Source organism: Ctenopharyngodon idella, chromosome 24 (genome assembly GCF_019924925.1).
Source record: "Ctenopharyngodon idella isolate HZGC_01 chromosome 24, HZGC01, whole genome shotgun sequence".
NCBI classification, from domain to species: Eukaryota; Metazoa; Chordata; class Actinopteri; order Cypriniformes; family Xenocyprididae; genus Ctenopharyngodon; species Ctenopharyngodon idella.
In genome coordinates, this window is record NC_067243.1 from 648,636 (window position 1) to 909,978 (window position 261,343).

Genomic DNA, 261,343 nt, shown 5'->3' on the forward strand with positions numbered 1-261,343 from the left:
TTCCATGTGTATTTACTTCCATTTTACAGATGCAGGTTGCATTTACGGTTTTTCAGGCTCTTTTTCCAATGACTAAAATGCATGTTTGAGTTGTTTTAACTGAAAGTAATTTGCACTGACATCTTACAATTTGTCTGTGCTATTGTTTTGTCTCAAGATGAATGCCAATGTTTTTTTTTTTTTTTGTTTGTTTTTTACTGCTTAACCTCTTTCACAGACGAGGCTTAAATCTAGTCCCAGACTAAAAATCATGTCTGAGCTGTTTTAACTGAAAATATATCTTAAATATGTCACTGCCATTGTTTTGTCTCAAGATAAACACCAGTAATGATTGTTTTTTCTAAGGCATGTCTATAAAAGCTACTGAAATAATTGAACTAAGGTCTGATCCTGGCTCAGCCTAAGCCCTGTCTGTGAAACCAGGGGCCTGTACCATGGGCGAGGCTAGCCCCTTTTTAAAAAAGGAGCTCAGCACCCCTAAAACTTGGAGTAAGAAATGTTGTTAAATCTAAAATTTTCGTTCGTATTTTACAAGGTTAAATAATGTCCAAAACATACTCTGTAGTTTGTGGTTTAAAATGTATGTGTTAAGGATGAAAATGAAAACATCCCCCTTAGCAAATGGTGTCATCCTCTTCTCTTCTTCTACTTCTCCTCTGTACCTGCACCGCTCAGCACGACCGTCGTCCAGCGCGAAACACACGCAGAGTGAGAACCCGTTATGTAGTGTTGTGAATCAACTAAGTTGCCCCAAAGCTGTGTCTCACACTTCTTTCCTTTTACCTAGAGTTGTTCCGATTCCGAAACCATATCGGTGAGTACTGGAGTCAGTATCCTGAATCACCATGGTACACTATAATAAGTGTTTATTTTCGGACTATTTTAGTCCAGCGGGTCGCCGCCGCTGTGGAGTAGCACAGGACCTGAGTGACTCGTCCATAGTCATAAACGGAGAGAAGTAGCGCCGGTTACAATGTTCTTCCGCAAGACGCATTCAGTTCTGTTTATTAACTGCTATAGCGAAACAAAAACAGCAGTGCGACAAATAAACTGCGTACCCGTGTAGTGCGTACGTGTGTCTCTGTTGTTAAAGTTTATTGTTAATTTGATACTCATTTTAACAATCGGGAGTCATGTAAACACTCCTGGCGTTTGGACCGGAGTGAAAACAAACGACATATCACTGTATACCACCAGTATGTGTGAAAACACTCACTGTGGCTTTTTAAATGAATTGTTATTCATTCCTAGATTTATATCTGTTATTTTTCAGTTGTGGCTGACTATCAAACTAGACAATAAAAGAAAGCTTAATGTTTTTCTTTTGCTGTATTTATTCATTCCTCACACACAGAGGATTTAACCTGAACCAGGCTTAACTCCTCAACTCCTAGCATTACTCTCTCTCTCTCTCTCTCTCTCTCTCTCTCTCTCTCTCTCTCTCTCTATCTCTGTGTGTGTGTGTGTGTGTGTGTGGCCTGCCAGTGAGCAATGGACATATGACAGTTCTTTAAAAGAAAAAAAGACAGATTCAGGTGAGAGACTAGGGACAGTCCATAATGACCTCTGTCTTGTTTTTTTTTTTTTCTTCTGAAAAGTGTTAAGCAAGCTAAAGTAACAGATAATGCAAACCAGCTGTTGTTGTATCAAATTACTTATCTAGGCAATGGTCCCCTGCTTTTATTTTTTATTTTTTTATTCTTTTTAAACCCACAATGGAGAATACAGCTTCTCTTGTGAAAGGAATTTGTCATTTAAAAAAGTTTCTAAGCCCAATAATAATAATAATAATAATAATAAAGACATTTAAAATGACACGCCTCTGTGTGCCTTTTGATCATATCCTTAGAATCTGTAAATGGTCTCCAAAACATTTTTGTGACATGACAAACTGACCTCAACTCTCCTGCCTACAATATATTTGTGTATGATTGTCAGTGCCAAGGGAAAGAGAGGGAGATGGAGAAGGAGAAAGGGAAAGGGAGAGCATGCAGGAAGAACCAGGTGAGGAAACAACAACAATAAATTGACATATAGTGAATAGTGGCAAGCAAAACTGTAACTACTCATACTCCTATACTAATTTATTGGCATTAAGTAGCCTATATTACATTTACTTTTTTTAACATATTTTTTGTTTCTGTGTGAAAAGAGGGTGGGTGGTGGCAGTGGGGCTCATTGGGTGCTCAGCACCCCTAAAGCTCTGACCCTAGAATCGCCCCTGGCCTGTACCATGATGGTAGTTGAACAAACTCAGGGTTATAGGATTAGTTTCGAGTTGACAAAACCAAACCACTCCAATCCGGCTTTGTTGGTACCATGATGCTGATCATCAACGTTCTCTGTCAACTCAGGCTTTGATCCTGAGTTTGTGGAGCGCGTGCACATGAATGTGTGACATCAGTGGTGAACAGCCAATCACATGCCTTGCAACAGAGAGAAACTGATTCCCTTTTGCTGAAAGTTAAGAGATTGAAGAAAATGAAGAATTTAAATGCATTTACACTTAAGAAAATAAGTGTCCACAAAAGAGGACAAATAAAAGAAATGATCTTGCTCAGTGCAAGTAAAACTTGTGAAGTTAGTTTATATATCTTTAAATATTTGTTTTTACAATATATTGTGACCTTTAATTTGGAGGAAGAGAAACTGGGGGCGTGACTTTATTGCATTGGATGTGTCAGTGTCACTTTGCTCACATCTGATTGGTCCAATTTCGGTTTGAGATCTCTTATCCAGAACATAACCTGCCCCGGAGCAGGTTAGCCATGGAGCGTAAGTTACTCTGGCGATTAACACCACTAAAAGCCAAGTTACTGTCATGGTACCTAAAACCCAGGATTGGTGCAAACTAACCTGAAATTTACCTGGCTAGCCAGCTAATCCAGCTTCATGGTACAGGCACCAGGTTTATTTGTTTTAGTCACCATGAAATGCCATTTTTTACAGCCACTTGTTTTTCCTGAATGTGATGTTAATTCCTGTTCAAACAGTGTGTGGTTATAAATGAATACATTTGTATGTAAACTGAAGGAAGTTGTGAATTGTTCATTAAAACCATATTAACTGCAGCCCTTACATTGTCTCTGATTGAAATGAGTAGAAATAGACATTTAACTGGCTTAGAATCTTGCTGTACATAAAGCAAGATTGATTTGATATTGTTTCCACATTAATTCAATGTTAAATAGGTGATTTAATTAAGGTTGAAAAAACATTGATTTTACAACCATGTTGATCTATTTTTCATCATTGAAATAACATTATTTCAGGGTGCAAACCTGATGAAAAATCAATTCAAAATTCAACGTTGATTCAATGATAATTTGGTTAATGCATTAACATTGATTCAGCGTGGATTCAAGGTTGGTCTGCTATCTGGGGACGTTTCTGTAGAATGACCCTACAACTGGGTGATCACAGAATGAGTAGCAGTCCTGTTCTGTCAGGCACAGACAGCCCAATCAATTCATCATAGAACAAAATTACCACCCAATCACAATTTATTATCGATTAGTGAAGGCAGGATAGGCGGAATCACGCTGAATGACAGACCAAATGTTCTCTCTCGCGCGCGCGCTGTCTCTCTTTCCTTGCGCGCGATCAGTTTTCATTACGCCTGAATGGTCAAATGCACACATAGTTGTCAAAATGTCCATTGTATGGAGTATCTCACGTAACTACAGTCGGTTATGGCTTAAGTTGGTGTAAACCGGTGGGTGAAAACAGGATATGTGACAGTATATTAAATATTACATCCATGGATTCGGTCTTAAAGAGACAGTAGCCTAATTAAATATTTGTCTGTCATTAATGTTAATAAAACAACAAAAGATGTTAAATAAATGTATACATAGTAAATAAACCTGCTGTATCTGAAAAAACAAGTTTATTTAATTTGTATCTCTATTGTATTTGTTGTATTGTTTGTAATTTGTTTGTGTGTATATATATATATATATATATATATATATATATATATATATAGTAAAATATAAAAATATGGTCATATTGGCCACCCCTTGCTCACCCGTCCCGTGTTCCCCCATGAGAAATCTGGTCACCCTACGCTCACATAGTTCACACGAACTCAAAAACTTGCGTACACGAGCTGAGACCTGACGCGAGATTTGATCGTATCCACCGCTCACATCCATATTGATAAATACCAAGTTTTGTGTGAAACGACCGTACGCCCAGTTTTCTGTCGTACGTTAATTTTGTAAATGAGGCCCTTTGTGTTTTAGAGCACGGAGACGCGTTTAGCTGTATATGTAAAAAATTTTATCGTATCGGCGTTTCGTCCAGACGGATCCGGCGTTTTGGGAGCCTGAAACCGCTATTTTTTTAAAACCGTGTCCCAGAGTGGATAAATCTGAAAAGGACACCCTTGTGTTTTTGTGTGAACAGCCAATCCGTATATTTAGTGAAACGATGATGTCATCCCCCCACGTCTCGACCCTAGTCAGACATCGCTACGTCACGTAACAGCAACAACAACAACAATAGCGGATTACATGCTTGTGTTCGTGCTTGATAACTAAGTTTTAAGCGCAGCTTTGAGTCAAGAATTTTTTTACTCTTAAGTCAAGTCTTAGCAGAGTTCTTGTGAGTAATTCTCAGAGGCTTGATAAATACGGCCCTGTTCTGTTTCAGTTAATTCTCTTCCTCTGTGTATTTAAACCCTGAGTTCTCCTCTGTTCTTCATCTTCTACTGAAGTAATGTTTGTTTCATTAAAGGTATCTTCATTGTGCATTCTGCTCTTTTTGGATCGTTTATACATGCTAACTGTGACAATATCCTATATTTCTCATTCATTCTTTTATCTTGTGCTGATATAACACTGTTTAAAGAAATATATTTCATGAGTTGTGAAAACTGCTACATTCCTCCAAAGCACAAGAGTACATGATTTAAATAGAGAGAGTCACTTTGCATTGTCACACATGCTTCAGTGCTCTGAGAGTGTTTATAGTGCTGTGAGTTTAACACTTCATGACTGAGAGCAGAACAGAACACAATCTTCATCATCACACAAGACAAAAGAACAACAATGAACACAATCACCTTCTTCATCTGGACTCTCACTCTGATTGCTCAAGGTTTGTGTAATGCAGCTCCACAATTATTCTCTTGAAATATTAAATGTTTATAATTTTATATAATATTTTTTAAATTTTTTAATATAATTTTAATTTATAATTGTATTATTATAATTATTATTTTCTTCTTCTTCTTGATCTTTCTTTCAGAGTGTAGAGGACAGTACACTGTAAAAGGGAGTGCTTGCACCTTAATGGGTTGTTTGACTTGGCTAATTGAAATGAAATATGGCCCCAAGAAGAGTGTTCTCAGGTGAAACAATGGAAAGGATTATAAAACTCCTTCAGCAAGGAATTTCAATACGGAGTATGGCCAAAGAAGTTGGTTGCTCCCAGTCAGCTGTGTCTAAAATTTGGTGCAAGTATAAACTAAATGGGAAGGTTATAAAGCAAGACATACGGGCAGACCAAGGAAGACGTCAGAGCGTCAAGATAGAAATCTCAAAGCAATATGCCTTTACAATAGAAAACACACAACAAAACAAAAGAAAAACAGACAGAATCAGGAGCCAATTTTTGGGACAGGACAGTAAAAAACCAGCTTGAACTTACATATAGAGCTTACTGAGCTTACATATAGAAAAGCCACATGAAAACGAGTACTAACACTTAAACAAAAGAAAACAAGGTTACAGTGGGATAAAGAGAAGCGATCATGGATTCTGGATGATTGGATGAAAGTGTTAATCAGTGAAGAATCGCGAATCTGCATTAGCCAAGGAGATTACGCTGGAACTTTTGTCAGGTGCCGTTCTGATGAAACAGATAAAGACGACTGCTTGAAGAAAACAATCAAATTCCCCAACTCATTTATGATATGGGGGTGCATGTCAGGTAAAGGACCAGGGGAGATGACAATCATTACCTCAACAGTAAATGCACTGGTGTACATTGAAATTGTGGACACTTTTCTCATTCCATCGATAGAAAATAGCTTTTCTTCAGGAAAGGCATATCAACTCAAAGACATGGCCAGCAAACAGTCCAGATCTCAATCCAATTGAAAATTTATGGTGGAAATTATAAACACTGGTCCATGAGAAGGCTCCACCCTGCAAAGCTGATCTGTCAAACTTTATTTGAGAAAGTTGAAACCAGCTTGATGGGGAATATTGTTTGTCATTAATGAAGTCCATGACTCAAAGAATTTAGGCTGTCAAAAGCCAGAGGAGGAGCAACAATTGTTTTTTTGTTGATGATTCCATATGTTTTTCCTCAACATTGAGTGATTCCATACTTTTTTCCTCTACTTGCTCTGGAAAAAGACATTTATAAACTATTAATATTATTAATAATTTTTTCACTAATTTATCAGCTTCCTCATTACCTAAGATTCCTATATGTGCTGGTATCCAACTAAACTGAACATCTATTCACAATCTTTATAAATTTAACAATGCTGTGTATTTTTATGTTTTAGTGCTATAAATACGTCAATATTGTATGTTTTTGTGTGTATGAAAACGTAAGTAAATGTACAAAAAAATACACACGTATTCTCATGTGATCACGTTGGAATCTCCACACAAGATCATGAAACGTGAACAAGCTCTAATATGTCTCCATCTTTATCAGCCTGTTTCTTCTCCATTTGATGATTTCAGACACACATGAGGCTTCATGATAGATAGAGTGACACCATGAACTCTGATTAGAGATTCACAATCAGTCCTGATACTTTCTGAACAGACTCATGATTCATGATCTTACTTTAGTGATGGAGGTTCATCTAGTGGAAGTGTAACAGTGATGATGGTCACATGACTGAATATGGACACAGAGATGGACGTTCATCTGCACATCCTCAGTGTCTCAGTAGTCAGAATGAAAATAAAACTACTGAACTAACTAAAAATAACATTAGTGAGAATGTAAATGATCATAGTGTAACTCTAGTGTATATTAGTTTGTCTGTTGTAAATCCTACCCACTTCTTTGCATTGTCACACATGCTTCAGTGCTCTGAGAGTGTTTATAGTGCTGTGAGTTTAACACTTCATGACTGAGAGCAGAACAGAACACAATCTTCATCATCACACAAGACAAAAGAACAACAATGAACACAATCACCTTCTTCATTTGGACTCTCACACTGATCGCTCAAGGTTTGTAATAAAATAGTCCTAATGATTAATGATTATGGTTTGTGAAATACAGTTGTTTTTTTTTTTTTTTTTTTTTTTTTTTTTTTTTTATTCTACTAAAATGTCAAATATCATCTTCATTTTTGTGTCTGTTTTCTCTCAGAGTGTAGAGGACAGATCACTGTAACTCAGAGTCCATCAATAACAGCAGCTCAACCAGGACAAGAAGTCAGAATAAACTGTAAAACCAGCAGTGGAGTGTTTGGTGGTAATCGTTTATCCTGGTACTTACAGAAACCTGGAGAAGCTCCTAAACTCCTCATATATTATGCAACAAACCGTAATACTGGAACTCCATCTAGATTCATTGGCAGTGGATCTGGCAGTGATTTCACTCTGACCATCAGTGGAGTCCAGACTGAAGATACAGGAGATTATTACTGTCAGAGTAGACACAGTGGTCCAGTGTTCACACAGTGATAAAGAGTGGTACAAAAACCTCGGTCAGTCAGACGTCACAGTGATGCACTGATACAGCTGAGAGATACTGCAGCTGCTCATACAACACAATCACACACAACACTGATCACAGACAAACACTAATAACACTAGATCATCTAAATGAACATAAATTTGTTTGAAGCTCATCAGTATTTTTGTATATAACATGAATATTTTGTTGATGTGATCATGGCTTTTATTCCAGTAAGGACTGTTATTGTTTTATTAGTGTTTCATAGTAAGGACTGATTTCCAAAACCAGTTTTATAATATGATTGTCATAATTTAATTACATTTTTATATTTTTTTTTATAGGATGATTGTAGTGATGTTTTCATTTGTTGTATGTAGAGATTGTGGATCTCTTCTGTTGTGTTTGTCTCTTCTCCATCTTCACTCTCAGTGTTTTTCATCATCTCTCTGTTCCACATGATGTTCACTTGAGTTTCTCTGTAAATGATATTCAATGATCTGAATTCAATCCAAACATGTTCTCAAGCTCAACTCTTCAACAGTGAATGTAAGCCACATCTTCAAATCTCACACCACTGAATGATTTACTGTCAGAGACTGGGTTGCTCTCCTTAAATATGTCTCAACATCGTCTCAAACTTTTCTCAGATTTGCCAAAGTCTGAAAAAGTCCATTTAAATTCGTACAAGGCCGAATGATCTGAGCTCAAGTTAACTTTATTGTTCATTCTGTTTGTCACGGAGCAGAAATGTGTCTTTTACACTGGTGTCATACATATACATAAATACATCCACAGAAGTGTTTAACAACACGACACACACTGACACACAAACACAGAAATAAACAGAATTACACTATCCACATCATTCCTAACATATTTCCAAACATCCCACAACAATAAAAATTCATCTAAACAATCAATTAAAAAGTGCTATAATGCCAACCGTTCTCTTGCATTATTTCAGAAAACAGTGTGATTTATAATAATCACTGCCATTGGGACAAATAATTTCAGAAAATATGGCGGGAAGTGAGTCGACGTCAAGCACGCCCGAATTCATTATGAAATGTAAGTTAAATGTTTTAATTATATTTTGTTGTAAATTAATCACAAATTGGTAAACTACACATGCTATAAAGCACTACGAGACCACAGACGGTTGCCATATATTACAGTGTAGCAATTACATAACATAATACCATTTTTGTCTTCTTTAGAATGAAATGTTGTATTTATATTGTTTAATGGACCTGAGCTAACATGCCCTAACAAGGAACAGTTGTATTTTAACTATTGTTTTGTATTTTAACTAACGTTAACAAGCTAGGTGTCACAGACACGCCAGGCTCCACCGCTCACCAATCACAACGCACTGACTCTCAAGAGTACTGATCACCCGCACCTGCACCTCATTATCACCGCAATCACCACCAGCATAAAGAGCACTCACACACACAGCCACATTGTCCGGTCTCGTTTGCATTACGTCTTACCTGAATGCTTACCTCAAGGACTCCAACCGAACTACTTACCTGTCTCCAGCGTCTCCTGTTCTCCTCGTGTGATTCCCATCTGTGTGTGAGTGTTCCTGGTCTCCAGTGTCAAGTTTCTCCAGTGTCTTCCGAATCCACCCGTGTCTACAATCAACAAGGACAGTATCACTTCTCTGCACTCTCCACTTCATCCATCTCATCACTCATTATTCACCTGCACTACTGTTTGCTTCGTGCTGGTATCAATAAACATCTCTACCTGTTATATCTGCCTCGGTCCCTTCTGTACAGTAACAGAAGACCGGACCATAACAGCTAGATACCAGCATGAGCCACCCGGACCCGTTTCAAGAGCTCGTAGACGCCCTGCGCCGAGCTCTCACCTCCAGTTCACCGTCACCCGCTCCAGCGATCACGTCCGCTAACACCATCTCCACTCCTTCACCGCCGGTTCACGCCAGTCCCATGGCCAAACCAGCGCCCTACTCTGGCTCGGCGGAGGACTGCAGCGGATTCCTCCTGCAGTGCGCACTGGTCCTGGAGATGCAACCGCACCTCTACCCCACCGATACCACCAAGGTAGCGTTTATAATTTCTCACCTGCAAGGCAAAGCGCTTCAGTGGGCCGACTTTATCTGGTCCCAGAATAGCCCATTCACTCAATCCTATTCCAGTTTCGTCACTCATTTCCGGGAGGTCTTCGGAACACCCACGTCTGATTCTTCGATCGGTGAGAAATTATATAACTTGAAACAAGGCTCCATGACTGTGAATGAGTATGCTTTGCAGTTTACAACGCTAGCTGCCTCCAGTGGTTGGAATGAACAGGCGTTAATTACCACCTTTCGTCAAGGATTGGATCCTCGCGTGCGGTTGCATCTCGCTGCATACGAGGATTCCATCGGCCTTGAGCGCTTCATCCAGCTTTCCATCCGCTTCGCCACCCATATGCAGTCGTGTATTGAAGAACACCAGAGCCAGTCGCAATTCAACACTCTCCTCCGTCGACCAGAGTCCGTCAGCCCTCCAGAACCAGCCAACGAGCCTATGCAAGTGGAAAACTCTCGTTTATCGTCTGCAGAGAGACAACGGCGGCTGACCCTGAATCTTTGTTTGTATTGTGGTTTACCTGGGCATGTACTCTCCTCATGCCCAACCCGTCCTCCGCGTCCCATGGTGAGTGCAATCCTTCCCTCCATGAATAAATTGAAGCCACTCACCACTATTGTAAACCTTACTGCCGCTGATGTGTCTCTTCCAGTGGTGGCGCTCCTCGACTCAGGGTCAGCCGGCAACTTCATCTCCGGCGCCCTCTGCAGACAACTCAAGCTCAAGACCACGCCTTCTCCGGCTATCTACCAGATCCACTCTGTAACGGGAAAACTTCTCACCAAGAAGCATGTGAGTCGCTGTGCTGGCCCTCTCCAGCTGCGGATCGGCGTGTTGCACCAAGAAACCATCTATCTGCTGGTTCTGGAGGATTCCACCTCTGACGTGATCCTAGGGCGTCCCTGGTTGGAGCAACATAACCCTGTCATCTCCTGGGGCAGCGGCGAGATCCTGAAGTGGGGCGAAACCTGTTTCGCCTCCTGTATCTCCAGAGTTCCTGTTCCATCGCCTCCTCGCTCCGAAGAAATCTCCCTCTGTGCCACATCCATCGAGAGCCCTGTGGAGAAACGCTCTGTGGAGATACCATCCTGTTACGCCCCCTTCAGCGACGTCTTCTGCCCACAGCGAGCCTCCAAGCTGCCTCCTCGTCGGCCATGGGACTGTGCTATTGATCTGCTTCCGGGTGAGCCAGTGCCCAGGGGAAGGATCTACCCCCTGTCCATCCCGGAGGAGAAGGCCATGGAAGAATACATCAAGGAAGCTCTAGACCAGGGATACATCTGTCCGTCTACTTCCCCTGCTGCTTCGAGCTTCTTTTTCGTGGCAAAGAAGGACGGAGGCTTGTGGCCCTGTATTGACTACCGCTCACTCAACAAGATAACAGTCAAGTTCCGTTATCCCCTTCCTCTCGTCCCAGCGGCCCTGGAACATCTCCGTGGTGCCACTGTGTTCACGAAGCTGGACCTCCGCAGCGCGTACAACCTCATCCGGATACGTGAGGGGGACGAGTGGAAGACCGCCTTCGTGACACCTACTGGCCACTACGAATATCTCGTTATGCCGTATGGCCTGGTCAACGCCCCCTCCGTATTCCAGGATTTCATCCACGAGGTGCTCCGGGAGTTCCTCCATCGATTTTGTCCTGGTCTACATCGACGACATCCTGATATACTCCCGGAGCTTGGCCGAACATCGCCACCACGTTGCGGAGGTCCTCAAGCAGCTCAGGAAATTCCACCTCTTCCTCAAAGCCGAGAAGTGCTCATTCCATCAGTCCTCCGTGCACTTCTTAGGCTGCATCATTGACCACAGTGGCATCCGGATGGACGAGGGGAAGGTGGAAGTCATCAAGACCTGGCCCACTCCATCCACAGTAAAAGAACTCCAACGTTTCCTCGGATTTGCAAACTTCTATCGCCGGTTTATCAAAGATTACAGCTCCATCGCCCATCCACTCACCAACCTCCTCAAGAATAAGCCCAAGTCTCTGTCCTGGACTCCAGCTGCCACCAACGCCTTCGAAGCTCTGAAGGAAGCCTTCACCACCGCTCCCCTCCTCGTCCACCCTAACCCAGACCTGCCCTTCGTGGTAGAGGTGGACGCTTCCACCACCGGAGTGGGGGCGGTACTCTCCCAGCAGCAGGGGAATCCAAGTAGACTTCACCCATGCGCCTTCTTCTCCCGCAAGCTCAACCCGGCGGAGGCCAATTACGACATTGGAAACCGCAAGCTGCTGGCCGTGAAGTTGGCTCTTGAAGAGTGGAGGCATTGGTTGGAGGGAGCCAAACACCCCTTCCTGGTTCTCACCGACCACAAGAACTTGGAGTATCTCAAGGCTGCCAAGAGATTGAACCCACGACAAGCCCGCTGGGCTTTATTCTTCACCCGCTTTGACTTTTCTATCTCCTACCGACCAGGTTCCAAAAATGCCAAAGCGGATGCCCTCTCTCGACTCCATGCTCCTGACGAACCTCCAGAGGAACCAGAAACCATCCTCCCAAAATCCATCCTCGTAAGCCCCATCACCTGGTCGGAGGAGACTCTACTCTCTCCAATGCCTCCACCAACGCTCCGTCGAGTTGTCCACCAGGCTTGCGCTACACCACCAGGACACAACGCACTCCACTGATTCACTCTGCCCACACGTCACTTGGCACTGGCCACCCGGGGGTCTATGAAACCCTCTCGTTGCTCAAAGAACGCTTCTGGTGGCCCAACATGGCATCGGACGTCAGGAGGTACGTGCAGGGCTGTAGGGAGTGCGCCATCTCCAAGAGCCCACGCCATCTTCCATCCGGCAAGCTCCATTCTCTGCCCGTTCCCAATCGACCCTGGTCACACCTAGGAGTGGATTTTATCACCGACCTGCCAGTATCCGATGGTTTCACCTGCATCCTCGTCATCGTAGATCGTTTCTCCAAATCATGTCGTTTGATTCCCCTGAGGGGTTTACCCACTGCAATGGAGACCGCTGAACTGATGTTCAATCACGTGTTCAGATACTTCGGAATCCCCGAGGACATCGTCTCTGACAGGGGACCCCAATTCACCTCACGGGTGTGGAAGGCCTTCTTCTCGCTCCTAGGTGTGGCCGTCAGTCTCTCATCGGGCTACCATCCCCAATCGAACGGGCAGACGGAGAGGAAGATCCAGGAGATCAGCCGCTTCCTCCGTACCTTCTGTCACGGCCACCAGAACTCTTGGAGCCAGTACCTGGGTTGGGCTGAGTACGCGCAAAATTCCCTGCGTCAGCCATCTACTGGACTCACCCCTTTTCAGTGCGTACTCGGTTTCCAACCCCCTCTGTTCCCCTGGACTGGGGAACCATCGGACGTTCCAGCAGTGGATTACTGGTTCCGAGAGAGCGAGAGGGTCTGGGACTCAGCTCACCACCAACTACAGCGGGCCCTGCGCAGACCAGACGCAGGATGACAGCCGTCCTTCGTCGTTCCACCGCTCACCAATCACAACGCACTGACTCTCCAGAGTACTGATCACCCGCACCTGCACCTCATTATCACAGCAATCACCACCAGCATAAAGAGCACTCACACACACAGCCACATTGTTCGGTCTCGTTTGCATTACGTCTTACCTGAATGCTTACCTCAAGGACTCCAACCGAACTACTTACCTGTCTCCAGCGTCTCCTGTTCTCCTCGTGTGATTCCCATCTGTGTGTGAGTGTTCCTGGTCTCCAGTGTCAAGTTTCTCCAGTGTCTTCCGAATCCACCCGTGTCTACAATCAACAAGGACAGTATCACTTCTCTGCACTCTCCACTTCATCCATCTCATCACTCATTATTCACCTGCACTACTGTTTGCTTCGTGCTGGTATCAATAAACATCTCTACCTGTTATATCTGCCTCGGTCCCTTCTGTACTGTAACACTAGGATTCATAAATAGTGCAACAAATGTGTTGTTCCTTGTTAATGTTAGTTAATCCATTAAGAAATGTTAACTAATGGGACCTTAATTTAATCAGACTGATGTAATGTAGTTTGATTATTTTATTTTTACCTCAAACTGTTAAATATTCAACTAATTTAAGCAGGACTGATACAATATTTGTTGCCATTAGTTTCTTTATGCTTTAATGTGAGGAAATATTATTCTGTAATGGACATTACTGAATAACAAATGAAAACATTTGTTCCTTGAGCCTTTAAAATATACATCTTACTTTATTGCATAAACCTTTATGTTCAATATTAAATAAACAGATTAAAACAGTGTAAATTCACATTTATTTCACAATACATAGTGTTTCAAAGCAGCTTTACAGAAAATACACGTCTACACAATTTAGAGTGATCTGTTATCAGAGGTGACTGTGAAAGTAATGTCCATTTCAGAAATGTACAGTTTAAGATAATAAAAATCATGCAGTTAGCTAACATGAATTATTTTAGGCCGAATCAATGAGCTCCTTAAAGCAATTATTACAAGTCAAGGCAAGTAAAGTTTAATATTAACTGAAGAACACAAAAAAGTCACAGGTCACTTTGACTCGAAAAAAAAAAAAAGAAAAAAAAGTCTCCGTATCAGGATTCAGGACTGAGGACAGACAAAAAAACAAAACAACAACCATGAATTAACAAATGCTATGCAGTTGATCAATGTAGCAATTGTATGATTTGTACACATCAATGAAGTGACTCATAAATACAATTGCTGTAAAAAGTACATCAGCATTTTTCTGGATTTATGTTTATTAAATTTACCTGAAAAAAGTAGTCATGATCCATGCTGCTCCGCTCCGGCTGTCATCATTATTTCCTCGGAGAGGCTGATTGTTGTCCTGTGGAACATCTCCATCTTCCAAGAGGTCACCTACACCAATGCATATGTTGTGCAATATTGCACAAGCTGCAACCACCTGCAGGTAAAATGAGATCAATAATTTGGTTGTTATAAGAAAGAATGTGTAGCAATATTGTAAATCAGGTGTATCAAGTCAGCTCTAGATCCATATTCATGTGCTTACTCCGATGGTATGCCAGTGTTGTGAATGTAACGAAAAGTGGCTGATTTTATAGTTTTTCATACATTATAAATATAACAATAGGAACAGTTGGTAGGGGCATTCAAAGGCCCTGCAAACTAAGCTGTAGGATGTCCCAGTTGCCAACGAAAACAGGAACACCAGGGTTTCCGGAATCTACCCATGATGCCTGTCCATCTCCAGCACTGTCAGGAGTTCACTGATGTCCTCCCTGCTGAGACGAAAATCAGGTCTTGTATCCTCTCCACCAAAGAATCGCTGAAGGACTGGAACACTCATATTAATTCAGCTGTAGTGCTGGACCTGGACAAACAAAAAAATAAAAAATAAATAAATCATACTGTCTCCATGTTTTCAGTGAACGCATGTTTACTGTAGCTGACTAGGTCTTACTAATATACACAATTAACACAAACAGTTCTTTCTTGCATGCATTTAAATTATGTGTAAAAGGGATTATTTCGATTGTGACGTAGCCACATGCACACCTGATGCATCTTTCCAAACGAGATGAATGATGGATGAAAAATGAAGGCTGCCTTTCAAGGATCCTTCTGATTGAGATAGCCTTCAGCGACGTTTGATGACCTGACAGCCGAGGTTTGCAGCCTTCCATTTGAGAAGCGCCCGAATGCTTTGTCCAAATACCCACACTTGTGGTCTTGGCCACTTGAGAGCTCGTGCACGTGACAGGAAGTAAGTGCGCAAGACTGTCCCATGTCTTAAAAATGCCAAAGTGCAGTGCCCTTAACGCACACTAAACCCACACTATCCGAAGCGGTATTCGAAGCTAAGCGTATCCCATCATGCATTATGTTCGGGAACTCACATGCCCTGAAATCATGAGATGTCAATGAAAGCGTTAAATTCAAAGTTAAATTAATTAGATATTACATATAATTTGGTAGTAAAACATAAAGTGTTGCACATTTTATTGGTGCAAAGATGAGTAGGCTACGTGTATTTTGTACATCATTTGTAACTGCTGTCTATCACTTCATTAGAAGCAGCACAATTTTAATATTGTGTCTTCTGTTAGTTACATAGTGACCACTGAACAGACATTTAGAAGTTTATTTTAAAATGCAAAGTATTGAAAATAATAATTAAAAAAAAAAAAAAAAAAAAAAAAAAACTCTGTAAACACTTGCATTTTTTGCAACACTATAAATGTGTCCCATCGGGTAATCAAAGGTTCTATACTCAGATGGGATGGAGGAGAGATGCTGATAAACTGTCAGACGAACAGAGGTAAGTCTGCTGTATTTATACCTCTTGTCATTGGTTAAGTTGATTAACTGAATCCTTTCCACCTGAGCTAATTAGGTTAATTACAGAGGTGGGTAGAGTATCCAAAAACTGTACTCAAGTAAAAGTACAAGTACTTATAGAAATATTTACTCAAAGTGAAAGTGAAAGTAATAATCTTAATAGTTACTTGAGTAAGAGCAAAAAAGTATCCAATGAAAAATCTACTCAAGTAGCTAGTTACTAGTTACTTTGTAACTATATATATATATATATATATATATATATACACATACACACACAATACAATAGCATGTTATTATTTAGATAGATATTTAAATTATCATAATTAGACATATTTTCAACAAACACAGGAGACAAGCATTATTTCTGGCATCTGTAGCCCAAATATCATTGCATGTCCTTTGCTTTGTATAATAATAACATATACAGCTACATTTGAAAGAAGAAAGAGAGAAAACTCTTTACATGTGCTCGCGCTCATAACCGCTGAACATCTGAACACAAACAATGATCAAATACAAATTGACGGATCTTCTTCTGTCTTTTCTCCAAAATGTAATCCAATATATATTTCAGCAGGCGCGTGTAAACTGGTTAACTGTGTCTACGCAAAGGCGTTCATTTTCAAGGCGAACAGGTCGCCGGCGTCGCCATTGCGCAATATGCTACCCACAAATAACTGCGGGACGGCGGGTGTTCATTTCATACTCTCTGAACAATGGTAGCTTATTTAATGTATAAATTAAGATATGTGTAACCCAGGTTACCAAGAGCCCTGTTAATGTAAAATAGAAAAAGGAATAAAAACCATAACACTCGTGAATATGTAAAGCAGTACTTTATTTTAATAACATTTGTGAAATAGTAAATTTGAAAATGCGTAAATTCAAAAAGAAATAAAACTAATTTGAAAAATGATTCAAATAAAACAATGTGAAGATTGGTCCAATGAGGAGAGCGAGGAGTTAGCCCCGCCCTATGATCGGAGCTGTGCGAGAGAGAGGACGAAGCGAGAACGCGCGATGCCAGAGAGAAACAGCAGTTCCGACGTGGTCCTGAAAAAGAAGAAGAAACAGAATTAGAACACATAAATTAGCAGTTGTGTGAAGAGAAATAACAGATTTTGAGAGGAAAAAATGTGAATTGAATGTTGTCAGTCGATTATCACGGTTAATGCTAGCGCAAACTGTTACAGAGAAGAGAGAAACTTCATAACTAGAAAATTCTAATTCTCTTGGTAAGTGAAGTGATTAAACCCTCAATTACAGAGGTTGTTTTGTATAAATGTTCTGTAAATGGTGTTTAACCATCAAATGCGGTTGTATTATGTGCAGTAGTATATAAAAGATGTATAAAAGCTAATCCTCTGTTTAAAACGGGAGGAATATCGGGTGGATGTGTTAAATAACTAATGTTCAGATTTAAAAGTTACTTTAAGCAGTTTACAAGTGTTGTTTTAATGGGTTTTTTGTCGTGTATTCGAGCTATGAGAAATGGCTGATCGTGACGCACATGTGATACGGGCAGATGAGGCCTAAGCGCGTCATTTGAAAAATGCTCTTAGCATGTCTATGCAAATTTCAATGTGTTAATGTTAAATGAACATGGAGTTAAATATGTTGAAATGTTGTTTATTCGCAGATTAACTGCTGTAATGGTGTATATTTTGAACGGAATGTCTAATTGTATTTTTGGCCTTGTCTTTTGCAAGTTTGGGTTTTTTTTTTTCTGTCCTTTTCCCTATCTTCTGTTTCTCCATCATCCTTTGAGTCGGGTGCAGCATATTTTCTGAGAGATTGCGAGCAGGAACTGGCGAGCCATGCCCATATAAGGATCGAGCTACGAGAATCAAGAAAGTGGTAGGATTGTGCATACGCTTTTCCTTCGTTTTTTTTTTTTTTCTGACTGAACTGTGTTGCTCAGAACTCAATTGCGGAAAAAGGATCTCGTGTAAGCAGCACTGAACTGGAGCTAAAGTTTGGTGAAACCCTAATCCACATTGGGACTGTTATTGTGAGCAGTAAGGTTGATCTATTGTAATTTCTTTTATTTTCCACTGATTTTCTACTCTCAAATTCCACTGTTCTTTTGTTTCATTTAATTATTTTTTTTTTTTTTTTTTTTTTTTTTGTTGTTGTTTTTCTGAAGAACAAGAGTGAAAAGGGTATTTCGAAGAGTCATTTGGAAGGATGGTATTCATAGTCAAATTCAAAGTTATTCTCTATATTAAATAAGCCAATTAGAAACAAATTGAATAAATAGGTGAAAAGAAATTCTATGCCCATATTAGCAGAGTAAGAGTCAGTTAACTTTATTAGGTTGAATCTAAATAGGTCAAAAGGAGATAGACAAACAAATAATAAAAAGTACTAGAACTAAATAGAAAATTTAAATATATAAGGGTTATAAGAAGAATACATTTATCTTTTTTTTTGCATTTATTTTATTCTCCATTACCCCTTTTTGGTCACTATTTCCCTTTTTTTCTTTTTTCCGTTTGTTTTGATGATGTATTGAAACTTTGACTTATTAGTATTATTATTATTTTTTTTCCTTTCATTATTGCATTATTAACATTCTCTTTAATACATCTTACCTGTTTCTAATGCAGCCAGTGTTGTCGTCATTTCCTTCTACCCTTGTTGCTGACAGTCTCTTGAGCGAGTCTGATCTTCTGGTCGCTGGTCCAAATTTAGAAACGGTGTATTCCTTTTCCGCTCAATTCCGTTATTCACTGTTTGAGAGGGAGGGTTGCACTTGCGCCGTGATGCACGTTACATATATGTCCATAAAAAAACGGTAAAGAAATGCTACATACTTTGTTATCGTGGCGTAATAATCTGCTTGTTTGTAAAATGTCGACTATTGGCTGTATGAATTGAAATCAAATGAAATCGATACCTGTGGAATTGTTCACAGACAGCATACGCAGTTCAACTAATAAAGATCTTCATCGCTGACAAACAATAGGAAGCATTTGCAGATTTGCTTTTAATTGACTGTAGGTCCACTGCCACTTCATCCAACACTGAGAAACCGCTTCAGACGATTCAGTGCGTGCAGGAACTGAACAAATCATTCAAAATGATTCGGCAACCAATTTAGACAGTTTTACTGACTTGTTTGATCAAGTCTTTGAACAAAATCGACTCAAAAGAGCGATTCATTTGTGAATGGGGCATCGTTCATGAAAAAAAGAGACAGCGTGCTTACAATAAACTACGCATTTCTTAACATGTACAGTGCTGCATTAAAATAAAGTAACGAGAGGAACGTCGCCCAACGTAGTGAAGTAAAAGTACAGATTTTTCATTACAAATGTACTCAAGTTAGAGTAAAAGTACCCACATTTAAATCTAAAAAGTACAAATTTTCCAAAAAACTACTCAAGTAAATGTAACGAAGTAAATGTACTTCCTTACTACCCACCTCTGGTTAATTATCTGAACCTGCTCCTCCCGAACTTTGTTAATAAAACATTTCAATTCACCTATAGGTGAAAAGGGTACTTCTTAAATGTTTCCAAATGGGTCAGGAGCAGCACAGTCCCGAACGAAACATCCCCACCTGACTAACAGAGAACCGTATGGGAACGTTCTGTTAATGTCCCAAATGTCCTCTTTGTAACGATCTTATGTGACCATAGAATAACCAATATGGAACGTCCCCCTAAAGTCATATAAGGAAACTTGAACTGCAGCACTTTCATTACCAAAAGAAGATGTTTTAAGAACGTCCCTAATTTTCTGTAAAGGTTCAGGATTTTTGTCACTTTTAGAGAACTTTTTTGTGCGCAAGGTCACGAAAACGTCCCCTCCTATGTGAGATGGACGTTCATCTGCACATCATCAGTGTCTCAGTAGTCAGAGTAAAAATAAAACTACTGAACTAACTAAAAATAACAGTCAGATAGTCGAATCGTGTGCGTGCGTGTGTGTGTGTGCGTGTGTGTGTTTCTTTCTCACACAGCGCAGAGAAACAACTTTCTAATAAAGCGACCAAACCGCCTGTCAAGTGATAGACGAAACTGACAATGATTTTATTTTTTTAAACTAAAATGAACGGCAATGTGGATAAAAATTCACAACCACGATGTACAGAACACCACACAAATATATAGAAGAAAATGATCTAAAAACATTAAAAATATATATAAATAACTGCAGAAAGCCCACACTGCAGATAGATATGCATTTCACACGTCGGCAAATCAAATTAAATTGGCTAAATTGCCTATGCGAGCAAGCTTTAACATCGATGCACCGAAAAACAATCAAAAACTAATTTACAGAATTGAATTAGAACAGAATATACCGTTCTAATAAATAAAAATAATTTAAAAAATGAAATAGTCAATCAAGTCACAAGTGCAAAATGCCTGAAGTGCAGGGGAGCATATATTCAAAACACAAGACACAAATAGTTAAATTAGATAACCCAGAGTGATCAATAAATAAATTAAAATTAAAGACATTATTAAAATAACGAAAGTATAGCCAGAATTGTCTTTTTAACTGCAGAGACAATAAATGCTAAACTGGAGTGGCAGTCTTTAGCTAAACATTCACAGCATCCAAAAAAACAAATTGGAACCGGCTGAAATGTTTTGAAATCACTTGTACCCTACTTGATTGAGAGAGAAAAATCCAATCTGCCTGTGTCCGTTTGAGTCTTTTCAAAGAGCACGCTAGTCAACTCAAATCTTTTACCATTTCAAAGTGCATCCAATTCTACACTTTAGATTTTCTTATCCCAGACATTGTTAAAGATTTAATCCCTGCCGCCAAGATGCTCCTCTGTCGGTCACGGTTCATGGAAAGTTAAACATAAATCTGTCACAGGGGTGGTTGGATTTATTCACGCACATTAAAAATATTTATGAAAAGCTTCTTTCTTTTCACATTTTTATTTACAGCATTATCATAATAGGTTGTATATTAACCTATTGGGAGAGAACCGGTACGTGTATGTGAAATCAGATATTGAGCACCCCATATCTCCTCTCATAACACCTCTGAAGATTCGACTGTGAGATTGGTAGTCGAATCAAGCTCCTCCTATCGAAGCATCGAATCGCCGACTATTCAGGGTCACTCCTAAACTCTAGTGTATATTAGTTTGTCTGTTGTAAATCCTGCCCACTTCTTTGCATTGTCACACATGCTTCAGTGCTCTGAGAGTGTTTATAGTGCTGTGAGTTTAACACTTCATGACTGAGAGCAGAACAGAACACAATCTTCATCATCACACAAGACAAAAGAACAACAATGAACACAATCACTTTCTTCATCTGGACTCTCACACTGTTTGCTCAAGGTAAGACTGATAAAAACTGACTCTGGTTTTGGTGTTCTTGTAAAAGTATATGATGGTAGTAGTTTTAAACACTAATTGTTTTTCTTTTCTTCAGAATCCAGAGGAGTGACTCTGACTCAACCTGAAGTTAAAACTGTCCAACAGGGTCAAACAGCTACAATAGAGTGTCATATAGATGTAGGAATATACATCAGCTACTTAGCCTGGTATCAGCAGAAACCTGGAGAAGCTCCTAAACTCCTGATTTATCGGATCAACAGCCTCCAGTCAGGAACTCCATCTAGATTCAGTGGCAGTGGAACAGCAAATACTGGACGAGATTTCACTCTGACCATCAGTGGAGTCCAGACTGAAGATACAGGAGATTATTACTGTCAGAGTTACCACAGCAGTGGTTATGTGTTCACACAGTGATAAAGAGTGGTACAAAAACCTCGGTCAGTCAGACGTCACAGTGATGCACTGATACAGCTGAGAGATACTGCAGCTGCTGATGGAGGATCACAAACAACACAATGACAATGTTTAGCAAAGTTTCTAAAGACTTTTAAAATTAATTAATAGAGTGAATATACATTTATATGTAGTCATTTTTTTTTTTTTTTTTTATAAAATAGCGGTAACACTTTACAATAAGATTCATTAGTTAACTACATTAGTTAACATGAACTAATAATGAACTGCACTTATACAGCGTTTATTAATCTTTGTTAATGTTAATTTCAATATTTACTAATACATCATTAAAATCTTGTTAACATTAATTAATGCACTGTGAACTAACATGAAAAAACAATGAACAACTGAATTTTCATTAACTAACATTAACGAAGATTAGTAAATACAGTAACAGATGTATTGCTCATGGTCAGTTCATGTTAGTTAATACATTACTATAAGGCTCATTAGTTAAACATTAGTTAAAGTGTTACCGAAATAACCGTTAGTGCTGATATGAATTATGGCAGCACTGGGATGTTTTATTGTTTGTGTTTCAGATCACAGTAAGAGAGCGATGTGGAGTGAAGCAGAAATAGCAGTTGTTTTTAATGTGTTTTCTCTCACTCCAGGATTGAAAGAAGCGGTTTCTTTCTCCAGTGGTTGTGGGAAAAATATGCATACTAACTAATCAGATTCAGTCTGAAAGGTAAGTTAGAAAGTTCTTGCTTATAGAAGTGTTATATAAAAGTAATATGACATTCACAGTCGTGCTGCTCTTCATGTCTATGGTAGAATCACAGCCGTGCTGATATTCAGTATAACTGCACTCTTGATCATGTGAAACTGATTAAATGTGGCAGGATGAAATAAACAGCACCTGGAGATCACGTGACCCTTCGGCAGCAATGTACTCACAGTCCTTCGCTTGTCTCACTTTGTCAGATATTGGATATTCCTGTCAGTAATTTTTGAACCACTCTTTTTCTAGCCCACTATGAGCACCCCAGCAGTCAAGGACAATCGAAAAAGAGAGATTGAACAATCGCCAATAAAGAAAAAATTCAAAGATTCCACCATCTCCAGAGAGGATCTCGACACTGCTATTGCTAACGGTATCAAGCCAACGCTCAAAGAGCAACAAAGTACTCTCTATTCGGTTGTGGCTTCGACAGTAAGAGAAGTGATAGACACGTGACCGGGTCGATTCTGTTCAGGCTGCTGCACGTGAGGATAGGAGGACAGTCACAAACTCACCAACTCACCAAAAATGACGGACATTGAAGACAGGAGCAGGAGAAATAATGTACGACTGGTGGCTCTGCCTGAGGGGGCGGAGGGCTCCGATGCAGCGGGCTTCCTCAGAGCTCATCTTTCCAGGTGGATCTCTTCACTGAAAGGCCGTGACATCGAGATTGACCGGGCCCATCACGTGTATGACTGAAGCAAAAACTCTGATCGGCCATGTACTCTCATCTTCCATGTACTAAGATGGCATGACAGGTCAGCGATCCTGAAGGGTGCTCGGCAGGCGTATCCGGTAAAATATACACAGGACAATGTCACGCCACTATTTTTTCCCGACTTTAGTCCAGCCTCAACTACCAAGAGAAAGAGCTTTAATCCAGTCTTGAAGAAGATCAACGCACTCGGTCTCCAGGCCTTCCTCATCTATCCGGCGGCAATTAAACTACGGCACAAAGGTGAGCAGATGATGTTCGACTCTCCTCAAAAGGCGGAAGATTTTGTCAGTTCCTTCACAGAAGATATACTCTGCAGCGGGAAGGCAACGGCTTCCGTCTCCATCCCTTCAGCTCAACAAGGGGATAAAGTTTATGATGATCCTCACGGTCCTTAAAGGGTTAGTTCACCCAAAAATGAAAATAATGTCATTTATTACTCGCGCTCACGTCGTTCCACACCCGTAAGACCTTCGTTAATCTTCGGAACGCAAATTGAGATATTTTTGTTGAAATCCAATGGCTCTGTGAGGCCTCCATAGCCAGCAATGACATTTCCTCTCTCAAGATCCATAAAGGTACTGAAACCATATTTAAATCAGTTCATGTGAGTACAGTGGTTCAATAGTAATATTATAAAGCGATGAGTATATTTTTGGTGCGGCAAAAAAATACGCGCCAATAACGACTTATTTAGTGATGGCCGATTTCAAAGCACTGCTTCATGAAGCTTCGGAGCGTTATGAATCAGCGTGTCGAATCCGCAGTTCGGAGCGCCAAAGTCACGTGATTTCAGTGAAATAAACTGATCTGAATCATGATTCGACACGCTGATTCATTACGCTCCGAATCTTCCTGAAGCAGTGTTTTGAAATCGGCCATCACTAAATAAGTCGTTATTTTGTTTTTTTTGGCGCACCAAAAATATTCTTGTCGCTTTATAATATTAATATTGAACCACTGAACTCACATGAACTGATTTAAATATGTTTTTAGTACCTTTATGGATCTTGAGAGAGGAAATGTCATTGCTCCCTATGTAGGCCTCACTGAGCCATCGGATTTCAACAAAAAAATCTTAATTTGTGTTCCGAAGATCAACAAAGATCTTACGGGTTTAAAACGGCATGAGGGTGAGTAATAAATGACAGAATTTTCATTTTTGGGTGAACTAACCCTTTAAGAGAACGATAACAAGGTGGCCATGGACACTTTATCCCCTTGGAATTATAAGGTTCTGTCTGCGTTCTGAGCGGTTTTGAGATATTGAGCTTCAAAGTTTTTGCATTCCATATAGCAAAAACTATATGGGGAACAAGTTTCTTTCAAACATGAAAATGACAGGGACAGTAAATGTATTCTAAATGTACAATATCAAAATCCTCTCAAATTTGTAAATGGGGATTTTTGGAACGGGTCAAATGCAGATAGAACCTTTTAATTCTAAAAAAAACAAAAAAAAACACTTTTCGCTTGGAATTATAAGGTTCTATCTGGTAAAAAATTAATTGAAGCAATAATTTTCAAGAAACACAAACAGTTTGCTTATAATTTCCTTTAAAACATAAAATTAGTGTTGTAACAATGTGTTGACATGCATGAGAAAGTTTAATTTAATGGTTTTTATGACATTTATTTTTTATATTTTAAATGAATATTTATATATGGGTAATTTAACACATTATTGCAGGAACCATTTAAGTACAAGTTTCCTTTTGTTTAGACAGAAAGCAGCAATATTGTAAAATTTAAGACATTTTAAGACTAAAAAACTGCAAGAAAACAGACAATGCTTCAGCAAAGGTGTTTAACAAAGTTTAATAAACATTGAAAAATGTTTCACTGACTAAATTTAATTAAAAATATTTCACATTTAAAATATTTAAATTACTTCAACTATGCAACAACTCAGTTTTTGCCAACAATCTAAAATTTAATATTTCATCTCACTTAATCTAGTATACACTTTAATCCAGTATGCCATAGCGTAGAGCTTTATAGCTATACAGCTCAATTCAAGCACACAGGATGGATCAAGGTTAAAACATAACCTAATATGTACATAACTTTCCCTCGTATGACAATGACGTGACTGGAAATAAGTAAATAGACTACAAAACCCGGACCTATCCTTTTAATAGCGCTGCTGGCTAACGTTAGCATGGTGTCTAACTGAAAATAACTCCCTAACAAAAGATACAGCAAAACACACAACAAGACTGTAATTCCCTGGAATTTGGGCTGCTGTCATTGTCAAGATCATAAATAAAATAGTCGATCATGAGCTTTCTAATAAATATCGCGTTGTGTGAAATTATTTAGTCTTCACCGATTTAGCGTTTTCGTGCGCTTTTTTCCGCTATTGTGGCGACATGACAAAGAACGCTGATCCTGATTGGTCCTTGTGTGTGCATTCAAAGTGCTGATTGGCTCACGCAGATAGAACCTTATAGAGTCAAGTTAGAGTGCGACTTTGTAGACAGAACCTTTTTGTTTTCTAAAAAAAGTACCAAAACTTAAAAAAAGAAACATCACATAATGTAAATAAGTTGTCACAGAATATGAATATGTGAATAACTCAATTTTGACAAAAATGTCAGATAAAACCTTGACGACTTGTTCATTTCTTTTTGGAATCTTGTCCTGTACGCTCGTCCGCTGACTCATAAATAACAAATTATTTTATTTTATTTTTTTTTTCAGGGCAAATGGAGAGCAGTTTCTGGCTCAGTGGGCCTGGGGACATGTCTTGTGTTGAAGTGGACTGGTCAACATTTGTTTCTGTTGTTTGCACACACCTACATTCTCGTGTACATGTACATTGTTGTTTGTCGTTCCTTTATCTTGTTTTTTTTTTTTTTTTTTTTTTTTCTGTTCTCTTTAACAGGCATCAATACTTTTATTTATCTTGCTTTTCTTTTAAAAGGATTATGCATCGCGATGGATTGGTATCTAGCATACATCTTTATCATGAGGTACTTTTCTCCACATGTTTTGGGAATGTCCAGTTGTTGTTATGGACTCATGTGAATTCTGTTTTGTCCTTTTTACTACAAATTGATTATGTCTCTAATCCAGGTTTATGTCTTCTCAATGACGATTCTAACTGCTGTATGAGTTCATTAAAGAAGAGAATGTTGTTTGCTGGTTTTACAGCTGCAAAGAAGACAATAATACAGAACTGGTTTACTCCACACATGTGTGCAAAAACACATGTACAAAATGTACAACAGCACAAATCAACAAGGCTAAACCCAGTACCACTGATGCATGCCAATGTTTTTCTTCCAACATATTGGACTATATATAGGAATGACAATATAATGTATTTTTTTTCTCTCTCTTCGCTCTCTCTCTTCCCCTTTCAGATTGTAAAATTATTGATAATATGTCTGTTGCTCTCCCTTCCCCATTTTTTCTTTTTTTTTTTTTGTTTGAATGGATGTTTTGTTAAATCTATAAACAATAAAAAATTGATCACAAAAAAAAAAACAGCACAACACCTTCAGTCTTTTAAAGACAACTTCAACAAGGGTGTGTAACCCTAATAACAGTGTTGTGTTGTTAACACACATGAACATGAAGGGAAACAAGCAGTCTTTAACCCTCTATGGTACAGCGTTGCCATATGGCAACAATTAATTTCTACTCATTTCCTTGTTATTCAGAAAAAAAATACAATATATGCATGGTGCATCGCAGAGCTAGTGCAAGACAAGCATTTGTGGTTAAAAAGTATATATTTATTTATTTATTTTTTAAATTACCAATCATTTCTCTAGATAAGACCCTTATTCCTCATCTGGGATCATGTAGAGCCCTTTGAAGCTGCACTGAAACTGACATTTGAACTCCAGTGAAGTCCACTATATGGAGAAAAATCCTGGAATGTTTTCCTCAAAAATCTTAAATTCTTTTCGACTGAAGAAAGAAAGACATGAACATCTTGGATGACATGCAGGTGAGTAAATTATCAGGAAATTTTCATTCAGAAGTGAACTAATCCTTTAAGAGACACAAATTCAATAGAAATGCAAATGACCTGCATGTATTTGTGAGATGATGTGTCAAAGCAGAAGTCGTCTCAAGCTGGTTTTGTGATCTTGACAATCAGTTCAATGTTCTTCAGTGGCCTTCAAGATCACAGATCTGAATCCAACAGAAAACCTTTAGTACAATAAGAGATCTGCAGATATTATGGGATTCAATCATGTCAACATGGAGCAGAATCCAGAAACCATCTTGAAAACCTTTTATCACGCCTTCATCATTAGATTTTACTGCTTTGCAAATTTTTCAAAAGATTTTTTACACTCTTGTCCCAGACTCAAATGTTCAGTCTAAGCATGTGAAAATCCATCAAAGATATCCTAATATTACTACATATTAAATCTATGATGACCTAAATAAACAAAGAGTGAAATAAACTGAAACAATTATTTAAAAATGATGACCATATAGTTTCAGCATCATTTCCAACTGTTTAAGAGACAATAGTGTCAGTGGAGATGATTGAGATTAAATATGAGACATGTGATGTATGTGGAAAACAGAGAAATAAACATAAATATCAGTTATGAATGCAATATTTGTACTGACTATGATCATGATGAAAAATGAGGCTTATTGCAGAATTAACAGTGATTAACAATAAAACATCTAAACTAAATCTGCAAATGATTCCATTCATTTCCATAATAATATACTGGGCAATGAATATGCAAATATATTACAATTTAGCAGTAAATGTACGCTGTTCTTAAAGAGACATTTTCACTATGGTGTATATGCTGATGACTTTGATGCATCACTGATGTTACGATCCTCCCAGTTTGTCTAGGGGTAGGAGGATGTAACAATTATTGTAAATAAAATAAAAATAATAAATAAAACGAAAATGACTGACGGTCACTTCAATCCCCTGATCCAGAAAAGCCACAAACACCAAATTAAGCAAAATAACTTAATGTATTTAATAACAATTCAAAGATAACATCAACAAAAAGAAAGAAATAAAGGAAGCAAATCTTCAGGAGAGGGCCAGGCCAACATAACAAACAAAACTTTCTAACTGACAAGGGAAGCATTAAATAACCTATATATACAATTTTAAGACACAAGCCCACGTTTTTGTTCACTAGTAATAAAGTCCGACTACGCCACCCTAAGGATTAACCCCAGGGAAAATACTCAAACCACTCAAATTGAGTAATAAAGCACACAGGTTCGGTTCCCTCATAAAATTAGGCCAGAGACGTAAGTATAAAAATACAAGAATAATTTAAAACACTGAATCACAAAAAAACTCTTGAAACCCCACTTCAAACAAAAGAAAACAAATTACACAAAGAAAAAGATAAAACAAACAAACCAACTTAAGTAGCAATTATATGTGGATATGTAAAACAAAACGGAATGATACCAGCAGGGCTGAGGCTCCCAACGGCAGGAATCAATGTAGAGTTTGGTTTCACAAGAGCACACGTTCACGCGCACACACACCCGTGCAGGCACGTGCACACATAAACATAAAAGGGGCTTGAGCCCCTGCCCTTTTTCTTCCTCGAGAGAAAGTGCCCTGTTTTTCTGGGGTGCTTTTTTTTTTTTTTTTTAATAAATGAACATATATTCCTGTTTGCGCACAGCTTCCATGTCAAACAAATATATTTAGGCTGCTGAAAAAAAAAAAAAAAAAAAAATACTATATCAGGTCGGCTTTGTCGAGTTCAGATGCCCTCCCTCCTCGACACGCCATTCATTCCCGCACCCATGTGCCCCACCTCGTGTTTGCTGCTGGCTGAAAACTTGTGACAACTATGCCCGGGAAAGTGCAACTGCTGTCTGGCGATGAGAAGCGAAAAAGAAAAAAGCCCTAGATGGATCCATCCCGTGCATTTCTTTCAGGTAGCCTATGTATGTTCTCAAACATGTGAATTATTTTAATGTGCTATGCATTGCGTTTTGAACCATGGTAAAGTTATATCTGTAGGGCTGTCAATACCAGAAGAGGAGAATTCCACGGACGAGCATCCATGAACCGCATTATTCCAATTAAAACTATTTAAAAATCATAATACCGCATTACATAATGCTATTCTTAAATCTACGCTTACACAGGATAATACATCAATAAAAGTTTAAACCCTCACTCTGAGTGTGCATGTTTGATGTCATATTCTTGTTGAAGAAATTACAGCGGCTGTAGCATTTCTATAAAAAAAAAAAAAGTGTCAGAATATTATTATTTAACTAATAATATATTTTTAATTATGGTGGTTTTCTTTGATCGTGCTGTGCTGTGTAACAACAAAAATCAGCAGGCGTTTGGCGCCCTCTGCAGGCATTTGTTATAATATGTAATGTATTTAAAACATTTCAGGGAAAAAAAAAAAAAAAAAAACTCTTGATGTGTTTAAATATGCAGATTAGCTTGTTTTGGTTAATTTAGAAGAAATCTACAGATGCAAACAGATGGAGGGTAGTAGGCTTAAAACAAACTCCATCTAAATGTGTAGGGTCAAAGTTAAGTTTTCTTCCCATTAGAGTAAAAGACATGGAAGCAAAAATGGACCACAATCTTAAAATTGTCCACTACATGAAAGAAGTATTCCAATAACACCAAAAGAATTAAAATGATTTATCGATTTGTGCAAAATAAACAAATTATTAGTAAAACAATGTCCCTCTCCTTGGTGCAGTCATTTATTCTAAATATATAGCTACTTGAAAATAGTTGCTGTTGCCTTCTCTTGTGATAAACCTAGTGAATACTAAAGAAGACCATGGTCTCTGTGTGAACTGATTATTTTGTAGAAACCTGTGGAGTATAAAACAATTGCGTAAGTAAGTGTAAGGGAATTAAAATAAATTGGTAAGGAAGTCAAAATTGTCTTAATATATTTATGAGAAGTGCCCTTTTTTCCACTTGAGCCCCTGCCCCCCAAAATGTCTGTGCACGTCCCTGCACCCGTGCACTCTAATCACACTATCAAACACTCAAAGTGTACACCGCACACGATGAAAGAGAACCACCACCACAAGGAGGGAGACCAATCCAACCGTGGGACCTCAGCTCCTGCAATAAATCGAAAAGAAAATAAATAACTATAAAAATGGACTTGGCAGAAACGGCAGTATGGACATCACTAATGAAGCAACTCCTCACGTAAATGGTATCAAGGACAGACAGAAGTAAGGAGAAGCAACAACGTAACCTTAGAATCAGATAGTTGATCTCCTGAAATTGTTCCATCAGGAGCTGATCACACAATTTGAGTTGCATTAATAGATTGAGCACATGCAAATACAACCACAGAACTTAAATGGTTTTACAGAAAAGAAAATCAAATCAGTTCAATTAAACAAAACTTCCACAAAATTAACAAAGAAAAACAAAAAGGTTAAATGATTTAACTCAGAAAAGAAAAAGAAGAGAAACAGAGGCCAGTTTAATCTCTTCCTATAAATGAAAGAGCTATTCAGGCCTCCCAAACAAACCAAAACATGAAGCAGGGCACTAGAACGGCACGTAAAAATCAGACCAGCAGTCCCCGTTAATAAATGGCGATAATTTAGTCTGCGCGGCTGTATAAACAGCAGCTCCTTTTAATAGCTTGAAGACGGCAGCAAACAATCACGGCATAGAACGAGAGGGAGAATCCATCAGGATATCACGGCAAATAGAATGCTTTATAGGCACGAGTTTGTCGCAGTCATACCCACCGATAGCACAATGGGATACAGGTAGTGATAGCCGAATTCGAAACACTGCTTCATTATGCTCGGAAGCTTTATGAATCTTATGTTTCGAATCAGTGATTCGGAGCGTGTATCAAACTACCAAGGTCACGTGATTTCAGTAAACGAGTCTTCATTACGTCATCACTGTTTCGAAACGTTTCAAAACAGTTCGAAATTTCAATGGTTCACCTGTAGAGGACGATGATAAAGTGAACCCAGATTCATTGAGAACAATTGAACAAGTGTCTATGGGCTTTACCCCAGGGCCGTGCACAGACCTTTTGAGGGGCATGTGCTGAAACTGAAAAAGGGCACCCCCCTAATAATGCATATTAACTTCTTAAACATTAACCATACTGTGTGACCATATATAATATGGTTAAATGTTAATAAATTAAGTGTATTAGCAGATAGCCATCATAAATCAAATAAGAAATTTCTTAGAAATATATTTTACCTAGCTGACGAGGATCACTCGCTTTGTGTCAAACTCAAATGCAGTTACGCCGGGTTTTTGACCATCGAATGTGTGCAAATGTGTGATTTGTCCGTCATTAAAACGACGGCATCACATTAGGCTAAGTCATCATCAATAGGATATGAGCGCTCAGTTTTTCCTGTTGTAAAATACGTTTGGCCAAAATCTCAATCTATAAAAGATGTAATACTACTGTATGCAAAGGCTATTTAAGGCTATTTGTAGGGTATTGGCTATGACTAACTTAGCTGGCAAATGCTAGCCCCCTCCCTCTCTCTCCGCCGCCGGTCCGGTCTCAGGCCTCAAATGCATAAAATATGAGCCTTTATAGACATACTAGTGTTTCTTCTGTAAAGACAACGTTGTACTTATTCAAACAACAAGATATTTATTTACCGTTGCAAAACATTCAGCTGCTCTGCTGTGGATCTGCACTCAGGGGGCGGAGTTAAGAGGTTTGACTGACAGTTTGAGCGGATCCAAAAAGATTTTGTCACAAGCTCTTTTTAATACCTTTAATTGGCTAAATATATTTGTAAATCAGACAGACAGACGTAAAGGGTGACCAATAGCATTGATTTATTGAAGAAAATAAATAAATAAAATAAAACACCTCCAAAAAAAAAAGGGCACTTCGGAGTGTAAGGACAAAAAGGGCATGTGCTCTGCACAGGTTGAGCCCTACCTGTGCACGTGCCTGCTTTACCCTATGGTTTTACCTGATCTCTGATCAGTTTTATACATTTGTAGATGTTTTAAGACATTATGTAATTAGACATTAGAATAATTAAAATGAATAATGGTAGTTATTAATCTCTTATTTGCCTGTTTAGCTTGAGCCATGGAACAGAGAAACAAGCCCTGAAAATCTTATTAGATGATTAGTTAATTGCATAGATTTTACTTTCAATAAAACTTTTGCAATACATTTGTAAAAGGTGCTTTTATGCATGTTTGGCCTCAGTTTTGTTGCATTTACACGGTTCTGACCACTAGGGGTCACCGTGGAGATGGGTGTCAGATTGTTTCGAAGCCTCGACACATTATGGCACATTTGCTTCAACTGCTTCAGTGTTTCGCGAAGCCTCGATCTGCCTCAATATTATAATGCAGGATTCCCCACAGCCTCGGGCGTTTTCTCCCGCACCACGCGCACTTCCCGCCCACAGCATTTCAAATATCTCACGCTGCTACACGGTAAAGGAGGAATTCATTTTAAATTTGATTAATTACGATTCTGTTAGGATTCATGTCCACAAACAACGTTAATGAACTATAAATCACACATTCAAACGCTGCATTATCTAATATATTAAAGTAAAACATATTTCCAGATTCAACCTACCTTTCAGTCCGAGAAAATCGATCGATTCGAGCAGAAAGTTCAAGACTCTCGTGCGTCGTGACGTCAGAAAAACGTCTGACGCGGGATCCTTAAAGTGCAGATGAGATGTTTTAAGTAGTTGTGAATTTACTGTTTAAGTTGAAAGAGTGTAGAGTTATTATAATAATAATGTCCAGCTTTTTCATCTCACTGACTTCCAACTGGTTGGAGTTTATCTACACACTTCAGTTGGCAGAATTATTTTTTTATTTTTTATTTTTTTTGGGACTAGAAGGAAGGGTCATGAGAAGCATGAATGCTAATGTGAATAAAGTGTTGAATGAGGGGACAGATGGATTGACATAGCTTAGTCTAAGTTCCACCAGTGATGAAGCTGACCAAAAATCAACATTGATTCAATGTTCATATTTTTCAACACTGAAAAGCATTGAAATTTCAATATTGATTCAATTGATTCAATATTATTTAGCATTGAATTTTCAATCTCAACCAAAATGATGATTCTGATGGAATTTCAACATTGAATCAATGTCACCTTGCTATCTGGGAAGTAACTTGTCAACTAACTCTCATTAATGTATTAGTAGACTGTAGTACACTGTTAGGTTTCGGTTCGGGTAAGTAGAATAAGTTGACATGTAAATGTTGACATTGTAAAGTTACTTACAGTCAATAGAATGTCTAAAGTAGACCACTGAAATACCAAATCTTATATGTAGAGAGTTTATTTATTTATTTATTTTTTTTCAGTTTATTTTTGTTATCAGCACACACTGTTGTAAATCCTGCCCACTTCTTTGCATTGTCACACATGCTTCAGTGCTCTGAGAGTGTTTATAGTGCTGTGAGTTTAACACTTCATGACTGAGAGCAGAACAGAACACAATCTTCATCATCACACAAGACAAAAGAACAACAATGAACAAAATCACCTTCTTCATCTGGACTCTGACTCTCTGCATTCAGGGTAAATATCTTCTATAAATATCTTGAAAAATAAACAACCACATCTCATTTACAGTCCAATAACCATTAATGACTAAAATATGTTAATTTCAGAGAGCTGGGGACAAGTGACAGTGACTCAGAATCCAACAATAAAATCCATCAAACAAGGAGAAACTGTTACAATCAGCTGTAAAACCAGTCAGCTGATTTCTGGCTGTAGTGACTGTGTGTCTTGGTATCAGCAGAAACCTGGAGAAGCTCCTAAACTCCTCATTTATTACATAAGAAGCCTTCAGTCAGGAACTCCATCTAGATTCATTGGCAGTGGATCTAACTATGGCAGTGATTTTACTCTGACCATCAGTGGAGTCCAGACTGAAGATACAGGAGATTATTACTGTCAGAGTTTTCACAGCATCAACAGTAACTGGGTGTTCACACAGTGATAAAGAGTGGTACAAAAACCTCGGTCAGTCAGACGTCACAGTGATGCACTGATACAGCTGAGAGATACTGCAGCTGCTGATGGAGGATCACAAACAAGTTTAGCAAAGTTTCTAAAGACTTTAAAGGTAAATGTAATATATAAGATTTAAATACATTCTCTTAACCCAGTTTATTGTTCATTGACTACTCTTAGTATGCCATTCATAGGTTTATTTCCCCTAAATGTGTAAACATTGAAACTCCCAGGCACCATCAAGACATTGAGAGCGTCCGCTCAGATCCGTCAATCTCTTTCCAGATGAGACCATGACTGACATGTTACATGTGAAAATACCTTCAGTTACAGAGTGAAGGCCAAAATTCACTGCATTTAGACCCACAAAGATTAATCAGGTCTTGAACGTGTCAAGGCGAACAGGGCATTGGATCCTCCAACAGCGCTGGCCCTCCAATTCTGAAGGGGGAATTAAACACAAAGTAAAACACAAACAAACACACACTTTACACAATATTTGTACATATATCTGTAAAAGCCTTCAATCAGCTCAACATGTGCCTCCAAAAAACAAACAAAAACACAACAACAACCGAACCTGTTCTATGCAGTCAATGGGGCGCTGCGTCCGACGGCAGGAGCAACCTGGTTTACAAACTAAATGAACCACAAGCAAATTCAAAATAACTAAATACAAAAAAGAACACAAATTAACAAATCATTTAAATCACAATAAAGTTAGAACAAGCAAAAACAAATCAATCCCAAAAGAATAAGAGAAAAAAAAAAAAAACTCACTGGTGGATAACTGCCCGTTGTACACCCCCTCAAGACTTTGATTTGAGTTGATACATACGAACGTTCAAAATTAGGAGTAAAGCACCAGGCGGCAGGCCAGACTAATGACCCGGCTGATCCCACAAGTGTCGCATGCTGGAAGAAATCGGTTAGGATTAACGAGTAAACACAGTGTGATATCACATGAACAACGGCGGTCAAACTAATAGTGCTGATCTGATGGTCCGGTCCAGCAGCTCAATCACACAGGCTGATCTCACACAGCTCCAAAGATTGATCCCAGAAACAATATAACGGCCACGAGAACACAGTTCGATGTCCAAGCAGTCATCTATGGTGAAGCAAACATGAACGGCAGACATCCAAGCAGCAGTTTAAAGGGAAACCAAAGACCGCTGCAACATCTCTTGCATTGGCTCAGACATTAACTGTGTAAATACAACACACTCCAAGAGTAAGGATCACTAGCTAGGTCACTAATAAGCAACCAAACCCATAGTAGAAATGTCTGTCAAATGGCGACTCCCATAACACAGGGAACTCCATGGTAGATAGAATGCATTTCCATGGAAACAGCCATCACTAAAAGCATCCCACAAATGCTCCTCAATCCACACTACAATGAAATAATGTAACCCTGCATGGCACAAACAAACAGCCCACATCACGGCTGAATACTCCTACCTCTCGGACATTCACACGGTGCGCCGGAAATCCTGTAACTCCGTCACTGACGCTAGGCAGACGCACTTCTGCATAATGTCAATACTGACGCTTTTATATTCCACCAAACAAGAGCACAATTAAAACCCGCCCCCTCCACATCTATCTGAAAAGGTAGAAACACTTCTACAACCACACAAAAACATGATGGAAATCTATAGATCCCCAGTTGATTTAGCTTCAAAAGACATTGATTCATTAACTGGGAATTACCATTGTGTTGGTTTTGTGTGGTTGTAGCAGTAGTTTCTACCTTTTCAACAGAAATGACCTTTATCAACTCTAGAGGTCCCATCCACTTGCATTATATGGACTCACAGAGAGGAGTTATTTCTTTAAAAATGTTTGTGTTCCTCTGAAGAAAGAAAGACATTTACATATGGGATGACATGAGTGAGTAAATGCGAGAATTTTCCTTTTTGTGTGGAGTATCCCTATAACACATGATGAGGAGAGCATCAACTGTAGCACAAATGAAGAGTAAATGAGAGAAGAGTAAATATGACCTTACCTCTTCAATCTGAAAGAGTGCAGTCCTCAAAAAACTGGACTGTTCTGTACCACATTTCTCCTTGTGTAGGCGAACCTTTTGGACAACTTTTCTTTTACTACTGATCCGAAATCAATCAGTAGCTCACATCATTTTTCAAGGCTTTCATCTGTTTCTGCAGTTGGATTAGCATTTCATTTGTGTTATGTACTGTATTGCAATAACATGGCCTCGCCCCCTTTGTTGTGTGTTCTCAGGGGCGGGGTTTATGTAAATTGTAGAGTTAGTGATGTCACCAATCCAGGAAGAAGCTCGTTGTAGTCCCTACCAGCTGTTTGTTGTAGTCCTTAAACAGAATTCTTTAAAAGAAAATATCTCTCTTTGCTTTGAACTTTGAGCATCATAACTTTGCAGATGTTATTTATGCTCAAACAGCAACATTACACACTAACTAAAGTTAAAAAAGTCAAATCATAATCAACCACCCCTTTAAGAAATGTGCATTGTGCAATAAATAAATACTCCAAATAAAGTTTAATTATAATTTTATATCAGTAAGTTCTAAATGATATGTCAATAAATATGTTAATGGATTTGAAGGATACTTAGTTTGAAATTAATGTATTTTAAATAGATTTTGGTATCCACCTTATTCCTACGCCCCATGACGCTTTGTGTGAATTATGGGTGTAACTTCCGTTAAGCTGTAAACAGTCAGTGAAAGACTCGCTCTATGAAAGCAATAATACATTTTGTTTTTTTTTTTAAACTGGGTACAATGAGATGACATTTTTCTACTCACCCTTCAACCAACGAACATTAAAAGGACATTTAAAAGTGTAAAAGCATCAACAAGGTACTTTCAACAGGCCATGAAAAAGCGAGATTCTTTCCACAGAAATAACGGACGGGTTAAATATAACTATAGTGATATATATCTGTATTGAGTAATATACATTGCCTTAATAAAAAATGTCCATGAACTTCAGCATTGTGTGATACTATTTCAAAGTGATTTCCATCATTTTTACAGATAATTGTATTTACCTGTGAAAACAAACTTGGAAAGAGACGTGAGGCTTTGAGGAGAAAAACGAGAGATTCTTCGTTCATTCCACTGAATTATTAATGGGATATATCGTACATTATATCGGGAGAACAGACCACAAATGTGCAGTATATGTTGTCCTTTTTCATACTATTACAGCGGCATGCAAAGGGACAAAAGAAAATAATCACGAAGATAGAAAGCAGCGACTGAAAAGAGCTCTTGCCACAGATATTCATTATAACGTTACGTTAAAATACCAAGCGTTACGTTATTCTCATGATGTCTGAATATAAAACATGAAAGAAAAATTGACAGCTCATTCAGTCAAACTGACGGATAAGCTTTATTTGTAGGGCAACCTTATGATTTGAAATGATTCATTTCAGTCTTTTTAAACGGAAGTTCCCCAAACCAGAAGTGCAGCCCATAATTTGAAACGCAGTAGGTTAGTCAGGAATAAGGTGGATAGGGCCAGCATGGGAAGTGGGAGTGCTGTGGACCAGCTACACCAGCACAGTTTTTCTTGACCAGTTAGACCAGCACTAAACCAGTCTGGACCAACATGGCATTCATGCTGGTTTATGCTGGATTTTTCAGCAGGGTGAGTTGACATTATCGTCCCACTCTCTTATCTGTCACCTTCCTCCAGTGCATTAAGTATGGAGGTGATATTAATATACTTTCCTCATAATTCAGGAATGGGTGAATTGTCAGAGCAGAAAGTGGACTTTGTCTCCATTAGAGTCCCACTTTCTTATCTGTCGCCCCTCCAGCACAAGTCAGTGATAGTGTAGACGTGGAGCTGAACTCTACAGGCCCTTCAGGAGCAGGTTTGGACACTAAACGAATGAGACAAACATTATAGTCTTTATCCACCTTGTTTTTAACATAAGAGCAGCTCGGCCATTTGTAAATTGAATGTGTCTGGCTTCAGGTGTCATTCACTTCTGAAGACTTTGGGAAGAGAAGATACAATATGCTTATTCTTTGTCATTTATTTATGAGTGTTTCATCAACTTTGGGCACCTAATATCCCAGGGGTTGAATTTTATTAAAATATAACAGAGACAACTTTTGTCTTTTTGTTATAATCCTTTAAACAGACTATCAATGAGAAACAAGAAGTTAAATCAGACTTTATAAACATTGTATTTCAAGCTTGTCAATTCTTTGGAGCCCCTAAAGGGACATGGTGAAGGAAAAAAATATGATGGGAGGAAAAAATAAAAATAAGTCAATGCTTTTGCATTCGCCTGCAAACAGCTCAGAAGGTTTTGTGAGAGAACGCAAAATTTCTCGGGGTAACGCAAAAATATTGTTATTCCTTCCATCTCATATTTGTTTGTCCCGTGTTCCTTTAGGGGGTCCATAGACTTCACATATGAATGCTGGGTGAGAGAAAACACATTGACAATGAATTTCAAACCTGCTTCTCCTTGGAATACCATGCAATGAAATGTTTATTTTGGGAATTGTCTTTGAAATGTCTTTGAGAGTGAGCTGCAGTCTTCAGGATAATGATTTAAATAGAGAGAGTCACTTTGCATTGTCACACATGCTTCAGTGCTCTGAGAGTGTTTATAGTGCTGTGAGTTTAACACTTCATGACTGAGAGCAGAACAGAACACAATCTTCATCATCACACAAGACATGATGAAAAGTGATGCTTTCCATTTGACCCACAGAAAGATTTACATTCTTACACAATTACTGTCAGAACGACTAATTCTTGATTTGTGATGTTTTGTTGTTTTTAAATGATTTTTATATTTTTATTCATTATTTCACCACCTTTTTTTAAATGTAAATGTTCAGCAGAAGTGAAACTGGTGTGTTCCAGTCCAGATCATGTGACCAATCAAACAGTGAGACTGAAAAGCCCATTTGCATTGTCAGGGTGGAGTGATTGTGATCCTCTCAGAATAGAGCAGCTCTGTCTCCAGAGACCATGTTCAAACCCCAAGAGCTTTATTTGACATTTACATCAAGTTTGTGAAAAGCACCTGCATCTTCATCTGTTAGTTGAATGATGTTGTCAGACACAAAGTGAACTTGTTGAGAAGCTTTATTGAATGTTACAGCAGATTGAAAGATCACACAGTGCTTTGACACGCCAGCTCTCTTTCAGTATTGAGTTGTAAATCACTACAGCTGCAGCACTAGACTCATGTGAATCCTGCCTGACACAGGACACTCAGATACGGCTCATCTTCAGGAGAGAAACATCAGCACTCAGAGCTCTTGTGGAACGAGACCTCATGAGGAGCTCCATCATGTGTTACTCTGCAGACGTACACCTCTCCCTTTTCCCAGCGTGCTTTGCTGAGGGTCAGGACGCTACTGCGGCTGTAGCGGCCATCCCGCTGGCTCTCTGCGCTGGTCACGACCCCCTCGGTGACCTCTGACCCGTCCAGTGTCCAGCTCACCAGCGCCCCCTGTGGAGAGTAAGAGCTGAGCAGGCAGAGCAGTGCGGCTGAGTCTCCAGAGATCTGCAGAGAAGAGGGCGGCAGCAGAGACACTGAGGGCTTCACTGTGGGACCAGCTGCAGGAGACAAACACAACACATTCACAAACACAAAGAAAACACACTGTTTCACTCACAGCATTTCAACAGCAGCAAAAATCACGACAATCTGATCCTTCATGTCATTCAACATCACTAGAGCTGATATAATATACAATATACAAACTACACAATCACTATATACATTTAAATCAAACTTCAGAAATGAAACTAAATATACTGAGACACTAACTGCTTTAATTCCAGCAGTTTTTGCATCCCAATATAAAGCACATTTTTACTTACGTGAGATATTCAACTCAAAATGTAACTCAAGTTCAAAGTTTGACTAAAGCTCAGGCCAAATGATGATTATATCACTGATAAGAACTAGAAAACAATACAATTCGTAAATTGTACTTGAATTATAAAGCACTGAATTATAAGCACAACATGAACAAAAGAGATTCAGTATCATTGACTGAAATACAGAAAGTAGCAACATTTACATTCTGATGTCAGATCTATTTTTTTCGCCATGTATGATATCTACAATAAAAATAAACTACATATAAACACAGTATAGAAATAAATAAAGGGAAATTAAACCTGTAATAAACTGATTAAACTCACAGTGAGACTCATTATGGAAATGCATTTAGATTTATTTTAAATGCTGTTCTTCTGAATGTATAAACATGGTAATATCATTGTTTTAGATTAAATAATTATAAAACAATATCAGTAACACTTTAATTAAAGCCTTCATACACAATGTATTTTAAAAGTATTTTAATGCATTAATTAATATTTCTTTTATACATTATAATGTGTGTATGATCTCATGAATAACTATAACCACAATTATAACACATTATAATACTTATCTATTCATTGTTACATTGTTACACAATGCATTAAACCTCATGACAAACAACCATTTTCAAATGTAATAACGAATTTGCAAATATTATATTGCATTTTTGCATTTATAATGCACATTTTAATGCACAATTATTTATGAAAAGATACATATAAGGCATTATAACGTACATTATGAATAGCTTTAAGGCTTCAAGTAAAGTGTTACCACAATATTTAATAATAATCGGCATTAATGTTTTTCTTGCTTCAACTTTAAATCATTTTAACTCTAAATTGTTCTTTATTACACTTTATTGTATGCTGACAGTTACATTGTACTACTCAAATAAGTACTGAGTAATATTAATTAACTGCATGTACTTACTATAGAGTTACAGTTAGGGTTTGGTTCAGGGTTAGTTACTTGTATTTATGCATAATTTACTGTTATTACTATAATAAGTACATGTAGTAACGTGTAACTTCTTCAACTTAAAATAAAGTGTTACCTTTTTTTCTTAAAAAGGAATTAAAAAACAGACTTACAGACCACCAGTTTAGTTCCTCCACCGAATGTGTACCACAGTGATACAATCTAATGAAACGGTCGTACAAAAACCTCTATTCCACTCGAGTGAACACAAACTCCAGCAGAGAGAGAGAAACAACACTTCAACACACTGATATTAGAAGAAACTCAGATCTTCTCAACACTCAAACATTCAGTTTGGACTAAATGATTTTCAAAAAGGAAAAACAAACTTTTTATTCAAAATGTTTGTTATCACTTGAAAAAGTGTAACTATTTTCATGATTATTTGAAGAGTTTATTGATCTCATTTACAACAGACATGATTCATTTTGACTTTATATCCAATATTTCTCATTCATTCTCTTGTCGTGTGCTGATATAACACTGTTTAAAGAAATATATTTGATGATCTGTGACCTCTGAGGTGACCTTTGACCTCTTTATCATGGATGATGTTGTGGAGTTTCTCATAATGATCTTCTGTTCTTCATATGAAGCTCAATCATCATGATTCACAGAAAAACCTGCAGCTTCAGACTTCAATCTTCAGTGAAAATGTGCTCAAATAACGAGCCCCTGCCCTTTTTCAAAATGAACCAAAAGTGCCCCTCACAACAATCATCATCAATGATATTGTGGTCAATAAAACAATAATATATATATATATATATATATACACACAGGGCTTGACATTAACACCCACCAACCTGCCAAATGTGGGTAGATTTCAGCTGTGGCGGGTAAGACAGCCACTTTGGCAGGTTGAATATAATTTCAGCTTACAGCCTAATCAAAGGTAGCCAATTAAAATTACAATCAAGACAAAATTACAATCCAATCACAATTCTTTATTGATTAACTTGCAGTTAGTGAAGGTGGAATCGCATTGAATGACAACAGAAGTGCTCTCTCTCTCGCGCGATCAGATCTCCTTGTGCCTGAATAGTCAAATACACGCACACACAGAGATGTCAAAATGTCCATCGTCTGGAGTATCTCGCGTGAATACAGTCGGTTCTGGCTCAGGTGGACGTAAACAGGTGGGTAAAAACTGGATATGTGTCAGTATATATCATACATGCATTCAGCAGCCCAATTAAATACCTGTCTGTCATTAATGTAAATCAAACAACAGAAGATGTTAAATAAATGTTAAATAAACCTACTGTATCTGAAAAAAGAGTTTAGGCTATTTACTATTGTATTTGTAATTTGCTAATTTGCTTCTTTGTTCTTTTTATATAGCCTAACAAAAATAACTTATACAATTATAAAATTTATCATATTATGGTCATATTACCATAATATGATTACATACCAGCTGATATACCATGTAGGCCTAGTCTTGATTTGGGTGGTCAATCTGCATTTGAAAGTTTGAAAAGGTTTTAAATCTAGCTAATCAAGTAAAATGACTGAAAAAAAATGTAGTTTTAGCATGTCAAAGTCAACTTTAATAACTAGATTTGCTAGTAGACAAAGCACAATACTCACCCTAAAGTTGTTGATGTGACTTGAAATGTTTAATGATCTTCTCCATTTAGGTGTGACAGCTGACAGACTCGCAACATGATGAACATCATTTACAGTAATCCAGCGATGTTCTTGTAAGCTGAAGTAAGTATTTTGAAAGCTCTGCGTAAGGAACAATGACTTCCTTCTTCTTCTTCTTTTAGTTTTTTGGCGGATTGCAATCATGACTTATCAGGTGCATAGCGCCACCTACTGTACAGGAGTTTGTAGCAATGGATTATGGTGCGATAAAACTACTTTACATAATATTAATATTAAAAACAATGACTTCCGATGCCGCGCCGATGTAAATAGGCTGCCTGAGGAAAAATGTGGAAGTGACTGTGTCCATTGGGGCGTAAATGCCACCCAGGACCCTTTTAATTGGTTTAAAGAAACACCAGGTATCCAGTGGTCCACAAATATAGGGAAATTACAGATAGTAAGGATTTACTATTTGAATGTAATTTATTTTTTATTATTTTTATGAGAAATTTTCAATTCACCTGAAATGGGTGCTTCTTAAACGACGTTTCAAAAAAGGTTCAGGAGCAGCACGGTCCCGAATGAAACGTCCCCATCTGACTAACAGAGAACCGTATGGGAACGTTCTGTTAATGTCCCAAATGTCCTCTTTGTAACGATCTTATGTGACCATTGATTAACCAATGTGGAACGTCCCTCTAAAGTCATATAAAGAAACTTGAACTGCAGCACTTTCATTACCAAAAGAGGATGTTTTACAAACATCTCTAATGTGAAGGTTCAGGATTTCCGTCACATTTAGAGAACTTTTAGGGAACGGTGTGCAAGGTCACGAGAACGTCCCTTCCTACATGGGATGGATGTTCATCTGCACATCATCAGTTTCTCAATAGTCAGAGTAAAAATAAAACTACTGAACTAACTAAAACTAACATTAGTGAAAATGTAAATGATCATTCTGTAACTCTAGTGTATATTAGTTTGCCTGTTGTAAATCCTGCCCACTTCTTTGCATTGTCACACATGCTTCAGTGCTCTGAGAGTGTTTATAGTGCTGTGAGTTTAACACTTCATGACTGAGAGCAGAACAGAACACAATCTTCATCATCACACAAGACAAAAGAACAACAATGAACACAATCACCTTCTTCATCTGGACTCTCACTCTGATCGCTCAAGGTTTGTGTAATACAATTTTTACAATGGTTATTAATTCTCTTAAAATGTGTAATATATCAGTTTTTTTTCTCTCTCTCTCAGAGTGTAGAGGACAGTACACTGTAACTCAGACTCCATCAATAACAGCTCAACCAGGACAAGAAGTCAGAATAAACTGTAAAACCAGCAGTAGAGTGTGTGGTAGTAATCATTTAGCCTGGTACTTACAGAAACCTGGAGAAGCTCCTAAACTCCTCATATATGCAGCAACAAGCCGTTATACTGGAACTCCATCTAGATTCAGTGGCAGTGGATCTGGCAGTGATTTCACTCTGACCATCAGTGGAGTCCAGACTGAAGATACAGGAGATTATTACTGTCTGAGTAGACACTGTCCTACTAGTGCTGTGTTCACACAGTGATAAAGAGTGGTACAAAAACCTCGGTCAGTCAGACGTCACAGTGATGCACTGATACAGCTGAGAGATACTGCAGCTGCTGATGGAGGATCACAAACAACACAATGGTGTATGAAACATTTCAGAAACATACATTTATTTAAGTAAACATGACATTTAATCTTATATCCCTTACTTGTTCCCCCAGGTGAAAAAAAAAAAGTACACTTTTATAATGTACTTAAAGTGCTCTATTTTCGCACACTAATTTTGTACTTAATAAATTCTTCTTTAGTACTTCTTAAGATAATCTTAAGAACATCTAAGTGTACTCAACTGTTATTTTGAGACACCATGAATATAAACTAAAATGTGCTTTTAACATACTATCTCTGTATTTTAAGAAAAAAAAAATGTATTTAGTTACCGCTTACACTTGAACCCATAAGTGTACTACAAGTGGTGACTAAATAATAATAACTAATGTGTGTGCTGGGATTTGTAGTCCAGTTAATACTCGGGAGAGTGAGACCTCCGGTGGATCTTCGCTGGCATTTGTAACATATGCATTCATATAACTACATTTTTAAAACATTTTAAAAACTGGACATTTTTAACGTTCAGAGAACATTCAGAAATAACTTAATGGGAACATTAGCAAAACATTCTTTTTTAACATATTTTAACAAAATATGAACAAATTTTTATTAGCTGTGCTGAGAGACGAGACACAAGAGCTTTTATACTATTAAGAATAATATCAAAATTGACATAAAAATCAGAATGTATCTGACTAGAACAAACACTTTAGATATAGAAAGACGGTTCGCTCATATAACAATGAATGGAGAGTACACATAATAAAGCCTCTTATTTAACAAACGAATGAAATTAATATTCTGCTCTGAAACTGGAGATGTTTCATTACAGTACATCCGTGGCGTGAGATGTTTAGAAAAGTGGTGGGGACAACATGTTCTACCTGTCCCACACAAATGACACCTATGGGTGTGTAATTTACTTTGTAGAACAAAACGTCAAAGTATAGTCAAGTTATGTTTACCACAGACCTTATTTTACTCATAATTTTGAAAAAAAAGAAAAAGAAAAAAACACATAATAAAACCTCATTGTAAAATCTTAGTCTTCTGGGTTCTGAAGCTTCATAAAGTATTGAATTAAAATGTATCTGAAACATCAGTGTATTAGTCCAATATTGCATTTATTTCACTTCAGCTGTGATAAAGTATGCAAACACAGCACGAGCGTCACTACGAGAAGCAGAAAGTGTCCGACTTCACGTCTCTGTTTTCAGCTCCTCCCCGCCCCGATCGGTTACATCCAGCCGCAGCCGATGACGAACACACCTAATGATATGCAGATGACGTAATGCAGAGTAAAACTAGGCGTTGTAAGCTCCATATATGGTGATTTCGGGCAGGAGACGGGGTGGAGATTCATGTATGCACAATCTTCCGCTGACTGGGTTTGATAAAGGGATTTTTGCGCAGGTTCTGGCGTACCCATGGTTTTATAAATCTGAAAACTTTTGAATTAAATTTAATTAAAATTAAAATAATAATATATAATAATAAGTTTAAAACATTCTGGCTGACCTCCCAGAGTTAAGGCGACTGTTATTTTAGAACGTTTCCCTCTATTGTTTCCATGACGACGCGTCATGCTTGTCACGTGACACACCGCGCCCAGCCGGCCACACTGTATGACAGATGTATTGCTTTTCTCACCACGTCATCAACTATCTGATATTCTGATTCTCAAATATGTGCAAGTGAGTGTTTTGTCATTTAAAAACCTATATAATGATCTTAATATTATATAAGGTGAATTCATCCATTTGTCCTGAGCTTTATAGTTTCTTACACAATGTGTATCTGATATGAATAAACGTTGCGTCGTTGAGTAGTTCACACATAAAGATTGGCGAGCGCCGATCACTCGCTGATTTTCCCCCGATCACAGCCGACCTGTCGGCGAGCTCGTTAACTTGCAAATCGGGCTTAAAATCCTGTAGTGTAAACTTGGCCTTAGTTTGGTTTCCCCTGTTCCTGTTTGCCTGTGTTCTCATTCATTGTTAGTTCCCTTGGTTACTGATCATGCTCTAGTTTGTTTCCATGGTTTCTAATTAAGAACACACTGTTCTGTTTCAGTTAATTCTCTTCCTCTGTGTATTTAAACCCTGAGTTCTCCTCTGTTCTTCATCTTCTATTGAAGTAATGTTTGTTTCATTGAAGGTATCTTCATTGTGCATTCTGCTCTTTTTGGATCGTGTATACATGCCAAGTGTGACAATATCCTATATTTCTCATTCATTCTCTTGTCATGTGCTGATATAACACTGTTTTTTATTATATAAACACCCTCCAGTCAGGAACTCCATCTAGATTCAGTGGCAGTGGATCTGGCAGTGATTTCACTCTGACCATCAGTGGAGTCCAGACTGAAGATACAGGAGATTATTACTGTCAGAGTGTACACTATCCAAACAGTAACTGGGTGTTCACACAGTGATAAAGAGTGGTACAAAAACCTCGGTCAGTCAGACGTCACAGTGATGCACTGATACAGCTGAGAGATACTGCAGCTGCTGATGGAGGATCACAAACAACACAATGGTGTAAAGAAGAACTGCAGTATTCAAGTACCAGAGACTTTATTTATTATGATGTATTAACCTCTTAACCCGCACCGGCCCGTGGGTGGGCCGCAGTGTGACGTCATAACATTTACACTTAATTTTTTAACACTTTTGGCCTTAATATGGTACCATTTGAAAGCTTAGATTCTCAGCTTTACATAGAATATAATGACTTTTGTGTTTATGTTACTGCAGCTGCTGATGACAACACAATGGTTTATCAAACCTTTATTTTAGACTTTATTTATTATGATTTATTAAGTAAACATGTAACATACAATCTTATATCCCTTATACTAAACTGGACTAAAATCTGGAGAAAATGTGAGCGGTGCTCGTCCCTGCAAAACTTTACACTACAATATTATCTGTATTATTTACTGTAGGAAAGTCAATCCCTTTAATTGCTCTTCCATACTTCACCACTAGAGGGTCACATGTCTTTAACATAACCGAGATCTACACACCTTTCCTTTAAGACCGTGGCTGCATCTAAAATTACATTCTTCACATTCTCTATATAGTAGGTCAAAAACAGTATGTTACAACAGAAGTATGTCTGAATTCACAGTCTGAATGTTTCTATGATAAAGTCTGTATGGTGTCCTGGTGGCCTGTAAACAGTAGCCAGCACAAATGTCAAACAGGATCGTACGCTAGACAACATTACATAAAGCACCATCACTTCGAATTAATTATATTTGAAAGACTTCTGAGTAATACTGAAGATAATGACAACATGGCAGATGTAGTACGTCCAGATTACATTCATACACACTCATACTATACAGAACATACTTTTTTAGCGATCGTGAAGTAATTGATCAAAATAAGTGCTTACTGAAGAGAGTATGTGATTTCAGATTAAGATTACTTTGTCACACTACATGATATTTGTGGAAGTGTCAGTGAATTTCACATGATGGTTGATTGTTTATTATTCATTTATGTTAATATATTATTCTGACTCATTTCAGAGAATAAAGTGTGGACAGTGAAACTCATATTTGATCATCAGGTGATTCTGTTCCTCTCAGAATAGAGCAGCTCCATCAGCAGATGTTCAGCGTCCTCACAGGAGCTTCATGTTACTGGAATCCACTGCTTCTCTTGTTTCTGGAGATACACTGGGAAAGTTCAGATAACACCTTGTTATTACTAAAAGGAACAATAAATAAATAAACCCATTTCACCACAAGTCTGATGTTGAAGAAACAGCTGTTTATGACTCAAATAATTACTGGAGATCAGGTTATAAACGGAGATGAAGCAGTCGCAGGTTTAGTGTTTGTTAACAGCGGGGTTTGTCGCCCACATTACAGTAAGGATGTGTTTGTTTCTGCTAGATGCAGTTGTTTTTTACTACAATAAAGGACAATGAAATGTTTATCTGTTTCATATCCTCTTCTTTCTTTTTCTTCTTTTCTTCCTTTTTCTTCTCTTGTCTTTTTCTTCTCTTCCTCGTAATACACACCAAAGTTTAGGAAAACCTGCATGATCCCAAAGCGACTGTGGAAATTACTGAAGCACATCTGATAAAAACCTGCTGAGATACACATGATCATTCATTCATTCATTCATTCATTCAATTTTTTTTTGTTTGTAATTTTTGGAGTTTGAAAGTGTGATTTTAATATGACCACACCACAACCATGAATGTTGGAGAATTATTTTCTGAAGAAAGTTAGGGATTAATAGGGAGAGGATGAAGGGGAAGGGAAAGGGATGATAGTCAGGTTGATCTGAGTGATTAGGACCCCGATACAACCTGGAAAGGAAGAGAAGAGGGGATGATACGGATGGTTGAATGGATGAGAGAGAGGGAGGGGAAGGGAGGGTTCAAGAGAACAAGACAAACAGTACTGTAGGATTTGAGAAGTCAGGTGATTGGTTGAGGTGCGACCCCGCTCCTGAACCTCAGCTAACTAGTTAAGTTCATAGATATTTGTAACACAGTTCATTGTTGCGGTGCAGTGCACAGGTGACGCTCCTTAGCAATCACTCCAGCGGCCTGGTGCTGTTCTCTCACGGCTCTCGCCCCGCCCTGCTCGTCACAACATTATTCTGATATAGTAAATAGTATGTATGTAAATTTCACATTATGTAGCAGAGACCTGGTCACATGATTCCTCGTAAATTTCTCAGTGCTGATGATAAATAAACCAATCACAGCTGTGTTATTAAAGCCGGAGTCAAACTGTCAGTCAAACTGGTCACATGACTGAATGTGGACACAGAGATGGATGTTCATCTAAACATCCTCAGCATTGCAATATTGCGTTACTCCCTAAAAAAGTAACTAATTGTGGAAAGTAATGCATTACATTACTTTTGTGTTACTTTTTCTCACCTGGGCTGGGATTGCTTGTTTTTAATAACAACAAAAAAGTTTCATTTCACACCAAAAGTGAAATGAATAAGCCTCAGACTGAAGGAAATGCAAATTCCCAGCTGTACAGTAGAGGGCGCAGCTCAAACAAACCTTTAGGCTGTGCTGCCATTCTGGATTGCAGAAGAATAGGATACAGGAGAAGAAAGTTCAACACTCTTACTTCAGCAATAAAACTTAAAAAGAAATACATTTCAAGATTGCATTTCACTGTTTTTATTCATTTTGAGGAATACTGACTCTGATTTTGTGTAAGTGAGATGAGTAAATGCATATTCACATTTAGTCTATACAATAACCATCATTCACACACAACACCTCTGCACTTTATTTCTCTCAACATGAGGACAGGAGAGCTGTCAGTCAATACATGGAAAAACAAGTAACTTGATTAACTTATTTGAAAAAAATAAAAGAAATTTTGTTGTAAATATAAAAGTAATGCGTTACTTTACTAACTACTTGAAAAAAAGTAATCTGATTACTAATGTTACACCCAACACTGATCCTCAGTGTCTCAGTGGTCAGAAAAAAAAACTAAAAAACTACTAAACTAACTAAAACTAGCATTAGTCAGAATGTAAATGATCATAGTGTGACTCTAGTGTATGTTAGTTTGTCTGTTGTAAATCCTGCCCACTTCTTTGCATTGTCACACATGCTTCAGTGCTCTGAGAGTGTTTATAGTGCTGTGAGTTTAACACTTCATGACTGAGAGCAGAACAGAACACAATCTTCATCATCACACAAGACAAAAGAACAACAATGAACAAAATCACCTTCTTCATCTGGACTCTCACTCTCTGCATTCAGGGTAAATATCTTGTATAAATATCTTGTAAAATAAACAACCACATCTCATTTACAGTCCAATAACCATTAATGACTAAAATATGTTAATTTCAGAGAGCTGGGGACAAGTGACAGTGACTCAGAATCCAACAATAAAATCCATCAAACAAGGAGAAACTGTTACAATCAGCTGTAAAACCAGTCAGCCGATTTCTGGCTGTAATGACTGTGTGTCTTGGTATCAGCAGAAACCTGGAGAAGCTCCTAAACTCCTCATTTATTACATAAGAAGCCTTCAGTCAGGAACTCCATCTAGATTCAGTGGCAGTGGATCTGACTATGGCAGTGATTTTACTCTGACCATCAGTGGAGTCCAGACTGAAGATACAGGAGATTATTACTGTCAGAGTGAACACAGCATCAACAGTAACTGGGTGTTCACACAGTGATAAAGAGTGGTACAAAAACCTCGGTCAGTCAGACATCACAGTGATGCACTGATACAGCTGAGAGATACTGCAGCTGCTGATGGAGGATCACAAACAACACAATGACAATGTTTAGCAAAGTTTCTAAAGACTTTAAAGGTAAATGTAATATATAAGATTTAAATACATTCTCTTAACCCAGTTTATTGTTCATTGACTACTCTTAGTATGCCATTCATAGGTTTATTTCCCCTAAATGTGTAAACATTGAAACTCCCAGGCACCATCAAGACATTGAGAGCGTCCGCTCAGATCCGTCAATCTCTTTCCAGATGAGACCATGACTGACACGTTACATGTGAAAATACCTTCAGTTACAGAGTGAAGGCCAAAATTCACTGCATTTAGACCCACAAAGATTAATCAGGTCTTGAACGTGTCAAGGCAAACAGGGCATTGGATCCTCCAACAGCACTGGCCCTCCAATTCTGAACGGGGAATTAAACACAAAGTAAAACACAAACAAACACACACTTTACACAATATTCATACACATATCTGTAAAAGCCTTTAATCAGCTCGACATGTGCCTCCAAAAAACAAACAAAAACACAACAACAACTGAACCTGTTCTATGCAGTCAATGGGGCGCTGCGTCCGACGGCAGGAGCAACCTGGTTTACAAACTAAATGAACCACAAGCAAATTCAAAATAATTAAATATATTAAAAAAAAACAAAAAAACAAACAAACAAATGATTAAATCACAATACAGTTTCAATCCCTGTTGTACACCCCCTCAAGGCTTTGATTTGAGTTGATACATATCACAGTTCAAAATTAGGAGTAAAGTAGTAATAGTGCTGATCTGATGGTCCGGTCCAGCAGCACAATCACACAGGCTGATCTCACACAGCTCCAAAGATTGATCCCAGAAACAATATAACGGCCACGAGAACACAGTTTGATGTCCAAGCAGTCATCTATGGTGAAGCAAACATGAACGGCAGACATCCAAGCAGCAGTTTAAAGGGAAACCAAAGACCGCTGCAACATCTCTTGCATTGGCTCAGACATTAACTGTGTAAATACAACACGCTCCAAGAGTAAGGATCACTAGCTAGGTCACTAATAAGCAACCAAACCCATAGTAGAAATGTCTGTCAAATGGCGACTCCCATAACACAGGGAACTCCATGGTAGATAGAATACATTTCCATGGAAACAGCCATCACTAAAAGCATCCCACAAATGCTCCTCAATCCACACTACAATGAAATAATGTAACCCTGCATGGCACAAACAAACAGCCCACATCACGGCTGAATACTCCTACCTCTCGGACATTCACACGGTGCGCCGGAAATCCTGTAACTCCGTCACTGAGACGCACTTCTGCATAATGTCAATACTGACGCTTTTATATTCCACCAAACAAGAGCACAATTAAAACCCGCCCCCTCCACATCTATCTGAAAAGGTAGAAACACTTCTACAACCACACAAAATCATGATGGAAATCTATAGATCCCCAGTTGATTTAGCTTCAAAAGACATTGATTCATTAACTGGGAATTACCATTGTGTTGGTTTTGTGTGGTTGTAGCAGTAGTTTCTACCTTTTCAACAGAAATTACCTTTATCAACTCTAGAGGTCCCATCCACTTGCATTATATGGACTCACAGAGAGGAATTATTTCTTTAAAAATGTTTGTGTTCCTCTGAAGAAAGAAAGACATTTACATATGGGATGACATGAGTGAGTAAATGTGAGAATTTTCCTTTTTGTGTGGAGTATCCCTATAACACATGATGAGGAGAGCATCAACTGTAGCACAAATGAAGAGCAAATGAGAGAAGAGTAAATATGACCTTACCTCTTCAATCTGAAAGAGTGCAGTCCTCAAAAAACTGGACTGTTCTGTACCACATTTCTCCTTGTGTAGGCGAACGTTTTGGACAAACCTTTTGATCCGAAATCTATCAGTAGCTCACATCATTTTTCAAGGCTTTCATCTGTTTCTCCGGTTGGATTAGCAGGGCAAAAGTTAACCTCTGCTCTCTTCGGTTTCTTCACATTTTTGGCTAGAAAGCATTTATCCTGGTCTTGTTCTTCAATGAATTAAGAGCAACTTCTAAAGTGTTACACTTGTCATGTTATCACCTTGCTTTTATGACATGCTATTTCATTTGTGTTATGTACTGTATTGCAATAACATGGCCTCTCCCCTTTGTTGTGTGTTCTCAGGGCGGGGTTTATGTAAATTGTAGGGTTAGTGATGTCACCAATCCAGGAAGAAGCTTGTTGTAGTCCCTACCAGCTGTTTGTTGTAGTCCTTAAACAGAATTCTTTAAAATATCTCCCTTTGCTTTGAACTTTGAGCATCGTAACTTTGCAGATGTTGTTTATGCTCAAACAGCAACATTACACACTAACTAAAGTTAAAAAAGTCAAATCATAATCAACCACCCCTTTAAGAAATGTGCATTGTGCAATAAATAAATACTCCAAATAAAGTTTAATCATAATTTTATATCAGTAAGTTCTAAATGATATGTCAATAAATATGTTAATGGATTTGAAGGATACTTAGTTTGAAATAAATGTATTTTAAATAGATTTTGGTATCCACCTTATTCCTACGCCCATGAAGCTTTGTGCGAACTATGGGTGTAACTTCTGTTAAGCTGTAAACAGTCAGTGAAAGACTCGCTCTATGAAAGAAATAATACGTTTTTTTTTTTTAACTGGGTACGAGATGACATTTTTCTACTCACCCTTCAACCAACGAACATTAAAAGGACATTTAAAAGTGTAAAAGCATCAACAAGGTACTTTCAACAGGCCATGAAAAAGCAAGATTCTTTCCACAGAAATAACGGACGGGTTAAATATAACTTTAGTGATATATATCTGTATTATGTAATATACGTTGCCTTTATAAAAATGTCCATGAACTTCAGCATTGCGTGATACTATTTCAAAGTACCATCATTTTTACAGATAATAAATTGTATTTACCTGTGAAAACAAACCTAGAAAGAGACGTGAGGCTTTGAGGTGAAAAACGAGAGATTCTTCGTTCATTCCAGTGAATTATTAATGGGATATATCGTACATTATATCGGAAGAACAGACCACAAATGTGCAGTATATGTTGTCCTTTTTCATACTATTACAGCGGCATGAAAGGGACAAAAGAAAATAATCACGAGGATAGAAAGCAGCGACTGAAAAAAGCTCTTGCCATAGATATTCGTTATAACATGTTACGTTAAAATACCAAGCGTTACGTAATTCTCATGATGTCTGAATATAAAACATGAAAGAAAAATTGACAGCTCATTCAGTCAAACTGACAGATAAGCTTTATTTGTAGGGCAACCTTATGATTTGAAACGATTAATTTCAGTCTTTTTAAACGGAAGTTCCCCAAACCGGAAGTGCAACCCATAATTTGAAACGCAGTAGGCTAGTCAGGAATAAGGTGGATAGGGCCAGCATGGGAAGTGGGAGTGCTGTGGACCAGCTACACCAGCACAGTTTTTCTTGACCAGTTAGACCAGCACTAAACCAGTATGGACCAACATGGCATTCATGCTGGTTTATGCTGGATTTTTCAGCAGGGTGAGTTGACATTATCGTCCCACTCTCTTATCTGTCACCTTCCTCCAGTGCATTAAGTATGGAGGTGATATTAATATACTTCCCTCATAATTCAGGAATGGGTGAATTGTCAGAGCAGAAAGTGGACTTTGTCGCCATTAGAGTCCCACTTTCTTATCTGTTGCCCCTCCAGCACAAGTCAGTGATAGTGTAGACGTGGAGCTGAACTCTACAGGCCCTTCAGGAGCAGGTTTGGCTTTGGGAAGAGAAGATACAATATGCTTATTCTGTGTCATTTATTTATGAGTGTTTCATCAACTTTGGGCACCTAATATCCCAGGGGTTGAATTTTATTAAAATATAACAGATACAACTTTTGTCTTTTTGTTATAATCCTTTAACCAGAATATCAATGAGAAACAAGAAGTTAAATCAGACTTTATAAACATTGTATTTCAAGCTTGTCAATTCTTTGGAGCCCCTAATGGGACATGGTGAAGGGAAACAAAATATGATGGGAGAAAAAAAAAAAATAAGTCAATGCTTTTGCATTCGCCTGCAAACAGCTCAGAAGGTTTTGTGAGCGAATGCAAAATTTCTCGGGGTAACGCAAAAGCATTGTTATTCCTTCCATCTCATATTTGTTTGTCCCATGTTCCCTTTAGGGGGTCCATAGACTCCACATATGAATGCTGGGTGAGAGAAAACACATTGACACTGAATTTCAAACCTGCTTCTCCTTGGAATACCATGCAATGAAATGTTTATTTTGGGAATTGTCTTTGAAATGTCTTTGTGACTGATCTACAGTCTTCAGGATGAAGATTTAAATAGAGAGAGTCACTTTGCATTGTCACACATGCTTCAGTGCTCTGAGAGTGTTTATAGTGCTGTGAGTTTAACACTTCATGACTGAGAGCAGAACAGAACACAATCTTCATCATCACACAAGACAAAAGAACAACAATGAACAAAATCACCTTCTTCATCTGGACTCTCACTCTGTTTGCTCAAGGTTTGTGAAATACAGTTTCTTTTTTCTTCTTTTTTTTTTAACAATAATTTTTAATTCTATTAAAATGTCAAATATCATTTTCATTTTTGTTTCTGTTTTCTCTCAGAGTGTAGAGGACAGTACACTGTAACTCAGAGTCCATCAATAACAGCAGCTCAACCAGGACAAGAAGTCAGAATAAACTGTAAAAGCAGCAGTGCAGTGTATGATGGTGTTTATTTATCCTGGTACTTACAGAAACCTGGAGAAGCTCCTAAACTCCTCATATATTATGCAACAAGCCGTTATACTGGAACTCCATCTAGATTCAGTGGCAGTGGATCTGACAGTGATTTCACTCTGACCATCAGTGGAGTCCAGACTGAAGATACAGGAGATTATTATTGTCAGAGTGAACACTGTCCTAGTAGCTGTGTGTTCACACAGTGATAAAGAGTGGTACAAAAACCTCGGTCAGTCAGACGTCACAGTGATGCACTGATACAGCTGAGAGATACTGCAGCTGCTGATGGAGGATCACAAACAACACAATGACAATGTTTAACAAAGTTTTTTTTAAATGAATTAAGACTTTTAAAATTAATAGAGTGAATATACATTTATATATAGTCATTCATTTTTATATAAAACAACGGTAACACTTTACAGTAAGGTTCATTAGTTAACTATGTGACCGTATGAATGAGGGAAGGGTGGTGATTGACACTCATGATCACCAATCAGCAGCGAGTGTTCACTATTTCAGGGCTGGTTAGTTTCAGCCTGGGATGCGTCACGTCCGGATCCTCCCCTTTTTCTGTTACGGTGGTTTCAGGTATGCGCTGATAGCATGTAGCGTTTTGCTAATGTTTTTATTACTGCTCGTAGCACTAATGGCTCGTTTGTTGTATCCCCCCATATGAAAAAAAACCTGTATGTTTCATATACAGCAACCATATATCTTCCTTACTCAAATCAGCCAGAATTTCCTTATGTGTTTCATATAAGTCCAATACATGTCATATACAAAATCAGACCGATTATGGCCACTTTCATACTAAAAATCACACATCTTATATGGGATTTTTAGGTCATATATGAAGTCTTATATGAGTTTTACATGACAACAGTATGCAATAGTATATGATTTTAGTAAAAAATGTGTATGAATATCAGTAATTTCCTATACAAATCATTTACAACTCTTGATTGAATCATATGCAAGTCATATAGGATTGATTTAAATTTTGCATCATTTGTTCATATGAATTTTATATATTTTATATGATTTTAATAGGGAAATTGTGTGCATATTCTTCAAGTTTTATATGTTTCCACCTAATTCCTTGTATCTCTATATATAATTATCTTATATGATTTCAGTCAATATTACAATATCTCTGCATATACAAATCATATATGATTTCAGTCAATTACTTACACAAATTTGCATCAGAAATACTTTTATTTCAACGCAATCAAAAGAGACACAATCAAATTATACTCCACAAGAGTAATTTAGAATTACAACTTGATATCAAACTGAACTTTGCAAAGGCAAAACACACCCCCCCACCAAAATACCTCGAACACACTGTCATGGCTATCAATCATCAAAGACCATTAAGGATTTTGGATGTTTTTGTGTTTTCTTCCCTCTAATTTCAGTAAGTTTGGTATTAATTGCTGTACCAATGCTGGCGGGCACCACATGAGGACACTTTCTGCAACGTTGCTCCTGTGAGACAAACAAATAAAAGGCAAAACATTGCTGTTGTTAGGAAGCAAAGTGTCCCACAGTCCATGACTACAGATCAAGTTAGACAAATCAACAGCAGCATGGGGTGGTCCAGTGTTTGGGATCTGGACTTCCAAATGGAACCAGAAAGTTGTGAGTTTGACAGGAATTGCCACTATTTTGGCCCTGAGGAAGACACTTAAAAGATTAGTTCACTTTGAAATGAAATTAGCCCAAGTAGGGCTGGGCGATATGGCTGAAAACTGTATCACGATATCAGTGTTTCATATCGCTCGATATCGATAATTATTGATAATTTTTTCTGACCCATTTAAAATAAGGACCAGGAGAAAAATATATTACATTTAAACATTTTTATTTTAAACTTAACCTTCCTCTGATCATAATCCCCTCAGTTATTAAGACAGAAATGTCAACAACCATGGAAAACTCAAATAATTAAAATGTCGTGCGGTGTTGCAGCTACAGATGTTGTTGGTTGAATACGGCTGTGCTCCAAAGGGTGAGCGCGGCTAAGGTGGTACATCAAGTTCGTGGTGTTACCAGTCTTGCATAATTTGCAGACGACATTGGTCTGACTACGGTCAGACTTATAATATCCAAAAAACTGCCATACTGGCGAGCTGACATTTCCTCTTTTATTTACAATTTCCTCGCTTGCTGCGGCACTCATTTTCTGCTTATCAGTTGCCGGTTACTGAAGAGGAATCCAGCAGACCAGCACGAGACAACGATATGGCGCAACCAAACTTGATACTGTTACATGATTGGCTGTTAGCGTGTCACTCCCTACGTTGCTAGGTTACCAGAGAGCGAGTGCCTTTGTTAATGCAACCAAACTTGCTTCGCAACCTCTGTTTTCTTCCGATGAAGAATAAAAAAAAATATCGAACGTTTTATCGAACACATTTTTTATTGATATCGATCACGTGTCTATCGCGATACATATCGTTATCGTTTTATCGCCCAGCCCTAAGCCCAAGCTTTACTCACCCTCAAGCCATCCTAGGTGTATATGACTTGTTTCTTTCTGATGAACATAACTCCTGGAGCCGTGTGGTGTATGTTTATGATGGATGGAGGTTCTTTCTTCAGCCTTATACTTGTTGATCCCGTTCACTGCCATTATAAAGCTCGGATGCGTCAGAATATTTATTAATATTTCTCAGATTGTGTTCATCAGAAAGAAGAAAGTCATATACACCTAGGACAGCTTGAGGGTGAGTAAAGCTTGGGCTAATTTTCATTTCAAACTGAACTAATCCTTTAACCTAAACTTACTCCAACTGGATCACTTTGAATATAGTAACAACAACAACAGTGTTTCAGCACTTCATTGACTAGATAAGCTAGTACACTACCTGTTCTGTTGGAAGGGCTCTGTAATTACTCTGTGGCAAATCCTGTCCCACCTTCCAAGTCAGAGCTGACTGATGCTGACGAACACTGAGACTTCAGGGACATCTTCACTTCATTTATCAGATTTGGTAGCTCTAGCGACAAAAATATAGCAAAATAAAATATGATAAAGCAATCTCTTACACCTATTTACCAACTCGACTACCTCCATTGTACATATGGTCATCTAAGCTGATGAATTTAATGTTAATGATGCATTTTTCAAAGCCATCATGCCAGATGTTAGAGGTTGGATAACTTTCAGGTTTCTTGTCATATACTTGATAATAATGCAATTAATTACCAATAATTATTAAATTCTTTGTATCAATTGTACATAGCAAGTTGAATAATAATATTGAAACAATAGCAGTTCTACAAAAATTTTGAAAGTTTGAAGTGCAAAGACAGTAAAAATTAAGTAAACCACCAAACAGTTTGATAGCTGGCTGCTGATTCACCACAACAGTAAAATAACTAAAACACGCCTCTGAGCATTTTTCTTACTTTTTTTGTTGTAATTCCTCAATTTTTTTGTTTTCCTCCATTTTTTTTCAGCCTCTTCTGAGTCTCTGTCAAGGTTGTGTTTGATACTCATCAACAGTCTTTCATTTCTCTGTGGTTTGGGAATCACTGTCCTTTTCCTTTGGGTCTGTCAAGGAACAGGAAACAAGAGATGGAAATGATACACATTCATCTTCTTAGATATTTGTCTTCTTACCTCTATAAACGTAAACAGATGAACATAAAATGACTGTACCTGAAGGGGAGGGAGGCAGATCTCAAAAGAGATCTGTAATACTTTATTTTAAGGGTTCACAATTATGCATGTGTTATGCACATACACACTAGTAATTAATGATAAACTTAACATATAGGCTAGTAAGGGCATATTAGCCATTATTTAAAATTTATTAAACATTTGAAGGATCCACATTCATGCCATAAATAAACAAAAATAAGCTAGTAATTAATGATTAACTGAATGTACAGTAAACGCCTTTTAGCCATTATTTAGCAAACCATATATTATTTTTGTGTAGTAATGTACTTCACCAATTAAATAAACTGAACAATGAGAAGCTAGTAACTGTTTAATTAGTGCTGGTTTTATTTATAAATTGCTAAACGTGTGTGACAAAATTTGACCCCCTGTTGTAAAGTGAAAGTTATATTTAGGTTTATTGACCAGAATAAACAATAATCATCACGTTCACACACATAGAAAGAAAGACAGGCCTTGAAAAACAACAATTCACTTTTGATTCAGACATTTACATAAATCATATGAATATCTCAAATTGACACAATCAAATTAAACATTAATAGGCAGTTATTAAACACACTGACACTCATATATCACTCATGTTTACACGCGGTAGCTTTAGCCCATGTGCTAATCAGTTCAGCTCGCGCTGTGTGCACGCGGCCTACTCAAAACGGCTCATAACTAATCATTTTAGTAACTTCGACATGTCATTTACATTATATTAGTATTAATATCTGGAATTTCACTCACTAAAGCAAAATAGAATCACACCTTTATTCACAAAAGGAAGATTACTCACAGTTCAACACTCCGGGATCCACTCCGGGATCCGCTCCGTCTCTCTCTCTCTCTCTCTCTCTCTCTCTCTCCGTCTCTTCAACACTTCAGGCTGACGCATCGACTTCAAAAGCTCCACTTTCAGTGCACTCAATCACATTTCCAGTTAGATTAATGGATTTTTTGGAGAAAGGGTCTGTGCTGGTGCTGATCTCTCTCTCTCATCTGCTCACGCTGAAAACAGCGCCGGCGCGACCAGTGGGCGGGACTTATGAATGCGCCGCTTCTATTGGCTGTTAAGGGTGTCTCTCACTGCAGCACGATCAGTGATTGGATGAATCTCTTTTTCTTCTAGAATTTTTTTCCTTTTCTTAACTTTTTTTCTCTTTACTAGTAGCCTGGGTTACCCGGGTTACATCAATCAATCTGGGTCAGAATCAGATCTGATTTCAACCTCTTATTTGAGTCTTTTGGCTCAGTGTTACCATAATTGTTACAGCCACACCAGTTCATTTGTGTGTGTGTGTGTGTGTGTGTGTGTGTGTGTGTGTGTGTGTGTGTGTGTGTGTGTGTGTGTGTGTGTGTGTGTGTGTGTGTGTGTGTGTGTGTGTGTGTGAGTGTGAGTGAGTGTGTGTGTGTGTGTGTGAGTGAGTGTGAGTGTGAGTGAGAGTGTGAGTGAGTGAGTGAGTGAGTGAGTGAGTGAGTGTGTGTGTGTGTGTGTGTGAGTGAGTGTGAGTGTAAGTGTAAGTGTGTGTAAGTGTGTGTGTGTGTAAACTTCTTACTTGCTGTGTTTTTTTTTCCTGCATAGTGGCTGAATTCTTGATTATTTCACATTTGCAAAAACTTGCTCTGTTTTATAGTCACACTAGTGGGGTGGATGTATCTGTTTTGCACATTTTAGAGCGTCACCGATTCATTGCTGTGCACTTTTTTTCTGCACAGTGGTTGATTTGTAGTTTGTACCACCAAAAGATTCTCAGAGTTTTCGTATTTTTTTCATATTTCCCATTAATTTCCTATGGCGGTCATTTTTAACCGTGAAGGAGCAAAGTGTGACTTTTTTTCCTGACCCTTTAACACATCTGAATCATGTCCATGATTTTTGTGTTCACATAGCTAATGCGACTAAAGTCACCAAGTGTCATCCCACGTTAAGACGTTAATCAAATTAATTAGTTTTGTAATTAAAATGTTAATTTTGTAATTAAAATATGTGCTTGCGTGTAGTTTATATGTGTTTCATCTAAGATTGAAAGTCTATGATTATACATTATATGACTGTGATTGACAGGTGTAGGGCTCCACTTAGGACAAGATAAGATCAAGAGCATGAGTGAACTTATCTTAAGAGATATGGTGGACATTCATAGGCCTATTAAATTTGCATTATTTTCCTGTTTTTACATCATGAAAATCTATAAGACTTTAGTTAAATGTGTGGGACATATATGACATATAGGATTGAAAATACAACAAATATTATTTAATTTGTATATGTGTTTTTTGCCGCATATATGTCCCTTATAATATTCTGTTGGAACATAAAAGAATCACAGATATTTTTACCAAAACTTTTTCATATGGGAGAAAAACACACAGATTGTGTGTGTCACTGAGTGTCAAACACCTGGGACACGGGTGGACACACATTCTGAAACGTTTGTTAGGCATAATAAAACATTCTTACTGAAGTAATCGCGATTAGACAAAACAGTCCTGAAAGACGAAAAGATACTGACTGCTGCTCCTTTATACTTTATACTGGCGGCTCCTTTATACTTCCGGGCCGCGTCTTGATGACGTCATAGGCTGTCGCCAGCCAATAGGATTGGCGGGATTTGATACATTGCTTTAAGACACCGGTTCACGAGTGATGTTCCCCATATGCGGTAAAACGCAGTGTTGAGTTCCCTTTCGAAAGGGAAATGCATTGTGCAATAAAGAAATGCTCCAAATAAAGTTTAATTATAATTTTATATCATTAAGTTATCAATAAGTGATGTGTCAATAAATATGTTAACGGATCTGAAGGATACTTAGTTTGAAATAAATGTATTTTAAATAGATTTTGGTATAGGGGCAGCATGGGAAGTGGGAGTGCTGTGGACCAGCTACACCAGCACAGTTTTTCTAGACCAGTTAGACCAGCACTAAACCAGTCTGGACCAACACGGCATTCATGCTGGTTTATGCTGGATTTTTCAGCAGGGTGAGTTGACATTATCGTCCCACTCTCTTATCTGTCACCTTCCTCCAATGCATTAAGTATTGAGGGGATATTAATATACTTCCCTCATAATTCAGGAATGGGTGAATTGTCAGAGCAGAAAGTGGACTTTGTCTCCATTAGAGTCCCACTTTCTTATCTGTCGCCCCTCCAGCACAAGTCTGTGATAGTGTAGACGTGGAGCTGAACTCTACAGGCCCTTCAGGAGCAGGTTTGGACACTAAACAAATGAGACAAACATTATAGTCTTTATCCACCTTGTTTTTAACATAAGAGCAGCTCGGCCATTTGTAAATTGAATGTGTCTGGCTTCAGGTGTCATTCACTTCTGAAGACTTTGGGAAGAGAAGATACAATATGCTTATTCTTTGTCATTTATTTATGAGTGTTTCATCAACTTTGGGCACCTAATATCCCAGGGGTTGAATTTTATTAAAATATAACAGATATAACTTTTGTCTTTTTGTTATAATCCTTTAAACAGACTATCAATGAGAAACAAGAAGTTAAATCAGACTTTATAAACATTGTATTTCAAGCTTGTCAATTCTTTGTCAATTCTATGTTTATTTTGGAAATTGTCTTTGAAATGTCTTTGAGAGTGAGCTGCAGTCTTCATGATGATGATTTAAATAGAGAGAGTCACTTTGCATTGTCACACATGCTTCAGTGCTCTGAGAGTGTTTATAGTACTGTGAGTTTAACACTTCATGACTGAGAGCAGAACAGAACACAATCTTCATCATCACACAAGACAAAAGAACAACAATGAACACAATCACCTTCTTCATCTGGACTCTCACTCTCTGCATTCAGGGTAAATATCTTCTTTAAATATCTTGAAAAATAAACAACCACATCTCATTTACAGTCCAATAACCATTAATGACTAAAATATGTCAATTTCAGAGAGCTGGGGACAAGTGACAGTGACTCAGAACCCAACAATAAAATCCATCAAACAAGGAGAAACTGTTACAATCAGCTGTAAAACCAGTCAGCCGATTTCTGGCTGTAGAGACTGTGTGTCTTGGTATCAGCAGAAACCTGGAGAAACTCCTAAACTCCTCATTTATGACATAAACACCCTCCAGTCAGGAACTCCATCTAGATTCAGTGGCAGTGGATCTGACTATGGTAGTGATTTCACTCTGACCATCAGTGGAGTCCAGACTGAAGATACAGGAGATTATTACTGTCTGAGTTTACACTATCCAAACAGTGTATGGGTGTTCACACAGTGATAAAGAGTGGTACAAAAACCTCGGTCAGTCAGACGTCACAGTGATGCACTGATACAGCTGAGAGATACTGCAGCTGCTGATGGAGGATCACAAACAACACAATCACAATGTTTAACAAAGTTTCTAAACACCTTAAAGGTAAATGTAATATATAAGATTTAAATACATTCTCTTAACCCAGTTTATTGTTCATTGACTACTCTTAGTATGCCATTCATAGGTTTATTTCCCCTAAATGTGTAAACATTGAAACTCCCAGGCACCATCAAGACATTGAGAGCGTCCGCTCAGATCTGTCAATCTCTTTCCAGATGAGACCATGACTGACACGTTACATGTGAAAATACCTTCAGTTACAGAGTGAAGGCCAAAATTCACTGCATTTAGACCCACAAAGATCAATCAGGTCTTGAACGTGTCAAGGCAAACAGGGCATTGAATCCTCCTACAGCGCTGGTCCTCCAATTCTGAAGGGGGAATTAAACACAAAGTAAAACACAAACAAACACACACTTTACACAATATTCGTACATATATCTGTAAAAGACTTTAATCAGCTCGACATGTGCCTCCAAAAAACAAACAAAAACACAACAACAACTGAACCTGTTCTATGCAGTCAATGGGGCGCTGCGTCCGACAGCAGGAGCAACCTGGTTTACAAACTAAATGAACCACAAGCAAATTCAAAATAACTAAATACAAAAAAGAACACAAATTAACAAATCAATCATAATACAGTTAGAACAAGCAAAAACAAATCAACCCCAAAAGAATGAGAGAAAAAAAAAAAAAAAAAAAAAAAACCTCACTGGTGGATAACTGCCCGTTGTACACCCCCTCAAGACTTTGATTTGAGTTGATACATACGACAGTTCAAAATTAGGAGTAAAGCACCAGGCGGCAGGCCAGACTAATGACCCGGCTGATCCCACAAGTGTCGCATGCTGGAAGAAATCGGTTAGGATTAACGAGTAAACACAGTGCGATATCACATGAACAACGGCGGTCAAACTAATAGTGCTGATCTGATGTTCCAGTCCAGCAGCACAATCACACAGGCTGATCTCACACAGCTCCAAAGATTGGTCCCAGAAACAATATAACGGCCACGAGAACACAGTTCGATGTCCAAGCAGTCATCTACGGTGAAGCAAACATGAACGGCAGACATCCAAGCAGCAGTTTAAAGGGAAACCAAAGACCGCTGCAACATCTCTTGCATTGGCTCAGACATTAACTGTGTAAATACAACACACTCCAAGAGTAAGGATCACTAGCTAGGTCACTAATAAAGCAACCAAACCCATAGTAGAAATGTCTGTCAAATGGCGACTCCCATAACACAGGGAACTCCATGGTAGATAGAATGCATTTCCATGGAAACAGCCATCACTAAAAGCATCCCACAAATGCTCCTCAATCCACACTACAATGAAATAATGTAACCCTGCATGGCACAAACAAACAGCCCACATCACGGCTGAATACTCCTACCTCTCGGACATTCACACGGTGCGCCGGAAATCCTGTAACTCCGTCACTGACGCTAGGCAGACGCACTTCTGCATAATGTCAATACTGACGCTTTTATATTCCACCAAACAAGAGCACAATTAAAACCCGCCCCCTCCACATCTATCTGAAAAGGTAGAAACACTTCTACAACCACACAAAATCATGATGGAAATCTACAGATCCCCAGTTGATTTAGCTTCAAAAGACATTGATTCATTAACTGGAAATTACCATTGTGTTGGTTTTGTGTGGTTGTAGCAGTAGTTTCTACCTTTTCAACAGAAATGACCTTTATCAACTCTAGAGGTCCCATCCACTTGCATTATATGGACTCACAGAGAGGAATTATTTCCTTAAAAATGTTTGTGTTCCTCTGAAGAAAGAAAGACATTTACACATGGGATGACATGAGTGAGTAAATGCGAGAATTTTCCTTTTTGTGTGGAGTATCCCTATAACACATGATGAGGAGAGCATCAACTGTAGCACAAATGAAGAGTAAATGAGAGAAGAGTAAATATGACCTTACCTGTCCACAGGAATCCACAGGAATATCATCAACCAGAGAACAGCAATCCAACAAAACTGAACCATAGACAAGACCCGACAGCAATGAACAAAAACAAAGGAACTGAAGTACACTGGAAAACAAGGATAATTAACAACACACACCTGAACTGAATGATGAATCAAATTAACAACTATGACAACAAACTCAACAGAGGGAAAGTGAAAACTGAAACAAAGTCCAAACTGAGTGAGACTGTGACAGATTCATACTCACAACAAATTCATACTCACAAAACAAAATGGCATCCACCTTCCTACAAACATCCCACATAAATATAACAGGTTTCAGGTCAAAAACACTCAAAGTAAAGCCACTAAACTCACTTTCACTGTACAATTCAACAAACAACTAGAGTGACAAACAATTCTTTGGGCCCCGGACACAGGAGAGATCTGTGTGGAGGAAATATCCTCAGTCTCTCTCCAAGTGAAGGTACTGTGGGTCTCTTTACTCCAGGAGTCTGTTCCAGAAAACAAGGTTAACTTACCGTCACATAAACCCTGAACTCTTGGTTGATTAACCCAAACCATGTTTACTCGAGGTATGCTGGTTCCAAACCCGCAGTCTGGAGTAAGTTCACTCAAGCCAGAGAAACTGACCAAACAACATTCTCAACCGAGCGCCGAATCCAGGAGTCAAGGAATGGCGCACACAAGGAATAAAGTATACAGCAAGAGACCCCCCGGCTCTTAATCGTGTTTCCTGGAGGATTTTTCCTAAGAACAGAGCTCAGTTTAACTGTTCAGGACAAACAAGGGACTCATGAACAACCATCACAAAACAAACAAACAGTCGTGGATCATTCTGAGGGGTATTGCACAAAAGCAAGATAAGGGATTAAGCTGGGATTTTCCAGTTATCCTGGCTGAATTTAGCCCTGACTCAGCTGCATGAAAGCAAGCTAAATTAAGCTATATTAAGTTACTATGGAGATTTATTCTTTGCTCCAGATCAGGCTAACAACCAGGCTAAGATTAATCCTATTGATTTATCTGTTAGTTCTGCTGTCAATCCTACTAGAAATTAACGTGTTTCAGTCACTCCACGGTCTTCTGTAAATATGTTGCATCATTTTAATTATCCTGCATTAAAATACTAGATATACTGTCATTCATCTAATTACTGTTATTTTACTGTTATTATGAAGACTGCGGTTCATATTGCTGTCAGAGGTTTGATGAATACATATATTTGTAATGAAGAGTAGGCAGAATGGGGATCCATTTGCAGCTTTATTTAGAATAAACACCAAGGCAGACAGGGGCAAAGGCAAAGACATAAACAGGAACAGGCAATGGTCGAGGCAGGCGGCAGACAAACAGTATCGGGTCACAGGCGGAGATCAGGGCAGGCGGCAAGCAAACACAGTCCAGTATACAGGCAAGGTACAGGGCAGGCAGCAGAGAATCACAACGGGTAAACAGTCCAACAGTAACAGAATAAACAGTCCACAAGAAAACGCTCAGAAATGATCACCGGGGCAAATCAAGACTTCGCGGTGAGTGTGTGTGTGTGTGGCTTAAATAGTGTGAGCGTGATGGGGTGCAGGTGTGTGCGCAATCAGTCCCAGGAATGAGGGCCTATGGGAAACGTAGTCCGAATGGGAACAGTCAATATTCGGGTGATGGCTCCCTCCGGTGGTGCGGAGGAGGAGGCGAGGGAGCCACATTCGTGACAGAGCCCCCCCCCCTGCGAGCAGCTCCAGACGCGAGGAAGCGGGCGCCGGGGTCTACCACGTGGTCGAGGGGCCAGTCTCTCCGGATGCGCTCGATGAAACTCGTCCACGAGTGATGGGTCCAGGATGTCATCCGCATTGACCCAGGATCGCTCCTCCGGGCCGTACCCCTCCCAGTCGACTAGGTATTGTAGTCTTCTACCCCGGCGCCGGGAATCGAGTAACTCTCGAACCTGATAGGCTTCCTCGCCTTCGATCATCAAGGGTGGGGGGTCGTGGGCTTTGGCTCCCTCCGGCTCTCCTCTCGGACCACCAGAGGGTTTCAGCAGCGACACATGGAAAGTGGGAGAAACACAGTAGTTAGCAGGTAAGTCAAGACGGAATGATACAGGGGTAATTTGTTTAGTAATTTGGAAAGGCCCTACAAACCTGGGACTAAGTTTTTTGCATGGGAGTCTTAGGCGCAGATCCCTCGTTGACAGCCAGACCCACTGCCCCACGGCGTATTCAGGGTTGGGGCGATGATGTCGATTGGCCTGTACTTCTTGTCTTCTCACAGCACGTTGAAGGTGATGATGGGCCAGGTCCCAGGTCTCCTCGCTTCGCTGCAACCACTCGGTTACCGATGGCAGGTTGGACGGTTCCCCGGACCAGGGAAAGAGAGGCGGTTGAAAGCCCAGGACGCACTGGAAGGGTGTAACACCAGTGGCAGGTTTCCGCAGAGAGTTTTGAGCATACTCGGCCCACAACAGGTAACGGCTCCACTCTGATTGATTCCGCTGACAGTATGTGCGTAAGAATCTGGTGAGTTCTTGATTCATGCGTTCGGTCTGTCCGTTGGATTCTGGATGGTATCCTGAGGTGAGGCTGATGTTGATGTTTAACTGTTTAAAGAAGGCTGTCCATACCCGGGATGTGAACTGTGGGCCCCTGTCAGACACGATGTCCTCTGGCAGACCGTAGAAATGGAAGACGAAGTTGCATAGGGTCTCTGCTGTCTCGAACGCCGTGGGCAGCTTGGGCAGTGGTATGAGTCGGCATGCCTTGGAGAAACGGTCGATTACTGTGAGGATCGTGGTGTGGCCACGGGATTCAGGGAGATCAGTGACGAAGTCGATGGCTATGTGGGACCAGGGGCGTTGTGGAATGGGCAGTGGTTGTAATAGCCCTGCTGGGGCTCAGTGTGGAGTTTTGGAAGTTTGACAGTCTGTGCACTGGTTGATGAATTGGGTGGTGTCTGCTACCATGGTGTCCCACCAGAACCGGTTCTGCAATAGGTGTAGGGTGGCAGTAATGCCTGGATGGCCTGAGCTGGGGAAATCGTGAACTTGATGAAGCAGTTTATTGCAGGAGGTGCACAGGGACAAAAGTGCGGTTAGGTGGACTGGTTGGTGGTGGTGCGGTGTGTTCGTTGGCTTGTGAGATTTCGGTCATGATGTCCCACTGGACTGGGGCGAGCAGCAGTTTGGCAGGGATGATGCTCTCTTCACTCTCTGTCCGCTCCACCACCTCTGCCTGGCGAGATAATGCGTCTGCTTTAGCGTTCTTTGAGCCGGGTCTGTAAGTTACTGTGAACTGGAAACGGGTGAAAAACATGGCCCATCTTGCCTGCCGAGGGTTCAGACGCTTAGCAGACCGGAGGTATTCCAGGTTTTTGTGATCGGTGAGTATGGTGAATGGATGTTGTGCTCCCTCCAGCCAGTGGCGCCACTCCTCCAACGCCACCTTCATAGCCAGAAGCTCCCGGTTGCCTACATCATAATTGCGCTCTGCTGCCGACAACTTTCTGGAGTAGAACGCACATGGGTACGTTTTTGCAGGATTACCTTGGTGCTGTGAGAGTATAGCCCCGATGCCCGTGCTGGAGGCGTCGACCTCGACCACGAATGGGAGTTCTGGGTCTGGGTGGCGGAGAATGGGTGCAGAGGTGAACCGCTCCTTCAGAGCTTGAAAAACGTGCACTGCTTCGTGGGTCCAGGAGAGGCGTGTGGTTTGTCGCTTAGTCATGGAAGTTAGAGGCGCCGCAATACCACTGAAGTTTCGAATGAATCGCCTGTAGAAGTTGGCGAACCCCAGGAATCGTTGCAGTTCTTTCAGCGTGTGTGGTTGCGCCCACTCCAGCACCGCCCTTACTTTGCTGTCGTCCATCGCCACCCCCTCCTGACTGATGACATAACCCAGAAATGAAGTAGAAGTACGATGGAACTCACATTTCTCCGCTTTGGCATACAATTTGTGCTGGAAGAGCCGCTGCAGAATGGCCCGGACATGTTGGACGTGTTCTTCAAAGGTTTTGGAATATATGAGGATGTCGTCGATGTAGACGATGACCCAGCGATTAAGCATATCCCGAAAGACGTCATTGATGAATGATTGGAAGACGGAGGGACTGTTGGACAGCCCGAACGGCATAACAAGGGTCTCATAGTGGCCGGTGGCAGTGGAGAAGGCCGTCTTCCATTCGTCACCCTCTCTGATGCGAATCAGGTTGTAAGCGCACCGGAGATCTAGTTTAGTGAAGTACTTGGCTTGCCTTAGCTGTTCCAGGGCTGCGGGGACCAATGGCAGAGGGTAACGAAACTTAACGGTGATATCGTTCAGTCCACGGTAGTCTATGCAGGGTCGAAGACTGCCGTCCTTCTTTTTGACAAAGAAGAAGCCAGATGCTGCCGGAGATGTCGAGGGTCGGATGAACCCCTTGGCCAGTTCTTCCTCAATGTATGCTTTCATAGCTGCTGATTCTGGTTGAGACAGGGGAAATATTCTGCCTTTGGGGGGCGTGGTACCTGGAAGCAGATCGTTGGCGCAGTCACTGGAACGGTGAGGAGGTAATTCGGTCGACTTGCTTTTGCTGAAAGCAACCGCCAGATCGGCATACTCAGCGGGAATGTCGGGCTCGTCAGGGTTGGGCTCGTGAACTGAGACGACCTGGACTGGTATGGGAGTGATCTGTTTCAGACAGCACTCGTGACAGATGGCGTCCCACTAAACGATCTGGCCCTCCTTCCAAGAAATGAGCGGGTTGTGAGTTCTGAGCCACGGGAGACCAAGGATAACTGGATTGTTGGGTGAGTGAATTACGTAAAATCGGATGCGTTCTTGGTGAAGTACTCCCACACTTGCAGTGTGAGTTCAGCGGTGATGTGCGCTATCCTTCCTCCTCCGATGGGTCTCCCATCTAGCGCCTCCACTGTCAATGGAGAATTGCAGTCCGTTAATGCGATGTTGTGTTCAAAAGTTGTCCAAAAGTGCGTGCGTAGTTATACATAGATCATTCACTGTGACTTGAATGGGTATTTTGAGGCAGTTGAGGGGATAGTCGGTGGAGAGTGGAGGACTCACCGCTTTCGGGTTGGATGGATTGGGTCGGATGGGGCAGTTGATCTTGACGTGGCCTGCTTGGCCGCAATACAAACACAAATGAAGCTGTCGTCTCCTCTCCCTCTCTTCTGGACGAAGCGGGGTGTATCCAAGTTGCATGGGTTCAGACGTGGGAGTTGTCAGAGTGGGCAGACGGGCTGAGCATCGAGACCGGAGGAGATTATCGATGTGAATGGCCAGCTCAATGAAGTTGTTGAGTGATTTTCCCTCGTCGCGGCACGCGAGCTCGGCTTGAAGCTCTAATGACAGTCCCTTGCGAAACAACAGTTTCAGCGTGTCTTCGACCCAGTTTGTTTGTGCGGCGAGGGTTCGGAAGCTGAGAGCGTATTCGGCGGCTGTGTTTTTACCTTGACACAGCAACAGCAGTTGATCTCCCGCGCTCTTGCCTCCCTCAGGATGGTTGAAGACCTCTTTGAAGTTTTGCAGGAAAGCCGAGAAGGTGAGAAATACAGATCCATCCTCTCTCCATACAGCCGTGGCCCAATCCAGCGCTCATCCCGTCAACAGAGAGCAGACCAAGGAAATCCGACTGGACTCGGTGGGATAGAGAGTGGGTTGTTGGTTGATGAACAGCGAGCATTGTAGAAGAAAACCCTTACATCTCGCGGGGGTTCCGTCAAACTTCTCCGGGAGTGCGAGGCGTGGATTTACGGCGGGAACGGCCGTGAAGGCCTGGCTGGCGGGAGTCGCTGGCGGCGGCGTGGCGGCCTCGGCGGCGTCGAATCGAAGACTCTGTAGAGTTCTCACCAGCTCCTCGGTAAGAGAAGTCAGTCGATTCAGTTGGTGTTGATGTACCGCGAGCTGGTTGGCCTGGGCGGACAGCTCGGTGGAGATCTGCATGATTGCTGCTGGATCGCTGTTTGGCGAAGTCTTCTGTAATGAAGGGTCGGCAGAATGGGGATCCATTTGCAGCTTTATTTAGAATAAACACCAAGGCAGACAGGGGCAAAGGCAAAGACATAAACAGGAACAGGCAATGGTCGAGGCAGGCGGCAGACAAACAGTATCGGGTCACAGGCGGAGATCAGGGCAGGCGGCAAGCAAACACAGTCCAGTATACAGGCAAGGTACAGGGCAGGCAGCAGAGAATCACAACAGGTAAACAGTCCAACAGTAACAGAATAAACAGTCCACAAGAAAACGCTCAGAAATGATCACCGGGGCAAATCAAGACTTCGCGGTGAGTGTGTGTGTGTGTGGCTTAAATAGTGTGAGCGTGATGGGGTGCAGTTGTGTGCGCAATCAGTCCCAGGAATGAGGGCCTATGGGAAACGTAGTCCGATTGGGAACAGTCAATATTCGGGTGATGGCTCCCTCCGGTGGTGCGGAGGAGGAGGCGAGGGAGCCACATTCGTGACAATATTATTGCAGTTTGTTTTGATTTAGCCTATCATTTAATAAAGGATAATGTATGTCACTCTTTCATGTGTACATGTGTTTTATTTGGCATTGGTAGCACACACTGTGTGTTTATCTTCACAAATTCTAGTTCCACTTCACTGGATCAATAACTATGTAGTGTACTGGACATTCATGAGAAAGGTGGGAGACCACAATGTTTTTGGAGCTTTGGAGACAACAAATAACGATGATTAATACATTGTGTTACAGGTTCAGTGTGAATATGAGCCTTTTTTAAATGCTAAAATCATTACAGATTATAAAATATGTCAGCAGACACTATTCACCTAATTTGTACATTTTTTTTTTTTTCACCAATCAAGTCACTTACCAGCCTGAAACATGTTCTTGTAGTTAATCTTGACTTGCTGCCAGGTCCTTTTTTTTTTTTTTTTTTTGGCCAGACATGTTTGTTCTTTAAGAAGGATAGATAGATAAGAGAGATAAAATAGATGCACATAGTGGATAAGTGTTTGCAATTAATCTTCATGATAAATTTCTGAGTATCATGCATTGTTTTTTTTTTTATGAACAAATCTAAATGAACATATTACAAAATCATATTTTTTATGTGTATACTATGCAAAAACGCAATGACATCACAACGTCATTTAGCAACTTTTAGCAACAAATCGACCCGCCTTTAGCAACTTCCTCTGAAAATGAGTTGGCAACACTGATTATATGTTTCACCTCTTCATATGTTTCCATTAGAAGCTGTTGCTCACGGGTTTTATCCATTTTTGGATATCGATCCTGTGGTCTGTTTAAGAATGCCGTGAACATGCACGTATCCCGACTATCTAAACCTGGCTTGACATAGCTGAACGTACTCATCCTGGCTCAGCAAATGTGCAACAGACTAAGCCAGGATTTACTGATTAAACTAGGTCAAGCTGCGCTTTTTCTGTTATCCTGGCTTTCTTAATTCTTCTTTTGTAATAAAGAAGAATTAATTAATCAATTCTTCAAACGGTTGTAATAAAGGCGAGGGACGGATCTATACGCAGCGGTGTATATTTATTTAACAGAGCTCTATATACTTAGATCACTAGAAACAGAACAACCGCCGTATATTGCAATCATTATGAGCACAAGTTGTAATTGCTGCCGAATCATGAACACGTTTGTTTCTCCTCAACTGAGTATGACATTAAAGGATTAGTTCACCCAAAAAATAAAATAATGTCATTAATTATTCACCCTCATGTCGTTCCAAACTAGTAAGACCTTCGTTCATCTTCAGAACACAAATTAAGATATTTTTGATGAAATCCGAGAGGTTTTTTTTATCCCATATAAAGCAACGTAATTTCCGTCATTCAAGGTCCAGAAAGGTATTAAAGACACCGTTAAAATTGTCAACGTGACTACAGTGGTGCAACCTTAATGAAAGCAACGACATTACATTAAGGTTTGTTTTGTTTTGTTGGCAAAAACAAAACAAAAATAACAACTTTATTCAACAATCTCTTCTCGACCCTGTCAGACTCATACACAGTGAACGCAGTGCAGAGCTTCCGTGTCTATGTCCGAACGCCGGCTCAGTAATGGGCAGCATGACGCATGCCTGTGATGCTGACGCAGGAGCCGGCCAATACTGAATCAGCGTTCTGACGTAGAACCTGGAAGAGCTGCAATGTAAATAGTGTAGCAGAATGACAGGGAGAGATGAGTTTTTGAATAAAATCATTATTTTTGTTTTGTTTTTGAACACAAAAAGTATTCTCGTCGCTTCATAATATTAAGGTTGAACCACTGCAGTCACATCGACTGTTTCAACAATGTCTTTAGTATCTTTCTGGACCTTGAATGACGGAAATTTCGTTGCTTTCAATGGAGGATAAAAAAACCTCTTGGATTTCATCAAAATAACTTAATTTGTGATCCGAAGATGAACGAAAGACTTACGGATGTGGAACGACATGATGGTGAGTAATTAATGACAGAAATTTCATTTTTAGGTGAACGAACCCTTTAATAAATAGAGCTGATGACTTTGATGCCATCACTGATCAGTCTGACAGTTGAACTGAGTTTGTTATGAACTGTAACATGACGACACATTCAGTCAGCTGCAGTATCTCAGTAAAGGCTGTTGAACTGAACTGTTAGACGCTCCATTACTGACACTGCAGTTCCACACAGTAGAAGAGCACAGTGTGTTTTAATGCTGCTGGAGCTCATGGATGTTGTTCAGTACCAGAGAACTGAGAAATCTTCCACCCTGAACACTGATATTGTGTCATTCAGAAACACAATTAAACCAAAGAGCTGCTGCAGTTTATTACATCAACTAATAATGAGCCCAGAACAGTGTAGAATGAATGATAGAAAGTGTTCAGTGACCTTACAAAATATTAATAATGACCAAATCAATAATATACAGGATTCTGTCAATAGACTTCAGAAATGTGTGTATAATTGTTTGACATGTTTCACAACATGAGGAAGTTGTTGGAAAATGTGTTTGTGACTGATCTACAGTCTTCAGGATAATGATTTAAATAGAGAGAGTCACTTTGCATTGTCACACATGCTTCAGTGCTCTGAGAGTGTTTATAGTGCTGTGAGTTTAACACTTCATGACTGAGAGCAGAACAGAACACAATCTTCATCATCACACAAGACAAAAGAACAACAATGAACAAAATCACCTTCTTCATCTGGACTCTCACACTGTTTGCTCAAGGTTTGTGTAATGCAGCTCTACAATTATTCTCTTGAAATATTAAATGTTTATAATTTTAGATAAAAAAACTTTTAAATTTATAATTTTATTTATTTATTTACTACTTCTTCTTGTTCTTTCTCTCAGAGTGTAGAGGACAGTACACTGTAACTCAGAGTCCATCAATAACAGCAGTTCAACCAGGACAAGAAGTCAGAATAAACTGTAAAACCAGCAGTGCAGTGCACAGTGGTAGTTACTTACACTGGTACTTACAGAAACCTGGAGCAGCTCCTATACTCCTCATATATTATGCAACAAGCCGTTATACTGGAACTCCATCTAGATTCAGTGGCAGTGGATCTGGCACTGATTTCACTCTGACCATCAGTGGAGTCCAGACTGAAGATACAGGAGATTATTACTGTCAGAGTTGGCACTATCTAAACAGTAAAGATGTGTTCACACAGTGATAAAGAGTGGTACAAAAACCTCGGTCAGTCAGACGTCACAGTGATGCACTGATACAGCTGAGAGATACTGCAGCTGCTCATGGAGCATCAGAAACACAATGGAAATGTTTCAAATGCACTCTTGATCATGTGATATTTCTTAAAGAGGCCACATAATGCTCTTTAACATGTTCCTTTAGTGTATCTGTAGGGATCATCCATAAGCCCAACAACAGAATCCAAATGTGTGGGTGAAGGTATAATGCATGAAGATCTCTTACTTGAGCTTCTGTAAAGTTCACTTTATTTAGTCTGACTCCAGTTTCGAAAGATTATTACATTTAAACTGTGTTTCTAATTAAGAGCTAACCATATATATATATATATATATATATATATATATATATATTAGTTATGTATTAATTTAGATATTTGATTTACTGGGTATCCCATACTTTCAGTTATTCGTTCATAGGGTACTTTGATGGCTTGGGTAGAATATTTCCTTAACCAATCCCCTCTAACCGTCAGTCTACTATGAGCGACAGATGGAGAGGTGCGGTAGATCCTTTTCTTATTTAGTTTTAATAGCCTTGTTCAGACACACTCTGTGAGTTTAAATCTAGACTAAAAACACAAAATCTCTTTAACCTGGCATACACATAACACATTATCAGTTTGCAAATATTAAATCAGTAGGAACTGGGAACACTTCCCAGAACACCCGATGTACTTGGTACACCATAAGAGGAATGGCATCTACACTAATATTAGTCTCTCTGTTTATTCTGAGGTTACCGTAGTCAGCCAGATCCGATCGTGTCATCTAGACAATTTCTGGTGAAGGCCTCGCCGACACGACAGCCAGAGGCACAGATCCTCACAAAGACCACAAGAACCAGACAAGTCCTCCACACAGACCTCTATGGCCAGCTTTGTCTCCATACTGGCGTGATGAATCTGATCCAAAAGAACTGGATGAAATATTTTGAATGCTTCCGATCCGTAATCCAATTACTGGCTTGCAATGCAGCCTGAATCATAATCACGCTGCGTTCTTTGGAAATGTCAAGCTCACTGTATTGCATTCACTTATCCTGAGCCTAACAGAAGTGCATTTGTCCACTGCACAGGTGATTATGATGGGCTCCTGCTTGGAGACAGGGGCTATATGGAGACAGGCAGCATTTTATGACAATGTCCCGACCACAAACCCGTTACAATGCAGCTCCAGACAGGACAAAGGCACACACTGAAATGACCTTTGTGAACTGAAGGGAAGATTTCAGTGTCTGAAAAGTCTGAGGGTTGCACCTGACAGGGTGTGTGATGTTACTGTTGCATGTGCCATAGTCCTCAACACTGCCAGCATCAGAAAAGAGAGGACACTGTGGTGGAAGTGCAGCCTGATGATGAGCTCCAGCCACCGCTCTTGGACCAACCTAGTGACAGAGCTGCACAGGACAGAACTGTGCAACACCATTTTAATTATTGACCTTGAATAAAAGACAAGACAAACATGCCTAGGCCCATGTGCATTTTCCCCCCTTACTTTGGACAGGACAGTAGAGAATAACAGAAAATGGGGGGGACAGAGGGGAACAGCATTAGCAAAGGATCTCAAGCTGGGATTTGAAAATTGAGTCACCAGAGACACAGTGGAGTTATATGTCAGTGCACTAACCACAGGGATATCAATGTTTATTGTGCATTTTATTTCACTTTGAACACAGATGATTACAAACTGTTGCACTTTTTAACTTTTTAATGTAAAAAGATGAAGTTACTCCATATTCCACACTTGCTTGGGAAGTGGTAAGAGTTATGGTGTATTATCTATAACTGAAGTATTGCAGTATGTACCAGCATCTCTTCTTGTTTTAACCACTTTTGTGTTCCCTGGTGTTAATAAGGTTTTGGAATTTAACAGCCAATCCCAGTGCTGCCAGTCAAGTATTCTACTATCCATATATATATATATTATATCTTTTTTCAAGCAACACATGAACGCCTTATCTCAGATAACTCAATCCAGTTATACTAGTTAAATTCACATGTGTATTTGAGAACCTAACTAGCCACAACATAATTAGCGAGATTAGATGATCTTGTATTTGGCATTTGATCTCAGAAGCGCTTTATGAAAAACAGAACCAGGAATCAAAGAACATGAGAAACAAGAAAACACACTGTGTGAAATACTGTATCTTACAATGTGCTGGACTTTCTTATTCCAGAAATACAGTAATTTCAACCGTGTTTTTAAGCATCTCTTTTTATGTTCAAATACCAAAAGACATTTTAAAGTTCAATAAAAAACAACTGTATTTCTCTGAGATGAACTGCACTCTCTAAATGAAGTTCTGCAGTGTAGAATGAAACTTTTATTGTTGCTTCTACTGATTCACACAGCCTGATCTGATGAATCTCAACTTGATCATGATGAACAATTGCAGAATTAACAGTGATTAACAATAAAACATTAGAATGTTTATATTCTAATATACTGGACAATGTATATATATATATATACTGTATATACATTATTTCATTAGTGTTGTACCTCATAGCCAATCACCTTCTCCTCAATGAGTCTTTCGTGGATATCATGAGTAAAGGTGACCTGAGAATCATGACTCCTGCCTCTGTGCTTTGAAATTAGTTACGGATATGATTGTGAATGTAATGCTGATGACTTTGATGCCATCACTGATCAGTCTGACAGTTGAACTGAGTTTGTTATGAACTGTAACATGACGACACATTCAGTCAGCTGCAGTATCTCAGTAAAGGCTGTTGAACTGAACTGTTAGACGCTCCATTACTGACACTGCAGTTCCACACAGTAGAAGAGCACAGTGTGTTTTAATGCTGCTGGAGCTCATGGATGTTGTTCAGTACCAGAGAACTGAGAAATCTTCCACCCTGAACACTGATATTGTGTCATTCAGAAACACAATTAAACCAAAGAGCTGCTGCAGTTTATTACATCAACTAATAATGAGCCCAGAACAGTGTAGAATGAATGATAGAAAGTGTTCAGTGACCTTACAAAATATTAATAATGACCAAATCAATAATATACAGGATTCTGTCAATAGACTTCAGAGATGTGTGTATAATTGTTTGACATGTTTCACAACATGAGGAAGTTGTTGGAAAATGTGATTGTGACTGATCTACAGTCTTCAGGATAATGATTTAAATAGAGAGAGTCACTTTGCATTGTCACACATGCTTCAGTGCTCTGAGAGTGTTTATAGTGCTGTGAGTTTAACACTTCATGACTGAGAGCAGAACAGAACACAATCTTCATCATCACACAAGACAAAAGAACAACAATGAACAAAATCACCTTCTTCATCTGGACTCTCACACTGTTTATTCAAGGTTTGTGTAATACAATTTTTACAATTATACTCTTAAAATATTAAATGTTTATAATTTTAAATGATAATTTTTAGAATTGATAATTTTATTTTTATTATTTTTTTCTTCTTGTTCTTTCTTTCAGAGTGTAGAGGACAGATCACTGTAACTCAGAGTCCATTGATACTAACAGCTCAACCAGGACAAGAAGTCAGAATAAACTGTAAAACCAGCAGTAGAGTGTATGATGGTGTTGAGTTACACTGGTACTTACAGAAACCTGGAGAAGCTCCTAAACTCCTCATATATGCAGCAACAAGCCGTAATACTGGAACTCCATCTAGATTCAGTGGCAGTGGATCTGGCAGTGATTTCACTCTGACTATCAGTGGAGTCCAGACTGAAGATACAGGAGATTATTACTGTCAGAGTGCACACTATCCAAACAGTGTATGGGTGTTCACACAGTGATAAAGAGTGGTACAAAAACCTCGGTCAGTCAGACGTCACAGTGATGCACTGATACAGCTGAGAGATACTGCAGCTGCTGATGGAGGATCACAAACAACACAATGGTGTATCAAACCTTTCAGAAATATTATTTATTTATTTTGATGTACTAAGCATGTAACAAAATCTTTATATTATATAAATGTTAGTGGTGCTTGGAACTGCAAAACTTGCCACTACAATGTAATCGAACTGCAGGAAATTCAGTCACTTTAATTGCACTTCCATGCTTCATCACTAGATGGCGTGTCTGTTACATAACTGAGTTCTCTATCTGTCAGTCACTTTGACGTTGTGTCGATGTGATGACACTAGTGTAGTGTTTCTCAACCTTTTTTACTCGATGGCCTCCTCCTTCACCAGATCAATACTGTAGTGCCCCCCTAAGATGCCTGACGTTTCCTCTTATACTGAACTTCCACAGCAAAGAGAGAAAAGTGTTTGTATTTAAGCCTTTTTATGTCAAAATGACCTCTGCTTCCCCGTCAACATACAGCATGAGCGCAAACAATAAACAATAAATCTGCCTATGGTGTCCCAGTAATTGTTCCAGATTAAACCACTGAAAATACAACATTACATACAACTTTTGCTGAAATTAACTCAATTATAGAATTGTTGCTTTATTCCTCTATTGCATGGTGTCACCCTCGGGCAACATAAAAGGTTTTTGGACTTCACACCGGATCTATATATGACACGTCTGTTCAATGAAATGAGGGACTGAAGTGGGTGCAGCCTTTTCTGTTTATCCACATTTCATGATGGATATATTATCAGGGACCCCAGAGGGTTAAATAAAAACAAACAAAACAAGCCCTATAATTTAATAAAATAACACATATTATGAAGACACTTTATATTTAATGGTATTAGATGATTTGATAGTTGCATTTAATAGATTACAACTTCAATAAAACATTTTCATTTTGTTTGTAACATTGTATTTGAAATGGTAAAACATTGTTGACTTATCTTAAGTGTCTGAATTTCTGAGGAACTCTTATAGCGCTGCAGGACTAGCCTACAGCAAACACTGAACCAGACTATTAAATGTTGAGCAAGGGATCTCATTGGCTGCAGGATCAGCAGAGACCAATCAGCCTGAGTCATTTGGTATTGATGTGATTGCTTACAGACTGCATGTAAAGGACCGATCGAAGCCTGTGCCATCTTCAGTTTCATGACCGAACTAGATTTCTGACATGACAATTCTTGGAGAGTTTGTCATGGTAATGAATATGACAATGTTAATGTGTTTGGTCTGCTGCTGTTGATTATATCTGCTGTAGAGTACAGAACTTTCCACTGCCAAAACACACACAACATGCTGCTGCTGTACGAGCAAACATGAATCACCCCATAGCAGATCTGGACAGGTGGAGCTGGGGGAGGTGGAGGGTTTCTGAAAGTACACTGCACTGCTACAGCAAACAATAGACAAGTGTTTGAATGTTGAGCAGCAAGATCATTGACTACTGATACAGCAGGAATCATTCAGTTGTGTCCTGTAGAGAATGATGTGTAAATGTGTATGTCTGACTCTGTATATTTACTGTTACTGTGCTTTGGCAATGTAAAGCCTTTCTTTTAACCCTGTCAGTCAAACTGTTGAACTCTGAATGTATATCGTCCTGATCTCTCTTCTGTCTTTTGCATTCAGAGGGTGTTTTACATGAGCGGCACATGCTTCACTGCTCTGAATGTGTTTATAGCTCTATGAACTGAACATGACATGATCAAGAGCTCTTCTTCATCAACCAACAAACATGACTAGTTTTAGTTGTGATTTTCATGACATTTTCATATATATTTTCATCACCACATTTTCAGCAGAAGTGAAACTGGTGTGTTCCAGTCCAGATCATGTGACCAATCAAACAGTGAGACTGAAAAGCCCATTTGCATTGTCAGGGTGGAGTGATTGTGATCCTCTCAGAATAGAGCAGCTCTGTCTCCAGAGACCATGTTCAAACCCCAAGAGCTTTATTTGACATTTACATCAAGTTTGTGAAAAGCACCTGCATCTTCATCTGTTAGTTGAATGATGTTGTCAGACACAAAGTGAACTTGTTGAGAAGCTTTATTGAATGTTACAGCAGATTGAAAGATCACACAGTGCTTTGACACGCCAGCTCTCTTTCAGTATTGAGTTGTAAATCACTACAGCTGCAGCACTAGACTCATGTGAATCCTGCCTGACACAGGACACTCAGATACGGCTCATCTTCAGGAGAGAAACATCAGCACTCAGAGCTCTTGTGGAACGAGACCTCATGAGGAGCTCCATCATGTGTTACTCTGCAGACGTACACCTCTCCCTTTTCCCAGCGTGCTTTGCTGAGGGTCAGGACGCTACTGCGGCTGTAGCGGCCGTCCCGCTGGCTCTCTGCGCTGGTCACGACCCCCTCGGTGACCTCTGACCCGTCCAGTGTCCAGCTCACCAGCGCCCCCTGTGGAGAGTAAGAGCTGAGCAGGCAGAGCAGTGCGGCTGAGTCTCCAGAGATCTGCAGAGAAGAGGGCGGCAGCAGAGACACTGAGGGCTTCACTGTGGGACCAGCTGCAGGAGACAAACACAACACATTCACAAACACAAAGAAAACACACTGTTTCACTCACAGCATTTCAACAGCAGCAAAAATCATGACAATCTGATCCTTCATGTCATTCAACATCACTAGAGCTGATATAATATACAATATACAAACTACACAATCACTATATACATTTAAATCAAACCTCAAGAAGTTAAATTAAACGTTGTAACACACTGACTGCTTTAATTCCAGCAGTTTTAAACTCCAACACCTTTAAGTTCTTAAACATTAAGTTCTTAAATTTTACTTGAGATATTCAGCTCAAAATGTAACTCAATTTCAAACAGAATTAAAACAACTGAATCATACATATATTTTGTTTGTATTAAAAAACACTAACATGAGCAAAAGAGATTCAGTATCATTGACTGAACTACAGAAAATATCAACATTTACAATCTGATGCCAAATCTCTTTTTTTCCCACATGATATCTACAATAAAAGATGAACTATATGAACACAGTGTAGAAATAAATTAAGGAAAATTAAACTAGTAATAAACTGATTAAATTCACAGTGAGACACATTATGGAACAATTTTTAGATTTTTTTGAAAGGAATAATGTCATTCTTCTGAATGAATAAACATGACAATATTAATTGTTTTAGATTTAATAATTACAAAACAATATCAGTAACACTTTACTTAAAGCCTTTATACACAATGAATTATAAAAGTATTTTTAATGCATTAATTAAGCATCATTATACACATTATACTGCATGTATGATCTCATGAATAATTAATTAAGCATTAAGTTATAACACATAATATCATCTATTCACTGTTACACCTTTAGGAAGTATAATGGGGTAAAACAAATTGCAAACAACCAATTTCAGATGTAACATTGAATTTGTCAATATAATGGCTTTTAATTTTGGTTACAATTATTTATGAAAAGGCATTATTTATGGATACCTTCATAACACATTATACATAAATGCTTCAAGTACAGTTTCAGCACAATATTATTATAAAAAAAAAAATGTTTTTGTTTCAACTGTAAAACACTTTCTGAATCTAAATTGTATTTTTTTTTTAAAAATTGTTAATTAAAAGGACTTACCGAGCACCAGTTTAGTTCCTCCACCAAAAGTCAACCACAGTGATACAATCTAATGAAACGGTCGTACAAAAACCTCTATTCCACTCGAGTGAACACAAACTCCAGCAGAGAGAGAGAAACAACACTTCAACACACTGATATTAGAAGAAACTCAGATCTTCTCAACACTCAAACATTCAGTTTGGACAAAATGCTTTCTGATATAACACTGTGTAAAGAAATATATCTGATGATCTGTGACCTCTGAGGTGACCTTTGACCTCTTTTATCATGGATGATGTTGTGAGTTTCTCATAATGATCTTCTGTTCTTCATATGAAGCTCAATCATCATGATTCACAGAAAAACCTGCAGCTTCAAATAAATTAATCAATAATTCTGAACATTTCATAAGCACATTGTTTAATCTAGTGTCACATGACCTGATTATGAGTCCTGATGAACATGTCAACCTTCATCAAAATACCATTATTTTTTTTTTTTACTCTAAATACAGTAAAACTTTTTCTCATTGTTAACATGTTTTTAAAGATGTAGTACATTACTGTACTCACAAAGAAATAATTATTGTGTTTGACAAATATGTTTAAAATGATCAACTTTCATGATACTATAGTCATTTCAAGGGCCTAAAAAAATCTTTTATTTTTCTTCCTTAAGTTGGCCACCATTTTGAGATCACATGACCAGCTGAATGCTGCTCACTTTCCCTGCGTCCCAATGTCCATATTATCCATCCTAAATAATATGTGAGATTAAAATAAGTGTGTCCCAAAGCATAGTATGTTGGAAAGGGTATGCCAAAAGTCCCCGGATGGTCTACTATTTCCGGTAGATTTTGGAAGTGTGGATCCGTGCACACTACAAAGGCTAATATTGCCCACAACCCATTGCGCTTTGGATGAGGATTCAGTTCAGAACTACAAACACGAGTAAAAAGTGTTAAAGTACAAAACATGGCGGATATGCGCGACCGACGCTGAGAGGTTTGAGTGACTAATAATCAGTTCAACCTGATAGAAAATATTTATTTAATGTTATCCGTGTTATATTTCATCTGCAATACCAATGTGGACTTTTATAAAGATCCGATTAGCCATTAACTTTTAAATGCATCATTATGCATTAATATGAGGAGAGTTCTCCACATGACAGACCCGCGACTGCAGATCAACGTGCTACTGCATTTCTCTCTGATACGGTAGGAAATTAGCTGAATGAAATGTGGAGGATGTATGATGATTGACAGGCCAGTTTACGGTGACAGGATGCGACAGAGAGCAAAGATGCAATTGTATGACGTGATAGTATGTCCCAAAGCTTGTCTACTCTTTTGCTACACACTCAAAAGTATGCATTTTTTGTTCACAGAAAGAGTACATACTTTTAGGGCGTAATATAAGTAGGCGAATTGGGATGCAGCATCAATCTTGGTCACATATTATCAGAAACATTCACCTTATATAAATCAATCATGAATGAGAGTGAATAGATTATTTCTACAGCGGCACTGAAAGCTGAAAATGCTTCATCCACACTGACAGATGTTCATATAAAGTCAAAGACTAGTGTCTTATCAGTCTGTCAAACATAAACAAAAAACATTTTATAATTAAAATTAAAAAATATTTACAATAATCAATATTTACAGTTATTACAAACAACATCAATATTAGGTTGCACTTTATTTCGAGGGTCACTTTTGATATTCTACTAACTATAAGTAACTTGTCAACCTCTCATTAGTGTATTAGTAGACTGTAGTAGACTGTTAGGTTTGGGTTCAGTTAAGTAGAATAAGTTGACATGTAGTTGTAAAGTTACTTACAGTCAGTAGAATGTCTAAAGTAGACCACTGAAATACCAAATCTTATATGTAGAGAGTTTATTAGTTTGTTATCAGCACACTCTGTTGTAAATCCTGCCCACTTCTTTGCATTGTCACACATGCTTCAGTGCTCTGAGAGTGTTTATAGTGCTGTGAGTTTAACACTTCATGACTGAGAGCAGAACAGAACACAATCTTCATCATCACACAAGACAAAAGATCAACAATGAACACAATCACCTTCTTCATCTGGACTCTGACTCTCTGCATTCAGGGTAAATATCTTGTATAAATATCTTGAAAAATAAACAACCACATCTCATTTACAGTCCAATAACCATTAATGACTAAAATATGTTAATTTCAGAGAGCTGGGGACAAGTGACAGTGACTCAGAATCCAACAATAAAATATATCAAACAAGGAGAAACTGTTACAATCAGCTGTAAAACCAGTCAGCCGATTTCTGGCTGTAGAGACTGTGTGTCTTGGTATCAGCAGAAACCTGGAGAAGCTCCTAAACTCCTCATTTATTACATAAGAAGCCTTCAGTCAGGAACTCCATCTAGATTCAGTGGCAGTGGATCTGACTATGGCAGTGATTTCACTCTGACCATCAGTGGAGTCCAGACTGAAGATACAGGAGATTATTACTGTCTGAGTTACCACAGTGGTACAGTGTTCACACAGTGATAAAGAGTGGTACAAAAACCTCGGTCAGTCAGACGTCACAGTGATGCACTGATACAGCTGAGAGATACTGCAGCTGCTGATGGAGGATCACAAACAACACAATGACAATGTTTAGCAAAGTTTCGAAAGACTTTAAAGGTAAATGTAATATATAAGATTTAAATACATTCTCTTAACCCAGTTTATTGTTCATTGACTACTCTTAGTATGCCATTCATAGGTTTATTTCCCCTTAATGTGTAAACATTGAAACTCCCAGGCACCATCAAGACATTGAGAGCGTCCGCTCAGATCCGTCAATCTCTTTCCAGATGAGACCATGACTGACACGTTACATGTGAAAATACCTTCAGTTACAGAGTGAAGGCCAAACTTCACTGCATTTAGACCCACAAAGATTAATCAGGTCTTGAACGTGTCAAGGCAAACAGGGCATTGGATCCTCCTACAGCACTGGCCCTCCAATTCTGAAGGGGGAATTAAACACAAAGTAAAACACAAACAAACACACACTTTACACAATATTTGTACATATATCTGTAAAAGACTTAATCAGCTCGACATGTGCTGCCAAAAAGCAAACAAAAACACAACAACAACCGAACCTGTTCTATGCAGTCAATGGGGCGCTGCGTCCGACAGCAGGAGCAACCTGGTTTAGAAACTTCATGAACCACAAGCAAATTCAAAATAACTAAATACAAAAAAGAACACAAATTAACAAATCAGTTAAATCACAATACAGTTAGAACAAGCAAAAACAAATCAATCCCAAAAGAATGAGAAAAAAAAAAAAAACTTACTGGTGGATAACTGCCCATTGTACACCCCCTCAAGACTTTGATTTGAGTTGATACATACGAATGTTCAAAATTAGGAGTAAAGCACCAGGCGGCAGGCCAGACTAATGACCCGGCTGATCCCACAAGTGTCGCATGCTGGAAGAAATTGGTTAGGATTAACGAGTAAACACAGTGCGATATCACGGTCAAACTAATAGTGCTGATCTGATGGTCCGGTCCAGCAGCTCAATCACAAAGGCTGATCTCACACAGCTCCAAAGATTGATCCCAGAAACAATATAACGGCCACGAGAACACAGTTCGATGTCCAAGCAGTCATCTATGGTGAAGCAAACATGAACGGCAGACATCCAAGCAGCAGTTTAAAGGGAAACCAAAGACCGCTGCAACGTCTCTTGCATTGACTCACACATTAACTGTGTAAATACAACACACTCCAAGAGTAAGGATCACTAGCTAGGTCACTAATAAGCAACCAAACCCATAGTAGAAATGTCTGTCAAATGGCGACTCCCATAACACAGGGAACTCCATGGTAGATAGAATGCATTTCCATGGAAACAGCCATCACTAAAAGCATCCCACAAATGCTCCTCAATCCACACTACAATGAAATAATGTAACCCTGCATGGCACAAACAAACAGCCCACATCACGGCTGAATACTCCTACCTCTCGGACATTCACACGGTGCGCCGGAAATCCTGTAACTCCGTCACTGACGCTAGGCAGACGCACTTCTGCATAATGTCAATACTGACGCTTTTATATTCCACCAAACAAGAGCACAATTAAAACCCGCCCCCTCCACATCTATCTGAAAAGGTAGAAACACTTCTACAACCACACAAAAACATGATGGAAATCTATAGATCCCCAGTTGATTTAGCTTCAAAAGACATTGATTCATTAACTGGGAATTACCATTGTGTTGGTTTTGTGTGGTTGTAGCAGTAGTTTCTACCTTTTCAACAGAAATGACCTTTATCAACTCTAGAGGTCCCATCCACTTGCATTATATGGACTCACAGAGAGGAATTATTTCTTTAAAAATGTTTGTGTTCCTCTGAAGAAAGAAAGACATTTACATATGGGATGACATGAGTGAGTAAATGTGAGAATTTTCCTTTTTGTGTGGAGTATCCCTATAACACATGATGAGGAGAGCATCAACTGTAGCACAAATGAAGAGTAAATGAGAGAAGAGTAAATATGACCTTACCTCTTCAATCTGAAACAGTGCAGTCCTCAAAAAACTGGACTGCTCTGTACCACATTTCTCCTTGTGTAGGCGAACGTTTTAGACAACTTTTCTTTTACTACTGATCCGAAATCAGTCAGTAGCTCACATCATTTTTCAAGGCTTTCATCTGTTTCTCCAGTTGGATTAGCAGGGCAAAAGTTAACCTCTGCTCTCTTCGGTTTCTTCACATTTTTGGCTAGAAAGCATTTATCCCTGGTCTTGTTCTTCAATGAATTCAGAGCAACTTCTAAAGTGTTACACTTGTCATGTTATCACCTTGCTTTTATGACATGCTATTTCATTTGTGTTATGTACTGTATTGCAATAACATGGCCTCGCCCCCTTTGTTGTGTGTTCTCAGGGGCGGGGTTTATGTAAATTGTAGGGTTAGTGATGTCACCAATCCAGGAAGAAGCTCGTTGTAGTCCCTACCAGCTGTTTGTTGTAGTCCTTAAACAGAATTCTTTAAAAGAAAATATCTCCCTTTGCTTTGAACTTTGAGCATCGTAACTTTGCAGATGTTGTTTATGCTCAAACAGCAACATTACACACTAACTAAAGTTAAAAAAGTCAAATCATAATCAACCACCCCTTTAAGAAATGTGCATTGTGCAATAAATAAATACTCCAAATAAAGTTTAATCATAATTTTATATCAGTAAGTTCTAAATGATATGTCAATAAATATGTTAATGGATTTGAAGGATACTTAGTTTGAAATAAATGTATTTTAAATAGATTTTGGTATCCACCTTATTCCTACGCCCATGAAGCTTTGTGCGAACTATGGGTGGAACTTCTGTTAAGCTGTAAACAGTCAGTGAAAGACTCGCTCTATGAAAGAAATAATACGTTTTTTTTTTTTTTTAACTGGGTACGAGATGACATTTTTCTACTCACCCTTCAACCAACGAACATTAAAAGGACATTTAAAAGTGTAAAAGCATCAACAAGGTACTTTCAACAGGCCATGAAAAAGCAAGATTCTTTCCACAGAAATAACGGACGGGTTAAATATAACTTTAGTGATATATATCTGTATTATGTAATATACGTTGCCTTTATAAAAATGTCCATGAACTTCAGCATTGCGTGATACTATTTCAAAGTGATTTCCATCATTTTTACAGATAATAAATTGTATTTACCTGTGAAAACAAACCTAGAAAGAGACGTGAGGCTTTGAGGAGAAAAACGAGAGATTCTTCGTTCATTCCAGTGAATTATTAATGGGATATATCGTACATTATATCGGAAGAACAGACCACAAATGTGCAGTATATGTTGTCCTTTTTCATACTATTACAGCGGCATGAAAGGGACAAAAGAAAATAATCACGAGGATAGAAAGCAGCGACTGAAAAGAGCTCTTGCCATAGATATTCGTTATAACATGTTACGTTAAAATACCAAGCGTTACGTTATTCTCATGATGTCTGAATATAAAACATGAAAGAAAAATTGACAGCTCATTCAGTCAAACTGACAGATAAGCTTTATTTGTAGGGCAACCTTAATTTCAGTCTTTTTAAACGGAAGTTCCCCAAACTAGAAGTGCAGCCCATAATTTGAAACGCAGTAGGCTAGTCAGGAATAAGGTGGATAGGGGCAGCATGGGAAGTGGGAGTGCTGTGGACCAGCTACACCAGCACAGTTTTTCTTGACCAGTTAGACCAGCACTAAACCAGTCTGGACCAACATGGCATTCATGCTGGTTTATGCTGGATTTTTCAGCAGGGTGAGTTGACATTATCGTCCCACTCTCTTATCTGTCACCTTCCTCCAATGCATTAAGTATGGAGGTGATATTAATATACTTCCCTCATAATTCAGGAATGGGTGAATTGTCAGAGCAGAAAGTGGACTTTGTCGCTATTAGAGTCCCACTTTCTTATCTGTCGCCCCTCCAGCACAAGTCAGTGATAGTGTAGACGTGGAGCTGAACTCTACAGGCCCTTCAGGAGCAGGTTTGGACACTAAACCAATGAGACAAACATTATAGTCTTTATCCACCTTGTTTTTAACATAAGAGCAGCTCGGCCATTTGTAAATTGAATGTGTCTGGCTTCAGGTGTCATTCGCTTCTGAAGACTTTGGGAAGAGAAGATACAATATGCTTATTCTTTGTCATTTATTTATGAGTGTTTCATCAACTTTGGGCACCTAATATCCCAGGGGTTGAATTTTATTAAAATATAACAGATATAACTTTTGTCTTTTTGTTATAATCCTTTAACCAGACTATCAATGAGAAACAAGAAGTTAAATCAGACTTTATAAACATTGTATTTCAAGCTTGTCAATTCTTTGGATATGTTTATTTTGGGAATTGTCTTTGAAATGTCTTTGAGAGTGAGCTGTAGTCTTCAGGATAATGATTTAAATATTGAGAGTCACTTTGCATTGTCACACATGCTTCAGTGCTCTGAGAGTGTTTATAGTGCTGTGAGTTTAACACTTCATGACTGAGAGCAGAACAGAACACAATCTTCATCATCACACAAGACAAAAGAACAACAATGAACAAAATCACCTTCTTCATCTGGACTCTCACACTGTTTGCTCAAGGTTTGTGTAACGCAGCTCTACAATTATTCTCTTGAAATATTAAATGTTTATAATTTTAAATAATATTTTTTTTTTTTTCTTGTTCTTTCTCTCAGAGTGTAGAGGACAGTACACTGTAACTCAGAGTCCATCAATAACAGCAGTTCAACCAGGACAAGAAGTCAGAATAAACTGTAAAACCAGCAGTGCAGTGTATACTAGTAGTCGTTTAGCCTGGTACTTACAGAAACCTGGAGAAGCTCCTAAACCCCTCATATATGATGCAACAAGCCGTTATACTGGAACTCCATCTAGATTCAGTGGCAGTGGATCTGGCAGTGATTTCACTCTGATTATCAGTGGAGTCCAGACTGAAGATACAGGAGATTATTACTGTCAGAGTTTCCACTATCCAAACAGTCAATATGTGTTCACACAGTGATAAAGAGTGGTACAAAAACCTCGGTCAGTCAGACGTCACAGTGATGCACTGATACAGCTGAGAGATACTGCAGCTGCTCATAAACACAATCACACACAACACTGATCACAGACAAACACTAATAACACTAGATCATCTAAATGAACATAAATTTGCTTGAAGCTCATCAGTATTTTTGCACATAACATGAATATTTTGTTGATGTGATCATGGCTTTTATTACAGTAAGGACTGTTATTGTTTTATTAGTGTTTCATAGTAAGGACTGATTGCCAAAACCAGTTTAATAATATGATTGTCATAATTTAATTACATTTTTATATTTTTTTTTTATAGGATGATTGTAGTGATGTTTTCATTTGTTGTATGTAGAGATTGTGGATCTCTTCTGTTGTGTTTGTCTCTTCTCCATCTTCACTCTCAGTGTTTTTCATCATCTCTCTGTTCCACATGATGTTCACTTGAGTTTCTCTGTAAATTATATTCAATGTTCTGAATTCAATCCAAACATGTTCTCAAGCTCAACTCTTCAACAGTGAATGTAAGCCACATCTTCAAATCTCACACCACTGAATGATTTACTGTCAGAGACTGGGTTGCTCTCCTCAAATATGTCTCAACATCGTCTCAAACTTTGCTCAGATTTGCCAAAGTCTGAAAAAGTCCATTTAAAGTCCAAATGATCTGAGCTCAAGTTAACTTTATTGTTCATTCTGTTTGTCACGGAGCAGAAATTTGTCTTTGACACTGGTGTCATACATATACATAAATACATCCACAGAAGTGCTTAACAACACGACACACACTGACACACAAACACAGAAATAAACAGAATTACACTATCCACATCATTCCTAACATATTTCCAAACATCCCACAACAATAAAAATTCATCTAAACAATCAATTAAAAAGCACTATATTGCCAACCGTTCTCTTGCATTATTTCAGAAAATAGTGTGATTTATAATAATCACTGCCATTGGGACAAATAATGTTTTATACGCATTACTTCTGGCCAAAGGAATTTTGAGTTTTCACTCAGATGCGAGCATTTCAAAACCAGAGTGAAGGGGGTGAGTACGGTCTTTAAAAATCACAATTGACATTTTTTTTTTTTTTTTTTTCCATAAAATGATCAAACAAGTCCTAGAGTGAGTGTTTATGTCCAGTGATCTTATTTGCCTGATTGGAAACACTTTATAATACTGATCCTTCATTAATGAATAACTACACAGGAACAAATGAGTAATGCATTATTAACACTCTAGTAACTAGTAAAATTAACTATGAACTATTAACCTCAAAAGTTTACAATGACTCCAGTAGTTACTAGAGAGTTATCATGTTTCTCACTTCAGAATACTGATCCAAATAATTAGTGATTCCTTCTGAAGGATTTGGTAATACTTCAGTCATTACTAGTGTGTTACCATGACCTTCGCTTTAGAATTAATTATACATTATGCATCATTCATGTTAATTATGAACCTGTATATAGTAGTTCTTAGTAGTTCTCTGGGAGGAATGAAAAAACAGTTTATTATTTCACTATAGTTAATACAAACCCGATTCCAAAAAAGTTGGGACACTGTACAAATTGTGAATAAAAAAGGAACGCAATGATGTGGAAGTTTCAAATTTCAATATTTTATTCAGAATACAACATAGATGACATATCAAATGTTTAACCCCCAGGGGTCTGAGGATTTTCGGGGCCCTGGAGAAGTTTTGACATTCCCTGACATTTGTGCTTTTTTCAGTTGTTCATAAACATATTAATGGAAAAAGTGTCATTACACTGTATTCAGCACAAACTAGGCTACCATAATATGTGAGGAACATGTATGTACATGTTTGTGTTTTTGAAGGAATAACGTTTATGCGTGGTTATTGAAAAAACAAAAAACTTAAGTCACTGAAATAAAGCCAAAAAATATATATTAAATCTGTGTTCACAAGACTTCTGGGTATTGGAGGTTGTAGACTAGAGTTTTTGCTTCAAAATGATGTAAAAATTATCCTGCATACTCGTTCATTTATAACAATATATTGATTTAGTTTTTGTAAGACACTTTTTGTCAAGAAACACAGTATGCGTGGAGGCGTGAATCATCATGAATAATGGGTGATTTACACCTGAGAAGACAAAAGAATCGCATAAAGAACCTCTAATTACCTGCATATTAATGAGGCCTTTCAGTCAGGTAGGCTGTGAAAAAACCCTCTGTGATCATGTCTCAAGCTCATCATGGTGTATATCAAACATACAAAAAAACAGCAATACTGTGAAATATTATTACAATTTAAAATAATGGTATTCTATTATATACTTTAAAATATAATGTATTTCTGTGATGCAAAGCGTCTGAACATTCATGTTACCTCTATGGCATTTCATATAGTCTTTTAGCTTAAAAACATGCACATTTGGAGAAATATTGATGGATTCTCATGTTTATGTCAATTTTCTATACAGAGGAGTAATATTTATTCAATATTTATTGTCATCACTGTGAACGCTGGATACTGTTTTCAATTCATACTTGCAGCCGGAGGGCGCTCTGTACACCTTTAGTCCACAAATTACTCTAAAGAAGAACAGGACATTCAGGAACTAATGGCATGTCTTCCAGAGATCACTAACCATGGCTTTAACATCCAGATAAACTCTTTTCAAGACAATAAATGCACGATTGAGATGATGTATACATGTATTGCCTCAGAATTTGCGTCTGAATAGCGCTCGCTCCGTGGGCGTGGCCGCATTAGCGGATAATGAGCTGAATCACGGGCGTCTGACATGTGTCTCTTTTCATACAGATTACATAAACACAGAATATTTGTTTTCGATTTGACTTACACGATTTAAAACCTGACATTTCAACTTTTTTTTTTTTTAGACATAAGTCTCATTTTTGTGTCATTAGTATTCACTAAGTTACAGTTCATTTTCTGAGAACTATCAGATTAAACCTCGTTCAGAAGGAGATGACAGATCACGCATCATGTTAGTTTTCTTTATTTTGCAAAAAGCAAAATTTTTTTGTTTTTACTCTGAGTGTACACAAATAAAAGATATACACCATTAAAATGTGTGGACTAACTCTTAATTATATGTGCAACATTGACGGAGTATTTTGAGTCTCTTTCACACTGGTAAGAAAAAAACCGAGGTGGTATCGCCGGCGTGACCGCCGACACGAGGGAGTTAAGAACGGACAGGGAGTGAAGGGAGTGAGTCCATTATATAGGGAGTGCTGATGAGGAAGTCCAGGTGCAGGTGGTGAGTGCTGATGGGGAGATGATGAGGGAAGTGAGTGCAGGTGTGGAGACAAGAGGATCATGGGAAATGTCCGGGAGACAAGGGAACTGTGACAGTACCTCCGCCCTGGAGACCTCATGCAGGTGCAGGGAGAGGAGCGGACTGGAACGGAGGTCTCCAGGGCGGATCCATGAGCCACGGCGGGTCAGAGGCCGAGGGCGGCCACGGCGGGTCAGAGGCCGAGGGCGGCCACGGCGGGTCAGAGGCCGAGGGCGGCCACGGCGGGTCAGAGGCCGAGGGCGGCCACGGCGGGTCAGAGGCCGAGGGCGGCCACGGCGGGTCAGAGGCCGAGGGCGGCCACGGCGGGTCAGAGGCCGAGGGCGGCCACGGCGGGTCAGGAGCCTTGGAAACCCCGCCCACATTCTCCCCACCCACGGGTATTAGCCCCCCTCAAAAAAAAAAAATCATTAAGGGGGCTGAGGAGAAACTTAAGGAGTCCAATGAATGGAGTTGATGTGTGGGCAGGAGTGGGCTCGTGGGCGGCGGCAGCAGTTGGAGCCGGCTCGGCGGAGACTGGAGACACTGGCTCGGCGGAGGCTGGAGCGGCTGGCTCGGCGGCGGCGGCTGGAGCAGAGGGCTCGGCTGCTTGAAGAGGGGTCCAGTCCATCCCCTCATACACAATAAGAAGCCCCACTGGTACTCTGTGGGCTCTGCGGAGACTGGAGAGGGCTCCGCGGAGGCTGGAGAGGGAACCGCGGAGGCTGGAGAGGGAACCGCGGAGGCTGGAGAGGGAACCGCGGAGGCTGGAGAGTGCTTGGCCTTCTTCCTCTTCCTCCTTTTAGTACGCCCGGACTCTGAGGGTTGTGAGTCCGGCAGGACACAGGTGTAAAGTTCACTGGAGGGGTATGTGGAGGAAGATGGAGACTGACGAACTGGCCAGGCCACCCGTGTCTCTGGAGGAACTGGACGAAATAAGCACAGAATATCTGGAACCTCTTCAACAACGAACTCAGAACCATTTAAATACAAAATCAGATTAATAGTATCGTTTAAGGAAACATAATCGTCAGGTTCATCAAAACGGATTGTGCTCTCGTCCAGTCCGTCCAGAAAAAGGGTGTTTAACCAAGCGTCTGACCAATTCGTTAAACAGGCTAACTCGATAAACTCCTCCACATACCTCTCCAGAGAACATCCGTACTGCAGGAGTCCAATAAGGCGGTCTGCAGCCGACATACGTGTGGGAGGCATGGGAGAAGCTGGAGCCTCGGAGAGGAGAAACAAACCCATGCTTCGTGGATATCCAGACGTTTTAAGGGTCCGTTCTTCTGTTACGGTTGCTGGGTTGTAGAGATGAGGCGTTCACAGAGATCCACAATTAACAGGTATTTATAAATAACAAAGGAGAAGACACAACCAAACACACGTAGTATAACATTAAGAACGGACAGGGAGTGAAGGGAGTGAGTCCATTATATAGGGAGTGCTGATGAGGAAGTCCAGGTGCAGGTGGTGAGTGCTGATGGGGAGATGATGAGGGAAGTGAGTGTAGGTGTGGAGACAAGAGGATCATGGGAAATGGAGTCCGGGAGACAAGGGAACTGTGACAGGAACAGGATTGGCAAAGAACCTCAAGCTGGGATCCAAACTTGATTCACCAGAGACACAGTAGAGCAATATGTCAGTGATCTAACCACGGGACTATCGGCACTGACGCCCATGTGAATTTAAATGGTGATTAAAAACTGTTGCACTTTTTTAAGTTTTTAATGTAAAAATGTGAAAAAAAAAAAAAAAATCAATTTCTTGCAGTTTATTACATGAACTAATAATGAGCCCAGAACAGTGTAGAATGAATGATGGAAAGTGTTCAGTGACCTTACAAAATATTAATAATGACCAAATCAATAATATACAGGATTCTGTCAATAGACTTCAGAAATTTGCATATTATTGTTTAACATGTTTCACAACATGAGGAAGTTGTTGGAAAATACATTTGTGGCTGATCTACAGTCTTCAGGATGAAGATTTAAATAGAGAGAGTCACTTTGCTCCATCTAGATTCAGTGGCAGTGGATCTGGCAGTGATTTCACTCTGACCATCAGTGGAGTCCAGACTGAAGATACAGGAGATTATTACTGTCTGAGTTTACACTGTCCTAGTAGCTGTGTGTTCACACAGTGATAAAGAGTGGTACAAAAACCTCGGTCAGTCAGACGTCACAGTGATGCACTGATACAGCTGAGAGATACTGCAGCTGCTCATTCAACACAATCACACACAACACTGATCACAGACAAACACTAATAACACTAGATCATCTAAATCAACATTAGTCTTATTGAATCTCACGAGTGTCTTACAGATCAACTGTTGATGTGATGATCTCTCAACATAGGATCTTGAGGTTAAGATGATCTTGTGGCCAGGGCCGGATTTATGCATAAGCATTCTAGGCAAGTGCCTATGCTCCCACATCCAGGATAATACATTATTTGTTATTATTGTTGAAAAATTGTTATTATTGTTATTATTTCACTCTAATGCTAAGACTCTAAGACAATTACTTTATAAATTAATACAATTTAAAATGTCGTCACTGTCAGGCAGAAACCTGAATGAGTGCAGAATACACGTAATGTATATTTATATGTGACCCGAGCAGTGGCTGTATAGCTGAGCTATAATAATAGTGACAACGTCACCCTGAGAATTACACCAGAATCATGAATATCATGAAAATCAAGCCAGAATCATCATAATCATCACATGTCCACTAGCAAGTTTATTACGACAATAGTATTAAAAACTCACAAGGTTAAAAAGAACATTTCTCCGTAAATCCGTAATGTGAAGGCTAACACAAGCCAGAAACAACCTCACAGTACTAAAGGTATTTTGTACCTTCCCCTCCAAAACACATATTTATTGTTGTGTTTTGACTTTGAATTTTAATTGTAAGACAGTCAGAATGTAAATCATCATTCTGTAACTCTAGTGTATATTAGTTTGTCTGTTGTAAATCTGTTGTAAATCTGTTGTTGTTTGTCTGTTGAGAGATACTGCAGCTGCTGATGGAGGATCACAAACAATGGTGTATTCAAACTTTCAGAAACTTCATTTATTTATTATGATGTACTAAGTAAACATGTGACATTTAATCTTATATCCCTTGCTTGTTCCCCAGGTGAAAAAAAAGTACACTTCCATAATGTACTTAAAGTGCTCTATTTTCTCACACTAATTTTGTACTTAATATACTGAAAATTATTTTTTAGTACTTCTTAAGATAATCTTAAGAACATCTAAGTGTACTCAACTGTTATTTTGAGACACCATGAATATGAACTAAAATGTGCTTTTAACATACTATCTCTTTATTCAAAACATGTATTTAGTTACCGCTTGTAGTACACGTGAACCTATGCAACAACACTTGGCAATAAAGCTGATTCTGACTGTAAACAAACTCTAACAGGAAACGTTTTGGCAAGATTCTCTCATAGTTATGAACAAACATCTTCCAGTAACGTTAATAGAACATTCGTTTAAAGTAATCTGGTCTTTAATAACTTTATTTATATATGATGTTTTTTTTTCTGAAACAGTTTTGTTTGATTTTTAAAGGTTGCTACTTGTTTCAGAACATCAAAAGAACATTTAAAAGTGACGTTCCCATAATGTTTGAAGAATGATAAAATGAAATGTTCTCTTAACATTCACACAACCAAGAAAAAACATTTTTAAAACATTTAAAAAAACTGGACGTTTTTAACGTTCAGAGAATATTTAGAAATAATGTTTTCATAACTTAATGGGAACATTAGCAAAACATTCTTTTTAACATTTTAACATCTTTTTAACAATTATTCAGTAAGCTGGAATTGTCAAGTGCTTACTTGCAGATGCCAGTGGCACAGGAGTCGAGGAAATTACTCATCATATCCACTCAAAAAGGGTTATTTTGCTATAACCGTTGACCCTTTGGGATTGCCCCGGCCCCTGCATTATTTCAGCAATGGATCAAGTTCTCTTGGGGATTCCAAACACTCACTGCTATCTAGATGACATACTGATAACAGGACGAGATGATGAGGAACACCTCAAGACACTAGACCAAATACTCACTAGACTGGAGAAATATAGTCTGAAATTGCAGCGTGAAAAATGTGAATTTAATGTGAAGAGTGTCTGGGTCACTTCATCGACGCAGCTGGAATACACAAATCACCAGAAAAGATCAAAGCAATTAAGGAAGCACCTGCACCAACCAGTACGGAAGACGGTTTACCCTCCTTACAGGTCATCAACCTCTAACTGCTATTCTTAGTCCCAACAAGAGCATTCCACCCATGGCAGCAGCCAGAATGCAACGATGGGCTTTGCTATTATCTGCCCATGATTATATCCTTGAGTATAAGAAAGCAGCTTTACATGCCAATGCAGACGGACTGTCATGGCTGTGAATACCAGTGACACACACTGAGAAAATGGACACGGTGGATGTGTTCTATGCTGCCCATGTAGCCACCCTGCCTGTCAGAAGTGCTGAAACTAGGTGTGACACCCTAACGGACCCCACTTTGTCACCTGTGCTGGACATGGTTTCAACTGGACGGTTCCCAAAATCTAAAAAAGTACCCACAGACTTGTTACCTTTTGTGACGCGTCGCCACGAGCTCACAGTCGTTCAAGGATGTTTAATGTGGGGGAGTCGTGTCGTTGTACCTAAAAAAACTCCGCTACCGAGTGTTAACTGATCTGCATATGAGCCATCCTGGGGTGGTAAGGGTGAAACATCTGGCCCGTAGCTACGTTTGGTGGCCAGGTATTGATGGACAGATCGAGTCTCAGTCCAAATCATGCCAGTCTTGTCAGCGTATCCAAAGTGCCCCCTGTTCTGCACCACTTCACCCATGGATTTGGCCAGCTCATCCTTGGGAAAGGATAAATATGGATTTTGCTGGTCCCTTTGAAGGCCATATGTACTTGATTGTAGTTGATGCGCACTCCAAATAGCCTGAAGTTTCCATTATGGACAGTAAAACCACAAGCAAAACCATTCAGGTCTTACGAGGGCATTTCAGTCATTATGATGTCCCTAATATCATTGTCAGTGACAACACCCTACAGTTATTTGCTGAGGAGTTTTCACTTTTCCTGAAGGCAAATGGGGTGCAACATATCCGTTCTGCGACCTATCACCCCTCTAGTAATGGACAAGCTGAGCGTTTGTCCAAACACTCAAACACACTCTAAAAGCTTCCACAGGATCAGCACCAATCCAACAGAGACTTGATGGATTCCTGTTAACATACAGAAAACTCCACATGCTACTACAAAAGAGCCACCTGCAATGATATTTCTCAATCGCAAGCTAAGAACCCGGCTGGATCTTCTAAAACCTAGTCTCGCCAAAATCGTGAGACAGTCCCAGGATGCTCAGCAGTTACAACACCAAGAACACTCTTGTTGAGAGAATTCATGGATCCTGGTTTGTTCTACAGAAAAAGAGAAAAATGGATACCTGGAGTGGTGATGTCCAGAACGGGACCTGTCTCCTACATCGTCAACGTGGGTGCGGCTGGAACCTGGAAACGTCATGTAGATCAACTACTGAAACAAGGGACTCAGATGGAACCAGAAGTTCCTGCTTATTCTGATAGTTCACAGGCACATCTGCTTCAGGAGAACGCCGGGGAAAAGACTGACAATCTTGTGGATGTGATAACTGACAAATCAGGGACTGGCAACACTGACAAATCACCTTCGGGGACTGTACAAATGAGAAAGGCTATTAAGCATCATCCTAACTGTCTTACTTGGACACCTGACCGTTATCAAGCATCCTAATGTTTATGGATGTTAAAGGAAGAGATTCATATGCAGTAGTTTGAATAAGACGTGCTTGCTAAACTGTGGTTAAAGTTGAATTAAAGAAAAGAAATACCTTGTTGTGTATGATCACTTTTGATTTAAGTTGGGAGGAAATGTTATGTATTTAATGTTAGAAACTGGGTTATCCTGCAATTGTTGTCTTATGCTTTAGATGGCGCTGTGTTATGGCGTATACCTCTCTCACGGAAAGTAAAAGTTGAGTTGTAAGTGCCCTCGGCCTCGGCCTCCATCGTGTTATTGCTATCTATAGCTCCTTAAAGTATAATGATATTCTGATAGACACAACAGCAGCACGCGCTGTTGTAAATCCTGCCCACTTCTTTGCATTGTCACACATGCTTCAGTGCTCTGAGAGTGTTTATAGTGCTGTGAGTTTAACACTTCATGACTGAGAGCAGAACAGAACACAATCTTCATCATCACACAAGACAAAAGAACAACAATGAACACAATCACCTTCTTCATCTGGACTCTCACTCTGTTTATTCAAGGTAAGACTGATAAAAACTGACTCTGGTTTTGGTGTTCTTGTAAAAGTATATGATAGTAGTAGTTTTAAACAATAATTGTTTTTCTTTTCTCTTCTTCAGAATCCAGAGGAGTGACTCTGACTCAACCTGAAGTTAAAACTGTCCAACAGGGTCAAACAGCTACAATAGAGTGTCATATAGATGTAGGAATATTAAGCAGCTACTTAGCCTGGTATCAGCAGAAACCTGGAGAAGCTCCTAAACTCCTGATTTATTATATAAACAGACGTTATACTGGAACTCCATCTAGATTCAGTGGCAGTGGATCTGGCAGTGATTTCACTCTGACCATCAGTGGAGTCCAGACTGAAGATACAGGAGATTATTACTGTCAGAGTTTACACAGTGGTCCAGTGTTCACACAGTGATAAAGAGTGGTACAAAAACCTCGGTCAGTCAGACGTCACAGTGATGCACTGATACAGCTGAGAGATACTGCAGCTGCTGATGGAGGATCACAAACAGCACAATGGTGAATCAAACCTTTCAGAAACTTTATTTATTATGATGTGTTTAATAAACATGTAACATACAATCTTATATCCCTTATACTAAACTGGACTAAAATCTGGAGAAAATGTGAGTGGTGCTCGTACCTGCAAAACTTTACACTACAATATTATCTGTATTATTTACTGTAGGAAAGTCAATCCCTTTAATTGGACTTCCATACTTCACCACTAGAGGGTCACATGTCTTTAACATAACTGAGATCTACACACCTTTCCTTTAAGACTGTGGCTGCATCCAAAATCACATTCTTCACATTCTCTATATAGTAGGTCAAAAACAGTATGTTACAACAGAAGTATGTCTGAATTCACAGTCTGAATGTTTCTCTGATAAAGTCTGTATGGTGTCCTGGTGGCCTGTAAACAGTAGCCAGCACAAATGTCAAACAGGATCGTACGCTAGACAACGTTACATAAAGCACCATCACTTCGAATTATTTATATTTGAAAGACTTCTGAGTAATACTAAAGATAATGACAACATGGCAGATGTAGTACGTCCAGATTACATTCATACACACTCATACTATACAGAACATACTTTTTTAGCGATCGTGAAGTAATTGATCAAAATAAGTGCTTACTGAAGAGAGTATGTGATTCAGATTAAGATTACTTTATCACACTACATGATATTTGTGGAAGTGTCAGTGAATTTCACATGATGGTTGATTGTTTATTATTCATTTATGTTTATGATGGGAAATGTTTAATATCTGTAACAGTTTAACAGAAGGATTGTTCATATTTGTGTCTAATTTACATAATTTGTCATTGTTTCAGACCACACTCACCCTCATTCATTCATACAAACACAACTGCTCACAGACGTGACCTGTTTTCTGAATCCAGCGTATCATTAATAGTTTTGTGGATTGAACTCTTGGAGCTCTTACTCTCTAACCGAGTCAAGGACGATCTCAGCAGTCCAGAGGCTTCAGACACTGACAGTGTTTCATTATAAACTGATGAACATGAACAAACCTCATCTCTCCATTAGTCCAACTCTTCTGACTCATTTCAGAGAATAAAGTGTGGACAGTGAAACTCATATTTGATCATCAGGTGATTCTGTTCCTCTCAGAATAGAGCAGCTCCATCAGCAGATGTTCAGCGTCCTCACAGGAGCTTCATGTTACTGAAATCCACTGCTTCTCTTGTTTCTGGAGATACACTGGGAAAGTTCAGATAAGACCTTGTTATTACTAAAAGGAAAAAAATAAATAAACCCATTTCACCACAAGTCTGATGTTGAAGAAACAGTCGTGTCTGACTCAAATAATTACTGGAGATCAGGTTATAAATGGAGATGAAGCAGTCGCAGGTTTAGTGTTTGTTAACAGCGGGGTTTGTCGCCCACATTACAGTAAGGATGTGTTTGTTTCTGCTAGATGCAGTTGTGTTTTACCACAATGAATGTTTATCTGTTTCATATCCTCTTCTTTCTTTTTCTTCTTTTCTTCCTTTTTCTTCTCTTGTCCCTCGTAATACACACCAAAGTTCAGGAAAACCTGCATGATCCCAAAGTGACTGTGGAAATTACTGAAGCACATCTGATAAAAACCTGCTGAGATACACATGATCATTCATTCGTTCATTTATTCATTCAACTTTTTTTTTTTTTTTTGTAATTTTTGGAGTTTGAAAGTGTGACTTTTAATATGATACTTTGATATTAATTAATTTAGTATAATTTTTCCTTTAATGTTTCATTAAAAAGAAAACACACATTAACAACATTAATTTTTCATTTCTGTGTGAATTATTCTCTGTCTGGGATTCACTGCATGGTCCACATGAAATCCACTTCGAGTTCTAGAAACAGATGATTTTTCTGTTCATAACGTGGGCAGCAGATGTACTAAAACACGTATCAAGGTGAGACTCACCAGTCTCCTCGACACTGAAGACAAACTGACCACTTTCATCGTCAGCTGTGCCGATTATTAATCCGCTCGGAGCATTAACAATCACAGACAGATGTCTATCAAGGGCCACACAGTCACCAGCTGGACCTGAACACACACATACTGAGCTGAAACATTCAAACCATTCAAGTTCATACTAATATTTAAATGCAGAACAATGTCTTTCCATGAAGTGTAAGTAGAAGCTCTCACCATAGTGAGCAAAGTGCCAGAAGCACTGGAGATCTCCGGCACACAGCATGATGACAAAGTCATACTGATCCACTGCCCAGAAGAGCTATAATTATTATTATTATTATTATTATTTACAATAAAGCTGCTAATTTACATTTAATAGTGATGTATTGTTTTTTAAACATCCTGTTTTAAATATTGAATTAAAACATGTCAATAAAGATGACCAAAGTTATAATGATTCTCATATTTTACCTTTTCGATTTAAAGGACATTTCACTATCAAGGACCACACCACATCCATGAATGTTGGAGAATTATTTACTGAAGAAAGTTAGGGATGAATAGGGAGAGGATGAAGGGGAAGGGGATGATAGTCAGGTTGATCTGAGTGATTAGGACCCCCGATACAACCTGGAAAGGAAGAGAAGAGGGGATGATAAGGATTGTTGAATGGATAAGAGAGAGGGAGGGGAAGGGAGGGTTCAAGAGAACAAGACAAACAGTACTGTAGGATTTGAGAAGTCAGGTGATTGTTTGAGGTGCGGCCCCGCTCCTGAACCTCAGCTAACTAGTTAACTCCCTTAAAGTTCATAGATATTTGTAACACAGTTCATTGTTGTGGGAAGAAGGAGGGTGGGAACCGGCAAACGTTCAACATTACTTTAATACAAAATAAACAAATACAAAACGAAAGTAAAATGGCGGCAGTCCCTCGCGGGCGACACAATCTTCATCATCACACAAGACAAAAGAACAACAATGAACAAAATCACCTTCTTCATCTGGACTCTCACACTGTTTGCTCAAGGTTTGTGTAATACAGTTTCTTTCTTCTTCTTTTTTTTAACAGTGATTTTTAATTCTTTTAAAATGTCAGATATCATTTTCATTCGTTTTCTTTCAGAGTGTAGAGGACAGTACACTGTAACTCAGAGTCCATCAATAACAGCAGCTCAACCAGGACAAGAAGTCAGAATAAACTGTAAAACCAGCAGTGCAGTGTGGGGTGGTAGTTACTTACACTGGTACTTACAGAAACCTGGAGAAGCTCCTAAACTCCTCATATATGATGCAACAAGCCGTAATACTGGAACTCCATCTAGATTCAGTGGCAGTGGATCTGGCAGTGATTTCACTCTGACCATCAGTGGAGTCCAGACTGAAGATACAGGAGATTATTACTGTCAGAGTTGGCACTGGCCGGGCAGCACTAGGGTGTTCACACAGTGATAAAGAGTGGTACAAAAACCTCGGTCAGTCAGACGTCACAGTGATGCACTGATACAGCTGAGAGATACTGCAGCTGCTGATGGAGGATCACAAACAACACAATGGTGTATCAAACCTTTCAGAAACATTATTTATTTATTTTGATGTACTAAGCATGTAACATAATCTTTATATTATATAAATGTTAGTGGTGCTTGGTCCTGCAAAACTACAATGTAATCTAACTGCAGGAAAGTCCGTCACTTTAACTGCACTTCCATGCTTCATCACTAGATGGCGTGTCTGTTACATAACTGAGTTCCCTATCTGTCAGTCACTTTGACGTTGTGTCGATGTGATGACACTAGTGTAGTGTTTCTCAACCTTTTTTACTCGATGGCCTCCTCCTTCACCAGATCAATACTGCAGTGCCCCCCTAAGATGCCTGACGTTTCCTCTTATACTGAACTTCCACAGCAAAGAGAGAAAAGTGTTTGTATTTAAGCCTTTTTATGTCAAAACGACCTCTGCTTCCCCGTCGACATACAGCATGAGCACAAATGCTTAAAGGGGAAACAATAAATCTTCCTATGGTGTCCCAGTAATTGTTCCTGATTAAACCACTGAAAATACAACATTACATACAAGTTTTGCTTAAATTAACTCAATTATAGAATTGTTTCTTTATTTCTCTATGGCATGGTGTCGCCCTCAGGCAACATAAAAGGTTTTTGGGCTTCACAGCGGATCTATATATGACGCGTCTGTTCAATGAAATGAGGGGCTGAAGTGGGTGCAGCCGTTTCGGTATATACACATTTCATGATGGATATATTATCAGGGACCCCCAAGGGTTAAATAAAACAAACAAAACAAGCCCTATAATTTAATAAAATAACACATATTATGAAGACACTTCATATTTAATGGTATTAGATGATTTGATAGTTGCATTTAATTGATTACAACTTCAATAAAACATTTGCATTTTGCATTTCAACTCTTAAAGCGCTGCAGGACTAGCCTACAGCAAACACTGAACCAGACTATTAAATGTTGAGCAAGGGATCTCATTGGCTGCAGGATCAGCAGAGACCAATCAGCCTGAGTCAATTGGTATTGATGTGATTGCTTACAGACTGCATGTAAAGGACCGATCGAAGCCTGTGCCATCTTCAGTTTCATGACTGAACTAGATTTCTGACATGACAGTTCTTGGAGAGTTTGTCATGGTAATGAATATGACAATGTTAATGTGTTTGGTCTGCTGCTGTTGATTATATCTGCTGTAGAGTACAGAACTTTCCACTGCCAAAACACACACAACATGCTGCTGCTGTACGAGCAAACATGAATCACCCCATAGCAGATCTGGACAGGTGGAGCTGGGGGAGGTGGAGGGTTTCTGAAAGTACACTGCACTGCTACAGCAAACAATAGACAAGTGTTTGAATGTTGAGCAGCAAGATCATTGACTACTGATACAGCAGGAATCATTCAGTTGTGTCCTGTAGAGAATGATGTGTAAATGTGTATGTCTGACTCTGTATATTTACTGTTACTGTGCTTTGCTGATGTAAAGCCTTTCTTTTAACCCTGTCAGTAAAACTATTGGACTCTGAATGTATATCGTCCTGATCTCTCTTCTGTCTTTTGCATTCAGAGGGTGTTTTACATGAGCGGCACATGCTTCACTGCTCTGAATGTGTTTATAGCTCTATGAACTGAACATGACATGATCAAGAGCTCTTCTTCATCAACCAACAAACATGACTTTCAGCTGCAGCTGCTCATACAACACAATCACACACAACACTGATCACAGACAAACACTAATAACACTAGATCATTATCAACATCAATCTTGTGTTTATGAAGAGAATGAGTCAGTGTTTAATATGATCATCATGTTTTAGGTGTAATATATGATCCCTGTCAATCAAACTGAACAGACTGAATTCAGTCACTCATCACCACATTTTCAGCAGAAGTGAAACTGGTGTGTTCCAGTCCAGATTATGTGACCAATCAAACAGTGAGACTGAAAAGCCCATTTGCATTGTCAGGGTGGAGTGATTCTGATCCTCTCAGAATAGAGCAGCTCTGTCTCCAGAGACCATGTTCAAACCCCAAGAGCTTTATTTGACATTTACTGCTACATCAAGCTGGTGAAAAGCACCTGCATGTTCATCTGTTAGTTGAATGATGTTGTCAGACACAAAGTGAACTTGTTGAGAAGCTTTATTGAATGTTACAGCAGATTGAAAGATCACACAGTGCTTTGACACGCCAGCTCTCTTTCAGTATTGAGTTGTAAATCACTACAGCTGCAGCACTAGACTCATGTGAATCCTGCCTGACACAGGACACTCAGATATGGCTCATCTTCAGGAGAGAAACATCAGCACTCAGAGCTCTTGTGGAACGAGACCTCATGAGGAGCTCCATCATGTGTTACTCTGCAGACGTACACCTCTCCCTTTTCCCAGCGTGCTTTGCTGAGGGTCAGGACGCTACTGCGGCTGTAGCGGCCGTCCCGCTGGCTCTCTGCGCTGGTCACGACCCCCTCGGTGACCTCTGACCCGTCCAGTGTCCAGCTCACCAGCGCCCCCTGTGGAGAGTAAGAGCTGAGCAGGCAGAGCAGTGCGGCTGAGTCTCCAGAGATCTGCAGAGAAGAGGGCGGCAGCAGAGACACTGAGGGCTTCACTGTGGGACCAGCTGCAGGAGACAAACACAACACATTCACAAACACAAAGAAAACACACTGTTTCACTCACAGCATTTCAACAGCAGCAAAAATCACGACAATCTGATCCTTCATGTCATTCAACATCACTAGAGCTCATATAATATACAATATACAAACTACACAATCACTGTATACATTTAAATCAAACCCCAGAAATGAAACTCAATATACTGAGACACTGACTGCTTTAATTCCAGCAGTTTTAAACTCTGAACATAAAGTTCTTAAATTTTACTTGAGATACTTGAGATATTCAGCTCAAAATGTAACTCAATTTCAAACGGAATTAAAACAACTGAATCATACATATATTTTGTTTGTATTAAAAAACACTGAATAACAAGCACAACATGTGAAAAGAAATTCAGTTTCATTGACTGAAATACAGAAAGTAGCAACATTTACAATCTGATGCCAGATCTCTTTTTTTCCCCCATGATATCTACAATAAAAGATGAACTATATGAACACAGTCTAGAAATAAATGAAGGAGAATTAAACTAGTAATAAACTGATTCAACTCATAGTGAGACTCATTATGGAAAAATATTTAGATTTTTTTGAAAGGAATAATGTTGTTCTTCTGAATGAATAAACATGACAATATCATTGTTTTAGATTTAATAATTATAAAACAATATCAGTAAGACTTAAAGCCTTCATACACAGTACTGTAACGATGGGTCGACAGAATGTGGATCCATTTGCAGCTAGTTTATTAAAAGTACTTACAGAGTAGACAGGGCAAAGGCAGAGGCATAAACAGTAACAGGCAATGGTCGGGGCAGGCGGCAGACAAACAGAGTCAGGGTACAGGCAAGGATCAGGGCAGGCAGCAAACAATCACAGTCCAGGAAACAGGCAAAGATCAGGGTAGGCAGCAAAGGGTCGCAGGGAATAAACAGTCCAATCGGTAACAGATAAACAGTCCACAGAAAAACGCTCAGAAATGATCACCTCGGCAAATCAAGACTTCGCAATGAGGTGGTGTGTGTGTAAGTCCTTTATAGTCCAGGTAGTGTGCTAAGCTGTATGTGGCAACTGGTGATTGGTGTGGAGTGTGCATGTGATTGGCAAGGAGGATTATGGGAAATGGAGTCCAGGAACTGACAGGAACAGACAGTGATCGTGACATAACGCCCCCCTTCCGGAAGGCGCGTCCTCGCGGCGTAAATGGCACAGATAGGGAGGGGGGGGTGGGTACATTGGAGACCTGTTGGCAGACGGGAACGGGGTCTCCAATGCAGGTCCAGGAACTCGGGCAGCCACGGGGGGTCAGGTGCCACGGGCAGCCACGGCGGGTCAGGTGCCACGGGCAGCCACGGCGGGTCAGGTGGCTTGGGCAACCACGGCGGGTCAGGTGGCTTGGGCACCCACGGCAGGTCAGGTGGCTTGGGCAACCACGGCAGGTCAGGTGGCTTAGGCGGCCACGGTAGGTCAGGTAGCTTGGGCGCCCACGGCAGGTCAGGGTCCGTAGCCGGCCACAGCAGTTCACAGGCGGTTGAAGACCGTGGGCGTGTAAGGTCCCCACCCGCAAGCTCAAGCAATTCGGAGGCCGCTGATGATCGCGGCCGTGCAGGGTCCCCACCCACAAGCTCCCCACCCTCAGGTATATGGCCCCCCCCCAAAAAGTTCTTGGGGAATTCAACGGAGGCCGTGGCGGTTTCGTGGGTAAGGAGCTCGGGTGGCGCCGGCAGGGCGAGGAGCTCGGGTGGCGCCGGCAGGGCGAGGAGCTCGGGTGGCGCCGGCAGGGCGAGGAGCTCGGGTGGCGCCGGCAGGGCGAGGAGCTCGGGTGGCGCCGGCAGGGCGAGGAGCTCGGCGACGGCCTCCGTGGCCGTATCAGGAAGAGCGGGCTGCTCTGGGACGGCAGCGGACTGCTCTGGGACGGCCCTCCGGGCTTACAACGGGCTCTGGGACGGCCTCCGGGCCTACAGCGGGCTCTGGGAAGGCCTCCGGGCCTTGAGGGATGGAGGAAGCCTTCTTCCTCCTCTCCTCCGTTTTACATGGTTGAGGCGGTGGCTCTATGCCTACCTCCCTCTGAGGGCGCTGCAGCGGGTCTCACGGGGTTGGAGGCGGACTCGCGGACTGGAGCTGGTTCAGGAGTGGAACACTATGGCTGGAACCGACCCCGCTATGTTCCCAGACACTGGCGGGCGCGGCCATCTAGCCGTGGCCACACTGGCACAAGCGGCCATCTTGTCCATAGCATCCAGAGAATTTGAGTGCGTGGCAACCGGCGAGCTTGAGTGCGTGGCAACCGGCGAGCTTGAGTGCGTGGCAACCGGCGAGCTTGAGTGCGTGGCAACCGGCGAGCTTGAGTGCGTGCAACCGGCGAGCTTGAGTGTGAAGCGGCAACCGGCGAGCTTGAGTGTGAAGCGGCCGGCGGAGGCTTAGGAATGCCAGCCGCTCGTACTGAAGTCAGCGCTGGATCAGCCACACTGGAACGCAACCCACTCCGCTCCCAAACAGATCCAGAGACGTGATGTAATTCTAGAGGATCAACGGAGACTTGACTTGGCTCTGGAAGATCAGCGGAGACATGATGTGATGATGTTGTGGCCGCCATTTTGTGCAGGCTCTCTTTAGAGGCAGCCATTACATGGGGGGACGAGGTGTCGCGTTCCTCCGCGACACCCACAGTAAAAAGTGAACCAACAGTAAGCAGGGCAAAGTCCAGAAATTCCACGAACGACCCTCGGGGACCATTAATAAGTAAGTAGTCCTTCAATGGTTCGTTTAATCCATAGCCAAAGAAGTCAATGAGGGCACAGTCAGGCAGGTCAGAGAAATAGGCAATGTCTAAAAACTTCTGAATGTGGTCCTCGAGTGTACAATTACCTTGCCGAAGGCGGACGAGACGTATTGCTGGGTCCATGCTAAGGCTGGAAGCGCTCGTAGAAGCTGCTGGATCGTTTGATGGCGAAGTCTTCTGTAACGATGGGTCGACAGAATGTGGATCCATTTGCAGCTAGTTTATTAAAAGTACTTACAGAGTAGACAGGGCAAAGGCAGAGGCATAAACAGTAACAGGCAATGGTCGGGGCAGGCGGCAGACAAACAGAGTCAGGGTACAGGCAAGGATCAGGGCAGGCAGCAAACAATCACAGTCCAGGAAACAGGCAAAGATCAGGGTAGGCAGCAAAGGGTCGCAGGGAATAAACAGTCCAATCGGTAACAGATAAACAGTCCACAGAAAAACGCTCAGAAATGATCACCTCGGCAAATCAAGACTTCGCAATGAGGTGGTGTGTGTGTAAGTCCTTTATAGTCCAGGTAGTGTGCTAAGCTGTATGTGGCAACTGGTGATTGGTGTGGAGTGTGCATGTGATTGGCAAGGAGGATTATGGGAAATGGACAAAACAATATCAGTAACACTTTACTTAAAGCCTTTATACACAATGAATTATAAAAGTATTTTATATTATATTTTAATGCATTAATTAAGCATCATTATACACATTATACTGCATGTATGATCTCATGAATAATTAATTAAGCATTAAGTTATAACACATTATAATATCATCTATTCACTGTTACACCTTTAGAAAGTATAATGGGGTAAAACAAATTGCAAACAACCAATTTCAGATGTAACATTGAATTTGTCAATATAATGGCTTTTAATTTTGGTTACAATTATTTATGAAAAGGCATTATTTATGGATACCTTCATAACACATTATACATAAATGCTTCAAGTAAAGTTTCAGCACAATATTATTATTATTAAAAAAAAATGTTTTTGTTTCAACTGTAAAACACTTTCTGAATCTAAATTGTATTTTTTTTTTTTTTTAATTGTTAATTAAAAGGACTTACCGAGCACCAGTTTAGTTCCTCCACCAAAAGTCAACCACAGTGATACAATCTAATGAAACGGTCGTACAAAAACCTCTATTCCACTCGAGTGAACACAAACTCCAGCAGAGAGAGAGAAACAACACTTCAACACACTGATATTAGAAGAAACTCAGATCTTCTCAACACTCAAACATTCAGTTTGGACAAAATGCTTTCTGATATAACACTGTTGATGGAAATATATCTGATGATCTGTGACCTCTGAGGTGACCTTTGACCTCTTTTATCATGGATGATGTTGTGAGTTTCTCATAATGATCTTCTGTTCTTCATATGAAGCTCAATCATCATGATTCACAGAAAAACCTGCAGCTTCAAATAAATTAATCAATAATTCTGAACATTTCATAAGCACATTGTTTAATCTAGTGTCACATGACCTGATTATGAGTCCTGATGAACATGTCAACCTTCATCAAAACACCATTATGTATCTTTTTTTTGTTTTGTTTTGTTTACTCTAAATACAGTAAAACTTTTTCTCATTGTTAACGTGTTTTTAAAGATGTAGTACATTACTGTACTCACAAAGAAATAATTATTGTGTTTGACAAATATGTTTAAAATGATCGACTTTCATGATACTATAGTCATTTTAGGGGCCTAAAAAAAATCTTTTATTTTTCTTCCTTAAGTTGGCCACCATTTTGAGATCACATGACCAGCTGAATGCTGCTCACTTTCCCTGCGTCCCAATGTCCATATTATCCATCCTAAATAGTATGTGAGATTAAAATAAGTGTGTCCCAAAGCATAGTATGTTGGAAAGGGTATGCCAAAAGTCCCCGGATGGTCTACTATTTCCGGTAGATTTTGGAAGTGTGGATCCGTGCACACTATAAAGGCTAATATTGCCCACAACCCATTGCGCTTTGGATGAGGATTCAGTTCAGAACTACAAACACGAGTAAAAAGTGTTAAAAAACTACAAAACATGGTGGATCTGCGCGACCGACGCTGAGAGGTTTGAGTGACTAATAATCAGTTCAACCTGATAGAAAATATTTATTTAATGTTATCCGTGTTATATTTCATCTGCAATACCAATGTGGACTTTTATAAAGATCTGATTGGCCATTAACTTTTAAATGCATCATTATGCATTAATATGAGGAGAGTTCTCCACATGAAAGACCCGCGACTGCAGATCAGCGTGCTACTGCATTTCTCTCCGATACGGTAGGAAATTAGCTAAATGAAATGTGGAGGATGTAAGATGATTGACAGGCCAGTTTACGGTGACAGGATGCGACAGAGAGCAAAGACGCAATTGTATGACGTGATAGTATGTCCCAAAGCTTGTCTACTCTTTTGCTAAAGTATGTACAGCGGCACTGAAAGCTGAAAATGCTTCATCCACACTGACAGAAGTTCATATAAAGTCAAAGACTAGTGTCTTATCAGTCTGCAAAACATAAAAAAACATTTTATAATTAAAATTAAAAAATATTTACAATAATCAATATTTACAATTATTACAAACGACATAATCTGTAAAATCTTAGGTTGCACTTTATTTCGAGGGTCACTTTTGATATTCTACTAACTATAAGTGACTTGTCAACTACATGTCAACTAACTCTCATTAGTGTATTAGTAGACTGTAGTAGACTGTTAGGTTTGGGTTCAGTTAAGTAGAATAAGTTGACATGTAGTTGTAAAGTTACTTACAGTCAGTAGAATGTCTAAAGTAGACCACTGAAATACCAAATCTTATATGTAGAGAGTTTGTTAGTTTGTTAGCAGCACACACTGTTGTAAATCCTGCCCACTTCTTTGCATTGTCACACATGCTTCAGTGCTCTGAGAGTGTTTATAGTGCTGTGAGTTTAACACTTCATGACTGAGAGCAGAACAGAACACAATCTTCATCATCACACAAGACAAAAGAACAACAATGAACAAAATCACCTTCTTCATCTGGACTCTCACACTGATCGCTCAAGGTTTGTGTAATGCAGCTCCAATTATTCTCTTGAAATATTAATTGTTTATAATTTTATATTATTTTTTTTTTAGAATTTATAATTTTAATATTATTATTATTTTCTTCTTCTTGTTCTTCTTCTTCTTTCTCTCAGAGTGTAGAGGACAGTACACTGTAACTCAGAGTCCATCAATAACAGCAGTTCAACCAGGACAAGAAGTCAGAATAAACTGTAAAACCAGCAGTAGAGTGTATGGTGGTAATTATTTAGCCTGGTACTTACAGAAACCTGGAGAAGCTCCTAAACTCCTCATATATCATGCAACAAGCCGTTATACTGGAACTCCATCTAGATTCAGTGGCAGTGGATCTGACAGTGATTTCACTCTGACCATCAGTGGAGTCCAGACTGAAGATACAGGAGATTATTACTGTCAGAGTTTACACTATCCAAACAGTGTATGGGTGTTCACACAGTGATAAAGAGTGGTACAAAAACCTCGGTCAGTCAGACGTCACAGTGATGCACTGATACAGCTGAGAGATACTGCAGCTGCTGATGGAGGATCACAAACAACACAATATTGTATCAAACCTTTCAGAAACATTATTTATTTATTTGGATGTACTAAGCATGTAACATAATCTTTATATTATATAAATGTTAGTGGTGTTTGGTCCTGCAAAACTTTCCACTACAATGTAATCGAACTGCAGGAAAGTCAGTCACTTTAATTGCACTTCCATGCTTCATCACTAGATGGCGTGTCTGTTACATAACTGAGTTCTCTATCTGTCAGTCACTTTGACGTTGTGTCGATGTGATGACACTAGTGTAGTGTTTCTCAACCTTTTTTACTCGATGACCTCCTCCTTCACCAGATCAATACTGCAGTGCCCCCCTAAGATGCCTGACATTTCCTCTTATACTGAACTTCCACAGCAAAGAGAGAAAAGTGTTTGTATTTAAGCCTTTTTATTAACATTTGTTTGCATTATTACTCTTCTACTGCATGTTTTGTAATATTCTTTAATATTCTTTTTGAAAACATAATTGGTAAATTAAAGCTATGCTTTATAACTTAAAAGAAGTCCCTCTGCTAAATTATAATACTCTGATGTTACCCAGGTCGAGTGATTGCATCTGTGCCAACAGAACGATTGAAACTCCCATCTAAAGCCTGTCGGTTCACGTCGTCCCTGATAACAAGAACTTAATGCTGTTGGACAGGCTGTCTCTGCTGTACATGCCACGGACATGAACGAGGATAGTCCCGACCCAGCACACATGCAGGAACTATGCTCATCAACCGATTTATTAATAATTAATAATCATCAATAATTAATAATCATAAACTGTGAGGTAAGATTAGTTTACACACATCAGAAGGCCTACTCTCTCATCCCTGCATAGAAAGACACATGAGATGCTAAAATTCAATGGTTAAAAGCAGCACTTTAAAGGAAAATTCACTAATCACTGATGCACATTATGACAGAAACCCTTAACAATGTTCTAACATCATAAATACAGCGATTATGATATAAATAGACAATAAAGCAAATACAGGATAAATGTGAAACAACAAAACGACCTCTGCTTCCCCGTCGACATACAGCATGAGCGCAAATGCTTAAAGGGGAAACAATAAATCTTCCTATGGTGTCCCAGTAATTGTTCCCGATTAAACCACTGAAAATACAACATTACATACAAGTTTTGCTGAAGTTAACTCAATTATAGAATTGTTTCTTTATTCCTCTATGGCATGGTGTCGCCCTCAGGGCAACATAAAACGTTTTTGGACTTCACACTGGATCTATATATGACACATCTGTTCAATGAAATGAGGGGCTGAAGTGGGTGCAGCCTTTTCTGTTTATCCACATTTCCTGATGGATATATTATCAGGGACCCCCAATCAGAATGTGAGGTGGAGGGTTTCTGAAAGTACACTGCACTGCTACAGCAAACAATAGACAAGTGTTTGAATGTTGAGCAGCAAGATCATTGACTACTGATACAGCAGGAATCATTCAGTTGTGTCCTGTAGAGAATGATGTGTAAATGTGTATGTCTGACTCTGTATATTTACTGTTACTGTGCTTTGGTGATGTAAAGCCTTTCTTTTAACCCTGTCAGTAAAACTATTGGACTCTGAATGTATATCGTCCTGATCTCTCTTCTGTCTTTTGCATTCAGAGGGTGTTTTACATGAGCGGCACATGCTTCACTGCTCTGAATGTGTTTATAGCTCTATGAACTGAACATGACATGATCAAGAGCTCTTCTTCATCAACCAACAAACATGACTTTCAGCTGCAGCTGCTCATACAACACAATCACACACAACACCGATCACAGACAAACACTAATAACACTAGATCATCTAAATCAACATCAATCTTGTGTTTATGAAGAGAATGAGTCAGTGTTTAATATGATCATCATGTATTAAGTGTAATATATGATCCCTGTCAATCAAACTGAACAGACTGAATTCAGTCACTTCTGCTGTCTGGACGTGATGCTTTCCATTTGATTTTCATGACATTTTCATATATATTTTCATCACCACATTTTCAGCAGAAGTGAAACTGGTGTGTTCCAGTCCAGATCATGTGACCAATCAAACAGTGAGACTGAAAAGCCCATTTGCATTGTCAGGGTGGAGTGATTCTGATCCTCTCAGAATAGAGCAGCTCTGTCTCCAGAGACCATGTTCAAACCCCAAGAGCTTTATTTGACATTTACATCAAGCTTGTGAAAAGCACCTGCATCTTCATCTGTTAGTTGAATGATGTTGTCAGACACAAAGTGAACTTGTTGAGAAGCTTTATTGAATGTTACAGCAGATTGAAAGATCACACAGTGCTTTGACACGCCAGCTCTCTTTCAGTATTGAGTTGTAAATCACTACAGCTGCAGCACTAGACTCATGTGAATCCTGCCTGACACAGGACACTCAGATACGGCTCATCTTCAGGAGAGAAACATCAGCACTCAGAGCTCTTGTGGAACGAGACCTCATGAGGAGCTCCATCATGTGTTACTCTGCAGACGTACACCTCTCCCTTTTCCCAGCGTGCTTTGCTGAGGGTCAGGACGCTACTGCGGCTGTAGCGGCCGTCCCGCTGGCTCTCTGCGCTGGTCACGACCCCCTCGGTGACCTCTGACCCGTCCAGTGTCCAGCTCACCAGCGCCCCCTGTGGAGAGTAAGAGCTGAGCAGGCAGAGCAGTGCGGCTGAGTCTCCAGAGATCTGCAGAGAAGAGGGCGGCAGCAGAGACACTGAGGGCTTCACTGTGGGACCAGCTGCAGGAGACAAACACAACACATTCACAAACACAAAGAAAACACACTGTTTCACTCACAGCATTTCAACAGCAGCAAAAATCATGACAATCTGATCCTTCATGTCATTCAACATCACTAGAGCTGATATAATATACAATATACAAACTACACAATCACTATATACATTTAAATCAAACCCCAGAAATGAAACTCAATATACTGAGACACTGACTGCTTTAATTCCAGCAGTTTTTGCATCCCAATATAAAGTACATTTTTACTTACTTGAGATATTCAACTCAAAATGTAACTCAAGTTCAAAGTTTGACTAAAGCTCAGGCCAAATGATGATTATATCATTGATAAGAACTAGAAAACAATACAATTTGCAAATTGTACTTGAATTATAAAGCACTGAATTATAAGCACAACATGAACAAAAGAGATTCAGTATCATTGACTGAAATACAGAAAGTAGCAACATTTACATTCTGATGTCAGATCTATTTTTTTCGCCATGTATGATATCTACAATAAAAATGAACTACATATGAACACAGTATAGAAATAAATAAAGGGAAATTAAACCTGTAATAAACTGATTAAACTCACAGTGAGACTCATTATGGAAATGCATTTAGATTTTTTTTTGAAAGGAATAATGCTGTTCTTCTGAATGAATAAACATGACAATATCATTGTTTTCGATTAAATAATTATAAAACAATATCAGTAACACTTTACTTAAAGCCTTCATACACAATGTATTTTAAAAGTATTTTAATGCATTAATTAATCTTTCTTTTATACATTATAATGTGTGTTTGATCTCATGAATAATTATAACCGCAATTATAACACATTATAATACTTATCTATTCATTGTTACATTGTTACACAATGCATTAAAACTCATGACAAACAACCATTTTCAGATGTAATAACAAATTTGCAAATATTATATTGCATTTTTGCATTTATAATGCACATTTTAATGCACAATTATTTATGAAAAGATACATATAAGGCATTATAACGTACATTATGAATAGCTTTAAGGCTTCAAGTAAAGTGTTACCACAATATCTAATAATAATCGCCATTAATGTTTTTCTTGTTTCAACTTTAAATCATTTTAACTCTAAATTGTTCTTTATTACACTTTATTGTATGCTGACATAGTTACATTGTACTACTCAAATAAGTACTGAATAATATTAATTAACTGCATGTACTTACTATAGAGTTACAGTTAGGGTTTGGTTCAGGGTTAGTTACTTGTATTTATGCATAATTTACTGTTATTACTGTAATAAGTACATGTAGTAACGTGTAACTTCTTCACCTTAAAATAAAGTGTTACCTTTTTTTCTTAAATAGGAATTAAAAAACAGACTTACCGAGCACAAGTTTAGTTCCTCCACCGAAAGTCCACCACAGTGATACAATCTAATGAAACGGTCGTACAAAAACCTCTATTCCACTCGAGTGAACACAAACTCCAGCAGAGAGAGAGAAGCAACACTTCAACACACTGATATTAGAAGAAACTCAGATCTTCTCAACACTCAAACATTCAGTTTGGACAAAATGTTATTATAATTTTTTTCACAAGCAGTTGAAGAGTTTATTCATCTACAACAGAGATCATTCAGTTTGACTTTCTATCCTGTATTTCTCATTTGTTCTCTTGTCGTGTGCTGATATAACACTGTTTGAAGAAATATATCTGATGATCTGTGACCTCTGAGGTGACCTTTGACCTCTTTTATCATGGATGATGTTGTGAGTTTCTCATAATGATCTTCTGTTCTTCATATGAAGCTCAATCATCATGATTCACAGAAAAACCTGCAGCTTCAGACTTCAATCTTCAGTGAAAATGAGTTCAAATAATGAGGTATGTTTTCATAATATTATATAAGGTCTGTGATAAAAGTATCTGGACTGATTGTGAATCTCTTGAACAAGCTCTAATATGTCTCCATCTTTATCAGCCTGTTTCTTCTCCATTTGATGATTTCAGACACACATGAGGCTTCATGATAGATGGAGTGACACCATGAACTCTGATTAGAGATTCACAATCAGTCCTGATACTTTCTGAACAGACTCATGATTCATGATCTTACTTTAGTGATGGAGGTTCATCTAGTGTTTATTTCCTGTTGCCATTTATAATGACTGTTGCTGTTAATATATATATATATAGATATATATATATAATAATTTTTACCGCAACTAATTAATGTAATTAACGCTAAAGTTAAATCAACAGCCCTAATATAAGTGTTACAATTTTTAACACATTTAACGCACTTGCCCCGCCCCAGACCTATGTAGGTCATCTGACATTTCATACAGATGATGACGAATATGATGCAGAGCCTATAGAATGCAGTCAGAAAGTCCCTAAAATTCAAGATATTGGTGCAAAAATGCCCATGTTTGAGTTTTTGTCTCATATTTAGATCGTATGAGTTGAGTAATATCACACGAGTAACAGAGCGCCACACTACACGAGTGCTGCTTCTGTCACAAATATAACGAGTGCAAATGCGATAGCCTACTGATTTTATACAAGTAAATAAGAAGTTAATATTGATTTATATTAGACACAATATTGTCTGTTTTGTTCAGTTTTGCCAGTGAAACTATAAAAACAAAGCAGAACTGTTCGTCTCCGTGCAATACACAGCAGTGTTTCATTTCCGCGTTTTGAATGAACCGAGTGAAACCAATGATTCAGCGGACCATTCATAAAATACTTGTTGGACTTGAAGCGGCGCTACACAGACCGATCGGTGTATGACATCAAACTACAGCGGCTCTGCCATTTGATCTCTACTTTGATGTCGTCCACCGATCAGTCTGTGTCGTCTGACAATCCTGAAGAGAACCATTTACTTCACTTGTGAATGAATCAGCCTTTTGAACGAATCAAATGAATGAATGAACAACTTAATCATTAAGACATTTTCCGCCACCCAGGGCCGCCATGAAGAGTTTTAAGAAGAGTTTTCATGAAGAGTCTTCTTCTTCTTTTTTTTTTTTTTTTTTTTTTTGACGTTTAATAAGATATTAACATTTATATTATTTCAACATTCCACCTCCAGCCCGAAACACGATTGTTTTAAACCCTTTGACACGTACGATCACACCGGTGAGATTAGAATGTTCAGTGCGTCACTGATAATTCAAACATGCTTTCAGGCTTTGGCTGGCGGGAAAAAAAAAAAAAAAAAAAGACGCGCTTAGTGCTCTTCATATAGGCTATCACAACTCTTCAGTGTTTTCAAACACATAATGTTTATTTGAGGACACCTTGACAAAGGCTACTAGCTGAAACGTTGGTGAATAAACAAGCCTATATGCTTCAGTGAGTGTGCAGTTGTTTCCCTTTAATTAGACTTATTTTTTCAAACATAGACATTAAAATGACATACTACTTAAAAAAAAAAAGAATAAAAAAAGTAGTTTTTAGTTTTGTAGTTTTTATAGTTTTTTAAATTCCAATCCATACACTGATGCCTTTGGAAGCTGCATGGGTATCCTTTTAATTATAATTTGACTAAGTGTTTTATTCATATCAGATACAGATGTGTATGAAACAATAAAGTTTACTCTATTCTTCTCCCAGTTCACCAGCCACTTAGCCTAATTTCATGTATTTCAGGGAAAATGGTGGAAATTTACGTTTGTGTTCCTGACAGGCTCTTCTTTCCATCTATCCTATTCTTTTTTATGCGGTTAACACGTCATGCGCTGTATTTTAAAGTGACGAGAGAGCGTGCTCACGTTCACTTCTTACTTTCTATAATTCACAGATTTAAATTGTATTTTACTACAATATAATTAGTTAACATTTTCGTGTATGTAAGAAGAAAAAAAAAAAATCACACACACACACACACACACACACACACACAAAAAAAAAATCCAAAGTCGTGATTTGGGGCCCCCTAGCGTCCTGGGCCCATATGCCTGGCATACTCTGCACCCCCCCTAACAGCGCCCCTGCCGCCACCTACTGGCAGTTTTAGTTTCTTATTTAGAGTCTAATTTTATTAAAAAATTAATTTCATATTTCCATATTAATTAAAAATATATAAATAAAGGTATAGTCCCCCAAAAAATGACATTAATTATAATTTACTCAACCTCATGGTCCAAAAGTTCATGTGTAAAAAATTCTATGTTGAATCAAATAAAATATTTCTTTCTGAAGCTACTTTGTGTAATGTCTATTTGATGCTTTACACAATAATGACTTTAGGGGTTAATTTCTCAGCCAAAATTGATGTGTGATTAAATTGCGATTAATTAGATTAATTAATCGCCACATCATGTAATTAATTAGATTAAACATTTTAATCACTTGACAGCCCTAATACATACACTATAGTGTGTGGAGTGCCGCGATGTGAGCAGGATACAAACCACACAAAAACAGATTAAATTCACAAACAACCGGAGTCCTGACTGTGAACATGGGAAATCTCACAAAATCTCTCACATCAAATGTGACTTTAGACTAAAAAAATATGGTGGACGACCAGCAACAAGAAATGCCGATAATAGTTTGGACTGCTTTTTACAGAAAAATTTGCTGAAAAAAGGGGATGATGTTTGGATGAAGCCATGGAGACGGTGTGAACATGTACTTTAGATGTTACAGCTGGAGGTGAGTCTTCCGTCAGCTCTCTTTTTGACTGGGTGTCGCTTTATTTCACGTGATAATCTACAGAGCGTATGCGCATTTGTTCTCGGGTTCCCCCACACAACATGATTTCTGATTGTACATTTTCAAAATGATAAAATATTTACGATTCACAATCAGGGCGGCTCCGACAGTCTTAACCAGAGGTGTAAAGAGTACCTGAAAACCATACTTGAGTAAAAGTACTGATATCTTATTTCGAAAACTACAAGTTACAAGTAACCAATTCCAATACGACTTGAGTAAAAGTCTTAAAATATCTGATTTTAACAGTATTTAAGTATTTTACTCGTGCTGAATGTAGGCTCAGAGATGCACTAGTCCTGAGAGACGTGCCAGTGAAAATAAGAAACAATTGATTTGTAAGATGAGAAATCAAGTTTATTTTCTAAAATCAAAATAAAACTGAACACCTCAATGTTGCAATAAATCAAGGTCGACACAACAACCTTTTAAATGTCTACAAACTCTCAAGTCTCAGTTGAGCTCAAGTGCACAGAAAGGCCATAAGTAAACCAATATCCTTCAAAACGGTCTTGTCAATATAGCGGATAAATAAAACAATGTTAAGTAAAATTAAATAGTCAAAGTCTACTGTATGTGCTGGTTTGAGCCTCATCACCAGCTGCAGTCATTTCCTCATCTAATAAATCAAACATCTGCGATCAGCAACTATCTGCTAATGTCCTTGTTGACAAGTTTTGGGTGAGTAAAGGCAAAACGCACAAGACAGTACCTTCAATGACCTTAGATGGCGATATCGCTTCTTTATATCAGAAACAAACTGCTGCAGAAAAAGTTAGCTGCCATGAAAAATGTAATTTGTAATTGCATTACTCATCACAAATGTAGTGGAGTAAAAAGTACATTCACTTGCTCAAAAATGTAGTCAAGTAAAGAGTAAAAGTAGCCAAAAAGATACTTAAGTAGAGTAACTAATTACATTTACTCAAGTACTTTACACCTCTGCTCTTAACACATCTTGGGAAAATCTGATAAGATAATCTGTAGAACCATCAAGACAATCAGGACTTTACTTAGGATTGTCATCTATATTTACATATTTATTGTTGTGTTTTGACTATATTTTAATTGTAAGACAGTCAGAATGTAAATGATCATTCTGTAATTCTAGTGTATATTAGTTTGTCTGTTGTAAATCCTGCCCACTTCTTTGCATTGTCACACATGCTTCAGTGCTCTGAGAGTGTTTATAGTGCTGTGAGTTTAACACTTCATGACTGAGAGCAGAACAGAACACAATCTTCATCATCACACAAGACAAAAGATCAACAATGAACACAATCACCTTCTTCATCTGGACTCTCACACTGTTTGCTCAAGGTTGTTACTTTTTAAATTTGAATAATATGTGATTGTTGTTTTTATCATTTAATATACCAATATTGTGCTATGTACTGTAGTTCATTTACAAACTGACTTTATTTTCTCTTCTTCAGAATCCAGAGGAGTGACTCTGACTCAACCTGAAGTTAAAACTGTCCAACAGGGTCAAACAGCTACAATAGAGTGTCATATAGATGTAGGAATAAGGTATAGCCACTTAGCCTGGTATCAGCAGAAACCTGGAGAAGCTCCTAAACTCCTGATTTATTATATAAACAGCCTCCAGTCAGGAACTCCATCTAGATTCAGTGGCAGTGGAACAGCAAGTACTGGACGAGATTTCACTCTGACCATCAGTGGAGTCCAGACTGAAGATACAGGAGATTATTACTGTCAGAGTTTACACAGCATTAACAGTAAAGCTGTGTTCACACAGTGATAAAGAGTGGTACAAAAACCTCGGTCAGTCAGACGTCACAGTGATGCACTGATACAGCTGAGAGATACTGCAGCTGCTGATGGAGGATCACAAACAATGGTGTATTCAAACTTTCAGAAACTTCATTTATTTATTATGATGTACTAAGTAAACATGTGACATTTAATCTTATATCCCTTGCTTGTTCCCCAGGTGGAAAAAAAAGTACACTTCTATGGTCATGCATCCAATGTCAGTATGTGCACTCAACTTGAGTGCGATCTAAAAGCAGACCCCTGTGAGCCCTTGAAGACCCATTTCCCACATCCAGTAACCCATGACGATGTTTTTGTTATGATGGACGCTTGCCACATGCTGAAGCTGACATGCAATATGTTGCAGGTACGTGCTCATTGTTGCATACATTATTGCGCATATTTGCTCTGGTTGACTCTGTACTGCTTTTTATACATTTTGATTGTATTTACATAATTGTACAGAATATGGTGCTTTACATTTGACGTGTGCAGTGAAAAAAAAAAAATCTGATTCTGCAGGCATACAGCCCAATTAGAAGCATAACTGGCAGTATCAATTGGAAGTACATAGTTCATCTGAACAATGTCCAAAAGAAAAGTGGACTACATGCTGCCAACAGAGTCACAGATAAGCATGTGAACTTTGCTAATCAGAAGATGAAGGTATGTTTGTTTTGGCTCTAGGGCTTTATTGTGTTTTTATACTTTTTGATGATGTTTGTATCTTGTAGCGCTAATGTGCACTTCATTTCTCCTTATAAACTCAATCAAGGTCTCCCTGGCTGCTCAGACTTTGAGTAGCTCTGTGGCAGTGGCGCTCCGCACGTCGCAGGAGGTGGGCTATGCAGAGTTCAAAGATTGTGAGGCTACTTCAGAATTCATTAAGGTAATGCAGCTAGGGATTTGCATCACTGACCAAAATCATTTCTAACATTTGAGTGATTAATTGCTTTAACCCCTTTAACCCTTTAACACCCACCCTCCCTTTGTGGTTGGTCCGTTGGTCAGCAACCCCAAAATGAGGGGGGTTGTTAAAATGTGAATGCCACCAGGATTATCCCTTTATCTTTTTCTTCTATTTTTTTCAATTTGAGCATCGGGAATGATTAAATAATTATGACCATCCTCAAATTCAACAATATGCAAGAACTTGGATAAAACTACTACATACTTACCTCAGAAGCACCCTTATTGTCACATGTCAGCATAGCCACAGAGGAAATGGAGAGAAATCAAACTATGCCTCATACTTGGGTGTTTACTATCTGATACCTGTTGACACTCAGTTATAGTGATGATTTCAGTGCTTCCAGTTAATTTAGGTATTTGTTTATAGATAACAGACAGGCTGTTTGACATCTTGAACAGTCGCAATCCCAGAGCCAAAGGGTTCAAAGCCCCCCTTGGTTCTAGGAATTGGACAAGCACCAGGGAGTTCTTGTCAAAAGCCAGGGGGTACTTGCTCACTTTGAAGATGGAGGATGGCAAACCCCTTTACCGAACAAAGAGGTCTTTTAAAATAGTGACTGTTGTATTAGTGATGCACTGACACCATTTGTAGTCGCCAATACCCAGTACAAATTCTTTATTATAATTAAATTATCAGAATGAGGCGGCTGATTTAGAAAATATGGGTTTATTTTATTCTTCGTTAGATGTATACAAGTAGTCAATTTACAAATCATTAAATTATCTAAGGTAAAACTCTGCCGGTTTCAGTGCATCCCTCCAGTCCATGATATAAGTTCATGAGATGCTCTGTTCTCTTGTTTATCTATCTTCTGCATCGAGTTCATAAGATGCTCTTTTCTGTCTGCGTCAAGTTCATAAAGTGGTACGTATTATTAATATGATACTATCTTGCTCCAATGTGTTTGCTCTCTGCAAATTTGTTTCAGTTCCAATTCTCTCATATTCAGTTTTTTTCTCCCCAGATGCCGGTGTCAAAATGGTATGTATTGGATGGTCTTCATGTTATGTTGTGAATTGTTTCAAGAATGTTTAGTGTCCTAAAAGTAATTTTAAGGACCCTAAACCTCACACTGATTATACTTTTAAGGTCAGGGATGGACACTAGTCAGCTTCACGATATGTCCTGACCTACAGGTTCAGCCAGGACCACTTGGAGCTTCTCTTCAACTCCATCAGAGCATCCGGTAGGGTTCAGCATATATATTTACCAGCCGCTACACTAAGTGACACAAAGTGTCAGCAGATGCTTGTATTGTTTTCAGTTTGTCGGTCCATATGTTTTTATTTTTTTGTAAAATGTGTTTTCTGAAGACATACACAGTACCTGGAAGTGTCACAAACCATTTTGAGTATTTAGAAAAATGCCTGTGTTTGACTATCTGTTTGCAGAATTTATCACCACTGATACAGTCTGAATGATAATGTCATTCAACTTAATTTATGTGGAAAGATCATTCAGGGGTGGCTAGTTCTAATTTGTCTTTTTTTTTTTTTTTTTTTTTTAAAGCATAAAACATTTTAAAGCATGTATTGAATATCTGTGTACTATACTCGTATATCTTGTGTTTTTTTTTTTTTTTTAAGGTGGCTGGAATAACAACCCTAATGCCAGCCAGTTCAAGTACATCTTGTTAAACCATGCAGAGGCAATGTGACGGCACAGGATGACACAGAGTCCCTACCAGCTGTCATCGACACCTCTACAAGCCTGTCAGCTGTAGATATGTCCTCTGCAGCAGGAGGAGAAGATCTTCCATCCCCCTTTGCTGACATTCCTGCCCTAGTACATGACCACAGCTACCTTCCCGTCCGCTTCGATGGTCTTGTGGACAACGCTCTCGTGTACATTTCAGGTAAAAGCTGACTGAAAGTCGATTTTGCCTATAACCGATAGTGCCAATAGTCAAATTCTGGGGGAAAACAATCTCACGATAGTCCAAAAAGAGAAATATTCCCTTAATTTCCACATGCTTATTAATGATTAATATTATAAGTTATGATATTATTATACTAACTCAAATTTCAGGATTTGTTGTTGATGGGATCTGAAGAAGCTGTCCTGTGATGTCTGCCGTGCCAGCCTGGTGACAGACGCTGCATCTGCCATCAAGGACCAGAGCTACCACCTGCTGACTTTAAAAAACAACGGAGGTCTGGTGATTCCATCAGGATGCACAGTGAGGGTCGTCAGGGCAGCAGAGTGGGTCATTCGTCAGGCATCAGCAAGTACCGGACGATCACAGCCCATCAAACTGCTAGAGGTCGTGTACATTGTATGGAAGAGGATAGGGTCAGAGGATGTGTTTGTGCTCGGGGAGCACATCGGCGAAACGCAGTATGGCATAGACAGCCATCACCATACGCTGTTAACATTAGTTGTGTCCTTGCTTTTTAATCTAAGGCTGCACCACATCGCTAAAATGACTAACCTTACCTTACAGAGCAACAACATGCGAGAGAAGCTCAATAAAACCGTCCTTTTCAAAGGGCATTAGCCCAAGCTATGTTTTTTGGGTCATTGTTTTATCTCTGTCTTCCACAGTAGTGTAGTTCTCTCTACAGGGTGGGGATTTCAACATGCATTCAGCATTTCTTTATGTATATTTGTAAAGGGGAATCTTGTACCTATTTTTTATTGCAAATAAATGCCACTTTTATAATAGTTTAAAAATAGAGACTTTTGTGTAATTATTCCATATTTTGTCATTCTCATATCAGAACCCCTGACATGCAATCCAAATAGTCTACAAGAAACTTCAGAGTGTTACCTTTCATTTGAGACCAGGATTATGCTTCTACACCAAGAGGTTGCCACACAGTAAGCCTTTTATTGTCAGTATGCATTTTGGGTAACTAAAAGTCCTATGGGGAGTTTCCATAGGGTATTTTACAAAACACATGAGCATGCCTTGGCAAATAAATAGTCTAAAGTACTCATATTTCATTCTATATTGATCTGCTTTTGCACACAGCTTCACAAGACCTGGTGCTTAGGCTCCGTTGTGTTTCTAAAGTCATATCAAGTGACCTAGAGAGCTGAAATGTGGTCAGTTGAGATGCTTGTTATCCGGCAAAAAGAAAAAAAACAATATTCTAGCCTCTATAACTCTGTGCCAGTACTTCACACAATTATTCTGATTGTTTCCTAAGAAACTACAGGGTCTCAGCTTTCTAAAGAGGTCAGGCATTTGATGGTAGGCAAAAATAGCTGGGAACAGTGATCTCTGAAGTAGGCACAGTGCAATGTCGAGGGGAAAAGCCTAGTAAATGGGCCAACCCTGAAGAAGTTAAAATAAACATGTAATAATTCAAATTATTTTATTATAATAGTAATATTCATATTATAAAAGTGTATATATATATGTCATGTTGCCATTCTGTACACTGAGTTTTAGTAGCCTATATATTGATTTAACATAAATACCTTGTGCGTGTGTATATTCATTGCACCTATCTGTTCTGTTCAATGTTATTTTCATATGGAAGTCCATAGTTATAATTATTCATAAGTATGCAGTGTCATAAGTACATCTCTGATGTTTATAACAAAACAAACAGTTTGAAAATCGGTAGAAAATTGAGCAAGTTATGGTTATTTAAAAAGTACATGCACCATTAAAACACAATGTTACGAGTGAGCGAGCTGACTGTCACAAGATGGCCGCCAGGTGCGGACGTCGACCTCCATTGGCCAGCAGCGCGGACGAGACATCTAGCCTTTATTATGTATATCTATGGTTTTAACCTTCAGCTGATCATTGTTAGCATGTAGGTATTCACTGCTAGCATGACTAGCATGTTGAAAGTCCTGTTTGCTAGCATGAGTCAAATGAGCCAACCACCATTTCTCTACAATGCTCTGATGCAGAGAAATAGGTCTTGATAAACAGTTGCTAGGGCACTCTATTTGGTTACTAGGGAGTGGCTTGTCAGCTGCCAATAATGATACTATAAAGGCTGATTGTCAGTATGAATGATATAAAGCAACCCCCATGCCTCGATGACATTCAGATACAGAGATATGACACAGTCACACAGTTTGTCGCCATGTTAAGTCAGTGGGATTTTTCGCCCGATTTTTCACCTGCTGTACGAACATCGTACGCCCAATCGCTTATAAAAGCAAGAGCAGCGATGTCCTTGATCTGACACCTCATTCACGGCTCTACGACAAATGGTGTGGGACGAGTTACGTGCCGAAATTTATATGGAATAAAGAAGAAGAAGAATATGTGAGATAGTAAGAGTGTGCATCGTCTTTCAGGCAAGCACCACTAATAATAATCCCAGATCCCAACAGCCTTTTCACTGGAGGAAAACAGCTGTAGTGGGATGAGGGGGAATGCAGCAAAAGTAGATGGGACTTGGGAAACCATCCTGTATTATTCCCACATCTCATTATGTAAACTGTATTTATGACAAATATCATAAATACATAAGATAAATACATACAACCATAAATACAAAGATCTATAACAAAGAGTTGTTGTAATATGATAATCAGATTAAACATATTGGTGCTAAAAGATGTGTAGATAACAAAAACAGATCACAGGGGATAACTTAAACACAAACACTTCAACACTGATGATACCGGACACAGAACTAGAGAAAACTGGGCTTAAAGGGTTAATTCACCCAAAAATGACATTTCTGTCATTAATTACTCTCCCTCATGTCGTTCCACACCCGTAAGACCTTCATTCATCTTCAGAAACACAAATTAAGATATTTTTGATGAAATCTGAGAGGAATATGACTCGTCCATAGACAGCAATATAATCAAGGTCCAGAAAGGTACTAAAAACATAGTTAAAATAGATAACGTGACTGCAGTGGTTCAACCTTGATGTTATGAAGAGACAAGAATACTTTTTGTGCTCAAAAACAAAACAAAAATAATGTCTTTATTCAACAATATCTTCTCTTCTGTGTCATTCTCATATGCTGTTTACTTCCAGCGCTTCCAGTTTCTACATCAGAACGTCGACTCAGTAATGTAAAACATTTCCTTGTTATGGTGAGCAGCTGTCCCATGGGAAACAAAATAAAAATTAATTGATAAAGTGATGATTAAATGGTGACAAAGTGTTAATTTATTTTTTACATTTTAAAGTTCAGGATTGGGTAAAGTGATGGAATGTCTTGAAACGAGTTGAATACGGTACAATAAATCTCACACAGAACAGAATAAAATCATTAGAATGTAAAATAAGGTAAATGTGATGATACACTGAACATATTTGATCAATCTTAGCAGCTCACGCTGTTGTAAATCCTGCCCACTTCTTTGCATTGTCACACATGCTTCAGTGCTCTGAGAGTGTTTATAGTGCTGTGAGTTTAACACTTCATGACTGAGAGCAGAACAGAACACAATCTTCATCATCACACAAGACAAAAGAACAACAATGAACAAAATCACCTTCTTCATCTGGACTCTCACTCTGTTTGCTCAAGGTTTGTGTAATACAGTTTCTTTCTTCTTCTTTTTTTTAACAGTGATTTTTAATTCTTTTAAAATGTCAGATATCTTTTTCATTCGTTTTCTTTCAGAGTGTAGAGGACAGTACACTGTAACTCAGAGTCCATCAGTAACAGCAGTTCAACCAGGACAAGAAGTCAGAATAAACTGTAAAACCAGCAGTGCAGTGTATAATGGTGATCGTTTAGCCTGGTACTTACAGAAACCTGGAGAAGCTCCTAAACTCCTCATATATTATGCAACAAGCCGTAATACTGGAACTCCATCTAGATTCAGTGGCAGTGGATCTGGCAGTGATTTTACTCTGACCATCAGTGGAGTCCAGACTGAAGATACAGGAGATTATTACTGTCAGAGTTTCCACTGGCCGGGCAGCACTAGGGTGTTCACACAGTGATAAAGAGTGGTACAAAAACCTCGGTCAGTCATACGTCACAGTGATGCACTGATACAGCTGAGAGATACTGCAGCTGCTGATGGAGGATCACAAACAATGGTGTATTAAACATTTCAGAAACATACATTTATTTAAGTAAACATGTGACATTTAATCTTATATCCCTTACTTGTTCCCCCAGGTGAAAAAAGTACACTTTTATAATGTACTTAAAGTGCTCTATTTTCGCACACTAATTTTGTACTTAATAAATTCTTCTTTAGTACTTCTTAAGATAATCTTAAGAACATCTAAGTGTACTCAACTGTTATTTTGAGACACCATGAATATGAAATAAAATGTGCTTTTAACATACTATCTCTGTATTTTAAGAAAAAAACGTATTTAGTTACTGCTTACACTTGAACCCATAAGTGTACTACAAGTGGTGACTAAATAATAATAACTAATGTGGGTGCTGGGATTTGTAGTCCAGTTAATACTCGGGAGAGTGAGACCTCCGGTGGCCTATTGAGGGATCTTCGCTGGCATTTGTAACATACACATTCCTGGTCCAGCCTGAAAAATACAGATTTTTTTTTTTTTTTTGGTCATGATTTGAGCGTTTAGAAGCAAAATTGATGAGACAGTTGATCTCAGATTTCATTGCCGATTTAAAAAATGCAATTTAATCATAAGCTTGGTGAACAGCTTTGGAGAATTTGATGTTTCCTCATTGAAAGAGATAGGAGCTGTACTGCACGACTGAAACAGCTGCGCGAGAGGCGTTTCAAAGATGGCCGCCGAGTGAAATGACTTGCCTTAAAGGCCCACTGAAATGCCTTGAAACAAGCAGCATTATTCAATGTGTTGATGTAATTTCAACTGAAACAGGAAGATGGGGCGGGACTTATCAAACAGCCCCTCCCCTTTTATAAAATAGCCAATAGCGTTTCGTTTATATCACAGCTCGGCCAGAGCCGTTAGCTCGGTAAAGCCTCAGTTACCTACGAATCTCTAGCAGTTTCTAATCTCCTCCATATCACATTAAAATACAGCTTCTGTGCAGAATTCAAATGTGTCCGACACGTTTTGTGATCTGCGTCGACTCGCGCATATGATCCGCTCTGTGCTCTCGTGTCTCTGGACCGGAGCAGACTGTGCTCGCGCTGCGGTGGGTCACGTGACACTAACATGAAACCAGACTTCATTCGCCTCAATGGAAAGCATATTTACACTGTCTTAATTGTTCACTATCCCCTATATAGTGCACTATGTGCCATTCACCATGTAGAAAATAGTAAATGTGTTAACAAATTATTGACTTTAGCCACAGCTTCAGCATCTATTTATAATGTAGGGGGCGGGACGCTTCAGATATAGAGAGCATTTGATTGGACAGAAGATCTGACGAGAAGCTGAAGTCCGCAGTGATGTCATGAAAATCCCTGATCCACTTTAGCACAAGTGAGAGACTGTGAGTTTTGAATGCTTATATCTCCTAAATGTGAATTTTGTCATTGTTTTGGAACACATCAGCTTATTCATAACTTTAAGGCTAACATATTACAGTTTTTCTCAATTGCTTAAACACATTTCTTGAAACTATGCCTCATATTCTCGAAACAGTGAACACAAATCCATAACGTCTCACCCAATTCCCCAAACATCCTATTTTCAGGTCAAAATGAAGCTCTACACTCAAAACCATTCACTCTTGCTGAAAAAACACACTTGGCCCTCAGACATCACACACAAGCCCCCAAAAACACACACACTACAACATAATCTTACACACTGGTGCAATAAATTCAAAACACCATTTCCAAAACTGGTAAGTTTTGTTGCTTGTGGTTCCCCCCCTCAAAAACCTTTTCACATAATGAACACAAAAGACACAACCAATGTATACATTGCACATTTTTATTCATTCATAACACAGTAAAAAAAAAAAAAATTCAAAACCATAACGCCATTTATCAAAAAGCACACCCATTTCCCTAAACTCTAAACACTATTCCCCTGTTTTGACACATGAATCAGATTTGTTGAACTGTCACTGCAAAACTCTACACATAAATCCCTTCATTTCTCATTGCCTACACCATGTTGTCATTTAGAAAGCACTAGCATTCAATATTGTTCACTCAAGTCAGCGTAGCTTGAGCTCAGTTAGCACACAGTTACCCACGTGGAAACACTAAGAGTCAAAAGTTATCACACACCAATCAGAACCTTCAATAGAGAGATAAAAGAGCCCGAGTCAGTTCATGCAGTTTTGCAACAATGGATCCAGAGAGACATGATTGAAAAGGTCGAGGACACCAGAGAGGAGGAGGAGGAAGAGGATGAGCAAGAGCAGTAAGGAGTGGAGGAAGAGGAGAAGGACGAAGACAAGGATGAGGTGCAAGGAGACAAGGAGTCTCAGATGAAATTCGTGCCACTAGTTGACCATGTCCTTGTCCATGGTATGACTATGAGGGAGGCTGGGCAATGAGTTCAGCCAAACTTAGTTTTTTTTCAACTGCTTACACACATTTTCAAAACTTTGCCTCTTTTTTTCAAAACTTTACACACAAATCCAAGAATTGCACACACAAAATGCAAAATGCCTCACATCTCTTGCAAAATGAAGCACTGCATTCAAAATATCACAAACACATCTCAAAAGCAAACATTTGTCTTACTTTTCAAACACATTTACCATAATATTCTATTTTTGGATATCATATACACACAGTTATTCAAAACCTAAAGCTCTTCTTTCATAAGATGCTATGTACATTTCTGTACAAGATTGAAAGTAATTGGCAGAGAGATGTTGAAAAATTCATGGTAAACAGGAAAGCAAGATTGAAACCAAACTATTTTTTTTTTTTTTTTTTTTTTTTTTTTTTTTACTGTAAGCATTTGTGGTTGTGAATACAGTATTGCACAGTACAATATAAAATATAATACATCAACCATGTGTAGTTGGACAAAAAAAAAAAAAAAAAAAAACTAGCATAATTTTGAAAAAGGTGAATATTCCAAAGGAATGGTGTGTATGTGTGTCCTGGTAGGGGACCAAATGTCTTCACAAGCATAGTAATACCAGTGCATTTTGACTTTGTGGGGACATTTATATACAGAACATACAGTATAAAAACCATTACGCCTATGGAGTGTCCCCATAGAACATGGAAACCCAACATGTGTGTGTGTTGTGTGTGTGTGTGTTTGTTGGTGGGCGAGATGGTTGGGTGTATCTAGGCTTCATCTCTCCTCCTGGCTGGGTCCGGCCACAATACTTCATTCACATCACATGCTATGTTCTCTCTTGCGTATCCAACCTTGGATGGAGGCAGCGTCAGTGTCTCCACATGCCTCCTCCATTGCCTGGAGAAGTGTTATGTTGACATAGGGATGACGATCATGCACTTTCCAGCAACCATGTGGAGAAAAAATCCTCAATAGGGTTTAGAAATGATGAATATGGAAGCAAGTAAACAACAGAAAAGTTGTTCAAAATCTATAACTTGACATTTGGCCTATTTATAGGCCTATTCTAAAGCCATGATTGGTTGGTGTTAAGTAAAGCAGTGAGTGTTTGCACATGTGAAGAGTTTGTGTGAGGCGCTGATGAATTGGTGTGGCATTTTGATTGGTTGTGTTTGAAAAAGGAACTCAAGATACTTTCTGTTAGATTTTTGTGTGTTACATAGAATCACTCAATTGTGTGTTGTGTTTTGCAAAAAGTGTTTTATGAAATTGAAAACCGAGTCGAAGGCTGAGAATTAGTGTATGGTTTTGCAGATTTGGTGTGTGGTTCTGCTGTTTGAGTGTCAGGTTTCAGAAATTGTGTGACAAGTAAAGATTTTGTGTGTAAGCAGTTGAAAAAAACTGTAAGTTGCTTCACCGCGATCATAAGAACCTTCAAGGAGGAAAACAGGTAGGTGTACCTCAGTGTATCTACTGTAACTTTTGAGTGCTGTACTCTGTTACAACACATGCATCACACTGCCTTACATACAGAGAGTTTCTGTCTACTTCCATTTTTGTAAAAAGGATGTGTTACAGTTACTTCTATTTTTGAGGACACAGAGACGATGGAATGGAAGAAGCCTGACTAGACATTTCAGTTGATGTGTGGCAGGGGTGGATCAGGCATGCAAGAGGATTTTACCACCACTGGCTGGATAGGGCCAGTTACAGCCTGTGAAGTTGATGAGATTCTCTGTCCTGTCCCAGACCAAAATGTGATGCTGGGGCAGAATATTTTTTGTTGTTATTTGGTGTATTGTACTGTACAGTACATTAAGGAATAAAAAATGTGCAAATGTATACATGTGTTCATCATGTGAAAAGTTCAGTGAGGGAGAACCACAAGCAACACAACTTATTACTGTTTTTTGTTTTTGTAGTATTGTTTTGAATTTATCTCACTAGTGTGTAAGATTATGTTGTAGTGTGTGTGTGTTTTTGAGGTCTTGTGTGTGATGTCTGAGGGCAAAGTTTGTTTTTTCAGTAAGAGTGAATGGTTTTGAGTGTAGAGCTTCATTTTGACCTGAAAATAGGATGTTTGGGGAATTGGGTGAGACGTTATGGATTTGTGTTCACTGTTTTGAGAATATGAGGCATAGTTTCAAGAAATGTGTTTAAGCAATCGAGAAAAACTGTAATAGATGAAGCATAGGGCACATCAATTAAGTCCATTTCGATTTCTGACTATCGCTACCTTAAATAAGTTGCAGTTTTCGTAAATATATAAAAACTATGCTTTTTGTTACGAGTAAGCAAAGCGCGACCGACTTAAAGGTAGATATTTGCCCTGTGGCCGAAGTGACTTTTCTAAGCGATACTGGGACCACAGTGAACGAATAATTGAAGATATAAAGTAATCAGAATAATCAAAAATCTAAATTAATGCATAACCAATGATTAATTTCTAATTGGAAACAACATCTAAGAGTAATAATCATTTGAAATTGGAGTCAGATTAAACGAGCAGCTAAAGTAAAATTGAAACTGAATTCTAGAAATTAAGTGAACTTCAACAGGAGCACTGAAAAGGCATACACGCATTAAACCTTCGCACAGGCCGTCAGATTACGTTTTTGGGCCGATGGGGGGTTTCCTACAATATTAATAATGACCAAATCAATAATATATATGATTCTGTCAATAGACTTCAGAAATGTGTGTATAATTGTTTGACATGTTTCACAACATGAGGAAGTTGTTGGAAAATGTGTTTGTGACTGATCTACAGTCTTCAGGATAATGATTTAAATAGAGAGAGTCACTTTGCATTGTCACACATGCTTCAGTGCTCTGAGAGTGTTTATAGTGCTGTGAGTTTAACACTTCATGACTGAGAGCAGAACAGAACACAATCTTCATCATCACACAAGACAAAAGAACAACAATGAACAAAATCACCTTCTTCATCTGGACTCTCACACTGTTTGCTCAAGGTTTGTGTAATGCAGCTCCACAATTATTCTCTTGAAATATTAAATGTTTATAATTTTAGATAATAATTTTTTAGAATTTATAATTGTATTATTATTATTTTCTTCTTCGTCTTGTTCTTTCTTACAGAGTGTAGAGGACAGTACACTGTAACTCAGAGTCCATCAATAACAGCAGTTCAACCAGGACAAGAAGTCAGAATAAACTGTAAAACCAGCAGTGCAGTGTATAATGGTAATTACTTACACTGGTACTTACAGAAACCTGGAGAAGCTCCTAAACTCCTCATATATTATGCAACAAGCCGTTATACTGGAACTCCATCTAGATTCAGTGGCAGTGGATCTGGCAGTGATTTCACTCTGACCATCAGTGGAGTCCAGACTGAAGATACAGGAGATTATTACTGTCAGAGTTACCACAATGATCCAGTGTTCACACAGTGATAAAGAGTGGTACAAAAACCTCGGTCAGTCAGACGTCACAGTGATGCACTGATACAGCTGAGAGATACTGCAGCTGCTGATGGAGGATCACAAACAACACAATGTTGTATCAAACCTTTCAGAAACCTTATTTATGTATTTTGATGTACTAAGCATGTAACATAATCTTTATATTATATAAACGTTAGTGGTGCTTGGCCCTGCAAAACTTGCCACAATCTAACGCACGTACACCGGGAAACAAGGATAATTAACCCATTTGTGCCCAAATTTTTCTGAATGGTTTCATGCATATAGTCGTGTTAATAGTGTCCTATGTGAACATGTTCTGCATTTATTTTCCCCAGTTTTTTTTTTTCTTTTTTTTTCTTGAAAATCATATTTGAATGTGCGGCAATAGTTGCCGGTGGGCAAATATGTTGTATGCAATGTAAAATTTAACTAGGAGGAGAACATTTGGCATCTAACTCAAAATAACTGCTTTCAACAGATCAATCTTTATTCATAAACAGATTTATTATGTATGAAAGTGTGATGGAAATTTGGACCTAATTAATAATGAACTAACATTTCTTTTCTTCTACAGGCCTAATAAGCTAACTTTGAAATAGAGAAATAGTCACTAGGACTGAGTGTTGTAACAAGTGGAAAAATTCTGCTGTGCTGGCTAGACAGCATCCTTCTAACGGTAAAAAATTGTCTTTGAAAAATTGTTTTAACCTATTGAGTAATCTGAACTATTAACCCGGCGATATTTTTTGATGATCTTGTGATTCAGTTGTTCTAATCTAAATTTACTCCTCCAGTAAGCAGGACAGAGGAACTGAGATGTTTTTCTTAAATCTGAACCAATCATATTAAGACTGATGATAATGAGTAATAGATCATGCTATACTGACTGTGAAATGCACCTGAAATCCTATAAACCTGCTGTATTCCTTTGTTCGGAGAGAGATTCTCTGGAATTGATGGGAACTCTCCCGGCCGTGATTAAAGCTTTAAAGGACAAAAACTGGTTATTGCTGCAGCATGTCAGGTTAGGGAACACTAGGTTTTTGAGGGTCAAGATGTTGACCGAGATATTATTGAGTGTCGATTATGAGACGCTCCGAAAGATCAGGAAATTTATTGAGTGTCGATTTGGAGACGCTCCGAAAGATCAGGAAATTTATTGAGTGTCGATTAGGAGACGCCCCAGGAACAGGTAAACTTAAGTCAGGTGCGTCATGGAAAATCTACCACAAAGTCGAAAATTCGATGTGAACCCAAAAAGGCTGCATCTATGAAAAAACAAACAACAAATCCATTTGTCTTAAAGTGGTTGAACTTAGTGCAGAACAAAGTGCAGCCATTAAGTTGCCCCAGCAGGGCAGTGTGTATCAAAAAGTTAAATGAAAATAAATAAATAAAAATAAATAGATTGAAGAAAAAAATTAGACGGGACATTGGGGTGGACAGTAGAGCTTTAGAAAGATTGCTCTCTCTATTTAACTCAACAATTGATTAAAAATGACTGTATTTTTTGCTTAAAATGAACCCAAAGTATGTTGGAAATTAACCTTTATTTAAGGGTTAATAAATGAGCATTTATTTATAAGTTAAATGATTAATAATTAAACAACAGATATTTATTAAATTGCTTATTAATAAATGTTCACCTTTTGATTATTATTGTTGCCTCTAGTAATTATGTCTGATTTTTAATTTCCAACCTATTTTGAGTTCATTTTAAGTCAGCCATATAGTAATTTAAAAAAAAAAAAAAATACTTTAAATAAAACTGCCCAGCACGTTGGGCAAACATTTAACCCAACTGCTGGGTTAAAACAACCCAATTGCCGGGCTTGTCCATTTTCAACCCAACTTGGGTTGTTTTTAACCCATTATTTTTTAGAGTGTATATTTTAGGTGTGATATTATAAAAGCAAAAAGCACTAAACAAGACCAATAACCTTGATTTATTAACCCATTAAACACAGTATACCCCATTTACCCCGTCATATATGTACTTACAAGTCATTTGCCCACCGGCAACTATAGTTGCTGCTTGGACTTTTGACTAAGTATGCCAAAAACTATAGATCTCTTGTAAGATTTGTCTTGTTTGGATGATTCTAGAGACTTTCATGATTATGTAGATATATACAGGTGCTGGTCATATAATTAGAATATCATCAACAAGTTGATTTATTTCACTAATTCCATTCAAAAAGTGAAACTTGTATATTATATTCATTCATTACACACAGACTGATATATTTCAAATGTTTATTTCTTTTAATGTTGATGATTATAACTGCCAATTAGGGAAAATCCCAAATTCAGTATCTCAGAAAATTAGAATATTGTGAAAAGGTTCAATATTGAAGACACCTGGTGCCACACTCTAATCAGCTAATTAACTCAAAACACCTGCAAAGGCCTTTAAATGGTCTCTCAGTCTAGTTCTGTAGGCTACACAATCATGGGGAAGACTGCTGACTTGACAGTTGTCCAAAAGACGACCATTGACACCTTGCACAAGGAGGGCAAGACACAAAAGGTCATTGCAAAAGAGGCTGGCTGTTCACAGAGCTCTGTGTCCAAGCACATTAATAGAGAGGCGAAGGGAAGGAAAAGATGTGGTAGAAAAAAAGTGTACAAGCAATAGGGATAACCACACCCTGGAGAGGATTGTGAAACAAAACCCATTCAAAAATGTGGGGAGATTCACAAAGAGTGGACTGCAGCTGGAGTCAGTGCTTCAAGAACCACTACGCGCAGACGTATGCAAGACATGGGTTTCAGCTGTCGCATTCCTTGTGTCAAGCCACTTTTGAACAACAGACACCGTCAGAAGCGTCTCGTCTGGGCTAAAGACAAAAAGGACTGGACTGCTGCTGAGTGGTCCAAAGTTATGTTCTCTGATGAAAGTAAATTTTGCATTTCCTTTGGAAATCAGGGTCCCAGAGTCTGGAGGAAGAGAGGAGAGGCACATAATCCACATTGCTTGAGGTCCAGTGTAAAGTTTCCACAGTCAGTGATGGTTTGGGGTGCCATGTCATCTGCTGGTGTTGGTCCACTGTGTTTTCTGAGGTCCAAGGTCAACGCAGCCGTATACCAGGAAGTTTTAGAGCACTTCATGCTTCCTGCTGCTGACCAACTTTATGGAGATGCAGATTTCATTTTCCAACAGGACTTGGCACCTGCACACAGTGCCAAAGCTACCAGTACCTGGTTTAAGGACCATGGTATCCCTGTTCTTAATTGGCCAGCAAACTCGCCTGACCTTAACCCCATAGAAAATCTATGGGGTATTGTGAAGAGGAAGATGCGATATGCCAGACCCAACAATGCAGAAGAGCTGAAGGCCACTATCAGAGCAACCTGGGCTCTTATAACACCTGAGCAGTGCCACAGACTGATCGACTCCATGCCACGCCGCATTGCTGCAGTAATTCAGGCAAAAGGAGCCCCAACTAAGTATTGAGTGCTGTACATGCTCATACTTTTCATGTTCATACTTTTCAGTTGGCCAAGATTTCTAAAAATCCTTTCTTTGTATTGGTCTTAAGTAATATTCTAATTTTCTGAGATACTGAATTTGGGATTTTCCTTAGTTGTCAGTTATAATCGTCAAAATTAAAAGAAATAAACATTTGAAATATATCAGTCTGTGTGTAATGAATGAATATAATATACAAGTTTCACTTTTTGAATGGAATTAGTGAAATAAATCAACTTTTTGATGATATTCTAATTATATGACCAGCACCTGTATATGTCAACAAAAAATATTTATTAGTAACATGAAAATTACTTTTCTTTGGGAGGGTTTGCCTTCGCCATGCTTCCTGGAAGTAGAGGTAGGAAGTTGACAGCCTCATGTGACAGGAAGGAAGTGAATACCTTTTTTTTGTTCTTGAAATCCTTTATTTGGTTGTTTTCTTGCATGTCATTGAGACATAAAACATGGATAACATCTAGAAAAATACTAACAAAAGGAAAATGACAACTATACACTGCAGCAACTATAGTTGCCGGTGGGCTAAAATGGGTTAACGACACACACCTGAACTGAATGATGAATCAAATTAACAACCGGCAACAAACTCAACAGGGGGAAAGTGGAAACTGAAACAAAGTCCAAACTAAGTGAGACTGTGACAGTACGCCCCCTCCTGGACAGGTGAGACCTCACACCAACAGATGGATGGAGGAGGCTTCGGTGGAGGATGGAGATCCGGAGAGGGATGAACAAACAGAAAGTCCAGGGTGGTGCAGGTGGAGGAACTGACCAGGGGATGGTCTTGAACAAGAACAGACAGATGCTGACCCAGACCACAGCCAGGACTGTAAGTTTCATCTAAATTTAAATGTTGAATATGACTCCACACATACACCACATATATTGTGATTGCATTCTTTACAAAACTAAAGTTTTTATTTATTTTATTTTATTTATTTTACTTGTCTTTTAATCTAACACACAGTAAGAGGGAGTGATTTGTTTTGAGAGTCAGTTGTTCTTTTTGACACCTGTGTGTTGCTGTAACCTGTTTCATCAAACACTAACTTTCAGTGAAGATTCAAGATGACTTTTCAGTAAAAACCTCATCATAAGATTCATTTAATTCAGATTGTTAATCATGTTATGAAAGCAACGACATAACTTTAAGGTTTGTTTTGTTTTGTGCGCAAAAACAAAACAAAAATAACGACTTTATTCAACAATCTCTTCTCTACCCTGTCAGACTCATACACAGTGAACGCAGTGCAGATCTTCTGTGTCTATGTCCTGTATTTGTTATAAAATGAGACTGATCTACAGTCTTCAGGATAATGATTTAAATAGAGAGAGTCACTTTGCATTGTCACACATGCTTCAGTGCTCTGAGAGTGTTTATAGTGCTGTGAGTTTAACACTTCATGACTGAGAGCAGAACAGAACACAATCTTCATCATCACACAAGACAAAAGAACAACAATGAACACAATCACCTTCTTCATCTGGACTCTCACACTGTTTGCTCAAGGTTTGTGTAACGCAGCTCCACAATTATTCTCTTGAAATATTAAATGTTTATAATTTTAGATATTTTTTTAGAATTTATAATTGTATTATTATTTTCTTCTTCTTGTTCTTTCTCTCAGAGTGTAGAGGACAGTACACTGTAACTCAGAGTCCATCAATAACAGCAGCTCAACCAGGACAAGAAGTCAGAATAAACTGTAAAACCAGCAGTTCAGTGTATAATGGTAATTACTTACACTGGTACTTACAGAAACCTGGAGAAGCTCCTAAACTCCTCATATATGAAGCAACAAGCCGTTATACTGGAACTCCATCTAGATTCAGTGGCAGTGGATCTGGCAGTGATTTCACTCTGACCATCAGTGGAGTCCAGACTGAAGATACAGGAGATTATTACTGTCAGAGTGTACACTATCCAAACAGTGTATGGGTGTTCACACAGTGATAAAGAGTGGTACAAAAACCTCGGTCAGTCAGACGTCACAGTGATGCACTGATACAGCTGAGAGATACTGCAGCTGCTGATGGAGGATCACAAACAACACAATGGTGTATCAAACCTTTCAGAGACTTTATTTATTTATTATGACGTATTTAGTAAATATGTAACATACAATCTTATATCCCTTACTAAACTGGTCTAAAATCTGGAGAAAATGTGAGTGGTGCTCGTCTCTGCAAAACTACACTACAATATTATTTATATTAATTTACTGTAGGAAAGTCAATCCCTTTAATTGCTCTTCCATACTTCACTAGAGGGTCACGTCTTTTACATAACTGAATTCTACACACCTTTCCTTTAAAGAGGACCCATTATGCCAAATTCACTTTTGCATGGTGTTTGGACATAAATGTGTGTTGGCAGTGTGTGAACACAACCACCCTATAATGATAAAAATCCAACCTCTTTTTTTTTTTTTTTTTTTTAATCCCCATAAATCATAAGCAGTGTCTCAGAACAAGCCGTTTCCAGATCCCGTGACGTCACATTAGCCACAGGCCCCGCCCACGAATGAGGATCATGGATTCTGCGCTGATGAAGACTAATTTATTCACTTTATAACTGTAAAACTTCGTTTGCACATCACTGCCTGTATATGGATGCTTTAGATGCAAAATTAAATGGTAAGAAACGTTTCAGATTATAATGATGTTTTAGTTGACTGATGTTATTACTGACTTTATATATTTGAATGTGTTAAGTGTTTTTTCATTGCGGATGACGTCATTACGTCGGAGCGTAAAAGAACCAGTGAACCGTTTTTTTTTCAACTGGTTTATTGAATCGAACTGTCCGAAAGAACCGGTTTGTGGAAAAGAACCGAAATTCCCAGCACTAATCCTGACACCGGAGAACGAGCTCTTGAAGCTCCGCCCTCTTAGCCCGAGCGCAGCAGCTCATTTGCATTTAAAGGGCACACACTGAAAAGGCGTGTTTTTGCTCAACCCCAAAAAGTGGCAATTTTAACATGCTATAAAAAATTATCTGTGGGGTATTTTGAGTTAAAACTTTACATACACACATCAGGGACTTATTTTACATCTGGTAAATGGGGGCATAATAGGTCCCCTTTAAGACTGACTGCATCCAAAATCACATAATGTGTCAAAAGAAGTATGTCTGAATTCACAGTATTTATAGAACAGGCAAAAAGTACCGAGATGATCTACTACTTTCAGTGAGATTCTGAAGTGTGCATCTGATGGACACTTTACTATCCCATGAGGCCACAGGAGAGGATTTGTTAAAGTGAAGCAACCCAACTAATGCTGGTAGGTCACATGATAATGACATCATGGTAAATGTAGTACGTCCAGATTACATTCATACACACTCATACTATACAGAACATACTTTTTTAGCAGCCATTAAGTAATTCCTTACTCAAAATAAGTATATATGTACGACGTTCTCAATATAATTCATAATCCCACGTTTATAACGAACAACGCGTTATGGTTATTGTGTTATTACAAACTGTGTACGCAGGTGGTAAAGTTAATGTGGTACCACTACACTAAGCTTACTTTTGTAGATGGTTTATAACGGTGTGTTACTGATTAAGAAATAATGTCAAAAAAAAAAAAAAAATCGTGTTGTAACAGTTATTACTGCATGAAGATGAATGGTAACAATACCTGCAAAATACTGTTACATCCTGCAAGACTCCCGCTGCCATTCCTTCTCCAAAATATACCCTCAGCTGTTGTCAAGGCAACACTCCAAGTGTGTTGTGTCAAAACGCCCCACAGAACAGAGGGGCGGGGTGAGCAAAGCTCATTATCATTTAAAGACACATGCACTGAAATGGCTTGCTGAAAACAGAGCTGTTTTTGACCAGGTAAAATGAGTGTTTTCTTACAATACTAATGAGAATTTTTAATTAAAGTATATTACAAACTTTTCATTTAGAACCTGAAGAATCATATTAACTTGTACAAAAATGGCATTATATGACCCCTTTAAGGACAAGCATGTTACAATACAATACTTTTAAGCCACAGAAGTCGCTCACTTAACACAGAATTTTGCAATATGATCGGATATCAAAGAGCATAAAGTCTAAGACAACAATTTAAGATAGCAATTTTTTTTTTTTTTTTTTTTTTTTACATAAATACATTTGCCTTCCATAGCAACTAGATAGCCTTAAAGGGATAGTTCACCCAAAAATGAAAATGTGATGTTTATCTGCTTAGCCCCAGGGCATCCAAGATGTAGGTGACTTTGTTTCTTCAGTAGAACACAAATGATGATTTTTAACTCCAACTGTTGCGGTCTGTCAGTCAAATAATGTGTGTAACTGGGAACTCCATCTATAAGAGTAAAATAAACACGACAGACAAATCCAAATTAAACCCTGCGGCTCGTGACGACACATTGATGTCCTAAAACACGAAACGATCGGTTTGTGCGACAAAACGAACAGTATTTATATCATTTTTTACCTCTAAAACACCACTATGTCCAACTGCCTTCAGCATCTGGTTAGTGAGGTCTGAACGCGCTCTGACAACGATCTCTCGCACTCATTGAAGCAAAACTCGAGACATCAGTTCCGTCATCAGAGCGCGTTTTCAGAGACCAGGAACTTAGCTTAGCTTCTGAAAACATTCAGAGATGAAGGAGAGTGGCGTGGATGCTTGATCTTCTCTTGATATCCTTCTTCATGCGGGGAGAGCAGATCCATCTGAACTTGTTCGAGTCCATGTCTAATTGCAGCGATGCGAGAAACAATGCTAACGTTAACTCAGTCACTTCCAAATCAGGCGGCTTATGATCAATGCAGCGAATTCGCGTGTACAAGAGGTGAAATCCATGTGGGGAACGAATCCCTCTCGCTAAACTCCCGATTGCACAATTCCTAGTGAGATGATGATGATGATGTTTTGCCTGTCGCATTCGCCATTTAATTAGCTCCTGAGAAATGCAATAGCTGCTGATAACACTGAGGAGCTTATATATGGATGCCGTGATAGGCGTCGTATTCCTATAGGAAGACGGGAGTCACCTGGGAGTCAGCTGATGCGAGCTTGACTGACGTGACCTGCCAGAACTGACGCGAACGCTTGATATTTACCTCAGAAAAACATATTCAGTGACCATAAACTCATTAGTCAGCTAGAAAAGTGTACTCTAGAAAGCAGCATTCTGATAAATATAGATATGCACCGTTACATATTCATTATAATGTTCTTCAATATTTATGCATGTTTAAATAAATCAGTTATGACAGCCACGATTTAAATTAAAAAAACCAAAAAAAAAAAACGAATTGGAGTAGAAATATGATTATGTAATTCTAAACTTTCTTTATTATAAAAAAAAAACATAATTGAGTGTAATTGAAGTGTTTGTATATAAATAAGTTCAATTTAGCCTTCATTATTATAGTAAAGTAGTACCAACTGACTCCCATGTGTAGTTTACAGCATTAGTTGAGAGATTTTTTTTCCTCTAGAAAATTTGCCATGTACTGTAACTGATATACTACATCCAAAATAATCAATATTGAATCGAATTGAATCAAAATTGTTATCGAATCGAACCGCAAGCATGTGAATAGAAATCGAATCGAATGGTGAAAATTGTGTCAGTACCCAGCCCTAATATTTACTCTCTCTTCATTTAATTTTTGAGTCCCATAAAGTTTCATATCACATTTATGCCGATGACATTCAGCTCTATTTTCTGTTAAAATCTAATTCAGTGTCCTCTCTGCTAGCTTGTTTAGAGGATATTAAGGTTTGGATGGACAATAATTTCCTTCAGTTAAATCAGAAAAAGACTGATGTTATGTTGTTTGGCCCTTCACACCTTTTAAATAATCTAAGTTCTACCCTGGGCCCCCTTCAAGATAACATTCGTGATAAAGTTAAAAATCTGGGAGTTACATTTGACCCTGAGTTAAAATTTCATAAACAAATCAATTCTGTAGTTAGCGCCAGTTTTCTGCAGCTTAGGGGACTTCGCAAGCTTAAAAATATTCTGAGTTGTAGTGATTTGGAGACCGTTATTCATGCTTTCATCTCAGCCAGGTTGGACTATTGTAACGCTCTATACGCTGGAATAAATCAGTCCTCGCTCTCACGATTACAACTGGTACAGAATGCCGCAGCTCGTTTTTTGACAGGGACAAAAAAGAGAGAACATATTACACCTGTGTTAGCATCACTTCATTGGTTACCTGTTCGATTCAGAGTTGATTTTAAGGTTTTAGTATTTGTATTTAAATCACTTCATAGTCTTGCCCCTTCTTATATTTCAGACCTTCTCCTGTGAGAACGCTCAGATCTTCCACCCAGATGATATTAAATGGTCCAAAATCTGGACTTAAATCCAAAGGTGACAGAGCTTTCTCAGTTCTTGGTCCTAAGCTCTGGAATTCCCTGCCTTTTTCCTATTAGACTATCCCCTACTCTATCTACATTTAAATCTTCTCTTAAGACATACTTTTTTTTCAGGCATATTCTTAATTTGATAATTTTCGTTTTAAATTGTTTTATTTTGCATGATGTTTTGTCTTAATTTTATTAATTTTGTTTTGTTTTCTTCCGATATATATTTTATTAGTATTTAAATTGTGTTGTATGAGGATGTTTTGTCTTGTATGTTGTGCAGCACTTTGGTCAGCATTTTATGTTGTTTTAAAGGGCTATAGAAATAAACTTGACCTTGACTTGACCTTGACCTTGGTATACTAAACTAAACCAGTCTGGACCAACATGGCATTTATGCTGGTTTATGTTGGATTTTTCATTGACATTATCGTCCCACTCTCTCATCTGTCACCTTCCTCCAATGCATTAAGTATGGGGATATTAATATACTTCCCTCATAATTCAGGAATGGGTGAATTGTCAGAGCAGAAAGTGGACTTTGTCTCCATTAGAGTCCCACTTTCTTATCTGTCGCCCCTCCGGCACAAGTCAGTGATAGTGTAGACGTGGAGCTGAACTCTACAGGCCCTTCAGGAGCAGGTTTGGACACTAAACGAATGAGACAAACATTATAGTCTTTATCCACCTTGTTTTTAACATAAGAGCAGCTCGGCCATTAGTAAATTGAATGTGTCTGGCTTCAGGTGTCATTCACTTCTGAAGACTTTGAGAAGAGAAGATACAATATGCTTATTCTTTGTCATTTATGAGTGTTTCATCAACTTTGGGCACCTAATATCCCAGGGGTTGAATTTTATTAAAATATAACAGATATAACTTTTGTCTTTTTGTAATAATCCTTTAACCAGACTATCAATGAGAAACAAGAAGTTAAATCAGACTTTATAAACATTGTATTTCAATCTTGTCAATTCTTTGGAGCCCCTAAAGGGACATGGTGAAGGGAAAAAAATATATATGATAGGAGAAAAAAAAAAGAAAAAAAAAAAGTCAATGCTTTCGCGTTCCACCGAGAAAATTTGCATTCGCCTGCAAAGAGCTCAGAGGGTTTTGTGAGCAAATGCAAAATTTATCGGGGTAACATAAAGGCATTGACTTATTATTTTTCCTTCAATCTCATATTTGTTTGTCCCATGTTCCTTTAGGGGGTCCATAGACTTCACATATGAATGCTGGGTGAGAGAAAACACATTGACACTGAATTTCAAACCTGCTTCTCCTTGGAATACCATGCAATGAAATGTTTATTTTGGGAATTGTCTTTGAAATGTCTTTGTGACTGATCTACAGTCTTCAGGATAGTGATTTAAATAGAGAGAGTCACTTTGCATTGTCACACATGCTTCAGTGCTCTGAGAGTGTTTATAGTGCTGTGAGTTTAACACTTCATGACTGAGAGCAGAACAGAACACAATCTTCATCATCACACAAGACAAAAGAACAACAATGAACACAATCACCTTCTTCATCTGGACACTCACTCTGTTTGCTCAAGGTTTGTGGTAAAATATTCATAATGATTTATAATTTCTTTTAAAATGTGAAATATATTTAATTTTCTTTTCTTTTATCTTTCTTTCAGAGTGTAGAGGACAGATCACTGTAACTCAGAGTCCATCAACAATAACAGCAGCTCAACCAGGACAAGAAGTCAGAATAAACTGTAAAACCAGCAGTAGAGTGTATGATGGTGATCGTTTAGCCTGGTACTTACAGAAACCTGGAGAAGCTCCTAAACTCCTGATTTATCAGATCAACAGTCTCCAGTCAGGAACTCCATCTAGATTCAGTGGCAGTGGATCTGGCAGTGATTTCACTCTGACCATCAGTGGAGTCCAGACTGAAGATACAGGAGATTATTACTGTCAGAGTTACCACTATATCAACAGTAAAGATGTGTTCACACAGTGATAAAGAGTGGTACAAAAACCTCGGTTAGTCAGACGTCACAGTGATGCACTGATACAGCTGAGAGATACTGCAGCTGCTGATGGAGGATCACAAACAACACAATGTTTTTTCAGACCTTTCAGAAACATTATTTATTTATTTTGATGTACTAAGCATGTAACATAATCTTTATATTATATAAATGTTAGTGGTGCTTGGCCCTGCAAAACTTTGCCACAACAATGTAATCTAACTGCAGGAAAGTCCGCCACTTTAATTGCACTTCCATGCTTCATCACTAGATGGCGTGTCTGTTACATAACTGAGTTCCCTATCTGTCAGTCACTTTGACGTTGTGTCGATGTGATGACACTAGTATAGTGTTTCTCAACCTTTTTTACTCGATGGCCTCCTCCTTCACCAGATCAATACTGCAGTGCCCCCCTAAGATGCTTGACATTTCCTCTTATACGACTGAGACTCCCATCTAAAGCCTGTCGGTTCACGTCGTCTCTGATAACAAGAACTTAATGCTGTTGGACAGGCTGTCTCTGCTGTACATGCCACGGACATGAACGAGAATAGTCCCGACCCAGCACACATGCAGGAACTATGCTCGTCAACCGATTTATTAATAATTAATAATCATCAATAATTAATAATAATAATGAAAAAGTTTTCAAAAACGTAATTTCTCTCATCACTACAGCAAACATTTTGAACATGTGTATGTTTGGCTTTATATTCATTGATACATCAGACCATGTAACATTGTATCTGGAATGGTAAAACATTGTTGACTTATCTTAAGTGTCTGAATTTCTGAGGAACTCTTATAGCGCTGCAGGACTAGCCTACAGCAAACACTGAACCAGACTATTAAATGTTGAGCAAGGGATCTCATTGGCTGCAGGATCAGCAGAGACCAATCAGCCTGAGTCATTTGGTATTGATGTGATTGCTTATAGACTGCATGTAAAGGACCGATCGAAGCCTGTGCCATCTTCAGTTTCATGACCGAACTAGATTTCTGACATGACAATTCTTGGAGAGTTTGTCATGGTAATGAATATGACAATGTTAATGTGTTTGGTCTGCTGCTGTTGATTATATCTGCTGTAGAGTACAGAACTTTCCACTGCCAAAACACACACAACATGCTGCTGCTGTACGAGCAAACATGAATCACCCCATAGCAGATCTGGACAGGTGGAGCTGGGGGAGGTGGAGGGTTTCTGAAAGTACACTGCACTGCTACAGCAAACAATAGACAAGTGTTTGAATGTTGAGCAGCAAGATCATTGACTACTGATACAGCAGGAATCATTCAGTTGTGTCCTGTAGAGAATGATGTGTAAATGTGTGTGTCTGACTCTGTATATTTACTGTTACTGTGCTTTGGTGATGTAAAGCCTTTCTTTTAACCCTGTCAGTAAAACTATTGGACTCTGAATGTATATCGTCCTGATCTCTCTTCTGTCTTTTGCATTCAGAGGGTGTTTTACATGAGCGGCACATGCTTCACTGCTCTGAATGTGTTTATAGCTCTATGAACTGAACATGACATGATCAAGAGCTCTTCTTCATCAACCAACAAACATGACTTTCAGCTGCAGCTGCTCATAAACACAATCACTGATCACAGACAAACACTAATAACACTAGATCATCTAAATCAACATCAATCTTGTGTTTATGAAGAGAATGAGTCAGTGTTTAATATGATCATCATGTTTTAGGTGTAATATATGATCCCTGTCAATCAAACTGAACAGACTGAATTCAGTCACTTCTGCTGTCTGGACGTGATGCTTTCCATTTGATTTTCATGACATTTTCATATATATTTTCATCACCATATTTTCAGCAGAAGTGAAACTGGTGTGTTCCAGTCCAGATCATGTGACCAATCAAACAGTGAGACTGAAAAGCCCATTTGCATTGTCAGGGTGGAGTGATTCTGATCCTCTCAGAATAGAGCAGCTCTGTCTCCAGAGACCATGTTCAAACCCCAAGAGCTTTATTTGACATTTACATCAAGCTTGTGAAAAGCACCTGCATCTTCATCTGTTAGTTGAATGATGTTGTCAGACACAAAGTGAACTTGTTGAGAAGCTTTATTGAATGTTACAGCAGATTGAAAGATCACACAGTGCTTTGACACGCCAGCTCTCTTTCAGTATTGAGTTGTAAATCACTACAGCTGCAGCACTAGACTCATGTGAATCCTGCCTGACACAGGACACTCAGATACGGCTCATCTTCAGGAGAGAAACATCAGCACTCAGAGCTCTTGTGGAACGAGACCTCATGAGGAGCTCCATCATGTGTTACTCTGCAGACGTACACCTCTCCCTTTTCCCAGCGTGCTTTGCTGAGGGTCAGGACGCTACTGCGGCTGTAGCGGCCGTCCCGCTGGCTCTCTGCGCTGGTCACGACCCCCTCGGTGACCTCTGACCCGTCCAGTGTCCAGCTCACCAGCGCCCCCTGTGGAGAGTAAGAGCTGAGCAGGCAGAGCAGTGCGGCTGAGTCTCCAGAGATCTGCAGAGAAGAGGGCGGCAGCAGAGACACTGAGGGCTTCACTGTGGGACCAGCTGCAGGAGACAAACACAACACATTCACAAACACAAAGAAAACACACTGTTTCACTCACAGCATTTCAACAGCAGCAAAAATCACAACAATCTGATCCTTCATGACATTCAACATCACTAGAGCTGATATAATATACAATATACAAACTACACAATCACTATATACATTTAAATCAAACCTCAGAAGTTAAACTCAATATACTGAGACACTGACTGCTTTAATTCCAGCAGTTTTTGCATCCCAATATAAAGTACATTTTTACTTACGTGAGATATTCAACTCAAAATGTAACTCAATTTCAAAGTTTGACTAAAGCTCAGATCAAATGATGATTATATCACTGATAAGAACTAGAAAATAATACAATTTGTAAATTGTACTTGAATTATAAAGCACTGAATTATAAGCACAACATGAGCAAAAGAGATTCAGTATCATTGACTGAAATACAGAAAGTAGCAACATTTACATTCTGATGTCAGATCTATTTTTTTCGCCACGTATGATATCTACAATAAAAATGAACTACATATGAACCCAGTATAGAAATAAATAAAGGGAAATTAAACCTGTAATAAACTGATTAAACTCACAGTGAGACTCATTATGGAAATGCATTTAGAGATTTTTTAAATGTTGTTCTTCTGAATGAATAAACATGACAATATCATTGTTTTAGATTAAATAATTATAAAACAATATCAGTAACACTTTAATTAAAGCCTTCATACACAATGTATTTTAAAAGTATTTTAGTGCATTAATTAATCTTTCTTTTATACATTATAATGTGTGTATGATCTCATGAATAATTATAACCGCAATTATAACACATTATAATACTTATCTATTCATTGTTACATTGTTACACAATGCATTAAAACTCATGACAAAACAACCATTTTCAGATGTAATGATGAATTTGCAAAAATTATATTGCATTTTTGCATTTATAATGCACATTTTAATGCACAGTTATTTATGAAAAGATACATATAAGGCATTATAACGTACATTATGAATAGCTTTAAGGCTTCAAGTAAAGTGTTACAACAATATCTAATAATAATCGCCATTAATGTTTTTCTTGTTTCAACTTTAAATCATTTTAACTCTAAATTGTTCTTTATTACACTTTATTGTATGCTGACAGTTACATTGTACTGATCAAATAAGTACTGAGTAATATTAATTAACTGCATGTACTTACTATAGAGTTACAGTTAGGGTTTGGTTCAGGGTTAGTTACTTGTATTTATGCATAATTTACTGTTATTACTATAATAAGTACATGTAGTAATGTGTAACTTCTTCAACTTAAAATAAAGTGTTACCTTTTTTCTTAAATAGGAATTAAAAAACAGACTTACAGACCACCAGTTTAGTTCCTCCACCGAAAGTCCACCACAGTGATACAATCTAATGAAACGGTCGTACAAAAACCTCTATTCCACTCGAGTGAACACAAACTCCAGCAGAGAGAGAGAAACAACACTTCAACACACTGATATTAGAAGAAACTCAGATCTTCTCAACACTCAAACATTCAGTTTGGACTAAATGCTTCTCAAAGGAACAACAATCACTTTTTCACACAAACAAGCATTTATTGATCTCATTTACAACAGACATGATTCATTTTGGCTTTATATCCTATATTTCTCATTCGTTCTCTCGTTGTGTGCTGATATAACACTGTTTAAAGAAACAGATCTGTGACCCATTGTTAATACGCAGGTATAAATACGTAACTTTCCAAGACACAAAACACTTTTGTACGTTTAGAAAGGTGCTGAAACGTACAATATTGACATATTTAGAGGACTAAAACATAAAAATATTTATTATAATATTAATATTTTTTTCAGCGAAAAAAAGTAAAATATTTACGAATCTTTTGTCATAAATATATAATGTATTATTTCCCTTGTATCGTTTGTAGATAAATGTAAGATCCCTAAACCCCATCCCGAACCTAAACATACATATTTTACACAGAATGTTAAAAGAAAAAAAAAACATAATGGACAGAAATGTGTAGGAAAATGACAATTTTAGTAAAAATATAACATTAAAACGATATTTTGAGCCACTAATCCTACACCTACCCCTAAACCAACCCATAACCATTTCTTTAAACTACCTACTGTTATAAATAAAATAACAAACAAAACAAGCGAAACAACAATAATTTATTTATTGTGAATATGTCCAAAAGTGGTACCAAAAGTAGTTCAAATGATGATGAGTTGCAGTCACAGTCCTCTCTGGCGGTAATAGTTTTTTAAAGGGTACAGAGCAGAATTTAACTTATTAATCCATGAAAATATGAATCCGGCTTCTCTCTGTGAAGACCCGCACTCATTTCAAATGTCAATCCACTGAAACACGGCATGTTGCAATCTGTGACAAAGCAGGTGAGAACCAATGAGCGTTCGATATCAGTGCCGTAAACCATGTCGTAATGGTTCTTCTTCTTCTTCTTTTAGTTTTATGACTCCTAACCGTAGTCTTGTGTAGATTATTTCCTCTCTTCTGTTTCTACAACCCCAGGCAAAAATTATGGGATCACCACACTTAGAGGATGTTCACTCAGATTTTTTACTTTATAGCAAACAAACAAATCACAGATATGACACAAAAAAGGTTTTGTTCAATAGCTTAACATTCTGGCTTCAGGAAACATACCTCAAACAAATCCACTTTTGTTACTATTATTAATGGCATGTCTTTTTCCAGAGCAAGTAGAGGAAAAAAGTATGGAATCACTCAATATTGAGGAAAAAAGTATGGAATCATCTATTTCCATTTTAAACAAATACTGGGACAAGTCTAAAAATGCTAATTAGTCAGCAGTTAAAAGGGAGTGCTTGCACCTTAATGGGTTGTTTGACTTGGCTAATTGAAATGAAATATGGCCCCAAGAAGAGAGTTCTCAGTTGAAACAATGGAAAGGATTATAAAACTCCTTCAACAAGGAATTTCAATACGGAGTATGGCCAAAGAAGTTGGTTGCTCCCAGTCAGCTGTGTCTAAAATTTGGTGCAAGTATAAACTAAATGGGAAGGTTATAAAGCAAGACATAAGGGCAGACCAAGGAAGACGTCAGAGCGTCAAGATAGAAATCTCAAAGCAATATGCCTCTACAATAGAAAACACACAACAAAACAAAAGAAAAACAGACAGAATCAGGAGCCAATTTTTGGGACAGAACAGTAAAAAACCAGCTTGAACTTACATATAGAGCTTACTGAGCTTACATATAGAAAAGCCACATGAAAACGAGTACTAACACTTAAACAAAAGAAAACAAGGTTACAGTGGGATAAAGAGAAGAGATCATGGATTCTGGATGATTGGATGAAAGTGTTATTCAGTGAAGAATCGCGAATCTGCATTAGCCAAGGAGATTACGCTGGAACTTTTGCCAGGTGCCGTTCTGATGAAACAGATAAAGACGACTGCTTGAAGAAAACAATCAAATTCCCCAACTCATTTATGATATGGGGGTGCATGTCAGGTAAAGGACCAGGGGAGATGACAATCATTACCTCAACAGTAAATGCACTGGTGTACATTGAAATTGTGGACACTTTTCTCATTCCATCGATAGAAAATGCATCTCGCCACAGAGCAAAGAGTGTTAAAGCTTTTCTTCAGGAAAGGCATATCAACTCAAAGACATGGCCAGCAAACAGTCCAGATCTCAATCCAATTGAAAATTTATGGTGGAAATTATAAACACTGGTCCATGACAAGGCTCCACCCTGCAAAGCTGATCTGTCAAACGCTATTTGAGAAAGTTGAAACCAGCTTGATGGGGAATATTGTTTGTCATTAATGAAGTCCATGACTCAAAGAATTTAGGCTGTCAAAAGCCAGAGGAGGAGCAACAATTGTTTTTTTGTTGATGATTCCATATTTTTTTCCTCAACATTGAGTGATTCCGTACTTTTTTCCTCTACTTGCTCTGGAAAAAGACATGCCATTAATAAAAAAAAAATGTAAGTGGATTTGTTTGAGGTATGTTTCCTGAAGCCAGAATGTTAAGCTATTGAACAAAACCTTTTTTGTGTCATATCTGTGATTTGTTTGTTTGCTATAAAGTAAAAAATCTGGGTGAACATCATCTAAGTGTGGTGATTCCATAATTTTTTCCAGGGGTTGTACTATTAAATGTTCTTACTTTAATTGATTTTTGAATTCTGTAATATTCTCTTCCTTTATTATCTAAATCCCATATTTTTGCCACTGTTTGTCATTATTACTTTTTATTATAGCTTTACCTTCATTGTTTTCCAAGAGGAATCTCAATTTTATCAGTAAGATTTAGTGCTTTTTTCACTAATTTATCAGCTTCCTCATTACCTAAGATTCCTATATGTGCTGGTATCCAACTAAACTGAACATCTATTCACAATCTTTATAAATTTAACAATGCTGTGTATTTTTATGTTTTAGTGATATAAATACGTCAATATTGTATGTTTTTTGTGTGTATGAACAATGACTGAATTCATATGTTTGGGTGAACTAACCCTTTATGCACCCAAATAGAAACTGTATGAAATTTATGTATGCATTTATATTATAGTACCTTGAAAAAGTAAACTTTAAGAAATAAGCAGCTTTAATTAGCATTTGTGCCTAAGACACTAACAAAAAAGGATTTTCAAAAATCACATTTACATTTGACCATTTGGCAGATGCTGTTATCCAAAGTGACTTACAGTGCTCTTATTACAGGGATGATCCCCGTGGAGTAACCTGGAGTAAAGTGTCTTGCTCAAGGACACACTGGTGGTGACGGCTGCGGCGATCGAACCAGAAACCTTCTGCTGACCAGCTCAGCAGTTTAACCCACTACACCACAAAAGTAATGAAGCTACAACAAAAATTAGCCTGTAATTGTAAAAATATGAAAGGAAATATGGCAAGAAACAGAATGCTGACATGAATTGTAAAATGTTTTAATCTGTTTATTTAGTCATGCTGATGGAGAGCAGGCACACGAATGTTTGGAGCAGACACAGCGGCAGCCAGATTGTCCCACACATCTTCTCCCACTCTTGCTTCAAGGTTGTGGGGTTCAGGGGTCCATCATCATGGTCTTCCTCATCCTCTGGATCAACGATGTCCCCATTGAGAAGAGCAGCAGTGAGGGACATGATGGATGACAAAGACAGGTGAAGGTGTTCACGGTGGTCAGCTGCAGAATGGGCACAGCTGTGTTGAGATGGCAGCAGGATGTGGGGATCACCGCCCGCAAATACGTGATTGTTAGAACAATAAATTTGAATAAAGCTTTGTTTCATGTGCTGTTGACTTGTATATGCATTTATTTATTGTTATTGTTACTTTCATTAATTCTTTTACTTTTTTTTATTAATTATGCTATTATTATCAGTAAATTTATATATTTTATTAATTCATGCATTAATTCATTGCTTGACTGTAAATTGAGATGTATTCACATCAGCTGTAATTGTCTAGTGTGTGTTCATGCGTAGCTATGTCATATGACAAAACTTTACATTTTGCTTGTTTTACTAAAGAAGTAAAACGAAAAGTAATATAATTAAGTTTTGGTCAGCATTTATCAATATTATTGTGTAGAAGTGTTGGGGTGGGCTAGCAATGCAATTCATTCTGGGGTAATCTTAATTTTTAAGTAGTTTATACTTTTTGAGTATAAAATCAACAGTCTTCTTCAAAGGCGAGATCTTCGAGCAGCTGCCCGACGTCGTCTTTGTGCAGACATTGCAAACACTGAGGAAAACCGCACTAGGTAGGGTTGTGGAGTTACTGGTGCTGTGAGGTGTTAGTGCACCTGTCGCTCATATCTTTACTTTTATTGCAGGACCTATAATTACATACAAGATCAGGGAAAATACCATGGTTGTATCTGTAACAATGAACAATAATAATGACAAAAAAAAAAACAAATATGGGTTTGTATACATCATAGTTTGAGATTAAGCATGATAACGAGGTTAAATATTTTGAATACATCATAATGCATAAAAAGTATTTGTTTATTATTTATAAGCCTGAGGGATGAAACTATAGAGCTAACTCAACAAGAAAAAGAGGAAAACATAAAAGAGATTTATGCCACTTTTACTTGTGGATGAACATTTTTGCATATAAAATAAAGAAATTAACAACATATTCACGCAAATTTGGGTTTTCGTAACAAAAAATAAACTGTGGGTCACATTAGTATTTAAAAATATAAGAACTTTAAATTGATCCAAAACATATTAGTTGTACTACAATCACAAAATTACTGGGCAGCTGTTTCTTCAACAAGACCACAAAATAAGCAAGTTTAATCAATATCAAGATATTTACAGATAGATGAATTAAGCCTGTCACTCATATCTTTAAAGTTGTTGCACTTGTGATTACGTGGTAGGTCACACGATAACGCCAACATGGCAGATTATGTCCGGATCGCATTCATACTCAACGAGATTTGGCTATTAAGTACCTACTCTTTTAGCGCTCGTTAAGTAAGTACTTATTGAAATTAAGTACCTACTCATTGAGTAGGCGGTTTCGGATGCAGCCTGTGTCTACGCAAAGGCGTTCATTTTCAAGGCCAACAGGTCGCCGGCGCCGCCATTGTGCAATATAGGCTACCCACAAATTACCGTGGGACGGCGGGTGTTCATTTCATACTCTCTGAACAATGGTAGCTTATTTAATGTATAAATTAAGATATGTGTCCATAAAAAAAAATGGTAAAGAAATGCTACATACTTTGTTATCGTGGCGTAATAATCTGCTTGGTTGTAAAATGTCGACTATTGGCTGTATGAATTGAAATCAAATGAAATCGATACCTGTGGAATTGTTCACACGCAGTTCAACTAATAAAGATCTTCATCGCTGACAAACAATAGGAAGCATTTGCAGATTTGCTTTTAATTGACTGTAGGTCCACTGCCACTTCATCCAACACTGAGAAACCGCTTCAGACGATTCAGTGCGTGCAGGAACTGAACAAATCATTCAAACTGATTCGCCAACCAATTTAGACAGTTTTACCGACTTGTTTGATCAAGTCTTTGAACAGAATCGACTCAAAAGAGCGATTCATTTGTGAATGGGGCATCGTTCATGAAATAAAGAGACAGCGTGCTTGGAATAAACTACGCATTTCTTAACATGTACAGTACTGCATTAAAATAAAGTAACGAGAGGAACGTCGCCCAACGTAGCGAAGTAAAAGTACAGATTTTTCATTACAAATGTACTCAAGTTAAAGTAAAAGTACACACATTCAAATCTAAAAAGTACAAATTTTCAAAAAATTACTCAAGTAAATGTAACGAAGTAAATGTACTTCGTTTCTACCCACCTCTGGTTAATTATCTGAACCTGCTCCTCCCGAACTTTGTTAATAAAACATTTCAATTCACCTATAGGTGAAAAGGGAACTTCTTAAACGTTTCAAATGGGTCAGGAGCAGCACAGTCCCGAATGAAACATCCCCATCTGACTAACAGAGAACCGTATGGGAACGTTCTGTTAATGTCCCAAATGTCCTTTTTGTAACGTTCTTATGTGACCTTAGAATAACCAATATGAAACATCCCCCTAAAGTCATATAAGGAAACTTGAACTGCAGCACTTTCATTACCAAAAGAAGATGTTTTAAGAACATCCCTAATTTTCTGTAAAGGTTCAGGATTTTTGTCACTTTTAGGGAACGGTGTGAGATGGACGTTCATCTGCACATCATCAGTGTCTCAATAGTCAGAGTAAAAATAAAACTACTGAACTAACTAAAAATAACATTAGTCAGAGTGTAAATCAATATTCTTTAACTCTAGTGTATATTAGTTTGTCTGTTGTAAATCCTGCCCACTTCTTTGCATTGCCACACATGCTTCAGTGCTCTGAGAGTGTTTATAGTGCTGTGAGTTTAACACTTCATGACTGAGAGCAGAACAGAACACAATCTTCATCATCACACAAGACAAAAGAACAACAATGAACAAAATCACCTTCTTCATCTGGACTCTCACTCTGTTTGCTCAAGGTTTGTGTAATACAATTTTTACAATGATTATTAATTGTCTTAAAATGTGTAATATATGTTTTTTTTTGTTTTTTTTTTCCCTTTCCTCTCAGAGTGTAGAGGACAGATCACTGTAACTCAGACTCCAGCAATACTAACAGCACAACCAGGACAAGAAGTCAGAATAAACTGTAAAACCAGCAGTACAGTGTGTGGTAGTAGTTACCTACACTGGTACTTACAGAAACCTGGAGAAGCTCCTAAACTCCTGATATATGCAGCAACAAACCGTTACACTGGAACTCCATCTAGATTCAGTGGCAGTGGATCTGGCAGTGATTTCACTCTGACCATCAGTGGAGTCCAGACTGAAGATACAGGAGATTATTACTGTCAGAGTGTACACTGTTCTGGTAGTGCTGTGTTCACACAGTGATAAAGAGTGGTACAAAAACCTCGGTCAGTCAGACGTCACAGTGATGCACTGATACAGCTGAGAGATACTGCAGCTGCTGATGGAGGATTACAAACAATGGTGTATTCAAACTTTCAGAAACTTCATTTATTTATTGAGATGTACTAAGTAAACATGTGACATTTAATCTTATATCCCTTGCTTGCTTCCCCAGGTGAAAAAAAAAAGTACACTTCCAAAATGTACTTTTCAGCTCTATTTTCTCACAATAATTTTGTACTTAATATACTAAAAATTCTTCTTTAGTACTTCTTGAAATAATCTTAAGAACATCTAAGTGTACTTAACTGATATTTTGAGACACCATGAATATGAACTAAAATGTGCTTTTAACACTATCTCTGTATTCAAAACATGTATTTAGCTACTACTTGTAGTTCACTTGAACCTATTATTATTATTATTATTATTATTTATACTGAATGCTCCACTACCAAGGAAAATTCCTAGTGTGTGCAAGAACAGCTGGTAATAAAGCTGATCCTGACTGTGAACAAACTCTCAGCTAACAGGGACGAGCAGGTATTACAGTAATCAAGGCGTGATGACAAATAGTTTCACCGTCTTTGACACTGATAAAGGGACGGAGCTGGGAGATGAAAGAATGCTGATTTGGTGATAGAGTTAATATGAGCCTGAAAGGAGAGAGTGAAGATTACACCTACATTTTTAACAGTACTTGATGGTTTGATGTCATAAATACATGGAGAGACATAGTGATTGACAGGTGAAAGTAATCAGTAACCAAGCGAACAAACTAGGGAACTCCATGATAAAACAGAAACAAAATAAAAAATAAATGATTAAGTGATGATTAAATGGTGACAGAGTGTTAATTTATTTTTTACATTTTAAAGTTCAGGATTGGGTAAAGTGATGGAATGTCTCGAACGAGTTGAATACGGTACAAGAAATCTCACACAGAACAGAATAAAATCATTAGAATGTAAAATAAGGTAAATGTGATGATACACTGAACATATTTGATCAATCTTAATGACTAAATAGAATAAAATCATCCTATTAATTTCATGAATTCAATATTCTATAATCCTAAAATAATTTGTGAACATTTGTACATCTTTAAAATTGTTTATATGTAAAACTGTATGATTTAGATTGAAGCACGTACATACAGTACATCCTTGTTGTAAATTAGTGTTTATGCAAACGTACGTATGTCAGACCAACACTTTATGTACTAATATGCTCATGAGATCACGTTACACACACAATTTGAAACAGGAAGATCTGTAAATTATATAAAACATGTTTACTTGTGATAAATAGTTCACACTTTAGATTATGGGATGCAGAAAGTGTTGTAAATGACTTATAGCCGACTGTAGTAAGTTTTCATGTAGTTTTCACGAAAGCCCTGGAGCTTTCAAAAGTCCACTTCCGACTGATTTTGCAGACAAATAAATGTGTATTTCTTGGTCCAGGTAACACGAAAGAAAGAGTAAACATTGCTCATTTACATATACAGACTATCAACATTGTAACAATACAAAGTGGGTTGAAAATCAGCAAAGTTACACTTTAAGAGGCAACTTACAAGCAAAGCTAGTAAGAAAGAAAAAGAGAAGCTCCGTCAGTTCTGTTGCTCTCTCCAGCCCTTTGTAGGGCAGACTGAAGGATGGACGTAGACTATGTCTGTTCGTTCTCTAGGAGAGCCCTGCTTCATGATTACATGCTGCTGCAGAGGCTTAGGCCCGGGGAATGAGTGTTTGGCAGACCAGGGACTGAATCTCCACTAGCATCCCACTCTCTTGACTGCAACTTTAAGATGGAGGTGATGTAAGAGACTGTCCTCCTCCAAAAAACGACCCTATAGGTCTTTTTTTTTCAAGCACCTTATTACAACCTTATTACGGCAAAATTCATTTTTTTTTATTAACGACTACACCTACCCCATCCCTAAACCTACCCTTAGTGATTTATAATGCATATACACTTTATGAGCACATGTGTTCCCTGGGATCAAACCCACGATCGTATGATCACAAGATTGCATAAAGTTGTATATTGCAACTTTAGTAAACGCTCCTATGGGTCGTATTTCAGGAAGAGACAAATGACCTATATGGGCGTATTGGTTGGAGGACATGTTGGGCTATACCAGCACAATTTTTCTTGACCAGCTAGACCAGCACTAAACCAGCCTGGACCAACATGGCATCTCATATTTGTTTGTCCCATGTTCCCTTTAGGGGGTCCATAGACTTCACATATGAATGCTGGGTGAGAGAAAACACATTGACACTGAACCTGCTAATCCTTGGAATACCATGCAATGCAATGTTTATTTTGGGAATTGTCTTTGAAATGTCTTTGAGAGTGAGCTGCAGTCTTCAGGATAATGATTTAAATAGAGAGAGTCACTTTGCATTGTCACACATGCTTCAGTGCTCTGAGAGTGTTTATAGTGCTGTGAGTTTAACACTTCATGACTGAGAGCAGAACAGAACACAATCTTCATCATCACACAAGACAAAAGAACAACAATGAACAAAATCACCTTCTTCATCTGGACTCTCACACTGATCGCTCAAGGTTTGTGTAACGCAGCTCTACAATTATTCTCTTGAAATATTAAATGTTTATCATTTTAAATAATTTTTTTTTTTTCTTCTTGTTCTTTCTCTCAGAGTGTAGAGGACAGTACACTGTAACTCAGAGTCCATCAATAACAGCAGTTCAACCAGGACAAGAAGTCAGAATAAACTGTAAAACCAGCAGTGCAGTGTATAGTAGTAATCGTTTATACTGGTACTTACAGAAACCTGGAGAAGCTCCTAAACTCCTCATATATTATGCAACAAGCCGTTATACTGGAACTCCATCTAGATTCAGTGGCAGTGGATCTGGCAGTGATTTCACTCTGACTGTCAGTGGAGTCCAGACTGAAGATACAGGAGATTATTACTGTCTGAGTTTCCACTATCCAAACAGTCAATATGTGTTCACACAGTGATAAAGAGTGGTACAAAAACCTCGGTCAGTCAGACGTCACAGTGATGCACTGATACAGCTGAGAGATACTGCAGCTGCTCATACAACACAATCACACACAACACTGATCACAGACAAACACTAATAACACTAGATCATCTAAATCAACATAAATCTGTTTGAAGCTCATCAGTATTTTTGTATATAACATGAATATTTTGTTGATGTGATCATGGCTTTTATTCCAGTAAGGACTGTTATTGTTTTATTAGTGTTTCATAGTAAGGACTGATTGCCAAAACCAGTTTAATAATATGATTGTCATAATTTAATTACATTTTTATATTTTTTTATAGAATGATTGTAGTGATGTTTTCATTTGTTGTATGTAGAGATTGTGGATCTCTTCTGTTGTGTTTGTCTCTTCTCCATCTTCACTCTCAGTGTTTTTCATCATCTCTCTGTTCCACATGATGTTCACTTGAGTTTCTCTGTAAATTATATTCAATGATCTGAATTCAATCCAAACATGTTCTCAAGCTCAACTCTTCAACAGTGAATGTAAGCCACATCTTCAAATCTCACACCACTGAATGATTTACTGTCAGAGACTGGGTTGCTCTCCTCAAATATGTCTCAACATCGTCTCAAACTTTGCTCAGATTTGCCAAAGTCTGAAAAAGTCCATTTAAATTCGTACAAGGCCAAATGATCTGAGCTCAAGTTAACTTTATTGTTCATTCTGTTTGTCACGGAGCAGAAATTTGTCTTTGACACTGGTGTCATACATATACATAAATACATCCACAGAAGTGCTTAACAACACGACACACACTGACACACAAACACAGAAATAAACAGAATTACACTATCCACATCATTCCTAACATATTTCCAAACATCCCACAATTAATGAGGGATCAGTATTCTAAAGTGTTACCAATACAATTAGTATTTCTAGCAGTACAGGTGTTCTACAAACAGTATTAGATAAAGTACACATTAGTGTTGTAGTACTTGATACCGGTCTTAGGACCATTTTTTGAAGGTTTTGGTCTTGTCTTGGTCCCAGACTAAAAGGACTCGGGATTTTATTTCAAGACCGGTCAAGACCACAACTGCGGGGATATCACTAAATTGCTGTTGCATTGTCTGATTTCTTTGTTAACATCATTCATTTGATTAGATGTAAAACTTCCTGCTTCAGATGCAATCAATAACTTATTTCTAATTTCATTTATTTTGTTACTGTTGTGTCGGGTCAGAAATCAACACGGGATTGTGTCAAAAATGTCACCAAAATTAATACAAATGCCCACAAAATTCAACATATGTTTACAAAAAAGTACTTGAATATTTATACTTGATATTTATATTATGATATATGACATAATTAAGCAATATCACAAGAAAGAGGGCTGTTTTCACAAACATGAGCACAATTGCAAACGTAATATAGATTTTTTTTTACAAATGTTCAATAAACAAAATGTTATTTTTAAAACATTAAATCTCAACATTATTTATGCATTTGTAATTGTATCAATTCAGCTGCAACTTCTGTTCCACCTCTGCAGTGTAAAGATGAATTTTGTTGTTAGTGATTTCATTTGATTGGTAACAGCTCTATATAATGTCTTATTATTCTAATTGTATTATTCTAATCGTCTTGCAAGACATCATCTAACGGTAATTACCTGCTTTTCTGCTTTATTTAGCAAAGCTCTTTATAATACATGTTTTTTTTTCTCTCTATTCTACCAGCATGATCTTAATAAATGCTAAAAACAACAGACTTGTAGCGTCTTTCTTAATAAACTATCTTAATAAATCAATTACAAAACAGTTGTATTGTTTTTCCTAATAAACAATTATCTTAATAAACACATATCTCTCACACACAGAAGAGGTATACTTGTAACAGGACAATTGCATATTTTCCACAACTATATCAATAGAAAGTGTCAACAATGAAAATATAAAAGGTATTTTGCATGTTCTACACAGTCAAGCATGTTTTCATATACAGGTCTGTTATAAAAGTATCTGGACTCATTATGAATCTCCACACAAGATCATGAAACATGAACAAGCTCTAATATGTCTCCATCTTTATCAGCCTGTTTCTTCTCCACTTGATGATTTCAGACACACATGAGGCTTCATGATAGATGGAGTGACACCATGAACTCTGATTAGAGATTCACAATCAGTCCTGATACTTTCTGAACAGACTTTCCCATCTGACTAACAGGGAACCGTATGGGAACGTGCTGTTGACGTCCCAAATGTCCTCTTTGTAACATTCTTATGTGACCATAGAATAACCAATATGGAACGTCCCCCTAAAGTCATATCAGGAAAACTGAACTGCAGCACTTTTATAACCAAAGAGGATGTTTTACAAACACCCCTAACACTCTGTAAAGTTTCAGGATTTCCGTCACCTTTAGAGAACTTTTAGGGAATGTCACGAGAACGTCCCCTCCTACATGGGATGGATGTTCATCTGCACATCCTCAGTGTCTCAGTAGTCAGAGTCAAAAATAAAACTACTGAACTAACTAAAACTAAACATTAGTCAGAATGTAAATGATCATAGTGTGACTCTAGTGTATATTAGTTTGTCTGTTGTAAATCCTGCCCACTTCTTTGCATTGTCACACATGCTTCAGTGCTCTGAGAGTGTTTATAGTGCTGTGAGTTTAACACTTCATGACTGAGAGCAGAACAGAACACAATCTTCATCATCACACAAGACAAAAGAACAACAATGAACAAAATCACCTTCTTCATCTGGACTCTCACACTGTTTGCTCAAGGTAAGACTGATAAAAACTGACTCTGGTTTTGGTGTTCTTGTAAAAGTATATGATGGTAGTAGTTTTAAACAATAATTGTTTTTCTTTTCTCTTCTTCAGAATCCAGAGGAGTGACTCTGACTCAACCTGAAGTTAAAACTGTCCAACAGGGTCAAACAGCTACAATAGAGTGTAGTTTGGATGTTGCACTAAGTTATGAGGACTTAGCCTGGTACTTACAGAAACCTGGAGAAGCTCCTATACTCCTGATTCATGATATAAACAACCCTTATACTGGAATTCCATCTAGATTCAGTGTCAGTGGATCTACATATGGCAGTGATTTTACTCTGACCATCAGTGGAGTCCAGACTGAAGATACAGGAGATTATTACTGTCTGAGTTACCACAGCATCAACAGTAAACGTGTGTTCACACAGTGATAAAGAGTGGTACAAAAACCTCGGTCAGTCAGACGTCACAGTGATGCACTGATACAGCTGAGAGATACTGCAGCTGCTCATTCAACACAATCACACACAACACTGATCACAGACAAACACTAACAACACTAGATCATCTAAATCAACATCAGTCTTATTGAATCTCACGAGTGTCTTACAGATCAACTGTTGATGTGATGATCTCTCAACATAGGATCTTGAGGTCAAGATGATCTTGTGGCCACAACATTATCATTGTCCACATGTGTTTGTGTGCTTCAGCATGCTGTGACATTCCCAAACGTTAATATAACCCATCCCTTCCCAGGCAGCATACAAAACCGCTTTAATAATTTGTGTCATAATTTAAACATTTTATCTCTGTCCACATAAAGCAACAAATGTCAGTCCTGTGTTGGCCCACAGCTGCATTAATGACAATTAATCATCCATAACTGGTCCCAAACTGTGCCAGAATTTTTATTATTATTATTATTTAAGTAAAGCATATCAAAACCAGAAACCCCACATCTAGCCCAATGACACCAAGAAACTCATGGATCCATCCACACTCAGGGAAACACACATTCACACAAATGATGTTTTATTAACAAAATTTGGGAGAAGCAACATTTAAATAATCTGATTAATCATCACGTCATTTCAGCCAGCTGTTAGCAATCAGTAATCAACATATCTACCCAATCAGCATGAGTGAAAGCATATATATAGACACAGTAGTGTACCGAGCTCGGAGCCCTCTCCTCGGACAGCACGCCAAATACGCATACTATTACGCATACTATTTAATATCTGATTATTTTTAAGTGTGAACTCGTGAATTTATGTTTTTGGATTTTGAAGGAAACCAGGCTCAGGGAGTTCCCATATGGAAAAGTTTTGTTAAAAACATCTGTGATTCTTATATGTTCCAACAGAATATTATAAAAAAAACATATATGCTGCAAAAACCACATATACAAATTGCATAATATTTATGTATTTTCAATTATATATGTCATATATGTCCCACATACAACTAAAGCCTTATAGATTTTCATGATGTAAAAACAGGAAAATAATGCAAATTTAGTATGAATGTCCACCATATCTCTTAAGATGTGTATGAAACAGTGCATCAGTGCATCAGGCTGTACTTCACTCATGCGCTCTTATCTTGTCCTAAGTGGAGCCTTACGCCAATCAATCAGAGTTATATAATGTAAACATAGACTTTCAATCTTAGATGAAACATATAAACTACACACACAAGCACATATACTAATTACAAAATAAACATTTTAATTACAAAACTAATTAACTTGATTAACATAAGATGACACTTGGTGACTTTAGTCGCATTAGCTATGTGAACACAAAAATCTTGGACATGATTCAGATGTGTTAAAGGATCAGGAAAAAAAACTCACACTTTCCTTCACGGTTAAACATGACCGCCATAGGAAATTAATGTAAAATATGAAAAAAATACAAAAACTCAGAGAATCTTTTGGTGGTACATCTACAAATCAACCACTGTGCAGAAAAAAAGTGCACAGCAATGAAGGGGTGACGCTCTAAAATGTCAAAAGAGCAAAATAGACACCCCCACCCCCACCTGCACACTAGTGAGACTATAACCAGACCCGTCGCAAGGGGGGTGCGAGGCCCTGTACGAACTTGATGTGCAAAATAGTTATCTGTATGGGCAAAAATGACCGAGTTGCTTCCGCTGTCATTAAGAAAAAATCCATCAGAATCACCAGCGCGATCGGTGAACAGGGTTAAAGAAAATGTAGCCTATTTAGTTTAATATTAATGTTTAAATTATATATATATATATATAAAAAATATTATTTTTTAATTTCATCTATATTGATTATGAAAAGTGAACAGCATGATTATGGCCTTGTTGATCCGGAGCGTCGAGCTGAAGTTAGTGGAGTCATTGATGTAGTTCGTGGTGTGATCTGAAGAAAAGATTAACAAAACTTAATTCAGAGGAATCGGTGAGTTGTGGATTTATTTTCATATATGTGATGAATTATAACGGTGTGTTGTATTCCTATGTGTGTTAAAATGAATGTTCCCTTTCATGGGAACATCGACGCTGCGTTGAATCGCATTGGGATCACCTCTGCGTGATTACGTCTTGAAGCACTCGTGAAATTGAACCAATAGTGTGACGGGACGTCAGAGCGGGTGACGTCACGGACCAGGAAACTATAAAGCACTCCTGAGAACAAAGAACGCCAGCTTCTGTGTCTTCAGCAGCGCTCTGTGTTTTCGTGTGTCTTATTTGGTGTTGTCTGTCCGCTATACATACAGAAAACGAATATCTCTTCGTCCGAGGACAAGAGCAGTTTTTCGTTTCACCAAGCACTTATATATATATATATATATATATATTATATTATAAGTTAAGACACTTATTATGGCGACAAGCAAGCAGCAGTTTGTCAAGTGTGTTCCTCCCTGCCCTCGCTTCATCACGGGCGGGGATACACACGAGATGTGCGTTGCTTGCTTGGGAGTGGAGCATGCCCAGGCAGCTCTCGAGGGAGCTGTCTGCGTGCATTGTGAGAAGCTAACGCTCCGTATACTCCGTTCACGCCGGGCGTTCTTCGACAAAGAGAAAGAAGGCGCTGCGGCGAGTGTTCCCCAGGGATCGGGTCCCGCTGCTGCTGAAGCACAGCGACGGCTTCATTCCTGGGGTTCACAAATGGATCTGGTGGAGGGGTTAGAGACGGGCCCAGCCTTATCTCGGCCCTCACCTGCCAGATCCAGTGTCTCTCCCCTGGTTGTGGAAGCACGCGCTGCGGTTTCTTCCCCCAGGAGAGAGGCACCGGCGCTTCATCTATCCAGCTCTGAGGAGTTGGATGTGATGAGCGTCGAGGCTGGAGAGGGAGGTCTCGCCATCCTCATCTCCAGCATATGAGGAGCTGTTGGAGGTTGTGACGCGGGCGGTGGCCAAATTAAATATCGACTGGCCAGCCGAAAGACCTGAAATGCGGCAAAAGAGCAAGTTAGATGAGCGCTTTTTGTCCGCCCGGTCACAGCCTCAGCGTCGGGGATTGCCGTTCTTCCCCGATCTCCACACAATCGGCCGTTCTATGGCAGCCCTGGTGGCCGCGGAGAGGCACTTATGGCTAAATCTTTCTGACATTAGAGAAAGAGATAAAGGCGTGCTGCTAGATTCGCCTCTGTCTCCCCTGGGCCTCTTTGGCGATTCTGTCACCTCGGTCGTCGAGAGGTTCCAGGAGGCCAAAAAACAGTCAGCGGCCTTTCAAAAGTTCCTCCCTCGCCGCTCTCTCTCCCCGCCATCTACCAGCTCCTCATCTGCGCATAGAGCGCAGCAAAAACAAAGTGTCGCCACCCGTGCTCCCCCGCAAAGATCTTGGGGACCGGGGCGGGCGACGCAGTCGAAGCCTTCCAAGGGTAAGACAGATCTGCGGACTGTCATTATCGCTAGGAAGGCTTCGAAGAAGTCCTGACGCCAGGGGCACAGGACTTCTGAGGGCAGCCCCCTCCGAAGAGGGTCCTGTATTAAGATCTATAAAGTTAACCCCTCTTCGGTGCCCTCAAGGGGCCGTTCTGCCAACCCTGCCACCTTGTGTGCTTCAGGGCGCAGCGGTCCCCACCGACCCTCCGAGGAGGGTCGGCCAGCGTCTGATTCGGCTGTTCTCTGCCGGTGCGCCGCTTCAGGGCGCCGAATCAGATGCTCAAATAACACCAGAGGCCAGCCTCGAGAGGCTGGTTCCCTTAGTAGAATTTCTAGAAGAATGGAAACGTCTTCCCAATATTTCTCGATGGGTGCTGCTCACAATAGAAAAGGGTTACAAAATACAGTTTGGGTTTCGCCCGCCTCAGTTCAAAGGGGTCCTTCCTACAGTGGTGGGTCCCGAGCAGTCTCTGGTTATGGAACAAGAAGTTATGACACTCTTGCAAAAAGGAGCTATAGAAAGGGTTCCTCCTCCCAGCAAGCAGTCAGGGTTTTACAGCCGTTACTTCATCGTTCCGAAGAAGGATGGAGGGTTGCGTCCTATTCTAGATTTGCGCATGTTAAATCGTTCAGTGCAAAAGCTCAAGTTCAAGATGCTTACACTCAAACAGATCACTACACAGATCAGGTCCGAGGACTGGTTTGTGACAATAGATCTGAAAGACGCTTACTTTCATGTGTCAATCCATCCTTCGCATTGGAAGTTCCTCAGGTTTGCTTTCGGGGGCGAAGCTTACCAATACAAGGTTCGGCCTGTCTCTTTCACCCCGCACCTTCACGAAGTGCGTGGATGCAGCTCTGGCTCCCCTGAGACTCCAGGGCATCCGCGTACTAAATTATATCGACGATTGGTTGATTCTAGCTCAGTCAGAGCAACAAGCAGTTCAACATCGAGATGTAGTTCTGTCACAAATGAGAAGGTTAGGGCTGAGACTCAATGCCAAGAAGAGCGTACTTCTTCCAGCACAAACTACCAATTATCTAGGAGTAGTCTGGGATTCCACCACGATGCAGGCACGTCTGTCTCCTGCTCGGGTGAATGCCATTCTCTCAGCCGTGAAAGGGGTGAAATTAGGCCAGTCACTCACTGTGAAACAGTTTCAGAGACTGTTGGGTCTGATGGCAGCTGCGTCCAGCGTGATACCTTTTGGCCTGCTGCACATGAGACCCCTACAGTGGTGGCTCAGGACCAAGGGGTTTTCTCAGAGGGGAAACCCTTTCCGCATGATCAAGGTCACGCGGCGATGCCTTCGTGCCTTAGTTATGTGGAAGAAGCCTTGGTTCTTGTCCCAGGGACCTGTGCTGGGAGCTCCTAGTCGTTGCGTAATGCTAACGACGGATGCGTCTCTCACGGGCTGGGGGGCGACCATGAGTGGTCGCTCGGCTCAGGGTCTTTGGGAGGACCATCATCGTTCCTGGCACATAAATCGGCTGGAAATGATGGCGGTATTTCGAGCACTCAAATACTTCCTCCCAGACCTTTGGGGCCACCATGTGTTAGTTTGCACAGACAACATGTCGGTGGTTTCCTACATCAACCATCAGGGGGGTCTGAGGTCTCGCCAGCTGTGCAAGTTATCCCATCAGATCCTCCTGTGGTCCCAGGGGAAGCTTCTCTCTTTGAGAGCAGCTTATATCCCAGGGCATCAAAATGTGGGGGCAGACATCCTGTCGAGACAGGGGCCGAGGCCCGGGGAGTGGAGACTCCACCCCGAGGTGGTGGAGCTCGTTTGGAAAAAATTTGGTCGTGCAGAAGTCGATCTGTTTGCCTCGAAAGAGACCTCTCATTGCCCGTTGTGGTATTCCCTGACCCATCCAGCCCCGCTGGGGTTGGATGCCATGGTACAGGCGTGGCCGAGGCTGGGTCTGTACGCATTTCCCCCGATTGCTCTGCTCCCAGGAGTTCTGGAGAGGGTTCGCTGGGACGGGGTCCATCTCATATTAATAGCCCCATTCTGGCCGACCCGGATATGGTTCTCGGATCTAGTGTCCCTATTAGAGAGCTCCCCCATGGAGATTCTAATCAGGCAGGATCTCCTGTCTCAAGCGGGCGGCACAATAATTCACCCCCGCCCGGAGTTGTGGAAACTGTGGGCTTGGCCTCTGAGGGGGCCGAGCTCATAGAATCCGGTCTCTCAACTGAGGTTGTGGAGACCATACTCCACTCCAGAGCTCCGTCCACGAGAAAACTTTATGCATATAAGTGGAAGCTGTTTGCTACTTGGTGTAGCCGATCTCAGGTGGACCCGTTCCACTCATCCATCAGTCATGTACTGCAATTTCTCCAAGAAAAATTCTCGGATGGCCTATCCCCTTCTACATTGAAGGTTTATATTGCAGCTATTTCCGCCTATCATGCACCTTTGGGGGGCATTTCTGTGGGAAAGAACCCCCTAGTCATACGTTTTCTCCGTGGTACCCAGAGGCTGAGGCCTGCTGTGCGTACAAGAACTCCGTCCTGGGACTTGGCTATTGTATTGGAAGGGTTGGCTGCGGCTCCCTTTGAACCTTTAGAGGAAGTATCTGAAAAGTTTCTCACTCTGAAAACTATATTTCTGTTGGCTATATCATCTCTCAAAAGAATTGGAGATCTACAAGCACTTTCTGTTGCTCCTTCATGCTTGGAATTTGCGCCTGGAATGGTCAAGGCTTTCCTGCATTATAGACCGGGGTATATACCCAAGGTCCCCACCAATGTCCCGGGGCCCATTGTTCTGCAGGCCTTTTGTCCTCCACCCTTTTCAGATGCGGATCAGGAGAAACTAAATCTGCTATGCCCGGTGAGGGCTTTAGACACTTATGTCCACAGAGCTGCCCTGTGGCGCAAGACCGATCAGTTGTTTGTCTGTTACGGGTCCCCTAAGAAAGGGGGCCCAGCGTCTAAGCAGAGAATGAGCAAGTGGGTGGTCGAGGCCATCTCTCTTGCCTATGAATCGTCCGGACAGTCTTCACCTTTGGCTGTCCGGGCACACTCCACCAGAGGTATGGCTGCTTCAAAAGCTTTGTTCTCGGGAGTTCCCATTAGCGAGATCTGTGATGCGGCTGGGTGGTCATCTCAGCACACCTTTATTAGGTTTTACAACCTTCACTTGGGCTCCACTCCGGGGTCCGCGGTGCTCTTGTCCCAAAGTTAACAGGACAGGCACTTGGTCCTATGGCCTAGTTGGGATAGGGTTCCCAATGCGATTCAACGCAGCGTCGATGTTCCCATGAAAGGGAACGTCTCTGGTTACGTCTGTAACCCTGGTTCCCTGAATAGGGAACGAGACGCTGCGTTGCTCAGCCATACTCCCTGCGCACCTGTGAGCGTCTGCTTCATCCACATCAGAAGCTGGCGTTCTTTGTTCTCAGGAGTGCTTTATAGTTTCCTGGTCCGTGACGTCACCCGCTCTGACGTCCCGTCACACTATTGGTTCGATTTCACGAGTGCTTCAAGACGTAATCACGCAGAGGTGATCCCAATGCGATTCAACGCAGCGTCTCGTTCCCTATTCAGGGAACCAGGGTTACAGACGTAACCCGAGACGTTTTTCATACATTATAAATATAACAATAGGAACAGTTGGTAGGGGCATTCAAAGGCCCTGCAAACTAAGCTGTAGGATGTCCCAGTTGCCAACCAAAACAGGAACACCAGGGTTTCCAGAGTTGGCCTCTACCCATGATGCCTGTCCATCTCCAGCACTGTCAGGAGTTCACTTATGTTCTCCCTGCTGAGACGAAAATCAGGTCTTGTATCCTCTCAAAGTTAAATTAATTAGATATAACATATAATTTGGTAGTAAAACATAAAGTGTTGCACATTTTATTGGTGCAAAGATGAGTAGGCTACGTGTATTTTGTACATCATTTGTAACTGCTGTCTATCACTTCATTAGGAGCAGCACAATTTTAATATTGTGTCTTCTGTTAGTTACATAGCGACCACTGAACAGACATTTAGAAGTTTATTTTAAAATGCAAAGTATTGAAAATAATAAAAAAAATAAAAATAAAAAAAAACTCTGTAAACACTTGCATTTTTTGCAACACTATAAGTGTGTCCCATCGGGTAATCAAAAGTTCTCTACACAGATGGGATGGAGGAGGGATGCTGATAAACTGTCAGACGAACAGAGGTAAGTCTGCTGTATTTATACCTCTTGTCATTGGTTAAGTTGATTAACTGAATCCTCTCCACCTGAGCTAATTAGGTTAATTACAGAGGTGGGTAGAGTATCCAAAAACTGTACTCAAGTAAAAGTACAAGTGCTTACAGAAATATTTACTCAAAGTAAAAGTAATAATCTTAATAGTTACTTGAGGAAGAGTAAAAAAGTATCCAATGAAAAAACTACTCAAGTAACAAGTTACTAGTTACTTTGTAACTATATATATATATATATGTATATATATATATATATATATATATATATATATATATATATATATATATATGCATATATATATATATACACAATACAATAGCATGTTATTATTTAGATAGACATTTAAATTATCATAAATAGATATCTTTGCAACAAACACAGGAGACAAGCTTTATTTCTGGCATCTGTAGCCCAAATATCATTGCATGTCCTTTGCTTTGTACAATAATAACATATACAGCTACATTTGAAAGAAGAAAGAGAGAAAACTCTTTACATGTGCTCGCGCTCATAACCGCTGAACATCTGAACACAAACAATGATCAAATACACATTGACGGATCTTCTTCTGTCTGTTCTCCAAAATGTAATCCAATATATATTTCAGCAGGCGCGTGTAAACTGGTTAACTGTGGCTGCTTCCGAAACCGCCTACTTCTCTACTATTTAGTAGGGGAAAAGCAGTAGGCGAGCGAATATGTCCTAAACCTCAGTAATAAAAGAGTAGGCGAGAAGTTCCCGGATGGCCTACTGCTTCCGCCCAGATTCTGAAGTGTTCCTCGATGGATACTTTTCTATCCCAGGAGTACGGTGTACATTTTAGGACTTCCTCACAACTCAGTCATACAACAAAAAGGCGTCATGCCTCAGACTAAAAGGCTTCTGTCATCGGACAAAACGGCATCGCGCCTCAGACCGAAAGTCTTCAGGTTTCAGGAAAAACGACGTCAGGTGTCAGGTCTCTACAATTAGGCATCGAACGAAACAGCCTCAGACCAAAAGGCATCAGACCAAAAGGCATCGGATGAAACGGACTCAGACAAAAAGGCATCAGGTTTTTTTTGTTTTTGTTTTGTATAGCCCAACTTTCTATTAGCTTTTATCCCATCATAATGCCGTCCTTCAGTTGTCTTTTTCTTTACTGTTACTATTCCCAGATTTATGTAAGATGTGTGTGCGTGCATGTTAATTATGTAGAATCTATCTGTTGATGGTATTCATGTAGGCTATTTATAAGAAAAGAAAAGAACAGAAAAGAACATGCCGATTTTCACATCGGTCTGCAGAAAAACAGCAACGGGCTGAATGAAAATGTAAAATGTGACTCTTCCATCCAGATAGTGGTATTCTGTTTTTATTGTTATTTTTATTTTTTTATGCATTCCATTTTTATTCTTATGTATTTGTTTCCTTTTTATGTAAAGCACTTTGAATTACCATTGTGTATGAAATGTGCAAAATAAAATTGCCTTGCCTTGCCTAATCGACTCTCTGACAGTAGGTGGCGCTGGAACAGAAGAAATAAAGCCGTTTCCCTGGTAACCTCTGTACACAAAGCAGCTGTGCTTATAACAACGCATTCAAATAGCTCGAAAGATTTTTTACCTCTCTTATAAAAATGAACCATGGTTTTACTACAAATAAAAGAAAATGGTTATTGTAGTTAACCATGGTAACCACAAATTAACCATAGTTTTGCTACACTATAGTTTATGGTATTTGTAGGTCAATTATTGTTATACAAATAGTAGCCTATCAATCCGACAAAAAATAATAATAATAATAATAATAATAATAAGGAGGAGAAAAGCGGCGCGGATGCTTTCAAATGTGAGTAAACACGGTTCCTTGTGTTAAAATCGCATTTGTTGAGCTACTGTAGAGTAATCTGTTGAATGTGCAAAGATGCTAGTATAGTTGTGATTTTGCAGTAAAATCACGTTTTATTATGTATAGATAACAGGGGAGCTTCAGTAAACACACGTTCATCTCCAAAGTGGATTTACATGAATTCTGAACCATATACATCATAAAGATGCTTACTAAATGTTTATTTAACATCTGACAGGAACATCTTCTGTAAGTATTATGACTTATGAGTGATGGATTATGTTCTATGAGTGAGGTATGTGTGCTATTATGTAGAATTCACTGTTGTCAAAACTGTTTACATGAATGAAAATAATGTAAATAAATAAATCTACCTAAAATAAACATAAGTTATCTATTGTATTTGTCCATTAGTACTGTTGATAAATTAAGGAACATATAAAAAGTGAGTTAACAGATCATCAACTACCTCAACATGTAAATGTAGTATTGAGCACATAAATCTCAGAGGAAACTTGAATCTTGTCTGATGTTACAGGGACAGATGATCACGTGTGTTTATCCGGTGGAGAGAGGCTGATGAAGGAATGGTGCCATCAAAGGCTTTGAGTGACGATACTACAGAAATGAATAAAAAATCTACTTAGATCTTAAGTTGTAGTTTATTTTAATTATTGTAATTTCAAACAGAGTTATTACAGCACTTTTCTGATTCTTGATGTCTGTACATTTGCTGCAGAGCTTTTGTGGAGCAGGACCTGCAAGACAAGGTGACGGCAGCATTTGTGGGGAAAAAAAGGGAAAACCTGGAACAAAAATATAAAGTAAGATCATTTTGTTACTTCTAATACAGAATTCAGATGACATTATGCTGTTAAAATGACTGCTTTTGTATGATGTTTGTGCACTTTTGTAGGATGTGAAATGTCCTCAGACTGGTGTGAGCACTGAGGATGGAGAGCCACAGCAGGTCCTGGGAATGGTGTAGAGCCATGGATGAGACCCTCCATCACTCCTCCTGCCCTTACTGCCTCATCTGGACTGGATGTTGCTGTGGTCTCTTCTTTCTCAGTGAGCCCAGAGCCAGCAAGAGCATCTAGAAAAAGACCAAAAAACATAGAGGATGTGATTTTGGTCAAGTTTGTCCTGCTGGTTTCTGTTCATACAGTATCAGTCAATGGAGCCTGACTTTCATAAGCTTCAAAAGCATCATCAAATAATGTCATGAAGCTTCTGGAAGTCAGGCTCGATTGACTGATACTGTATGAACAGAAACCAGCAGGACAAACTTGACCAAAATCACCTTTTGTGTTCAGAAGAAGAAAAAAAATGAACACAGGGATTGAACAGCGTGAAGGCGAGTAAATAATGACTGAATTCATATGTTTGGGTGAACTAACCCTTTATGCACCCAAATAGAAACTGTATGAAATTTATGTATGCATTTATATTATAGTATCTTGAAAAAGTAAACTTTAAGAAATAAGCAGCTTTAATTAGCATTTGTACCTAAGACACTAACAAAAAAGGATTTTCAAAAATCACATTTACATTTGACCATTTGGCAGATGCTGTTATCCAAAGTGACTTACAGTGCTCTTATTACAGGGATGATCCCCGTGGAGTAACCTGGAGTAAAGTGTCTTGCTCAAGGACACACTGGTGGAGACGGCTGCGGTTTAACCCACTACACCACAAAAGTAATGAAGCTACAACAAAAATTAGCCTGTAATTGTAAAAATATGAAAGGAAATATGGCAAGAAACAGAATGCTGACATGAATTGTAAAATGTTTTAATCTGTTTATTTAGTCATGCTGATGGAGAGCAGCCAGATTGTCCCACACATCTTCTCCCACTCTTGCTTCAAGTTTGTGGGGTTCAGGGGTCCATCATCATGGTCTTCCTCATCCTCTGGATCAACGATGTCCCCATTGAGAAGAGCAGCAGTGAGGGACATGATGGATGACAAAGACAGGTGAAGGTGTTCACGGTGGTCAGCTGCAGAATGGGCACAGCTGTGTTGAGATGGCAGCAGGATGTGGGGATCATCGCCCACAAATACGTGATTGTTAGAACAATAAATTTGAATAAAGCTTTGTTTCATGTGCTGTTGACTTGTATATGCATTTATTTATTGTTATTGTTACTTTCATTAATTCTTTTACTTTTTTTTTTATTAATTATGCTATTATTATCAGTAAATTTATATATTTTATTAATTCATGCATTAATTCATTGCTTGACTGTAAATTGAGATGTATTCACATCAGCTGTAATTGTCTAGTGTGTGTTCATGCGTAGCTATGTCATATGACAAAACTTTACATTTTGCTTGTTTTACTAAAGAAGTAAAACGAAAAGTAATATAATTAAGTTTTGGTCAGCATTTATCAATATTATTGTGTAGAAGTGTTGGGGTGGGCTAGCAATGCAATTCATTCTGGGGTAATCTTAATTTTTAAGTAGTTTATACTTTTTGAGTATAAAATCTACAGTCTTCTTCAAAGGCGAGATCTTCGAGCAGCTGCCCGACGTCGTCTTTGTGCAGACATTTCAAACACTGAGGAAAACCGCACTAGGTAGGGTTGTGGAGTTACTGGTGCTGTGAGGTGTTAGTGCACCTGTCGCTCATATCTTTACTTTTATTGCAGGACCTATAATTACATACAAGATCAGGGAAAATACCATGGTTGTATCTGTAACAATGAACAATAATAATGACAAAAAAAAACAAATATGGGTTTGTATACATCATAGTTTGAGATTAAGCATGATAACGAGGTTAAATATTTTGAATACATCATAATGCATAAAAAGTATTTGTTTGTTTATTATTTATAAGCCTGAGGGATGAAACTATAGAGCTAACTCAACAAGAAAAAGACGAAAACGTAAAGGAGATTTATGCCACTTTTACTTGTGGATGAACATTTTTGCATATAAAATGAAGAAATTAACAACATATTCACGCAAATTTGGGTTTTCGTAACAAAAAATAAACTGTGGGTCACATTAGTATTTAAAAATATAAGAACTTTAAATTGATCCAAAACATATTAGTTGTACTACAATCACAAAATTACTGGGCAGCTGTTTCTTCAACAAGACCACAAAATAAGCAAGTTTAATCAATATCAAGATATTTACAGATGGATGAATTAAACCTGTCACTCATATCTTTAAAGTTGTTGCGCTTGTGATTACGTCGTAGGTCACATGATAACGCCAACATGGCGGATTATGTCCGGATCGCATTCATACTCAGTGAGATTTGGCTATTAAGTACCTACTCTTTTAGCGCTTGTTAAGTAAGTACTTATTGAAATTAAGTACCTACTCATTGAGTAGGCGGTTTCGGACGCAGCCTGTGTCTACGCAAAGGCGTTCATTTTCAAAGCGAACAGGTCGCCGGCGCCGCCATTGTGCAATATAAGCTACCCACAAATTACCGTGGGACGGCGGGTGTTCATTTCATACTCTCTGAACAATGGTAGCTTATTTAATGTATAAATCCATAAAAAAACAGTCAAGAAATGCTACATACTTTGTTATTGTGACGTAATAATCTGCTTGGTTGTAAAATGTCGGCTATTGGCTGTATGAATTGAAATCAAATGAAATCGATACCTGTGGAATTGTTCACAGACAGCATACGCAGTTCAACTAATAAAGATCTTCATCGCTGACAAACAATAGGAAGCATTTGCAGATTTGCTTTTAATTGACTGTAGGTCCACTGCCACTTCATCCAACACTGAGAAACCGCTTCACTACCCACCTCTGGTTAATTATCTGAACCTGCTCCTCCCGAACTTTGTTAATAAAACATTTCAATTCACCTATAGGTGAAAAGGGTACTTCTTAAACGTTTCCAAATGGGTCAGGAGCAGCACAGTCCCGAACGAAACATCCCCATCTGACTAACAGAGAACCGTATGGGAACGTTCTGTTAATGTCCCAAATGTCCTTTTTGTAACGTTCTTATGTGACCTTAGAATAACCAATATGGAACGTCCCCTTAAAGTCATATAAGGAAACTTGAACTGCAGCACTTTCATTACCAAAAGAAGATGTTTTAAGAACATCCCAAATTTTCTGTAAAGGTTCAGGATTTTTGTCACTTTTAGGGAACGGTGTGAGATGGACGTTCATCTGCACATCATCAGTGTCTCAGTAGTCAGAGTAAAAATAAAACTACTGAACTAACTAAAAATAACATCAGTCAGAATGTAAATCAATATTCTGTAACTCTAGTGTATATTAGTTTGTCTGTTGTAAATCCTGCCCACTTCTTTGCATTGTCACACATGCTTCAGTGCTCTGAGAGTGTTTATAGTGCTGTGAGTTTAACACTTCATGACTGAGAGCAGAACAGAACACAATCTTCATCATCACACAAGACAAAAGAACAACAATGAACAAAATCACCTTCTTCATCTGGACTCTCACTCTGATCACTCAAGGTTTGTAGTAAAATAGTCCTAATGATTAATGATTCCTTTAAAATATATTATATATAAATTATTCTCTTGAAATATTAAATGTTTATAATTTTAGATAAGAATTTTTAGAGTTTATAATTTTATTTTTATTTTTTCTTTCAGAGTGTAGAGGACAGTACACTGTAACTCAGAGTCCATCAATAACAGCTCAACCAGGACAAGAAGTCAGAATAAACTGTAAAACCAGCAGTGCAGTGTATAATGGTAATCATTTAGCCTGGTACTTACAGAAACCTGGAGAAGCTCCTAAACTCCTCATATATTTAGCAACAAGCCGTTATACTGGAACTCCATCTAGATTCAGTGGCAGTGGATCTGGCAGTGATTTCACTCTGACCATCAGTGGAGTCCAGACTGAAGATACAGGAGATTATTACTGTCAGAGTTTACACTATCCAAACAGTAACTGGGTGTTCACACAGTGATAAAGAGTGGTACAAAAACCTCGGTCAGTCAGACGTCACAGTGATGCACTGATACAGCTGAGAGATACTGCAGCTGCTGATGGAGGATCACAAACAACACAATGTTTTATCAAACCTTTCAGAAACATTATTTATTTATTTTGATGTACTAAGCATGTAACATCATCTTTATATTATATAAATGTTAGTGGTGCTTGGTCCTGCAAACATTGTCACTACAATGTAATCTAACCACAGGAAATTCAGTCACTTTAACTGCACTTCCATGCTTCATCACTAGATGGCGTGTCTGTTACATAACTGAGTTCTCTATCTGTCAGTCACTTTGACGTTGTGTCGATGTGATGACACTAGTGTAGTGTTTCTCAACCTTTTTTACCCGATGGCCTCCTCCTTCACCAGATCAATACTGCAGTGCCCCCCTAAGATGCCTGACGTTTCCACTTATACTGAACTTCCACAGCAAAGAGAGAAAAGTGTTTGTATTTAAGCCTTTTTATTAGCAAAACATTTGTTTGGATTATTACTCTTCTACTGCATGTTTTTTAATATTCTTTTTGAAAACATTTACAACTTATAATTTATAATTTATAGCTTTATAACTTAAAGAAAATAACTTAAAGAAATCTGAAAAGAAACCTCTGCTAAATTATAATACTCTGATGTTATCCAGGTCGAGTGATTGCATCTGTGCCAACAGAACGATTGAGACTCCCATCTAAAGCCTGTCGGTTCACGTCGTCTTTGATAACAAGAACTTAATGCTGTTGGACAGGCTGTCTCTGCTGTACATGCCACGGACATGAACGAGGATAGTCCTGACCCAGCACACATGCAGGAACTATGCTCGTACCGATTTATTAATAATTAATAATCATCAATAATTAATAATCATAAACTGTGAGGTAAGATTAGTATACACACATCAGAAGGCCTACTCTCTCATCCCTGCATAGAAAGACACATGTGCAAATGAGATGCTAAAATTCAATGGTTAAAAGCAGCACTTTAAAGGAAAATTCACTAATCACTGATGCACATTATGACAGAAACCCTTAACAATGTTCTAACATCATAAATACAGCGATTATGATATAAAGATACAGTAAAGCAAATACAGGATAAATGTGAAACAGCAAAACGACCTCTGCTTCCCCGTCGACATACAGCATGAGCACAAATGCTTAAAGGGGAAACAATAAATCTTCCTATGGTGTCCCAGTAATTGTTCCCGATTAAACCACTGAAAATAGAACATTACATACAAGTTTTGCTGAAGTTAACTCAATTATAGAATTGTTTCTTTATTCGTCTATGGCATGGTGTCGCCCTCAGGCAACATAAAAGGTTTTTGGACTTCACAGCGGATCTATATATGACACGTCTGTTCAATGAAATGAGGGGCTGAAGTGGGTGCAGCCTTTTCTGTTTATCCACATTTCATGATGGATATATTATCAGGGACCCCCAATCAGAATGTGAGGTGGAGGGTTTCTGAAAGTACACTGCACTGCTACAGCAAACAATAGACAAGTGTTTGAATGTTGAGCAGCAAGATCATTGACTACTGATACAGCAGGAATCATTCAGTTGTGTCCTGTAGAGAATGATGTGTAAATGTGTATGTCTGACTCTGTATATTTACTGTTGCTGTGCTTTGCTGATGTAAAGCCTTTCTTTTAACCCTGTCAGTAAAACTATTGGACTCTGAATGTATATCGTCCTGATCTCTCTTCTGTCTTTTGCATTCAGAGGGTGTTTTACATGAGCGGCACATGCTTCACTGCTCTGAATGTGTTTATAGCTCTATGAACTGAACATGACATGATCAAGAGCTCTTCTTCATCAACCAACAAACATGACTAGTTTTAGTTGTGATTTTCATGACATTTTTCATATATATTTTCATCACCACATTTTCAGCAGAAGTGAAACTGGTGTGTTTCAGTCCAGATCATGTGACCAATCAAACAGCGAGACTGAAAAGCCCATTTGCATTGTCAGGGTGGAGTGATTCTGATCCTCTCAGAATAGAGCAGCTCTGTCTCCAGAGACCATGTTCAAACCCCAAGAGCTTTATTTGACATTTACATCAAGTTTGTGAAAAGCACCTGCATCTTCATCTGTTAGTTGAATGATGTTGTCAGACACAAAGTGAACTTGTTGAGAAGCTTTATTGAATGTTACAGCAGATTGAAAGATCACACAGTGCTTTGACACGCCAGCTCTCTTTCAGTATTGAGTTGTAAATCACTACAGCTGCAGCACTAGACTCATGTGAATCCTGCCTGACACAGGACACTCAGATACGGCTCATCTTCAGGAGAGAAACATCAGCACTCAGAGCTCTTGTGGAACGAGACCTCATGAGGAGCTCCATCATGTGTTACTCTGCAGACGTACACCTCTCCCTTTTCCCAGCGTGCTTTGCTGAGGGTCAGGACGCTACTGCGGCTGTAGCGGCCGTCCCGCTGGCTCTCTGCGCTGGTCACGACCCCCTCGGTGACCTCTGACCCGTCCAGTGTCCAGCTCACCAGCGCCCCCTGTGGAGAGTAAGAGCTGAGCAGGCAGAGCAGTGCGGCTGAGTCTCCAGAGATCTGCAGAGAAGAGGGCGGCAGCAGAGACACTGAGGGCTTCACTGTGGGACCAGCTGCAGGAGACAAACACAACACATTCACAAACACAAAGAAAACACACTGTTTCACTCACAGTATTTCAACAGCAGCAAAAATCACGACAATCTGATCCTTCATGTCATTCAACATCACTAGAGCTGATATAATATACAATATACAAACTACACAATCACTATATACATTTAAATCAAACCTCAGAAGTTAAATTAAACGTTGTAACACACTGACTGCTTTAATTCCAGCAGTTTTAAACTCTGAACATTAAGTTCTTAAATTTTACTTGAGATATTCAGCTCAAAATGTAACTCAATTTCAAACAGAATTAAAACAACTGAATCATACATATATTTTGTTTGTATTAAAAAACACTAACATGAGCAAAAGAGATTCAGTATCATTGACTGAACTACAGAAAATATCAACATTTACAATCTGATGCCAAATCTCTTTTTTTCCCACATGATATCTACAATAAAAGATGAACTATTTGAACACAGTGTAGAAATAAATTAAGGAAAATTAAACTAGTAATAAACTGAATAAACTCACAGTGAGACACATTATGGAAAAATGTTTAGATTTTTTTGAAAGGAATAATGTCATTCTTCTGAATGAATAAACATGACAATATAATTGTTTTAGATTTAATAATTACAAAACAATATCAGTAACACTTTACTTAAAGCCTTTATACACAATGAATTATAAAAGTATTTTATATTATATTTTAATGCATTAATTAAGCATCATTATACACATTATACTGCATGTATGATCTCATGAATAATTAATTAAGCATTAAGTTATAACACATTATAATATCATCTATTCACTGTTACACCTTTAGAAAGTATAATGGGGTAAAACAAATTGCAAACAACCAATTTCAGATGTAACATTGAATTTGTCAATATAATGGCTTTTAATTTTGGTTACAATTATTTATGAAAAGGCATTATTTATGGATACCTTCATAACACATTATACATAAATGCTTCAAGTAAAGTTTCAGCACAATATTATTATTATTAAAAAAAAATGTTTTTGTTTCAACTGTAAAACACTTTCTGAATCTAAATTGTATTTTTTTTTTTTTTAATTGTTAATTAAAAGGACTTACCGAGCACCAGTTTAGTTCCTCCACCAAAAGTCAACCACAGTGATACAATCTAATGAAACGGTCGTACAAAAACCTCTATTCCACTCGAGTGAACACAAACTCCAGCAGAGAGAGAGAAACAACACTTCAACACACTGATATTAGAAGAAACTCAGATCTTCTCAACACTCAAACATTCAGTTTGGACAAAATGCTTTCTGATATAACACTGTTTATGGAAATATATCTGATGATCTGTGACCTCTGAGGTGACCTTTGACCTCTTTTATCATGGATGATGTTGTGGAGTTTCTCATAATGATCTTCTGTTCTTCATATGAAGCTCAATCATCATGATTCACAGAAAAACCTGCAGCTTCAAATAAATTAATCAATAATTCTGAACATTTCATAAGCACATTGTTTAATCTAGTGTCACATGACCTGATTATGAGTCCTGATGAACATGTCAGCCTTCATCAAAACACCATTATGTATCTTTTTTTTGTTTTGTTTACTCTAAATACAGTAAAACTTTTTCTCATTGTTAACGTGTTTTTAAAGATGTAGTACATTACTGTACTCACAAAGAAATAATTATTGTGTTTGACAAATATGTTTAAAATGATCGACTTTCATGATACTATAGTCATTTTAGGGGCCTAAAAAAAATCTTTTATTTTTCTTCCTTAAGTTGGCCACCATTTTGAGATCACATGACCAGCTGAATGCTGCTCACTTTCCCTGCGTCCCAATGTCCATATTATCCATCCTAAATAATATGTGAGATTAAAATAAGTGTGTCCCAAAGCATAGTATGTTGGAAAGGGTATGCCAAAAGTCCCCGGATGGTCTACTATTTCCGGTAGATTTTGGAAGTGTGGATCCGTGCACACTATAAAGGCTAATATTGCCCACAACCCATTGCGCTTTGGATGAGGATTCAGTTCAGAACTACAAACACGAGTAAAAAGTGTTAAAAAACTACAAAACATGGTGGATCTGCGCGACCGACGCTGAGAGGTTTGAGTGACTAATAATCAGTTCAACCTGATAGAAAATATTTATTTAATGTTATCCGTGTTATATTTCACCTAATACCAATGTGGACTTTTATAAAGATCTGATTGGCCATTAACTTTTAAATGCATCATTATGCATTAATATGAGGAGAGTTCTCCACATGAAAGACCCGCGACTGCAGATCAGCGTGCTACTGCATTTCTCTCTGATACGGTAGGAAATTAGCTAAATGAAATGTGGAGGATGTAAGATGATTGACAGGCCAGTTTACGGTGACAGGATGCGACAGAGAGCAAAGACGCAATTGTATGACGTGATAGTATGTCCCAAAGCTTGTCTACTCTTTTGCTAAAGTATGTACAGCGGCACTGAAAGCTGAAAATGCTTCATCCACACTGACAGAAGTTCATATAAAGTCAAAGACTAGTGTCTTATCAGTCTGCAAAACATAAAAAAAACATTTTATAATTAAAATTAAAAAATATTTACAATAATCAATATTTACAATTATTACAAACGACATAATCTGTAAAATCTTAGGTTGCACTTTATTTCGAGGGTCACTTTTGATATTCTACTAACTATAAGTGACTTGTCAACTACATGTCAACTAACTCTCATTAGTGTGTTAGTAGACTGTAGTAGACTGTTAGGTTTGGGTTCAGTTAAGTAGAATAAGTTGACATGTAGTTGTAAAGTTACTTACAGTCAGTAGAATGTCTAAAGTAGACCACTGAAATACCAAATCTTATATGTAGAGAGTTTATTAGTTTGTTATCAGCACACACTGTTGTAAATCCTGCCCACTTCTTTGCATTGTCACACATGCTTCAGTGCTCTGAGAGTGTTTATAGTGCTGTGAGTTTAACACTTCATGACTGAGAGCAGAACAGAACACAATCTTCATCATCACACAAGACAAAAGAACAACAATGAACAAAATCACCTTCTTCATCTGGACTCTCACTCTCTGCATTCAGGGTAAATATCTTCTATAAATATCTTGAAAAATAAACAACCACATCTCATTTACAGTCCAATAACCATTATTGACTAAAATATGTTAATTTCAGAGAGCTGGGGACAAGTGACAGTGACTCAGAATCCAACAATAAAATCCATCAAACAAGGAGAAACTGTTACAATCAGCTGTAAAACCAGTCAGCCGATTTCTGGCTGTAGTAACTGTGTGTCTTGGTATCAGCAGAAACCTGGAGAAGCTCCTAAACTCCTCATTTATGACATAAGAAGCCTTCAGTCAGGAACACCATCTAGATTCAGTGGCAGTGGATCTGGCAGTGATTTTACTCTGACCATCAGTGGAGTCCAGACTGAAGATACAGGAGATTATTACTGTCAGAGTTGGCACAGTGGTGGTGTGTTCACACAGTGATAAAGAGTGGTACAAAAACCTCGGTCAGTCAGACGTCACAGTGATGCACTGATACAGCTGAGAGATACTGCAGCTGCTGATGGAGGATCACAAACAATACAATGACAATGTTTAGCAAAGTTTCTAAAGACTTTAAAGGTAAATGTAATATATAAGATTTAAATACATTCTCTTAACCCAGTTTATTGTTCATTGACTACTCTTAGTATGCCATTCATAGGTTTATTTCCCCTAAATGTGTAAACATTGAAACTCCCAAGCACCATCAAGATCCGTCAATCTCTTTCCAGATGAGACCATGACTGACACGTTACATGTGAAAATACCTTCAGTTACAGAGTGAAGGCCAAAATTCACTGCATTTAGACCCACAAAGATTAATCAGGTCTTGAACGTGTCAAGGCAAACAGGGCATTGGATCCTCCTACAGCACTGGCCCTCCAATTCTGAAGGGGGAATTAAACACAAAGTAAAACACAAACAAACACACACTTTACACAATATTTGTACATATATCTGTAAAAGCCTTTAATCAGCTCGACATGTGCCTCCAAAAAGCAAACAAAAACACAACAACAACCGAACCTGTTCTATGCAGTCAATGGGGCGCTGCGTCCGACAGCAGGAGCAACCTGGTTTACAAACTAAATGAACCACAAGCAAATTCAAAATAATTAAATACAAAAAAGAACACAAATTAACAAAGCATTTAAATCACAATACAGTTAGAACAAGCAAAAACAAATCAATCCCAAAAGAATGAGAGAGAAAAAAAAAACTCACTGGTGGATAACTGCCCGTTGTACACCCCCTCAAGACTTTGATTTGAGTTGATACATACGACACTTCAAAATTAGGAGTAAAGCACCAGGCAGCAGGCCAGACTAATGACCCGGCTGATAGTGCTGATCTGATGGTCCGGTCCAGCAGCACAATCACACAGGCTGATCTCACACAGCTCCAAAGATTGATCCCAGAAACAATATAACGGCCACGAGAACACAGTTCGATGTCCAAGCAGTCATCTATGGTGAAGCAAACATGAACGGCAGACATTCAAGCAGCAGTTTAAAGGGAAACCAAAGACCGCTGCAACATCTCTTGCATTGGCTCAGACATTAACTGTGTAAATACAACACACTCCAAGAGTAAGGATCACTAGCTAGGTCACTAATAAGCAACCAAACCCATAGTAGAAATGTCTGTCAAATGGCGATTCCCATAACACAGGGAACTCCATGGTAGATAGAATGCATTTCCATGGAAACAGCCATCACTAAAAGCATCCCACAAATGCTCCTCAATCCACACTACAATGAAATAATGTAACCCTGCATGGCACAAACAAACAGCCCACATCACGGCTGAATACTCCTACCTCTCGGACATTCACACGGTGCGCCGGAAATCCTGTAACTCCGACACTGACTCTAGGCAAACGCACTTCTGCATAATGTCAATACTGACGCTTTTATATTCCACCAAACAAGAGCACAATTAAAACCCGCCCCCTCCACATCTATCTGAAAAGGTAGAAACACTTCTACAACCACACAAAAACATGATGGAAATCTATAGATCCCCAGTTGATTTAGCTTCAAAAGACATTGATTCATTAACTGGGAATTACCATTGTGTTGGTTTTGTGTGGTTGTAGCAGTAGTTTCTACCTTTTCAACAGAAATGACCTTTATCAACTCTAGAGGTCCCATCCACTTGCATTATATGGACTCACAGAGAGGAATTATTTCTTTAAAAATGTTTGTGTTCCTCTGAAGAAAGAAAGACATTTACATATGGGATGACATGAGTGAGTAAATGTGAGAATTTTCCTTTTTGTGTGGAGTATCCCTATAACACATGATGAGGAGAGCATCAACTGTAGCACAAATGAAGAGTAAATGAGAGAAGAGTAAATATGACCTTACCTCTTCAATCTGAAACAGTGCAGTCCTCAAAAAACTGGACTGCTCTGTACCACATTTCTCCTTGTGTAGGCGAACGTTTTAGACAACTTTTCTTTTACTACTGATCCGAAATCAGTCAGTAGCTCACATCATTTTTCAAGGCTTTCATCTGTTTCTCCAGTTGGATTAGCAGGGCAAAAGTTAACCTCTGCTCTCTTCGGTCTCTTCACATTTTTGGCTAGAAAGCATTTATCCCTGGTCTTGTTCTTCAATGAATTCAGAGCAACTTCTAAAGTGTTACACTTGTCATGTTATCACCTTGCTTTTATGACATGTTATTTCATTTGTGTTATGTACTGTATTGCAATAACATGGCCTCGCCCCCTTTGTTGTGTGTTCTCAGGGGCGGGGTTTATGTAAATTGTAGGGTTAGTGATGTCACCAATCCAGGAAGAAGCTCGTTGTAGTCCCTACCAGCTGTTTGTTGTAGTCCTTAAACAGAATTCTTTAAAAGAAAATATCTCCCTTTGCTTTGAACTTTGAGCATCGTAACTTTGCAGATGTTGTTTATGCTCAAACAGCAACATTACACACTAACTAAAGTTAAAAAAGTCAAATCATAATCAACCACCCCTTTAAGAAATGTGCATTGTGCAATAAATAAATACTCCAAATAAAGTTTAATCATAATTTTATATCAGTAAGTTCTAAATGATATGTCAATAAATATGTTAACGGATTTGAAGGATACTTTGAAATAAATGTATTTTAAATAGATTTTGGTATCCACCTTATTCCTACGCCCATGAAGCTTTGTGCGAACTATGGGTGGAACTTCTGTTAAGCTGTAAACAGTCAGTGAAAGACTCGCTCTATGAAAGAAATAATACGTTTTTTTTTTTTTTTAACTGGGTACGAGATGACATTTTTCTACTCACCCTTCAACCAACGAACATTAAAAGGACATTTAAAAGTGTAAAAGCATCAACAAGGTACTTTCAACAGGCCATGAAAAAGCAAGATTCTTTCCACAGAAATAACGGACGGGTTAAATATAACTTTAGTGATATATATCTGTATTATGTAATATACGTTGCCTTTATAAAAATGTCCATGAACTTCAGCATTGCGTGATACTATTTCAAAGTGATTTCCATCATTTTTACAGATAATAAATTGTATTTACCTGTGAAAACAAACCTAGAAAGAGACGTGAGGCTTTGAGGAGAAAAACGAGAGATTCTTCGTTCATTCCAGTGAATTATTAATGGGATATATCGTACATTATATCGGAAGAACAGACCACAAATGTGCAGTATATGTTGTCCTTTTTCATACTATTACAGCGGCATGAAAGGGACAAAAGAAAATAATCACGAGGATAGAAAGCAGCGACTGAAAAGAGCTCTTGCCATAGATATTCGTTATAACATGTTACGTTAAAATACCAAGCGTTACGTTATTCTCATGATGTCTGAATATAAAACATGAAAGAAAAATTGACAGCTCATTCAGTCAAACTGATGGATAAGCTTTATTTGTAGGGCAACCTTAATTTCAGTCTTTTTAAACGGAAGTTCCCCAAACTAGAAGTGCAGCCCATAATTTGAAACGCAGTAGGCTAGTCAGGAATAAGGTGGATAGGGGCAGCATGGGAAGTGGGAGTGCTGTGGACCAGCTACACCAGCACAGTTTTTCTTGACCAGTTAGACCAGCACTAAACCAGTCTGGACCAACATGGCATTCATGCTGGTTTATGCTGGATTTTTCAGCAGGGTGAGTTGACATTATCGTCCCACTCTCTTATCTGTCACCTTCCTCCAATGCATTAAGTATGGAGGTGATATTAATATACTTCCCTCATAATTCAGGAATGGGTGAATTGTCAGAGCAGAAAGTGGACTTTGTCGCTATTAGAGTCCCACTTTCTTATCTGTCGCCCCTCCAGCACAAGTCAGTGATAGTGTAGACGTGGAGCTGAACTCTACAGGCCCTTCAGGAGCAGGTTTGGACACTAAACCAATGAGACAAACATTATAGTCTTTATCCACCTTGTTTTTAACATAAGAGCAGCTCGGCCATTTGTAAATTGAATGTGTCTGGCTTCAGGTGTCATTCGCTTCTGAAGACTTTGGGAAGAGAAGATACAATATGCTTATTCTTTGTCATTTATTTATGAGTGTTTCATCAACTTTGGGCACCTAATATCCCAGGGGTTGAATTTTATTAAAATATAACAGATATAACTTTTGTCTTTTTGTTATAATCCTTTAACCAGACTATCAATGAGAAACAAGAAGTTAAATCAGACTTTATAAACATTGTATTTCAAGCTTGTCAATTCTTTGGATATGTTTATTTTGGGAATTGTCTTTGAAATGTCTTTGAGAGTGAGCTGTAGTCTTCAGGATAATGATTTAAATATTGAGAGTCACTTTGCATTGTCACACATGCTTCAGTGCTCTGAGAGTGTTTATAGTGCTGTGAGTTTAACACTTCATGACTGAGAGCAGAACAGAACACAATCTTCATCATCACACAAGACAAAAGAACAACAATGAACAAAATCACCTTCTTCATCTGGACTCTCACACTGTTTGCTCAAGGTTTGTGTAACGCAGCTCTACAATTATTCTCTTGAAATATTAAATGTTTATAATTTTAAATAATATATATTTTTTTTTTCTTGTTCTTTCTCTCAGAGTGTAGAGGACAGTACACTGTAACTCAGAGTCCATCAATAACAGCAGTTCAACCAGGACAAGAAGTCAGAATAAACTGTAAAACCAGCAGTGCAGTGTATAGTAGTAGTCGTTTAGCCTGGTACTTACAGAAACCTGGAGAAGCTCCTAAACTCCTCATATATGATGCAACAAGCCGTTATACTGGAACTCCATCTAGATTCAGTGGCAGTGGATCTGACAGTGATTTCACTCTGATTATCAGTGGAGTCCAGACTGAAGATACAGGAGATTATTACTGTCAGAGTTTCCACTATCCAAACAGTCAATATGTGTTCACACAGTGATAAAGAGTGGTACAAAAACCTCGGTCAGTCAGACGTCACAGTGATGCACTGATACAGCTGAGAGATACTGCAGCTGCTCATAAACACAATCACACACAACACTGATCACAGACAAACACTAATAACACTAGATCATCTAAATGAACATAAATTTGCTTGAAGCTCATCAGTATTTTTGCACATAACATGAATATTTTGTTGATGTGATCATGGCTTTTATTACAGTAAGGACTGTTATTGTTTTATTAGTGTTTCATAGTAAGGACTGATTGCCAAAACCAGTTTAATAATATGATTGTCATAATTTAATTACATTTTTATAGAATGATTGTAGTGATGTTGTCATTTGTTGTATGTAGAGATTGTGGATCTCTTCTGTTGTGTTTGTCTCTTCTCCATCTTCACTCTCAGTGTTTTTCATCATCTCTCTGTTCCACATGATGTTCACTTGAGTTTCTCTGTAAATTATATTCAATGTTCTGAATTCAATCCAAACATGTTCTCAAGCTCAACTCTTCAACAGTGAATGTAAGCCACATCTTCAAATCTCACACCACTGAATGATTTACTGTCAGAGACTGGGTTGCTCTCCTCAAATATGTCTCAACATCGTCTCAAACTTTGCTCAGATTTGCCAAAGTCTGAAAAAGACCATTTAAATTCGTACAAGGCCAAATGATCTGAGCTTAAGTTAACTTTATTGTTCATTCTGTTTGTCACGGAGCAGAAATTTGTCTTTGACACTGGTGTCATACATATACATAAATACATCCACAGAAGTGCTTAACAACACGACACACACTGACACACAAACACAGAAATAAACAGAATTACACTATCCACATCATTCCTAACATATTTCCAAACATCCCACAACAATAAAAATTCATCTAAACAATCAATTAAAAAGTGCTGTAATGCCAACCGTTCTCTTGCATTATTTCAGAAAATAGTGTGATTTATAATAATCACTGCCATTGGGACAAATAATGTTTTATACGCATTACTTCTGGCCAAAGGAATTTTGAGTTTTCACTCAGATGCGAGCATTTCAAAACCAGAGTGAAGGGGGTGAGTACGGTCTTTAAAAATCACAATTGACATTTTTTTTTTTTTTTTTTTCATAAAACGATCAAACAAGTCCTAGAGTGAGTGTTTATGTCCAGTGATCTTATTTGCCTGATTGGAAACACTTTATAATACTGATCCTTCATTAATGAATAACTACACAGGAACAAATGAGTAATGCATTATTAACACTCTAGTAACTAGTAAAATTAACTATGAACTATTAACCTCAAAAGTTTACAATGACTCCAGTAGTTACTAGAGAGTTATCATGTTTCTCACTTCAGAATACTGATCCAAATAATTAGTGATTCCTTCTGAAGGATTTGGTAATACTTCAGTCATTACTAGTGTGTTACCATGACCTTCGCTTTAGAATTAATTATACATTATGCATCATTCATGTTAATTATGAACCTGTATATAGTAGTTCTTAGTAGTTCTCTGGGAGGAATGAAAAAACAGTTTATTATTTCACTATAGTTAATACAAACCCGATTCCAAAAAAGTTGGGACACTGTACAAATTGTGAATAAAAAAGGAACGCAATGATGTGGAAGTTTCAAATTTCAATATTTTATTCAGAATACAACATAGATGACATATCAAATGTTTAACCCCCAGGGGTCTGAGGATTTTCGGGGCCCTGGAGAAGTTTTGACATTCCCTGACATTTGTGCTTTTTTCAGTTGTTCATAAACATATTAATGGAAAAAGTGTCATTACACTGTATTCAGCACAAACTAGGCTACCATAATATGTGAGGAACATGTATGTACATGTTTGTGTTTTTGAAGGAATAACGTTTATGCGTGGTTATTGAAAAAACAAAAAACTTAAGTCACTGAAATAAAGCCAAAAAATATATATTAAATCTGTGTTCACAAGACTTCTGGGTATTGGAGGTTGTAGACTAGAGTTTTTGCTTCAAAATGATGTAAAAATTATCCTGCATACTCGTTCATTTATAACAATATATTGATTTAGTTTTTGTAAGACACTTTTTGTCAAGAAACACAGTATGCGTGGAGGCGTGAATCATCATGAATAATGGGTGATTTACACCTGAGAAGACAAAAGAATCGCATAAAGAACCTCTAATTACCTGCATATTAATGAGGCCTTTCAGTCAGGTAGGCTGTGAAAAAACCCTCTGTGATCATGTCTCAAGCTCATCATGGTGTATATCAAACATACAAAAAAACAGCAATACTGTGAAATATTATTACAATTTAAAATAATGGTATTCTATTATATACTTTAAAATATAATGTATTTCTGTGATGCAAAGCGTCTGAACATTCATGTTACCTCTATGGCATTTCATATAGTCTTTTAGCTTAAAAACATGCACATTTGGAGAAATATTGATGGATTCTCATGTTTATGTCAATTTTCTATACAGAGGAGTAATATTTATTCAATATTTATTGTCATCACTGTGAACGCTGGATACTGTTTTCAATTCATACTTGCAGCCGGAGGGCGCTCTGTACACCTTTAGTCCACAAATTACTCTAAAGAAGAACAGGACATTCAGGAACTAATGGCATGTCTTCCAGAGATCACTAACCATGGCTTTAACATCCAGATAAACACTTTTCAAGACAATAAATGCACGATTGAGATGATGTATACATGTATTGCCTCAGAATTTGCGTCTGAATAGCGCTCGCTCCGTGGGCGTGGCCGCATTAGCGGATAATGAGCTGAATCACGGGCGTCTGACATGTGTCTCTTTTCATACAGATTACATAAACACAGAATATTTGTTTTCGATTTGACTTACACGATTTAAAACCTGACATTTCAACTTTTTTTTTTTTTTAGACATAAGTCTCATTTTTGTGTCATTAGTATTCACTAAGTTACAGTTCATTTTCTGAGAACTATCAGATTAAACCTCGTTCAGAAGGAGATGACAGATCACGCATCATGTTAGTTTTCTTTATTTTGCAAAAAGCAAAATTTTTTTGTTTTTACTCTGAGTGTACACAAATAAAAGATATACACCATTAAAATGTGTGGACTAACTCTTAATTATATGTGCAACATTGACGGAGTATTTTGAGTCTCTTTCACACTGGTAAGAAAAAAACCGAGGTGGTATCGCCGGCGTGACCGCCGACACGAGGGAGTTAAGAACGGACAGGGAGTGAAGGGAGTGAGTCCATTATATAGGGAGTGCTGATGAGGAAGTCCAGGTGCAGGTGGTGAGTGCTGATGGGGAGATGATGAGGGAAGTGAGTGCAGGTGTGGAGACAAGAGGATCATGGGAAATGTCCGGGAGACAAGGGAACTGTGACAGTACCTCCGCCCTGGAGACCTCATGCAGGTGCAGGGAGAGGAGCGGACTGGAACGGAGGTCTCCAGGGCGGATCCATGAGCCACGGCGGGTCAGAGGCCGAGGGCGGCCACGGCGGGTCAGAGGCCGAGGGCGGCCACGGCGGGTCAGAGGCCGAGGGCGGCCACGGCGGGTCAGAGGCCGAGGGCGGCCACGGCGGGTCAGAGGCCGAGGGCGGCCACGGCGGGTCAGGAGCCTTGGAAACCCCGCCCACATTCTCCCCACCCACGGGTATTAGCCCCCCTCAAAAAAAAAATCATTAAGGGGGCTGAGGAGAAACTTAAGGAGTCCAATGAATGGAGTTGATGTGTGGGCAGGAGTGGGCTCGTGGGCGGCGGCAGCAGTTGGAGCCGGCTCGGCGGAGACTGGAGACACTGGCTCGGCGGAGGCTGGAGCGGCTGGCTCGGCGGCGGCGGCTGGAGCAGAGGGCTCGGCTGCTTGAAGAGGGGTCCAGTCCATCCCCTCATACACAATAAGAAGCCCCACTGGTACTCTGTGGGCTCTGCGGAGACTGGAGAGGGCTCCGCGGAGGCTGGAGAGGGAACCGCGGAGGCTGGAGAGGGAACCGCGGAGGCTGGAGAGGGAACCGCGGAGGCTGGAGAGGGAACCGCGGAGGCTGGAGAGGGAACCGCGGAGGCTGGAGAGGGAACCGCGGAGGCTGGAGAGTGCTTGGCCTTCTTCCTCTTCCTCCTTTTAGTACGCCCGGACTCTGAGGGTTGTGAGTCCGGCAGGACACAGGTGTAAAGTTCACTGGAGGGGTATGTGGAGGAAGATGGAGACTGACGAACTGGCCAGGCCACCCGTGTCTCTGGAGGAACTGGACGAAATAAGCACAGAATATCTGGAACCTCTTCAACAACGAACTCAGAACCATTTAAATACAAAATCAGATTAATAGTATCGTTTAAGGAAACATAATCGTCAGGTTCATCAAAACGGATTGTGCTCTCGTCCAGTCCGTCCAGAAAAAGGGTGTTTAACCAAGCGTCTGACCAATTTGTTAAACAGGCTAACTCGATAAACTCCTCCACATACCTCTCCAGAGAACATCCGTACTGCAGGAGTCCAATAAGGCGGTCTGCAGCCGACATAGGTGTGGGAGGCATGGGAGAAGCTGGAGCCTCGGAGAGGAGAAACAAACCCATGCTTCGTGGATATCCAGACGTTTTAAGGGTCCGTTCTTCTGTTACGGTTGCTGGGTTGTAGAGATGAGGCGTTCACAGAGATCCACAATTAACAGGTATTTATAAATAACAAAGGAGAAGACACAACCAAACACACGTAGTATAACATTAAGAACGGACAGGGAGTGAAGGGAGTGAGTCCATTATATAGGGAGTGCTGATGAGGAAGTCCAGGTGCAGGTGGTGAGTGCTGATGGGGAGATGATGAGGGAAGTGAGTGTAGGTGTGGAGACAAGAGGATCATGGGAAATGGAGTCCGGGAGACAAGGGAACTGTGACAGGAACAGGATTGGCAAAGAACCTCAAGCTGGGATCCAAACTTGATTCACCAGAGACACAGTAGAGCAATATGTCAGTGATCTAACCACGGGACTATCGGCACTGACGCCCATGTGAATTTAAATGGTGATTAAAAACTGTTGCACTTTTTTAAGTTTTTAATGTAAAAATGTGAAAAAAAAAAAAAAAAAAAAAATCAATTTCTTGCAGTTTATTACATGAACTAATAATGAGCCCAGAACAGTGTAGAATGAATGATAGAAAGTGTTCAGTGACCTTACAAAATATTAATAATGACCAAATCAATAATATACAGGATTTTGTCAATAGACTTCAGAAATTTGCATATTATTGTTTAACATGTTTCACAACATGAGGAAGTTGTTGGAAAATACATTTGTGGCTGATCTACAGTCTTCAGGATGAAGATTTAAATAGAGAGAGTCACTTTGCTCCATCTAGATTCAGTGGCAGTGGATCTGGCAGTGATTTCACTCTGACCATCAGTGGAGTCCAGACTGAAGATACAGGAGATTATTACTGTCAGAGTTTACACTGTCCTAGTAGCTGTGTGTTCACACAGTGATAAAGAGTGGTACAAAAACCTCGGTCAGTCAGACGTCACAGTGATGCACTGATACAGCTGAGAGATACTGCAGCTGCTCATTCAACACAATCACACACAACACTGATCACAGACAAACACTAATAACACTAGATCATCTAAATCAACATCAGTCTTATTGAATCTCACGAGTGTCTTACAGATCAACTGTTGATGTGATGATCTCTCAACATAGGATCTTGAGGTTAAGATGATCTTGTGGCCAGGGCCGGATTTATGCATAAGCATTCTAGGCAAGTGCCTATGCTCCCACATCCAGGATAATACATTATTTGTTATTATTGTTGAAAAATTGTTATTATTGTTATTATTTCACTCTAATGCTAAGACTCTAAGACAATTACTTTATAAATTAATACAATTTAAAATGTCGTCACTGTCAGGCAGAAACCTGAATGAGTGCAGAATACACGTAATGTATATTTATATGTGACCCGAGCAGTGGCTGTATAGCTGAGCTATAATAATAGTGACAACGTCACCCTGAGAATTACACCAGAATCATGAATATCATGAAAATCAAGCCAGAATCATCATAATCATCACATGTCCACTAGCAAGTTTATTACGACAATAGTATTAAAAACTCACAAGGTTAAAAAGAACATTTCTCCGTAAATCCGTAATGTGAAGGCTAACACAAGCCAGAAACAACCTCACAGTACTAAAGGTATTTTGTACCTTCCCCTCCAAAACACATATTTATTGTTGTGTTTTGACTTTGAATTTTAATTGTAAGACAGTCAGAATGTAAATCATCATTCTGTAACTCTAGTGTATATTAGTTTGTCTGTTGTAAATCTGTTGTTGTTTGTCTGTTGAGAGATACTGCAGCTGCTGATGGAGGATCACAAACAATGGTGTATTCAAACTTTCAGAAACTTCATTTATTTATTATGATGTACTAAGTAAACATGTGACATTTAATCTTATATCCCTTGCTTGTTCCCCAGGTGAAAAAAAAGTACACTTCCATAATGTACTTAAAGTGCTCTATTTTCTCACACTAATTTTGTACTTAATATACTGAAAATTATTTTTTAGTACTTCTTAAGATAATCTTAAGAACATCTAAGTGTACTCAACTGTTATTTTGAGACACCATGAATATGAACTAAAATGTGCTTTTAACATACTATCTCTTTATTCAAAACATGTATTTAGTTACCGCTTGTAGTACACGTGAACCTATGCAACAACACTTGGCAATAAAGCTGATTCTGACTGTAAACAAACTCTAACAGGAAACGTTTTGGCAAGATTCTCTCATAGTTATGAACAAACATCTTCCAGTAACGTTAATAGAACATTCGTTTAAAGTAATCTGGTCTTTAATAACTTTATTTATATATGATGTTTTTTTTTCTGAAACAGTTTTGTTTGATTTTTAAAGGTTGCTACTTGTTTCAGAACATCAAAAGAACATTTAAAAGTGACGTTCCCATAATGTTTGAAGAATAATAAAATGAAATGTTCTCTTAACATTCACACAACCAAGAAAAAACATTTTTAAAACATTTAAAAAAACTGGACGTTTTTAACGTTCAGAGAATATTTAGAAATAATGTTTTCATAACTTAATGGGAACATTAGCAAAACATTCTTTTTAACATTTTAACATCTTTTTAAAAATTATTCAGTAAGCTGGAATTGTCAAGTGCTTACTTGCAGATGCCAGTGGCACAGGAGTCGAGGAAATTACTCATCATATCCACTCAAAAAGGGTTATTTTGCTATAACCGTTGACCCTTTGGGATTGCCCCGGCCCCTGCATTATTTCAGCAATGGATCAAGTTCTCTTGGGGATTCCAAACACTCACTGCTATCTAGATGACATACCGGTAACAGGACGGGATGATGAGGAACACCTCAAGACACTAGACCAAATACTCACTAGACTGGAGAAATATAGTCTGAAATTGCAGCGTGAAAAATGTGAATTTAATGTGAAGAGTGTCTGGGTCACTTCATCGACGCAGCTGGAATACACAAATCACCAGAAAAGATCAAAGCAATTAAGGAAGCACCTGCACCAACCAGTACGGAAGACGGTTTACCCTCCTTACAGGTCATCAACCTCTAACTGCTATTCTTAGTCCCAACAAGAGCATTCCACCTATGGCAGCAGCCAGAATGCAACGATGGGCTTTGCTATTATCTGCCCATGATTATATCCTTGAGTATAAGAAAGCAGCTTTACATGCCAATGCAGACGGACTGTCATGGCTGTGAATACCAGTGACACACACTGAGAAAATGGACACGGTGGATGTGTTCTATGCTGCCCATGTAGCCACCCTGCCTGTCAGAAGTGCTGAAACTAGGTGTGACACCCTAACGGACCCCACTTTGTCACCTGTGCTGGACATGGTTTCAACTGGACGGTTCCCAAAATCTAAAAAAGTACCCACAGACTTGTTACCTTTTGTGACGCGTCGCCACGAGCTCACAGTCGTTCAAGGATGTTTAATGTGGGGGAGTCGTGTCGTTGTACCTAAAAAAAACTCCGCTACCGAGTGTTAACTGATCTGCATATGAGCCATCCTGGGGTGGTAAGGGTGAAACATCTGGCCCGTAGCTACGTTTGGTGGCCAGGTATTGATGGACAGATCGAGTCTCAGTCCAAATCATGCCAGTCTTGTCAGCGTATCCAAAGTGCCCCCTGTTCTGCACCACTTCACCCATGGATTTGGCCAGCTCATCCTTGGGAAAGGATAAATATGGATTTTGCTGGTCCCTTTGAAGGCCATATGTACTTGATTGTAGTTGATGCGCACTCCAAATAGCCTGAAGTTTCCATTATGGACAGTAAAACCACAAGCAAAACCATTCAGGTCTTACGAGGGCATTTCAGTCATTATGATGTCCCTAATATCATTGTCAGTGACAACACCCCACAGTTATTTGCTGAGGAGTTTTCACTTTTCCTGAAGGCAAATGGGGTGCAACATATCCGTTCTGCGACCTATCACCCCTCTAGTAATGGACAAGCTGAGCGTTTGTCCAAACACTCAAACACACTCTAAAAGCTTCCACAGGATCAGCACCAATCCAACAGAGACTTGATGGATTCCTGTTAACATACAGAAACACTCCACATGCTACTACAAAAGAGCCACCTGCAATGATATTTCTCAATCGCAAGCTAAGAACCCGGCTGGATCTTCTAAAACCTAGTCTCGCCAAAATCGTGAGACAGTCCCAGGATGCTCAGCAGTTACAACACCAAGAACACTCTTGTTGAGAGATTTCATGGATCCTGGTTTGTTCTACAGAAAAAGAGAAAAATGGATACCTGGAGTGGTGATGTCCAGAACGGGACCAGTCTCCTACATCGTCAACGTGGGTGCGGCTGGAACCTGGAAACGTCATGTAGATCAACTACTGAAACAAGGGACTCAGATGGAACCAGAAGTTCTTGTGGATGTGATAACTGACAAATCAGGGACTGGCAACACTGACAAATCACCTTCGGGGACTGTACAAACGAGAAAGGCTATTAAGCATCATCCTAACCGTCTTACTTGGACACCTGACCGTTATCAAGCATCCTAATGTGTATGGATGTTAAAGGAAGAGATTCATATGCAGTAGTTTGAATAAGACGTGCTTGCTAAACTGTGGTTAAAGTTGAATTAAAGAAAAGAAATACCTTGTTGTGTATGATCACTTTTGATTTAAGTTGGGAGGAAATGTTATGTATTTAATGTTAGAAACTGGGTTATCCTGCAATTGTTGTCTTATGCTTTAGATGGCGCTGTGTTATGGCGTATACCTCTCTCACGGAAAGTAAAAGTTGAGTTGTAAGTGCCCTCGGCCTCGGCCTCCATCGTGTTATTGCTATCTATAGCTCCTTAAAGTATAATGATATTCTGATAGACACAACAGCAGCACGCGCTGTTGTAAATCCTGCCCACTTCTTTGCATTGTCACACATGCTTCAGTGCTCTGAGAGTGTTTATAGTGCTGTGAGTTTAACACTTCATGACTGAGAGCAGAACAGAACACAATCTTCATCATCACACAAGACAAAAGAACAACAATGAACACAATCACCTTCTTCATCTGGACTCTCACTCTGTTTATTCAAGGTAAGACTGATAAAAACTGACTCTGGTTTTGGTGTTCTTGTAAAAGTATATGATAGTAGTAGTTTTAAACAATAATTGTTTTTCTTTTCTCTTCTTCAGAATCCAGAGGAGTGACTCTGACTCAACCTGAAGTTAAAACTGTCCAACAGGGTCAAACAGCTACAATAGAGTGTCATATAGATGTAGGAATATTAAGCAGCTACTTAGCCTGGTATCAGCAGAAACCTGGAGAAGCTCCTAAACTCCTGATTTATTATATAAACAGACGTTATACTGGAACTCCATCTAGATTCAGTGGCAGTGGATCTGGCAGTGATTTCACTCTGACCATCAGTGGAGTCCAGACTGAAGATACAGGAGATTATTACTGTCAGAGTGCACACAGTGGTCCAGTGTTCACACAGTGATAAAGAGTGGTACAAAAACCTCGGTCAGTCAGACGTCACAGTGATGCACTGATACAGCTGAGAGATACTGCAGCTGCTGATGGAGGATCACAAACAACACAATGGTGAATCAAACCTTTCAGAAACTTTATTTATTATGATGTGTTTAATAAACATGTAACATACAATCTTATATCCCTTATACTAAACTGGACTAAAATCTGGAGAAAATGTGAGTGGTGCTCGTACCTGCAAAACTTTACACTACAATATTATCTGTATTATTTACTGTAGGAAAGTCAATCCCTTTAATTGGACTTCCATACTTCACCACTAGAGGGTCACATGTCTTTTACATAACTGAGTTTTACACACCTTTCCTTTAAGACTGTGGCTGCATCCAAAATCATTCTTCACATTCTCTATATAGTAGGTCAAAAACAGTATGTTACAACAGAAGTATGTCTGAATTCACAGTCTGAATGTTTCTATGATAAAGTCTGTATGGTGTCCTGGTGGCCTGTAAACAGTAGCCAGCACAAATGTCAAACAGGATCGTACGCTAGACAACGTTACATAAAGCACCATCACTTCGAATTATTTATATTTGAAAGACTTCTGAGTAATACTGAAGATAATGACAACATGGCAGATGTAGTACGTCCAGATTACATTCATACACACTCATACTATACAGAACATACTTTTTAAGCGATCGTGAAGTAATTGATCAAAATAAGTGCCTACTGAAGAGAGTATGTGATTCAGATTAAGATTACTTTATCACACTACATGATATATGTGGAAGTGTCAGTGAATTTCACATGATGGTTGATTGTTTATTATTCATTTATGTTTATGATGGGAAATGTTTAATATCTGTAACAGTTTAACAGAAGGATTGTTCATATTTGTGTCTAATTTACATAATTTGTCATTGTTTCAGACCACACTCACCCTCATTCATTCATACAAACACAACTGCTCACAGACGTGACCTGTTTTCTGAATCCAGCGTATCATTAATAGTTTTGTGGATTGAACTCTTGGAGCTCTTACTCTCTAACCGAGTCAAGGACGATCTCAGCAGTCCAGAGGCTTTAGACACTGACAGTGTTTCATTATAAACTGATGAACATGAACAAACCTCATCTCTCCATTAGTCCAACTCTTCTGACTCATTTCAGAGAATAAAGTGTGGACAGTGAAACTCATATTTGATCATCAGGTGATTCTGTTCCTCTCAGAATAGAGCAGCTCCATCAGCAGATGTTCAGCGTCCTCACAGGAGCTTCATGTTACTGGAATCCACTGCTTCTCTTGTTTCTGGAGATACACTGGGAAAGTTCAGATAAGACCTTGTTATTACTAAAAGGAAAAAAATAAATAAACCCATTTCACCACAAGTCTGATGTTGAAGAAACAGTCGTGTCTGACTCAAATAATTACTGGAGATCAGGTTATAAATGGAGATGAAGCAGTCGCAGGTTTAGTGTTTGTTAACAGCGGGGTTTGTCGCCCACATTACAGTAAGGATGTGTTTGTTTCTGCTAGATGCAGTTGTGTTTTACCCCAATGAATGTTTATCTGTTTCATATCCTCTTCTTTCTTTTTCTTCTTTTCTTCCTTTTTCTTCTCTTGTCCCTCGTAATACACACCAAAGTTCAGGAAAACCTGCATGATCCCAAAGTGACTGTGGAAATTACTGAAGCACATCTGATAAAAACCTGCTGAGATACACATGATCATTCATTCGTTCATTCATTCATTTATTCATTCAACTTTTTTTTTTTTTTTTGTAATTTTTGGAGTTTGAAAGTGTGACTTTTAATATGATACTTTGATATTAAATAATTTAGTATAATTTTTCCTTTAATGTTTCATTAAAAAGAAAACACACATTAACAACATTAATTTTTCATTTCTGTGTGAATTATTCTCTGTCTGGGATTCACTGCATGGTCCACATGAAATCCACTTCGAGTTCTAGAAACAGATGATTTTTCTGTTCATAACGTGGGCAGCAGATGTACTAAAACACGTATCAAGGTGAGACTCACCAGTCTCCTCAACACTGAACACAATCTGACCACTTTCATCTTCAGCTGTGCCGATTATTAATCCGCTCGGAGCATTAACAATCACAGACAGATGTCTATCAAGGGCCACACAGTCACCAGCTGGACCTGAACACACACATACTGAGCTGAAACATTCAAACCATTCAAGTACATACTAATATTTAAATGCAGAACAATGTCTTACCATGAAGTGTAAGTAGAAGCTCTCACCATAGTGAGCAAAGTGCCAGAAGCACTGGAGATCTCCGGCACACAGCATGATGACAAAGTCATACTGATCCACTGCCCAGAAGAGCTATGATTATTATTATTATTATTATTATTATTTACAATAAAGCTGCTAATTTACATTTAATAGTGATGTATTGTTTTTTAAACATCCTGTTTTAAACATTGAATTAAAACATGTCAATAAAGATGACCAAAGTTATAATGATTCTCATATTTTACCTTTTCGATTTAAAGGACATTTCACTATCAAGGACCACACCACATCCATGAATGATGGAGAATTATTTACTGAAGAAAGTTAGGGATGAATAGGGAGAGGATGAAGGGGAAGGGGATGATAGTCAGGTTGATCTGAGTGATTAGGACCCCCGATACAACCTGGAAAGGAAGAGAAGAGGGGATGATAAGGATTGTTGAATGGATAAGAGAGAGGGAGGGGAAGGGAGGGTTCAAGAGAACAAGACAAACAGTACTGTAGGTTTTGAGAAGTCAGGTGATTGTTTGAGGTGCGGCCCCGCTCCTGAACCTCAGCTAACTAGTTAAGTTCATAGATATTTGTAACACAGTTCATTGTTGTGGGAAGAAGGAGGGCGGGAACCGGCAAACGTTCAACATTACTTTAATACAAAATAAACAAATACAAAACGAAAGTAAAATGGCGGCAGTCCCTCGCGGGCGACACAATCTTCATCATCACACAAGACAAAAGAACAACAATGAACAAAATCACCTTCTTCATCTGGACTCTCACACTGTTTGCTCAAGGTTTGTGAAATACAGTTGTTGTTTTTTTGTTTGTTTGTTTTTTGTTTTTTTTAATTCTATTAAAATGTCAAATATCATTTTCATTCAGCTCTACAATTATTCTCTTGAAATATTAAATGTTTATAATTTTAAATAATATATATATATTTTTTTTTTTTTTTTTTTTTTTTTTTTCAGAGTGTAGAGGACAGATCACTGTAACTCAGAGTCCATCAATAACAGCAGTTCAACCAGGACAAGAAGTCAGAATAAACTGTAAAACCAGCAGTGGAGTGTATGATGGTGATCGTTTAGCCTGGTACTTACAGAAACCTGGAGAAGTTCCTAAACTCCTGATTTATCAGATCAACACCCTCCAGTCAGGAACTCCATCTAGATTCAGTGGCAGTGGAGCTAGATATGGAACTGATTTTACTCTGACCATCAGTGGAGTCCAGACTGAAGATACAGGAGATTATTACTGTCAGAGTTTCCACTATCCAAACAGTCAATATGTGTTCACACAGTGATAAAGAGTGGTACAAAAACCTCGGTCAGTCAGACGTCACAGTGATGCACTGATACAGCTGAGAGATACTGCAGCTGCTGATGGAGGATCACAAACAACACAATGGTGTATCAAACTTTTCAGAAACATTATTTATTTATTTTGATGTACTAAGCATGTAACATCATCTTTATATTATATAAATGTTAGTGGTGCTTGGTCCTGCAAAACTTTCCACTACAATGTAATCTAACTGCAGGAAAGTCCGTCACTTTAACTGCACTTCCATGCTTCATCACTAGATGGCGTGTCTGTTACATAACTGAGTTCCCTATCTGTCAGTCACTTTGACGTTGTGTCGATGTGATGACACTAGTGTAGTGTTTCTCAACCTTTTTTACTCGATGGCCTCCTCCTTCACCAGATCAATACTGCAGTGCCCCCCTAAGATGCCTGACATTTCCTCTTATACTGAACTTCCACAGCAAAGAGAGAAAAGTGTTTGTATTTAAGCCTTTTTATGTCAAAACGACCTCTGCTTCCCCGTCGACATACAGCATGAGCACAAATGCTTAAAGGGGAAACAATAAATCTTCCTATGGTGTCCCAGTAATTGTTCCTGATTAAACCACTGAAAATACAACATTACATACAAGTTTTGCTTAAATTAACTCAATTATAGAATTGTTTCTTTATTTCTCTATGGCATGGTGTCGCCCTCAGGCAACATAAAAGGTTTTTGGGCTTCACAGCGGATCTATATATGACGCGTCTGTTCAATGAAATGAGGGGCTGAAGTGGGTGCAGCCTTTTCTGTTTATCCACATTTCATGATGGATATATTATCAGGGACCCCCAAGGGTTAAATAAAAACAAACAAAACAAGCCCTATAATTTAATAAAATAACACATATTATGAAGACACTTCATATTTAATGGTATTAGATGATTTGATAGTTGCATTTAATTGATTACAACTTCAATAAAACATTTGCATTTTGCATTTCAACTCTTAAAGCGCTGCAGGACTAGCCTACAGCAAACACTGAACCAGACTATTAAATGTTGAGCAAGGGATCTCATTGGCTGCAGGATCAGCAGAGACCAATCAGCCTGAGTCATTAGGTATTGATGTGATTGCTTACAGACTGCATGTAAAGGACCGATCGAAGCCTGTGCCATCTTCAGTTTCATGACTGAACTAGATTTCTGACATGACAGTTCTTGGAGAGTTTGTCATGGTAATGAATATGACAATGTTAATGTGTTTGGTCTGCTGCTGTTGATTATATCTGCTGTAGAGTACAGAACTTTCCACTGCCAAAACACACACAACATGCTGCTGCTGTACGAGCAAACATGAATCACCCCATAGCAGATCTGGACAGGTGGAGCTGGGGGAGGTGGAGGGTTTCTGAAAGTACACTGCACTGCTACAGCAAACAATAGACAAGTGTTGAATGTTGAGCAGCAAGATCATTGACTACTGATACAGCAGGAATCATTCAGTTGTGTCCTGTAGAGAATGATGTGTAAATGTGTATGTCTGACTCTGTATATTTACTGTTACTGTGCTTTGGTGATGTAAAGCCTTTCTTTTAACCCTGTCAGTAAAACTATTGGACTCTGAATGTATATCGTCCTGATCTCTCTTCTGTCTTTTGCATTCAGAGGGTGTTTTACATGAGCGGCACATGCTTCACTGCTCTGAATGTGTTTATAGCTCTATGAACTGAACATGACATGATCAAGAGCTCTTCTTCATCAACCAACAAACATGACTTTCAGCTGCAGCTGCTCATAAACACAATCACACACAACACTGATCACAGACAAACACTAATAACACTAGATCATTATCAACATCAATCTTGTGTTTATGAAGAGAATGAGTCAGTGTTTAATATGATCATCATGTTTTAGGTGTAATATATGATCCCTGTCAATCAAACTGAACAGACTGAATTCAGTCACTTCTGCTGTCTGGACGTGATGCTTTCCATTTGATTTTCATGACATTTTCATATATATTTTCATCACCACATTTTCAGCAGAAGTGAAACTGGTGTGTTCCAGTCCAGATCATGTGACCGATCAAACAGTGAGACTGAAAAGCCCATTTGCATTGTCAGGGTGGAGTGATTGTGATCCTCTCAGAATAGAGCAGCTCTGTCTCCAGAGACCATGTTCAAACCCCAAGAGCTTTATTTGACATTTACATCAAGCTTGTGAAAAGCACCTGCATCTTCATCTGTTAGTTGAATGATGTTGTCAGACACAAAGTGAACTTGTTGAGAAGCTTTATTGAATGTTACAGCAGATTGAAAGATCACACAGTGCTTTGACACGCCAGCTCTCTTTCAGTATTGAGTTGTAAATCACTACAGCTGCAGCACTAGACTCATGTGAATCCTGCCTGACACAGGACACTCAGATACGGCTCATCTTCAGGAGAGAAACATCAGCACTCAGAGCTCTTGTGGAACGAGACCTCATGAGGAGCTCCATCATGTGTTACTCTGCAGACGTACACCTCTCCCTTTTCCCAGCGTGCTTTGCTGAGGGTCAGGACGCTACTGCGGCTGTAGCGGCCGTCCCGCTGGCTCTCTGCGCTGGTCACGACCCCCTCGGTGACCTCTGACCCGTCCAGTGTCCAGCTCACCAGCGCCCCCTGTGGAGAGTAAGAGCTGAGCAGGCAGAGCAGTGCGGCTGAGTCTCCAGAGATCTGCAGAGAAGAGGGCGGCAGCAGAGACACTGAGGGCTTCACTGTGGGACCAGCTGCAGGAGACAAACACAACACATTCACAAACACAAAGAAAACACACTGTTTCACTCACAGCATTTCAACAGCAGCAAAAATCATGACAATCTGATCCTTCATGACATTCAACATCACTAGAGCTGATATAATATACAATATACAAACTACACAATCACTATATACATTTAAATCAAACCTCAGAAATGAAACTCAATATACTGAGACACTGACTGCTTTAATTCCAGCAGTTTTTATATCTAAACATAAAGTACTTAAATTTTACTTAAGTGAGATATTCAACATAAAATGTAACTCAGTTTCAAAGTGTGACTAAAGCTCAGACAAAATGAAAATTTTAATCACTGATAAGAACTAGAAAACAATAAAATCAACATTATTAAACATACATATATTTTGTATAAGCTGTACTTGCATTAAAAACATTGAATTACAAGCACAACACGAGCAAAAGAGATTCAGTATCATTGACTGAAATACAGAAAGATGAACGACATATGAACACAGTATAGAAATAAATGAAGGTAAATCAAACCTGTTAAAAACTGATTAAACTCATAGTGAGAAATATTATGGAAATATGTTTATATTGTTTTGTATTTGTTTTTTTGCTTTGTTTTTTGCTGTTCTTCTGAATGAATAAACATGACAATATCAATGTTTTAGATTGAATAACTATAAAACAATATCAGTAACACTTTACTTAAAACCTTCATACACAGTACATAATAAAAGTATTTTAATGCATTAATTAAGGATTGTTATACACATTATAATGTATGTATGATCTCATGAATAATTATAACCAACATTATAACACATTATAATACTTCTCTGTTCATTGTTACACCTTTGGAAAGTATAATATATTAAAACACATGAGAAACAACCAATTTCAGATGTAGCAAGGAATTTGCAAATATATATTGCATTTTACCTTCGGTTACAATAATTTATAAAAAGATAAAAGGCATTAAAATCTATATTATGAATACCTTTATAACGCATTATACATAAAGACTTAAAGTAAAGTTTCACCACAATATTTAATAATCATTATTGTTAATAAATGTTGTTCTTGTTTCAACACTTTCTGAAATCTAAATTGTATTTTTTTTTTTTAAATATGTAATTAAAAGGACTTACCGAGCACCAGTTTAGTTCCTCCACCGAATGTGTACCACAGTGATACAATCTAATGAAACGGTCGTACAAAAACCTCTATTCCACTCGAGTGAACACAAACTCCAGCAGAGAGAGAGAAACAACACTTCAACACACTGATATTAGAAGAAACTCAGATCTTCTCAACACTCAAACATTCAGTTTGGATGAAATGATTTTCAAAGGAACAACAAACACACTTTCACTCAAAATGTTTGTTATTACTGGAAAAACAGTCATAATCAGTTGAAGATTTTATTGATCTCGTTTACAACAGACATGATTCAGTTTGACTTCATATCCTATATTTCTCATGCACTCTCTTGTCGTGTGCTGATATAACAGTAGGTGCGTTTACATGGAGCATTGTAATCGGTTTAAAAGTCCAATCCAAATGAAAATGCTCCATATAAACACCTCAATCCTAATAAAAATGCCCAAACCGAATGAAATTGTAATCGGTTTGAGAGGGGTGGGATAAACCTTTCTATAAACCGAACAAAATAAAAACCGATTACTTTGCCTCTATGTCATCACGTCAAGAGGTCGGGGGGTCGTCAGAATTCAAAATGGTGGCGACAAAATCAAACTGAAACAACACATTTATTAAATATACTGAAGGAACTCAGTGTATCATTACTACGGACCTTCATCCACACGCTGCTTTTCTTCGGAGGAGGGCCACCAAAAAGGTCAGCTTCCTGCGCCCGTCTTTTCCTCATACCTTCCTGCAGTAATATATGCTACAAATCCACGCTGTTGCTTGATTAAGAGCAACACTTTACATAAAAATAGCGCACATAAGAAATTATGGAGCTCCATGTTGACAGGAATACAAGGCGGCAAACAGGACAAAAGCTAATGTGCGCATGACACAAAATCATTCCGACTGAAAGCGCCGGCACCATATCTGATTAGATAACGTCTCGTGTAAACAGTCCACCAAATCTTTCAATCTGAATGATTTTAATCGGAATGACAAAAAGTGTACATGTAAACGTGGCTACTGTTTATAGAAATATATTTGATGATCTGTGACCTCTGAGGTGACCTTTGACCTCTTTTATCATGGATGATGTTGTGAGTTTCTCATAATGATCTTCTTCATATGAAGCTCAATCATCATGATTCACAGAAAAGCCTGCAGCTTTAAATCAATCAATCAGTAATTCTGAACATTTCATAAGCACATTGTTTAATCTATTGTCACATGACCTGATTATGAGTCCTGATGAACTTGATGTGGAAAATGTGGGAAAAACAGGCAACATGATAATATTTCCTAGATAGCAAAATGTCAACATTGATCAAAAGACTATAATGGACTTTTTTTCTGGTTCACTCTAAATACAGTAAAATTGATTTATTTATACATGTTGAGATCACATGACTAGCTGAATTCTGCTCACTTTATCTTGGTCACATATTATCAGAAACATTCACCTTATATAAATGAATCATGAATGAGAGTGAATAGATTATTTCTACAGCGGCACTGAAAGCTGAAAATGCTTCATCCACACTGACAGATGTTCATATAAAGTCAAAGACTAGTGTCTTATCAGTCTGCAAAACAAACAAAAATATTCACAATTAATCAATATGAACAATTAATCGCTAAATGGTTCAACAACATTCTGAAATACCAAATCTTATATGTAGAGAGTTTATTAGTTTGTTATCAGCACACACTGTTGTAAATCCTGCCCACTTCTTTGCATTGTCACACATGCTTCAGTGCTCTGAGAGTGTTTATAGTGCTGTGAATTTAACACTTCATGACTGAGAGCAGAACAGAACACAATCTTCATCATCACACAAGACAAAAGAACAACAATGAACAAAATCACCTTCTTCATCTGGACTCTCACACTGTTTGCTCAAGGTTTGTGAAATACAGTTGTTATAAATATATATATATATTTTTTTTTTTTTTAATTCTATTAAAATGTCAAATATCATTTTTATTTTTTGTTTCTGTTTTCTCTCAGAGTGTAGAGGACAGATCACTGTAACTCAGAGTCCATCAATAACAGCAGTTCAACCAGGACAAGAAGTCAGAATAAACTGTAAAACCAGCAGTGCAGTGTATAGTGGTAATTACTTACACTGGTACTTACAGAAACCTGGAGAAGCTCCTAAACTCCTCATATATTATGCAACAAGCCGTTATACTGGAACTCCATCTAGATTCAGTGGCAGTGGATCTGGCAGTGATTTCACTCTGACCATCAGTGGAGTCCAGACTGAAGATACAGGAGATTATTACTGTCTGAGTTTCCACTATCCAAACAGTCAATATGTGTTCACACAGTGATAAAGAGTGGTACAAAAACCTCGGTCAGTCAGACGTCACAGTGATGCACTGATACAGCTGAGAGATACTGCAGCTGCTGATGGAGGATCACAAACAACACAATGGTGTATCAAACCTTTCAGAGACTTTATTTATTATGATTTATTAAGTAAACATGTAACATACAATCTTATATTCCTTTCTAAACTGGACTAAAATGTGGAGAAAATGTGAGTGGTGCTCGTCCCTGCAAAACTTTACACTACAATATTATCTGTATTATTTACTGTAGGAAAGTCAATCCCTTTATTTGCTCTTCCATACTTCCCCACTAGAGGGTCACATGTCTTTAACATAACTGAGTTTTACACACCTTTCCTTTAAGACTGTGGCTGCATCCAAAATCACATTCTTCCCTACTATATAGTAGGTCAAAAACAGTATGTGACAAAAAAAGTATGTCTGAATTCACAGTACTCTAGGGCTGTGTCCGAAATTGCCCCCTATACCCTTAAATAGGGCACTATTTGAGGGGACAGCCATTTGTAGTGGTGTCCGAAACCATAGTGGACGCTACCGAGTGGACTCATTCAATCCCACAGTGCGATAAGGGCTAGAGAATACCCACAAGGCAATGTGAGAGTCGCCAAATAAATGACTGCGTCTGACCAGAGGATGGCGACTGCAGCTGAATCATCCATCCATCCATCCATTTGTGTGGCTTACTGTCTATATGGTAATATCATACAGGTATAAATTAATTTTTACTTGATTATTAAAATGTTTAATTAAGGTTTATACATGCAAGTTTTCATGACAGAGTTAAAAATACATTTTTCATTACTACTGGAGCTGTCAGTTTGTTAAGTTTCAAATGAATAATAAACATCAAACACAAACTATGTAAAATCGGCAGAAGCACTCAGTGACCGAATTCACTCACTCATTTTCATTCACTCCTTCAAGTGGACTATATTAGTGACTAATGTAGGGAATAGTGAATGAGGGTATAGGGGGCGATTTCGAACACAGCATAGGTGTTCTCTTGGCGTGTTTGTTGTGTTCCTACGGTAATGCTGGCACTTTGAACTAATAAATATTGACTGCTTTGGTAAACCGAATTAATAATTAAAGACATGTTTACATAAATGTTTTATTGGAATTTTTTAGGAGGTTATGTACAGTTATTAACTGTATTTGTATTTTTTGTCGTTTAAATGTAAATGCTTCGATTAGCATTAGCTTATGGACATGCCCTGTTTTACATGTAAATGTGCATTATGTGTGTCTTTACAGGTATGTTTGGACTTGCTTTTAAGTCCATATATGTTTAATTATATAAATAAAAATAAAAGAAATACAAATAATTTTTATCTTTGTTTTTTTTTTTTGTACCATAGGTTTATATCAACAAGGATGGCACTCTTAGTGTTTATTCATATATTAGTTAAAGCTGCTGTCTGTAACTGTTTTTGGTTAATAATTATCCAAAATAAATTTTTGAGCAAGTACATAATCATCCAGTGTTCATATCTTCGTTAATCATGAGTTCATGTTGAAGTAGTTCATGTACTGTTATTGTAAAGTGTAACCAAGTTCATAGATAATATTCTGATATAGTATGTATGTACATTATGTATCAGATACTTGGTCAGATGATTCCTCATATATTTTTCAGCACTGGTAATGAATAAACCAATCATAGTTGTGGTGTTAAAGCCACAGTCAAACTGTCGGTCAAACTGGTCACATGACTGAATATGGACACAGAGATGGACGTTCATCTGCTCATCCTCAGTGTCTCAGTAGTCAGAATAAAAATAAAACTACTGAACTAACAAAAAATAACATTAGTCAGAATGTAAATGATCATTCTGTAACTCTAGTGTATATTAGTTTGTCTGTTGTAAATCCTGCCCACTTCTTTGCATTGTCACACATGCTTCAGTGCTCTGAGAGTGTTTATAGTGCTGTGAGTTTAACACTTCATGACTGAGAGCAGAACAGAACACAATCTTCATCATCACACAAGACAAAAGAACAACAATGAACAAAATCACCTTCTTCATCTGGACTCTCACACTGTTTGCTCAAGGTCTGTGTAACGCAGCTCTACAATTATTCTCTTGAAATATTAAATGTTTATAATTTTAAATAATATATATATATATATATATATATATATATTTTTTTTTTTTTTTTTTTTCTTGTTCTTTCTTTCAGAGTGTAGAGGACAGTACACTGTAACTCAGAGTCCATCAATAACAGCAGTTCAACCAGGACAAGAAGTCAGAATAAACTGTAAAACCAGCAGTGCAGTGTATAGTAGTAATCGTTTAGCCTGGTACTTACAGAAACCTGGAGAAGCTCCTAAACTCCTCATATATTATGCAACAAGCCGTTATACTGGAACTCCATCTAGATTCAGTGGCAGTGGATCTGGCAGTGATTTCACTCTGACCATCAGTGGAGTCCAGACTGAAGATACAGGAGATTATTACTGTCAGAGTGCACACTGTCCTAGTAGCTGTGTGTTCACACAGTGATAAAGAGTGGTACAAAAACCTTGGTCGGAAATTCAGTCACTTTAATTGCACTTCCATGCTTCATCACTAGATGGCGTGTCTGTTACATAACTGAGTTCTCTATCTGTCAGTCACTTTGACGTTGTGTCGACGTGATGACACTAGTGTAGTGTTTCTCAACCTTTTTTACTTGATGGCCTCCTCCTTCATACTGCAGTGCCCCCCTAAGATGCCTGACATTTCCTCTTATACTGAACTTCCACAGCAAAGAGAGAAAAGTGTTTGTATTTAAGCTTTTTTATTAACATTTGTTTGCATTATTACTCTTCTACTGCATGTTTTGTAATATTCTTTAATATTCTTTTTGAAAACATAATTGGTAAATTACAGCTATGCTTTATAACTTAAAGAAATCCCTCTGCTAAATTATAATACTCTGATGTTATCCAGGTCGAGTGATTGCATCTGTGCCAACAGAACGACTGAGACTCCCATCTAAAGCCTGTCGGTTCACGTCGTCTCTGATAACAAGAACTTAATGCTGTTGGACAGGCTGTCTCTGCTGTACATGCCACGGACATGAACGAGGACAGTCCCGACCCAGCACACATGCAGGAACTATGCTTGTCTAACGATTTATTAATAATTAATAATCATCAATAATTAATAATCATAAACTGTGAGGTAAGATTAGTTTACACACATCAGAAGGCCTACTCTCTCATCTCTGCATAGAAAAACACACGTGCAAATGAGATGCTAAAATTCAATGGTTAAAAGCAGCACTTTAAAGGAAAATTCACTAATCACTGATGCACATTATGACAGAAACCCTTAACAATGTTCTAACATCATAAATACAGCGATTATGATATAAAGATACAGTATAGCAAATACAGGATAAATGTGAAACAGCAAAACGACCTCTGCTTCCCCATCGACATACAGCATGACTTAAACTACATAGCTGAATTCCTGAGAATGAGAGCTACCCCCCCCCCCCCCCCCCCCCCCCCCCCCCCCCCCCCCCCCCCATCACGGCAGGGGGGCGATTTGGGATGACTATATATTTAAGCCTTAATTTATTATTTTGTGTAACATAAAAACAAATGTCATTATATTCTATGTAAAGCTGAGAATCTAAGCTTTCAAATGGTACCATATTGAGGCCAAAAGTGTTAAAAAATTAAGTGTAAATGTTATGATGAACCACTGCGGCCCACCCACAGGCCGGTGCGGGTTAAGAGGTTAATACATCATAATAAATAAAGTCTCTGGTACTTGAATACTGCAGATCTTTTTTACACCATTGTGTTGTTTGTGGTCCTCCATCAGCAGCTGCAGTATCTCTCAGCTGTATCAGTGCATCACTGTGACGTCAGACTGACCGAGGTTTTTGTACCACTCTTTATCACTGTGTGAACACAGCTTTACTGTTGATATAGTGTTCACTCTGACAGTAATAATCTCCTGTATCTTCAGTCTGGACTCCACTGATGGTCAGAGTGAAATCACTGCCAGATCCACTGCCACTGAATCTAGATGGAGTTCCTGACTGGAGGCTGTTGGTCCAATAAGTCAGGAGTTTAGGAGCTTCTCCAGGTTTCTGTAAGTACCAGGACAGACAGGGTGGGTTACAGCCTGTTAAAGGAGTGCTGGCGGAGTATCTCATCACAACAGTTTTTCCTGGTCCAACTGTATGAACTACAGTTCGAGTTCGAGTAACTGTGATCTGTTAACTGGAAGAGAAATTAATATATTCAAATGTAAAGTACATCAAGGCAATAGAACATGATGTGTCATATTAGAAATAGACGTCATATTCATAAAATATAAAACTTTAGTATTTTTAGTTATAAGCAAGTCAGAGTTTCACTGTATACCTGATATACAGATCAGAGTCCAGATGAAGAAGTTATCACCACTTAATGATGATGTGTTTCAAGGATCTGTGTTAGGCCCTCTGTTGTTTTCAATACATGCAGCCATATGCAACATTATTAGAAAACATGGTATTAGTTTCCACTGTTATGCCAACAATGTTCAGTTATATATTTCATCACAACCGGATGGAATGTGTAAATTATGCAATTTGACAGATTGTGTCAAAGACATAAAACATTGAATGACAAGTAATTTTCTTCTGTTAAATTCAGACACTGCAATACTTATTGGACCAAAAACCTGCACACAGAATCTCTTAGACAGTGATACAATCTAATGAAACGGTCATACAAAAACCTCTATTCCACTCGAGTGAACACAAACTCCAGCAGAGAGAGAGAAACAACACTTCAACACACTGATATTAGAAGAAACTCAGATCTTCTCAACACTCAAACATTCAGTTTGGACAAAATGCTTTTCAAAAAGGAGCAATAAACACACTTTCATTTAAACAAGCATTTATTGATCTCATTTACAACAGACATGATTCATTTTGGCTTTATATCCTATATTTCTCATTCGTTCTCTCGTTGTGTGCTAATATAACACTGTTTAAAGAAACAGATCTGTGACCTTTGACCTCTTTTATCATGGATGATGTTGTGGAGTTTCTCATAATGATCTTCTGTTCTTCATATGAATCAATCATCATGATTCACAAGAAAACCTGCAGCTTCAGACTTCAATCTTCAGTGAAAATCTGTTCAAATATTGAGTTTACTGAATAGCCAAAGTCAATAGAAAGAGTCAACAATGAAAATATAAAAGGTATTTTGCATGTTCTACACAGTCAAGCATGTTTTCATATTCAGGTCTGTTATAAAAGTATCTGGACTCATTATGAATCTCCCAGCCTGGTCTCATTGTTAATACGCAGGTATAAATACGTAACTTTCCAAGACACAAAACACTTTTGTACGTTTAGAAAGGTGCTGAAACGTACAATATTGACATATTTAGAGGACTAAAACATGAAAATACTTATTTTATTATTAATATTTTTTCAGCAAAAGAAAAGTAAAATATTTACGAATCTTTCATGTCATAAATATATAATGTATAATTTCCCTTGTATCGTTTGTAGATAAATGTAAGATCCCTAAACCCCATCCCGAACCTAAACATACATATTTTATACCGAATGTTAAAAGAAAAAAAAAAAAACATAATGGAAAGAAATGTGTAGGAAAAATATAACATTAAAACCATATTTTGAGCCGCTAATCCTACACCTACCCCAAAACCTACCCATAACCATTTCTTAAAACTACCTACTGTTATAAATAAAATAACAAACAAAACAAGCGAAACAACAATAATTTATTTATTGCGAAAATGTCCAAAAGTGCTACCAAAAGTAGTTCAAATGATGATGAGTTGCAGTCGCAGTCCTCTCTGGCGGTAATAGTTTTTTAAAGGGTACAGAGCAGATGTCACGATCACTGTCTGTGCCTGTCAGTTCCTGGACTCCACTTCCCATAATCCTCCCTTCCAATCACACGCACCAATCACCAATTGCCACACACACCTGCAGATCATTACCTGGACTATTTAAGACACACACACACACACACACACACCCTTGGCGAAGTCTTGATTTGCCCCGGTGATCAACTCTGAGCGTTTTCTTGTGGACTGTTTACCCTGTTACCGTTGGATTGTTTATTCTCTGTGACCCTTGCTGCCTACCCTGATCTTTGCCTGTTTCCTGGACTGTGATTGTTTGCTGCCTGCCCTGATCCTTGCCTGTACCCTGATTCTGTTTGTCTGCCGCCTGCCTCGACCATTGCCTGTCCTTGTTTATGTTCCTGCCTTTGCCCCTGTCTACCTGTGTAAATACTGTTCTTAATAAAGCTTGCAAATGGATCCCCGCTCTGCCGACCCTTCATTACAGAAGACTTCGCCAACACATGGATCCAGCGGCTTTCCTGAAGAACAATGGCCCAGTAGGAACGTCGCACAATTGTTATTAGGACTCACGCAGGGCACACGATCGATAGAGGATTATATCACGGAATATTTGAACATTGCTTATTGGTCAGATCTGCCGGACTGCGTGCTCATAGACTTTTTCTGTGAGGGCATCAATCAGCCACTTAAAGAACAACTCATTCGTGAGGGACCCCGTTCATCTCTAAGTCTGTTTTTGGATTATGCTTTATTGACTGTTGGCTCTCCGTTTACTGTGGGTGTCGTGGAGAAATGCGACACTTCATCCATTCACGTAATGGCCGCCGCGCCAGATGACGCTCATAAAATGGCGGCCACCATAATAACAACACCAAGTCAAGTCACAGTTGACCTCCGTGAGCCAAGTCACGTCTCCTCTGATCTTCCAGAACAACGTCATGTCCCCGCTGTTCTTCTAGAGTCACGTTACGTCTCTGGATCTGTTTGGGAGCGGAGTGGGTTGCGTTCCAGTGTGGCTGATCCACCGCTGACTTCAGCACGAGCGGCTGGCATTCCTAAGCCTCCGCCGGCCGCTTCGCACTCAAGCCCGCTGGCCGCTACGCCCTCAAGTTCGTCGGTTGCATCGCCCTCAAGCTCGTCTGTTGCGACGCCCTCAAGCTCGCCGGTTGCGACGCCCTCAAGCTCGCCGGTTGCGACGCCCTCAAGCTCGCCGGTTGCGACGCCCTCAAGCTCTCCTGATGCTATGGACAAGATGGCCGCTTTGCCAGTGCCCACGGGCAAGATGGCCGTGCCGCCAGTGTCTGGGAACATAGGGGTCGTCCCAGCCAGTGAGTCCGCTCCACCCCGTGAGCCCGCTGCAGCGCCCACCGAGGAGGTAGGCACAGAGCCACCGCCTCAACCATGCAAACGGAGGAGGAGGAGGAAGGCTTCCTCCATCCCTCAAGGCCCGGAGGCCGTCCCAGAGCAGCCCGCTGCCGTCCCAGAGCAGCCCGCTGCCGTCCCAGAGCAATCCGCTCTTCCTGATACGGCCACGGAGGCCGGCGCCACCCGAGCTCCTCGCCCTGCCGGCGCCACCCGAGCTCCTCGCCCTGCCGGCGCCACCCGAGCTCCTCGCCCTGCCGGCGCCACCCGAGCTCCTTACCCACGAAACCGCCACGGCCTCCGTTGAATTCCCCAAGAACTTTTTTGGGGGGGGGCCATATACCTGAGGGTGGGGAGCTTGTGGGTGGGGACCCTGCACGCCCACGGCCTTCAACCGCCTGTAAACTGCTGTGGCCGGCTACGGACCCTGACCTGCCGTGGTTGCCCAAGCCACCTGACCTGCCGTGGTTGCCCAAGCCACCTGACCTGCCGTGGTTGCCCAAGCCACCTGACCTGCCATGGCCTCCCGACACTCCTGACCCGCCGTGGCTGCCCATGGCACCTGACCCGCCGTGGCTGCCCGTGGCACCTGACCCGCCATGGCTGCCCGTGGCACCTGACCCCCCGTGGCTGCCCGAGTTCCTGGACCTGCATTGGAGACCCCGTTCCCGTCTGCCAACAGGTCTCCAATGTACCCACCCCCCCTCCCTATCTGTGCCATTTACGCCGTGAGGACGCGCCTTCCGGAAGGGGGGCGTTATGTCACGATCACTGTCTGTGCCTGTCAGTTCCTGGACTCCACTTCCCATAATCCTCCCTTCCAATCACACGCACCAATCACCAATTGCCACACACACCTGCAGATCATTACCTGGACTATTTAAGACACACACACACACCCTTGGCGAAGTCTTGATTTGCCCCGGTGATCAACTCTGAGCGTTTTCTTGTGGACTGTTTACCCTGTTACCGTTGGATTGTTTATTCTCTGTGACCCTTGCTGCCTGCCCTGATCTTTGCCTGTTTCCTGGACTGTGATTGTTTGCTGCCTGCCCTGATCCTTGCCTGTACCCTGATTCTGTTTGTCTGCCGCCTGCCTCGACCATTGCCTGTCCTTGTTTATGTTCCTGCCTTTGCCCCTGTCTACCTGTGTAAATACTGTTCTTAATAAAGCTTGCAAATGGATCCCCGCTCTGCCGACCCATCATTACAGCAGAATTTAACTTATTAATCCATGAAAATATGAATCCAGCTTCTCTCCGTGAAGACCCGCACTCATTTCAAATGGCAATCCACTGAAACAAGGCATGTTGCAATCTGTGACGAAGCAGTGGCCAGTTGCATAAACTCAGCCTCTATGTTAAGACTGTGACTTAAGATCTAGTTTAACCAACTAGCAGTTAGTTAGGGCTAATCAGTCTTACTTTTCTGATTCAAATGAGACTGATCTACCTTTTTATGTAACTGACTTTACAAAGAATTACACTATCCACATCATTCCTAACATATTTCCAAACATCCCACAACAATAAAAATTCATCTAAACAATCAATTAAAAAGCTCTATAATGCCAACCGTTCTCTTGCATTATTGGGACAAAAAATGTTTTATACGCATTACTTCTGGCCAAAGGAATTTTGAGTCTTCGCCCAGATGCGAGCATTTCAAAACCAGAGTGAAGGGGGTGAGTACGGTCTTTAAAAATCACAATTGAGTCATAATTAATGTAGTAATTATGCATAATGTATAATTAATTCTAAAGTAAAGGTCATAGTAACCCACTAGTAATGACTGACACTTGACTTGACATTTGATATTCAACAGTGCTTTGATCTGCCTGCATTGACACTATTCTTTAAGAGCTGCTGTGCAGCCAAACAATGTACCAGTTATCAATGTAAAGCTGCTTTGACACAATCTACATTGTAAAAAGCGCTATATAAATAAAGGTGACTTGACTTGACTGAAGTATTACCAAATCCTTCAGAAGGAATCACTAATTATTTGGATCAGTATTCTGAAGTGAGAAACATAACTCTCTAGTAACTACTGGAGTCATTGTAAACTTTTGAGGTTGACATATATATATATATATATATATATATATATATATATATATGTATAGATTATATTAATCTATAATTTTTGTAATATGTATTAAATAAGACTTTATTCGTCTATTATAGAAGCATGATTTCTCATTTTCTATTCGTCTATTGTAAAAGCATCTATTGTGTATACCCTGAGGATTGGGGCATCAGCTCACCAGCCAGATTTAATCAATATTTAAGGATAAGAGCAGTGGACTAAAAACTGTATTAAATCTAAATAACTGGTTTTGTGTTTCTGATGTATGTTTTTCTTGAATAATATGTTCCTTTAATAGATGTAGCCATTGTGTAATTGATATTTGGCATTTATTTTTCCATATTTGGCATTTATTATTAAGTAATATTGTTTTCTTGGCGATAGCTAGAGACATGAGTAAAGGTATTGAATATTTAAAAGATGGGTTAATTTGAGAGGTATCACCTAGGAGGCATAATGAAGGGAATTTGGGGATTCTGGTTTTGAAAAATTCTGTTAATTTGTTGGTGACATCTGTCCAGAACTGATGAACAGGAGGGCATAACCAGACTGCATGAAGGTAAGAGTCTTGTGTGTTTAGGTTGCAGTTAGTACATTTGTCCGAGGTTTCTAGGCCCATTTTGAACATCTTCTGTTGTGTAATGTGTGTTCTATGTACAATCTTATACTGGATTAATTGAATATTTGTGCTTCTACTAAAGATAAAGCTATTTTTACAAACTGTTTTCCAGAATTCCTCATCTGTGTTAATATTAAGGTCTTTCTCCCATTGTTTAACTGGTGCTACTGTATTGGTATCTATAGAAGATATTAAAGTATAAAGTTTTGTGAGCATCTTTACTGAATTACTGATTGTATTGATATGTTTAATAATTGGGGAAGGTTGTGCAATATCTGATTCCAGTTGTGGTTTTAATAGAGTTCCTGATTTGTAGGTAGTAATAATAGTGTTCTTTTCCTAAATTAAATTCCTGCATTCATTCTGTAAAAGTAATGAATGTGTTATCAGAAAACAGGTGATGTATATGTGTGATGCCTTTCTCTTTCCATTTGGTATTGTTAAGTGGCATATGATTAATAGTGAAATCCGGGTTATTCCATATAGGTGTCACAGACACGCCGGGCTCTACACTCACCCAATCACAACGCACTCCCTCTCCTGAGTATTAACCAGCCACACCTGACACTCATCAGCACTCATCACCACAGCAGCTTAAAACACACTCCTGAACTCTCACTCACTGTCCGGTCTCGTTAATGCATACTGACCTGTTATGCTTACCTCCAGGACTCCTTTAAACGACTACCTCCTTGTCACCTGTGAGTTTCAGTGTGTTCGTCTGCTCCACGTCAACCTGCATCCACGCTCCCTGGGAAAACAAGACAAGTATCAGATCCAGTATCACGTCCAGTCTACGTATCCACCTGCCTTAACTCACCTGCACTCTGCCTGCACGCTCTGTTGTTGTTCAATAAACTCTGTTTACACTTACCAGTGTCTCCACTCCCTTCTGTCCGTAACAATAGGTGAATTGATGTGTAGTACGAACTCGTGATTTATCAATGTATTAATTTTCCACCAAGCAGTGAGAGTTGTTTTAATCATCAAATTCTTAAAGAGATTTTGTTGTTTGATTTTAATTGTGAGTGATGGAAGATCAGAAATTGTTATTTCTTTACATTCTGCTTGTTCTAACTCTAGCCATGGATTTTGGGTAGTGTCATTTCTGATCCATTTACGAAGATATTGTAGATGAGATGCTAAATAATAGTGTTGAAATGTTATACTGTTTTCTTTCAGAGTGTAGAGGACAGATCACTGTAACTCAGAGTCCATCAATAACAGCAGTTCAACCAGGACAAGAAGTCAGAATAAACTGTAAAACCAGCAGTAGAGTGTCTAGTGGTTATCGTTTAGCCTGGTACTTACAGAAACCTGGAGAAGCTCCTAAACTCCTCATATATGATGTAACAAGGCGTTATACTGGAACTCCATCTAGATTCAGTGGCAGTGGATCTGACAGTGATTTCACTCTGACCATCAGTGGAGTCCAGACTGAAGATACAGGAGATTATTACTGTCAGAGTGCACACTATATCAACAGTAAACGTGTGTTCACACAGTGATAAAGAGTGGTACAAAAACCTCGGTCAGTCAGACGTCACAGTGATGCACTGATACAGCTGAGAGATACTGCAGCTGCTGATGGAGGATCACAAACAACACAATGGTGTATCAAACCTTTCAAAGACTATATTATGACATATTCATATGTTTTATCCATTACTAACTGAACTAAAATGTAAAGAAAATATGTGTGGTGCTTGTTCCAACAAAACTTGCCACTACAGTGTCATCTAAGGCCATTTTCATGCCTGGCTCATATGTAGAGTTAAACAATCCAGGGATAAGATTAAAGGAAAACAAATACATTGTGACACGCACAGTTGTGACACAGCCTGTTTCGCTGGTCCATTGAGTCAGATTCACTACAACTGAACTGATCCAGGGTTTGTTCAGGTGATCTCAGACTGTATTTTTTTTTTTTTTTTTTTGGTGCAGATCTTGAGCATGATTTCCATGTTCATATATGCCTAAACAAACCAAACTAATGGAAAAATGCACCACGTTCTGAAACAAATGCTCCAAACACAAGTGGTGCTCACTGCAGAACCAAATGATATCCAGATCCACCTATATGGAGATAATGAGTGAAGATATGTTTAGTGATAGGGTTATGGCTGTGGTTAGGGTGTGGTTGGACTGTCTAGCTCCACCCATTATATCCAGAGAAGGGGAGCTGGACATCAAGCTCCACCCAAAGACAATACAAGCCGAGTTATAGAGTTTGAGCATATAGTCTTAAAAGCTGTGTGTGTTTGTGGAAAAAAAAATGAGTTTATAATGAAAAAATAATGAAATAAAAAGAAGAAAAAAAATGGAATGTGATTTGACAAGATCCTCCATTAAACTGAGGATCCTTCTTCTTCTCTTCTCTCATCTCTTCATATCATCTCGTCTCTCTGTCTTTTGCTCTATTTTCTTCTCTCTGCTGGGGTTTTTCCATCTCCCTGAGGTATGTCAAAAGTTCAAAAACTACTTTGTATATCCTTTTTTTTTTTTTTTTTTTTTTTTTTTTGCAAGTGCCACTTTCACATACACTATTAGAGATGCAGAGATGTTGTTGAAAAGGTTCTGTGCGTGAATCAAGAAACTTCAGAAAGTCGCATCTATGCACAGAAAAGAGAGGACACTGTGGTGGAGGTGCAGCCTGATGATGAGCTCCAGCCAGCGCTCTTGGACCAACCTAGTGACAGAGCTGCACAGGACAGAACTGTGCAACACCATTTTAATTACTGACCTTGAATAAAAGACAAGACAAACATGCCTAGGCCCATCTGCATTTTCCCCCCTTACTTTGGACAGGACAGTAGAGAATAACAGGAAAGTGTGGGGTGGACAGAGGGGAGCAGGATTGGCAAAGGATCTCAAGCTGGGATTTAAACTTCAGAGACTCCAGAGACACAGTGATCTAACCACGGGACTATCGGCACTGACGCCCATGTGCATTTAAATGGTGATTAAAAACTGTTGCACTTTTTTAAGTTTTTAATGTAAAAATATGAAAAAAAAAAAAAAAAAAAATCACTTTCTTGCAGTTTATTACATGAACTAATACTGAGCCCAGAACAATGTAGAATGAATGATAGAAAGTGTTCAGTGACCTTACAAAATATTAATAATGACCAAATCAATAATATACAGGATTCTGTCAATAGACTTCAGAAATTTGCATATTATTGTTTAACATGTTTCACAACATGAGGAAATTGTTGGAAAATACATTTGTGACTGATCTACAGTCTTCAGGATAATGATTTAAATAGAGAGAGTCACTTTGCATTGTCACACATGCTTCAGTGCTCTGAGAGTGTTTATAGTGCTGTGAGTTTAACACTTCATGACTGAGAGCAGAACAGAACACAATCTTCATCATCACACAAGACAAAAGAACAACAATGAACAAAATCACCTTCTTCATCTGGACTCTCACACTGTTTGCTCAAGGTTTGTGTAATACAATTTCTTTCTTCTTCTTTTTTTTAACAATGATTTTTAATTCTTTTAAAATGTCAGATATCATTTTCATTTTTGTTTCTGTTTTCTCTCAGAGTGTAGAGGACAGTACACTGTAACTCAGAGTCCATCAACAATAACAGCTCAACCAGGACAAGAAGTCAGAATAAACTGTAAAACCAGCAGTGCAGTGCATAGTGGTAGTTACTTACACTGGTACTTACAGAAACCTGGAGAAGCTCCTAAACTCCTTATATATGTGACATCAAATCGTTATACTGGAACTCCATCTAGATTCAGTGGCAGTGGATCTGACAGTGATTTCACTCTGACCATCAGTGGAGTCCAGACTGAAGATACAGGAGATTATTACTGTCAGAGTTGGCACTATCCAAACAGTGTATGGGTGTTCACACAGTGATAAAGAGTGGTACAAAAACCTCGGTCAGTCAGACGTCACAGTGATGCACTGATACAGCTGAGAGATACTGCAGCTGCTCATTCAACACAATCACACACAACACTGATCACAGACAAACACTAATAACACTAGATCATCTAAATAAACATAAATCTGTTTGAAGCTCATCAGTATTTTTGTATATAACATGAATATTTTGTTGATGTGATCATGGCTTTTATTCCAGTAAGGACTGTTATTGTTTTATTAGTGTTTCATAGTAAGGACTGATTGCCAAAACCAGTTTAATAATATGATTGTCATAATTTAATTACATTTTTATATTTTTTTATAGGATGATTGTAGTGATGTTTTCATTTGTTGTATGTAGAGATTGTGGATCTCTTCTGTTGTGTTTGTCTCTTCTCCATCTTCACTCTCAGTGTTTTTCATCATCTCTCTGTTCCACATGATGTTCACTTGAGTTTCTCTGTAAATTATATTCAATGATCTGAATTCAATCCAAACATGTTCTCAAGCTCAACTCTTCAACAGTGAATGTAAGCCACATCTTCAAATCTCACACCACTGAATGATTTACTGTCAGAGACTGGGTTGCTCTCCTCAAATATGTCTCAACATCGTCTCAAACTTTGCTCAGATTTGCCAAAGTCTGAAAAAGTCCATTTAAATTCATACAAGGCCAAATGATCTGAGCTTAAGTTAACTTTATTGTTCATTCTGTTTGTCACGGAGCAGAAATTTGTCTTTGACACTGGTGTCATACATATACATAAACACATCCACAGAAGTGCTTAACAACACGACACACACTGACACACAAACACAGAAATAAACAGAATTACACTATCCACATCATTCCTAACATATTTCCAAACATCCCACAACAATTAAAATTCATCTAAACAATCAATTAAAAAGCACTATATTGCCAACCGTTCTCTTGCATTATTTCAGAAAATAGTGTGATTTATAATAATCACTGCCATTGGGACAAATAATGTTTTATACGCATTACTTCTGGCCAATGGAATTTTGAGTCTTCACCCAGATGTGAGCATTTCAAAACCAGAGTGAAGGGGGTGAGTACGGTCTTTAAAAATCACAATTGACATTTTTTTTTTTTTTTCATAAAATGATCAAACAAGTCCTAGAGTGAGTGTTTATGTCCAGTGATCTTATTTGCCTGATTGGAAACACTTTATAATACTGATCCTTCATTAATGAATAACTACACAGGAACAAATGAGTAATGCATTATTAACACTCTAGTAACTAGTAATATTAACTATTAACCTCAAAAGTTTACAATGACTCCAGTAGTTACTAGAGAGTTATCATGTTTCTCACTTCAGAATACTGATCCAAATAATTAGTAATTCCTTCTGAAGGATTTGGTAATACTTCAGTCATTACTAGTGGGATACCATGACCTTCACTTTAGAATTAATTATACATTATGCATCATTCATGTTAATTATGAACCTGTATATAGTAGTTCTTAGTAGTTCTCTGGGAGGAATGAAAAAACAGTAGTTACTGATTAGCTAATAGTGAACTACCAGCTTCAACTGAGCACTGTTACTTACATAATTTACAGTAATTCAGCGATGTTCTTGTAAGCTGAAAAGTCATCTTCTCCTCTGTCATTTTGAAAGCTCTGCGTAAGAAACTTTGGGTGCTTCTCAATCAGAAGACTGTGTCGTTCATAGTCCAGTCCTTCTGAGGCTTGTAGACTAGTACTCTCAGCATTAAAAGGCTGCAAATCTCGGCTGCAACGTCATCAAGCGCTGCTGAAGGCCATCTCAATCTGAAGGACCTGGAAGGCAGCCTTTGTTTCGCGCCCTTCATTCTGCCTGTTCTGAAGGATGGATCAGACGTATCCTTCGCTGCCTTCAATTACCCACAATCCTCTCTGCACGCATTTCAGAAAACATGGCGGGAAGTGAGTCGACATCAAGCACGCCCGAATTCATTATGAAATGTAAGTTAAATGTTTTAATTATGTTTTGTTGTAAATTAATCACAAATTGGTAAACTACACATGCTATAAAGCACTACGAGACCACAGACGGTTGCCATATATTACAGTGTAGCAATTACATAACATAATACCATTTTTGTCTTCTTTAGAATGAAATGTTGTATTTATATTGTTTAATGGACCTGAACTAACATGCCCTAACAAGGAACAGTTGTATTTTAACTATTGTTTTGTATTTTAACTAATGTTAACAAGCTAGGATTCATAAATAGTGCAACAAATGTGTTGTTCATTGGTAATGTTAGTTAATCCATTAAGTAATGTTAACTAATGGGACCTTAATTTAATCAGACTGATGTAATGTAGTTTGAATATTTTATTTTTTACCTCAAACTGTTAAATATTCAGCTAATTTAAGCAGGACTGATACAATATTTGTTGCCATTAGTTTCTTTATGCTTTAATGTGAAGAAATATTATTCTGTAATGGACATTACTGAATAACAAATGAAAACATTTGTTCCTTGAGCCTTTAAAATATACATCTTACTTTATTGCATAAACCTTTATGTTCAATATTAAATAAACTGATTAAAACAGTGTAAATTCACATTTATTTCACAATACATATTGTTTCAAAGCAGCTTTACAGAAAATACACGTCTACACAATTTAGAGTGATCTGTTATCAGAGGTGACTGTGAAAGTAATGTCCATTTCAGAAATGTACAGTTTAAGATAATAAAAATCATGCAGTTAGCTAACATGAATTATTTTAGGCCGAATCAATGAGCTCCTTAAAGCAATTATTACAAGTCAAGGCAAGTCAAGTTTAATATTAACTGAAGAACACAAAAAAGTCACAGGTCACTTTGACTCGAAAAAAAAAAAAGAAAAAAGTCTCTGCATCAGGATTCAGGACTGAGGACAGACAAAAAAACAAAACAACAACCATGAATTAACAAATGCTATGCAGTTGATCAAGGTAGCAATTGTATGATTTGTACACATCATTGAAGTGACACATAAATACAATTGCTGTAAAAAGTACATCAGCATTTTTCTGGATTTATGTTTATTAAATTTGCCTGAAAAGAGTAGTCATGATCCATGCTGCTCCGCTCCGGCTGTCATCATTATTTCCTCGGAGAGGCTGATTGTTGTCCTGTGGAACATCTCCATCTTCCAAGAGGTCACCTACACCAATGCATATGTTGTGCAATATTGCACAAGCTGCAACCACCTGCAGGTAAAATGAGATCAATAATTTGGTTGTTATAAGAAAGAATGTGTAGCAATATTGTAAATCAAGTGTATCAAGTCAGCTCTAGATCCATATTCATGTGCATACTCTGATGGTATGCCAGTGTTGTGAATGTAAAGAAAAGTGGCTGATTTTATAGTTTTTCATACATTATAAATATAACAATAGGAACAGTTGGTAGGGGCATTCAAAGGCCCTGCAAACTAAGCTGTAGGATGTCCCAGTTGCCAACCAAAACAGGAACACCAGGGTTTCCAGAGTTGGCCTCTACCCATGATGCCTGTCCATCTCCAGCACTGTCAGGAGTTCACTGATGTCCTCCCTGCTGAGACGAAAATCAGGTCTTGTATCCTCTCCATCAAAGAATCGCTGAAGGACTGGAACACTCATATTAATTCAGCTGTAGTGCTGGACCTGGACAAACAAACAAACAAACAAAAAAATCATACTGTCTCCATGTTTTCAGTGAACACATGTTTACTGTAGCTGACTAGGTCTTACTAATATACACAATTAACACAAACTGTTCTTTCTTGCATGCATTTAAACTATATGTAAAAGGGATTATTTCGATTATGACGTAGCCACACGCACACCTGAAGCATCTTTTCAAACGAGATGAATGATGGATGAAAAATGAAGGCTGCCTTTCAAGGATCCTTCTGATTGAGATAGCCTTCAGCGACGTTTGATGACGTGACAGCCGAGATTTGCAGCCTTCCATTTGAGAAGCGCCCGAATGCTTTGTCCAAATACCCACACTTGCGGTCTTGGCCACTTGAGAGCTCGTGCACGTGACAGGAAGTGAGTGTGCAAGACTATCCCATGTCTTAAAAATGCCAAAGTGCAGTGCCCTTAAGGCACACTAAACCCACACTATCCGAAGCGGTATTCGAGGCTAAGCGTATCCCATCATGCATTATGTTCGGGAACTCACGTGCCCTGAAATCATGAGATGTCAATGAAAACGTTAAATTCAAAGTTAAATTAATTAGATATTACATAAAAATTGGTAGTAAAACATAAAGTGTTGCACATTTTATTGGTGCAAAGATGAGTAGGCTACGTGTATTTTGTACATCATTTGTAACTGCTGTCTATCACTTCATTAGAAGCAGCACAATTTTAATATTGTGTCTTCTGTTAGTTACATAGTGACCACTGAACAGACATTTAGAAGTTTATTTTAAAATGCAAAGTATTGAAAATAATAATTTAAAAAAAAAACTCTGTAAACACTTGCATTTTTTGCAACACGCTGGCTGCGTCCGAAACCGCCTACTTCTCTACTATATAATAGGGAAAAAGCAGTAGGCGAGCGAATAAGTATGTCAGAAACCTCAGTAATCATAAATGAGTAGTCAAGAAGTTCCCGGATGGCCTACTGCTTCCGCCCAGATTCTGAAGTGTTCCTCGATCGATACTTTTCTATCCCAGGAGGCCACAGGAGAGGATACGTCATAATTGAACATGGAGGAGAAAAGCGGCGCGGATGCTTTCAAATGTGAGTATTGAAAACTAAAAACACAGTTCCTTGTGTTAAAATAGCATTTGTTGAACTACTATAGAGTAAACCGCTGAATGTGTAAAGATGCTAGACACTATAGTTGTGATTTTACAGTAAAAACACGATTTATTATGATAACAGGCTCTAGTAAACACACATAACTTAATTCTCCGAATTGGATTTACATATTCTAAACCACGTCTTAAAGGTGCTTATTAAATGTTTATTTAACATCTGACAGGAACATCTTCTTTAAGTATTATGGCTTAAGAGTGATGGATTATGTTCTATGAGTGAGGTATGTGTGCTATTATGTAGAATTCACTGTTGTCAAAACTGTTCACATTACATGAATGAAAATAATGTAAATAAATAAATCTACATAAAATAAACATAAGTTTAATCTATTTTACTTGTCCATTAGTACTGTTGGTAAATTAAGGAACATTTGTATTGGATAAAAAGAGAGTTAACACATCATAAACATGTAAATGTAGATTTAAGCACATCAATCTCAGAGGAAACTTGAATCTTGTCTGGATGTTACAGGGACAGATGATCACGTGTGTTCATCCGCTGGAGAGAGGCTGATGAAGGAATGATGCCATCAAAGGCTTTGAGTGAGGATACTACAGAAATTAGTAAGTCTATTTAAATCTAAAGTCTAGTTTATTTTAATTTTTGTAATTTAAGCAGAGTTATTACAGCACTTTTCTGAATCTTGATTTCTGTGCATTTGCTGCAGAGCTCTGTGGTGAAGCAGGACCTACAAGACAAGGTGACTACAGCAAAAAAGGAAAACCTGAAACAAAAATATAAAGTAAGATCATTTTGTTACTTCTAATACAGAAATCAAATGACACTGTGCTGTTAAGATGACTGCTTTTGTATTATATTTGTGCATTATTGTAGGATGTGAAATGTCCTCAGACTGGTGTGAGCTACGACAAAAATTAGCGAGTAATTGTAAAAATATTAAATGAAATATGGCAAGAAACAGAATGCTGACATTAATGAATTGTAAAATGTTTTAATCTGTTTTAGTCATGCTGATGGAGAGCAGACACACGAATGTTTAGAGCAGACACAGCAGCAGCCAGATTGTCCCACACATCTTCTCCCACTCTTGCGTCAAGGTTGTGGGGTTCAGGGGTCCATCATCATCATCTTCCTCATCCTCTGGATCCACGATGTCCCCACTGAGAAGAGCAGCAGTGAGGGACATGATGGATGAAGGTGTTCATCAGAATAAAGCTGCAGAACTGGCACAGCTGTGTGAGATGGCAGTAGGATTGTAAATACGTGATTGTTAGATCAATAAATTTGAATAAAGCTTTGTTTTATGTGTTGACTTGTATATGCATTTATTTATTGTCATTATTACTTTTATTAATTCTTTTACTTTTTTTATTAATTATGCTATTATTATCAGTAAATTTATATATTTTATTAAGCAATGAATTAATGCATGAATTGACTGTAAATTGAGATGTATTCACATCAGCTGTATTTGTCTAGTGTGTATTCATGCGTAGCTATGTCATATGACAAAACTTTACATTTTGCTTGTTTTACTAAAGAAGTAAAATGAAAAGTAATATAATGAAGTTTTGGTCAGCATTTATCAATATCATTGTGTGTAAGTGTTGGGGTGGGCTAGCAAAGCAATTCATTCTGGGGTAATCTTAATTTTAAGTAGTTTATACTTACATTTTTTTTAGTATAAAATCAGTCTTCTTCAAAGGCGAGATCTTCGAGCAGCTGCTGATATCTTTGGCTTCAGACATTGCTAACACTGAAGAAAACCAAACTAGGTAACAATAAACAATAATAATGACAAAAAACAAACATACATCATAGTTTGAGATTATATACACAGACATAAAGCATGATGATAAGGTTAAATATTTTGAATACATAATAATGCATAAAAATATTTATTATTTATAAGCCTGAGGGATGAAACTAGAGCTAATTCAACAAGAAAAAAAGGAAAACAAATGAAATGTATGCCACTTTTGCTTGTGGATGAACATTTTTGCATATAAAATAAAGAAATTAACAACATATTCAACAAAAAATAAACTCACATTATATAAAAATATAAGAACTTTAAATTAACCCAAAATATATTAGTTGTACTACAATTACAAAATTACTGGGCAGCTGTTTCTTCAACAAGACCACAAAATAAGCAAGTTTGATCAATATCAAGATATTTACAGATAGATTAATTAAACCTGTCACTCATATCTTTTAAGTTGTTGCACTTGTGATAACGTCGTAGGTCACATGATAACGTCAACATGGCGGATTATTTTTGTGGCTGTGCTGTGGCTCTCCATCCTCAGTGCTCACACCAGTCTGAAGACATTTCACATCCTACAATAATGCACAAATATAATACAAAAGCAGTCATCTTAACAGCACAGTGTCATTTGATTTCTGTATTAGAAGTAACAAAATGATCTTACTTTATATTTTTGTTTAATAACTCTGTTTAAATTACAATAATTAAAATAAACTAGACTTTAGATTTAAATAGACTTACTAATTTCTGTAGTATCGTCACTCAAAGCCTTTGATGGCATCATTCCTTCATCAGCCTCTCTCCAGCGGATGAACACACGTGATCATCTGTCCCTGTAACATCAGACAAGATTCAAGTTTCCTCTGAGATTGATGTGCTTAAATCTACATTTACATGTTTATGATGTGTTAACTCTCTTTTTATCCAATACAAATGTTCCTTAATTTACCAACAGTACTAATGGACAAGTAAAATAGATTAAACTTATGTTTATTTTATGTAGATTTATTTATTTACGTTATTTTCATTCATGTAATGTAAGCAGTGTTGACAACAGTGAATTCTACATAATCCATCACTCTTAAGCCATAATACTTAAAGAAGATGTTCCTGTCAGATGTTAAATAAACATTTAATAAGCACCTTTAAGACGTGGTTTAGAATATGTAAATCCAATTCGGAGAATTAAGTTATGTGTGTTTACTAGAGCCTGTTATCATAATAAATCGTGTTTTTACTGTAAAATCACAACTTTAGTGTCTAGCATCTTTACACATTCAGCGGTTTACTCTACAGTAGTTCAACAAATGCTATTTTATTACAAGGAACCGTGTTTTTAGTTTTCAATACTCACATTTGAAAGCATCCGCGCCGCTTTTCTCCTCCATGTTCAATTATGACGTATCCTCTCCTGTGGCCTCCTGGGATAGAAAAGTATCGATCGAGGAACACTTCAGAATCTGGGCGGAAGCAGTAGGCCATCCGGGAACTTCTCGACTACTCATTTATGATTACTGAGGTTTCTGACATACTTAATTGCTCGCCTACTGCTTTTCCCCTACTAAATAGTAGACAAGTAGGCGGTTTCGGACGCAGCCAAAGAGATTCGGCTATTAAGTACCTACTCTTTTAGCGCTCGTTAAGTAAGTACTTATTGAAATGAAGTACCTACTCATTGAGTAGGCAGTTTTGGACGCAGCCAGCGAAAGCTCTGCGTAAGGAACAATGACTTCCTTCTTCTTCTTCTTTTAGTTTTTTGGCGGATTGCAATCATGACTTATCAGGTGCATAGCTCCACCTACTGTACAGGAGTTTGTAGCAATGGATTATGGTGCGATAAAACTACTTTACATAATATTAATATTAAAAACAATGACTTCCGATGCCGCGCCGATATAAATAGGCTGCCTGAGGAAAAATGTGGAAGTGACTGTGTCCATTGGGGCGTAAATGCCACCCAGGACCTTTTTAATTGGTTTAAAGAAACACCAGGTATCCAGTGGTCCACAAATATAGGGAAATTACAGATAGTAAGGATTTACTATTTGAATGTAATTTATTTTTTATTATTTTTATGAGAAATTTTCAATTCACCTATAAGTGAAATATGCTTCTTAAACGACGTTTCAAAAAAAGGTTCAGGAGCAGCATGGTCCCGAATGAAACGTCCCCATCTGACTAACAGAGAACCGTATGGGGACGTTCTGTTAATGTCCCAAATGTCCTCTTTGTAACGATCTTATGTGACCATTGATTAACCAATGTGGAACGTCCCTCTAAAGTCATATAAGGAAACTTGAACTGCAGCACTTTCATAACCAAAAGAGGATGTTTTACAAACATCTCTAATGTGAAGGTTCAGGATTTCTGTCACATTTAGAGAACTTTTAGGGAATGGTGTGCAAGGCCACGAGAACATCCCTTCCTACATGGGATAGATGTTCATCTGCACATCATCAGTTTCTCAATAGTCAGAGTAAAAATAAAACTACTGAACTAACTAAAGATAACATTAGTCAGAATGTAAATGATCATAGTGTAACTCTAGTGTATATTAGTTTGTCTGTTGTAAATCCTGCCCACTTCTTTGCATTGTCACACATGCTTCAGTGCTCTGAGAGTGTTTATAGTGCTGTGAGTTTAACACTTCATGACTGAGAGCAGAACAGAACACAATCTTCATCATCACACAAGACAAAAGAACAACAATGAACAAAATCACCTTCTTCATCTGGACTCTCACACTGATCGCTCAAGGTTTGTGTAATGCAGCTCCAATTATTCTCTTGAAATATTAAATGTTTATAATTTTATATATATTTTTTTTTAGAATTTATAATTGTAATCGTATTATTATTTTCTTCTTCTTCTTCTTGTTCTTTCTCTCAGAGTGTAGAGGACAGTACACTGTAACTCAGAGTCCATCAATAACAGCAGTTCAACCAGGACAAGAAGTCAGAATAAACTGTAAAACCAGCAGTGCAGTGTATAGTGGTAATTATTTAGCCTGGTACTTACAGAAACCTGGAGAAGCTCCTAAACTCCTCATATATTATGCAACAAGCCGTTATACTGGAACTCCATCTAGATTCAGTGGCAGTGGATCTGGCAGTGATTTCACTCTGACCATCAGTGGAGTCCAGACTGAAGATACAGGAGATTATTACTGTCAGAGTTTCCACTATCCGAACAGTAAACATGTGTTCACACAGTGATAAAGAGTGGTACAAAAACCTCGGTCAGTCAGACGTCACAGTGATGCACTGATACAGCTGAGAGATACTGCAGCTGCTGATGGAGGATCACAAACAACACAATGTTGTATCAAACCTTTCAGAAACATTATTTATTTATTTGGATGTACTAAGCATGTAACATAATCTTTATATTATATAAATGTTAGTGGTGCTTGGTCCTGCAAAACTTTCCACTACAATGTAATCGAACTGCAGGAAAGTCTGTCACTTTAATTGCACTTCCATGCTTCATCACTAGATGGTGTGTCTGTTACATAACTGAGTTCTCTATCTGTCAGTCACTTTGACGTTGTGTCGATGTGATGACACTAGTGTAGTGTTTCTCAACCTTTTTTACTCGATGGCCTCCTCCTTCACCAGATCAATACTGCAGTGCCCCCCTAAGATGCCTGACATTTCCTCTTATACTGAACTTCCACAGCAAAGAGAGAAAAGTGTTTGTATTTAAGCCTTTTTATTAACATTTGTTTGCATGTTTTGTAATATTCTTTAATATTCTTTTTGAAAACATAATTGGTAAATTAAAGCTATGCTTTATAACTTAAAGAAATCCCTCTGATAAATTATAATACTCTGATGTTACCCAGGTCAAGTGATTGCATCTGTGCCAACAGAACGATTGAGACTCCCATCTAAAGCCTGTCGGTTCATGTCGTCCCTGATAACAAGAACTTAATGCTGTTGGACAGGCTGTCTCTGCTGTACATGCCACGGACATGAACGAGGATAGTCCCGACCCAGCACACATGCAGGAACTATGCTCGTCAACCGATTTATTAATAATTAATAATCATCAATAATTAATAATCATAAACTGTGAGGTAAGATTAGTATACATACATCAGAAGGCCTACTCTCTCATCCCTGCATAAAAAGACACATGTGCAAATGAGATGCTAAAATTCAATGGTTAAAAGCAGCATTTTAAAGGAAAATTCACTAATCACTGATGCACATTATGACAGAAACCCTTAACAATGTTCTAACATCATAAATACAGCGATTATGATATAAAGAGACAGTAAAGCAAATACAGGATAAATGTGAAACAGCAAAACGACCTCTGCTTCCCCGTCGACATACAGCATGAGCGCAAATGCTTAAAGGGGAAAAAATAAATCTTCCTATGGTGTCCCAGTAATTGTTCCTGATTAAACCACTGAAAATACAACATTACATACAAGTTTTGCTGAAGTTAACTCAATTATAGAATTGTTTCTTTATTCCTCTATGGCATGGTGTCACCCTCGGGCAACATAAAAGGTTTTTGGACTTCACACCGGATCTATATATGACACGTCTGTTCAATGAAATGAGGGGCTGAAGTGGGTGCAGCCTTTTCTGTTTATCCACATTTCATGATGGATATATTATCAGGGACCCCCAAGGGTTAAATAAAAACAAACAAAACAAGCCCTATAATTTAATAAAATAACACATATTATGAAGACACTTTATATTTAATGGTATTAGATGATTTGATAGTTGCATTTAATAGATTACAACTTCAATAAAACATTTGTATTTTGTTTGTAACATTGTATCTGGAATGGTAAAACATTGTTGACTTATCTTAAGTGTCTGAATTTCTGATGAACTCTTAAAGTGCTGCAGGACTAGCCTACAGCAAACACTGAACCAGACTATTAAATGTTGAGCAAGGGATCTCATTGGCTGCAGGATCAGCAGAGACCAATCAGCCTGAGTCATTTGGTATTGATGTGATTGCTTACAGACTGCATGTAAAGGACCGATCGAAGCCTGTGCCATCTTCAGTTTCATGACTGAACTAGATTTCTGACATGACAATTCTTGGAGAGTTTGTCATGGTAATGAATATGACAATGTTAATGTGTTTGGTCTGCTGCTGTTGATTATATCTGCTGTAGAGTACAGAACTTTCCACTGCCAAAACACACACAACATGCTGCTGCTGTACGAGCAAACATGAATCACCCCATAGCAGATCTGGACAGGTGGAGCTGGGGGAGGTGGAGGGTTTCTGAAAGTACACTGCACTGCTACAGCAAACAATAGACAAGTGTTTGAATGTTGAGCAGCAAGATCATTGACTACTGATACAGCAGGAATCATTCAGTTGTGTCCTGTAGAGAATGATGTGTAAATGTGTATGTCTGACTCTGTATATTTACTGTTACTGTGCTTTGGTGATGTAAAGCCTTTCTTTTAACCCTGTCAGTAAAACTATTGGACTCTGAATGTATATCGTCCTGATCTCTCTTCTGTCTTTTGCATTCAGAGGGTGTTTTACATGAGCGGCACATGCTTCACTGCTCTGAATGTGTTTATAGCTCTATGAACTGAACATGACATGATCAAGAGCTCTTCTTCATCAACCAACAAACATGACTAGTTTTAGTTGTGATTTTCATGACATTTTCATATATATTTTCATCACCACATTTTCAGCAGAAGTGAAACTGGTGTGTTCCAGTCCAGATCATGTGACCAATCAAACAGTGAGACTGAAAAGCCCATTTGCATTGTCAGGGTGGAGTGATTGTGATCCTCTCAGAATAGAGCAGCTCTGTCTCCAGAGACCATGTTCAAACCCCAAGAGCTTTATTTGACATTTACATCAAGCTTGTGAAAAGCACCTGCATCTTCATCTGTTAGTTGAATGATGTTGTCAGACACAAAGTGAACTTGTTGAGAAGCTTTATTGAATGTTACAGCAGATTGAAAGATCACACAGTGCTTTGACACGCCAGCTCTCTTTCAGTATTGAGTTGTAAATCACTACAGCTGCAGCACTAGACTCATGTGAATCCTGCCTGACACAGGACACTCAGATACGGCTCATCTTCAGGAGAGAAACATCAGCACTCAGAGCTCTTGTGGAACGAGACCTCATGAGGAGCTCCATCATGTGTTACTCTGCAGACGTACACCTCTCCCTTTTCCCAGCGTGCTTTGCTGAGGGTCAGGACGCTACTGCGGCTGTAGCGGCCGTCCCGCTGGCTCTCTGCGCTGGTCACGACCCCCTCGGTGACCTCTGACCCGTCCAGTGTCCAGCTCACCAGCGCCCCCTGTGGAGAGTAAGAGCTGAGCAGGCAGAGCAGTGCGGCTGAGTCTCCAGAGATCTGCAGAGAAGAGGGCGGCAGCAGAGACACTGAGGGCTTCACTGTGGGACCAGCTGCAGGAGACAAACACAACACATTCACAAACACAAAGAAAACACACTGTTTCACTCACAGCATTTCAACAGCAGCAAAAATCATGACAATCTGATCCTTCATGTCATTCAACATCACTAGAGCTCATATAATATACAATATACAAACTACACAATCACTATATACATTTAAATTAAACCTCAGAAAATAAACTCAATATACTGAGACACTGACTGCTTTAATTCCAGCAGTTTTTCTATCTAAACATAAAGTACTTAAATTTTACTTAAGTGAGATATTCAATATAAAATGTAACTCAATTTCAAAGTGTGACTAAAGCTCAGACAAAATGAAAATTTTAATCACTGATAAGAACTAGAAAACAATCAAATCAACATTATTAAACATACATATATTTTGTATAAGCTGTACTTGCATTAAAAACATTAAATTACAAGCACAACACGAGCAAAAGAGATTCAGTATCACTGACTGAAATACAGAAAGATGAACTACATATGAACACAGTATAGAAATAAATGAAGGTAAATCAAACCTGTTAAAAAGTGATTAAACTCATAGTGAGAAATATTATGGAAATATGTTTATATTGTTTTGTATTTGTTTTTTGAAAGGAATAATGCTGTTCTTCTGAATGAATAAACATGACATTATCATTGTTTTAGATTGAATAACTATAAAACAATATCAGTAACACTTTACTTAAAGCCTTCATACACAGTACATTATAAAAGTATTTTAATGCATTAATTAAGGATTGTTATACACATTATAATGTATGTATGATCTCATGAATAATTATAACCAACATTATAACACATTAAAATACTTCTCCATTCATTGTTACACCTTTGGAAAGTATAATATATTAAAACACATGAGAAACAACCAATTTCAGATGTAGCAAGGAATTTGCAAATATACTGCATTTTACCTTCGGTTACAATAATTTATAAAAAGATAAAAGGCATTAAAATCTATATTATGAATACCTTTATAACGCATTATACATAAAGACTTAAAGTTTCACCACAATATTTAATAATCATTATTGTTAATAAATGTTGTTCTTGTTTCAACACTTTCTGAAATCTAAATTGTATTTTTTTTTTTTTTAAATATGTAATTAAAAGGACTTACCGAGCACCAGTTTAGTTCCTCCACCGAATGTGTACCACAGTGATACAATCTAATGAAACGGTCGTACAAAAACCTCTATTCCACTCGAGTGAACACAAACTCCAGCAGAGAGAGAGAAACAACACTTCAACACACTGATATTAGAAGAAACTCAGATCTTCTCAACACTCAAACTTTCAGTTTGGATGAAATGATTTTCAAAGGAACAACAAACACACTTTCACTCAAAATGTTTGTTATTACTGGAAAAACAGTCATAATCAGTTGAAGATTTTATTGATCTCGTTTACAATAGACATGATTCAGTTTGACTTCATATCCTATATTTCTCATTCACTCTCTTGTCGTGTGCTGATATAACAGTAGGTGCGTTTACATGGAGCATTGTAATCGGTTTAAAAGTCCAATCCAAATGAAAATGCTCCATATAAACACCTCAATCGGAATAAAAATGCCCAAACCGAATGAAATTGTAATCGGTTTGAGGGGGTGGGATAAACCTTTCTATAAACCGAACAAAATAAAAACCGATTACTTTGCCTCTATGTCATCACGTCAAGAGGTCGGGGGTCGTCAGAATGCAAAATGGTGGCGGCAAAATCAAACTGAAACAACACATTTATTAAATATACTGAAGGAACTCAGTGAATCATTACTACAGACCTTCATCCACACGCTGCTTTTCTTCAGAGGAGGGCCACCAAAAAGGTCAGCTTCCTGCGCCCGTCTTTTCCTCATACCTTCCTGCAGTAATATATGCTACAAATCCACACTGTTGCTTGATTAAGAGCAACACTTTACATAAAAAAAAGCGCACATAAGAAATTATGGAGCTCCATGTTGACAGGAATACAAGGCGGCAAACAGGACAAAAGCTAATGTGCGCATGACACAAAATCATTCCGATTGAAAGCGCCGGCACCATATCTGATTAGATAACGTCTCGTGTAAACAGTCCACCAAATCTTTCAATCGGAATGACAAAAAAGTGTATATGTACATGTAAACGTGGCTACTGTTTATAGAAATATATTTGATGATCTGTGACCTCTGAGGTGACCTTTGACCTCTTTTATCATGGATGATGTTGTGGAGTTTCTCATAATGATCTTCTGTTCTTCATATGAAGCTCAATCATCATGATTCACAGAAAAACCTACAGCTTCAAATAAATTAATCAATAATTCTGAACATTTCATAAGCACATTGTTTAATCTAGTGTCACATGACCTGATTATGAGTCCTGATGAACTTGATGTGGAAAATGTGGGAAAAACAGGCAACATGATAATATTTCCTAGATAGCAAAATGTCAACATTGATCAAAAGACCATAATGGACTTTTTTCTGGTTCACTCTAAATACAGTAAAATTGATTTATTTAGTACTTGATTTCTCATTGTTAACATGTTTTTTTAAAGGTGTAGTACATAACTGTACCCATAAAGAAATAATTGTTGTGTTTGACAAATATGTTTAAAATGATCTGCACTCATGATTCTCCAGTCACTTCAGTGGCCAAGAAAAATCTTCTTTTGTCCCTCCTTGTTGCTTATTTTTTTATTACCTTATATGTAATATTGCCTACCACACTAATCTGACGTCGCTAGCTTGTAATATTTGAATCTAAATCGCTGTTACAACGCATTTGCATTTGCAGCGCTAGCTTGTTAACCTGCTAACAGTCGCTCGCGCGCTCCTTTTTCAACGCGTTCTTCAAACAGCTGTGGTAAGTCGGATCAGTCTACAAACACGGTGAGTCATGTCATCCTCTCCCAGCATTGCTACCTGTTCCATTTGCCACATGTTTACCATAGCTCTCTCTGTCAGCGACGAGGGATTTACATGTCATAAATGTAGGGAAATAGTCAGGCTGACAGAGAGAATCTCAGAATTAGAGACACGCATCCAAACTTTAATCGAGGATAGTAAGAATGCAAGGGCTTCAGATACTGTTTTGGATGCGACTAGCTTAGTGAACTCTGTACATTGTTCGGTTCCGGCTGTAGAGCCCGCGCAGCAGGGCACTTGGGTAACGGTGAGGCGGCCTAGCCGCGGAAAACACCACTCTTCCGTTCCAATAAGAACATCAAACAGGTTCTCCCCACTCAGTGATACACCCACTGAGAATCCTGTTGAAAGTGCCCTAGTTATTGGCGATTCTATTACACGGAACGTGAAAATAGAGACACCAGCCACCATAGTCACATGTTTGCCGGGAGCCAGAGCACCTGACATCAAAGCAAATTTAAAAGTGCTGGCTAATGCTAATCGTAAATACTCTAAGATTATTATTCACGTCGGCACTAATGATGTTCGACTTCGCCAGTCGGAGATCACTAAAATTAACATTAAAGAGGTGTGTGAACTCGCAAGTACAATGTCAGGAGAAGTAATTTGCTCTGGCCCCCTTCCTGTTCGTCGGAGTGATGAGATAGTTAGCAGATTATCATCACTCAATGGCTGGCTGTCTAAGTGGTGTCCGCAAAATAATATAGGTTTCATAGATAATTGGAAAAGTTTTTGGGGCAGACCTGACCTGTTAAAAAGAGATGGTATTCATCCCTCCCGGGATGGTGCTGCTCTTCTCTCTAGTAATATGGCACATAGTCTTAGAACTGAAACATGACAAACTGGGGCCCAGGTCAGAAAGCAGACAGACTGGCTAAACCGACCGTCTGCTAGCTGCCTCACGTTACAGAAGTCAGAAAATTCAGATAACTCTCAACACATAGAAACTCTTACACCTAGATATTTTCAAATAGAGACTGTGTCTGTACCCCGAATTAGTAAAAACAAAAAACTTCCAAACCCATTTAATGGTAAAAATTTAATTGATGTTCAACAAATAAAAAATAGAGATAATAATGCTAAACAAATGATAAAACTCGGGTTGTTAAATATTAGATCCCTTTCTTCAAAATCACTTATTGTTAATGATATTATCAAAGATAATAATCTAGATGTGCTGTGTTTGACAGAAACTTGGCTAAAACCGGACGATTACATTACTTTAAATGAGTCTAGTCCTCAAGGTTATGATTATCGACACAATGCCCGTCAGAAAGGCAAAGGGGGAGGTGTTGCTGTAATCTATAGTAATATTTACAGTATTAGTCAGAAGTCTTTCAAATATAATTCCTTCGAAACTATGGTACTTTACGTAACATTATGTAAGTTGACATTTGTGCTGGCTACTGTATACAGGCCACCAGGACACAATACAGACTTTATCAAAGAATTTGCTGACTTTCTATCAGAGTTAGTACTAGCTGCAGATAAAGTCCTTGTTGTTGGTGATTTTAATATTCATGTAGATAATAAAAAAGACGCATTAGGATTGGCATTTGCAGATATTCTAAACTCTATTGGTGTTAGACAACATGTGTCAGGACCCACTCATTGTCGTAATCATACTTTAGATCTAATATTGTCACATGGAATCGATATTGATGCTGTTGAAATTCTGCAGCAGAGTGACGACATCTCAGATCATTATCTAGTCTCGTGTATACTACATTTAGTCAAGGCGGCTAAACTGCCTCCATGCCATAAATATGGTAGAACCATCACTTCTACCACTAAAGATTGCTTTATAAATAATCTTCCTGATCATTTTCATCGCCTTAGCATACCAGACAGCTTAGAAGACCTCGATGTTGCAACAGAAACTATTGCCTCTGTCTTTTCCAGCACATTAGACTCAGTTGCTCCTTTGCGTTTAAAAAAGATTAAGGAAATTAATCCAATGCCATGGTACAATGACCACACTCGGGCCCTAAAGTTAGCAGCCAGAAAAATGGAGCGCAGCTGGAAGAAATCAAAACTAGAAGTATTTCGTATTTCGTGGAGAGAGAGAATGATTGAGTACAGAAAGGCCTTAAAATCTGCTAGATCTGCCTATTTTTCTAAACTCTTAGAAGAAAATAAACACAACCCTAGGTATTTATTTGATACAGTGGCTAAATTAACAAGAAATAAAGCTTCAACTTCTGATGTTTCCAAAGAGCACAGCAGTAATGACTTTATGAACTTCTTTACTTGCAAGATTGATAATATTAGAGAAAAAATAATAACCATGCAACCGTCTACTACAGTATCGTGTCAGATAGTGCATTGTAGTGTCCCTGAGGAAAAATTCAATTCATTTACTGCTTTAGGAGAGGAAGAATTGTCTAAACTTGTTAAATCATCAAAATCAACAACATGTATGTTAGACCCTATACCGACTAAGCTATTGAAAGAAATGCTTCCAGAGGTCATAGACCCTCTTCTCAATATCGTCAATTCATCTTTATCATTAGGATACGTACCAAAAACTTTTAAGCTGGCTATTATTAAACCTCTTATTAAAAAACCACAACTTGATCCTAGAGAATTAGTCAATTACAGGCCGATCTCAAATCTCACTTTTCTGTCAAAAATACTAGAAAAGGCAGTATCATCACAGCTATGTTCCTTTTTAGAAAGAAATGGTATCTGTGAGGATTTCCAGTCAGGATTTAGACCGTACCATAGTACTGAGACTGCTCTCATTAGAGTTACTAATGATTTGCTCTTATCATCAGATCGTGGTTGTATCTCTCTATTGGTGTTACTGGATCTTAGTGCAGCATTTGACACTATTGATCACAATATTCTTTTAAATAGACTCGAAAATTATGTTGGCATTAGTGGAATTGCATTGTCATGGTTCAAATCATACTTATCTGACCGTTATCAGTTTGTAGTAGTAAACGAAGACATGTCATATCGATCACAAGTTCAATATGGAGTACCACAAGGCTCAGTACTAGGACCGTTACTGTTCACTCTGTACATGCTACCCTTGGGAGATATCATTAGGAAGCATGGCGTTAGTTTTCACTGTTACGCTGATGATACTCAGCTCTATATTTCTTCGCGCCCTGACGAAACTTACCAATTCACAAAATTAACGGAATGCATAGCTGATATAAAAAATTGGATGACCAGTAATTTCCTACTACTAAATTCAGAAAAAACAGAGATTCTAATTTTTGGACCAAAAACTTCTTCACGTAATAACCTAGAATATTGTCTAACACTTGATGGCTGCTCTGTTAAGTCTTCGTCGTCAGTTAGGAACCTGGGTGTGCTTTTTGATACCAATCTTTCATTTGAAGGCCATGTTACTAGCATCTGTAAAACCGCATTCTTCCATCTTAAAAATATATCTAAACTACGACATATGCTCTCAATGAAAAATGCAGAACAGTTAGTTCATGCGTTCATGACCTCAAGGCTAGATTACTGTAATGCTCTACTGGGTGGTTGTTCTGCTCGCCTGATAAATAAACTACAGCTCGTACAAAATGCAGCAGCTAGAGTTCTTACTAGAACCAGGAAGTATGACCATATTAGCCCAGTTCTGTCAACACTGCATTGGCTTCCTGTTAAACATCGTATAGATTTTAAAATCTTGCTAATTACTTACAAAGCACTAAATGGTTTAGCTCCCCAGTACCTGAGCGAGCTCCTAATTCATTATAGTCCTTCACGTCTATTGCGATCTCAGAATTCAGGCCAGCTGATAATACCTAGAATATCAAAATCAACTGCAGGTGGTAGATCCTTCTCCTATTTGGCACCTAAACTCTGGAACAATCTTCCTAGCATTGTTCGGGAAGCAGACACACTCTGTCAGTTTAAATCTAGACTAAAAACGCATCTCTTTAACCTGGCATACACATAACACATTACCAATTTATATTTCCAAATCCGTTAAAGGATTATTAGGCTGCATAAATTAGGTCAGCCGGAACCGGGAACACTTCCTATAACACCTGATGTACTCGTTACATCAGAAGAAGAATGGCATCTACGCTAATATTAGTCTTTCTGTTTATCCCGAGGTTCACCGTAGTCAACCGGATCCGGGCCGTATCCAGGTGAGACCAAGGACCTGCACCTTGACACGACCACAACGCAGCCCTGAAGTATCAGCAGAGATTGAGTCAACTAGATCATCCCCTGTGAAGGCCTCATCGACACGACAGCCACGACACAGTTCCTCAACAACCGTCCATACCGGCGTGATGAATACGATCCTCAATTGGATGGAACTGAAATAAATACTTTTAATGTTGCGATCCTATTGGACTTATGATAGCAACCTGAATTGTAACAAAGCACTGTTGGCCAGAGGAGAACTGGCACCCCGACTAAGCCTGGTTTCTCCCAAGGTTTTTTTCTCCATTTTAACACCAATTTGCCACTTGTCTGCCACCTGATGTCACCTGATGGAGTTTGGGTTCCTTGCCGCTGTCGCCTCTGGCTTGCTTAGTTGGGGACACTTGACTTGACATTTGATATTCAACAGTGCTTTTGATCTGCCTGCATTGACACTATTCTTTAAGAGATGCTGTGCAGCCAAACAATGTACCAGTTATCAATGTAAAGCTGCTTTGACACAATCTACATTGTAAAAAGCGCTATATAAATAAAGGTGACTTGACTTGACTCCTTATGGTGGCCATCATGTTGAGATCACATGACCAGATGAATGCTGCTCACTTTATCTTGATCACATATTATCAGAAACATTCACCTTATATAAATGAATCATGCATGAGAGTGAATAGATTATTTCTACAGCGGCACTGAAAGCTGAAAATGCTTCATCCACACTGATAGATGTTTCAGTGGGTACGGAAAGTATTCAGACCCCCTTACATTTTTCACTCTTTGTTATATTGCAGCCATTTGCTAAAATCATTTAAGTTCATTTTTTTTCCTCATTAATGTACACACAGCACCCCATATTGACAGAAAAACACAGAATTTTGACATTTTTGCAGATTTATTAAAAAAGAAAAACTGAAATATCACATGGTCCTAAGTATTCAGACCCTTTGCTCAGGATTTAGTAGAAGCGCCCTTTTGATCTAATACAGCCATGAGTCTTTTTGGGAAAGATGCAACAAGTTTTTCACACCTGGATTTTGGGATCCTCTGCCATTCCTCCTTGCAGATCCTCTCCAGTTCTGTCAGGTTGGATGGTAAACGTTGGTGGACAGCCATTTTTAGGTCTCTCCAGAGATGCTCAATTGGGTTTAAGTCAGGGCTCTGGCTGGGCCATTCAAGAACAGTCACGGAGTTGTTGTGAAGCCACTCCTCCTTATTTTAGCTGTGTGCTTAGGGTCATTGTCTTGTTGGAAGGTAAACCTTCGGCCCAGTCTGAGGTCCTGAGCACTCTGGAGAAGGTTTTCGTCCAGGATATCCCTGTACTTGGCCGCATTCATCTTTCCCTCGATTGCAACCAGTCATTCTGTCCCTGCAGCTGAAAAACACCCCCACAGCATGATGCTGCCACCACCATGCTTCACTGTTGGGACTGTATTGGACAGGTGAGGAGCAGTGCCTGTTTTCTCCACACATACCGCTTAGAATTAAGGCCAAAAAGTTCTATCTTGGTCTCATCAGACCAGAGAATCTTATTTCTCACCATCTTGGAGTCCTCCATGCGGGCTTTCGTGTGTCTTGCACTGAGGAGAGGCTTCTGTCGGGCCACTCTGCTATAAAGCCCCGACTGGTGGAGGGCTGCAGTGATGGTTGACTTTCTACAACTTTCTCCCATCTCCCGACTGCATCTCTGGAGCTCAGCCACAGTGATCTTTGGGTTCTTCTTTACCTCTCTCACCAAGGCTCTTCTCCCCCTTTAGCTCAGTTTGGCCGGATGGCCAGCTCTAGGAAGGGTTCTGGTCGTCCCAAACGTCTTCCATTTAAGGATTATGGAGGCCACTGTGCTCTTAGGAACCTTAAGTGCATCAGAAATTTTTTTGTAACCTTGGCCAGATCTGTGTCTTGCCACAATTCTGTCTCTGAGCTCTTCAGGCAGTTCCTTTGACCTCATGATTCTCATTTGCTCTGACATGCACTGTGAGCTGTAAGGTCTTATATAGACAGGTGTGTGGCTTTCCTAATCAAGTCCAATCAGTATAATCAAACACAGCTGGACTCAAATGAAGGTGTAGAACCATCTCAAGGATGATCAAGAAATGGACAGCACCTGAGTTAAATATATGAGTGTCACAGCAAAGGGTCTGAATACTTAGGACCATGTGATATTTCAGTTTTTCTTTTTTAATAAATCTGCAAAAATGTCAACAATTCTGTGTTTTTCTGTCAATATGGGGTGCTGTGTGTACATTAATGAGGAAAAAAAAATGAATTTAAATGATTTTAGCAAATGGCTGCAATATAACAAAGAGTGAAAAATGTAAGGGGGTCTGAATACTTTCCGTACCCACTGTAATATAAAGTCAAACAGTGTCGTATCAGTCTTCCAAATATAAAAATATTTCACAATTAATCAATATGAACAATTAATCGCTAAATGGTTCAACAACGTTCTGAAATAGCAAATCTTATATGTAGAGAGTTTATTAGTTTGTTAGCAGCACACGCTGTTGTAAATCCTGCCCACTTCTTTGCATTGTCACACATGCTTCAGTGCTCTGAGAGTGTTTATAGTGCTGTGAGTTTAACACTTCATGACTGAGAGCAGAACAGAACACAATCTTCATCATCACACAAGACAAAAGAACAACAATGAACACAATCACCTTCTTCATCTGGACTCTGACTCTCTGCATTCAGGGTAAATATCTTCTATAAATATCTTGAAAAATAATCTTATGTACAGTCCAATAACCATTAATGACTAAAATATGTTAATTTCAGAGAGCTGGGGACAAGTGACAGTGACTCAGAATCCAACAATAAAATCCATCAAACAAGGAGAAACTGTTACAATCAGCCGTAAAACCAGTCAGCTGATTTCTGGCTGTAAAGACTGTGTGTCTTGGTATCAGCAGAAACCTGGAGAAGCTCCTAAACTCCTCATTTATGACATAAGAAGCCTTCAGTCAGGAACTCCATCTAGATTCAGTGGCAGTGGATCTGACTATGGCAGTGATTTTACTCTGACCATCAGTGGAGTCCAGACTGAAGATACAGGAGATTATTACTGTCAGAGTGCACACTATATCAACAGTCAATATGTGTTCACACAGTGATAAAGAGTGGTACAAAAACCTCGGTCAGTCAGACGTCACAGTGATGCACTGATACAGCTGAGAGATACTGCAGCTGCTGATGGAGGATCACAAACAACACAATGGAAATGTTTCAAATGCACTCTTGATCATGTAATATTTCTTAAAGAGGCCATATAATGCTCTTTAACATGTTCCTTTAGTGTATCTGTAGGGATCATCCATAAGCCCAACAACAGAATCCAAATGTGTGGGTGAAGGTATAATGCATGAAGATCTCTTACTTGAGCTTCTGTAAAGTTCACTTTATTTAGTCTGACTCCAGTTTCGAAAGATTATTACATTTAGACTGTGTTTCTAATTAAGAGCTAACCACATATATATAAAAAGTCCCCGTGAACCGGAAGCTGCAGCGGACTTTTATTTCAGTGTCCGCTCTGAAATGTTGTTTTGTCTCCAATGACGTCACTTTGATGGCTTGGGTAGAATATTTCCTTAACCAATCCCCTCTAACCGTCAGTCTGCTATGAGTGACAGATGGAGAGGTGCAGTAGATCCTTTTCTTATTTAGTTTTAATAGCGAAAATCTCTTTAACCTGGCATACATATAACACATTATCAGTTAACAAATATTAAATCAGTAGGAACTGGGAACACTTCCCATAACACCCGATATACTTGGTACACCATAAGATGAATGGCATCTACACTAATATTAGTCTCTCTGTTTATTCTGAGGTTACCGTAGTCAGCCAGATCCGATCGTGTCATCTAGACAACTTCTGGAGAAGGCCTCGCCGACACGACAGCCAGAGGCACAGATCCTCACAAAGACCACAAGAACCAGACAAGTCCTCCACACAGACCTCTATGGCCAGCTTTGTCTCCATACTGGCGTGATGATGAATCTGATCCAAAAGAACTGGATGAAATATTTTGAATGCTTCCGATCCATAATCCAATTACTGGCTTGTAATGCAGCCTGAATCATAATCACGCTGCGTTCTTTGGAAATGTCAAGCTCACTGTATTGCATTCACTTATCCTGAGCCTAACAGAAGTGCATTTGTCCATTGCACAGGTGATTATGATGGACTCCTGCTTGGAGACAGGGGCTATATGGAGACAGGCAGTATTTTATGACAACACGTTCTCACTCCCAACTCATCATATATGGACGCTTGGTCAGGACCCCTTGGCGTCACATTTTAACGCACTGGGTACCCCCTTGGTGTCGTTTTTCAACAAGCAGGGCAGTCCAATAGACTTCTAAGGAACCCTGAACAGGAGCCTGCGGCGTTGAAATGTGACGTCTTGGGTAAGCACACCGCAGCCGTGGATGGGTTGAGACTACAATAAATAAGAATAGATAGGAATAGGCTACAATAAATGATCTATGCCGAGGCTGGTCAAATGGCGGCCCCCATATCATCTTTATCTGGCCAACCAACCGGTTTTTAATGTTAAGAAATCCCTCGCAGTCTGATATCAAAAGTGCCCTGTTACGTTCTTTCAGATGTTTTTCTATTCGTTTGGTTAGGGGAAGTTAAAGAAGTAACATTTGAAAGTGTGTGTATGCATATACAGAAGTGGTAGGAAGGCCGAGAGACAAGAAAACTCTGTGTAAGGTGTTTTATTGCTCAATGGTGCACAGTGATTAAGTGAAAGGGTGTAATCAATATTTACAATATTTACAGTATTTACAAAGTACAAAAAACAAATAACAACAAAACAGAGGTGGGAAGGGGAGCTCGAGAGGTGCCAAATCAAAGAAATAAATAAAACAAAACACAGCTAGCTATTTTAACAAACTAAGCTGACTACCAAAAAGAAAATGTGGAAAGAAAAAGGTCTTCGGCGTAGAAACGCCCTAACTAACCTATTCTAGTCTAACCCAAAAAGACAAAAAAACATACAGAGGGTGGCACTCTCTCCTAACCTAGTGTGTCTAATACAAAAAAACAAAATGTCCTACGTGTGCACAATGTATGTCGCGCGAATTACTTACCTGCCTGCACCTTCCCAGCCTCACACACAACGTGACGACTGGAAAGACTGACAGCAAAATGCAACTGTACACTGTACAAACAAAATCAACAAAGGACTCTTCAAACAGGTAATAAACACACACAATATACAATGAACAATATCGGGACAAAAGAAAAAAAAAACAGCGCAATAAACCACAAGCAAACAACCAAATAGAAAATACGAATTGAGCCAAACAGCTGGAAAAGCGGAGGAGATACAGGGTTTTAACCGGGGCGTTGAAAGATGATTGGCAGCGTGAACCGGGGACGTCATCAGAGTGACAGGCTGATGGACCAATGGGATCTGGAACACACAAGACAAGACTACCACACATACATAACATGACGCACACACAGTGTGCGTAACAGCCCTCTGAGAAAAAGGGGGAGCGTTCACAGACAACAGCATCCAGCGGTGAGTTTAACAACGGTCAACGTGTTGTGCAACAGCATCCAGCGTTGAGTTAAACAACGCTCAACTGCAGGTTAAACAGCATTCAGAGGTGAGTTAAACAACGCTCCACGGTGCGTGCAAGTAAGCGGTTTAAGCGTTTTCTGGTAATGGGGTAAGTGACTAATTAGAGGTGATGCATGCTGGATAATGTATTTTTATAGGAGGCTGGTATTGATAAATAAATATGTATATATGCTACGGTCAGGAACTCCATCTAGATTCAGTGGCAGTGGATCTGACTATGGCAGTGATTTCACTCTGACCATCAGTGGAGTCCAGACTGAAGATACAGGAGATTATTACTGTCAGAGTTTACATGAAATCAACAGTCAATATGTGTTCACACAGTGATAAAGAGTGGTACAAAAACCTCGGTCAGTCAGACGTCACAGTGATGCACTGATACAGCTGAGAGATACTGCAGCTGCTGATGGAGGATCACAAACAACACAATGACAATGTTTAGCAAAGTTTCTAAAGACTTAAAAGGTAAATGTAATATATAAGATTTAAATACATTCTCTTAACCGGGCGTGCCATTGACACGGGGGACAGGGGGGTCAGGACCCCGCACTTTTGAAAAGACAGAAATCGACCCCCGCACTTCTGATAAGGGCTGCTTCAATCAGTCACACTATATCATCTTTTAGCTTAGGATATGTTCTTTCAAATGAGACCATTTTCACGTTTCTGTGAGCTTTCGTTCATAAATAATCAACTGTTTTGTCGTGGATGTGAACAGGAAATGCGCTCTCGATCGGAGAAACACGCGATCTCCAAACAATCGATCAAAGCGTGCTAACGTTTTAGGACAGGTCGATGGTATGTAAATCATGCCCGAATGTTAGCGTTTGTCAATCAAGCCAAACCATCCATTCAGAAACCGAGAAATTTGACACTTTAAGGTAAGGAGGCTGATCTCTCAGGTTGACGCGCGAGCTGGCTTGACTGAAGTTTCCGTGAGGATTTATAGTTTATGGACTGTTTTGATTTCAGTAATTACATCTAGAAAGGTAAAAGCATTGATGGCATCTATAAAAGAGATATCTAAAAGCGAAACGAAAGTGATTATTGCCTCGACCAGCGACGCAGTGGGGAGGACGCACGAGAGGAGACCTGCGCGTTTAATATGTATATATATACTGTAATATTGCATTTACAATGCTTATCAGTGGCGTGCACTTTGATCGCGAAAGTGAAAGTGCCCTTTGCGGTCGCATCGGGGTGCCCCCGCGTTCAGCTTCAGTTACAGAGTGAAGGCCAAACTTCACTGCATTTAGACCCACAAAGATTAATCAGGTCTTGAACGTGTCAAGGCGAACAGGGCATTGGATCCTCCTACAGCGCTGGCCCTCCAATTCTAAAGGGGGAATTAAACACAAAGTAAAACACAAACAAACACACACTTTACACAAAAAAGAAAACTAATTTACAAATCAATTAAATCACAATACAGTTAGAACAAGCAAAAACAAATCAATCCCAAAAGAATGAAAGAAAAAAAAAAACACTCCCTCAAGGCTTTGATTTGAATCGATACATACGACAGTTCAAAATTAGGAGTAAAGCACCAGGCGGCAGGCCAGACTAATGACCCGGCTGATCTCACAAGTGTCGCATGCTGGAAGAAATCGGTTAGGATTAACGAGTAAACACAGTGCGATATCACATGAACAACTAATAGTGCTGCTCTGATGGTCCGGTCCAGCAGCTCAATCACACAGGCTGATCTCACACAGCTCCAAAGATTGATCCCAGAAACAATATAACGGCCACGAGAACAAAGTTCGATGTCCAAGCAGTCATATATGGCGAAGTAAATGAGAGAAGAGTAAATATGACCTTACCTCTTCAATCTGAAAGAGTGCAGTCCTCAAAAAACTGGACTGTTCTGTACCACATTTCTCCTTGTGTAGGCGAGCCTTTTGGACAACTTTTCTTTTACTACTGATCCGAAATCAATCAGTAGCTCACATCATTTTTCAAGGCTTTCATCTGTTTCTCCAGTTGGATTAGCAGGGCAAAAGTTAACCTCTGCTCTCTTCAGTTTCTTCACATTTTTGGCTAGAAAGCATTTATCCCTGGTCTTGTTCTTCAATGAATTAAGAGCAACTTCTAAAGTGTTACTCTTGTCATGTTATCACCTTGCTTTTATGACATGCTATTTCATTTGTGTTATGTACTGTATTGCAATAACATGGCCTCGCCCCCTTTGTTGTGTGTTCTCAGGGGCGGGGTTTATGTAAATTGTAGGGTTAGTGATGTCACCAATCCAGGAAGAAGCTCGTTGTAGTCCCTACCAGCTGTTTGTTGTAGTCCTTAAACAGAATTCTTTAAAAGAAAATATCTCCCTTTGCTTTGAACTTTGAGCATCGTAACTTTGCAGATGTTGTTTTTGTTCAAACAGCAACATTACACACTAACTAAAATTAAAAAAGTCAAATCATAATCAACCACCCCTTTAAGAAATGTGCATTGTGCAATAAATAAATACTCCAAATAAAGTTTAATTATAAATTTATATCAGTAAGTTCTAAATGATATGTCAATAAATATGTTAATGGATTTGAAGGATACTTAGTTTGAAATAAATGTATTTTAAATAGATTTTGGTATCCACCTTATTCCTACGCCCCATGACGCTTTGTGCGAACTATGGGTGTAACTTCCGTTAAGCTGTAAACAGTCAGTGAAAGACTCGCTCTATGAAAGAAATAATACGTTTTTTTTTATTTAGTTTTTTTTAACTGGGTACAATGAGATGACATTTTTCTACTCACCCTTCAACCAACGAACATTAAAAGGACATTTAAAAGTGTAAAAGCATCAACAAGGTACTTTCAACAGGCCATGAAAAAGCAAGATTCTTTCCACAGAAATAACGGACTGGTTAAATATAACTATAGTGATATATATCTGTATTGAGTAATATACGTTGCCTTAATAAAAATGTCCATGAACTTCAGCATTGCGTGATACTATTTCAAAGTGATTTCCATCATTTTTACAGATAATAAATTGTATTTAAATGTGAAAACAAACCTGGAAAGAGACGTGAGGCTTTGAGGAGAAAAACGAGAGATTCTTCGTTCATTCCAGTGAATTATTAATGGGATATATCGTACATTATATCGGGAGAACAGACCACAAATGTGCAGTATATGTTGTCCTTTTTCATACTATTACAGCGGCATGCAAAGGGACAAAAGAAAATAATCACGAGGATAGAAAGCAGCGACTGAAAAGAGCTCTTGCCATAGATATTCGTTTTAACATGTTACGTTAAAATACCAAGCGTTGCGTTATTCTCATGATGTCTGAATATAAAACATGAAAGAAAAATTGACAGCTCATTCAGTCAAACTGACAGATAAGCTTTATTTGTAGGGCAACCTTAATTTCAGTCTTTTTAAACGGAAGTTCCCCAAACCAGAAGTGCAACCCATAATTTGAAACGCAGTAGGCTAGTCAGGAATAAGGTGGATAGGGCCAGCATGGGAAGTGGGAGTGCTGTGGACCAGCTACACCAGCACAGTTTTTCTTGACCAGTTAGACCAGCACTAAACCAGTCTGGACCAACATGGCATTCATGCTGATTTATGCTGGATTTTTCAGCAGGGTGAGTTGACATTATCGTCCCACTCTCTTATCTGTCACCTTCCTCCAGTGCATTAAGTATTGAGGTAATATTAATATACTTCCCTCATAATTCAGGAATGGGTGAATTGTCAGAGCAGAAAGTGGACTTTGTCTCCATTAGAGTCTCACTTTCTTATCTGTCGCCCCTCCAGCACAAGTCAGTGATAGTGTAGACGTGGAGCTGAACTCTACAGGCCCTTCAGGAGCAGGTTTGGACACTAAACGAATGAGACAAACATTATAGTCTTTATCCACCTTGTTTTTAACATAAGAGCAGCTCGGCCATTTGTAAATTGAATGTGTCTGGCTTCAGGTGTCATTCACTTCTGAAGACTTTGGGAAGAGAAGATACAATATGCTTATTCTTTGTCATTTATTTATGAGTGTTTCATCAACTTTGGGCACCTAATATCTGTTATATTTTATTAAAATATAACAGATATAACTTTTGTCTTTTTGTTATAATCCTTTATACAGACTATCAATGAGAAACAAGAAGTTAAATCAGACTTTATAGACATTGTATTTCAAGCTTGTCAATTCTTTGGAGCCCCTAAAGGGACGTGATGAAGGGAAAAAATATGATGCGAGGAAAAAATAAAAATAAGTCAATGCTTTTGCATTCGCCTGCAAACAGTTTAGAAGGTTTTGTGAGCGAATGCAAAATTCATCGGGGTAACGCAAAAGCATTGTTATTCCTTCCATCTCATATTTGTTTGTCCCATGTTCCCTTTAGGGGGTCCATAGACTTCACATTGAGTGAAAACACAATGACACTGAATTTCAAACCTGCTTCTCCTTGGAATACCATGCAATGAAATGTTTATTTTGGGAATTGTCTTTGAAATGTCATTGAGAGTGAGCTGCAGTCTTCAGGATAATGATTTAAATAGAGAGAGTCACTTTGCATTGTCACACATGCTTCAGTGCTCTGAGAGTGTTTATAGTGCTGTGAGTTTAACACTTCATGACTGAGAGCAGAACAGAACACAATCTTCATCATCACACAAGACAAAAGAACAACAATGAACACAATCACCTTCTTCATCTGGACATTGATCTGTATATCAGGTATACAGTGAAACTCTGACTTGCTTAAAACTAAAATAAATAAAGTTTGTATATTTTATGAATATGACATCTATTTCTAATATGACACATGATTTTTCTATTGTGTTGATGTACTTTTAATTTGAATATATTCATTTCTCTCCAGGCTCCAGTGGACAGATCACAGTTACTCAAACTCCTGTAGTTCATACAGTCACACCAGGAGAAACTGTTGTGATGAGATGCAGCGCCAGCACTCCTTTAACAGGCTGTACTCCACCCTGTCTGTCCTGGTACTTACAGAAACCTGGAGAAACTCCTAAACTCCTGATTTATGGCATAAACAGCCTCCAGTCAGGAACTCCATCTAGATTCAGTGGCAGTGGATCTGGCAGTGATTTCACTCTGACCATCAGTGGAGTCCAGACTGAAGATACAGGAGATTATTACTGTCAGAGTTACCACTATCCAGTACAGAGTAAAGCTGTGTTCACACAGTGATAAAGAGTGGTACAAAAACCTCGGTCAGTCAGACGTCACAGTGATGCACTGATACAGCTGAGAGATACTGCAGCTGCTGATGGAGGATCACAAACAACACAATCACAATGTTTAGCAAAGTTTCTAAAGACTTTTAAAATTAATATAGTAAATATAAATGTATATGTAGTCGTTTATTTTATATGAAATATCCGTTAGTGCTGATATGAATTATGGCAGCACTGGGATGTTTTATTGTTTGTGTTTCAGATCACAGTATGAGAGCAATGTGGAGTGAAGCAGAAATAGCAGTTGTTTTTAATGTGTTCCCTTTCATGGGAACTATCGACGCTACGTCGAATGACGTGATGGGAACCCTCTGCGTGATTGCGTCGTGAAGCACTTCTGTATCCAACCAATGATGAGACGAGACGTCAGAGGCGGGTGACGTCACGGACCAGGAAACTATAAAGCATACCCAGAACAAAGAACGCTAGCTTCTGTTGTCTTCAGCAAGCGCTCTCTGTATCTTGTGTGTCTTATTTAGTGTTGTCTGTCCCGTTTTCTGCTCACAGTGATCTCTTCGTCTGAGGACAAGAGTTTCAAAAGCACTCACAAGACACGATATATATATATATATATATATAATGGCGGAAAAAATGAATAAGCAGCAGTTCATCAAGTGTGTGCCTCCCTGCACGCGATTCATCTCGGGTGGGGACACACACGAGATGTGTGTTGTTTGCCTGGGAGTCGAGCATGCACAGGCAGCTCTCGAGGGAGCTGTCTGTGTACACTGCGAGCGGCTCACTCTCAGAGTATTAAGATCACGCCGCGCGCTCTTTGAGGAGGGTGCCGCGGCGAGTGTTCCCCGCGGATCTGGTCCCGCTGCTGCTGAGGCACAGCGGAGGCTGCATTCGTGGGGATCACAAATGGATCTGGTAGAGGGGGGAGAGACGGGCTCTGCCTTATCTCTCCCCTTACCTGCCAGACCCAGTGTCTCTCCTTTGGCGGTGGAAGCACGCGCTGCGGTTTCTTCCCCCCGGAGGGAGACACCGACGCTTAACATATCTTCCTCTGAGGAGGTTGACGTGGTGAGCGTCGAGGCTGGAGATGAGGACCCGCCATCCTCGTCTCCAGCTTATGAGGAGCTGCTGGAGGTAGTAACCAGGGCAGTCGATAAGCTAAAAATAGACTGGCCCGCGGAGAGAAGCGAAACGAAACCAAAAAGCAAGCTTGATGAGCGCTTTCTCCCCGCACGGTCACTACCCCAGCGTCGGGGTCTGCCGTTCTTTCCCGACCTCCACACCGAGGTGTCGAGGTCGTGGAATAGACCTGTGCAATATCGTGTGTTCAGCCCCCAAACATCCACATATAGTAACATCGTGGGGCTGAAACACCACGGCTATGGGGCGATGCCTCGGGTTGAAGAGACGCTTGCGAGCTATCTCTCGCCCGAGTCTGCATCGTCCCTTAAGACCCCGACATTGCCCACTAAGCCATTAAAGACAACATCGGGCTTGGTGGGCAAGGCTTATTCGGCAGCAGGTCAGGCTGCAGCTTGCCTTCATACAATGTCCATTCTGCAAGCTTACCAGGCTGATCTGCTGGGGGAAATAGATGAAAGCGGGGAAGCGACATTTGAGACCATACAGGAGCTCAGGAGGGCGACAGATCTAGCTCTCCGGGCCACCAAGGAGACGGCCAAATCAATTGGCCGCTCTATGGCAGCCTTGGTGGCCACAGAGAGGCACTTATGGCTCAATTTGTCAGATATAAAGGAGAAAGATAAGAACATCCTCATGGATGCGCCGCTGTCTCCTGTGGGCCTATTCGGCGACGCAGTGTCATCTGTCGTCGATAGGTTCCAGGAGACACGTAAACAATCAGCGGCCTTCCAGAGATTCCTTCCCCGCCGTATTCATCCCCCTGGGGCTGCTGAGCGGGAGCAGCCTCAGCCGATAGCCGGCTCCTCGGCGCACAGAGCGCAACAGAAGGCCAGTGTGGCCACCCGTGCTCCCCCGCAGAGAGCTTGGGGACCGGGGCGGCCAGCACAGGCGAAGTCTTCCGGGGGTAGGGCGGATCTGAGGACCGTCATTATTTCCCGGAAGGCTTCAAAAAAGAAGTCCTGACGCCAGCTGTCCGGGACTTACGAGGGCAGCCCCTCCCGGAGAGGTTCGGGTATTAAAAAATCTGGTACCTGTTCCCCTTCGGCGCCCTCAGGGGGCCGTTCTGCCAACCCTGCCACCCAGTGTGCGTCAGGGCGCAGCGGCCTCCACCGATCCTCCGAGGAGGGTCGGTCATCACTTGATTCGTTTGTCTGCCGGTGCGCCGTGTCAGACCAACGAGCCAAGTGCTCAAAAAACATCAGAGGCCAGTCTCGAGAGACTGGTTCCCTTAGTAGAATTTATGGAAGAATGGAAACGTCTCCCGAACATTTCGAAATGGGTGCTGCTCATTGTAGAACAGGGTTACAAAATACAGTTTGGCTCTCGGCCGCCCGGGTTCAACGGGGTTCTTCCAACAGTGGTGACCCCAGAGCAGTCTCTGATTATGGAACAAGAGGTTATGACACTCTTGCAAAAAGGAGCTATAGAAAGGGTTCCTCCTCCCAGCAAGCTGTCAGGGTTTTACAGCCGCTACTTCATTGTTCCAAAGAAGGATGGAGGATTACGTCCGATCATAGATTTACGTGTGCTAAATCGATCTGTACAAAAGTTAAAGTTCAAAATGCTTACACTCAAACAGATTATCCCACAGATCAGGTCCGAGGACTGGTTTGTGGCGATAGACCTGAAAGACGCATACTTTCATGTATCCATCCATCCTCATCACAGGAAGTTCCTCAGGTTTGCTTTCGGGGGCGAAGCTTACCAATACAAGGTTCTTCCCTTCGGCCTATCTTTATCACCCCGCACGTTCACGAAGTGCGTGGATGCAGCTCTGGCTCCGTTGAGACTCCAGGGCATCCGCGTGCTGAACTATATCGACGATTGGTTGATATTAGCTCAAACAGAACGATTGGCAGTTCAACATCGAGATGTTGTTCTGTCGCACATGAAGAAGCTTGGGCTGAGGCTCAACGGCAAGAAAAGTGTGCTGGTCCCGAATCAAATTACCAACTACTTAGGGGTAGTGTGGGACTCTACCACGATGCAGGCATATCTATCCCCTGCTCGTGTGAGTTCCATTCTCGGGGCCGTGAAAGGGGTGAAGTTAGGCCAGTCACTCACTGTAAAACAGTTTCAGAGACTGTTGGGTCTTATGGCAGCTGCGTCCAACGTGGTAACTTTTGGCCTTCTGCACATGAGGCCCTTACAGTGGTGGCTCAGGACCAGGGGGTTTTCTCCGAGGGGAAATCCTTTTCGCATGATCAAAGTCACGCGGCGATGCCTTCGTGCTCTGGTCATGTGGAAAAAGCCTTGGTTCCTGTCCCAGGGACCCGTGTTGGGGACTTCTCGTCGTCGTGTAATGCTTACGACGGATGCTTCCCTCACGGGCTGGGGGGCGATCATGAGTGGTCGCTCGGCTCAGGGTTTATGGGAGGACCATCAGCTCTCCTGGCACATAAATCGGCTGGAGATGATGGCGGTATTTCTTGCATTGAAACACTTCCTCCCAGACCTGAGGGACCATCACGTGTTGGTCCGCACGGACAACACGACGGTGGTCTCATATATCAACCATCAGGGGGGTCTGCGGTCTCGCCGACTTTGCAACTTGGCCCGTCGGATCCTCCTGTGGGCCCAGGGAAAGCTCCTCTCATTGAAAGCAGCATATATTCCAGGGCATCAAAATGTGGGAGCGGACGCCCTGTCGAGGCAGGCGCCGACGCCCGGGGAATGGAGACTCCACACCGAGGTGGTGGAGCTCATCTGGAAAAGATTCGGTCAAGCGGAAGTAGACCTATTTGCTTCGGGAGAGTCAACCCAGTGCCCACTGTGGTACTCCCTAACGTACCCAGCACCTCTGGGGCTGGACGCTATGCTACAGACGTGGCCGAGGCTACGTCTGTATGCATTTCCCCCGGTCGCTCTGCTCCCGGGAGTTCTGGAAAAAGTACGCCAGGAAGGGGTCAGCCTAATACTGGTGGCTCCGTACTGGCCGACCAGGATATGGTTTGCGGACCTAATGTCCCTGTTAGACGGCTCTCCATTGGAGCTTCCTCTCAGGCAGGATCTCCTGTCTCAGGCGGGCGGCACAATACTCCATCCCCGCCCAGAACTATGGAAACTGTGGGCCTGGCCTCTGAGGGGGCAAGGCTCATAGAGGCTGGTCTCCCAACCGAGGTTGTGGAGACCATCCTTCACTCCAGAGCTCCCTCCACAAGGAAGCTATATGCATATAAATGGAAGTTGTTTTCTACTTGGTGTAGCCAACGAAATACGGACCCTGTCCAGTCATCTGTTAGCCTTGTGCTTCAGTTCCTTCAAGAAAAATTCTCGGAAGGATTATCTACTTCAACATTGAAGGTTTACGTAGCAGCTATCTCGGCTTATCATGCTCCGGTAGGGGGTTGCTCGGTGGGTCGAGACCCTCTTGTCATACGCTTCCTCCGTGGCACGCTGAGGCTGAGGCCTGCAGTGCGCACAAGAACTCCAGCCTGGGACTTGGCTATAGTGCTAGAGGGGCTAGCTGAGGCTCCCTTCGAACCACTAGAAAAGGTGTCAGGGAAATTCCTCACTCTAAAAACGATATTTCTTCTGGCAATCTCGTCTCTTAAAAGAATAGGAGATTTACAAGCACTGTCAGTTGCTCCTTCGTGTCTGGAATTTGCGCCTGGTATGGTTAAGGCTTTCCTACACACTAGACCTGGCTACGTGCCAAAGGTCCCCACCAACGTCCCAGGTCCTATTGTGCTCCAGGCTTTTTGTCCTCCTCCTTTTGTAGATCCGGATCAGGAGAAACGCAATCTGCTTTGCCCCGTCAGGGCCTTAGATACATATGTCCACAGAGCTGCCCTGTGGCGAAAAACAGACCAGCTGTTCGTATGTTATGGGTCCCCTAAGAAAGGGGGCCCAGCATCTAAGCAGAGGATGAGTAAGTGGGTGGTCGAGGCCATCTCACTTGCCTATGAAACGGCCGGACAGCCATGTCCTCTAGATGTCCGTGCTCACTCCACCAGGGGTATGGCGGCCTCCAAGGCATTAATGTCAGGAGTATCATTGAATGATATATGTGATGCAGCTGGTTGGTCGTCCCAGCACACATTCATCAGGTTTTACAACCTAGACATGAGCGCTACTCCGGGTTCCTCGGTTCTGTCCACAAGATCGCAGACAGGCACTCGGTGATACGGCGTAGTTGGGACAGCGTTCCCATCACGTCATTCGACGTAGCGTCGATAGTTCCCACGAAAGGGAACGTCTCGGGTTACTGGTGTAACCCTTGTTCCCTGAGTAAGGGAACGAGACGCTACGTCACGTTGCCGTACCCCCAGCGTACCTGGGAGCGTCTTGCTTCAGCCATAATTCAGAAGCTAGCGTTCTTTGTTCTGGGTATGCTTTATAGTTTCCTGGTCCGTGACGTCACCCGCCTCTGACGTCTCGTCTCATCATTGGTTGGATACAGAAGTGCTTCACGACGCAATCACGCAGAGGGTTCCCATCACGTCATTCGACGTAGCGTCTCGTTCCCTTACTCAGGGAACAAGGGTTACACCAGTAACCCGAGACGTTTTCTCTCACTCCAGGATTGAAAGAAGCGGTTTCTTTCACCAGTGGTTGTGGGAAAAATATGCATACTAACTGATCAGATTTAGTCTGAAAGGTAAGTTAGAAGTTCTTGCTTATAGAAGTGTTATATAAAAGTAATATGACATTACAGTCGTGCTGCTCTTCATGTCTATGGTAGAATCACAGCTGTGCTGATATTCAGTATAACTGCATTCTTGATCATGTGAAACTGATTAAATGTGACAGGATGAAAAAACAGCACAACACCTTCAATATTTTAAACACAACTTCAGCAAGGGCGTGAGACTGTGACAGATTCATACTCACAACAAATTCATACTCACAAAACAAAATGGCATCCACCTTCCTACAAACATCCCACATAAATATAACAGGTTTCAGGTCAAATAACACTCAAAGTAAAGCCACTAAACTCACTTTCACTGTACAATTCAACAAACAACTAGAGTGTCAAACAATTCTTTGGGCTCCGGACGCAGGAGAGATCTGTGTGGAGGAACTATCCTCAGTCTCTCTCCAAGTGAAGCTACTGTGGGTCTCTTTACTCCAGGAGTCTGTTCCAGAAAACAAGGTTAACTTACCGTCACATAAACCCTGAACTCTCGGTTGATTAACCCAAACCATGTTTACTCGAGGTATGCTGGTTCCAAACCCGCAGTCTGGAGTAAGTTCAGTAAAGCCAGAGAAACTGACCAAACAACATTCTCAACCGAGCGCCGAATCCAGGAGTCAAGGAATGGAGAACACAAGGAATAAAGTAAACAGCAAGAGACCCCCCGGCTCTTAATCGTGTTTCCTGGAGGATTTTTCCTAAGAACAGAGCTCAGTTTAACTGTTCAGGACAAACAAGAGACTCATGAACAACCATCACAAAACAAACAAACAGTCGTGGATCATCCTGAGGGGTATTGCACAAAAGCAAGATAAGGGATTAAGCTGGGATTTTCCAGTTATCCTGGCTGAATTTAGCCCTGACTCAGTTGCATGAAAGCAGGTTAAATTAAGCTATATTAAGTTACTATGGAGATTTATTCTTTGCTCCAGATCAGGCTAACAACCAGGCTAAGATTAATCCTAGTGATTTATCTGTTAGTTCTGCTGTCAATCCTACTAGAAATTAAGGATAAAGGATAATGTATGTCACTCTTTCATGTGTACATATATTTTATTTGGCATTGGTAGCACACACTGTGTGTTTATCTTCACAAATTCTAGTTCCACTTCACTGGATCAATAACTATGTAGTGTACTGGACATTCATGAGAAAGGTGGGAGACCACAATGTGTTTGGAGCTTTGGAGAGAACAAATAACGATGATTAATACATTGTGTTACAGGTTCAGTGTGAATTTGAGCCTTTTTTAAATGCTAAAATCAGTACAGACTATAAAATATGTCAGCAGACACTATTCACCTAATTTGTACATTTTTTTTTTTTTTTTTTCACCAATCAAGTCACTTACCAGCCTGAAACATGTTCTTGTAGTTAATCTTGACTTGCTGCCAGGTCCTTTTTTTTTTTTTTTGGCCAGACATGTTTGTTCTTTAAGAAGGACAGATAGATAAGAGAGATAAAATCAATTAGATAGAAAAGAACCTAAATAAAAATAGATAGGAGTAGATAGATGAGATAGATTAAATAGACAGATAATAAACTACATAGATAAAATAGATGCACATAGTGGATAAGTGTTTGCAATTAATCTTCATGATAAATTTCCTGAGTAACATGCATGTCCACTGCTCACATTTAAGGCAAAGTGTTAATGTGTGGAAAGGACAAGTAACTCGTTGAATTGTAGTTATGATGGTTTCAGTGGAGCACTGGTTATTTGGAGCGTGTTATTATCTTATAACTATAATTGTTGTCTTATTTATTTATTTATTTATTTTTTAGAAAAACAGAAAAGGTACTGGCAATTTTCTGCCAGGACATTGCCTGTTAAATTATAACCCTGTGTAACCCTAAAACACAACATGCAATGCGTAAT

General features: G+C 39.0%; 2 protein-coding genes, 14 long non-coding RNA genes and 2 gene segments (V, D, J or C); 11 read left to right on the top strand and 7 right to left on the bottom strand.

Moving 5' to 3' along the window:
- Nucleotides 1–39,319: 39,319 nt before the first annotated feature.
- On the bottom strand, nt 39,320–42,839 carry LOC127506573 (uncharacterized). 2 transcript variants are annotated; one of them, XR_007928036.1, is made up of 3 exons: nt 42,666–42,839; nt 42,490–42,534; nt 39,320–39,814 (listed from the first exon to the last, which is right to left on the bottom strand). It is a non-coding gene; the product is annotated as an uncharacterized LOC127506573 (long non-coding RNA). The 2 variants fall into 2 exon arrangements; XR_007928035.1 differs by lacking the exon at nt 42,490–42,534 and having other exon boundaries at nt 42,666–42,837.
- A 7,678-nt stretch (nt 42,840–50,517) lies between these two features.
- LOC127506561 (uncharacterized) lies at nt 50,518–183,795 on the bottom strand. Of its 6 annotated transcripts, none has more exons than XR_007928015.1 (4): nt 181,926–182,192; nt 178,809–180,819; nt 112,601–113,196; nt 50,518–50,532 (listed from the first exon to the last, which is right to left on the bottom strand). It is a non-coding gene; the product is annotated as an uncharacterized LOC127506561 (long non-coding RNA). The 6 variants fall into 6 exon arrangements; XR_007928020.1 differs by lacking the exon at nt 50,518–50,532 and adding an exon at nt 79,149–79,163 and having other exon boundaries at nt 112,969–113,196; XR_007928017.1 differs by lacking the exon at nt 50,518–50,532 and adding an exon at nt 103,948–103,962 and having other exon boundaries at nt 112,969–113,196.
- On the bottom strand, nt 56,600–60,013 carry LOC127506593 (uncharacterized). The gene is made up of 4 exons (XR_007928063.1): nt 59,819–60,013; nt 58,758–58,902; nt 58,214–58,345; nt 56,600–56,831 (listed from the first exon to the last, which is right to left on the bottom strand). It is a non-coding gene; the product is annotated as an uncharacterized LOC127506593 (long non-coding RNA).
- Nucleotides 80,881–82,715, bottom strand: LOC127506565 (uncharacterized). The gene is made up of 2 exons (XR_007928025.1): nt 82,484–82,715; nt 80,881–81,375 (listed from the first exon to the last, which is right to left on the bottom strand). It is a non-coding gene; the product is annotated as an uncharacterized LOC127506565 (long non-coding RNA).
- On the top strand, nt 100,214–101,824 carry LOC127506602 (uncharacterized). The gene is made up of 2 exons (XR_007928080.1): nt 100,214–100,513; nt 101,031–101,824. It is a non-coding gene; the product is annotated as an uncharacterized LOC127506602 (long non-coding RNA).
- LOC127506572 (uncharacterized) lies at nt 110,374–114,264 on the top strand. 2 transcript variants are annotated; one of them, XR_007928034.1, is made up of 3 exons: nt 110,374–112,120; nt 112,256–113,059; nt 113,231–114,264. It is a non-coding gene; the product is annotated as an uncharacterized LOC127506572 (long non-coding RNA). The 2 variants fall into 2 exon arrangements; XR_007928033.1 differs by having other exon boundaries at nt 112,256–114,264.
- Nucleotides 116,803–128,697, top strand: LOC127506576 (uncharacterized). Its single transcript, XR_007928039.1, has 9 exons — nt 116,803–117,297; nt 119,998–121,461; nt 121,578–122,002; nt 122,096–122,284; nt 122,440–122,583; nt 122,693–124,076; nt 124,477–124,745; nt 124,919–128,352; nt 128,449–128,697. It is a non-coding gene; the product is annotated as an uncharacterized LOC127506576 (long non-coding RNA).
- On the top strand, nt 146,502–204,431 carry LOC127506612 (uncharacterized). Its single transcript, XR_007928093.1, has 2 exons — nt 146,502–147,408; nt 203,922–204,431. It is a non-coding gene; the product is annotated as an uncharacterized LOC127506612 (long non-coding RNA).
- On the top strand, nt 153,184–154,378 carry LOC127506609 (uncharacterized). The gene is made up of 2 exons (XR_007928090.1): nt 153,184–153,933; nt 154,045–154,378. It is a non-coding gene; the product is annotated as an uncharacterized LOC127506609 (long non-coding RNA).
- Nucleotides 172,465–177,559, top strand: LOC127506598 (uncharacterized). Of its 4 annotated transcripts, XR_007928073.1 has the most exons (6): nt 172,465–173,240; nt 173,367–173,489; nt 173,779–174,064; nt 174,157–174,311; nt 174,849–174,940; nt 175,052–177,559. It is a non-coding gene; the product is annotated as an uncharacterized LOC127506598 (long non-coding RNA). The 4 variants fall into 4 exon arrangements; XR_007928071.1 differs by having other exon boundaries at nt 173,367–174,064; XR_007928072.1 differs by lacking the exon at nt 172,465–173,240 and having other exon boundaries at nt 173,251–173,489.
- LOC127506607 (uncharacterized) lies at nt 173,891–175,015 on the bottom strand. Its single transcript, XR_007928088.1, has 2 exons — nt 174,833–175,015; nt 173,891–174,336 (listed from the first exon to the last, which is right to left on the bottom strand). It is a non-coding gene; the product is annotated as an uncharacterized LOC127506607 (long non-coding RNA).
- A 4,057-nt stretch (nt 204,432–208,488) lies between the features above and the next one.
- LOC127507688 (Ig lambda-1 chain V region H2020-like) lies at nt 208,489–232,845 on the top strand. The segment is given in 3 exon segments: nt 208,489–208,624; nt 208,731–209,053; nt 232,326–232,845. Coding segments are annotated over 3 exon segments (693 nt in total).
- LOC127506567 (uncharacterized) lies at nt 210,965–225,963 on the top strand. 2 transcript variants are annotated; one of them, XR_007928027.1, is made up of 3 exons: nt 210,965–211,130; nt 222,541–224,850; nt 225,949–225,963. It is a non-coding gene; the product is annotated as an uncharacterized LOC127506567 (long non-coding RNA). The 2 variants fall into 2 exon arrangements; XR_007928026.1 differs by lacking the exon at nt 210,965–211,130 and adding an exon at nt 222,271–222,436.
- LOC127506546 (uncharacterized) lies at nt 212,585–219,812 on the top strand. Of its 2 annotated transcripts, none has more exons than XR_007928011.1 (2): nt 212,585–213,168; nt 219,656–219,812. XR_007928011.1 is itself a non-coding variant. In XM_051883124.1 (2 exons), exon 2 carries the CDS (start codon nt 215,369–215,371, stop codon nt 216,584–216,586), a length of 1,218 nt encoding a protein of 405 aa, XP_051739084.1. In that variant the 5' UTR covers nt 212,585–213,168; nt 213,717–215,368; the 3' UTR covers nt 216,587–217,464. The 2 variants fall into 2 exon arrangements, 1 of the variants encoding a protein (XP_051739084.1); XM_051883124.1 differs by lacking the exon at nt 219,656–219,812 and adding an exon at nt 213,717–217,464.
- Nucleotides 227,389–228,970, top strand: LOC127506596 (uncharacterized). The gene is made up of 3 exons (XR_007928068.1): nt 227,389–227,618; nt 228,171–228,262; nt 228,367–228,970. It is a non-coding gene; the product is annotated as an uncharacterized LOC127506596 (long non-coding RNA).
- Nucleotides 228,406–232,092, bottom strand: LOC127506568 (uncharacterized). Of its 2 annotated transcripts, XR_007928029.1 has the most exons (5): nt 230,786–232,092; nt 230,173–230,264; nt 229,332–230,003; nt 228,691–228,892; nt 228,406–228,423 (listed from the first exon to the last, which is right to left on the bottom strand). It is a non-coding gene; the product is annotated as an uncharacterized LOC127506568 (long non-coding RNA). The 2 variants fall into 2 exon arrangements; XR_007928028.1 differs by lacking the exon at nt 228,406–228,423 and having other exon boundaries at nt 228,636–228,892; nt 230,786–232,088.
- A 2,683-nt stretch (nt 232,846–235,528) lies between the features above and the next one.
- LOC127507691 (immunoglobulin lambda constant 7-like) lies at nt 235,529–236,851 on the bottom strand. The segment is given in 2 exon segments: nt 235,529–235,845; nt 236,839–236,851. Coding segments are annotated over 2 exon segments (330 nt in total).
- Nucleotides 236,852–238,537: 1,686 nt separating this feature from the next.
- Nucleotides 238,538–243,466, top strand: LOC127506554 (uncharacterized). The gene has a single exon (XM_051883145.1). It carries the CDS (start codon nt 238,749–238,751, stop codon nt 239,613–239,615), a length of 867 nt encoding a protein of 288 aa, XP_051739105.1. The 5' UTR covers nt 238,538–238,748; the 3' UTR covers nt 239,616–243,466.
- The last annotated feature ends 17,877 nt before the right edge of the window (nt 243,467–261,343 follow it).

Excerpts from the sequence above, each read along its gene's own strand:
- LOC127506546 (XM_051883124.1), top strand. The coding sequence starts at position 215,369 with ATGGATCCCCGCTCTGCCGACCCTTCATTACAGAAGACTTCGCCAACA.
- LOC127506554 (XM_051883145.1), top strand. The coding sequence starts at position 238,749 with ATGTCATCCTCTCCCAGCATTGCTACCTGTTCCATTTGCCACATGTTT.